This window comes from Patiria miniata, unplaced genomic scaffold (assembly GCF_015706575.1).
Source record: "Patiria miniata isolate m_02_andy unplaced genomic scaffold, ASM1570657v1 HiC_scaffold_4, whole genome shotgun sequence".
Lineage (NCBI taxonomy): Eukaryota > Metazoa > Echinodermata > Asteroidea > Valvatida > Asterinidae > Patiria > Patiria miniata.
In genome coordinates, this window is record NW_024037071.1 from 5,298,026 (window position 1) to 5,518,077 (window position 220,052).

At 40.0% G+C, this 220,052-nt stretch overlaps 21 protein-coding genes and 1 pseudogene across 40 annotated transcripts; 8 read left to right on the plus strand and 14 right to left on the minus strand.

Annotated features, from left to right (window-relative positions):
• The first annotated feature begins 13,179 nt into the window (after window positions 1-13,179).
• LOC119739815 (MORN repeat-containing protein 4-like) lies at window positions 13,180-16,257 on the plus strand. The gene is made up of 4 exons (XM_038214898.1): window positions 13,180-13,303; window positions 13,901-14,015; window positions 14,370-14,479; window positions 14,640-16,257. The coding sequence occupies exons 1-4, from the start codon at window positions 13,240-13,242 to the stop codon at window positions 14,786-14,788; spliced, it is 438 nt and encodes a 145-aa protein (XP_038070826.1). The 5' UTR covers window positions 13,180-13,239; the 3' UTR covers window positions 14,789-16,257.
• Window positions 16,258-19,648: 3,391 nt separating this feature from the next.
• On the minus strand, window positions 19,649-23,603 carry LOC119740066 (protein shisa-5-like). Its single transcript, XM_038215268.1, has 4 exons — window positions 23,339-23,603; window positions 22,127-22,322; window positions 20,667-20,800; window positions 19,649-19,971 (listed from the first exon to the last, which is right to left on the minus strand). Exons 1-4 carry the CDS (start codon window positions 23,394-23,396, stop codon window positions 19,649-19,651), a joined length of 711 nt encoding a protein of 236 aa, XP_038071196.1. The 5' UTR covers window positions 23,397-23,603.
• A 9,785-nt stretch (window positions 23,604-33,388) lies between these two features.
• On the minus strand, window positions 33,389-39,106 carry LOC119739816 (annotated as a pseudogene).
• Window positions 39,107-41,305: 2,199 nt separating this feature from the next.
• LOC119740067 (protein shisa-4-like) lies at window positions 41,306-43,303 on the minus strand. Its single transcript, XM_038215269.1, has 4 exons — window positions 43,270-43,303; window positions 42,087-42,273; window positions 41,683-41,816; window positions 41,306-41,588 (listed from the first exon to the last, which is right to left on the minus strand). The coding sequence occupies exons 1-4, from the start codon at window positions 43,301-43,303 to the stop codon at window positions 41,416-41,418; spliced, it is 528 nt and encodes a 175-aa protein (XP_038071197.1). The 3' UTR covers window positions 41,306-41,415.
• Window positions 43,304-47,922: 4,619 nt separating this feature from the next.
• On the minus strand, window positions 47,923-51,579 carry LOC119740157 (protein shisa-4-like). The gene is made up of 4 exons (XM_038215367.1): window positions 51,400-51,579; window positions 48,724-48,910; window positions 48,321-48,454; window positions 47,923-48,221 (listed from the first exon to the last, which is right to left on the minus strand). The coding sequence occupies exons 1-4, from the start codon at window positions 51,458-51,460 to the stop codon at window positions 48,040-48,042; spliced, it is 564 nt and encodes a 187-aa protein (XP_038071295.1). The 5' UTR covers window positions 51,461-51,579; the 3' UTR covers window positions 47,923-48,039.
• Window positions 51,580-53,183: 1,604 nt separating this feature from the next.
• On the minus strand, window positions 53,184-56,959 carry LOC119740158 (protein shisa-5-like). The gene is made up of 4 exons (XM_038215368.1): window positions 56,853-56,959; window positions 54,476-54,665; window positions 54,071-54,204; window positions 53,184-53,976 (listed from the first exon to the last, which is right to left on the minus strand). Exons 1-4 carry the CDS (start codon window positions 56,911-56,913, stop codon window positions 53,810-53,812), a joined length of 552 nt encoding a protein of 183 aa, XP_038071296.1. The 5' UTR covers window positions 56,914-56,959; the 3' UTR covers window positions 53,184-53,809.
• A 1,429-nt stretch (window positions 56,960-58,388) lies between these two features.
• On the plus strand, window positions 58,389-58,940 carry LOC119740068 (alpha-N-acetylgalactosamine-specific lectin-like). Its single transcript, XM_038215270.1, has one exon. It carries the CDS (start codon window positions 58,389-58,391, stop codon window positions 58,878-58,880), a length of 492 nt encoding a protein of 163 aa, XP_038071198.1. The 3' UTR covers window positions 58,881-58,940.
• An 8,145-nt stretch (window positions 58,941-67,085) lies between these two features.
• On the minus strand, window positions 67,086-67,669 carry LOC119739912 (lactose-binding lectin l-2-like). The gene has a single exon (XM_038215047.1). The coding sequence runs from the start codon at window positions 67,660-67,662 to the stop codon at window positions 67,156-67,158; it is 507 nt and encodes a 168-aa protein (XP_038070975.1). The 5' UTR covers window positions 67,663-67,669; the 3' UTR covers window positions 67,086-67,155.
• Window positions 67,670-69,439: 1,770 nt separating this feature from the next.
• On the minus strand, window positions 69,440-74,736 carry LOC119740169. The gene is made up of 2 exons (XM_038215384.1): window positions 73,252-74,736; window positions 69,440-72,919 (listed from the first exon to the last, which is right to left on the minus strand). Exons 1-2 carry the CDS (start codon window positions 73,907-73,909, stop codon window positions 72,441-72,443), a joined length of 1,137 nt encoding a protein of 378 aa, XP_038071312.1. The 5' UTR covers window positions 73,910-74,736; the 3' UTR covers window positions 69,440-72,440.
• Window positions 74,737-76,910: 2,174 nt separating this feature from the next.
• On the minus strand, window positions 76,911-88,207 carry LOC119740166. The gene is made up of 2 exons (XM_038215381.1): window positions 86,193-88,207; window positions 76,911-78,202 (listed from the first exon to the last, which is right to left on the minus strand). Exons 1-2 carry the CDS (start codon window positions 87,085-87,087, stop codon window positions 77,601-77,603), a joined length of 1,497 nt encoding a protein of 498 aa, XP_038071309.1. The 5' UTR covers window positions 87,088-88,207; the 3' UTR covers window positions 76,911-77,600.
• A 1,642-nt stretch (window positions 88,208-89,849) lies between these two features.
• LOC119740164 (transcription factor SOX-5-like) lies at window positions 89,850-95,109 on the plus strand. 3 transcript variants are annotated; one of them, XM_038215377.1, is made up of 8 exons: window positions 89,850-90,621; window positions 90,963-91,110; window positions 91,306-91,769; window positions 91,942-92,477; window positions 92,806-93,042; window positions 93,141-93,314; window positions 93,583-93,677; window positions 93,971-95,109. In XM_038215377.1, the coding sequence occupies exons 1-8, from the start codon at window positions 90,242-90,244 to the stop codon at window positions 94,664-94,666; spliced, it is 2,730 nt and encodes a 909-aa protein (XP_038071305.1). In that variant the 5' UTR covers window positions 89,850-90,241; the 3' UTR covers window positions 94,667-95,109. The 3 variants fall into 3 exon arrangements, with proteins under 3 accessions (XP_038071305.1, XP_038071303.1, XP_038071304.1); XM_038215375.1 differs by having other exon boundaries at window positions 89,851-90,621; window positions 90,963-91,769; XM_038215376.1 differs by having other exon boundaries at window positions 89,851-90,621; window positions 90,963-91,769; window positions 91,945-92,477.
• A 385-nt stretch (window positions 95,110-95,494) lies between these two features.
• On the plus strand, window positions 95,495-100,035 carry LOC119740167. 2 transcript variants are annotated; one of them, XM_038215382.1, is made up of 10 exons: window positions 95,495-95,613; window positions 96,052-96,288; window positions 96,556-96,721; window positions 97,177-97,308; window positions 97,668-97,795; window positions 97,895-98,043; window positions 98,216-98,305; window positions 98,458-98,540; window positions 99,154-99,311; window positions 99,667-100,035. In XM_038215382.1, exons 1-10 carry the CDS (start codon window positions 95,523-95,525, stop codon window positions 99,807-99,809), a joined length of 1,377 nt encoding a protein of 458 aa, XP_038071310.1. In that variant the 5' UTR covers window positions 95,495-95,522; the 3' UTR covers window positions 99,810-100,035. The 2 variants fall into 2 exon arrangements, with proteins under 2 accessions (XP_038071310.1, XP_038071311.1); XM_038215383.1 differs by having other exon boundaries at window positions 95,509-95,613; window positions 96,091-96,288.
• Window positions 100,036-101,708: 1,673 nt separating this feature from the next.
• LOC119740165 (peptidyl-prolyl cis-trans isomerase G-like) lies at window positions 101,709-107,564 on the minus strand. 3 transcript variants are annotated; one of them, XM_038215378.1, is made up of 10 exons: window positions 107,429-107,564; window positions 106,697-106,986; window positions 105,983-106,067; window positions 105,818-105,858; window positions 103,924-105,418; window positions 103,450-103,546; window positions 102,980-103,101; window positions 102,803-102,861; window positions 102,445-102,531; window positions 101,709-101,919 (listed from the first exon to the last, which is right to left on the minus strand). In XM_038215378.1, the coding sequence occupies exons 2-10, from the start codon at window positions 106,968-106,970 to the stop codon at window positions 101,786-101,788; spliced, it is 2,394 nt and encodes a 797-aa protein (XP_038071306.1). In that variant the 5' UTR covers window positions 106,971-106,986; window positions 107,429-107,564; the 3' UTR covers window positions 101,709-101,785. The 3 variants fall into 3 exon arrangements, with proteins under 3 accessions (XP_038071306.1, XP_038071307.1, XP_038071308.1); XM_038215379.1 differs by having other exon boundaries at window positions 106,697-106,983; window positions 107,428-107,564; XM_038215380.1 differs by having other exon boundaries at window positions 106,697-106,985; window positions 107,411-107,564.
• Window positions 107,565-110,207: 2,643 nt separating this feature from the next.
• LOC119739615 (clathrin interactor 1-like) lies at window positions 110,208-122,663 on the minus strand. 3 transcript variants are annotated; one of them, XM_038214594.1, is made up of 12 exons: window positions 122,462-122,663; window positions 120,894-121,095; window positions 119,882-120,020; window positions 118,961-119,092; window positions 118,006-118,165; window positions 117,282-117,477; window positions 116,548-116,747; window positions 115,761-116,178; window positions 115,164-115,190; window positions 111,844-112,023; window positions 111,398-111,521; window positions 110,208-110,631 (listed from the first exon to the last, which is right to left on the minus strand). In XM_038214594.1, the coding sequence occupies exons 1-12, from the start codon at window positions 122,509-122,511 to the stop codon at window positions 110,333-110,335; spliced, it is 2,127 nt and encodes a 708-aa protein (XP_038070522.1). In that variant the 5' UTR covers window positions 122,512-122,663; the 3' UTR covers window positions 110,208-110,332. The 3 variants fall into 3 exon arrangements, with proteins under 3 accessions (XP_038070522.1, XP_038070525.1, XP_038070523.1); XM_038214597.1 differs by lacking the exon at window positions 115,164-115,190 and having other exon boundaries at window positions 111,844-112,025; window positions 115,766-116,178; window positions 122,462-122,638; XM_038214595.1 differs by lacking the exon at window positions 115,164-115,190 and having other exon boundaries at window positions 122,462-122,638.
• Window positions 122,664-122,681: 18 nt separating this feature from the next.
• On the plus strand, window positions 122,682-126,212 carry LOC119739617 (methylated-DNA--protein-cysteine methyltransferase-like). Of its 6 annotated transcripts, XM_038214605.1 has the most exons (5): window positions 122,720-122,765; window positions 123,001-123,060; window positions 124,281-124,424; window positions 124,684-124,829; window positions 125,006-126,212. In XM_038214605.1, exons 3-5 carry the CDS (start codon window positions 124,297-124,299, stop codon window positions 125,269-125,271), a joined length of 540 nt encoding a protein of 179 aa, XP_038070533.1. In that variant the 5' UTR covers window positions 122,720-122,765; window positions 123,001-123,060; window positions 124,281-124,296; the 3' UTR covers window positions 125,272-126,212. The 6 variants fall into 6 exon arrangements, with proteins under 6 accessions (XP_038070529.1, XP_038070534.1, XP_038070533.1 ...); XM_038214601.1 differs by lacking the exon at window positions 123,001-123,060 and having other exon boundaries at window positions 122,682-122,765; XM_038214606.1 differs by lacking the exon at window positions 123,001-123,060 and having other exon boundaries at window positions 122,691-122,733.
• Window positions 126,213-126,292: 80 nt separating this feature from the next.
• Window positions 126,293-129,475, minus strand: LOC119739616 (28S ribosomal protein S26, mitochondrial-like). 3 transcript variants are annotated; one of them, XM_038214600.1, is made up of 5 exons: window positions 129,388-129,475; window positions 128,807-129,047; window positions 127,944-128,090; window positions 127,604-127,727; window positions 126,617-127,118 (listed from the first exon to the last, which is right to left on the minus strand). In XM_038214600.1, exons 2-5 carry the CDS (start codon window positions 129,037-129,039, stop codon window positions 126,909-126,911), a joined length of 714 nt encoding a protein of 237 aa, XP_038070528.1. In that variant the 5' UTR covers window positions 129,040-129,047; window positions 129,388-129,475; the 3' UTR covers window positions 126,617-126,908. The 3 variants fall into 3 exon arrangements, with proteins under 3 accessions (XP_038070526.1, XP_038070528.1, XP_038070527.1); XM_038214599.1 differs by lacking the exon at window positions 129,388-129,475 and adding an exon at window positions 129,188-129,319; XM_038214598.1 differs by lacking the exon at window positions 129,388-129,475 and having other exon boundaries at window positions 126,293-127,118; window positions 128,807-129,132.
• LOC119739614 (histone-lysine N-methyltransferase NSD2-like) lies at window positions 129,188-152,923 on the plus strand. Of its 2 annotated transcripts, none has more exons than XM_038214593.1 (17): window positions 129,188-129,310; window positions 131,069-132,398; window positions 133,029-133,847; window positions 134,182-134,327; window positions 134,776-134,982; window positions 135,337-135,469; window positions 142,602-142,841; window positions 143,860-144,060; window positions 144,185-144,364; window positions 144,542-144,701; window positions 146,868-147,076; window positions 147,371-147,483; window positions 148,051-148,320; window positions 148,546-148,804; window positions 149,068-149,174; window positions 149,517-149,733; window positions 150,515-152,923. In XM_038214593.1, exons 2-17 carry the CDS (start codon window positions 131,105-131,107, stop codon window positions 151,252-151,254), a joined length of 5,295 nt encoding a protein of 1,764 aa, XP_038070521.1. In that variant the 5' UTR covers window positions 129,188-129,310; window positions 131,069-131,104; the 3' UTR covers window positions 151,255-152,923. The 2 variants fall into 2 exon arrangements, with proteins under 2 accessions (XP_038070521.1, XP_038070520.1); XM_038214592.1 differs by lacking the exon at window positions 129,188-129,310 and adding an exon at window positions 129,526-129,596 and having other exon boundaries at window positions 131,067-132,398.
• Window positions 152,924-154,020: 1,097 nt separating this feature from the next.
• LOC119740010 (vesicle transport protein SEC20-like) lies at window positions 154,021-156,423 on the minus strand. Of its 3 annotated transcripts, none has more exons than XM_038215199.1 (6): window positions 156,342-156,423; window positions 155,406-155,498; window positions 155,179-155,270; window positions 154,772-154,879; window positions 154,537-154,652; window positions 154,021-154,221 (listed from the first exon to the last, which is right to left on the minus strand). In XM_038215199.1, the coding sequence occupies exons 2-6, from the start codon at window positions 155,463-155,465 to the stop codon at window positions 154,034-154,036; spliced, it is 564 nt and encodes a 187-aa protein (XP_038071127.1). In that variant the 5' UTR covers window positions 155,466-155,498; window positions 156,342-156,423; the 3' UTR covers window positions 154,021-154,033. The 3 variants fall into 3 exon arrangements, with proteins under 3 accessions (XP_038071127.1, XP_038071124.1, XP_038071126.1); XM_038215196.1 differs by lacking the exon at window positions 156,342-156,423 and adding an exon at window positions 156,044-156,302; XM_038215198.1 differs by lacking the exon at window positions 156,342-156,423 and adding an exon at window positions 155,896-156,025.
• Window positions 156,424-156,433: 10 nt separating this feature from the next.
• On the plus strand, window positions 156,434-167,539 carry LOC119740007 (ectonucleoside triphosphate diphosphohydrolase 4-like). Of its 2 annotated transcripts, none has more exons than XM_038215192.1 (10): window positions 156,434-156,572; window positions 157,338-157,717; window positions 157,906-158,056; window positions 158,285-158,448; window positions 158,620-158,774; window positions 159,578-159,747; window positions 160,479-160,809; window positions 161,734-161,816; window positions 163,991-164,152; window positions 165,204-167,539. In XM_038215192.1, exons 1-10 carry the CDS (start codon window positions 156,565-156,567, stop codon window positions 165,451-165,453), a joined length of 1,854 nt encoding a protein of 617 aa, XP_038071120.1. In that variant the 5' UTR covers window positions 156,434-156,564; the 3' UTR covers window positions 165,454-167,539. The 2 variants fall into 2 exon arrangements, with proteins under 2 accessions (XP_038071120.1, XP_038071121.1); XM_038215193.1 differs by having other exon boundaries at window positions 158,620-158,747.
• A 1,038-nt stretch (window positions 167,540-168,577) lies between these two features.
• Window positions 168,578-185,774, minus strand: LOC119740009 (CREB3 regulatory factor-like). Of its 2 annotated transcripts, XM_038215194.1 has the most exons (9): window positions 185,515-185,773; window positions 179,101-179,227; window positions 178,187-178,430; window positions 177,076-177,999; window positions 175,976-176,177; window positions 174,849-175,071; window positions 174,432-174,505; window positions 173,514-173,633; window positions 168,578-171,935 (listed from the first exon to the last, which is right to left on the minus strand). In XM_038215194.1, the coding sequence occupies exons 3-9, from the start codon at window positions 178,193-178,195 to the stop codon at window positions 171,826-171,828; spliced, it is 1,662 nt and encodes a 553-aa protein (XP_038071122.1). In that variant the 5' UTR covers window positions 178,196-178,430; window positions 179,101-179,227; window positions 185,515-185,773; the 3' UTR covers window positions 168,578-171,825. The 2 variants fall into 2 exon arrangements, with proteins under 2 accessions (XP_038071122.1, XP_038071123.1); XM_038215195.1 differs by lacking the exon at window positions 178,187-178,430 and having other exon boundaries at window positions 185,515-185,774.
• A 2,525-nt stretch (window positions 185,775-188,299) lies between these two features.
• LOC119739818 (DNA cross-link repair 1A protein-like) lies at window positions 188,300-198,302 on the minus strand. The gene is made up of 10 exons (XM_038214901.1): window positions 197,543-198,302; window positions 196,624-196,740; window positions 194,665-196,341; window positions 194,218-194,351; window positions 193,859-193,977; window positions 193,300-193,443; window positions 192,630-192,775; window positions 191,984-192,138; window positions 191,411-191,552; window positions 188,300-190,629 (listed from the first exon to the last, which is right to left on the minus strand). The coding sequence occupies exons 1-10, from the start codon at window positions 198,183-198,185 to the stop codon at window positions 190,406-190,408; spliced, it is 3,501 nt and encodes a 1,166-aa protein (XP_038070829.1). The 5' UTR covers window positions 198,186-198,302; the 3' UTR covers window positions 188,300-190,405.
• Window positions 198,303-200,823: 2,521 nt separating this feature from the next.
• On the plus strand, window positions 200,824-215,670 carry LOC119739725. The gene is made up of 8 exons (XM_038214755.1): window positions 200,824-201,006; window positions 203,777-204,736; window positions 208,936-209,111; window positions 209,567-212,555; window positions 212,870-213,041; window positions 213,596-213,752; window positions 214,382-214,499; window positions 215,010-215,670. The coding sequence occupies exons 2-8, from the start codon at window positions 204,470-204,472 to the stop codon at window positions 215,160-215,162; spliced, it is 4,032 nt and encodes a 1,343-aa protein (XP_038070683.1). The 5' UTR covers window positions 200,824-201,006; window positions 203,777-204,469; the 3' UTR covers window positions 215,163-215,670.
• The last annotated feature ends 4,382 nt before the right edge of the window (window positions 215,671-220,052 follow it).

The window sequence follows — 220,052 nt, forward strand, 5'->3', positions numbered from 1 at the left end:
ATGGTTTTAATGGCGTTGTATTTATACTTGTGCTCAGAGCCCACACTGTAAAAAAATGCGTTACTTAACAGTTGTTTTTCTGTTGAAATTTTTGTAAAATTAAAGTAGATTATACTGTTTTCGGGTTTTTCTGTAAATCTACAAATGTGTTCCTGCCTATGTACAGTTTTCTCCATTTCTCTGTTTGGTTAGGGAATATTCAGTGTTCAACTAAAATTCTGTGCAGGCACAAGGAACATCAGGTTTTGAACAAGCCTCCCGTTCCGACTCTGTTAGACACAGTCACATCGCTGTCGGTCAACACAGAATCATCTTTTTTTGTACAGGGTTCGGCCGTATCGCGTGATTTTCCCTGGTAGGTGGTAGCAGTGCAACGTTACTGTGGCGTAAACGCTGAAAGGTACCAGTATGTTGTCAAGGAAGGCGCGCGCGGGAGTCGGTCTGTACCAACCTCGTCCCCAGTGCTTACTTTATTTCCAACGTTGTTTCCAATAGTAAACCCTGGATAGGAAACTTCCTTCCTGCATCCTGATTCGATACCGCAATTGGCTAGAAATGGATTTATATCGTGTACTTGGTGTTGTTATTCATAACGTGCAGTACGTGTTTTCGCGATCATTCGTCCACGAGTTCTCGAAAATATTCATTTCCTTTCCAGTTTGTTAATATTAATATGAAATGTGATACTGCATGTTGTCTCGTTAAGATCGTAACAGTTTAATTAAAATATAATCATGTTTTCGTAACTCACGCCATGCTCGCGCTGCAACGAATTGATTCTGTTTTTACCCCAGACACCGCATACAAAAACAAACGCAAATGTACTGCACATGCAGGCACCAGACTACTCCTAATTTGCATACGTGTTCACAAATCTTGCACATGCAAATGAGCCAATACCAGGGTGAGAGAGCAGGTAGTGGTGGGCGTGTACTGCTCGACACCCTGGGGACGAGGTTGGGACTGTACAACTTCCCGTTGCGTCCGTGCGTATGCGTACCGTGAGTGTGATGTTGTAGAATCTTGGAGCATATTTAATAATCCGTTTCTGCTTACATGTTTGCATTTGTATTGTAAATGACTATTATTCTCAAGTAGAAGCGCTATATTGAAGCGGTTTCAGTTTCAAGTAAGCCTGATAGTCAACGCCAACATCAGTTGAAAGTTGGCTGCTTGTCATTGCAGCATGACTTGCCGTAAGCCAACGTGCAAGTATCTACATTCAAACTTTCATGAGTTTTATCGATAGCACCGCCATTATATGACGTGTTACAAGTATCTGCATGTGATGTACGTTCATTATACGAGAATATCTGTGGACTGAAGCTCACACAGGACCTGTCATTCGCAATCCTCGATACAAACATGAACATTTTGTCGTTTATCGGCCCCCATCATAATCACCGTTTAACTTTAAACAAAAACAACCTTTCCTTCAGCTACAGAGAGTTGTTAAGGAACAAACAAAAACAGCGAATGTGCTGTTAGGTTACAAAACGACAACACTTAATCATCTGTTACAAAACAGTAGAATCCCCTGTAATTGAACAAAAAGGTAGAATCTGCTGTTAATGTACAGAGAAAAAAGAAACAGTAGAATATACTGTGCAAAAACAGTAACTCCTGTAATGCCAATTGACAATAGAATCTAATGAACAAAGCGTATGTACGCTTTGTTTATGCTATTAACTTTACAAAGTATGAAATAGTGCTTGTGGTTAACAAAAATCTACAAAAAAAATCCGAAGATCTATGTGACACTTTGATTACAAATCAAAAGATCGCCAGGTATTGCCCTAATTCAAAATATATTCCAAAACATCCCAAGCAGTTGCCACACTGACCACGTGAACAAAAGGTGTACTTGCGTCATGTCCATAGGGTTGCACACCAGTATTATAGTTTTCATGGACCCCAATGATAAATTACCCTACTTCAGAAATTCATAAAAAATACTCCAAAGTGTATGAGGTGTTCAACACGTACATCAAATGGAAGCTTATTTCATTATCTCTCATTTTCGGTTCAAGTTTTTTTTTTTGGGGGGGGGGGGGGGAACAATGACTTTTGGGAGAAAATTCCATCCAAAGCTGATGACCCCTAAAAGCAGTGCTGAAGCCCATTGCCCTTTTTAAAATGGTCGCCTACGCTCCAGTGAAAAATAGAGCCATTTTAGTGCATAATCATCATCCACATTTTCAAAAATACAAGCTCGCAGTCCTCTGCACGGCTTCCACCAACAAACGCTCAAGTTCATGGCCCACAATATGCTCAATGAGGGCATGCGAATCGTGATTTGGCCGGCGTTGGCAATTTCGGACCGATTTAATGGCCTGCACCTATAGAGCTATATTGAATTTAGCTATCACCGTTTGCGAGTTGATTTTTGTTGATCACATATTTTGCGCGTTCCGCGTCCATTTATATATATTATGTACTTGGACAATTTTTCACAAGCTGCGTTCACGCAATTCTAACGCGATTCTATCGCGATAGGTCAATTATCTCCATAGATATAGAAAAGACAAGACTATATCTCCCGTCCCAACTATCTACGGCACTCAGAATTGACCTATTGCGGTAAAATCGCGCCAACGCAGGTTGTGAAATATTAGCCCCCAAAAAGATGAGAATAAGTGTATGCCGAACGCGCAGAATCAGACACAAACAAACCTTAGTGTACACAATTTCAATAGGGTTGTCTAAGGGCTGCGCCAAGTTGTTTCCCATCATGCCTTGCGCGATCTAAACGAACCTTTTCCCTCATGACCCTTTACCATCACCGTCTTTACCGACCACTTTACAATCTTGGTGTCCCCTATGCCAGACATGTGGATGAAAACCATTCTTTACATAAGCATTTAGGCGAAACCTCATTTCCAAAAAATTCTAGATAATAGGAACTCGTTTCTTAAGAAAAAGAAGATTGAGGGTTAATCTGTGAAGACACACACAACCAACATCAACGGACCCTGGAGCATGGAACGCTGTCTGATCGCATGCATGTTAATAAACAATTCATGGACACTTGTCACAAGCTGGGTTATAAATCACCCCCAGGTTGACATGAGTTCCTGCATGTAAACCGTTCTTTCCATTGTCTTTAATGACCAATTATAGGCAGTGCCACAGACATTCTGTCCCCGTTTTACGGTCATCCAACTATTCCAAACTGACAAGCTTAATAATTAAGTTACACAAGTCCGATTACGCGCTTTATTGTCAGGTTTGACCCTGCACAGTCACTCCTTAGTCTGTCCAATATGGAGCTATAGGTACGTCCATGGTCTGTTTAAGATAACAGTGCGAAGCTTACCCGCATGAAATGACATGCACACCACAAATGTAGCAAACGATGTAATTGATACAGCGTGCAAAATGACCCCAAGAAAGTAAAGACAGTTGACTAGAATCGTAATTTCAGGTCCCCTTCAATTAATCCTAAAAGTGAGCGATTTTGTCTTTCAGGTAAAACACTTGATACAAACGTTAGAGAGAGATCTGACATTAGCGTTTTAATAATGAAAATGCAGCTGAAACCCCCAAACGGCATGAAGGTTAGCATTTGTTTGCTTAGCGACTTGTCATATGGGTGCGATAAAAAGAAGAACATACATTTCCACAAGAATATGCGAGTTGCCCCCTGACGTTGTTAGCACATTGGCTGCAGATAAGCAGCTGTCGACGTTGTTTGTGATATTTTGGGCGTCTGTAACCCTCCAAAAAAGGCGCTTTTTCTATTCGAATCTTTTGCGGAAAAGTCAGGTCGGAAACTGACAAAGTAGCGATGACCTTTGCACTAATGTACATGTTGGGCTGCATCAGTGTACAGCTTGTTCTAGGGCTGCGCCAATTAAAAATACGCGGTGACGCGCTGAAAATAGACATAGACAATTATGATACTGACAAATATCAGACAATTATCAACATTACTGTACAGTTACAAAACTTTGCGATCGCTGTAAAGGTTACTTCTGCAGCGGTAAACACGTCACTCACAACGGCACGGAACCAATACTTTTATGTACATGCCCGCAGGGGCGAATTGAGATCGGGTGTTTTTTTTTTTGGGGGGGGGGGTCCTCAGAAAATCAATGTTGAAAATGTAGACATGTTTTTTAGATGGAGGTGGGGGTGGGCTCGGACTATATTTTAAACGGGGGCGCTGTTCAATTGCGAGAATTATTAACACCACATTACATGATAGTGTACAAATGCGTAACCAGCATGCTCTGACCATGGAGGAATAAGTGCACAAGTGTATTTATACCAGTGTTATTTAGTTTTGAAAACAGAGCAGGGGTGGGGGATCATTATTTTGTGGTGCATTTATATGGAAAGAAATATTTTTTTCACAGTGCTGGGGGCCGGGGGAAAGGTTCAGGCCGGGATGTCCATGGCGCTGCAAGGTAAACAACTCTAACAACAGAGCGCCTTCCCGTTTCAAGTCTCCAACCAAAGAAATGCCAACTGTTGCAGAGGATATGAGACAATTATCAACATCAAAATTAAGAAATTATCATCACTTTTAATAATAGTTTGGCATCGGTAAACACCCCCCCCCCCTCCAACGGCATAGTAACTATTTACACGTACATTTTATTAACGTGCATTAGGCCCGTATATACCCGTCGCGCTGCCTGGGTAAAACGCAGAACTCTAAAATATAGGTCCTTCCCGTGTTCATTTTTCTGACTTGCAAAAACGGGGAACTCTAAAAGCAGAGGGTCTTTCTGGGTAAATTTTTCAACGAAAAGATTTCTAGGAGTTGTTGAGATATAATACACTCATCCAGATTAAAATCCAAACATTGTGACGATTTTTAATGTTGGTTCTGCAGCGATAAATATGCCCCCTCCTACGGCATCGGAGCCAGTACGTGTATACTGCACATACCGTGCAATAGGCCTATTTGCACAAAAAACCTAGGTGGGTAAAACGCGGAACTCTCATTTGAAAAGGTCTTCCCGGGTGAATTTCGGAAAGAAAAAAATCACAGGAGTTGTTGAGAATATAATACATTAATCCAGATTAAAATTAAAACATTGTGACGATTTTTAATGTTGGTTCTGCAGCGATAAAGATGCCCCCTCCTACAGCATCGGAGCCAGTACGCGTATACTGCACATACCGTGCAATAGGCCTATTTGCACAAAAAACCTAGGTGGGTAAAACGCGGAACTCTCATTTTAAAAGGTCTTCCCGGGTGAATTTCCGAAAGAAAAAAATCACAGGAGTTGTTGAGAATATAATACATTAATCCAGATTAAAATTAAAACATTGTGACGATTTTTAATGTTGGTTCTGCAGCGATAAAGATGCCCCCTCCTACAGCATCGGAGCCAGTACGCGTATACTGCACATACCGTGCAATAGGCCTATTTGCACAAAAAACCTAGGTGGGTAAAACGCGGAACTCTCATTTTAAAAGGTCTTCCCGGGTGAATTTCCGAAAGAAAAAAACCACAGGAGTTGTTGAGAATATAATACATTTATCCAGATTAAAATTAGAACATTGTGACGATTTTTAATGTTGGTTCTGCAGCGATAAATATGCCCCCTCCTACGGCATCGGAGCCAGTACGCGTATACTGCATATACCGTGCAATAGGCCTGTTTGGACACAAAAAAACCTAGGTGGGTAAAACGCGGAACTCTCATTTTAAAAGGTCTTCCCGGGTGAATTTCGGAAAGAAAAAAATCACAGGAGTTGTTGAGAATATAATACATTTATCCAGATTTAAATTAAAACATTGTGACGATTTTTAATGTTGGTTCTGCAGCGCTAAAGATGCCCCCTCCTACGGCATCGGAGCCAGTACGCGTACACTGCACATAACGTGCATAGGCCTACTTGGACAAAAAAACCTAGGTGGGTAAAACGCGGAACTCTCATTTTAAAAGGTCTTCCCGGGTGAATTTCGGAAAGAAAAAAATCACAGGAGTTGTTGAGAATATAATACATTTATCCAGATTAAAATTAAAACATTGTGACGATTTTTAATGTTGGTTCTGCAGCGCTAAAGATGCCCCCTCCTACGGCATCGGAGCCAGTACGTGTACACTGCACATAACGTGCATAGGCCTACTTGGACAAAAAAACCTAGGTGGGTAAAACGCGGAACTCTCATTTTAAAAGGTCTTCCCGGGTGAATTTCGGAAAGAAAAAAATCACAGGAGTTGTTGAGAATATAATACATTTATCCAGATTAAAATTAAAAGATTGTGACGATTTTTAATGTTGGTTCTGCAGCGATAAAGATGCCCCCTCCTACGGCACCGGAGCCAGTACGTGTACACTGCACATAACGTGCATAGGCCTACTTGGACAAAAAAACCTAGGTGGGTAAAACGCGGAACTCTCATTTTAAAAGGTCTTCCCGGGTGAATTTCGGAAAGAAAAAAATCACAGGAGTTGTTGAGAATATAATACATTTATCCAGATTAAAATTAAAACATTGTGACGATTTTTAATGTTGGTTCTGCAGCGATAAATATGCCCCCTCCTACGGCACCGGAGCCAGTACCTTATACACTGCACATAACGTGCATAGGCCTACTTGGACAAAAAAACCTAGGTGGGTAAAACGCGGAACTCTCATTTGAAAAGGTCTTCCCGGGTGAATTTCGGAAAGAAAAAAATCACAGGAGTTGTTGAGAATATAATACATTCATCCAGATTAAAATTAAAAGATTGTGACGATTTTTAATGTTGGTTCTGCAGCGATAAAGATGCCCCCTCCTACGGCACCGGAGCCAGTACCTTATACACTGCACATAACGTGCATAGGCCTACTTGGACAAAAAAACCTAGGTGGGTAAAACGCGGAACTCTCATTTGAAAAGGTCTTCCCGGGTGAATTTCGGAAAGAAAAAAACCACAGGAGTTGTTGAGAATATAATACATTCATCCAGATTAAAATTAAAAGATTGTGACGATTTTTAATGTTGGTTCTGCAGCGCTAAATATGCCCCCTCCTACGGCATCGGAGCCAGTACGCGTATACTGCACATACCGTGCAACAGGCCTATTTGGACAAAAAAAACCTAGGTGGGTAAAACGCGGAACTCTCATTTTAAAAGGTCTTCCCGGGTGAATTTCGGAAAGAAAAAAATCACAGGAGTTGTTGAGAATATAATACACTTATCCAGATTAAAATTAAACATTGTGACGATTTTTAATGTTGGTTCTGCAGCGATAAATATGCCCCCTCCTACGGCATCGGAGCCAGTACGCGTATACTGCATATACCGTGCAATAGGCCTGTTTGGACACAAAAAAACCTAGGTGGGTAAAACGCGGAACTCTCATTTTAAAAGGTCTTCCCGGGTGAATTTCGGAAAGAAAAAAATCACAGGAGTTGTTGAGAATATAATACATTTATCCAGATTAAAATTAAAACATTGTGACGATTTTTAATGTTGGTTCTGCAGCGCTAAAGATGCCCCCTCCTACGGCATCGGAGCCAGTATCGCGTATACTGCATATACCGTGCATAGACCTATTTGCACAAAAAACCTAGGTGGGTAAAACGCGGAACTCTCATTTTAAAAGATCTTCCCGGGTGAATTTCGGAAAGAAAAAAATCACAGGAGTTGTTGAGAATATAATACATTTATCCAGATTAAAATTAAAAGATTGTGACGATTTTTAATGTTGGTTCTGCAGCGCTAAAGATGCCCCCTCCTACGGCATCGGAGCCAGTACGTGTACACTGCACATAACGTGCATAGGCCTACTTGGACAAAAAAACCTAGGTGGGTAAAACGCGGAACTCTCATTTTAAAAGGTCTTCCCGGGTGAATTTCGGAAAGAAAAAAATCACAGGAGTTGTTGAGAATATAATACATTTATCCAGATTAAAATTAAAAGATTGTGACGATTTTTAATGTTGGTTCTGCAGCGATAAAGATGCCCCCTCCTACGGCATCGGAGCCAGTACGTGTACACTGCACATAACGTGCATAGGCCTACTTGGACAAAAAAACCTAGGTGGGTAAAACGCGGAACTCTCATTTTAAAAGGTCTTCCCGGGTGAATTTCGGAAAGAAAAAAACCACAGGAGTTGTTGAGAATATAATACACTTATCCAGATTAAAATTAAAATATTGTGACGATTTTTAATGTTGGTTCTGCAGCGCTAAATATGCCCCCTCCTACGGCATCGGAGCCAGTACGCGTATACTGCACATACCGTGCAACAGGCCTATTTGGACAAAAAAAACCTAGGTGGGTAAAACGCGGAACTCTCATTTTAAAAGGTCTTCCCGGGTGAATTTCGGAAAGAAAAAAATCACAGGAGTTGTTGAGAATATAATACATTTATCCAGATTAAAATTAAAAGATTGTGACGATTTTTAATGTTGGTTCTGCAGCGCTAAAGATGCCCCCTCCTACGGCATCGGAGCCAGTACGTGTACACTGCACATAACGTGCATAGGCCTACTTGGACAAAAAAACCTAGGTGGGTAAAACGCGGAACTCTCATTTTAAAAGGTCTTCCCGGGTGAATTTCGGAAAGAAAAAAATCACAGGAGTTGTTGAGAATATAATACATTTATCCAGATTAAAATTAAAAGATTGTGACGATTTTTAATGTTGGTTCTGCAGCGATAAAGATGCCCCCTCCTACGGCACCGGAGCCAGTACGTGTACACTGCACATAACGTGCATAGGCCTACTTGGACAAAAAAACCTAGGTGGGTAAAACGCGGAACTCTCATTTTAAAAGGTCTTCCCGGGTGAATTTCGGAAAGAAAAAAACCACAGGAGTTGTTGAGAATATAATACACTTATCCAGATTAAAATTAAAAGATTGTGACGATTTTTAATGTTGGTTCTGCAGCGCTAAATATGCCCCCTCCTACGGCATCGGAGCCAGTACGCGTATACTGCACATACCGTGCAACAGGCCTATTTGGACAAAAAAAACCTAGGTGGGTAAAACGCGGAACTCTCATTTTAAAAGGTCTTCCCGGGTGAATTTCGGAAAGAAAAAAATCACAGGAGTTGTTGAGAATATAATACATTTATCCAGATTAAAATTAGAACATTGTGACGATTTTTAATGTTGGTTCTGCAGCGATAAATATGCCCCCTCCTACGGCATCGGAGCCAGTACGCGTATACTGCATATACCGTGCAATAGGCCTGTTTGGACACAAAAAACCTAGGTGGGTAAAACGCGGAACTCTCATTTTAAAAGGTCTTCCCGGGTGAATTTCGGAAAGAAAAAAATCACAGGAGTTGTTGAGAATATAATACATTTATCCAGATTAAAATTAAAAGATTGTGACGATTTTTAATGTTGGTTCTGCAGCGCTAAAGATGCCCCCTCCTACGGCATCGGAGCCAGTACGTGTACACTGCACATAACGTGCATAGGCCTACTTGGACAAAAAAACCTAGGTGGGTAAAACGCGGAACTCTCATTTTAAAAGGTCTTCCCGGGTGAATTTCGGAAAGAAAAAAATCACAGGAGTTGTTGAGAATATAATACATTTATCCAGATTAAAATTAAAAGATTGTGACGATTTTTAATGTTGGTTCTGCAGCGATAAAGATGCCCCCTCCTACGGCACCGGAGCCAGTACGTGTACACTGCACATAACGTGCATAGGCCTACTTGGACAAAAAAACCTAGGTGGGTAAAACGCGGAACTCTCATTTTAAAAGGTCTTCCCGGGTGAATTTCGGAAAGAAAAAAACCACAGGAGTTGTTGAGAATATAATACACTTATCCAGATTAAAATTAAAATATTGTGACGATTTTTAATGTTGGTTCTGCAGCGCTAAATATGCCCCCTCCTACGGCATCGGAGCCAGTACGCGTATACTGCACATACCGTGCAACAGGCCTATTTGGACAAAAAAAACCTAGGTGGGTAAAACGCGGAACTCTCATTTTAAAAGGTCTTCCCGGGTGAATTTCGGAAAGAAAAAAATCACAGGAGTTGTTGAGAATATAATACATTTATCCAGATTAAAATTAAAAGATTGTGACGATTTTTAATGTTGGTTCTGCAGCGCTAAAGATGCCCCCTCCTACGGCATCGGAGCCAGTACGTGTACACTGCACATAACGTGCATAGGCCTACTTGGACAAAAAAACCTAGGTGGGTAAAACGCGGAACTCTCATTTTAAAAGGTCTTCCCGGGTGAATTTCGGAAAGAAAAAAATCACAGGAGTTGTTGAGAATATAATACATTTATCCAGATTAAAATTAAAAGATTGTGACGATTTTTAATGTTGGTTCTGCAGCGATAAAGATGCCCCCTCCTACGGCACCGGAGCCAGTACGTGTACACTGCACATAACGTGCATAGGCCTACTTGGACAAAAAAACCTAGGTGGGTAAAACGCGGAACTCTCATTTTAAAAGGTCTTCCCGGGTGAATTTCGGAAAGAAAAAAACCACAGGAGTTGTTGAGAATATAATACACTTATCCAGATTAAAATTAAAATATTGTGACCATTTTTAATGTTGGTTCTGCAGCGCTAAATATGCCCCCTCCTACGGCATCGGAGCCAGTACGCGTATACTGCACATACCGTGCAACAGGCCTATTTGGACAAAAAAAACCTAGGTGGGTAAAACGCGGAACTCTCATTTTAAAAGGTCTTCCCGGGTGAATTTCGGAAAGAAAAAAATCACAGGAGTTGTTGAGAATATAATACATTTATCCAGATTAAAATTAGAACATTGTGACGATTTTTAATGTTGGTTCTGCAGCGATAAATATGCCCCCTCCTACGGCATCGGAGCCAGTACGCGTATACTGCATATACCGTGCAATAGGCCTGTTTGGACACAAAAAACCTAGGTGGGTAAAACGCGGAACTCTCATTTTAAAAGGTCTTCCCGGGTGAATTTCGGAAAGAAAAAAATCACAGGAGTTGTTGAGAATATAATACATTTATCCAGATTAAAATTAAAAGATTGTGACGATTTTTAATGTTGGTTCTGCAGCGCTAAAGATGCCCCCTCCTACGGCATCGGAGCCAGTACGTGTACACTGCACATAACGTGCATAGGCCTACTTGGACAAAATAACCTAGGTGGGTAAAACGCGGAACTCTCATTTTAAAAGGTCTTCCCGGGTGAATTTCGGAAAGAAAAAAATCACAGGAGTTGTTGAGAATATAATACATTTATCCAGATTAAAATTAGAACATTGTGACGATTTTTAATGTTGGTTCTGCAGCGATAAATATGCCCCCTCCTACGGCATCGGAGCCAGTACGCGTATACTGCATATACCGTGCAATAGGCCTGTTTGGACACAAAAAACCTAGGTGGGTAAAACGCGGAACTCTCATTTTAAAAGGTCTTCCCGGGTGAATTTCCGAAAGAAAAAAACCACAGGAGTTGTTGAGAATATAATACATTTATCCAGATTAAAATTAAAAGATTGTGACGATTTTTAATGTTGGTTCTGCAGCGCTAAAGATGCCCCCTCCTACGGCATCGGAGCACGTACGCGTATACTGCATATACCGTGCAATTGGGCCTATTTGCACAAAAATCCTAGGTGGGTAAAACGCGGAACTCTCATTTTAAAAGGTCTTCCCGGGTGAATTTCTGAAAGAAAAAATTCAGAGGAGTTGTTGAGAATATAATACATTTATTCAGATTAAAATTAAAACATTGTGACGATTTTTAATGTTGGTTCTGCAGCGCTAAAGATGCCCCCTCCTACGGCATCGGAGCCAGTATCGCGTATACTGCATATACCGTGCAATTGGGCCTATTTGCACAAAAATCCTAGGTGGGTAAAACGCGGAACTCTCATTTTAAAAGGTCTTCCCGGGTGAATTTCCGAAAGAAAAAAATCAGAGGAGTTGTTGAGAATATAATACACTTATCCAGATTAAAATTAAAACATTGTGATGATTTTTAATTTTGATTCTGCCTGTGTCAAACGCGAAACTCTTGGAGGCCCGCACCCATTGATCGCGTTGCCTGGGTAAAACATGGAACTATTTAATACAGAGGGCCTTCCCATGAACATGTGGAGGATATAAGACACTTGTCGACATTGCAAATAAAACATTACGATCATTCCATAATGTTACTTCGGCAGAATTCGTTCTGCAGCGGTACATTATCCCCCTATCAACTGTTTAAAACACGTGCTTCACAGAGCACTGAGTCAAAGCTGCACCCTTAGTTTGTAAACGGCATGTATCCCTGTACAGCATGTGTTCTGCACTGTTCTGCAAATACTGCACACAATTATTATACGACGGCACAAACAGGTGGGAAATCTTTTATTTTCAATTCATTTAAGGACAGATTATGGCGATTTTGGGACTTTTTAATGAGATTTGGCCCTTGCTGTACTTTGAAAGCCAGTATTTCATCTTAATTTAGTGTTTTATTAACAATTTTGCAGAGTTCCGCAGAGTTCTGCACGTTCTGCGAGTTCCGCAAAATACCAACTGCCGATTATTCCAGCTACTGCCTGGCTGCAGGCTGCTACGCGCGGAGACATTGCTAGAAAAAATAAGTTATAATAATTATTAGGCCTAAATGCGAGAAATAAAACATTAATGATTAGGATATCCATGGAGGAATAAGAAGAAGAGCAAGGAATTCGGGATATCTGGCCATCACTAATTTTTCCCTTCAGTAACCTATCAACCATTAAAAAGTGATAACATGTCCTAAAATTAGAAGGGAAAATATTGAAGTATTTACTGAGAAAACACTTAGAAATTTTCAAACCCACCATACTGTCATTTGTCAGTTTGTGCACAGGGTGACAAGTGATGGCCAGATAAGGAAATCTTTCCAAGATTTTTATGAACGTCAGTTCACCAATTTAATTATCTGATCATCATAACTAGGATTATATACATCGTCTTATATCGTCTAAAAAAAAATTAGAAGTAGTCATGTCGGAGTAACCAATCATGCCAATGCAGTGGTGATTACTAATAATACTAGCTTGGTTCATGACCAAATTGATCAGTGTGTTCCTAGCTCCATGGTACTAGTAGGAAATTTAATAATAAAGTTAAATCCACACACAATAAAAGTTCTGAATGGATTTTGTACATGGGGAGATTGTATCAAAATGCATGTAAAATGTGTCTGGTACATGTAAATAACATACATATTTGTTGAATGAACTTTCCTCCTGTCGGTTTCTGCGAAGAATAAATTCTGAGCCACAATTATTTCTTATTTATGGCAGTTTGACATCTTCACTTAACACATCATCTGCTAGAAATCATGACGAATCAGGGAGTGTACAAATATCCTGATGGAGATGAATACAAGGGAGAATGGTTGGAAGGTTGGTTTCAGCTCAGTTGATATCACACTTTTGGAGAAAACGGTGACAAACAGCGCACAACCTTTTGAGCATGAAACACAATAGCACTCTGTAGTTCCAAAAATCAGTCGACTGACTGATCGTTGGAAATCTCCTACATTTCTTGATTCCTTCTAAATGACAGCAAGCCAGAGGGAATAGTTTCACGAGGTGTTTAGTACTGGAATAATTTGTAATCCAAGTAAACTTTTGCGTAAGAATTTGTTAGGGTACTTTTGGGATAAATGTAAATACATGTCTGAATGCAAATGATCAGAACGCCTTTAACGGGATGAACGACAAACTAAACCTTTTTTATAGTTCATTATCAACTTCAATGCACAAATAGTCCATCATGTTCTTTTTGTTAATTGACGACAATGAAATCTTTTCGTGGACCAGATAGAGCAAGATAGAGAACAAATTAAAGGTGGCATACGTTCAAGCAATTTGGAGTCAGTTTTCTGCATAGTTCAATTTTTTTTAATTAATTAAAAGACAACAAGTGTCAGACATGCCAGAATTTCCACACTTCCATGAAATTTATGCTATATACTATGGTTTGCCTCAATTCTGCAGGAAAACGTCACGGAGTCGGCCAGCTGATTCTAGCCGATAAATCTGTGTATATCGGCAACTTTGACCAAGGGCTGTGCAGCGGAATGGGCGTCATGGTCTTCCCAGATGGAACCAAGTAAGCCCCCCCCCCTTCAGATTACCCTTATCTTATTAATAAAAATCATAATAATGGTCTTTGTATTGCACTTTTAGCAAATGACCAAAGTGCTAAAGTTAACTTATTATGCCGAGGACAGTGGGAGTACACTGGCAAAGATAATACTCTGACATAGACTTTTGCTTGAATTTTTGCACGGTCGGGCTGGGTCAGATTAGGGTATTTCAGATCAGTTTTGGTTCGGATTCGGTTTATATCTATGTTTCAGGTACCCATCCCGATGCCCAACATTACTCTGCATCATTAGATTAAACACCTCCATCTTTAATTTGCACATCAGAATTCACAGTCGTGTTTTACACTTTGTTGCAGGTATGAGGGTGAGTTCCAACAGGGCCGGTTTGACGGTGTCGGTGTTTTTACCCGCTCTGATGGAATGATGTTTGAGGGACAATTCAAACAAGGAAAAGTCAGCGGTCTGGGTAGGTAACCCTATTCACTAATTCAGCACATTTCAAATATTTGAATATCTGATCAAGTCCAACTGAGAAAAATTGAAAATATAAAACCCTAACTCACTCTAATTTTGAAATTGACATCTTCAATCTAGTAACAATAATTGTTGTTGTTTTTTTTCCCCAGGGCTGTTGACTTTTGCTGATGGTACTAACGGTCTTCCACGCAACGAAGGAGTTTTCGAAGGCACGCGATTGGTTGAGCGTAGGAAGGCATCAGACTACGTAACGAGGGCCCGACAAGTTGCCCAGCAAGCTGAAACTATTCAGCTATAAACAAACGATGGCCTTCTCACAAACATAGTTTTGTATTCACAATTCTGGAAAACCTTGGTCCCAATTTCGTGGCTTTGCTTACCATGGAATAGACCTTTTGCGTAGCAGCCATCTTAGAGGGCAACGCCTTTGTTTTGCTGGGATACGCATGAGAGAACCTTTTGTACTTTCATTGCTACTCAATTAAAATAACCAAAGATGTCCTCTAAGATGGCAGCTACGCATAACGTCTGAGATTATTATGATAGCTGTGTACCAACTGTGGCATCGTCCCAACGAATTCCACAACCATTGTTGGGACTGCCCCAACAGTAGTTTGGACAGTCCCAACAATAGCCAGGACCTCTGTCGTAGTTGGGACGTAACATGATCACCATTCCGAGCGTACAACTCTCTCACACCTGTAAGCACACAATCCAAAGTACATGTAACTGCAGCAGAAATGCCTTTCAAACCTGTGCAGACCTTTCCGCTATTGTTAGCAGTGTCGCAAGTCGGTACGCTTGGAGCGTTCCACCGGGGAACATTGCCTGTTCCAATTAGGAATGTGACATTCTCTAATTTTAATGTACCAGGGATAAGTAGTTGGTTTTTGCATTATACTTCTTTAGTTATTTTGGGGAAATTTTTCTGTATATTTTTGTACCTTTATGTCATCCAATTATTCATAATATAATGCGATAGTAATAAATACTGTTTGATTACATATTGAAAAAAAAATTCCGTTACTGAGATGTGACGTCCCATTTAATAAACATTTATTTAGCTTCTTTTCACTGCAAATCAACACATTTATTTTTGATCCGTATCTTGACAAATTCAAGGACTGTACAACAGCCCAGCCAGCCTAATTTACATGTACATGTACAAGTTACAATTGGGTTTGTAATCTGAATTTTGTTCAAGGAAAATTCAGCATTAAATGTGCTATTGTGATTCACTGCAGTGTCGGATTTTGGAGCGCACAAAACTATGTGTTCCAGTTATGTTTCATTCAGGAATATTGTAACAAACACATTAGTTGTACATGCCCGTCAATTGAAATACAATAGTGTATTATGGTGAATAATTGTAAATTGAACACATTTTTATTACGCAAATTGTTCTTTCAGTTTTAAACTTAAACACACACACATACATACTTCGTTTGGTACTCTGTGTACTCTAGGATGTGCTTTCCACTGTTGGTTGCTTACACATTTTTAAATATATGGAAATGTCTGTAAGCAATAAAAAATAAAAACAGACCATATCAGGACCCATTGATCCAACCCCCCCCCCAAAAAAAAAGTGTGTTGTATGCTCAAAGACCCTTAGTGCTGAGTGCTCTTAACACTGCATATACATGTAAGTACTTTATTTCAAATTGTAGTGTAGCAAATTATAATCTCAACAAAAAATAATAATGTTTTATAATAAAATTTGTATTCTTATCTTTGAACAGTGTCAATAAACTTTAAAGAAACCAGTGGATGATCTTGGTGTCTCTTATTATTTTACTAATTCCCAACACATACAAATGTTTTGTAAAGGACCTGGTGTTAAACTGCAAGCAAATTTCACAGCAAGTGACGTTCACAATACTAGTAGAATGTAACCCAAGAAATTTACATCACTTCTTTTTTTTTGGGGGGGGGATGTTGAAAGTCACATTTAAGAATACTGTACATTTATGATTTCAAAAAGACAAGGTGGCCTCTTAGTCTTAAAATATGAGTGAAATTCTCTCCTCTGTGTCGCATCTTGAATATCAATCCCCTCCTCGCCTTGTCCTTGTTCCACAAGTCTCTTAAGAAGTATTCTATTTCTTCACCCAGTCTTCAGCTTTCTGGTGTATCTTCAGCTTTCTCGTCTTTCTTCATCTTGTCTATCTTTTCCAAGGCCTATAGGAGGCAGTCCTGTTGCCTATCTATCTTCCATTATTCCCTCCTGAGCTGCCACCTCCTGCTCCTTCACCTTCTCCCCAGCCTCTTTCTGCATCTTCTCCAGTTTCTCCAAGGTGACAGACTTGAGAGGCAGCAACTTGGGTTTGCAGAGGACCACGGTTGGCTGCTCCTCCTGATACACCAAGCCCTGCTTCGGGAGAACCTCCCGAAATGTCCCTTTGCTTTCCGGCATGATTTTGTATTTCTTTGAAGAATTGACAATCCTAGAGTGCCACTTCAGTTGTTCTGCTCCTTTTTAAAATTCCGACTGCCAGTTCCACCGATGATGTTTTCAGACCATGAACTTGTAGATCACTCTCAAATGTTTTTGGTTATATTTGCTTTGCCTGAATGAAGACCTGTCGACTGATCAAGTGACTATTTACTAATGAAATAAATGTGGCAGCTAAGCAACCGGCATTCACGAGGAGTTTCAGCTGCACACTTTTTTAAATGTATTGATGTTGACTGTCTTTCATCGCATTCTGAGCAGAAAACAGAAAGTGGATGAAAGTGGATTAGAAACGTAAAACTAAGATTTAAAAAGGGCCAACTACTTCATTTAATCAGTTAATACTTAGTGCGCAAGTATACTCCCTCGCCAGTTCTACAAATTACAAGGAAAGAGTTGGTGGAGGCCACTAGGAGCGACATTCGAACGCTTTCCTGACAGCATCTTGCGATCATGCATTTCTGCAAAGACGCCTGATACAGTGCACATTTAAGGCTAGAACAAATAAAAAATATTGATAATTGAAGTATTTACTAAGAAAACACTTACAAAATTTCAGACCAGTCTCATAGGGTTTGTGCACAGGGTGACAAGTGATGGCCAGATATGGGAATCTTTCCGAGTCTTTTTTAACCTTATATAGGAACGGGGTCGAGTCCTAAATGTAAGGATTACCAATAATATCACGAAATAGATACAACGTACGGTCTACCGCACATGGTCTACATTGCAGTTTCTAGCTCAAATTGTCCTCAACAAGCGGAAACAAATTACTAAATCCGCCACTAACGTTAGTGCTCCATTCAGCTTTAATTTCTTTAGACTTACATCTCGGTTTACCAAGTTCTTTGTAGAAAAAAATGCCTACTTACGGGTTATTCTTTCCGTCGGTTTCAGGAATGCAAGGGCGCCACCAAGTGGTAAGTGCTAATGATGGACGTTGAGGGCGCTACAACACCTTAACTTGGGGTGCACTGGGTGCGCAGTGTGAAAATGTAACCATGGAAACCAACAAAAAAAGTGTAAACTCAAAGTTCAGCCGACATCTCTGGGGTTTCTCAAACAAAAATAAATTATGGTCTATTCCTTCATCTTTCAATTTCTTTTCGATTTTTGGTGGGTTAGCCAGTTACGCCAAAACAAACTCACCTTCCCGAAAAGTGTACTTTAACTGAAGCCTGCGTACGCCGTGCAGCCACAGTGGCATACTCAACCGAATGCGAATACCGAGGACCCATTTTTCAACCGTAATCGTATCAAGTCTGCCCTCAGATGGAAGCCCCAAAACCAGGGAGCCGTTTCCCCATTTTTTTCTCTTCCTATGAACATTTCTCTCGTAGAGGAAACAAAAAGGATGAGTAGCATCGATTCTTACTTCTCTTAGATCTGTTCTCTTCTGATCTAATTGTTGAGTAGAATCCTCATTATAGGATCTAAAGAGTTCAACGTCAAGCAGCTAGATTTTGCACAGGAAACTACCAAAGGGATACTAAACTTCTGGATGACTTGGGATGGGGCACACTACAGAACAGAAGAAATCAACAGAAATTATGTATGCTTTACAAGATGAAAAAATGGATTGGTCGACATTCCACTTCACAACTATATGTTCAGCCTTATACCAGAGATACAAGGGGAAGCAACCAAAAATTCATTCAAGTCAGTCACGGGCCTTCAAAGATTCATTCTTCGTGTCAACTCTTAAACACTGGAACTCACTCTCCTCAGCTGCTGTGATGAACAGCGCAACTCTAGCTGAATTCAAGGGACATATCAGTAATATCTACCAGTAGTCTATTTCCACACGCAGTGCGCAAGTTAGCGTTGAGGTATCCGGCAGGATATTTTGCTGACTTAACCAATGGAGATGTAGATAGAATGACCTCATTACAAAGGAATTAAAAACCAACATGCGAACTGCAGACTGTTTGCATAAGTTTTAACGTGATTTATTTTTCAACTTACAAAAACGTGCTAATTTTCTTCTTTCTTAATTAAGGCAACATTTTTTTGTCTTCATAAAGCACACTTCACTTATTAACAATGCAAGAAAAACACACACCAAACTTGTGTTAAAGTTACACTTATATCTAAATTTAAATACAAATATTTGTACTTATTTTTTTGGCCGTCCGATCATTTGTTTTAAAAGTAAGTTGGTTTTTGTAAGCACACGCATTGAAAACAAAATATATCGTTAGGCATAATAAGAAAATCATTCACGTGGTACTAACAAGTTAGGCCAGTATAAGACAGCATGGTTGTTATATTTTTAAAAGTTTTTCAAACTAAACTTCTGATGTATTAATAGTTTAATTTGAACATCGAGCGCCATTTGGATGGGCTGCCGCAAGTGCATAAAAAAGTCCTCAGTCATAACATCCTCATTACATATATAAGAAAAGGCATGTTTAGGAAATATTTGCAGAGTTTGTTAATAATTTTGTTTTTGCGACAATCATATCATATTTTGCAATAATTAAAATACTATCATTTTTTTCAGTGTTGGACCTTCCATAATTTGGCAATAAACCAGTGGTTGGCAAAATTAATGGGCCAACCACGCATCGACTGCCTCGACTCCATGGGTGCGTGCACGGTACGAGGCATGGTGGGAAACAACATGGCGCAGCAAGATCGTACCAATGGAAACGAGGTTGACGCATCGGTAATAGAAAGGTCTGTACTTTGGTCTGTCTAGCTCTACGGGTAGACTGGCTCCTTGCTCTGGAATTCCTGGGGTTGTCCTTGGTACTGGTACGCTTGAGGTGCAGTTGGTTGTTCCGGGTAGGCTTGTGATTGGCCAGCGGGCTGTCCCGGGTAGGCTTGTGATTGGCCAGCAGGCTGCCCTGGGTAGGCTTGTGATTGGCCAGTGGGTGGCCCCGGGTAGGCTTGTGGTTGGCCAGTTGGCTGTCCCGGGTAGGCTTGTGGTTGACCAGCGGGTGGCCCCGGGTAAGCTTGTGGTTGGCCAGTTGCAGGATAGTAATTAGGAGGCGGGGCCTGGAACGTAGCTGGTTGCTGGATGGCTGTGGGTATCAATGATTATGATCGATTCGGTTTGTTTAATTTGTTTTAATTTATTGTAAGACTCAAGATCATATTCGTTAAGCTTCTTTTAATATGGCGGACAGAATAGGAGGGTGCTTAATCAAGAATATCTTGCAACCCAAAATTTGCGCCCTCTATTGTGCTCACCATTAAAGGACAATTCGGTTTGTAAGTGACTGTAGCGTCATACACCCGGCCGGTGTCATACTGACTCCTGTGAAAATCGGACTCCTTTCCCCTACTATTGGTTATTCTCTCACACGTGACAAGTCTCCTTTATATAGGCCTAAAGGTAGGTTATTATCATACTTACGCAATTCACACACATCCTTATGTGATTTGTTTTCGTTGTGCTGAAAGAACACTGAACTTTTTTGTGATCCGTGGACAGAACTTTAAAACGGTGGTTGTGTTTAAAATTCCGTAACTTAAAAAGTACATAAGTGATCCGAATGATTTTTGTACTAAAAGAAAGCTTACGAATTGGGCTTTTATATCCTAGATTTTGAAAGTGCAACATGCAGAACTTCACTAAAACAATGGTCCCGACATTTGGATATTTTTTTTTTTACTCACCCTGTATTTCACAGAATGTTGTGGAATAGTTCAGAGGTCATGCACCGGCTCAAGAGGGCGCACCTTACCCCCAGTCACGTGTGATAGTTTGACTTACTTTGCATGGTAACCGGTTGTGGATTTGGTCTGGCTGCTGCCCTGGCGCAACACACGCAGCAAGCCACGATGCTCACAATGATGATGATAAACACCACGAAACCACCAATGGCAATCCCAATGATAGCGCCAGTACTGCGATACAAAACAACAAGAATATATCTTGTACAATAACTGATTTTTCATTCAAAAACAAGATGTAGGCCCTAAATATAATACTAGCAAGTCCTTAAATATGAGTGACTCGCATCCTGGCGCACTTTGTGTGTCTCATTTGAAACTATGCATGGCGGCACAGTGTAACTAGGCAGGGTTTGCGGTGACACCATGTGGAAGAATCTCTTTTGAGAAGATGTGGGGTTCTGAAAATATCTGGTTGGTTGTGAAACGCGACGACCTCATGAAGACGATCTGAGAAAATGCCCAATGATTATGTAAGAGGGTCGAGTTTGTCTCATTGATTTTGTTTCCTTAATTCCCGGTATCAGAGATACACGTCTTGTTTTTTACTGAGAATTTTTTTTATAAAAACACACACGAAAGGTATATAGTCGCATTTCCAGCGGTAAATGAGACCTATGGCTATGTATTTGGGATGCACACTCTCACACAGTGGCCTCAATGCAGCTAATAGAGAGCACATGTATCTCCCCCACTCCCTTGGAAATTGGCATGCTATTAATGAATTAATGGTATTCAGGCTAAAAAAGTCACCGTGCAGAGAAATGCCGAGTCCGACTGTACCAAAACAACTAAATCTGACTTGAAACCATGCAACCCAAATGGTCTTGCCCTATACACTATCAACGAATACAAACACTTTGAAGTTTTGTATTATCGAAGATCAACAGTAATTATGTACATGTTCTCTCCCTTTCCGCCATTTTGTTCTTCATAAGCAGAATAATCGTACATTGGACCTAGATCAAACAAACAAGTCAGACAACGGCTCGAATTATAAAGTGATTTCGTTGCTAACATTTGTTGATATTCAAGTTTAATAAGTTAGTTATTGTGTTGACATGCCGCACGACGACACACCTGCATGGTACCGAGGGCGGATCCGGGGGGGGGGGCAAAGGGGGCCATGCCCCCCCCCAAAAAAACCCGAAACCAATTGGGTTTTTTTTATGTGACGTCGCAAAAAAGGCAGGCAATGAGTACACCACCATCTTTTCCTCAAAAAACATTGGCTAAAGTGAAGCGGTCAGAAATTGCTTCAGATCGCACCACAGAGCATCGAGAATCCAAAAAAAATTCGGAGCCCTTAAGCGGGCCCCGAACCCCACGCCGTCATTTTTTTACCCACTTTTTGGGAGACACATAAAAAAATTTGCCCCCCCCCAACAAAAAATTCTGTTCTCGATCCGCCCTTGCATGGTACGGTGTATATCAACTACAACTCATGAAACCATTCTCCTCTATAAAGCGTTACTTTCGAGGTCTATGGACTGATGTTACCTGAGATAGTAATAGTAGTAACTGCTGAGGTTGATTTCATCCTCGTTGTTGGCAGTGTTATGGTATTCATCTGATGTGCAACATCGCTGAGCTGCGGTCCCGGAGTCACAACAGTAAACGTTGTTACCATTCAAACACTCAAACCCCGGCGAGACAACATCCCCTGAACCTTCCAAAGCAGGACACTCAAACGAATCTGAATATTAACGAAATTAGAAACCGTCTCAAAGCTATACTCATTACACCTGTTAATGGCATCTTTATAGGAGACATATTATCGTCATTTTGTATACCTTAGGGAGACATTTCGATGTCACGTCAGCTCTTATTTGTAGACAACATTTTAGTGTCGCAAATAGGCTCGAACGATTGCTCGTGGTCCATAACATAAAAATACCAAAATTCGTGGGGGTGGATGAGGTAAAATTTGGGTTAGGTTAGGGGTCACTAAAGTTTGAAAAATTGTACAATGCACAAGGCTATGGGAATGTCTCCCAAATGACTCATTGCCAGTAATATTATTATTTACTCTTTTGTTTCGGTCTATATTTACCAAGTGTACGCCCATACAGTTGATTAAAACTGGTTTCGATTGTGGCCTGCATTCTATTTCAAATAGTAAATACACAGGATGATACCAAATACTTTGAGAGTGCCAACTATACATTTATAACACGTCACAGAAAAAAAGGCGAACACAGTGCAAAAGTGCAAGGCATAGGCCTAACTGAATATCTCGCCGATTGCGACCATTGTTTTTAGTGGTTTTGGTTTCCAGTACAAAATATTACTTTGCTGACACTGTACGGGTATGTACATTCGAGAGCTCATCAGATAGGAAAAAACGGACACGACACGAACCTTCTTCATCAAAACAAAACGAATGAAGGTTATAAATAAAGTATATAATTAGGGGCCTACAGTAAATGCATTCTCTTTGTAATTTGCCCTTTCCCGTTTCTCAGACTCCATTTAGTCAAACATTTGTCATGCTATAATCTTCTTCTTCCTTTCCCATAATTGCAAAGAGATATTGCGTTTTAATAATTGAATAATGAATAATAGGGTTAACGTGTGCACGTATCAAATGTGCTTCAAAATCTAAGCTTATTTCGCTTCCAGGAGAGTAAAAAAATACCCAAGAATAGCTCCAAATTATCCGCAAGGGATGATAAAAATGGAAGTTAATATAAATCCCCCGCATTCACTCACCTTGCGCAAAACATGGAGTAAACAAGGCTAAACACAGAAAAATCCATGCGGCCGCCATTTTTCAATTGGGCTGTTTGGTTCCCTCTCAAAAGCGCTGCTCCTCTGCCGATTACAACAAAAACGCCGTTCCAAGGTCCACTTCAGCATGTGGCGCGTAATAATAATTATTATTATAGGCTCTGACAGTACGTGTACATGTAGAATATGCATGCACAATTCCTGATTGGTCATAAATTACGTTTGTCTTTATTTGGAAGTATTCGTGAAAGATTACAGTCACGAGGTCAAAATAGGAAGGAAACGAACTCGGTCTGCAAAGATGCGTGCCGTCTTCTTACGACGTGCTCAAGAGTAACTAGATTTGCTGGCAATGATGCATCAAAGTAACGCGAAAAGGAGGTGGTCGCATGACGCTTTTCGTGCGTTAACATGGCGGCTAAAGCAATACGATATCAGAAGCAGGAGGCTGTCGCCTGTCCTCATTAACTATGGCGGACAACTCTTTTCGTTACGAGTGTTTGTTTTCTTCACTCTTTAACATTTAGAGAGTAGCTAGTATGCGTTATGAGGTCAGGACTCCGGTCTATATTTGAATTGAGGGAGTACTTGACTTGTACCCGTGCAGGGAATCTTATAGGTATGTGAGGCCGACACACCCTGATTAGGCAGGTTCGGGGACCACACCCAAAGCCACGCCCTGTCGGACCTACCTGTGAGCATGCTAGTGTGGGTATTTTCAAAGTCTTGTCCCGTCCCTGTTTAGTTGTTGGTGAGGTTTTTTCGTCGTCTTTATAGACTAGGTTGTACTGTATTACTATAATAATAGTATTGCCTCTTGTTTTTGTTTTCTTGCATTCTCTTTCCACTTTAATAACGCACATTTGCATGCTCCCCTCCAACATTTCTCGTTTGTCTAAACGCCCAGGCAATCTCTCTTTTATATTGTGCTCTTTTACAATTTGTTGTCTATATTCTCTCGATTAATTCTTTTCTTTTTGTATCACAGTATACTTTCATATTTGTTTGCATTTATTCATTGTTTAGTTTCATATTTTGTATTTCTTTTGTGCACAATACTAATTTTTAAGAAAACTTTTTTTCTATATAGGCGGTCTTCCCGAGCAGCGCAGGCGTGACCAACATTGATGAGACACGGTTCGTGCATGAGTAATTAAAAAAACTTTAGATGACACATATCCATTGTTTTTCCCCCTACAATCAAGCCTAATAGGGTATTTTCAAAATCTCTGAGACAATTATGGCTACATCAGGCCTGAAACCTGTTTGTAGCGTCCTTTTTTTCCTGAAAATTCTACAAGGAACAGGTTTTCATCTACATGTACTATAAAAGTTATCCAATTCTCTGCCGTAGTATATTTGATATACCAGCCCATTATTTTCTTCTGACACACAGAATAACAAGTGAAACATTCAGTCTGATACTCTGGTTTCTATGTCTAATTTGAATGTTGCCATTTAAGTAGAAAGCTTTCAGGTTTAATGATCAAATAGTTGATATTGTCAGCTTTTTCGTTAATTTATTGCAATTATAAATTAGGTAAAGGTAAAGGAGACGAACCTGTGTTCACAGGAACGGAGTGCCCATCTCTCTCTTTCGAAGCGATTGGGCCAGACTCGAGTCCATGAAATGCTGCTGTGGAGGGAATCGCGACACCTCCACAGCGAGTCTGTTACCTTCCCAGCATTGAATAATGCTGGTACCCATTTAACACCTGGGTTGATAATTGAGAGGAGTTATTGAGGTAAAGCGCCTTACTCAAGGGCACAACACGCATGGCGGCGGGGCTAGAACCCATAATCTTACGATCATGAATCCTGTGCTCCACCGCTAGACCACACATGCCCCGTAATTCTAAAATAATATAGGCTTAATAATTATTTGAACCCTTATATACATATAGATAAATGCTCGAATATAATTTTCAAAAATCGTGAATGGGTTATGAGTTATTACACATCTGTTTTGCCAACATTCTGATGAGATTTCAATTTATATTCCTCAAATTATTACACAAAATCAATATTGTTTTAATATTTTTGATTCAAAACACACTGCATTAATTGTTACATCGGTTAGAGTTACATTGAAATCTTCCCCTTTTTCCAAAGGCACACAAACATTAATGATCTCGATCCAGATGCCGGTTTGCTGCAAATTATTCTAGTTAAAAATTACTCATTTCTCGATCTTTTTCAAATGTCAACACATTCATTTCAAAAGTAAAAAGCACACATTAAGCACAACCTCTTCCCTATCAGTACGCTCACACTATAGCTGCTCTCTCTGGGTGATTGAATGTTATAATTACATTGCAATTACATGTATACTGCAAGCAAAAGGACAAAGAAAGCTAAACCATTTAATACACGTTGAAAATGACAAAATCACAAAGTACACGATATAAAACTATATTTTCTATTTCAGTATCAAATCAGAATAAAGGAAGCAAGTTTCCCCTTCCCGGGGTTACTATTGTCTCGAGATTAAAAGTAGGCACTTGGAACGAGGTTGCATTAAAAGATCTGTGTACAAAAAACACGCATTTTACTCTATGCTAATTCTCGTCATTGTAACGGCAATGTATACAACACCTACTGTATTGTATTGTAACATCCAAAGAAAACGGTCTCATTTAGGGGAATTATTATTTTAAATGAAAAAACAAACCTGCGACCAATTTCATGGTTCTGCTATACTTTGAATTCCGTGCTTATACGATCACCGTTCTGTGCTGTTATCACTAGCAACATACAAAAAGGTAAAACCAAGAATAAAATAGTTTCGCCAACAGTATAAGCAGAGGCATGAATGGAGCCCTGGTCGAATCGCCATATCGCTAAGCGATGTCTATAAAATGTTTCGGGGTGACGTTTTGGGGCTCCGGATGGCGGGATCATGTTGCTAAATGCTATTCAAGGGAACAGGTTCCAAACTTTGACCTAAGCAGAGTTTTGAGTTAGGTAGGGTTAATTGTGTATCATTGTTATACAACTGAAGGGAATGGATACTTTGTTTGACTTCACAGTTGTTTTGAGTTATCAAAATTTTGACTTATCGAGATTTCACTGTAGGTGGCTTTGGCTAATCAACGTGTGGCAATCATGCAATCCAGTTAGTATAGGGGTGCAGGCCAGTAAATAGGCTAGAAATTGCCTACGCCGGTCAAATCACGATTTGCATGCCCTCAAATTCTCCGGCAGTAGAGCATTTTGGCGCCATGAACTTCAGGGTTTGTAAAAAAGAAGCCGTGCAGAGGACTGCGAGCTCGTATAAAATGTGACATTTGGATGAAATTTGTCCCTCTATTTTGCAATGGAGCGTATTAAAGCATCCTTTTTTTCAAATTGGCGATGGGCTTCAGGACTACTTTCAGGGGTGATCATCTTTGGATGGAATTTACTCCCAAAAAGCATCGAAAAAAAGTGAACATGAAATGTGATGAAAATAAGCTTTAATTGAATGTGTGTCTCAAACACCTTGGAGAGTTGGCAGTATTTTTGATGATTTTTGTAAGTGCGTTTTATTATCACTGAGGTCTATTTACTGGTCTGCAAGCACAGAGATCGGTGGCCGTTACGCCACGTAGCTCAATGACTAGTACTTTTGGTAGGCGGGGTTCTCGCCAGGAAGGGGTGGCTGTTGGGCCGGCTGTTGTGCTTGCTGGGCTGCGTAGTTAGGCGGCGGTACAGACTGGGTGGACGGAGGGTAGTAATAGCCAGGTGCTGCTGGCTGCGGAACGGTCACCAATCCTGGCTGCTGAGGCATACTGACAGCTGGAAAACAATATTTAAATGGAAAAATGTTACATTGGGAAATTTCGAAAATGGGTAAAATCTTGTCTGTAACCTCGCATGATAGGACTTACCGTGCATGGTGACCGGATGATGGGTAGGCGTAGCCGCAGCCTTAACGCAGCGCACACGGCACACGATGATGCTAACAATCACGCCCACAATGAAGACCAAGGATCCAATGGCTATGCCAACAATAGCACCCACGCTGTCGATTAAATCAGATTGCAACCGGTCAAAAGACAAGGAGTATCGTGAAAAAAATCATTGGTTAAAACAATGGAAATATCAAATATAGGATGATTATTAATTTGTTTTTCTTTTGTAGAAGGGCCGATACGAGTAAAAGCTTTTGGGAAATTTCAATAGCTTTTTATTTTACTTTCTTCATAACTTTTAGGAGTTGAGCCGACAAGAATAGGTAAGGACCTACCTACTTACCTCGGACCTAAATATTCATCATGTCCGTAATATTCATAATACGTGCAGCATCTCTGGTAAATGTTTCCTGATTTACAGCAGTAACGGTGGTCAGAAGCATCGGTCAAGCGAGGACAGTTAAATGGAAATGTCCATTTGTCGTTTTCGAAATCCCACACACTTGTACACGCATATCCAGCATCGGCTTCTGATGAAAGGAGAAAGAAAATCCACGTCAGTGGCGTAGCACGGTCATTCTTATTGGGGGGGGGAGGGTAAACATTTTTTGAAAAGGGCACTTGCACATCCGTGGTGAAATGTAGACACGTTTTTTTTCTCCGGACACTTGACCTCCATAAAATCAAAAGGCGGGGGGGGGGGGGGGGGGGGGGGGGGGGGGGGGCTGGTTCAAACCAACGATTATGCACACAAGCGGAAAATATGTGCTTTTCAGGGCGATACATGCGTGAATTAAAAAAATTAAAAAAAGTACCAGGAACGGCCGATGGCACAAAAAGGGCACCACTTCTTTTAAAGGGCACTTTAGAAAAAAGGACACTTCTTGAAAAAAAGAGCACTCTTTACAAATTATTTGGCGGGGGGGGGGGGGTAAACGCTGGTGAAAAATAGGGCATTTGAATGGAAAAAAGCAGTCTTTATAAAATATTTTTTTGGGGGGGGGGTAAATACCCCCGTTACAACCCCCCCCCCCCCCCCCCCCCCCGCTACGCCTATGCACGGTAACCTATTTATCCACCGAATGTCTTTCAAAGGAGGGGGAAAAGGAATCATTACAAGAGCTCTACGTTTAGTCCACGGGCCGGACCAGGAATGCTCTGCATTTAGGCCAAGAGGGCGCTGTGTTTGTATTTTTTGCCCATCATGGGTCAAAAACCAGTGTTTTGGGCATAATTTCTTAATTTTTCATTTAAATGTCATTAAATATGGTACAAACATTTTTAGGTCAGTGAGTATGGTACAAAATAATGAAGTCGCCATATTTGCAAGCAAGAAGTTAAGAAAACTCTCTAAAACAATATTTGCAGTAAAGGAGAAAATTAAAAGTGGTGAATGCGGCCATATTGGATTCTTAGCATGCATTGTGGTTAGTCACGTGACTATGAATTTTAGGCTAAAGTGGATACTTGACAAGTTAAGATACACAAAACATGGTTTTGGTCCTTAAATGTGTAAACGTCACTGTTTTTATTTTTTTTTAAAGAGGCAAATTTAATTATTACTGCTGTTTCTAAATTGGTTGGCTTGGTTACCGGTGACATCCAACGGAATTTGTTTTGGCGCCATATTGAACTCCCAAAGAGTCAGGAAGAGTCCCTATATTGCATGTCCATTAGCCAAATTCATATTTGAAGTATTAATTCGCCTTCCAGATAGGGTTCATTGCCCTGAGCCAAACACAATAATTAGGTGTTGGGCCTTGAGCCCAACACCTATTGTTATTGTAAGAATTTACTATCATTTTTTTATTATTCTTCTAGACACATTCTTCTCCGGAACTGTTTGTCAAACTGAAAACATATATGAACTTCAATTGTCAATACATGAATGCACAACCCACTGAAGATGTGCTTTTTTGCAATTACATCATAATGATGTCATCACGGGTCACATGACGTCAGTTGCAAAAATAATAAATTTAATCTTTGAAATTCAATATCAAATCAACCGTGAGAGACCGGAACTTCAATTTTGCGGGAATCGACATGATAACGCATGTTCTTCATTTTATCTTGTGCGCGTCAAATCACGTGACCCTAAGTGCCTAATAATTTTAAAGTGGAAAAAGATATGAACTTGCTTTCAACGATGTTAGCCTGTGGTGGGTTGATCTTTCCAAAAAATGATCGGTGACGCCATCAAGTGTTCAAACGCCCTCTAGCGGCAGGTTAAAAAATGTCCAAAACGCATTTTCAGTTGATGTCTGTGGCGAACTTTGCGGTAATCGCTTCAAAATTAATATACATGATGACCTTAATGCAGACAAGACCTGTGCGCGAAAAAAAATATGATTACGTAATCACACCGAAAGTTACAAAGAAAAGACCTCTTTTCTTTTGAAAATTGCAAAAAAATCAACCGTCAAAGATATATCAAGTTTTATGCTTTAAATGGCGCTTTAATGATAGGTCTAAAACTTCCCAAGGTTTCATTACAATACGTTAACTGAAAGATGCCCTGCAGTCCCCTTGAAATTTGAAGTTGAACACACCTACATCTTGAAACGCTGATTTAATCCAACGTACATTATGTGTACAGCAAACGGGGATGATTGCGTACAAAAGGGAAAATCCCGAAAACAGTGTGCTATGCTCGCTTCTTGAGTGTCTGGTTTTACGACTATTGTTGTTAACTATTGAGCTACATGTAACGGCTGTTTGATGGACCAATTTATTTGTTTACCAGTGTTTTGTACACGTTTATACGACAACTTCTTATTGCAAGCACATTTTTGACTTCTGATGACGTCATATGATGCTCAAAAATTGGGCTGGGAAAAGCGACCAATTGGGCGCTTTTTTGAAATTGGGCGCTTTTTCTAAAAACATGCGCATTGGGGTAAAGAGGGTATGACGAGCAATATTTTGTATTGCGCTAATGGTGTGCGACCTTTATTTTTTTTTTTTTTAGAGATATGAGCTATTCAATGGGTTTTGTAACGATTGTACTTGATAAGTTTACAGTACAGCAGCATACGCGCGTGCAGATCCTCACCTGACTCTTTTAAACTATCCTCTGTGTAATTACTACACGCGCTATTTTCCAACCCTCAACATCAACATCAACAATCAACAATAACATCAACAATCAACAATCAACGTCATCATCTACAATGGCCCAACACCATGTGGTTGTTCCTACAACCTCTAGTTATATTTGGTTTTTGAATCTGGAGTACGTTCGATGAGACTAGAACAAAAAGGTCAAATAAGGACATGTCTATGATTATTACCTAATTAATCGCTACTGGGATTATGTAGTTTTAATTAGAAAAGACCGAAGTGGGTAAATGTTTTGCTTGGAAACTTTCTGCCTCCAGGCTATTATTTTGGGTATGCGACCAAGTGAAGGCACATGATGCACCTGCTTCGGTTGGTGACATATTCTGGGACTTTAACGTCCCTTAAAAAAATCTTCCACGGCTATGAATGAGGGGGAAATGTGAAAAATTCCGCACAGAATTTCATTAAATACAATTTATGAGAGCAATTTACCCATGTAGTATGTTCCATGCAATGCATGCATTTAAAATAAATGGCTTTACCAGCCAGTAGAAGGAAAAAAATGCTACCTAATTCTGTGGAGGTCTGATGATTGTGGACGGGATAACCATGGGTAAGTCACCACTATTAAAAGCCTGTCACGTCAGAATATAAACTAGAGGTGTATTGCAATAATAATACGGCAACTATAAACGTTGCCACCTCGGGTGGTACCAACCGAAGTGAGTGTTGGGGGCACAGACCCAAGGACTAGCTGGTTCCATCACTTACATCGCATAATTATTGAACTGTAGATCATGGGGCGGGCGGTGGAAATTGAGCCCGGCCACATGAACAATAAACCCCTCCCCCTCAAAAAAGGTCACATGCACGGAAAAGAAAAGGGGGAAGAAAGAAAAGAAGGCCCAAATACAATGTTAACTAGTTGCTGTTCGTAGATTTAACAGTAGAAACTGCAGGATAGAAAAAGGACGAAAACGTGTCTCTGTACAGTGCACATTAAACATCCGACCGCCCCTATAAATGTCTCGCCCTGCCAACTTTTCTCCCCCCCCCCCCTCCCCCACTACCATCAATTTTTGTGACAAAAAAAAATCGAAAACAATCAAAGAGAGAACTAATTGTCGGAAAAATATATCTTCAACCATTCTGCTGAAAAGTGGTAATGAAAACCAGTATACACATTCCTATAGTATGTAATAGCACAGATGCCGTCCAAGTGGCCAAAGGTCAAGTGTAACGACACATTTAGATAAGACAAACAATGGCGTCACTTTTGGGCGTGTGATAAAATCACATGATGTGTGATGCACATAGATAGCTGATTGGTAAAACCGTCACCGTTTTCACGAAGAGCCACATATGTCGATTTTGAAGAAAAAGCGTTTTCGAGATAATCGCAAAAGAAGTTTCTCATATTTTAAAACTGCAAAAAATACCACTTTGCAACAACTTTGTGCAGCAAGGAAACCATCAAACGATTCTACGAGAGCTGAATTTTTACATGAACCCAGTAATTAGACTTAATACATTATTTAATTAGTGAAAATTAATTAGTAAAGATATGTGGCTCTTCGTGAAAACCCAAATTCAGGTTTCCGACATATTGGCCCTTTCTGTTCAACGTGTATTTCCATAGGCGCGCGTGAGTACGCGCGCGCAGCTGAAAATGTAACAAAGATATGTGGCTCTTCGTGAAAACGCAAATCGCATTTGACCTACTTTTACGTATTTCCGTGCAATGGGTTTTGTACGCGTTCAAAGGGCCAAAATGTATGTGGCTCTTCGTGAAAACGCAAAATGCATATATCGAGATTTCTGCCCCTTGCAACATTAATGTAACTTAGAAATTATTTGATGTTTTCCTTACCGAAACATGTCAAAATGATTAAGTACATTGTTTTAATGCGAAATATTGAAAAAATCAAAATCGAAAAATATGTAATTTTTGACATATGTGGCTCTTCGTGAAAACGGTGACAACATGCAACCAAGCATATTGTAATTTTTAAGTGTAGAACAGACTAGTCCGTTTCGCTGAAAATTTCAACTACAAAAAACACACATAAAAGAAGATTTGCTAATCACTGCTTAACTATAGTAACGGAGCTTCTTTTTATTAAAATAGGAACAAGAAAGAAATGAAACTTTTGGTATTATTTTGAATCGACTGCTCAATGTCAAGAAACGGGCGCGCCCAGGAAAAATGGACTGACGAGTATAATTGTACCGGACTTGACGGTACAATGAGGAATCTGTAGGAATGCATGCCCTTAAAATGCCTCAAGATGACAACCTCAAGAATTGGTTGCATATATTTTGCTTATTCTACTAGCCAATTTTTAAGGAGTGATTGGGTTTTTGTTGTCATGACATTCCCAGCTTCAGAAATTCGGGCCGAGTCGTCATGATGTCCGCCATTGTCGTAATTGCATTTCAAAAAGGAGTTGTATTAATTGATTGATTCCCGAACCCTTCACTTTCAAATCAGCTAGTATAGGCCTATATAAAGTACAATTGTGATTGTGTACTTACCTTGAATAAAATTGGCCGAAAAATAAGCCAGAAGCAAGATGACACAAATTCGAAAAGCCATTTTGATCACTCCTCTTCTGTTACGGAAAATGGACGGCTATACCAAGTTCACATACACGGATACAAAACTAATACGTCTATTCCAAAGTTCAAATGCACAGCCTATCACGGTTGCTTGTTGGGTCACGTGGTTCAATGGTCGTTAGAATATGGATATCGGATAAGGAATTACAATAACAATATTGGTTCAAAATACAGCCTTTGTAATTTAAGTAGAAAGCTTTCAGGTTTAATGATCAATAGTTGATACTGTCAGCTATGCCGTTGATTTCTAACAATTATAAAATAGGTAAAGGTAAAGGAGACGAACCTGTGTTCACAGGAACGGAGTGCCCATCTCTCTTTTCGAAGCGATTGGGCCAGACTCGAGTCCATGAAATGCTGCTGTGGGGGATCGCCACACCTCCTCCACGGCGAGTCTGTTACCTTCCCAGCATTCAATAATGCCGGTACCCATTTAACACATGGGTTGAGAGGAGTAATTGAGGTAAAGCGCCTTACTCAAGGGCACAACACTCATGGCCAGGCGGCGGGGCTCGAACCCACGTGCCCCGTAATTCTAAAATAATATAGGCTTAATAATTATTTGAACCCTTATATACATATAGATAAATGCTCGGGTATAATTTTCAAAAATCGTGAATGGGTTATGAGTTATTACACATCTGTTTTGCCGACATTCTGATGAGATTTCAATTATATTCCTCACATTTTACACACAATCAATATTGTTTTAATATTTTTGATTCAACACACACTGCATTGTTACAACATCAGTTTGAGTTACATTAAAATCTTCCCTTTTTCAAAGGCACACAAACATTAATTATCCCGATCCAGATGCCGGTTTGCTGCAAATTATTCTAGTTTAAAAATTACTCATTTCTCGATCTTTTTCAAATGTCAACACATTCATTTCAAAAGTGAAAAGCACACATTTAACACAACCTCTTCCCTATCAGTACGCTCCCACTATAGCTGCTCTCTCTCTGGGTGATTGAATGTTATAATTACATTGCAATTACATGTATACTGCAAGCAAAAGGACAAAGAAAGCTAAACCATTTAATACACGTTGAAAATGACAAAATCACAAAGTACACGATATAAAACTATATTTGCTATTTCAGTATCAAATCAGAATAAAGGAAGCAAGTTTCCCCTTCCCGGGGCTACAACTGTCTCGAGGTTAAAGCAGGCACTTGGAACGAGGTTGCATTAAAAGATCTGTGTACAAAAAACACGCATTTTACTCTATGCTAATTCTCGTCATTGTGACGGCAATGTATACAACACTATACTGTATTGTATTGTAACATCCAAAGAAAACGGTCTCATTTAGGGGAATTATTATTATTTTAAATGAAAAAAAACCTGCGACCAATTTCATGGTTCTGCTTTACTTTGAATTCCGTGCTTATACGATCACCGTTCTGTGCTGTTATCACTAGCAACATACAAAGAGGTAAAACCAAGAATAAAATAGTTTCCCAACAGTATAAGCAGAGGCATGAAATGGAGCCCTGGTCGAATCGCCATATCGCAAAGTGATGTCCAGTATGTTTCGGGGTGACATTTTGGGGCTCCGGATGGCGGGATCATATTGCTAATGCTATTCAAGGGAACAGGTTCCAAATTTTGACTTAAGCAGAGTTTTGAGTTAGGTAGGGTTAATTGTGTATCATTGTTATACAACTGAAGGGAATGGATTCTTTGTTTGACTTCACAGTTGTTTTGAGTTATCAAAATGTTGACTTATCGAGATTTCACTGTAGGTGGCTTTGGCCAATCAACGTGTTGCAATCATGCAATCCAGTTAGTATAGGGGTGCAGGCCAGTAAATAGGCTAGAAATTGCCTACGCCGGTCAAATCACGATTTGCATGCCCTCAAATTCTCCGGCAGTAGAGCATTTTGGCGCCATGAACTTCAGGGTTTGTAAAAAAAGAAGCCGTGCAGAGGACTGCGAGCTCGTATAAAATGTGACATTTGGATGAAATTTGTCCCTCTATTTTGCAATGGAGGGTATTAAAGCATCCTTTTTTCAAATTGGCGATGGGCTTCAGGACTACTTTCAGGGGTGCTCATCTTTTAGATGGAATTTACTCCCAAAAAGCATCGAAAAAAAAGTGAACATGAAATGTGATGAAAATAAGCTTTAATTGAATGTGTGTCTCAAACACCTTGGAGAGTTGGCAGTGTTTTTGATAATTTTTGTAAGTGCGTTTTATTATCACTGAGGTCTATTTACTGGTCTGCAAGCACAGAGATCGGTGGCCGTTACGCCACGTAGCTCAATGACTAGTACTTTTGGTAGGCGGGGTTCTCGCCAGGAAGGGGTGGTTGTTGGGCCGGCTGTTGTGCTTGCTGGGCTGCGTAGTTAGGCGGCGGTACAGACTGGGTGGACGGAGGGTATAATAGCCAGGTGCCGCTGGCTGCGGAACGGTCACCAATCCTGGCTGCTGAGGCATACTGACAGCTGGAAAACAATATTTAAATGGAAAAATGTTACATTGGGAAATTTCGAAAATGGGTAAAATCTTGTCGGTAACCTCGCATGATATAGGACTTACTGTGCATGGTGACCGGATGATGGGTAGGCGTAGCCGCAGCCTTAACGCAGCACACACAGCACACGACGATGCTAACAATCACGCCCACAATGAAGACCAAGGATCCAACGGCTATGCCAATAATAGCACCCACGCTGTCGATTAAATCAGATTGTAACCGGTCAAAAACAAGGAGTATCATGAAAAGATCATTGGTAAAAAAAAGAAGGAAATATCAAATATAGGATGATTATTAATTTGTTTGTGCTCGTAGATTACAAATGTTTTTTTTCTTTTGTAGAAGGGCCGATACAAGTAAAAGCTTTTGGGAAATTTCAATAGCTTTTTCTTTTACTTTCTTCATAACTTTCAGGAGTGCATTGGTAGAGCCGACAAGAATAGGTAGGGACCTACCTACTTACCTTAGGCCTACATAGTCATAATATCCGTAATAGTCATAAAACGTGCAGCATCTCTGGTAAGTTGTTCCTGAGTCACAGCAGTATTCGGCGTCAGAATCATCGGTCAAGCGAGGACAGTAAAATGAACTTGTCCATTGGCCGTTATTGTACGAACCTGGACAAAATGTACCAGCATCGGCTTCTGATGAAGGTAGAAAGAAAATCCACGTCAATGGCGTAGCACGGTCATTTTTATTGGGGGCGGGGGTAATTTTTTTTTTGAAAAGGGTACTTGCACATCCGTGGTGAAATATAGACACGTTGTTTTCTCCGGACACTTGACCTCCATAAAATCAAAAGGCGGGGGGGGGGGGGCTGGTTCAAAACCAACGATTATGCACACTAGCGGACAATATGTGCTTTTCACGGCGATACATGCGTGAAATAAAAAAAATTTAAAAAGTAACAGGAACAGCCGATGGCACAAAAGGGCACCATTTCTTTTTTAAAAGGGCACTTCTTGAAAAAAAAGAGCACTCTTTACAAATTATTTTTTTGGGGGGGGTGTAAACGCTGGTGAAAAATAGGGAATTTGAATGGAAAAAGGCAGTCTTTATAAAATATTTTTGGGGGGGGGGCGTAAATATACCGTTACACCTCCCCCCCCCCCCCCCCCCCCCCTGCTGGCTACGCCTATGCACGTTAACCGATTCAACCACCGAATGTTTTTCAAAGGAGGGGGAAAGGAATCATTACAAGAGCTTTACGTTTAGTCCACGGGCCGGACCAGGAATGCTCTGCATTTAGCCCATGAGGGCGCTGTGTTGTATTTTTTGCCCATCATGGGTCAAAAAACCAGTGTTTTTGGCATAATTTCTTAATTTTTCATTTAAATGTCCTTAAATAAGGTAAACACATTTTAAGGTCAGTGAGTATGGTACAAAATAATGAAGTCGCCATATTTGCAAGCAAGAAGTTAAGAAAACTCTCTAAAACAATATTTGCAGTAAAGAGAAAATTAAAAGTGGTGAATGCGGCCATATTGAATTCTTAGCATGCAGTGTTATTAGTCACGTGACTATGAATTTTAGGCTAAAGTGGATACTTTACAAGTTAAGTTACACAAAACATGGTTTTGGGTCCTTAAATGTGTAAATGTCACTGTTTTCATTTTTTTTAAAGAGGCAAATTTAATTATTACAGTAACTGCTGTTTCTGAATTGGTTGGCTTGGTTACCAGTGACATCCAACGGAATTTGTTTTGGCGCCATATCGAACTCCCAAAGAGTCAGGAAGAGTCCCTATATTTCATGTCCATTAGCCAAATTCATATTTGAAGTATTCATTTGCCTTCCAGATAGGGTTCATTGCCCTGAGCCAAACACAATAATTATATTTGGTTTTTGAATCTGGAGTCCGTTCGCTGAGACTAGAACAAAAAAGGTCAAATAAGGACAATGTCTGTGATTATTACCTATTTAATTGCTACTGGAATTATGTAGTTTTAATTGAAAAAAAGACCGAAGTGGGTAAATGTTTTGCTTGGAAACTTTCTGCCTCCAGGCTATTATTTTTTTATGCAACCAGGTGAAGGCACATGATGCACCTGCTTCGGTTGATGACATATTCTGGGACTTTAACGTCCCTTAAAAAAACGGCCATGAATGAGGGGAAATGTGAAAAATTCCGCACAGAATTTCATTAAATACAATTTATGAGAGCAATTCACCCATGTAGTATGTTCAATGCAATGCATGCATTTAAAATAAATGGCTTTACCAGCCAGTAGAAGGAACAAATGCTACCTAATTCTGTGGAGGTCTGATGATTGAGGACGGGATAACCATGGGTAAGCTACCACTATTAAAAGCCTGTCACGTCAGAATATAAACTAGAGGTGTATTGCAAATAATAAATACAGCAACTATGAACGTTGCCACCTCGGGTGGTACCAACCGAAGTGAGTGTTGGGGGCACAGACCCAAGGACTAGCTGGTTCCATCACTTACATCGCATAATTATTAGACTGTAGATCATGGGGCGGGCGGTGGAAATCGAGCCCGGCCACATGAACAATAAACCCCTCCCCCTAAAAAAAAAGGTCGCACGGAAAAGAAAAGGGGAAGAAAGAAAAGAAGGCCCAAATCCAATGTAAACTAGTTGCCGTTCGTAGATTTAACAGTAGAAACTGCAGGATAGAAAAAGGACGAAAACGTGTCTCTGTACAGTGCACATTAAACACCCGACCGTCCCTATAAATGTCTCGCCCTGCCAAACTTTTCTCCCCCCCCCCCCCCTCCCCCACTACCATCAATTTTTGTGACAAAAAAATCGAAAACAATCAAAGAGAGAACTAAATTGCCGGGAAAATATATCTTCAACCATTCTGCTGAAAAGTGGTAATGAAAACCAGTCAGTACACAATCTCATAGTATGTAATAGCACAGATGCCGTCCAAGTGGCCAAAGGTCAAGTGTAACGACAAATTTGGATAAGACAAACAATGGCGTCACTTTTGGGCGTGTGATAAAATCACATGATGTGTGACGCACGTAGATATAGGTGCTGATTGGTAAAACAACATGCAACCAAGCATATTGTAATTTTTAAGTGTAGAACAGACTAGTCCGTTTCGCTGAACATTTCAACTACAAAAAACACATAAAAGAAGATTTGCTAATCACTGCTTAACTATAGTAACGGAGCTTCTTTTCATTAAAATAGGAACAAGAAAGAAATGAAACTTTTGGTATTATTTTGAATCGACTGCTCAATGTCAAGAAAAGGGCGCGCCCAGGAAAAAATGGACTGACGAGTATAATTGTACCGGACTTGACGGTACAATCAGAAATCTGTAGGAATGCATGGCCTTAAAATGCCTCAAGATGACAACCTCAAGAATTGGTTGCATATATTTTGCTTATTCTACTAGCCAATTTTTAAGGAGTGATTGGGGTTTTTTTGTCATGACATTCCCAGCTTCAGAAATTCGTGCTGAGTCGTCATGATGTCCGCCATTGTCGTACTTGCATTTCAAAAAGGAGTGATATTAATTGATTGATTCCCGAACCCTTCACTTTCAAATCAGCTAGTATAGGCCTATATAAAGTACAATTGTGATTGTGTACTTACCTTGAATAAAACTGGCCGAAAAATAAGCCAGAAGCAAGATGACACAAATTCGAAAAGCCATTTTGATCACTCCTCTTCTGTTACGGAAAATGGACGGATATACCAAGTTCACGTACACGGATACAAAACTAATACGTCTATTCCAAAGTTCAATGCACAGCCTATCACGGTTGCTTGTTGTGTCACGTGGTTCAATGGTCGTTAGAATATGGATTTCGGATAAGGAATTACAATAACAATATAGGTTCAAAATACAGCCTTTGTCATATAAGTAGAAAGCTTTGAGGTTTAATGATCAATAGTTGATACTGTCAGCTATGCCGTTGATTCATTACAATTCTAAAAATAGGTAAAGGTAAAGGAGACGAACCTGTGTTCACAGGAACGGAGTGCCCATATCTCTCTTTCGAAGCGATTGGGCCAGACTCGAGTCCATGAAATGCTGCTGTGGGGGGATCGCCACACCTCCTCCACAGCGAGTCTGTTACCTTCCCAGCATTCAATAATGCCGGTACCCATTTAACACACGGGTTGAGAGGAGTAATTGAGGTAAAGCGCCTTACTCAAGGGCACAACACTCAAGGGCACAACACTCATGGCCAGGCGGCGGGGCTCGAACCCACAATATCACGATCATGAATCCTGTGCTCCACCGCTAGACCACACGTGCCCCGTAATTCTAAAATAATATAGGCTTAATAATTATTTGAACCCTTATATACATATAGATAAATGCTCGAATATAATTTTCAAAAATCGTGAATGGGTTATGAGTTATTACACATCTGTTTTGCCGACATTCTGATGAGATTTCAATTTATATTCCTCAAATTATTACACAAAATCAATATTGTTTTAATATTTTTGATTCAAAACACACTGCATTAATTGTTACATCGGTTAGAGTTACATTGATTTCTTCCCCTTTTTCCAAAGGCACACAAACATTAATGATCTCGATCCAGATGCCGGTTTGCTGCAAATTATTCTAGTTTAAAAATTACTCATTTCTCGATCTTTTTCAAATGTCAACACATTCACTTCAAAAGTAAAAAGCACACATTAAGCACAACCTCTTTCCTATCAGTACGCTCCCACTACAGCTGCCCTCTCTGGGTGATTGAATGTTATAATTACATTGCAATAACATGTATACTACAAGCAAAAAGGACAAAGAAAGCTAAACCATTTAATACACGTTGAAAATGACAACTTCACAAAGTACACGATATAAAACTATATTTGCTATTTCAGTATCAAATCAGAATAAAGGAAGCAAGTTTCCCCTTCCCGGGGTTACTTTTGTCTCGAGGTTAAAAGTAGGCACTTGGAACGAGGTTGCATTAAAAGATCTGTGTACAAAAAAACACACACGCATATTACTCTATGCTAATTCTCGTCATTGTGACGGCAATGTATGCAACACCATACTGTATTGTATTGTAACATCCAAAGAAAACGGTCTCATTTAGGGGAATTATTATTTTAAATGAAAAAAAAAACTGCGACCAATTTCATGGTTCTGCTATACTTTGAATTCCGTGCTTATACGATCACCGTTCTGTGCTGTTATCACTAGCAACATTCAAAAAGGAAAAAACCAAGAATAAAATAGTTTCGCCAACAGTATAAGCAGAGGCATGAAATGGAGCCCTGGTCGAATCGCCATATCGCTAAGCGATGTCCAGTATGTTTCGGGGTGACGTTTTGGGGCTCCGGATGGCGGGATCATGTTGCTAATGCTATTCAAGGGAACAGGTTCCAAATTTTGACTTAAGCAGAGTTTTGAGTTAGGTAGGGTTAATTGTGTATCATTGTTATACAACTGAAGGGAATGGATTCTTTGTTTGACTTCACAGTTGTTTTGAGTTATCAAAATTTTGACTTATCGAGATTTCACTGTAGGTGGCTTTGGCCAATCAACGTGTTGCAATCATGCAATCCAGTTAGTATAGGGGTGCAGGCCAGTAAATAGGCTAGAAATTGCCTACGCCGGTCAAATCACGATTTGCATGCCCTCAAATTCTCCGGCAGTAGAGCATTTTGGCGCCATGAACTTCAGGGTTTGTAAAAAAAGAAGCCGTGCAGAGGACTGCGAGCTCGTATAAAATGTGACATTTGGATGAAATTTGTCCCTCTATTTTGCAATGGAGGGTATTAAAGCATCCTTTTTTTCAAATTGGCGATGGGCTTCAGGACTACTTTCAGGGGTGCTCATCTTTTAGATGGAATTTACTCCCAAAAAGCATCGAAAAAAAAGTGAACATGGAATGCGATGAAAATAAGCTTTAATTGAATGTGTGTCTCAAACACCTTGGAGAGTTGGCAGTGTTTTTGATAATTTTTGTAAGTGCGTTTTATTATCACTGAGGTCTATTTACTGGTCTGCAAGCACAGAGATCGGTGGCCGTTACGCCACGTAGCTCAATGACTAGTACTTTTGGTAGGCGGGGTTATCGCCAGGAAGGGTGGTTGTTGGGCCGGCTGGGCTGCGTAGTTAGGCGGCGGTACAGACTGGGTGGATGGAGGGTAGTAATAGCCAGGTGCCGCTGGCTGCGGAACGGTCACCAATCCTGGCTGCTGAGGCATACTGACAGCTGGAAAACAATATTTAAATGGAAAAATGTTACATTGGGAAATTTCGAAAATGGGTAAAATCTTGTCTGTAACCTCGCATGATATAGGACTTACTGTGCATGGTGACCGGATGATGGGTAGGCGTAGCCGCAGCCTTAACGCAGCGCACACGGCACACGATGATGCTAACAATCACGGCCACAATGAAGACCAAGGATCCAATGGCTATGCCAACAATAGAACCCACGCTGTCGATTAAATCAGATTGCAACCGGTCAAAAGACAAGGAGTATCGTGAAAAGATCATTGGTTAAAACAATGGAAATATCAAATATAGGATGATTATTAATTTGTTTGTACTCGTAAATTAAAAATGTGGGGTTTTTTTCTTTTGTAGAAGGGCCGATACGAGTAAAGACTTTTGGGGAATTTCAATAGCTTTTTATTTTACTTTCTTCATAACTTTTAGGAGTGCATTGGTTGAGCCGACAAGAATAGGTAAGGACCTACCTACTTACCTTAGACCTAAATATTCATCATGTCCGTAATATTCATAATACGTGCAGCATCTCTGGTAAAGTCTTCCTGGGTTACAGCAGTAACGCTCGTCAGAATCATCGGTCAAGCGAGGACAGTAAAATGGAACTGTCCATTTGTCGTTGTTGTAATCCCACGCACTTTTACAACTAGATCCAGCTTCGGCTTCTGACGAAGGGAGAAAGGAAATCCACGTCAGTGGCGTAGCACGGTCATTCTTATTGGGGGGGGGGAGGGTAAATTTTTTTTGAAAAGGGCACTTGTAGACACGTTTTGTAGACACTTGACCTCCATAAAATCAAAAGGCGGGGAGGGTTGGTTCAAAACCAACGATTATGCACACTAGCGGACAATATGTGCTTTTCAGGGCGATACATGCGTGAATTAATTGTTTTTTTTAAAGTACCAGGAACGGCCGATGGCACAAAATGGGCAGCACTTTTTTTTTCAAAGGGCATTTGTTTAGAAAAAAAGGGCACTTCTTGAAAAAAAGAGCACTCTTTACAAATTATTTTGGGGGGGGGGTAAACGCTGGTGAAAAATAGGGCATTTGAATGGAAAAAAGCAGTCTTTATAAAATATTTGGGGGGGGGGGTAAATACCCCCGTTACACCCCCCCCCCCCCCCCCCCCCGGCTACGCCTATGCACGTTAACCGATTCAACCACTGAATGTCTTTCAAAGGAGGGGGAAAAGGAATCATTGCAAGAGCTCTACGTTTAGTCCACGGCCGGACCAGGAATGCTCTGCATTTAGGCCAAGAGGGCGCTGTGTTGTATTTTTTGCCCATCATGGGTCAAAAACCAGTGTTTTGGGCATAATTTCTTAATTTTTCATTTAAATGTCCTTAAATAAGGTAAAAACATTTTAAGGTCAGTGAGTATGGTACAAAATAATGAAGTCGCCATATTTACAAGCAAGAAGTTAAGAAAACTCTCTAAAACAATATTTGCAGTAAAGGAGAAAATTAAAAGTGGTGAATGCGGCCATATTGCATTCTTAGCACGCATTGTGGTTAGTCACGTGACTATGAATTTTAGGCTAAAGTGGATACTTGACAAGTTAAGTTACACAAAACATGGTTTTGTAAATGTCACTGTTTTCATTTTTTTAAAGAGGCAAATTTAATTATTACTGCTGTTTCTAAATTGGTTGGCTTGGTTACCAGTGACATCCAACGGAATTTGTTTTGGCGCCATATTGAACTCCCAAAGAGTCAGGAAGAGTCCCTATATTTTATGTCTATTTAGCCAAATTCATATTTGAAATATTAATTCGCCTTCCAGATAGGGTTCATTGCCCTGAGCCAAACACAATAATTATATTTGGTTTTTGAATCTGGAGTACGTTCGCTGAGACTAGAACAAAAAAGGTCAAATAAGGACAATGTCTGTGATTATTACCTAATTAATCGCTACTGGGATTATGTAGTTTAAATTAGAAAAAGACCGAAGTGGGTAAATGTTTTGCTTGGAAATTTTCTGCCTCCAGGCTATTTTTTGGGGTATGCAACCAAGTGAAGGCACATGGTGCACCTGCTTCGGTTGATGACATATTCTGGGACTTTAACGTCCCTTAAAAAAAATCTTCCATTGCCATGAATGAGGGGTGAAATGTGAAAAATTCCGCACAATTTATGCGAGCAATTCACCCATGTAGTATGTTCCATGCAATGCATGCATTTAAAATAAATGGCTTTACCAGCCAGTAGAAGGAACAAATGCTACCTAATTCTGTGGAGGTCTGATGATTGAGGACGGGATAACCATGGGTAAGCTACCATTATTAAAGCCTGTCACGTCAGAATATAAACTAAAGGTGTATTGCAAATAATAAATACGGCAACTATAAACGTTGCCACCTCGGGTGGTACCAACCGAAGTGAGTGTTGGGGGCACAGACCCAAGGACTAGCTGGTTCCATCACTTACATCGCATAATTATTGAACTGTAGATCATGGGGCGGGCGGTGGAAATCGAGCCCGGCCACATGAACAATAAACCCCTCCCTCCCCCTAAAAAAAAAGGTCGCACGGAAAAGAAAAGGGGAAGAAAGAAAAGTAGGCCCAAATCCAATGTTAAATCTACGAACAGCAACTAGTTAACAGTAGAAACTGCAGGATAGAAAAAGGACGAAAACGTGTCTCTGTACAGTGCACACTAAACACCCGACCGCCCTTATAAATGTCTCGCCCTGCCAAACTTTTCTCCTCCTCCCCCACTACCATCAATTTTTGTGACAAAAAAATCGAAAACAATCAAAGAGAGAACTAAATTGTCGGAAAAATATATCTTCAACCATTCTGCTGAAAAGTGGTAATGAAAACCAGTATACACAATCCTATAGTATGTAATAGCACAGATGCCGTCCAAGTGGCCAAAGGTCAAGTGTAACGACACATTTGGATAAGACAAACAATGGCGTCACTTTTGGGCCTGTGATAAAATCTCATGATGTGTGATGCACATAGATAGCTGATTGGTAAAACAACATGCAACCAAGCATATTGTAATTTTTAAGTGTAGAACAGACTATCCGTTTCGCTGAAAAATTGAACTACAAAAAAACACATAAAAGAAGATTTGCTAATCACTGCTTATCTATAGTAACGGAGCTTCTTTTCATTAAAATAGGAACAAGAAAGAAATGAAACTTTTGGTATTATTTTGAATCGACTGCTCAATGTCAAGAAACGGGCGCGCCCAGGAAAAAATGGACTGACGAGTATAATTGTACCGGACTTGACGGTACAATGAGAAATCTGTAGGAATGCATGGCCTTAAAATGCCTCAAGATCACAACCTCAAGAATTGGTTGCATATATTTTGCTTATTCTACTAGCCAATTTTTAAGGAGTGATTGGGTTTTTCTGTCATGACATTCCCAGCTTCAGAAATTCGGGCCGAGTCGTCATGATGTCCGCCATTGTCGTATTTGCATTTCAAAAAGGAGTGATATTAATTGATTGATTCCCGAACCCTTCACTTTCAAATCAGCTAGTATAGGCCTATATAAAGTACAATTGTGATTGTGTACTTACTATGAATAAAACTGGCCGAAAAATAAGCCAGAAGCAAGATGACACAAATTCGAAAAGCCATTTTGATCACTCCTCTTCTGTTACGGAAAATGGACGGATATACCAAGTTCACATACACGGATACAAAACTAATACGTCTATTCCAAAGTTCAATGCACAGCCTATCACGGTTGCTTGTTGTGTCACGTGGTTTAATGGTCGTTAGAATATGGATTTCGGATAAGGAATTACAATAACAATATAGGTTCAAAATACAGCCTTTGTCATTTAAGTAGAAAGCTTTCAGGTTTAATGATCAATAGTTGATACTGTCAGCTATGCCGTTGATTTATTACAATTCTAAAAATAGGTAAAGGTAAAGGAAACGAACCTGTGTTCACAGGAACGGAGTGCCCATATCTCTCTTTCGAAGCGATTGGGCCAGACTCGAGTCCATGAAATGCTGCTGTGGGGGGATCGCCACACCTCCTCCACAGCGAGTCTGTTACCTTCCCGGCATTCAATAATGCCGGTACCCATTTAACACACGGGTTGAGAGGAGTAATTGAGGTAAAGCGCCTTACTCAAGGGCACAACACTCATGGCCAGGCGGCGGGGCTCGACCACTGATCTCTATATAAAGACTGGATAGCTAATACAGAGCCGCACAATGTACGAATTTGACGCCATATTGGTGAGACCGGCTGGTGATCTACAAAGGACAAGTTTTCGTTTTTATAGACAGCATGATTTCTTTTGTAACGTCGCGGTTCACTTGACTTATATTTTGACCACCATCACTGACCAAGGTTAACTGCAATTTTTCTAACGTCGTGGTTACTAAAATGCCGCAAATATAACTTTTTCGGCGTTTTGAAATAATAATCACTACGGAAATGTGTCCCTTTTAGAACATCATAATATGTGTACGTGACCAAAATGCGCGTCAACTGTTGATACAACGCGCGCGTATTTACGCGTAGAACGTTCGTATTATACGCGGCCATCTTCGTGAGACCGGGGGCGAATTGGTCAATATGCAAAGTCTACTGTGTGAATGTTGTATGCATATCCGCTATCCAGTCTTTATATAGAGATCAGTGGGCTCGACCCACAACCTCACGATCATGAATCCTGTGCTCCACCGCTAGACCACACGTGCCCCGTAATTCTTAAATAATATAGGCTTAATAATTATTTGAACCCTTATATACATAGATGGATGCTCGGATATAATTTTCAAAAATCGTGAATGGGTTATGAGTTATTACACATCTGTTTTGCCGACATTCTGATGAGATTTCAATTTATATTCCTCAAATTATTACACAAAATCAATATTGTTTTAATATTTTTGATTCAAAACACACTGCATTAATTGTTACATCGGTTAGAGTTACATTGATTCTTCCCCTTTTTCCAAAGGCACACAAACATTAATGATCTCGATCCAGATGCCGGTTTGCTGCAAATTATTCTAGTTTAAAAATTACTCATTTCTCGATCTTTTTCAAATGTCAACACATTCACTTCAAAAGTAAAAAGCACACATTAAGCACAACCTCTTTCCTATCAGTACGCTCCCACTACAGCTGCCCTCTCTGGGTGATTGAATGTTATAATTACATTGCAATTACATGTATACTACACGCAAAAGGACAAAGAAAGCTAAACCATTTAATACACGTTGAAAATGACAAAATCACAAAGTACACGATATAAAACTATTATTTGCTATTTCAGTATCAAATCAGAATAAAGGAAGCAAGTTTCCCCTTCCCGGGGCTACTATTGTCTCGAGATTAAAAGTAGGCACTTGGAACGAGGTTGCATTAAAAGATCTGTGTACAAAAAACACGCATTTTACTCTATGCTAATTCTCGTCATTGTGACGGCAGTGTAAACAACACCTACTGTATTGTATTGTAACATCCAAAGAAAACGGTCTCATTTAGGGGAATTATTATTTTAAATGAAAAAAAAAAAACCTGCGACCAATTTTATGGTTCTGCTATACTTTGAATTCCGTGCTTATACGATCACCGTTCTGTGCTGTTATCACTAGCAACATACAAAGAGGTAAAACCAAGAATAAAATAGTTTCGCCAACAGTATAAGCAGAGGCATGAAATGGAGCCCTGGTCGAATCGCCATATCGCTAAGCGATGTCTATAAAATGTTTCGGGGTGACGTTTTGGGGCTCCGGATGGCGGGATCATGTTGCTAATGCTATTCAAGGGAACAGGTTCCAAACTTTGACTTTAGCAGAGTTTTGAGTTAGTTAGGGTTAATTGTGTATCATTGTTATACAACTGAAGGGAATAGATACTTTGTTTGACTTCACAGTTGTTTTGAGTTATCAAAATTTTGACTTATCGAGATTTCACTGTAGGTGGCTTTGGCCAATCAACGTGTTGCAATCATGCAATCCAGTTAGTATAGGGGTGCAGGCCAGTAAATAGGCTAGAAATTGCCTACGCCGGTCAAATCACGATTTGCATGCCCTCAAATTCTCCGGCAGTAGAACATTTTGGCGCCATGAACTTCAGGGTTTGTAAAAAAGAAGCCGTGCAGAGGACTGCGAGCTCGTATAAAATGTGACATTTGGATGAAATTTGTCCCTCTATTTTGCAATGGAGCGTATTAAAGCATCCTTTTTTCAAATTGGCGATGGGCTTCAGGACTACTTTCAGGGGTGCTCATCTTTTAGATGGAATTTACTCCCAAAAAGCATCGAAAAAAAAGTGAACATGAAATGTGATGAAAATAAGCTTTAATTGAATGTGTGTCTCAAACACCTTGAAGAGTTGGCAGTGTTTTTGATAATTTTTGTAAGTGCGTTTTATTATCACTGAGGTCTATTTACTGGTCTGCACGCACAGAGATCGGTGGCCGTTACGCCACGTAGCTCAATGACTAGTATTTTTGGTAGGCGGGGTTCTCGCCAGGAAGGGGTGGCTGTTGGGCCGGCTGTTGTGCTTGCTGGTTTACGTAGTTAGGCAGCGGTACAGACTGGGTGGATGGAGGGTAGTAGTAGCCAGGTGCTGCTGGCTGCGGAACGGTCACTGATCCTGGCTGCTGAGGAGCCACATTGACAGCTGGGGAAATAATATTAAAATGGGAAATGGTTACATTGGGACATTTCGAAAATGTGTAAAATCTTGTCTGTAAGTAACCTCTCATGATATAGGACTTACTGTGCATGGTGACCGGATGATGGGTAGGCGTAGCCGTAGCCTTAACGCAGCACACACAGCACGCGATGATGCTAACAATTACGACCACAATGAAGACCAAGGATCCAATGGCTATGCCAATAATAGCACCCACGCTGTCGATTAAATCAGATTGCAACCGGTCAAAAAACAAGAAGTATCGTGAAAAGATCATTGGTAAAAAAAGAAGGAAATATCAAATATAGGATTATTAATTTGTTTGTACTCGTAGATTAAAAATGTGGTTTTTTTTTTCTTTTGTAGAAGGGCCGATACAAGTAAAAGCTTTTGGGAAATTTCAATAGCTTTTTATTTTACTTTCTTCATAACTTTCAGGAGTGCATTGGTTGAGCCGACAAGAATAGGTAGGGACCTACCTACTTACCTTAGACTGAAATATTCATCATATCCGTAATATTCATAATACGTGCAGCATTTCTGGTAAGTTTTTCCTGAGTCACAGCAGTAATCGTCGTCAGAAGCATCGAAGCTTCGAGGACAGTCAAAACCATTCTGTATCAAATAGCCATTGTAGTACACATTTGGACAATCAAACAATCCAGCATCGGCTTCTGATGACGGTAGAAAGAAAACAAATGTTTTTAGCAGATCCAACCACCGAATGCGTATCAGAGGAGAGGGGGAAAGGATGAGAAGTCCCCAAAACGCTATAGTTCCACCAATTACATCGCATGGGGTTATATAGGGTTAGGGTTGGTGGTCCGCGGACCTTTTACATGTTCTACCTATTTACAACTTGATGTCAGATGACATTTGACCGTGGTATGTGACCTTTGACTTCATTATCATATGCAGGTTCCCATGTTGCATCTATGATTCAAGTTTGGTTGCAATTGGACTTGAAATGAGACACATTTTACGAAACTTTAACAAAATACCACATACATTCTACTTTACACACACACACACACACACCCCGACACACCCCGACTTGTTTCACATACCTAGTGTGGACTTTCCTTTCTTTTCGTGTAGTTAAGGAACACCAGTGGAAAAACTCATTTTTCTCAAACTGTGAAAACTCTTACAACCCAATTTTTTTTCAATGATTCCCTTTAGTGTTTCTCTTCATTCTGTTACAGATAAACCTAACCCAAAAATGCCTCTAAACCTGTTTTCCAGAAATGGGGAAACACTGTGTGGACGTGGGCAAGTCCACACTTCGTCGCTGCTACCTACATTATGTGGACGTCTTTTGTTCGGAAGTCCACACTGCGTATGTAAGACAAGCTCACCCAGACATACATAGTAATTGCATAGTCTCTTTCCTGAACAAAGTGCAGGCGAGACTAAAGGTCAAAATGTGAGCATTTTCAAACAAAGACCTCAAATCTCCCCTAGATGACCTTTGACCTCCAATTCTGGAAGACGTGTCGTGAACCCTCACCTAAGGAGCACTCCATCCAAGTGATGTTAAAATCCATCAAGTTCTGTAGACAAGGAAACATTTGAGGCATATTTGAACAATGACCTCTAACGACCCGTTTATGACCTTTGACTTTGAAGAATATTGTGTTTTCCTACATGGTCCAAGTTTCATCCAAATCCATGGAAGCATGAAAAGTTATTTTTTTTCAAAAAGTAACCTTAACTTCTGTGAATTGCATCATAATTGACCTCATTTGACCTTTGACCTATGACCTTTGACCTGAATATATTCCACACTATCTTTGGTACTCAATTATTCTTGTGTCCAAGTTTCATGGAATTCAGGAGAATACTTGGGTAATGAGAGTAATTTCAAAAACATAAACTTTAACATACGGACGAACGGACGCTGGACGCTGTTCATACGGACACCGGACATTTCAGGACTCCCGAAACATTCGTTTGGGCGCGGCGACACAAAAACGGAAAACGCAAAACATCAGATTGTATTGCTGCAAATCAATGGGACGCCCTTTTTGGGGCGGACGTTGGCATTCGAACATGAACAAGTAACCCATCCCCTTTAAAAAAAATAATAAAATAAAACAGCAAAGAAAGGGAGGGGGAGAAATGAAGGCCCGATTCAATATTACCTATTGCTGCTCATAATCAGTAGAAACTGCAGGAAACAGGATGAAAACGCGTCTTTGTACATTGCACATAATACATGCACATGTGTTTTGAGCGCCCCTATAGTATATCGACCTACCAGTCCCCCCCCCCCCCCCCCCCCAACCACCACCGCCTCTCCATTTTAATTTTGGTGAAAAAAAAACGTCGAAAATAATCAAAAGAGAGAAAACAATTGCCGAAAAAATTCTCTTCAACCATTCTGCTGAAGAGTATGTGGTAATGAATACCAGTGCACAATACCCTTCCCAGTATGGGAACCAATCAAAACTACACTACGAAGTATACGGCCTAGCATGCAATAACGCAGATGGCTATGCATGAAGTCCAAGTTGACAAAGGTCAAGTGTAACGACACATTCGGTTAAGAAAACAATGGCGTGTGATAAAATCACATGACGTGTGACGCACATAGATAGGTGCTGATTGGTCAGAATGATATGGAGCCATTATAGTTATGTTTTCTAGGTGTGGAACAGACGTTGCACTGACAATATGGCGGCTTTAGAAATCAATCAACGAAACAATTAAGGTTTGCTGATCGTGAGTGCATTGCTAAAATATTAGCGGAGCTTCTTTGCATTAAAATAGACAAAAGGGAAGAAACAAACCTTTTGGTATTAAACCGACTGCTCAATGTCAAAAAAAAAACGCCAGCAAAAATGGACTTAGGAGTATAATACCGGTACAATGCGAAAATCTGTAGGCCCTTAACATGCCTCAAGATGACAGCGTCAAGACTTTAATTTACAACGAAAAATTGGATTGCTGTTTTGTTCACTTTACCAGTCAATTTTGAAGGAGCAAATCATTTTTATTTTGTCATGACATTCACGGTTTGATATTTACTAAGTCGTCATGAAGTCCACCATTGCCGAATTTGCGTCTCAAAAAGGGTAATTTTAATTGATTGTTTCCCTAACCTGCCACATTCAAATCAGCAAGTATAGACCTATAAGTACATTGTGTGATGAGTACTTACCGTGAATAAAACTGGCCGAAAAATAAGCCAAAAGCAAGATGACACAAATTCGAAAAGCCATTTTGATCACTCCTCTTCTGTTACAGAAAATGGACGGCTATACCAAGTTCACGTACACGGATGCAAAACTAATACGTCTATTCCAAAGTTCAAATGCACAGCCTATCACGGTTGCTTGTTGGGTCACGTGGTTCAATGGTCGTTAGAATATGGATATCGGATAAGAAATTACAATAACAATATAGGTTCAAAATACAGCCTTTGTAATTTAAGCAGAAAGCTTTCAGGTTTAATGATAAATAGTTGATACTGTCAGCTATGCCGTTGATTTATTACAATTCTAAAAATAGGTAAAGGTAAAGGGGACGAACCTGTGTTCACAGGAACGGAGTGCCCATATCCCTCTTTCGAAGCGATTGGGCCAGACTCGAGTCCATGAAATGCTGCTGTGGGGGATCGTCACACCTCCACAGCGAGTCTGTTACCTTCCCAGCATTGAATAATGCTGGTACCCATTTAACACCTGGGTTGATAATTGAGAGGAGTTATTGAGGTAAAGCGCCTTACTCAAGGGCACAACACGCATGGCGGCGGGGCTAGAACCCATAATCTCACGATCATGAATCCTGTGCTCCACCGCTAGACCACACATGCCCCGTAATTCTAAAATAATATAGGCTTAATAATTATTTGAACCCTTATATACATATAGATAAATGCTCGGATATAATTTTCAAAAATCGTGAATGGGTTATGAGTTATTACACATCTGTTTTGCCGACATTCTGATGAGATTTCAATTTATATTCCTCAAATTATTACACAAAATCAATATTGTTTTAATATTTTTGATTCAAAACACACTGCATTAATTGTTACATCGGTTAGAGTTACATTGATTTCTTCCCCTTTTTCCAAAGGCACACAAACATTAATGATCTCGATCCAGATGCCGGTTTGCTGCAAATTATTCTAGTTTAAAAATTACTCATTTCTCTCGATCTTTTTCAAATGTCAACACATTCACTTCAAAAGTAAAAAGCACACATTAAGCACAACCTCTTTCCTATCAGTACGCTCCCACTACAGCTGCCCTCTCTGGGTGATTGAATGTTATAATTACATTGCAATTACATGTATACTACACGCAAAAGGACAAAGAAAACTAAACCATTTAATACACGTTGAAAATGACAAAATCACAAAGTACACGATATAAAACTATTATTTGCTATTTCAGTATCAAATCAGAATAAAGGAAGCAAGTTTCCCCTTCCCGGGGCTACTATTGTCTCGAGATTAAAAGTAGGCACTTGGAACGAGGTTGCATTAAAAGATCTGTGTACAAAAAACACGCATTTTACTCTATGCTAATTCTCGTCATTGTGACGGCAGTGTAAACAACACCTACTGTATTGTATTGTAACATCCAAAGAAAACGGTCTCATTTAGGGGAATTATTATTTTAAATGAAAAAAAAAACCTGCGACCAATTTCATGGTTCTGCTATACTTTGAATTCCGTGCTTATACGATCACCGTTCTGTGCTGTTATCACCAGCAACATACAGAGAGGTAAAACCAAGAATAAAATAGTTTCGCCAACAGTATAAGCAGAGGCATGAAATGGAGCCCTGGTCGAATCGCCATATCGCTAAGCGATGTCCAGTATGTTTCGGGGTGACATTTTGGGGCTCCGGATGGCGGGATCATGTTGATAATGCTATTCAAGGGAACAGGTTCCAAACTTTGACTTTAGCAGAGTTTTGAGTTAGTTAGGGTTAATTGTGTATCATTGTTATACAACTGAAGGGAATGGATACTTTGTTTGACTTCACAGTTGTTTTGAGTTATCAAAATTTTGACTTATCGAGATTTCACTGTAGGTGGCTTTGGCCAATCAACGTGTTGCAATCATGCAATCCAGTTAGTATAGGGGTGCAGGCCAGTAAATAGGCTAGAAATTGCCTACGCCGGTCAAATCACGATTTGCATGCCCTCAAATTCTCCGGCAGTAGAGCATTTTGGCGCCATGAACTGCAGGGTTTGTAAAAAAAGAAGCCGTGCAGAGGACTGCGAGCTCGTATAAAATGTGACATTTGGATGAAATTTGTCCCTCTATTTTGCAATTGAGCGTATTAAAGCATCCTTTTTTCAAATTGGCGATGGGCTTCAGGACTACTTTCAGGGGTGCTCATCTTTTAGATGGAATTTACTCCCAAAAAGCATCGGAAAAAAAATGAACATGAAATGTGATGAAAATAAGCTTTAATTGAATGTGTGTCTCAAACACCTTGGAGAGTTGGCAGTGTTTTTGATAATTTGTGTAAGTGCGTTTTATTATCACTGAGGTCTATTTACTGGTCTGCAAGCACAGAGATCGGTGGCCGTTACGCCACGTAGCTCAATGACTAGTACTTTTGGTAGGCGGGGTTATCGCCAGGAAGGGGTGGTTGTTGTGCTTGCTGGTTTACGTAGTTAGGCGGCGGTACAGACTGGGTGGATGGAGGGTAGTAATAGCCAGGTGCCGCTGGCTGCGGAACGGTCACTGATCCTGGCTGCTGAGGCACACTGATAGCTGGAAAACAATATTTAAATGGAAAATTGTTACATTGGGAAATTTTAAAAATGGGTAAAATCTTGTCTGTAACCTCTCATGATATAGGACTTACTGTGCATGGTGACCGGATGATGGGTAGGCGTAGCCGCAGCCTTAACGCAGCACACACAGCACACGATGATGCTCACAATCACGGCCACAATGAAGACCAAGGATCCAACGCCTATGCCAATAATAGCACCCACGCTGTCGATTAAATCAGATTGCAACCGGTCAAAAAACAAGGAGTATCGTGAAAAGATCATTGGTTAAAACAATGGAAATATCAAATAAAGGATGATTATTAATTTGTTTGTACTCGTAGATTAAAAATGTGGGTTTTTTTTTCTTTTGTAGAAGGGCCGATACAAGTAAAAGCTTTTGGGAAATTTCAATAGCTTTTTATTTTACTGTCGTCATAACTTTCAGGAGTGCATTGGTTGAGCCGACAAGAATAGGTAAGGACCTACCTACTTACCTTAGACCAAAATATTCATCATATCCGAAATAGTCTTTAAACGTGCAGCATCTCTCGTAACTCTCTCCAGAGTCACAACAGTAAGTCTGTTCCGAAGTATCGATCCAGCTTCGAGGACAGTCAAAACCATTCAGTACCAAAAAGCCATTGTAGTACACATCTGGACAATCTAACAATCCAGCATCGGCTCCTGATGACGGTAGAAAGAAAACCAATGTTTTTAGCAGATCCAACCACCGAATGCGTATCAGAGGAGAGGGGGAAAGGATGAGAAGTCCCCAAAACGCTATAGTTCCACCAATTACATCGCATGGGGTTAGGGTTAGGGTTGGTGGTCCGCGGACCTTTTACATGTTCTACCTATTTACAACTTGATATCAGATGACATTTGACCGTGGTATGTGACCTTTGACTTCATTATCATATGCAGGTTCCCATGTTGCATCTATGATTCAAGTTTGGTTGCAATTGGACTTAAATTTTGAAATGAGACAAATTTGACGAAACTTTAACCAAAATACCACATACAGACTACTTTACATACACACATACATACATAGTAATTGCATAGTCTCTTTCCTGAACAAAGTGCAGGCGAGACAAAAGGTCAAATTGTGAGCATTTTCAAACAACGACCTCAAATCTCCCCTAGATGACCTTTGGCCTCCAATTCTGGAAGACGTGTGGTGAACCCCCACCTAAGGAACACTCCATCCAAGTGACGTTAAAATCCATCAAATTTTGAAGACAAGGAAACATTTGAAGCATATTTGAACAATGACCTCTAACGACCCGTAGATGACCTTTGACCTCAGTAATCCGATGAAGAATTTTGTCTTCCCACCTGGTACCCAAGGGTTACCGTGCATCCAAGTTCCATCAAAATCCATGAAAGCATGAGAAGTTATTTTTTTCTCTCAAAAACTTAACCCAAACTTCTGTGAATTGCATCATAATTGACCTCATTTGACCTTTGACCTATGACCTTTAACCTGAAATATATTTCACACTATCTTTGGTACTCAATTACCCTCGTGTCCAAGTTTCATGGAATTCAGGCGAATACTTGGGTAATGAGAGTAATTTCAAAAACATAAACTTTAACACACGGACGAACGGACGCCGGACGCTGGTCATACGGACACCGGACATTTCAGGACTCCCGAAACATTCGTTTGGGCGCGGCGACACAAAAACGGAAAACGCAAAACACCAGATTGTATTTCTGCAAATTAATGGGACGCCATTTTGGGGCGGACGTTGGCATTCGAACATGAACAAGTAACCCATCCCCTTTAAAAAAAAAGAAGGTAAAACAGCAAAGAAAGGGAGGGGGAGAAATGAAGGCCCGGATTCAATATTACCTATTGCTGCTCATAATCAGTAGAAACTGCAGGAAACAGGATGAAAACGCGTCTTTGTACATTGCACATAATACATGCACATGTGTTTTGAGCGCCCTATAGTATCTCGCCCTACCAGTCCCCCCCCCCCCCCCCAACCACCACCGCCTCTCCATTTTAATTTTGGTGAAAAAAAACGTCGAAAATAATCAAAAGAGAGAAAACAATTGCCGAAAAAATTCTCTTCAACCATTCTGCTGAAGAGTATGTGGTAATGAATACCAGTGCACAATACCCTTCCCAGTATGGGAACCAATCAAAACTACACTACGAAGTATACGGCCTAGCATGCAATAACGCAGATGGCTATGCATGAAGTCCAAGTTGACAAAGGTCAAGTGTAACGACACATTCGGTTAAGAAAACAATGGCGTGTGATAAAATCACATGACGTGTGACGCACATAGATAGGCGCTGATTGGTCAGAATGATATGGAGCCATTATAGTTATGTTTTCTAGGTGTGGAACAGACGTTGCACTGACAATATGGCGGCTTTAGAAATCAATCAACGAAACAATTAAGGTTTGCTGATCGTGAGTACATTGCTAAAATATTAGCGGAGCTTCTTTGCATTAAAATAGACAAAAGGGAAGAAACAAACCTTTTGGTATTAAACCGACTGCTCAATGTCAAAAAAAAAACGCCAGCAAAAATGGACTTAGGAGTATAATACCGGTACAATGCAAAAATCTGTACGCCCTTAACATGCCTCAAGATGACAGCGTCAAGACTTTAATTTACAACGAAAAATTGGATTGCTGTTTTGTTCACATTACCAGTCAATTTTGAAGGAGCAAATCATTTTTATTTTGTCATGACATTCACGGTTTGATATTTACTAAGTCGCCATGAAGTCCACCATTGCCGAATTTGCGTTTCAAAAAGGGTAATTTTAATTGATTGTTTCCCTAACCTATCACATTCAAATCAGCAAGTATAGACCTATAAGTACATTGTGTGATGTGTACTTACCGTGAATAAAACTGGCAGAAAAATAAGCCAGAAGCAAGATGACACAAATTCGGAAAGCCATTTTGATCACTCCTCTTCTGTTACGGAAAATAGACGGCTATACCAAGTTCACGTACATGGATGCAAAACTAATACGTCTATTCCAAAGTTCAAATGCACAGCCTATCACGGTTGCTTGTTGGGTCACGTGGTTCAATGGTCATTAGAATATGAATATCGGATAAGGAATTACAATAACAATATAGGTTCAAAATACAGCCTGCATGTCAGAATAGACAAAAATAGCAAATGACGTATGCTAGTAATAATTAATAGCACGTCATTTGCTATTTTTGATAAGGCTTGAATGAAGTCTAATAAAACCAAGCAAGATTTGTGAGGCTGGTCGATCATTGCACACAAAATCCTATTCAATCGATACAGAGTGGCTAGTCACTGGAAGTCTTTTTATGCATCATGTCTACACAATGGCCTGAATTTACGTCACGGTAAATCCTGTACGATAGCACTGCGCGGTGAGTCACCAGACTACAACCAGTCTAAGTCACAAGTGACGATCGGTCAGTCAATCGGGGAGTCGGGGAGTCGGGGAGTCGGGGAGTCGGGGAGTCAGTCAGTCAGTTAGTCAATCAGTCAATCAGTTAGTTACAAAGGTACAAAGAGGCACAATTGGCTGGCCCCTGGGACCATGCAGAAACAAAATAACAGATAGAGATTTAAAGATAACATAAGTGAATGCTTATTATGATACAAGAAATTGGCAAACGCATCAGTGTGGTGGACGCAAAGAACGGGTAGGCCTATGTGGTTTATGGGTGTTTAGATTGAAAACCCCGAGATTTCCAACAATTAATATATTTTTAATATTGCTGGCCAGCTCTTGACGCAACACATGGGAAACGCCCCTTCCCTGACGTCACCCTCAATCGACCAATTGCCACGAAACATCCATTCCCTGTCATTTTTGTCCTGGTCACAATAAACTATCAATGTCAAAGTAGTGCTTACTCTCGTAGCTATGACAACGAGCTCAAATACACATTTTCCGCTCTCTGCCCTTTTAAAGGTTCTCAGTTATTCAGAAATTGATTTGATCTGGTAGCCACGGCAACAGGTAAACACGGCCCTTGCATTCGTCGATATATTTGAATTATTCACTAAAGTTCGCCGGCTATCTATACATTCTCAACCTATTCCCGCGCCTTTTAAGAAGCGCAGCGTGGTTCGGGAGGGAGCAGTTAATTTCAGCCAAACTCGACATCTTGATCAACACTTCCTGAAAGACAGTCAGATAAACTGAAGCCTGGGCTAAATTGTTGGTTTGCGTGAATCTGAAAATTAGCCCATCACTGTTTGGGGCCAAATCGCAACGTTTAGCCTGTGAGGTTTTCGGTGTTCCAATTAGCGATTTTGTTAGTAATAAGTTGAAAGTCTACAGCAACTGGTATACAACATCATACATGTATACTAAAGCTAGAAAAGTTGAGTTTTTACTGAACGGTACTGAACAAGAATTAGTAACCTTGGCGACTGACGATGAAGAACTGTAAACTCATCTCCGTCGTAACCCTTCTGTTCATGGGGTTAAGCTTGAAGACCAGTGACACCTACTGCCCGTGTCATCCACCATGGGTTGCCTTCAATCAGGAGTGCTACCTCATCGTGATGCAGAAGATGTCTTACCAAGATGCTGAGGAGCACTGCTTGACTTACTCCAGGGCCCTCAGGGAATGTCATCTTGCCTCCGTGGCTAACGATGAGGAGTATGATTTCATCCTAGGTCTTGCAGTGGCCGCATCGGTGGATACCTCTGGTCTCTGGCTCGGTCTGAATGACAGATTGAATGCGCTGGACTTCGTCTGGACCGACGGGTCTACTTCATCCTACCGTCGATGGAACGCCCCCAATCAGCCGGATAACAACAACAACTGCGGGAGAACCAGCGCGAACCACGACTACAAGATGAGTGATGCGACGTGTTCAACAAAGCTCGCGTCGGTGTGTAAAGTGAGGCAACGGAATGTGTAAACTCCATACGCCGTGTCTTTTGCGTTTCTTGAAAGAAAGACAAATCAAGCCAACTCGAAATAATTGTGAAACTGTTAAGACATTAGCCAATGTGCACGTAGCAGTACGAAAAGATAGATTATTTTCTTTGAATGCGTTTTGTTAGTTTCCAAAAACGCAACTCAATATCCGAAGAAGAATGTTCCGAACCTAACCTGTTGAAGTTTCAGCTTAGCGGATTTTATATTCTTCAGCAAGACGTTGTTGTTGTAGATACTAGACTTGGCCCAAGTCTGGGTTGCGCTCTATAGGCCTACATCTGTGCCTGCGGACATATCTGTGCATGTATGCCTCATGCCTTGAATCCAGACCAACATGTTAAAAACGTACATGTACATGTCATTTTCATGTGAGTTGCTAACTTTTTGAAATCACATGTATGCACATGTTCTGCACATACACTTACATGTACACCCACACGCGTGCTATACATGTACGTTTGTTCATTGTGTAAATCGAGGACTTTCTATTGTTCCTCGAATCTGAGTATTGTGGATTTTGCATGAATCTTAAGAACTTTGATATTACTCTACGTACTAATTAATGTAGTATCGTGTGGATTTAATCGCTTTCATGACGTGAATAATATGCAGGCCGATCAAATGTGTTTCGGATATTCGTTGAAGTGACTATAAGCCTTTTCGCCTTTATGAGCCTCACTGAATGGCAATTTGGGGACATCACAATAATGACCCTCACTTGATCAAAAATGTAGGCCCTATATTTATAAAGCGCACATATCCACCAATATTTTGTGCTCAAGGCACTGCATCATTATTTCCCTGATCATTGGCCAATTCCCAATCTCGGCGCAAAAAGCAGCTAACATCAATCATAATAACCATTTCTACCCTAACAAGCACCAAATTTACTCCTGGGTAGGGATGAATGACAAAGTGCCTTGCCCAAGAGCACACGCACCATAACCCCCGGCTGGACTCGAACCCACAACCGGCAGAATTACCTGCAGACCACGAGTTTGTTGCTTCAGACTACGAGGCCTCGACCGGCACTCCTGATCGAATCTACTATTCGATCAAACGGAGAGAGCAGATGGTCGAGTCGCACGCACATGATCCCTTTGTTTGTTAACAGGAGACTGGTTTCAAATATTTATTAGAAGGCAGGTTGTTTGCTCATGGAATTTTATAGTATATCTTAACGATCGTCCACTCGGACATCGCAAACGGAGCATCATTGCATTTGACACATGGGGGCGCTGTTCAATGCAGACGGAAAAGTCCAAGGGTGCAGCCCAGGGCCAAGTTCGGGCAAGGACCATTAGTCGACTAGTGGTTGATTTGTGACGTACCTTACGCCTGCGCACTGATAGCAACGTGCGAACGTCTCTAGTCAAACGCTGGTCAAAATGTCATCGCAAAACTTCTGGATCCTGGCTCTCTGCTAGCGTTATGAATGCGCGCGGCTATTGGTTACCAGCGAAGCAACCAAGCCCAGTAGGCTGGTTCCAAATAGTCGACTAGCGTAGTCAACCACCGTCGACTAGACAGAGTTCGGGCAAACGTTAGTTAACCATTGGTCAACTATAGTCCTTGCGCGAACTTGGCCCCAGTAAGTAGACTCCTATAGGGTTGCAGACCAGTAAATAAATTTCCATATGACCCCAATGATAAATGCCCCCACTTCAGAATTTTGTAGGCCCCTAACTTCAAGAACTTCAGCTACATGACTCTTACACTTCAGAAACATTCAATCAGTTGATATGAAGCCAAAAGTTAAAGTATCCATTTCGTTTGCTTCTATAAGTGATTCATTGGTCTCCCATCCTATTGATTTCCATTCATGATTGTACATGGAGGCAAAGGCGAAGTCTTGTCTTTCAACTTGGTCACCAAGGCGTAGGCGGGGAGGGGGGGGGGGGGTGGGTAAGGTGGTATCCCCCACTTTTTAACGATTGCCCCTTTTTAACGAGTGCCCTTGTTTCACGATTCGTACTACAATGTAGTAGGTTTTGTTTTCATGAGTGCCCTTTTCGTGAACGTCGGCAATGTATCGCCATGAAAAAGCGCCACCTATGGTGCCCATGATCGTCCGCTTTGAACAGCACCCCCATAGGAAGATAGCGCCCCCCCCCCCCACCGCCCTCCCCCCCCCCCCCGCTTTTTCATAGTGCAGCACGGATGAGGCGAGTGCCCTTTTCACGTATCGATCCCCTCCCACACCCCCACCCCCACCCCTACCCCCCCCCCCCCAAAAAAATTACCTTAATTGCTACGCCACTGTCAACCGTTACAAATCAAATAAATTTCTTTTCATTTATGGCATTGAAAAAAATAACAAGCAAAGAGTGCAGACCAAAATCTTTGGCAGATCGTAACAACTTGATGAGGACCAACTATTGCAAGGTTCAGATTTAATTATTACAGATTCATTCCTAGAGTGAGGATAATTAGGTAGAGGGAGAAGTTTAGTGACCCGATCAGGAACCAGTTTCAAATCACGGCATGACAACACAGATATTTATTTTCACACATATTCACATTAGCAAAGTCAGCAAAGCAATATTCATGCAATATGCTGTGATCTCCAGATTATCTCGTATGGTTGACATTTATGTGGATGGGCGAACAGTTTCTTTCTGTCCGGATAACCAAAGTTAAACAATTGTTAAGAATTATGATACAGAGCGCGTGACACATACATGCTACAGAGCGCGTGAGACAGGTTTTTTTAATCCATGTCTATGACGCGCAACAGGTGAATGACCGAAGACCCGATATAGAAGGCGCCCGGTGATTGGTCCAAATCTAGAGGTCAGGAGGCGGTTGTCTTGCCTGATTAATCAGCGAATCTACTCACATTATCATAGAACATGGCTTTCGCCAAGGTCTATTATATACATAGACTAGGTAATCTTATGACTTCTGGGAGAAATTGCCATCCAAAAGGGATCACCCCTAAAAGTAGTCCTGAAGCCCAACAGAACAACAAAAAATGCATAGGCTCCATTGCAAAATGGAGCAATTTTAGGGCTCAGTTTCATCCAAAATATTTCACCGGAACACAAGCTCACAGCGCTGTCCACATGCGTCCAACCTTCTTTTTTCCAAACCCGCAAGTTCATGGCCCACAAAAGGCTCTAATCGTGAGAGCAGAAATTTTGAGAGCATGAAAATCATAATTTGGCCAAAGTAGGCAATTTTGGGCCTATTTACTGACCTGCACTCATGCAACATAATAGGTCACAGGAATATGCATGTTATGAGTTAGTTCAAATTTTGGGCGTCCAATTCGTTAGTCCTCTGGGCTTGCTCGCTAAGAATCCATTGCAAGATCCGAAACGTTTTCTCCTGTTCGTTTTCCCTTCTCCACGAATCCTTCAGAATCTGCACGGTGGGCGGAACCGGCTTCAAAGCGGAGGGGGTCTGAACCTTAGGAGGCACAATGTTGTTATTGACAGTGTTGGGGTACAGGGTATGGGTTGGCTGTTCGGGTCCCGGGCTTACCGACTCCGTAGGTGGAGGGTCGACGCGAACTGTCTTCAAGACGACTCCACCCACTAAAGGAGGCGAGACCATCTCACTCTTGTTGCTGTCATCGTTGTACACGAAGGAGAAGGTCTTGTGGGTGGCTGCTGTTTCCCAAGTCGCCCCAGTTGGAGCACGTGTACCTCTCTTAACTCGGCGGCCATCGGTCTTAGGTTTATCGATTGTGATTCGGTCTTCATCCCTCCATGGAACAGGAGCGTCTATAGCCGCAGTCTGCAGGGTACCAGTTGGGGGAACTGGTTGAATATTTGCTATACACTCCGTCGATTTGGATAATATTCCGTTGCTATGCCAACCGACATGTTTCCAGTTCAAGCTACCGGCAATAGGCGTAGGTGGTCTGTTGTTTGGCCTTAAACTAGTGTCCATACCTTGAGTGCAGTTGCTTGCGCCAATATGTACAGAGTGACCGCTAGCTAAACAGTTGGGTGGCGGGAGGGAGAACCGTCTGCCCCGGTGGATGTATCGCTGAGCCCGCCTCGACGCCTCGTCGTTGTTTCCTGTCAACCCGGTCGAGTTGGTCAAACTCTCGCCGCGTGGATGAAACTCCTCGTCTACCGGTGAAGTGTTTCCTCCAGAGGCACGGCTTTTATTTGGGGATTCCCCTTCGTGGAGACTTTCGTTGAGCAGTTTCATTCGTCCGTCCAAAAGACTTGAATGGTGGGGCAGAGAATATCGCCTCCCAAGTCGTTTGTAATACTCCAACCGACTGGTAAAAGTTTGACTTTCATCTGGCTCAGCCACCGGTAATTTAGTCCGTGTTTTGTCCGTTGAAGCCCTGGATTGGCGCAGATCGTATTCGCCGTCGTGTTTCTCTGGATGAACGACAAGGCTGCTTTGATGGGTTCTGTTCCTTGGAGAGTTTGCCAGAGGAAGGGAATATCGCCTGCCTCGATGACGATACATCTCCGTTCTCCTCAAGACTGACTCGTCGACGTCTGCATCACGTACTGTTAAGTTATCCAGTGTGGGCACAAGTGAGTCCAATCCTTTCTGATTAAAACTGACCTGTCCATGCTTCTCTGGTGACAATTCCCAGTCTGTTTGAAGTTGTTCAGCCATGGCCTGACGCGGTCCAATCAACCACTGGCCGTGGCTTCGGATGTCAGCCTCCGATGCCGACAGTCGTCGGGGTAAGTTGATCGCTGAAGCCGCGGCTCCCCGATCCCCCGTCAACACGGTCACTGGTTTGGGTTGTATCGGTGGTAGATGGATAGACGACGCAGTCACCGAGGCGTCTGAGTTAGAAGTGTGAGACCAGTTTGCGCTGAGAGGAGGTGATGCAGACAACTGTGAACTCCAGGAGTTGTCTTGGAATCGTTCCTCTCCAGTGTCCTCCATCTCAGAATCGGCCAGTTCACTCCAACTCTCCATTGTATACACCTGGTGTTCTCCAGTTCCCGTTGCCGTACTGACTTCAAAACCCTTATACGTGCCTAACGTGTGGTCCTTCGGTCTATTGTGATGTACGCGGTGTAAGGTAACATCAGTGCGGCGTTTGATTTCTTAGTATTCGTGTCAATCAAAACTCGGTCGTGGATCAGTAAACTTATAACCGTAACAGCCTCACACCACAAAACTTAGTCAAGCCTCACATCCGTCTAGTCTTGATACTAGACTTGTTCTCATCAGAACCACAAGGAGTGTACTGTTTATATACTCTGGTATATAAATTCTCCTGTTACATAAAAGACAGTTACTCGAACTGACCAATGCACAAGTCTATTCCAGGAACACGTTTCCAAACTCACTGGACCACGAGATCGATTATGCGATTAAGACGCTTTCAAACGGTCAGTGACTCCACTCAATGCTAATCAAGGGCGAAAAACAGAAACCTTTCTAATTTAACCTCCCTTTGCTTTGCCCATTATACCGTTTCTGGGTCGTTATATAAAAGCTTAGAATACGGCGTCGTGTTGACTATATTCCGCCGCACTCGATTGAGTCCAGTTAGCATGGGACTAAATCCCCCTTGCAACTATAAAAGGACCCATTCGGTCGGTCTCAATGTAAATGCAAACGGTCAAAAACGAGTAAATGCTCCGCATTGTTGTTTGTCTGACTTTTTACGGAGCTTACAACACGTTCCACGTTGTTTATGCTTTACCCCCCTCTAACCCCCTTCTATGGCCCGATGTGCCCCCATTGAGTCCTCTGTAGTGTAAGGAACCTTGCTGTGTCTTTGTTGTCAATCCCCGGTCCTATCTCAACGGACAAGGCCCACAAGTTGACTTAATGACTGCTCTGCATGGAATTTTGTGTCATCTTAGAAATTCAATTGAATTATTTATCATGGATTTGGAAGCATGAAGCAAAGCATGACTTCTAATGTTTCATTAGTCATACACAAGGCAGTTTGGACTATTGTATGTCTCTTGGATAAACGCCCCCCCCCCCGGCAAACTAATAACAGAAGATTAGTGGGATTGTGAAGGTGTCCTTCTTGCACGGTTGGTTGGTTTGATTGTGGATTATTGACTTTCTGAAACGTCAGAAAGGAGAAATAGGGCCGAGCACAAAACACCTTCAGTGTACGAGACAGAGAGAGGGACAAGCTTCGAAATTCCCAAAAGAATTACGGTTGAATAACGCCGTAAATATCCCAATCAGTTGGTGTGTAAACAATAGATGTTTGAGATATACGGTTGAAACAATATGCTATTATGACGAGTAGATCGCGCCACACTACGAACGTGCACATTTTATGCGACCCCGCGCGCCTACCAATCGGAGCTGCCTTCAGAAGCGGTGACGCCATTTAGAGCAGAAATTCGGCCAAAGCTGTTGATCGGCCAATAGCTGTCATGTGTTCTTCATACAATATCGAGTTAACGGAGACATGATAGAAGGCGCCCGCTGAATGGTCAGAATCTGGAGGTCAAGGCGCAGTGTTGTTGCATAATCTGCACACATATCGGGACTAAGGCTCTATTGGTGTCGGTTAAAATTGGGATACTACAAAAAGAAATTACCCAAAATAAATAGCATCATCTTTGTGTCCAATTTATTTTAAAATAACTAATTTGCTTAATCATTTTCTATTTATCTTACCAACGTTTACTACGGGGTTCGGTAATAACTTAGAGACGACGCGAAAGTTTGCAAGGGACTCGAACTCGCCGGGAAAGGTGACTCAGACTCGGACCCGGACCCGGACTCGGTGTTTGGTGACTCGAATACCAAGTTTGGAAAAGGGGGAAGCAAGCGTTCACAAAATAAGGTTCTTTTCATTACATTTGTATCAAAAAGGCAATCAAATAACACAGAATTCATTATTTGGGTCTATCTGAGCGTCAGCTCTATTTTCCATAATGTAGATTACATCAAAGCGCACATCTTTCATTTGTAATGAAACATTTAAAAAGTCAATCAAAACAATGACAATGCCAACATCTGTGAATGCGCTAATTTCGCTATTCACAAGTGTCCCCTGAACTACATTTGCCATGTAAACTAACAAAATATCCTTTGAAATATAAAAAGTTAGAGTAACTTCATTCACTGACAAGAATATGTTCGAATGGGTCATAAAAACAAAATGTCATAAATTTTGAAAGCAAAATACGTCAGTATATTTCATTGAATGCTGAGTCTGAAAAATATTAATTATTATTCTTTCTCGAATTCTTAATTTCGTTCTGACTTTTTCAATTAGATTTTTGAGTCATGCAACTTATCACAAAAACTGTTTAGAATTAAGAAAATGAAAGATATACCACTTAGATTATGCTATGAATACAATATTTTCAAACTCAGGTAAGCAATGTATATTCAGTTCTTGAAACGTGTTTCCACTTCTGAAAACAGTAGCATTGGCGACCAATCCCGACTCTCAATATGTTGCACAAATATCGTAGCATCCAGTGAAAGTTTAAGTCGATGTGTCCGAGGTCTGTTACTGCACAAAATGCTGGGCAGTGTCGCAGTTGCTAATGTATTGTCACTTTTCAACTTCACACTCTCTTCACTAGAGGGCGTACATTCGTCCGACCACACGCACAGGCGCGGAGTTACGTCGCAAAGTGAGATAGGGCCCTATGTCCTTTTTCTTCGAGGTGTGCACATTTAAGAAAAAAACCATCTCCCTACAACTGCACACAGAGGCCTAAACCCCAAGACATCGAGAAAAAGACGAGACCTGTGAGTTGAAGAACGGTTATTTTGAGCGACTGAGGGCGCTATATGTTTAGACGCCATTTTGGGGGTACAATTAGCAATAGCACGTTCATTGAAACACTTTACAAGCGTGAATTCATCTGAAATTGAAGGGAATTTTTTCTTCTTTTTTGGCCCCTCCCAATATGGCGTCGTCGGCCCCAAATCACTCAAAAATATGGCCTAAACCTTTTTACTCTTGGTTGGCAAACTGCACATTTTGCCAACCACGGATTGCAAAACTATGGAAGGCCCAATACTGTAAAAACGAAGAAGAGTTATTGCAGATAGCCAAAATAGTATTTGATTGTTGGAAATACAACATTGCCAACAAAGCTACAACATAATTTCTAAATATGCCTGGCTACTATGTATTGAGGGCGTTATGGGACTGTTTTGGAAAAATATGTTTCCAAACACGGCTTCAATTTATGCGCTTGCGGCAGCCCAAAATGGCGCCAATGTTTACAAACAAAAGAAAGGTCTATAGCAATTCAAACGAGCAAATGTGCAGTTCGTCCTATCATGAAGAGAAAATGTTTGGGTTTATTTGTTCAGGTGGATTCGAGTCACTGAGTCGGCTTGTACATGATCTTACGGCTCTTCTGAATGCAAAGTGCTCGATATATGTGTTCACATGAAATGTCATTCCATTTGGTAGTCGATGGGTTCAGCTGAGCGCAGTCTTCGTTGCTGCCGCTGTTATTCGGTTCACCCCCGTACCAATTCTCGTAAGTTTCTCCCGTTAATTCCTGCCCATTGCAATGCCAGGTTCCTTCGACGTCCCTGTCATCGCAAGCCAGCCACACCCATGACTGCCCGGCGCTAAGTGCCAAGCTCGACACGAACTGGTTCTCGTCGTGTGATCGAGGAGCGGCCATCTTACCCCCCATGTCCTGGCAAGCTGCTAAACTGGCGTTGTAGGTGTTGCCGTCGGCAGTCAGGCGATAGCACGAGTCATTCCAATGCTGCCACATCGAAGGGCATCCATCAGCAATGATGGGACAGGGTCCCGAACTCCATGCCAATGCGACGGGTAAACTAACAACCACACAGCTGACAATCTCAAAAAACATCTTTGCAATGGATGACTGTACGACGACTGAAGAATGATTCCTGTGACAAGGCCTCAGCCAAGGACAGCCTTAAATACTAAACACGCATCGCACAAAAATATCTCACCGGCTCAAGATCAATTATTTGTTAATATATAATGATGTTTGATGTTCACCCTATTCAAACTGCTCGGCGCTGAAATATAGAAATATCAAATATTGCGTGAAACTCTAACAAAATGAACAATGACGGAGAAGTTTACACACCCTAGTCGATTGGGTCGATGTACATGTATTATAATACTATTTTTAGCCATCACATATAAATGAATTTGCTTCACAATTTTTATTAGTTGTTGAACCAGCTGTTGTTACCCAGTTGTTCCTTCAAGTGTAGTCATCAAACTATATATGAAAAAAAAATTAAATTACAAACAGAATATTCCTAGATGTTAAATTTCAGAGGGGCATTAAAACTTATGTTTAAAAAAAAATTGTATTCAATTCCCCTACATAACTACACACGCAGTGTAAAAAGACAATAAATAACAGTTATGAATTATAAATCGGTCTTCGAAGTTTATGTTAAGGTTCAGAATACTGGCACGGTAAGATTACACATTCCTGATGTGGGTCTTCTCTAGCAAACCGACAGTTGCAGAGAATTTGTTAAGATGTTGTGGATATTTCCAATTGTGTGAAAAACACGGCCTCAAAGAATGATTAATGCTAATAATGTGATGTTTATAAACCGAAACATTCATCCAATGAAATGCATTTAAGCAAAAAAGCATTAAGCCAAATTTTGACGAATGATGGCGCACTTGTATTTAACATCCACTGGAACCACCCCTTTTGTGTGATCGCTATTATGCAGTCTGCCGAGTTGTTCACCAATCTGAGGATAAGTGTCCCCCCCCCCCCCCCTCTGAGAAAAAAACCCTCCATGTTCATTTTTTTTCAGGAGACGCGGGGTCAAATGACTGGAATACAAAGGTGGGACCCATCGTTTTGTTCAAGCTCTAAAAAAAAGATGCATGGACCATAAAACCCTCCTAGACGAGAAAAAAATGACAGCAGGTATGGGCAATATTTTTAATAGCATGCGCAACCAAGGCGACAGAACCTTGATATAGCGCCCCCATCCGATTCGGCCAACATACATTCGGCTTTTGAAACCTCGGCCTCGTTTCGGCTGTGGCTTCTAGAGATTTTATTGGGGCGCTTGAATTTGGGAAGTCTATGTAATTATGTGTCCATGTTCTGCATCAGGTATACACAAAATTCTATGAGCTTCCGAATAATTCTAAAGCCGGAGAGGCCTAGGCCAGTGATGAGCCACGTCTCATACGAGGCCGATGCTTCAAAAATGGAAACACACCATAATTATACATCACCTGTCATGCCATTTCGCGCTTAATAAATTCCATCATCAAACCGGTCTGTAATATTTGAACTTTGGAGTTTCTACACTCGAGAATGTTTGCGTTGCTCTTGGTGTATATTCAGTTTGAATGCTTAGTGTATATTTGATACACAGTAAAGGGGTGTTCATATCGGTTTCCCGCGAAAACCAAAGGCTCATTTGATGGTAGGATACACAGACAAATTAAAAAGCAATTTCGTTCTTGATGATCGTCTCAAAACACACCAGAGGTAAACTAGAACGGTTCACAGGGACCTCGTCTGCACTGTTTTATACATTAATATGAAAGTACAGCAGAATAAAAAATCTGGAAATTGATCTTCGTACATAAATCTCCATAGAACACTTTATAGTTTTATTGAATGTGGTTCAATATTGTCAAATCGCAATTCAAACTGGCAGTTCTGGCAGCAATGTGTTTATGGCATGCAACACGTATAAGCATTAATTTGCATATATAAAGTAATATACAGCATAAAGAGCAAGCAAATTGATACGGTGAATAGTAATGTAAAGTTACTCGTATAAAAAGTACATAAATATGTCTAAATTTGATTTTTTTAAAACGTAAATATCGTACGAATATAACCCTGCACCAACATGACCAGATGCAACTTGCTAACTTAAAAAATCCGCAGTGGAAGAAAACGAGGAAGAGTTAAGTTGCTCTATTATTTGCAGAAAAATAATCGAGAAACTGCAGGTCAACTTTTGCCAGCCACTGTCTTAATGGCACTAATGTCCTCATCTAGTATCCCCCACAGCTCTGAGGACAGGTACAGCCTAACATTTGACCCGTTATTATGACGCCTCGGCCCGCCCAGTCCGTCTGGGGAATCACGGTAGACACCGGTCGACTTGGCAGTCATTACATCGGTCCACGTTACCTTAGAGGGGACCTTGGGAGACACGGATGAGGGTCGGTGATCTTGCTGGAATCTTTGAGGTAGTTCTGAAGAGTCAAACCTGACCAAGGGATCCCTCTTAGGTCGATAGTGCTCGCGGGCTGTCTTGGATCGGCGAGTCTGTTGAGAGGCTGATTTGGCCGGTTGAGAGCCTTGGCTTGAGTTGGGTTTAGAGACGGCAGATTCGGCCGTCGGTGGAGGAGCCGATACGCAACTTCGCTGCTCAGTCTCAGATAATTTGAAGGAAATCCGGTAGTTTTTCTTCTTCTCGAATGGTTGGAGATCTGTGGTCAATTGAGGACGCGGTTTTAAAACGGCTTCATCTGTAGGACCAGAGTCTGATTTGGGTCTTATACCGAAAGTCTCTATGTGTATTCCGTCCCTTTGGTGACTGAATGCCTGGCCTGGGGAATAGGTCATACAGACGGCTGGAGAAGAGACTGGTTCTCGTCTCTGTAGCCTTGATCGGAGGTTTCCGTAAACATGTCGAGCAGCTTGTTGTTTTAAGTACGGCCAGCGTACCCCAGCCTTGAACGACGCCGTGTCTGCGGAGAGATTCCCGGTACCCCGTCCATGCATCGCCTCGGTCAAGTCGGTGGCTAGTAACATATTTACCGGACTCCGAGCTGGACTAAAATCCCTCTCATCTCCCGTATCGTCCCAGGGAGTCACCGGTGGGTTGGCGGGTGAGGCTCGCGGTGATGTGTTGCCGGAACCGTACATCTCGTACTCCAACACCGTGCTGCTCTTAACAAACATGGGTGCTCGCGAGCCAATAGACGGCATATAGGTTGCCATGGGCTTGGTCGACTCTCCCACCCCTACCTCCTCACCTGTCGGCACTGATTTATCCATTACTGCAACACCTCACAGGTAGTTTAGCCTTTGTTGGTAAAATCATCAAGGACAGTCAGTGAGTGCTCCCCCACAGTGTTTCAATACAACCACCAAATCTCCATCAACACTTAGTCAAAAGCCAAAGCCCCCAGGGGGCAGGGTAGACCTACGCTCTATTGGACACAGTAACAAAAAAACTGCATACCATGTCAATCCTTATGACAACCTTACATGTATGCTGGCTGATCATTTCACGAATGCACTGTGTGTCAATGGGTATACAATTCAGCAGGAAGAGAAACGCATGACACCAATTTCTCTCTCATCTCAATGTTCCATGCCATCCAGTTGCGACTCTCAACATGAATCTCTCGCTACTGTAGTATTCACATTAGAAAAAAAACTGTCGAAAAATCATTGCAGCGTCTCAATCAAATTTCCCGTGACAGGTGCATGGGAATCACAAAATGGACTGCCGATACACTTGATGCATAGGATGAAACCATAAACTGCTAGGTTTAGCGTTCGGTTTATCCTGTCAACACAGCTGATCTTATTGCCTCAACTCCTGGTCTACAATGCAATACTCGTCATCACGCGATGCGAGACTCACACCGGGTCAAGGTGCTGAACTTTCTGTATACCGTTGTCATGACAACGATACCCGTGTGGGGCCACATGGTGACCCGTTTTGACCTGAACTGGTTGGGAGTCGATGGTTTTTCTCATGCATGCTATTTCTCAGTCTTGTTGTGATTTTTATTAATAAATTTGCCAATATTATTCAAAGAACGCGTCTGTGATTCCAGAACTCATTTGAAACGCCATCAACTGTCTGGATTGTTTGGGCAATTTTATTTTCACCATTGAACTGATTGTAGTCCCCAAGATATTTCGTTTCTTCTGGAAGGAATAACATGTTTATCCCTTATATGTTCCTTTATTTGTTTATAAATGATCTGTTCAGAAACAAAAAATCTTAGTTGGGATGCACTAGGGTATATTACAATGGATGCTTATGAAAATATTACCAAAATTATAGAATTAAAAAAATGTTAAAGAAAGAACTGCATTCCTAGAACAACTCAGGCTGCATTATCCAGGTGAATATTCTGTTTTTGTATCACATATACAAGGTTCAAGTCACATAGGTGCCCTTTCTGGTTTTATATCTTCCTTTACTATTTGTTTTCTCAAAACAGTTTATGATCTCTCTGAACATTCTCTTTCGATAATTGTGTTATTTTAAGGATAGGGAAGTAAGTCCGACTGAATTTATCGTGCATCTCATATAACGCTACAGACAACCCTAGATACTTATGGGGTAAAAACCCTCAACCAACTTGCTGGAGTTCTGAGTGATCAGCCCTCTGTTGTCCCCACACGGAGTCTGTAACAATTGCGTAGTTTTTTCTTTTCCAAGGAAATTTGAAGTTGTCAATTTGTTTGAAAACTACAACTACTCATTTCAGTTTTCACGTGAAGTCAGCCCGGCCATCGACATTTTGATTTTGTACATAAGTCCTCTCAGACTCAACGGACATCAGCACTTTAAAATTACCGATAAATGGCCACATTGTCGATGAATTATTAAGTGAAGGATTATGCAAGAAACCTTTCTTTATTAAACATCAATGATCGTCAATTTCTTGAAGGGACGCCATCTGCCTTCTCATAAACCGTCGACAGGTGGCGCTGTCTAGTCCATTCAGCCATGTCAACACTTTCTTATCGAGTCCGTCGTGCGTTGTCTCATCGTCTTCGTCAGTGTTTTCATCAGCGTCTCCCTTCGCCTCCTTGTGACTAGGTTCACTGCTGCTCTTCTCCGGTTGTTTCTGATTTCGATTACCGCTTACGGTCCGGCTTTTAAACTGTGGATGGGACTGGGTGCGTTCTAAACGAGCCAGGGTTCTCCCACCGCGTTGCGAGCATTTTCCAACCGGCATGTTCCCGCCGGTGTGCCCGGGCCAGGACTGATCGGCAGTCGGTGGATGTTCAGTTGGTTGTCGGGAGGAATGAGAGGATGATTTAAGACACAAAGAAAGAGCTGGTTCTGAGGATCTTCTGGCTCGCATCGGGGGCTTGATGCGGACAGACGGTAGGCCTAGCCCTTGAGTGAGAAAGGCAGAGAAGGGGGAACTTATCAAATACATTTGTATATTCAATGCTTAGGCAAACATGAGGTCCAGGCATACTTGATTGCTACTCTGTTTTATTAAGAGTTTAAAGTATGTACATCTTGCATTCATCAAAGCAAAGGAGAATTTTTTTTAAAAAAATGCTGAAGTAGTGAGATATCAGACCTTAAACGAGGAACAACATCTCCCCAAAAGAAAATCCTTTGCTCTTGACATGACTCCCCCCCCCCTATATACCCGCGATTACTAGACAGTTCATTTTACTTCTTTTCTATTTTAATTATTTTGCTTGTCTGTGACGTACCGTGTTTCAAATTTCTCGGGCTCATCGCTTGAGAAGAGCCGCCAGGATTTGACGTCATCCGCACGTGACTTGTGACGTCAGAAGGGCATTCCCCGGAAGCTCGACTCCCAGAACTAGCGCTCCTCATGGAGACTATACTGCTGCTCGCATCGGAGAGTCTCTCGCTGGTTTTAAGAAAGGATGCCTTCTCGGCTGTCCCTGGAGACCTGTTGGTAGTGATGGCAGATGGCAGAGAAAAACTATTCATTCCATCAAACGGTTTTGACGAGATGTTCTTGAATGTGGCACTAGATTTTGGCTCCAGTGTGGTCATGTTTAGTCTTCTGACTCTACATGAAGCATCTGATCTCCTTGAATCATCAGATAAGATATTCCTGCATCCTCCGTGTATACCGCGAGTTGATATTTCCGTAGTTTGTAGGTTGGTGTTCCTGGGTGATGTTGTCCGTTGATTGGACCAAGGCGAGCTTTGTGGTATAGTGAGTTTAGACGACGTTTCTTCATGGTCCGAGGACACTCCTTTTCCCTGTTGGTGTCTTCGCGACGGGGCGTCCACGGCCGGCCCTGTGTCATCAATCCGCTGCACAGCCATGTTGTCGGACCTGCCTAAAGTGACTGGAATGTCTTTATGTCGAGGGGAATCCTTACGAGTAGTCATCGTTCCTTTTTCAGCTTCATTGCTTCACTCTTCCTTGTCAGTTCACGCAATCCAAACATTACTGTTCGTGATGTCTAGTTAAGGTGCCGATAATGGCATTCCCTTTCTGTCTGTATTTTCACATTTCGGGTCAACCCTTGAAAGTCGATGATTTGTGTTGTACGTGGAAGCCCAATAAGTGAATGGCTGTAACCTTAGAAGTCACACAAACGACTGCTTAATTGAGAGAATACTGGTACAAGTTTGTTCTGGTCAGGGTCTAAAATGCAGTCAGGCCAAGACCATTCTCTCTAATTTTTATAGCACCTTTTTATCATGGCCGGGTTGTAAAGCAAAGTTCAAGTAATAACCATTTCGAAATGTAGTAATCTTGCAGTCTTTATTCCAGAAGCTGTTGGTTGCCACTGATTTACCAAAGCTGAACAAAGAATGTTCAACGCCCCGAGGAATATCCTATCAACGATTCGAATGCGACTAGGTATACAAGCCACTGTTTTGTTCATGCTTTCAGATAGTCTGAAAAATGTCATGAAATCACAATGACACAATGCGACACAGATACGGCATCTAGACGACCTTATGACCCCTCGGTTACCTTCTCAACTGGCAAGGATCAAAAGTCAACCAAATCGGGAAAAATATTGCTTTTCAGGTCACTTTGTTATGACATACTCGTTTCTAAACAACCAGCTCAGTTGTTTGAACATGTCGGCAAGGACGCATGGGTTCGTAATCATTTCAAAAATGGCGGCGCCCATCACGGTCATAGCACACTCCGCGTCAAACCGGCTATATACACACGACGCCCAACTCGCACTAAGAAATGATATCTTAACTATCTTAATAAGATGTCCTCTCACAGGTTTCGCTTGTATAGTGAGAGACGTTCATTGAACACAATACGCACATGACACCTTCCAGTCGTCAGTCCAAATAACCGTGATGCCTCATCGCGATATCTTGTCGTTGATCCATTGTTCCGAGCATTCTGCCCACAGAGCAAACACTTATTCGTCCAACTCGCATTAAGGCATGACTTCAAGAATGAAACTCGGCAGGAAAAACTTTTAAAATGACTATCAAGTCACGCTATACTCTTCTGACTTTGCTTCATCCGACCATCTTCAACAATCCAGTCAACAGAAGACCTCCACTTTAGATCTGTTAAACCTCTCAGCGGTAAAACTGTTTCCGTACAATAGAAGGTTTTTTTCTTGACAAAAGACATAAATCGATGACGGTATTAGTTCGGATTTGCCGAAGAGGGCTTGACATTCCCAACGCCAAAAGCCGGCAAAACAAACGTTTGCTTAAAGGATATTTTCCCTCCAATTCGTAACTCAAGTTGTCCAAATCGTGTCAATAATGTGTTCTCGTGATGGTCTCAAATGAATGTTGTCCCATTCAAAATTTAGAAGTTCTTCGAGATTATCACAAGTGGAGTCTTGAAGGAAAGTGACATCTTAAAGTATCTCTTTCCAAAGAGACAAAAGTACACCTAGCCTTTGCACGCGAGAAAATGTAAGCAGTTTACATGTATATCAACTCGTCGGTAGCGGATTTACCCCAGGCTATGGTTGTTATAGCATCAATATTAGGCCCGTCTTAGCCTTTTAATCCACCAACTAACCGATTCTTTTCTTTAGAAATCGGTCTGAATTCAAGCGTCAACATTCATACATAGATTGCCTCGATCGATTGCCGCTGACACTTTTCAATTATTCGATTTGCTTGCGGGGCTGGAGGATGTTCGATCCGAGCCTCTCTAACATCGCAGTAATACTCGTGGAAGTTCACTCTAGGGCAGTGATGTAGTTCCTAAAGTCATCCTCTTGTAAATACTCTCCCGCAAGACCTAAAACAAGAATTTATGAGCTACATACATGAAAAGAACCAGCTTTCTTCTGCTTGGGAGGCTGCTTCGTTTGTTGAATACCTAGTTTGATAGCTAAAAACCTACTTGTGGATCTGGAAAGAACTCATTCTACCAGTGCATTTGTTGGTACTCGTACTCATGAGAAAATACATTGCCTTGTACTCGTATACTCCAAGTCGCTCTTATATGATTAAGTACCCGTACTCGTGGCAAAGTACTCGTACTCGCAATCAGGGAAATGTACTCGCCTAGGCTACAACACTGTTAATTATTGAGCGGTACCACATTTTTTTACTATTATGTGACGGTATATCTGCGTTGACATGATGGCGCCCTCTTTCGGTGATGCGAGCTGGAAAAGTGAGGTAAAACATTGCTTGCATGCTGGGCAGTGAGTGCACTTCAAAGACAAGCTCGAAATGATCTCAGAAGCTGCGGGCCAACGAATTCGTGATAATGCATGAGTGATGCATTGTGCCGTGTAATTTCTGGAAGAAGTAGTGTTTTGGGTACAACAAACATTTGATTTTTTGACCGTTGTGACCCCATGAAGACCTTTGAGCCCAGTTTGGTCGTGTGGCCTGTTGGGGCTGGGCTACTGATACTTTTGACAAAGTTTGGTTGCAACAATGCGAAATGAGTGACCTCAATAAAGCAACTCTCCCCTCCCACAGAAAGTCAGGGCTTAATTCAGGACTGCATTCGATTGGTAAATGGTAGATGATCTGTGGAGACCCATTAAAGTGACACAAAAGGGGGCCAGGGCCTGAGGTACGCGCTGATATATACCCATGCAAGGCTGTCACTGGAACGATTGTCACTAACTAACTAACTAACGGAGAGACATGACGATTTGTTGAGCTGCTGTCTGCATCTAACAATTGCCCTGATATCATTCAAAACACATCCCACAGAAAAAAAACGTCTGTGCAAGAAGAATGTTTTTCTGTGGCCTAAAAATACCCTCAGCTTTCGTTGTGAATTTATGTAACATTTTATAGACCTATAAGTCCAGCTTCAACGTTGCCACTTGGTGTGAAAAATCACATGCAATCTAAGGGACTCAGGACTGTTAGGGTTAATGATTCTGTTCATCGGAGGTCTGACAAAAACTAGAAGCACCCCTTCATTTGAAAGCACATTTGCATATTTATTACGTTCATCTGCAAAACCAGCTCGCCATTATACGACCTCTGAGTACATTTAAAGTACACCTGTAATCTATTAACATAGGCAATACCTTTGTTTTCACCTTTTACAGTTTACAATGATAGTCTGTATTTGAAGAGTCAAAAACTCATCATTTTACGATACTACAACGTTGCAGTTGACAACCATCTCATAATTCAGAGTGCATCAAGGTTGTATGTTTGCAAAAAAAATTAAAATAAATTGTCAACATGTACCTTCAAGTAATTGTGTATCTTTAAAGAGACGGGTTTTTTTCGGTTTGACCCCGCCCCTTCGGGGTTTTTTTTTCACACAAAGTACCACCCACTCCATTTAACTGACAGTTGACCGTGACTTTACTTGTCCACACACATGTATATGCAGTGATCCCGCGCCAGTTTAGTGTCGACAACGAGTTGATATTTGTCGATCAGTTGTTGCTAAGAGCACAGCCTCAGCACACACCATCTTTTTTTAATGCACACCCTGACACAAACTACATTTTCATGTAATGTTAAATACCTACTTCTTTTGACAAACACTTTTGTGCGTCTTGACATGAATACATTATTTGGCCTTTGGCGTCAATTTTGTACTCTTTATACTTTCAGGGCGAATTGCCGATCAATAATTGATCAATTATCGTTATATAATATCTGGTAATATTCTCTCCAGAGTAGTCGGGGCCCTCTCTGTTGGGTCTTGTATACCTTTCAACCAATTGGAGACGCGTGTGTCCGTGGAGAGCGGTTGCTTCCTATATTCTGGTGTAGGTTGTCTCTCGGGCTTTCTGCTTTTCTCGGGCTTTCTGCTTTTGTCTTGTTCGTCATCGTCATCATCCGTCGCATTGCTCCTGGATTCACTGGAGGACTTTTCACCGTTTTTGGCGAATCGACGCGCGATTTCTTGCACCGCCTCGATGCTCAAAATACTCTCCCGCCTTTCTTGGATGTCGTAGAGGTTACTAGGATACCCCGTGTCGTCATCAACCAGGTGATCAACCACTTGATCCTCATGTGGATAATGAGGGTAGTCACTGGTGCCCGTGGGGGCAGCAACTTGTTGGGATTTCTTTGAGAAGTTTCTATTGTTATCACTGAGCACGGGACCAGTGGAGTTTCGCTGTGCATGCTGGGAGCCTGAGTCACGTCGTAGTCTCCTTCTCGGGAGCATAGATTCCTCATGATCCACATGCTCTTCCAAAACGAGACTAGTCTCCTCGTTTTCTTGCACTTCACTGCGATCCCCTGCAAAACAAAAACAACTTTGTCAATACTGCGAAAGAGCCAGAGTCGTGTGTTAGTGAGAGTAGTGGTGTGGTCCTTTGACCACGCCCAATCGCTCTTTAAGAAATGTCATATTAAACAGCATGTCCATAAACTGACAGTGAAAAGCTGCCGTATCGTTGAACTCCGTCATCTAAGTACTTTTACGATTAGACAAGAAGTTTGGAATTGTGGCATGTGATTGGCAACATTGTGCATGTGGGACAGTATGCGAATGGAGCTTTTCTGTACGGTGTCAACACTATATGCCTCACTGCATGTTCCCGGTCGGGTGGCTACTGTTAAACAAAAAGGCTTGCAAGAGAGTATTTTGATCTGGGAAAAAAACATATGTATCCTCGAAGTCGGAGGAGGGGAGGGGAGTGCGCTGATCAGCAATGAAAATGGATTTTCTTCATGCATGTTCGACTTTTGAAAAGCCTAAAGTATGCCCTATTTGTCCAAGGAATTTCAAGGGTGATAGTTTACGAGGCTATGACGATTCATCCGTGGACGATTCGAAGCTGATCGTGGTTCGGAGCACAACTTTTACTGTCGTCGCTTTTCCATGAAATGTATAATATAAATTTCCCTTTGTCTATGTCTTGAGGCTGAGAATGACGATAAGAAGATGAAGTTTCGTGTAATGTTCCATAAGACACACTGTGCCATGTTTACGTGCGTAGATATGGTGTCAGCAGGCACTGTAGTCTTTGGTGGATGGTTGGTCGACCATCTCATCAAACTAAGTTATGTCTTGCTTTGATGATGTGTTTGCTAATATCGTTCTTGTAAATGATCCTTAGCATATGAGATGTAAATTTTAAAAAATAGTTGTGCATGGATGTCTAGGAGGCTAAAACTCAAATTTGTTTGTAGAAAATTGCACATCGGCAAAATTGACGTCACAGAGTTCGGTTACAAATATTGATCGGTTTTGCCAAATACATTGAAGAATAACACAATAATGTTAAATTTCCTAAGGAGCATGTACGATTGACAAAACTAATATCCGATTTGGTTGCCAGAATCTCAGTATAGCGTCCTGATTATTATTATTATTATTATTTATTCGACCAAAACAATACACAATTAACAAACACGGTATGAAGCACAAAAACTAAACAAAAATGTATGAAAGCTACGAAATACAAAATAAAACAAAATAAACACAAAAGACGACACTGTATAAGTGTAAGTGTAAGTGTAGGGGCCACAAAAACAACGCATAATATGAAATGAAATGAAAACATCCGAAGACAATATATAAAAAGACGATATGTGGGTCAGGGGTCACAAAAGTAAATTTAATTACTATTACCCACAGGTATGTAACCCCGCACATATTAAGCAGACAAACGCAGACAAGAACAAAACAAGGTACAAGAAAATAATAAAAATATTAAACAGCAACAAAAAAAACTGGCCCCTGTTACAAATTACACGCAAGCAAGAAGACTAATGCAACGAAACCCAAATCATGTGAAAGTCATGTGAAAGTCCCCACCAATTAAATGCAGCAAGTACATGTATATGAAAACACTAATGAGGATAATGAAATCAGTTGTCTGAGAAAAGTAATTGCCGAAGATTCCTAAGGAAAACAGGTAGAGTGTCCAGTACTGCAGAATCCCTAATATGGGGTGGAAATTGGTTCCAAAGTCTGGGAAGATAACGAGTAGGAGAATGATATAAAGCTTGTGTACGAGAAGGCAGATGACGGAAGGTAAGGGATTCTGGATGACGTGCATTTATGAAAACATTGTCGTTGATCGACTCGCACCTGCAAACACCAGATAAACATTTGAAAGCAAAAGAGCAAAGTAAATAATCTCTTCTAGATGAAAGAGAAGACCAGTTCAACTGACCCAACCTATCCTCATATGACATTTCACCGCGTCTTTGTTTCAAAGCAATGCGGGTGGCAGTGCGTTGTACGCGCTCAATCTTTTGCTGTTGAGAGAGAGTGTGAGTACCCCACGCTGGAATGCCATATTCCAGGATAGGCAGGATCAGAGATTTGTAAAGGCAGAATATGGCTTGAGTTGATGCTCCGCCAGCAATAGTACGGATGAAACCCAGGAGGCGATTTGCACGTGAGACAAGTGAGTCAATATGGGAATTCCATTGAAGATTGGAGCTAATAGTGACACCTAAATATTGAATAGAGGTAACTGTGGACAGGGCAGCATCACCAAGTGTGTAAACTGGAGGATGGATATTTTTGCTTCTGGTGACGTGCATAACCTTAGTTTTGGTTGTATTGAAGAGCATGTCATGATTTAAACACCAGTCTTGCATATTATTTAAGTCGTTCTGCAGCTGGAACTCATCCTCAACCGACCGGATGACTCGGAAGAGCAAAGCATCGTCAGCGAACAGAACACAGCTAGAGGAGACACAGTCGGGAATGCTATTGACAAACAGGTTGAATAAGGTGGGTCCAAGAACGCTACCTTGAGGAACACCAGACGAAACACTGACCCATGAGGAAACACTACCCTGAAAAAGAACACGTTGCTTCCTGCCAGTCAAAAATGATCTGACCCAACGCCAGACCACACCCTGGATGTTGTAAACCGATGAAAGTTTACTAAGCAGGATATGGTGTGGCATCCTGTCAAATGCCTTTGACATGTCTAGGAAGACAGCGTCAATTCGGGGAGGGCGTGGAACATCAAGAGTCAGTGCCCATTGATGCATAACATTGACGAGTTGGGTAACACAGCTTCGGCGTTTTGTGAAGCCGTGTTGATTGCTGTTCAACAACCCAAACATACCAACGTGATCTGTTATAGCAGCCGCAACAACACGCTCTAGAATTTTACACAGAACGGATGTCAGTGCAACAGGTCTGTAGTTCGACAGAATGGATTTATCGCCCTTTTTGAAAACGGGGGTAATGTTTGCACATCGCCAAGCATCGGGTAATTTTCCTGAGCTTAGAGAGGTGTTGAACAGCAAGCACAGAGGGATGGATACTTGACAAGAAATCTTCTTTAATATACCAGGAATAATGCCATCAGGGCCAGGAGATTTGTTGGTGGGTAGATTACGTATAATAGAATTAATCTTACCTACAGACACATACAGTTCTGAAAGACCAGGTAATGGTAGTGAACAAGGAGATGGGTCATTGGGAACCATACCATCAGGGTTAAACACAGAGGAAAAGTATGCATTGAAAGCGGATGAAATAACACCAGGTTGAGATAATTTAACATTGTTATGAGTGAATACAGGAGGTGGCGGGGATTGTTTACGACTGCGGACAAAAGACCAAAACCTTCGCCTGTTATCAAGTGAGGAAAACATGTCATTTATATATTTCCAATAAGCTTTCTGATGACTTAAAGAAAACAAGCATCCTGCACCCGGACAGTAAACCCGAGTGACTAGACATTCCTGAACTTGTAAGGTTTCCTCTTCTGTGAATTTTTACCAGAGTCTCAATCCTTCTTGTCGGTATAATCTGGTGATTATTTACACATCATCACTTATCCTTCTTCTACTTCTTCTTCGTTTGCTGTTTTCCGCCAACAATCCGTATAACTGAGGTCGATATGACAAAGCCAAACGTTTTAGTTTTTGTCTGTTGTGTGGCACAATAGTGTCCTCGTCTGGAAAAACTCACGCGCTATTCACCGCGAAATGACAACACCAGCGCTCTTATACGATGCCCGAGATACAATTACTTTCTTTACTCGCATTATTCGTTCAGCTTGTTTACCAATCTTTTTTTATAAGATATAAAATTAAGGATTAATAAAACAAAATACCGAAATTGCGAAATCTGCAGACCACTCAATTAAAGATGTCATGTACGTGCTCTTCAACAAATTCAATTTTTGTTTTGTTTCTGAATGCATTTTCAAATTCAATTTGATTTAATACATTTTTCTTGGGGAAGGCCTCAGTCTTAAATTTGATTTGGGGCATGCTTTTGAGCACAAACAGGTCCAACCTGCTACTGGTTCCCGACCCCTACAACATTATCAATTCTGATATGGTGGCGGGAACCAATCTTCCAATACGAGAACTGAATCATGCCACAAATAATTCGACAGTTTTAATGTAATTATTCCATTACTGAACGTCAGCCAATTATTCCATTCCATGCATGTCTCATTCAAAAGAGAATAACTTTTGTATTGCTAGAGAAAAAGCAATGTAGGAAATTCGAAAAGATGACGGTCCATCTTAAGTTCTTGCTGGAATTTGAGTAAAAATATCGGGCCAACTGGACTTTTTGTTAGTGTGTGAATCGCACCTGTTTTTTCCTGCATCTACGTCCCCGTCCCCCCCCCCCCAAAAAAAAGTTGTTGACACCCATCACTAAGGTAACAAGAAATTCAGCCCGTATTTCATTAACGTGCATGCCTCTACACGATCCGACAGCTAAAAAGTGCATTGCTTGCTTGCACCCCGGCGCTAAATGATTGATTGGTGCTAGGGACCAGGGGGCAGAGAACCAGTGTTAACCTTTGACCTTCATACAATTTCACCATTGAATTCACCTCATTCCATCATGATTGTACTGTGAGCGCGTCATACCAAAACCTTACCTCCCACGAGGCATTCGCACCAATTTTCAGGGCACGGTTTGTTGTTCCAAATTTTGCTTGAAAAGAATTCAATTCTTTTTTTTTCAGCAATTCGACTGAAGTGTGAAATCAGTGCTCAAGGCCAGGCGCGTTCGCGTCGACAGTTATTCGTCTGGCACACCTGAAAACGTGTTCGGAATAAATCTGTTGTGTATATAAGATGAAAAAAATCACACCAGGAGAGCATCGTGAACTTGCCAATGTACAAACAGGTTCTCTTCAGCAGAATAAATTTGTTTAGGTCATCAAAACTTGCTTTTTAGATATAAGAATGGGATTTTAATAATTAGTATATAAACCTATGCAATGTACATCATGAATTTTCAGATATCGGTATTGAACCAAATTGTGCCTGGTTAATATAGGATCAATTTTTCACGTATTATCCAGTTTGCAGTTTTATTCAAGCTTCAGTGTGGTATATTTCTGCAATACTGCAATACTTGTGAACCGTAGCTATGTGTACATTAGCGAAGTAATGGTCCATGTGTAAACATGTCAATCACATATTAAAACTGATACAATGTTGAAGTACATTTGGTAGTAAAACTAAAGGCCCAAACTACGTAGTTTTTGTGCATTATTGGCGCGATAGGCATGTATGGGCACAACTACGGGCGCTATAAGGGCACAACTATTTATATTCTGGTGAAACGATACGAATTTTTGTATCGTTGAAATGGCTTGTTTCATATTTTAAGCATCAGCACATTATGCGATGAACATGGAAAACTGATGAACATACATATTTGGACCAAGCTTTTTGTTTATAGTGCAATTAAAAAACAATTAACCTGCATTTTCAGGCTAGTGAAGTTGAAAAAAAAAAACTAAACCACGCATTTCAGCCAATCTGGTCTTTACTTCTTTACAAATCTAACATTTCTTTTTGCATTATTTGTTTTTAAGTGTAAAGACTTTACCCCACATAATGAATTAGAACATTTTTCAAAGCACTACAAAACACTTTAATTCAAAAATTATGAAGGGACTACTGCACTGTGTGTTTGAACTGTACGTCTGTGTTTGATTTTCTCTCCCACATGGACAGTGAGCTGAGATGAAGCCATTTTTTTTATCAAGTCCAGAATTTGTCACACTTCATGGTCTGAAGAGTGTGAAGTGCCGCACGCTAAAGCAAAGTCCGAGTTTTACGACAATTAAAGTGCCATGAAAAATTTAAAGGGTCCATGAAATGAATTTTACACTGGAGTATATTTGTAGCAAAATGTCCATTGCTCTTATAAAACAATGTCACATCTTGTTTTGGTAAAAGTTTATGCAAAGTGCATTTTTGTTTTACAGTTAACCAATTAAAATGTTTCATACTTCTGACAAAATGCATGGTGACATTTCATGACAGTTTTTTTCTCTTCAAATTGCAAACCCAAATTTGTGCTTGTTGAAAACATTTGTGCATAAAGTTGTCCCATAGTTCAACAATGAACCACTGAAAGCAGTAAAGTAGTGTTTTGATATAAACAATATTGAATTTCTCACGTGTGAGCCGAAATATCCATTTTCCTTAGGATTTTCAATTTATAAACACCTTTCAATCGTGTCAGGCCGTATATTTCCCTAGTCCTAGCGCAGGATGTGCATGACATTTACATTGGCTCTCTTTAAAGTGTTGAAACGAACTTCACACGTCAACCATCTTAAAATGTTAAATTTATGAAACCCACTTCATAAATGTCATTATTGCAGACGCGTATTCATACTGCCTAACACTGTCGGGTAATGTTATTAGGCCAACATTGGTATGGAGTTAACCCCTTGTTGGTTAATTTGTTTTTAAAAAAATGACCAACTATGGAACGTGTCAGTAGTTGGTACGTTGGGCAAAATACCGATTGATTTGCCCAGCTTGTTTTCTTTACAAAAAATTACAGTGAGCTGACCAACGTTTATCATAGAGCAGCACAAAAATGTTCTTGAACAATTTTACGATTATTTGACACTCAAAACTGATTGAAAGTGATTTGAAAACCCTACAGTTAAAATGTCTTTGTCATTAATTATTTTAAGCGGATATTGAATCATATTTGCATGCTAGTTAAAATTTATCAAAGAAGTTATCAATTTATATCAAACTCCTTTATTGTCAAAATTACCAATAATGAAACGTTTTTATAGCCGATTCACATAGTTTTTCAAGAACATGTTTTGTTTTGTACTCAGTGATCGCGACATGTGGTAATTTTCTATAGAAGATTTTCTAAAACCAAAGGCCTAAAATGGTGTTCTTATAAACTGACACACAAAAGACGCCATGTATTATTCATTCCCTTAATGACATTTTATCGATCGTTACTCAATGCCAAACACTGTTAACCATGTTTTACTCATGATCGAAATATTGGCAAAGTTTCCCATTAGCTCACGCCTGCCTTTGATATACGTGTAGTTGGAATGTCCTTGTCGATGTGATGTTGCAACCGCATCAGACGTCACAGTGGGAGACGGGAAGCCAGACAATGGCATGAAAACGTGTCTTATTAAAGGGCACATTTCAGGGATAATCTTGTCTTTGACTGCAGCTTAATGTCGTCAATATGGTAGATAGTTCTTAGAATCAAACGGCTATTGTCCGGGACTTATCCTGTCATTGCTAAGGACATAATTCACGCGCTTTCTAACTTTTCGAAGCGTGTGTATAAGGCGTCAACAATCGGACAAAGCCCCATTAGACAGGCTGTCAATTTGGCATGATCTCATTTTAGAGAGTTTATGTTAGTGTTAAAAGTACCAAATTAACATTTTTTTAAATCAAATATCAGTTGTTTGCACGAGGTACAAGCAAGAGTTCGACATTCTCTTGGTATTATTCAATCCAGCGAAGGTACATCAGGTCATCATTATACAATGTAACAGAGTAATCTTGTTCGCTGTTGTTTTGTTTATTAGTATAACGGCTCCATCTTATGCGTGTTTTGTTTTAATTTTCAGTCAATTCTGATTCTGAAGGTATAGGGTGTGTCTTTTATTTTCATTTATTTAAAAAAAAACAGCTGGAGGCATAAGTTTGAAGCTTTACAACAGCCCGAATTTGACATTTGAAAGTGTCCTAAATATTCATTCTCAATTGTTGAAATAACATACTCCCTCTAATGGAAGATTAATGTATGAGTGTTGCCAACATTGAGTTCGAATGTAAACGCTTATTTCTCTTGCCAAAATAAAAAATCACCGTGCTAAGACTTTACGAAATGATGGCGCAATAACTTTATTTCAGTAAAACTAAAACGAGATTTTTTTTTGGGGGGGGGAAATATTCTTTCTTGCCACATGATCATAATTATTCATGAAGTTATCAATATGTTTATAAAGAAAAATACATCAAAAAAATCACTGTGCAGAGAACCTACCTGATGATGAAGATATGTGATGTGATTTCTTGGAGTCATGTATCGATATGGCATCATTAGCAGGTGTATCTGCTCGACTAGGAGGGGAGGGGCCTCCACCTCTTACTCCCACTGTCCTCCTAGAAACAAAGGGAGACCCTGGAGATCTCGTAGATGGTTCATTACTACTTGAAACAAACTGAAGTACATCGCTGTAAGATCCGAAGGAGAAAGGTCTAGGGCGGTGGTTGTCTGAAGGTGGTGAGGTTGGTCTTGAGGACGGGGATGAGTCCCGCCCGCCTGAGTTTCGCCTCACACCGCTACGAACACGCCTGTTAACCATGGGTGAAGCCTCCAGTGAACGGCTGATCCTACCCGGTCCAGTCCGGGAGGAGTTAACTGTGTGAGGTTTGCGGAGAATCCTGGGTGAGTTTGACTCCGAGGAGTTTAGCGAGCGAGGGCTTTGGTCCGGTGGGTGAGGCACGGGGCTGGCTGTGCCGCTTGCCGGTGCTAACTTCAATCGTCCCAAACCTCGGTTATTCTTGAGGAGTTCCGAGTCTGAACATTGCCGTACCATGTACTTCAAGCGGCGTCTCATGAGCGGGCTGGGCGTGCCGGGGATGGCGGGGTTTTCGCTGTCTAACACCCCACGGCAGACAGCTGGAATCATGCTAGTCTCATGCGTTGTTTGGTGATTGCGTGGTTTGTCATGCGGGACTCCGACCAGAGGCGGTAGCTCGCCTACCGGAGTAGCGGGGCTACTGTTGCTCTTGCCCAGTCTCATCTTACCGTTTGGATGCCGGGATTGGGAATGAATGTTATTATTAACCGCGTGGAGATGAGAATGAGGAAAATGCGATCCTGAGATGATGTTATCCCGATTGTCGTCTACATGAGATGTCGAGTAGTCAGTCATGGCAAAGACTAGTAATAGCTGCTCAGCGCGCAGCACTTACAATCCAGAATAGGAAGATCAACCCATCCACACCTCTAGCAGCGTTTAAGTGGCCATGATAATTAATGTCCCATCTTTCTCAGTTATTGCTGAAAACAAAGAGTCGTCTTTCCTTGATGATCTAATTTACGTCTGCACGATTCAATCCACCAGCGACTGTAGTGCGGGTATGAGAGACACAACATCCCACAATGCACTGCTGCGAATCATGCCAGCGCCGCTGAATGATGGGTGGGGGTGTCTGGATACACCCCTAATGATGACTATTGAAGACCGACAAAAGACCTGGAATAAACTGATGGTAGGTCCGTCAAATGGGTCTGTAGTTCCTTCAAAGACAGACTCCATTCAAGCCCAGATTGACTCTGGACAAGCTTTGGTTGGTTGGACTGCTCTAAGATCCCGGACCTGTGCTGTGGTGTGTGGCTGGGACGGTCTTTTCAGCAGTCGGTTTCGCCTGGGTGATTCAAAACGTTCTCACTCACCCCACACGGAGTGTCCCTCACAATTCAGCCAGCTAAGCTCCATAGATAGACCAATGGACCATGATGATTATACTCCACAGCTTTAATCATCATAAGTTGCCTTAGGAGTGCTCTGCCTTAGAAGTACATGTACTCCACTTCAATTACATGCCTGTTCCCCTGTCACTAACTTATAACCACTCATTGACTCCACTGACTGAGCAAAATTAAAACATCTTCAAGGTCTCTGTGTTTTCATATCCGAAGTAAAGGTTGCAAACTCACTGAAGCCTCCATGCAGTTTACCCAGAAAGCTTATTATTGTGATGTCAATACAACAACACAACGCGAAAATCTATACTCAACGTAACCCGATCGATTAAGTTTGCCTATTTTCCATAAGCCGAATTTTCAATGTAGGCCTATCTACCATAATGCATAGAATGTGTCAGGGAGTGCATGCATACAGGGTCGATTTCCCGACCCCTAAAATACGACCTATGAAAGCTTTTATTGGTGTTTATCATTTTCCATGGACCCTCGACGCACAAAGGCATGCGGTTCCACAATTCATATTCGGCATAAGTAGACTGCTCTATTGCGTTGTCATGTCAACACATACGCCATTATATTGGCCTACTGCTGTGGCAGTGTGGCTTGGTCAACATTGGACGTTGAGGGCGTTGCAGGGCACCAATCGATTGAGAGGCGGATTTACAATTTTCAATATGAAATGTTTCAAATGACAAACAGTTTGACTGGCAAGTTAAGTAACAAGTAAAAGATGGGTGGAATTAAATCAAAGATTAAGGAACTCTGTTTCAAAATCGCCACTCGTCATACGGATTACAGTAACATCAAACTGAATACATTTGTATTAGGTTTGGGTTAAAATATTACATGTATATAACAAAATTACTTTCATCTGTTCTCGATTTTTTTTTTAAATACACGTGCCGGTCCGAGGGGGGGATACACAGGTGTTTGGTATTAATCGCCGTCTTTTACTCTGGATTAGCCCGTGTGGAACACAATTAACGGCTACTCGAAGTCCCACAATACACAAAACTTAGCGGTGTCCGTATTTTTCAAAGTTGTCTAATGGAAAGCTATAATCCACACCCCGCTCTGAAGTCGGGGTCCTATTCTAATCGAGTTTCCCTAACAATGAGGTTAGACTGTGAATTCGCATCAACGTGATGTGAACAAACGTGAATGAGACTCCTGCTGTTCCATGCGTTTAAGATTTCCAGCGGGATGAAACTCTCCTCAGATACAATCGGTCAATGTCGCATAAACTAGAACGCCGTGATACATTTAGGCCCAACTCTCAAACATTTTGCAAGAATAACCGTATTTTCAGGTAGATGAAAACATGGGAATTTTTAAAGGCATTTTTTTTATCGGGAACGTTGAAAAAGAGGACTTCGAGATAGAGTTGAAGATGAAGGTAGGGTATAGGGGTCGGCTTCACGGTGACTGAAAGTAGGACAGGGGGCAGCAACAGTAACAAAAGATCGAGATGATTGCATATCGATCTGAATTCATTTAAAGTAGCAAATACTTGAAGATGCCCTGTAAACGAAAGGTGCGAAACACGCTGTGTACAAACAGTATCAAGTGTCTGGCAAATATAATCGAGGCAAACAATGTTCCTCATGATTGCGGATGTCCATTGTTAATAGTGATGATGATTGTATGGCTGCGGTCTTCATTCTTCAATCGAATCTCTTCTTGTATATCGTTCTGTTTACCAAGAAAAAAGAGACACTTTTGTCATTACACATCAACAGATGCGCAGTTATCATGTTGAAACCATGAAAAAAATATTCTTTTTATCGTAGTTTAAAGGTAATATGAACATTGGTAATAACTATAACCCGGAAACTTGCCTACTGATTTAATGAGAAAAAAACCTTGCACGGGTCAATGCATGGCTGGTCCCATAATATACCGAGTAAAATAATTCCGCCAAAATTGTTTCGAAGGAAAGAAAACAAACACACTGAAGTTGGTTTTTCAAAAGTGTGCCCGCCGGCACACTTTTACGTGCGTTGGCAACGTAACCCAATAACAAGACCTTACAAAAACAATGCGCATGCTCTGTTTTCCCAAAATGTAAACATGACTATAGTAGTTACTGAGCTAAAATTCAAAATTGTTATGCACCCTACTTAAGATTTTTGTTGTTTCAGAGAGTTTTGTATGACAAAACAAAAGAGAGGCTCCTATATACCGCTTTGACAAAAGCTGCACCCGAAATATTTGTTTGAAGAAATGAAAAAAACTGAAGTTTTAAAACGGCTGCAAAAGTGAGATAATTCTTGTGAGATAAACCCAAGTTTATTTCATTCTAACTCTGTCCACGTGTTGATCGATATATTTTGTACTTTTGCGCGTATGTGCTTTTTGCACGCATGCACGCCACATTATACGCACATTTTAATACGCGCGCGTGATGCCAAACGCTGTTCGTGTGTGGCTGTTGAATACGCATTGCATTGTTCCATTGTTTACTTTCTAATAATTATGATGCAATAATATACATTTGAATTTTATCCATGACGCTCACTGATTAGAGATTGCCATTCTTTCAAAATTTGATGCAATTTTACTGCAATTGCAGTTTTTTGTTCAACTGAGGTGACAAAATGATTTCCACTGTTACGTCGACGTGCACCTCAAACGGAAACAGTAAGTTTCCAAGAAGTACCAGTTCGGCAGCCTGTACTACAGACATCGGTGCAGCAGACACGTTTCCGCAGGAAAACTTTACAGGTTTTTTGAGTGACACAAGCAACGACAGTAGAAACGACGGCAAATCAGAGGCACAGAGGAGATCTACGGTGACACAACCAGCGCTCCAAAACCATCCCAACAACTTGAAGGTTGTTCTGCCGACAACAGTTGCCAGTAAACCGAATTCTAGTATCGGTAACATCACCCCGATCAGTTCAGGTCAGATGTTCTACTTGCTTCCAGCCTCAACCGTCAAAAATGCGGCATCGACCGGAGCCATCATTCTTAACCGGTAGGATTTGATTTGTGATTCATCAGCCTATGACAATAATAACTTCACCAATTTATAAAAAAAAGTGTCTTAATTTATTTTAACATGAGTAGGCCTAGGTCCAAACTGTAAATCAATGGTGGAATAAATACAAGAGCACAGTTTGCGAATTGCATTTCGTGTGAATATTCAAATCAAAACTCTTCCGTGAAAACAAGCCTTGAAGCCCAATATGGTTGTAAGAATTTACCAAGTTTATCTAGAATACTCACTACTAGTAACTATACCACGGTACACGAGGTAGGTTGTCCTAGAGAGGCGGCCCGTTTTCACAAAACCTCTTTCTTTTCTAATACTAATAGACCATCTATTGAAAGTGAGTCTCAAACCGGCAAAGTGACGAAGACGTCATCAGTAAATACAACTACTCCAAGCATCACTTGTAAAATCGGGGAGAAACTCTACAAATGCTTCGAAATAGAGTCAACAACTGAGGATGAATCTCATATGGTCTCCAAGCTATCAACTGCTGAAGGTGAGTCTTGTATGGTCTCCAAGCTATCAACTACTGAAGAGGAATCTCGTATGGTCTCAAAGCTATCAACTACTGAAGATGAAGCTCGTATGGTCTCCAAGCTGTCAACTACTGAAGAGGAATCTCATATGGTCTCCAAGCTATCAACTACTGAAGAGGAATCTCGAAAGGTCTCCAAGCTATCAACTACTGAAGAGGAATCTCGTATGGTCTCCAAGCTATCAACTACTGAAGAGGAATCTCGTATGGTCTCCAAGCTACCAGCTACTGAAGAGGAATCTCATATGGTCTCCAAGCTATCAACTGCTGAAGAGGAATCTCGTATAATCTCCAAGCTACCAGCTACTGAAGATGAATCTCGTATGGTCTCCAAGCTATCAACTACTGAAGATGAAGCTCCTATGGTCTCCAAGCTATCAAATACTGAAGAGGAATCTCGAAAGGTCTCCAAGCTACCAGCTACTGAAGAGGAATCTCGAAAGGTTTCCAAGCTATCAACTACTGAAGAGGAATCTCGTATGGTTGCCAGGCTATCACCGACACAGCAGCATCCAGTCACAACCTCCCACCAGCTTCATCCTCGTACCACAGGGCATCCCGTCGACACGATTCCAAGTTTGGGTTCCCATCCCAGGTTAGTAAAGTTGTTACAGTAATTTCTCTGTTCCCCGGTATTCCAATTTTCTTATTTTCCAACCTTGTCCTTTTCTGCATTTTTTTTTGAACTGTGACTTTTTGCCTTTTTCTAGACAGACATGTTAAAGCAGATATATTCAAAACAGGTCTATTTATTTTATGACATTCAGCAGCCAACAGGTGACAAGTGTAACTGACTCAACAGAAGTCCGTTTTGTAACTACCAACGACACATCGTCTACATCCAGCATCGGTCCCACACTATTGAATGAAAACCCCAAACAACCATCGGAGCTAGTGCCGCCATTCCTCCCGCCCTCAACTCCTGAAAATACAGTTGACCCGTCTCCCGTCCCTGGTGAGGCCGACACGACCGACACAAAGAAATTGTACACAGAGCTGACCGTGTACATACCCGAGAATCTGCAATCCATGCAACCAGCTGGAGAAATAGCGCCCTCTAAGGCCTTGCCAAACCCCGATCAGTCTGAGTTCGAGGGTCCTCAGCTCCAAATCAACGAAAACTGCTCCAATGCCTTCGGGGGTGGTTCCTATGCCACGCCCATGGGCTGCACCCTTCCCGACGCCATGACGCCCTCTACGGTGGCAGACAAGCCCCAAGCCCCCACGCCGTCTGGTATCTGTGCTGATGACGTCAGAGTGAAATCTACCGACGCCGATGCCATGCCTGCTCCCAACTCTCACAGTAAGTCTGTTATCTTACACGTTATAATCTACAATGAGAAGCAACATTCTTTGGTTTTTCATTACTTGTCGGTTTCCCAGTCACTGCCTCGGTAGACTCGTATGGGTATCCATATTGACATTTGTGTTAGTATTTTAGTAGTGTCCATCAACAAGTCCTGACAAGTTCTCATACTGAGTACATGTACCCACAACTCCATCACACATTCATCACAAGTCTTAAGTCAAAAGCTATTTTAATGAACTGGCATTCCTTCGTCATTGCCCATCCCCTGTTAGCTGTGACCAGATGATGGTCAACTAAAATGCCGCCATTATTGTTTTTCCAGGTTTACCCAAGAAGAAGCGCAATCGTCAAGCCAACCACGTCAAGCGACCAATGAACGCCTTCATGGTCTGGGCTCGTATCCACAGAGCGCGCCTAGCCCACCAAAACCCACACGCCAATAACGCTGACATCAGCATCCAGCTTGGCCAATCATGGAACGCACTGACGTTGGAACAAAAGCAACCATTCTACGATGAAGCTGAGAAACTGAAGAAACTGCACAGGCAGGAAAATCCGGGTATGTCTGATGACGTCATTAATGTATGCAAAAGCATTGGCGCCAAATGTTTGCTCAAAGTGTTCATTTAACAATATTTTTTCTTTGTCTGTTTCTAGGTTGGGTATACAGCCCCCGCCCGCCAAAACGAAGACGCGAGGGTTACACCCTCGCTCCCAGTGGCATAGACCAAGCCGCTATTCTTCCCAAGTGTAAACTCAATTCGAACTCAACCTCGTACTTCACATTTGGGTCGCAGCCTCGTTACGTCATCCCACAGAACGAATCAGGGGGTAAATAAATGAATGTGTTGGTCCGTCGGTTTGTTTTTGTTTGTCTGTATCATGAATGTTTCTGATCATGTTGGTTTGTGTAGTTACTTTTCGTTATCAATATAGGCTATATACCGGTACGTACTCGCTGCGGCAATTTTCTTTGACGACACTCAATTTTACAAAAACAAATCACATATGTTTTGTTTCTATGTCAAAACACGCCCAGTTTTCAATGATATGCAATATTAATATTAATCGCTAATTTGTAATCGTTTTGAAACTAAAGGGTTCCAGGCAGGGTCACGTGCACAACTGGTACCCGGTATCAACACAAGCACCATTCAGTTACCTGTCAAGAACACCAGTTATACAACCAAGCAGGTTTGTGTAGTCAGGGTACTTTTTGGCGTATTACGGTAACTGTACGAATACAACAATATTCATTTCGCGTACCTGTTTCAGTAATTCAATATTTGGTTTGCCATGTTCAGTCTTATTACTATTCTACTTTCATTTTAAGCGTAAACATGTCAATCTAACAAAAAACACAAACAATTTGAATTGTTTGAATATTATTGCTGAATTTTTTTCTAATTATTTAGTTTTACGTGAATACTTACCGATTCTAGAGATCCCTGATAGCAATTACATCTTTCTTTGACCATCTCCTCCAGCACTACGTGATAGAGCCCATAGGAGCACCCCAACCCCCATCAGCCATCAAAGCATCTCGACCGTCCTGTCATCCAACAGTATTTGGTCAAACAGCCGTCGGTCAAATTGCACGGCCAATGGGAGTCCCGTCTTCCTCAGCCGATGGTGGCGCACTTCTCCGGCTCGGTGTTCAAAATGGGAAGCAGAATGTTCTCCCAGGCCAGGGGCAAGGGACAGACACAGCCGCTGTGCTTATCAATGATGTTCCCATGATGGTGCATCCCAACGTGCAGATTATTAAAGGAACTGTATTGCCTACAAGGTATACAGCGCCCGCACAGGCAGGCAATGTCCAGGCGACAGTTCACGCCCCTGTTACTGAGTCCGGACAGAAAGGTCACGGGGATTCATCAGCGAACCCGGGGTCAGATTCGGGGCCGGATTCAGGGTCAGATGCAGGATCATCCCAGTCATTTCAGGATGGCGATTTAGATGACGATGAGCGATCCCTGAATCTACACATACCTGAAGATCAGTATTCCGCCAATGAGCGTCGCACAATCGATGCGCAGCTGTTTGAGCGATTCCTGTCCGACATCAACTCCTGCACGAAGAAGCAAGATCGTCGCCAGACGCCCCCACCGACCATTCAGGAAAACAGGCCTGAGGACGACATTGGTGAAGGCAAAGATGAACTGATTGACGTTGTAACATAAACTAAACCCGTTTGAGTTATGACAATCCAATGAATTGTTTTAATTTACCATCCTGTTCTTAACCACGAATTTTTATGGATCTTCGCATAATATTATGTACGGCATAAAGGTATAGCTTAGGTCTACACCTCCTGCGTTGCAGGTGTCTCCGAATGTATTCTTTGTTATGCTAATTTAGCAACAATGAATACACAGAAGATTGAAAATATAATTGAAGTTAAATTTAATGTAAATATTAGGTTAAAATTCTCCATAGGCCCAATGTTCTGACAAAACTGATTAGCAATTTTGAAGTTTATCATTAATGTATTAAATGGGTGTTACTATTTACTTGTTCCATGAGTTCTCTGTAATATTTATCTGTTGTTATACTGGTAATCAATATTCTTTTGTAAACCTTCGTCAAAAGAACAAAAAAAGACAAATCATTTTCCAAAGAATTATTAATGTCATTGTCCGTTTTTAGTCGAACGACTTAAATATCACAGACTTCGAATTCACAAAAAAAACACCATTATTTGAACATTTCAATTCGTGCATCTATAAATGGTTAAGACTACCTGCAATGATTTTTCCACTTATTGAATCGACGGGCAAAACACAGAAGTTCAGTTGAGCTTTTCCCACACCATCACTGCAGGCAAGACGCACGACTCCGTCTAGACAAGAATCAAGATTGTTTTTCTTCCACTGGAGAAAACTCCCTCTTTGAGACAGTCAAATAATTGAGAACCACAGACGCGATTTCCAACAATGATTATTTAAATTAGGAATTGGGCTTCTTACAAATCGACTGAATAGGTCCGATCGCTGGTACTTATGGTGCAAATTATTGCAGTTTGACAGCTGTACAGTAATGTTGCGTGCCCTCATACATCTCATCAACGCGTGGCTTGCAGCGACAACACGATCCTCTAAAACGACAACTTTGAATCTGCATTCAGAAGGTAAAATCATGCTTTTGTTTCATCAATTTACTAGTTTGAATGAGGCAGGTGTTAATGATAGTCTTAATCGTCATTTATTGAACATCACAGTACATGTATACAAAAACCCAACCACTACAAGTTCAGTATTCCGATTTAAATTTCATTACCTCTTACTGCATTACGCAGCGTCGCTGAGAGTAAAATGGTTATTACAGACAAGATGTCGAAGGAACAGCTAGGGAGCTGGGAAAAGTGGCAGGCCTGAAATGGGGAGGGCCAGGGAGGGGTGCAGGGAGGGGATCTAGAAATCAGATGGGAGGGGTTGACTTCCTTAATCAAACCTCATTGAGACATCCATCATCATCAATTTTGACAGATTGTGTTGGGGATGGATAGGGGTGCTTCAAGCAGGGTAGTCTAAGGAGGCTTCATATCACTTTCATTGTCTCCTCCTAGATCCGACAACGTACTTTAGACCGATTACACTCCACACGGTAATACCTCCACTGAGCGCAATGGAAGGACAAACAACCCCCGCCAGACCACAGCAAACCACGCCCGCCACCATCTTCCCCACCCAGTCATTAGAGGCGGACCCCACGGTGTCACGTAATGTCAACCAACCAATGAGCGTGCTCCTGGCTGATATAACTTCCCTGATGCACCTATCTATAGAACGTGACGATTACAAAGGTATAATGCTAACACTGTAAAACACTGTACTTCAAGAGATAATGTAGGAATTTTCTCTTCATGGATTTTGTCCGTTTCCAATATTCCAATACGTTAAATTCAAAGAAGAATGTTCAAATCTTAACCAGTTTCAGGGGGAGTGTCATGGGGGCGGGGTTATGTGGCGGGGCTAGGGCGTGGACTTACAATGCACATTGAGTTTTTTTTATATACCTGGTAGTGTCGTAGCTTTGCCGCAAATGCCACTGTTGCTGTTCCCTGTTTCAGGCCCACCATCAACCTTCCTGACAGATCTTGAGAAGACGGTGATCGAGCGCTTGAAGAAAGCAGACACTGTAGTGGAGATAAATCGAGATACTAAAGGGATAGCTCAGGATAGCGCATCAGTCTGGAACCCGATCGAGGCCAAGGCTACGGTTTCCGACGCTCAAAGGTATACCGGCGGATTCGGGATATTCTAAACATCGTCTTATTTCTCTCTATCAGTCTTCAAATTTGAGTCTTCAAAAGTAATATCGTCGCCTCTTTCAACATCAATTCGATTTCATCCATAAACTTGTCATCAAACCAAATTGTATAATAACGTACTAATTATTTTACTAAAAATGATGAAAACAAAAGTTAAAGCAGTGCTCACCGGGAGTTATTCTGGCTGAATTTTTGGCCCCGCTGGGCCTTCATCGGAGCTGGACTTGTGGGTTGGGTTTTGACTCATGATCAGAGAGTTCAAATCCAGCCGCTGGCTGGTTTTCGTCCATGGGCAAGCCATTTTAGCAGCGCAAGCGTCTCCTCCTTCGAACTGGAGACACTACTCGGTTGGTCTTTACGTGATGAACACTAATGGACATATCTTCTCCTATTTCAAATGACATCTCTGGAATTTTGCAGATCTATGGATCATGGCTCTAACAGCCAGCCAGTACCCAGACCACGAGCTGACCTGGTCAGTCAACAGGGCGCAGCAGACTGTACCATCACTGACCGACCTCTCTGTATGACATTTGACAGCGGAATATCGAGGTAGGAGGTGCATTTACGCTCATGCATGGGCAGGTGTAGCACGCGCTATAATCTTTTGACCAATAGGATTACCAAAATGTGCGCGAGCGTTCACTATAGATATGGCTATAAGCCCCGCCCACTCTTGGGCATAAGATTTTATATTTGAAGGGCATTCATGGTGGGGCAGTCACGGCCTTGATTGGTCAAATCCTCGTGGGGCGGGGCCTAACAAATCTGTCAATTATTGCAACTGGCGTGGTTCTGTACACGGTAAGCGCTTCCTGCGCCCCGTTCAACTCAAGACTAATTGCAACGAATTTCATAACGGTAACTGAAATTCGAATTCTACTTACGGAATTTCTCACTTCATTTTTCAGCCCTGCTGAGAAAGAGCGCCCTGTATTGGAAGAAGACGCTGCCGTTACTAAGGATCTGCATCATCGTTTGCAGCATCTCAAGGCGTTCGTGGAGGCAAAACTGCAGGATTCTAGTCAGCCCCAAAAAGGTACGGTAACTGAAACCACCTTGAGGCAAGTCTACTATTACAAACGTATACACAACTCTCCGCCCATTTCAAACATGTGTATTTCAATTTGAATCACAGGTGCAACATTATCGGAAGAGATCAGAGAACGCCTCTGTAAGATCGCCCAGGCTAGTCTTGCTTCCAGTCGCTCCGAGAACCTATCTGCTCCCGAGCTGTTCATGGAAAAAGCACTGTCCGGCAGCCTTCTGGTATTTGAAAATACAAAGGTAAACACCAAAGACTTATTGGTAAATGCTTAAAAAAAACACTTGATCTTAAAATGTCGAATCGCTGGATAATGATTTAAGAAATAAATTCTGACACACCATTAATGATAAGTTTGATACATTTCTGGAGTTGTGTTTCTAAATGGTGTTGATAATTTCAATTCTCTGGCAGCTGTCGGCCGAAGTAGCCTACTTGAAGAAGAAAGTTGAGATTCTTGAAGATGTAGCTGGGACTCGAGGCTTCAGTACCAAAGCTTGTACGGTATGGACAAACAACAAAAATTCTCAAGAGCTGGTGAAGTATCATCTTATAATAATCTGTTTTATCCTTTCTTCGTCCCTTCAAAGTAATTTTGGTCACAATTCCAAGTTATTAAAGAATGAGATCTATGGTTTATATTTTATATTTGTTAGCCTTCTATGGAGTCTATAAGCATCGGATCACAAACAGATGAACTTCTCAACCAACCCTCAACATTTGATGAAGCAGACTTTGGGTAAGTTGCTAGGCCTATGTTTTCATCAAAATCATGAGTTGATAAAAACTACCAAAGTGACAAAAACTCTATGGTATTGAGCTGTCATTTCTCAATTGAAAACAACTTAAGAAATTAACGAGCATATTTATTACAAAACAATATTCAATATGTGAAAATGGAAAGCAATTAAATCAGGTTAATTACGGTACACAGAGGGAATTTTTGAAATACGATAGGGCAGCCTGCAAAGTCGATTGCAGAAACTGAGCAGTTTGTAATTTTTAATAAAATCTTGAGAATATAATTTCACTTGATAATGATGCACACTGCTTAGGCCAAGGTAAAAAAAAAATGGTTTCTCGTCCAGGATTTCTTTTCTTAAGGAAAGAGACAGACTATTCCCCAAGATGGCATACATTCTTACATTTTCTGGACTCTTTTGCTGATACTTTGTGTCAAAAGGAGCCATCGCCCTTTCTATTAGATGTTGAACTTGCATATAGCGACAATTTTGTTGGCAACTAATAAAGAGACAAAATTATATTGCAAACGCACACTGGTTTATAGTTTTTAATTTGGCCTTTAAGATTACAACATTATGGCTTGATTTCTTTTGAATGCTTCTCATCAGGTTGTCAGATTTTTCTCTGTCACCGGAGACAAACTGTCTGATGAGTACAGCTCTCTGCAGAGACGGTGACTTTCCCCAACCCTCTGGTATGTCCACACCGGGCGTGGTACCCAACAAACGACAACGTCGCAAGATTGAGGTCCCCACACAACTCAAAGGTAAATACATGTATGCATGTCCCTGCTAGCTGCCCCACCCAGAGTCGCTGGCGACTTCAAATTTCGTTGCCCTCCCTTGTTTATATAGCTAGTGACCCGGGATCCCTAGCATGCACGTGAATTATGGCAAGTGAATTACCCACGATGCTTTGCTACAGCTGCATTTCCTTTACAAGGTTTATTTTGTGAAAGGGTTGGAAGCACATGTGACATAGGGCAGGCCGCTGGAACATTGTTTTTATGCTATTGAAATCCAAAACCTTACTAGTTAAGTCGTCGAGGCATAATTTTAATTTGGACAAATCAAGTTGGTGACAGTTTTGGATGACGAGTCCCATCTCCTTTGATCTTGCAGTGACAACATCAACATCTTATTCAAGCATCAATCCGTGGGCCGATGCGGACGATAAACAGCAGAACGCATCCTCTGTAGGGTGCTGGAGGGGACTGTGCGCCTGCTTGCGCTTCTACAACACTCCACACGCAAGACATCACTAGATGCGAGAGTGACCCGCCCATCTCCCTACAGCTCATGTGAATTACAAATTTGGAACCATTATAAGATGGAGATTTGGAACCACACGACTTTTCAAATGTAACAATTTAGTTCCATGGATAAAAACACTGATCAGAAAATGACGGAATTTTGTTTTAAATTTCTTTCAGGCAGGTTTTCAAAGTACTGTATTTATTTGAAAGCAAATTAAAGTAGGGAAAAAGTGCATACTGTTTTTGTATGGGTAATGTGTTCCTTCATATTATGGTAATGTGTTCCTTCATTTTATAACAATGTAATGAACTAATTAATGCCATCTTTATCGTATTAAACCGTCTCATCGATACACACGAGAAGCTTAAAGTATCAGAAAGCTACCAGTAATATTCAAGGATAATATCATTTTGTTAAAATTTTGTTTAGGCTGGACATAATTTAGGGATTTTGTTAAGTCTACAATTCTTTGCATAGGCCTACTTCTCAATCCATAATCAAAATAACGTAGCAAAAAATAAACAATGTAAAAGTAAACTGAAAATTTAATTCAATTCTTCAAATAATTTGCTGATAATCTTCTAAAAGCGATAGTTTCTACAATCTCTAGAAAGGAAGGCAATCATTTAACATGCAAATCGAGAGTTATTTGCCCACGAATATGTTGTAAATAGTATTCTTTTGCTTTACTAAGCGCATATATATGTTTGTCTAAAAGTTCAAAGAAAACATCATTGATGTTTATTAAAATCCAGATTGGAAAAAAAAAATGAATCAAAGATTTATTGATGTGAATACATATATATTGGTTTTATGACTCTTCATTCTGCAAGCTATTCATGATTAAATTTGCAATAATAGAGTCCAAAACACATCAAAAGTAAATTTGAGGGTTCTTTTGCAACTTCACCTATCATTTAGTTTAAGAAAGTTCATGGCCATCCTAGCTGATACAAATACAGTGATCCATGCGTAAAATATGGAACACAATATGGAACAAAACAATTTAAAGAAAAATGCAGTGTTTCACTACACATGGAATTATACAAATATAAACCAAATAATGTTCCTGTCATTTGAGAGAAAGAAAAATCAGAAAAATAAAATCCCATATGAAACTTATTTTCTACAATTTACAGAATTTGACAGTCACTATGTGTATTTTTACATAGCTTTAAATACATTTTAGGAATCTGATTTTTGAATAAAGGTGCGAGATGACTATCTGGTCACAGCCTTGTATGAGCTATGCATGTACTTATTTAAAAGAAAGATGAACACAAAGCTAAGATTTTGTTTGTTCGCAAATCTTAAATAACTATTTCACAGCTTACATTTTGCAGTCTTTTCAAAAGTATAATTAAGATTATTTGGGTGCTGATCACATGCTTTAAATAAAGGAAAAGCTCTCAAAGTAAAAAAAAATCCAATTAAAATGCATGATGTCATTGAAAAGAAAAATGTAAATTTAAACTTTTTCAAAATCAAAACCAACAAAATAATATCCTATTTTATCTTCACTTGCACTTTTTAAAGAATATTCAAACTAACAAATTTGAAACACAAACTTTTTGTTCGTTTTCACCATGATTATACATTTTTAATCTTACTCAGTGAGTTTTTATTTAATATCAATTTTTCCCCCAGAAAAACATGACAGAGTGCAAATCATAATCCATCAGCAACAATTTTAAAAGAATATGAGATGTTGGAGTCTAAGAACTGCCCTCTATCCACATACCATGCCACGCCCCTTGCTGCACACCCCATGCCGCACCGCCCTTGCCAAGTCCATCTTACCCCACCCCCACTTGCCGCACCCCCCTTGCCGCACCCCCACTTGCCAAGCCCATCTTACCACACCCCACTTGCCGCACCCCCCTTGCCGCACCCCCCTTGCCACAGCCCCCCTTGCCGTACCCCACTGCCAAGCCCATCTTACCACACCCCTTGCCAACCTCATGCCACACCTCCACGCTAACGGTCACCTCTTACTTTTCTTCATGGCTTCCCGCAGTAGGCGATCAAAATCGGTTTCCATTTTATTTTCGCCTTGGATGGAAGCTGGTTCTTGCTCGTAACCAATGTCCAGTGCTAGCTCTTCTTGCCCCATTGAATCTGGGAACAAAATGTAAAAGCCAATCAGCATGCTTACCTGTCATAACCTTATGAATTATGCATTAATTATAGTCCAATCAGAAAAAAGGTAATAGAGCATGAAACAAGGAAAACTGATCCTTGGTTCTGATTGGCTGCCATAATCAGCATGCTTACCTGTCATAACCTTATGAATTATGCATTAATTATAGTCCAATCAGAAAAAAAGGTAATAGAGCATGAAACAAGGAAAACTGATCCTTGGTTCTGATTGGCTGCCATAATCAGCATGCTTACGCATCACAACCTTATGAATTATGCATTAATTATAGCCCAATCAGAAAACAGGTAATAGAGCATGAAACAAGGAAAACTGATCCTTGGTTCTGATTGGCTGCCATAATCAGCATGCTTACGCATCACAACCTTATGAATTATGCATTAATTATAGTCCAATCAGAAAACAGGTAATAGAGCATGAAACAAGGAAAACTGATCCTTGGTTCTGAATGGCTGCCAGCCGATTAGGTCCCTGAGTCTACTCACCAAGGTCTTCATAATTTGTTCTGCAGAAATGTCGACGACCACCGAAGCAGATATCATATTCTGGTTCATTGTAATCTTTATTTGCCCCTTTATAAGTAGAAACAATAATAAGAATCAATCACCAATATTGAATCGAGTATATAAAATGCTCCCTCGCCGATACCAAATTCACAATATCACGTGAGATATCTGTTGAAATGTAAACAGAAGAAAATAGTTACAAAATCAAGAAAACTGGATTTGAAGTTGATAGAAAATGTACCACTTTTGAGGAGACGCCACTTCAAGAATCATCCCATTTGACTAAAAACATTATCTTAACAGTTTCTATGTTAACTGAAAAAATCCATATTCCTACCTTCAACAGCTGCGTAGGCATCACACTTGTACATGAAAGTCACAAAAGCATAGTTATCCCTGTGGGAAAACAACATGTCCATTCAGTCATGAATATTCATATCTGAATAATTAACATCCACATGGTAATTTGATATAAATACTGAATATTTGTTAGCTATTGGTGTGGAACACTCACCCAACATCTCTGAAATGTAGCGTTATCCGTTCTATTTCCCCAAACTTCTCAAATCTTTTCCGGAGGGTGTTGCGTGTGGTCCCATATGGAATGCGTCCGATGTAAACAACTCGACGATCGGACTAATAAGGAAGAAAACAAAGGCGTACATTCAGATTTCAGAAGAAAGCAAATTTAACACAAGAGGCAAGTCAGATTTCAACCCCAAGTATCCCACAAAACTGTGTAAATCTGTAATACTGACAGCCTTGAGGCTTCTCGTACAACCTCAAAATCCACAAATTCTACCTACGTCCTTTCCATTCCATTCCGCTTTAAGAAAGTTTATATTGACCCAGAGGTGGGCTGTTATCTTTGTCTTACACCCCTCTACCCCCTAGGCTGCTACCCTCGTCTTACACCCCTCTACCCACCTAGGCTGCTACCCTTGTCTTACACCCCTCTACTCACAGGCTTGTACCCTGCCTTACCCACTGATCTTGCTGTTCCTTTAATCTCTCCTCCCTCCTCTCCTGTTGGATGCGTTCCACGCTGACACTTCGCATTCTTCTTCTGCTTCGTGATCGGCTGAAAGATGAGAACACAATTCAAGAATGTTTAAAAAATAGCTTTGCTTTGTAATGGAGATTGATGCTAACCTGGAATGATAGCGAAGCTTGTCGGGGTCGGCTGGCCGGTTCAAGTCTAATGAACCAGCCAGTACCGCAACCAAACTGTTGCAAGATGGAAACCTTTGACCTACTGGACAGCAGCACAGATGTCCTACTCACTTGACCATCAACCCTTCCTGGGTCGGTAGGTGCCTGAGCCACTTGTAGCAGGCAAAGCCGAATATAGGAATTATCATGAAATGCAAGTGTAAAACAGATATGGTATTAAAGATGCCATCCAGAGTGTGAGATAACTTATGGGTTGATAATGATTGACAAACCATAATTTTTTACCTGTGCCTACGTCGGTGACTGTCTCTCCGTCGCCTGTCTGACTCACGGGAGCGTGATCGAGAATAACATGACCCTGATCTTGATCTCCTTCTTGAACTAGAGGATGACCTTGAGTGTGACCTTGAGTGTGACCTCGAGTGTGACCTGGGTCGCCAATGTCTGGATCTTGAGTGTGACCTAGAACGGGACCTTGAGGATGAAGATGAAGAGTAGGTTGAATATCTTCGCCGACGACGCCGTATTACGGAACGCGAACGTGAGCGAGATCGTGAGCGTGATTGCGAGGTCGATGACAGAGAAGTGTAAGACATTCTTGAATCTCTTCGACATCTCCTCCTTGGGTAAGATGAACATGACGACGATGTTGAACAGGAACGATCTCTGGATAAAGACCTAGAACTTGACCTTGAACGAGAAGACAGGGAGGAAAGTGAGCGACAACGAGAATACCGGTCTGAGCCACTGGTTTTTCTGTTCTCACAATGGGAGTGACCATTTGATATTCCTTCAAACTCGGTGGCAGTGCTCTGTGCATATTCATTACAATGTTTGTCATCATTAATTACACCGGTATTTCCTGTATCTGATTCAAGAGTTTCTGTTGTCACATTCTTGTCTCTGTTCAGATCTTGTTCTTCGTCACAGATGCTACTTTTGGTCTTTCTATGATGCCTCCCTCTATCTCGCTGGCGATGTCTTGATCTATATCGATGACTGTGATCCTTGGATGTGTCCTTGATTTGCTGTAATTTCTCCAACTCCTCCTTCTCTTTCAACTTTGTCATTTCTTCTTCTTCCTTCTTTCGAGCTTCCTCCTCTTCCACCTTACTGATTTCTTGGTACATGTGCTTCCCAAGGAAATAATCAGGGATCTTGTCAAAGAATGATGGCTTGCTATCTTTGTCTTGTACGCTTTCCTCTTCCGTGGGATCATCAGCTGCTCTTTCGGTGCTCTTGTTTTCAGTCTGTTTTCCCGTTTGGCTAGTCTTGACAGGCACAGCTACCTCAGGCATTGGGCGGATGTAATCAGGTAGCTTATCGATCAAATTTACCGGATCTAGAACTCCCTCCTTGGCACTTTCAGAGTGTTTCCCTCCGGATGCGCCGCTCAGCTTTTTACCCTTCTTTCTGATCTTATACTTCTGTTTGTAAACAGCTTTCCTCTCTTCAACTGAGAGGCGATTGGAGTCGTTGAGGGGGCTAGATGATGCTGAATTGATTCGGTTCACGTTCTGTCCACTCGGGCTACAGTAATCATGGTCCATGACAAGATAATCAAAGCCTTGATCTGCACTACAGATCTCCGATAACCCTTGGTGCTGGATTGTGACTGGACTTGAGATTCGGCTGCCTGGTAGACTGACGCACTCACGTTCTGCGATCAGCAAGTTGGTCTCCTTAGCTCGGAGACGTTTGGTAGGCATTGCTAGGGGCTCCAGGAGGATTGTAGACTTCCTCTTGACTGGGGTGATCTTCTTGGCAAGATTCTTGGCATCTGATCGAGTTAAGAACAAATTCAAAATTTTAAAAATCTTTCAGCACAGGTTTCTGACTGAATTACACACCCACAGAGCATCCAGAACATAATTGGACAACATAATGTGTACAAGTTACAGGAAGTTATTGATTCTTCTGCAACAACTCAAACAAGCTGATCAGCATATCCGTGGACATTTTGTCATGATTTTTAATATTAAAGCAGTTCTATCAAGATTATCATGCTGTAAGTTATTGAGATGATACAGTTATTTTTTTAAAATAAGACATTCTAAATAAAATCTACCTAAAAATCAATCGGGGTAGCTAAAATTAGATTTTCCAACAATAATTATGTTTTCAACACAACTTTCGAAATGAAAAATAAATAAATATAAGTCATATTAATATAATTCACCTTGATGTTTGCTTGACTTCAACCTGCTTTTGGGAATCTCCCTGAGAAAAAAAAAAGCAATCGACTGTAAATACAAAGGCACATTATGTAAACAATGTCAAACATTTTAGGGTGACATCATATATCATGGAACAATTTGAAAATAGGGGTCTGTTTCCAACCTACCTATGCTCCATGGAGTCTGTCATGGCTGCAGCTTCTGTCTGCTCAAACTGCTGTAGTAGGCTGCCTAGGTCATTGGCTTCAATGCCTGCAAAGAGAAGGAAAACCATCCACTGAAACCCACACAAGTAAGCAAGGTGGATTGTTGAAAAGTGTTTTCCATAAAGCATTGAGCTGTATGACTTTTCATTTACACAAGAAAACTAGGTAGACACACAGTGGCACTTTCCTCGCCTTTCACCTGTGGCCGAGGTTCGAATCTCCACCTTACTCAGTGGGTTTTCCCTGGTATGTTAATCTAGGGTTTTTCCTGTTATCTCTAACAACTGAGCATTTCTTCATGCTATGGTCGCAAGTAGAGAGGCAAATGGTGTTGATGTGGCTTGCCAAAATACATGCCAACGGCTGGATTCGAACCCCTGCCCCTCTGATTGTGACTACACAAACTCTTCCTGCTAGGCCACAGTCTTTTCGATATGACTGTTACTTTGCACAGTGGTGTCTACCCCCCCCCCCCCCCCCCCCCCCCCCAAGATCCTCCAAAATCAACTTGAATACTTCAGGGAATTGTGCAGGATTAAAGTTCAGGTTATTTCTGGCTGCTGTTAATTTACACAAGGTTCAATTCCCCTTTCAAGAATTCCTGCATTGTGGAAGAATTCGGAGAACATTTTGAGGCAAAATTGCCAAGGAATTGGGATTAACTAGACCATTTACCAATATCTAGCACGTCGTCTTGACATTTCTCCTCATCTTCCATAAATAAGAATCTTTCCTGTGTCTCCTCTTTGTCGTAACTTGTAAGATGCTCAATAGTCAGGTTTCCGAGGTCTCCCATGTCCATTGCTTTTTGTGCCGGAGCCCGGGCAGGTTCGTCCATGAGGGCCAGGTGCTGTTCCAACTCATACTCCCTCTGCTGGTGACTCGGTTCGCGAGGGGGAAAGAGAATTTGGTAGTGCAGTGATGACAGGTCTTCAGGCTCTTCCTCCATGATTTCTTACTCCCTGTGTAAGACAACCAAGATATACAATCATCACTTGAAAGGTATAATGGTAAAACAACTCAATAAGAGGGAGGCCAGAGAATGTATTGAATTTGAACTTTGAAGAGGGTGCTCATCATTTTGAGGGCAGAACTTTGTAGTAACAAATTGCTATTATCTTTGGTTGTGTTAATTTTGCACATGTATATGATTTGGAAACTTTGCATGGCGGATGAGATAAAGTACAAAAATTGCGAAAAATTTACAAACTTACATAAACACACATTTTGGACGACTTGGACAAGCCAGCCTGCCGGCGCGGCCATGCGCGCGCCGGCCGTATATTTTGCGACTCGACTTTCATGACTTTTAATTTTATCTCTTCAAAAAATTTATATTCAAATATACTTTCAATAAAATTACACTTATTTAGAACAATTTCACGAAACCTTTGGTTTCCACTTACGCTTTTGTCATAAAAAAAAGTGTAGAAAAGCCCCAAATGGTGAAACTTTAGGCAGAGCAGACGTAAATTTCCTGACATGTGTTCGTGTACATTTCTACATGTGCAATGTGCTAGACTGATATACGGTTAACTAGCGCATTATTTCTTGTGCAGATGTGGGGCGGGAACCAGGTACATTCCAACGCATACATTAAGTCTGGTGCCACCAGCCAAAACACGTGAATTCTGTCGCGAAGTCTGGGTGACGATTAGCAACACCCCTAACTTTAAACTGGTAACTGCTCCATACCAAAGATACCCATATACAATGCGTTACAGGTGCCATTGCATACCAGCGAAAGTTCGCACCCGTATGGATAATAATGGAGGCATATTCTTGTCCGTGTCTATTATAAAATAACCCCTTTTCCCTCTGATTAGATATGTTCAGAATCCTAGTTTGAAAGGGGGGGGGGGGGCACATGTTAAATAAATGAATAATTCTCCCGCCCCAGTTTCTACTCTTTATTTGACAAATCTTCAATTCACCACCCTAAAATCTGTTAATCCATGACCATAGACACATTTTTTTTATCCATCATCCATTTTTAACCCTTCCCACACTGCATACCAAATCGACGACCCTTTTAGTGCAACACTTGGATCATTGTTTTTCTCTCTGAATATTAGTTGTTAAAAGAATGTTTTACAGAAAACACATGAAAAGAAACTGTACACCACCAGTTCAAACAAGTTTTTTTCTTTTACTCCAACAATTTAATATTTCTTTGTGATATGAACTCGACCAAAGTACATGAGGCATTCATATCATAGTCGCTTGTACAGTCATTGTTACCAGTGCAAAGCTAAGACGTTTCAAAAGTTGCCATTATCTTCTTTTTTTTTCAAAAGAAAGTGAACATAATTTCATAGAGCTAACAAGACGACAAATACAAAAGACTTGTTTAAAAAATAATTAAAAAAAAGTTTATTTTCCCCCAAGATTTTATGTTCAGGAACTGTAGTTTTGAAAGTATTGTTAAGAGCCGTGTAACTTATAAAAGTGTACACCCAACGTCGGTTGCGATGTGTCTGAAGAAAATCTCACGATAGGTTGACATAAATGTGAGTTCTTCTAGAATCCCATTAACAATTTATAAGCATACACACTCAATTGTGTGTTTTTAGTTGTTTTGATTTCTAGATTAATAAACCGAGAATTAGGTGAAGCTGTGATAAAAACTGGGCAGAGATATTGAACAGTAACTCAGTTAAAATAATGCGATAATGATCTTTAACAATTAAAATAGTGTTAATTAAGCAAAAGAAAAACAAAGGGTCAAGTTTAAACCACAAATTGGAATCACTTAATAATACATGTAGTAAGTTTTAATATTTTTTATGGATTTTCCTGATACAGGTTTTGTGGATGACTAAATAATAATACAAATAACCTTTAAACAAAAAGTTTAACATGCAGTTGCAAGAATGCAAGATCATTAAAACAGGCTCAATTCACCCAAGCAGACTTTCAGTTCAAGATTTTAGGGATGACACAATAAAAAAATAAAACAGGAAAAAAAAATACGCATTTGAAAGGTTTTCATCTTGGGTTAAATACATGCAAATTATTCGATCCAATTAAATGTTTCTTCTTTTTTTTTTACAAAATCTTCAAAGTTCTCCGAATATGACCCTATAAAAAAGCTATGTACATTATGGTTCATTTCTAGTGTTTTTATTTTCATTATTCATCAATAAGAACTGTACAAAAGTAATCTTTTTAAATATATTTATATCATTTCGTCAACGTGCTGTACAGAGTCGGCTAATACTTCAGGGAAAGCGGGAAGATTCAACTCATGCCCTTTCATTTTCTGTAGTGAATTTTGAATTCGGAAGTTCCCTCTGACAAACAAAATTAAGAAAGCAATACATGATGCCGAAAGTCTTTTAACCATCTTGTTTGTTGTTTCACAATTCAGGGATTATAACATAGCCGTACATTTTGAATAGGGCCGTCTTTTGACATTTCCCCAAAATCATTTTTTTTCTTCCCCAGTCACCTTTCTCTCTTTACTACAATATTTTAACATTAACTTCCTTTTGACAGTAAAAGGGTACATACAGCAAACATAGGGAATAGTTAAGGTTAAGAAATAGCTCTCCCAACTTCCATTAATTTCTAACAAGAATCGTGTGGAATGTGTCGAAACAATTACTAGATCTATTGTGACCCAACAAATACAAAATCCACACGGTGACCCCCCACAAAAGAACAGTTGAAAACCATTGCTTTTCACATATTCATTAGCAATAACACAAACTAATAATTTGGGGTTATTTTGAACTGTTGTGTAAACTTTACAAAGAAAATATGTCCATGAGGACTTCAGCATTCAAGGAGAGTGTTGTCATTTTATATTCAGGTTGAATAATACATTTCTTCATTTTGAGTTAATTGGTAACCATGGGATACAATCTGCACAGTTGTCATATGGATTACACTCATTTGCATGCACCCGGGCATGCTCGACGCCATCTTGTGTCCCGAGGTCAGTAGTAACAGTGTGCAAGTACAAATGGAGACAAAATGGCAGCCAGGGATAGGACTTTTAGTACAATTTTAAGGTACTCAAAACAAGATCCTTTTCAGCTGCAATAATTATGCTGTTTTGATAGCATTTATTCAGAAGAGGTTTTTTACCCATAAGCCGTTTGAGTAGCCTGAACCTCTTACTGATTTCTTAATTGCCGCTTTTCTTTGAATGGTTAATTCTATTAAATCAATACAAGTTTGAAAATCCAAAGGCTGATCCAACGTACCCTCAATTTGAAACAAGTGATAGTCAACAGCAGAGTGAATGCAGGTTGGTTTATCAAAAAAATGTGAAATAAAAGGTCCCTAATGAAATGCAGCGTGGGGTTAGTTCGTGCCATAAGCTCCATATTGCTGAGTCTGTGCCATTCCCATGCCTTGCATGCCACCCATAGGCATCCCCGACGGCATCGCCATACCGCCCCGCATTCCCATCATGCCTTGGGGCTGCATGCCCATACCCATCATGCCTTGCTGCTGCGGCATACCCATAGGCATTCCCATCATGCCCTGGGGCTGCTGTTGCATCATGGGAGTACCCATCATGCCTGCCTGCGGTTGCTGTTGTCCGAGGTTCATTTGGCTCATGCCTACCGTCACGTTGCCCATTTGGGGTTGGCCCATACCTACACAAACAAATAAAGCAAATCATTTTAAAACAAAATTCAGGAAATAAAGCAGCGTGTCGACTGTAGTCTCAGGATCAGATTGTATGCGACCCTGATCGCCAGCCAATCGCAGTGGTCTTTAAAAGTTACTTAGAGCAGAAACAAAGCTCCTGATTGGTCAATAGCCGCCATAGATGATTTATGAGGACATATTGCTTTCATAATTACAATTTATTTACAACCTAAAATTTGTTTCTAAAGCCTAGTTTTCAGAGACTCAATGGAACAGCTGGCTCTGGGCTGTGTTGCACATCATCTAGAAGCTCTACAGAGAAACTCTCACCAAACTTATCTGATCTTTGAGATTATGATGGATTCGGTCTTTCGTCAGACTGAAGCACACCCAATGATATTTTTAACTCAACACAGCCGCGATGATGTGTGACAAAACTCTGACGCGGGTGCACTTGTGTCTAACATGCGAGACTGGAACAAGCAGTGCCACACTGGAGAGGGGCAGGCACTGTTGTCAACTTGCGGAGTGGGGGGGGGGGGAGGGCCTAACAAATCTTTCGTCAAGAGGTTCCGGGAGTCTACTCCCATGAAGAAAACAATTTAAAAATCACAGTGCTTAAAGTCGATTCCCCCAAAACTGTGGAGTCACCATTCCGATTCCAAGTTTGAGCTCAATTCTATTCCATCCACACAATGGGACAAGAAATTTCTACACTTCGAGACAAGATATTTCTTGCCAGAATTCAATATTATATTCAGTTAAACTCACCAACTGGAGCCTTGTTTCCTTGTAGCTGATTCATTGACGGTTGCACTTGTTTCTTATATTTATCGCCGGGACTCAAGTTGTCCAGCTTAATGTCAACGTTGACATCCGACCACAGATTCTTCTTCTGTAAAAACAGAAAATATCAACAACTTGTGATATCAATAATTTAAATGTTAAATAATCCACAAGAGAAAAACTGAACAGGTGCATTGATAATAATGAGAAAGTTGAGCAATGAAATGAACTGGAGTGGGTTTGAAACTGGTACCTCCGGAATACCCGACCAGTGATCTACCAACCGAGTTATCCAGCTTGTGTTAGCGGTTCACCAATTATTCAAAGACAATTTTCAAGTACTTGATTCAAATTTTCCCAAAAAGTTGGTTGACTACAAATGTAGAATGCCAGTCTTAAACAGTTGCAAGGCTTTAAAAGCTAGTTCTTACCTGCGGCGTGGTTGTTGATGACATCGCTGCGCTTGTTACTGTGCCATTGGATTGCTGGCTTCTGGGTAACTGACTTGGCGTACTTGTCATGCTTGTCATGGGCTGTTGGCCGACAAACGGCTGGCCCATGGGTTGGCCCATGGGCTGTCCCATAGGCTGTCCCATAGGCTGTCCCATCCCCTATGAATAACGACAATGACATGATCCATGACATGGTCAATGAATAACTGCCATTGTGAAGTAATCAACGACATAAAAGCTGAAATGATCATGCACAGGTTTACATTTGACAGTGCACTGTGCAAGTGTGGACTGGACTTGCTTGTTCTGGTCAAAAAAAAATGTGGTAACTTGTTAAATTGTAAGTTGGATGATGTCTTTCAAATCAAAACTCAAATTATCCACAATAACTGGAGCGTGTAGCATGGTCAGTCATGCAATGATACAATTTCGCACACAATGAAGTCACTTGAACTCCAACTCACATTCTATTTTTGCTAGACCCCTTCCTGAATCCTACAAAATCCCCCACTGTGTGATAACCCAATGGCACCTCCATTATACTTGAGCTTTCAAGGTCATCAAACCACAGTAAGTGATAGTAGCTGGGCTGTACCTTCATCAATCCTACAGAATCCTTTAAAACCCTGTACTGTGCAGGAACCCAATGGCACCATCTCTGTCCCTACCAAGTTTCAAGTAATAGCAGTGGATGGGTTCTATCTTCTTCAATCATTCAATAGCGTACCAAAGTCTGCTGTCCATATTCTGGTTCATGCGTTTGTTCGCGCGCTGATGTCTTTACACACTTAAGCTATGCGCGTGAATCAGAATACGCGGCACACTTCGGTACTCTATATCCTTCAAAACTCCCGGTAGAGTTTGAAGGATCTAGCAGAGTTACAGGTTGAACAAATATGGACAGGAAAAGGAAGCAAACTCCAATAAAGCTCCAGATGGATAAAGCAAAAATGAAAACAGAGGAAAGATGAGAAAAATAGGAAAGAATCTGAAAGATGAAACCCCCCCCCAAAAAAAAACAAAGAAAAAGAAACACTGTTGCATCAGTGAGAGGTTGCTAAAATATGTGATAAAAAATCTCAAACTTTAATTAAAAGCAAGCTGATACATACAATGTAAGCTCAGAAAAACAAATTCCCCTGAATACCAGAAAAAAAACCAGTTAAATACTGGTCTAATGTTACAGGACTGTGTATGAATTCCAAAGTCAAAAAGTTACTCGATAATGTGGACATTTGAACGGGATGAAATGAAGATAATGACATACCATCATCGATGCCATGTGTGGCTGAGCAATGGAAAACAAAACAAGATGAGATATAAAAGCATTTAAACATGTACAAATGGTAACAAGACAACCTGCAGTACAAGAATGCATCAGACTTGCAACTTTAAATCCTCTTCTTCGCTCTTTGCCTTAGTGTACTTTGGAGCCTAACAAATTACATTACTATGACTTCCTCCTTTATTTGTGTACACATATTCCAACCAGCATAATTTAACTCATGTGCATTTAACTCTAGCATGAACATTTTTCATCAAAGTTGGTAAGCAAAATTGATTGGACATAAACCCTAAACACCCTTGATTGATGAATGATTGACAAGGAACCTTCCTCACTCTTGCAAAATCCAACACCATATGGCAAACTCAACACCCAAACTGTTGGGCTCTGATTATGGTGGTATGCCTGACCCCATGTAATTTGTAAAGCATTCCAACAAACACACAGTTGAAATTTTAAGGGTTGGGTATTCACGTTACTTCGAACAAATTGGAGTAGATAGCTTTAAGTTATGATTTGGCATCAATGTCCGTTACAACTGTAGTTGCTTACAATGTACCAAGCATATTACAAAAGTGTCATGTGATGTACGTACACATGTATGGCTTGTGAATGGTTTGGCATGGTATGTGTAATTGCTTTGCGATATATGTACTTGAGCAGCATCATGATACAAGTGTCCATATATAATGATAATAATATTAATTGGTGGGGGGGGGGGGGGGGGGGAGGGGGGCGAATCATCCTTACTCGCAGCTGAGAAGCTGAATGTCCATAATTCTTAACTGCAAAATTCCTAGAACTATCCAACAAAAACCTACAAAGAGGAATAACGTTACCTAAATCTTCTACAACACCAACTGAATCCACCTTCTAATATATTCCAATCACATCAAAAATGTATCAATCTCTCACAACCCTCCACCATCATGCAAAAAAAGAAAGAAGAAAATCCGGAAAGTGGCAAAAAAAGACTCCAGTGAAAAATATCTAATATGAACTATTCTGACTAATATGGGCCCTCATTATAGTGCATCCAAACAAAATTTTTAAAAATCCACCACCATCATGCGAAGACTGCAAATACAAAAAAAGCCTACATTTAATGATCCCTTAGCACTATTACGGCTTCATGCATCAGCTAAATATATTCTAACAAGGACCACCCCTCCCCCCCCAAAAAAAAACGTTCCCCAACATTAACGACAAGTATCGGCAGATATCAAACCGAAAGGGCAAAACTTTATCAGCTACACAAGTTTATACCCCACACTCCAAGTACTTCAAAAACAAACACCACACAAAACAACCAAAATATCTGACCCCTAAAACACCAGCCAGCCACCGCTAAAAATAGCTCCTACAGATAAGACATGCAAATATAAACGTCCTATCACTCCAAGTAAAAAGAATTCCAATCAAAATGGTCTGCGTGACCTACCACCATGTAGGCGTACATAGATTCGTCGTAAACTGTCATGGTAGTGGGGGATTCTGGTGGCAACTAGTGAAATCAAGGCAGTAAATAATGACTTAGTTTAACACAAAAATAACACCTTTCTCGTTGTAAAAATTGATGGATGAAAAACTGATGCAGCCCTCTTAACATTTTCACCCACATGTCAGTGTTCATCAGGATGTCAAAAAGACCAACAGGTGGAAATAAGGAGCCGGCAAGATGATTTGTAAAGCAGACGAAAAATCAAGTCATTCCAAAACATCCTTGAGACTCATTTTGATAAATTGACAACTCAAATGAAAACTTAGTCTGAAGCAATGATCGCAACATAAAGCTGCACATGTCATAAGACGATGAAACAGAATAAAACACAGAGGCCTTTTAAGACAACAATGACAGAAAATCTTGACATAACTTTTGATGAAAGATAAAAACCCAACAAAATATTATACAGTTCAAGCCTTTTGCCGTTGCCCTACAAACTACATACATGAGATAATTGTTAACAAATGCAAGCCGTTTTCTCGCATTTTTTTTTTTTATTTAACTACCTACCGATAAAGACTGCAGAGGCAGTTGAAACTAATGGCAGACAGACAATCACATAAGAGGGCAGAAAGGATGAGAAAGAACAGAACGATTAGCAACTGACAAAAGAGGGTTAAACACACCAACTCGAAAAACTTACAGCTCACAATAGATCCCTCTCAAATCACGTCACTGCCAACAGATTGCCAGGCGCATCGGCATTTTGGGAGTCGAATTTTCGTGACTCCCATCGGCTGTGCACTATTTCAAAGACATTTGGAGCAACATGTGCACTAGAACATTTTGCACACTGCGTGTACATACACCTGATGGCCTTGAATACGCAGTTGTAATTTTCCAACAAAGATGGCTGTCTATGAGAGGGGTCTATTGCGAAGCTTACAGTCTTACTCTAGATTACAGTTGTTACCAGAGCATTAGCTAGAATTGTAGAACCAGGGCCCAGAGCTTAGAAGAGAACACTGCAATTAATATGCTTAGCATGAATCAGCTGATTACCAGTTACATGTAACACTTTTGGTAACCAGTTTTCACTAAGACAGCAAATTTTGCGCTTAGCCACTTTTTTGTAATTAAATTTTGGTGAAATGTTTGTTTACATACCTGTTGTTGTTGGAATGGAACTGCTCCTTGCTGTGGCTGCATGCTAAGTAGTGACTGCTGGTTGTACTGCATAGCCCCACCCTGGGGCATCATCCCCACCCCCTGGGGCTGCTGCATCATCCCCCCACCCAGGGGCTGCTGCTGCATGGCCGCACCCATCTGCATTGTTTGAAGAGGCACGTTGGGCTGTTGCATGAGGTTCTGCTGGGGTTGCATGAGGCTGGGTTGTTGGATTTGGAGGGGGGTAGTCTGTGGTTGAAGAGGGGTGCTTTGAAGTTGGAGGGGGGTACTTTGGGGTTGCATAGGGGGTTGTGGATTGAGGGTGGATGCTTGTACTGATGTTACAGTGCTGTTTTGTTGGGTGATGGTGGCCGAGAAGGCAGTTCCTTGGAAGTCACCAAATGAGGAATCGTTTGCACTGCAAATGGAAAGCAAAGATACAATTGAGTATCAACGGATCTTCAGCTCTGCAGAACTGATATGAATGTGATGAATGTGATAAATGTGAGGTAGCAAACGGCACCCATACACTTCCTGAGGCATTTTTGTTAGGATCCTTCCCAAATCTTCCAAAATCCATCACTGTACAGGATTCCAATGGCACAGTATTTTCACTTGAAATTTTTAAGGAGCATCGAACCCTATGTAAAGGAACCTAGGCTTGCTCTTCAGATTTGAATCCTCCAAAAACTTACAAAAACCTACCAAATCTTCCAAAGATCCATCAAAAATCCTAACCTGGTGAATTTGTAAGGATTTTTGAGGGTTAGAAGGAAGGTACACTTACTTTGGGCTCAGGGGTGCACTCTGGAATGTAGCAAAGTCGGTGGAGTTGTTGGCAGCTGGTGAGGTCCCCCTCGGATCAAAGTCGTGGAAACTGTTGTTGGCGGCCGCTGACGTGAAATCAGCGAAGGCGTCTTGGTTTTCCGAGATCGCTGGAGGAGAGGAGTCCAGGAGGTTGCCATATCCTGATTTTGTAGTCGGAGTCTGTATCCATCACAAAGAGTCAAACACAACATCAAAGTTTATCATTTCTTAACTAAAACTGACTGACACATTTGCAAGATCTGGCAGTGTAGGTTTTCAGAGCAAGTAGCAATGGTCAAAAATCACAAAACTGTACCGGTACACACCGGTAAACCAGAGATTTGTGCTTTTAAGCGTGCTCACTTAAAAACTGCTCACCTACCTACAGCCAACTGGTTACGTTAACCAAATTGTTTGTTAAGCAGTTGTCCAAAAAAAAAATGAAGTGTGATTTTACTTTCTTTAAATTAACTCCCCAAGTTTTGATGGGCTGAATCACAGAATCACCGAGTATTGCAAACATCCTTAACTGAGACTTTTGAAGCCTAGTTTGACTTGGCAAGGATAGTTTTGTTTATCTTTACGAATGATATTTTTTCCGAAACAATTTCTAACATTTGAACAATTTCAAACTATTTGTTTTTGTAAATCAGGCCCTCAAGTGATTCCCCTCCAGATTCCACAAGAAATAAGGATCACCCCTACTCTACCTACCGTATGTAAGCTGTTGCTAGCCTCATCCGCATATTCTCCTGCTGCTCCTAAGTCAAGTTTCTTTCCCGATCTTCGAGACCTTCTCGTCCTAGTCTCCGTGGTCATCGTGTGCGTGACGGTCTCCTCATTTTCCTCATCTTTAAAGCCAAATCGTTTCCCTTTGCTGTCGTCCTCGTCTCCGAAATCATCTTCATCGCTGCAAATAGGTCAAAGGTCAAATGTCAAAGGTTAAAGTAGGACAGAATCCAGTCAATTTAAAATGGATTATATCAAAGGTGACACGTTTTTCTGTATTCCGAAAATATTTTGGAAAGATTTTGAAACTCTAATATAGCCCTAAAGGCCAATTCTGATTTGGTGCAAAAAAACAAAAATAAACTGAATGTATGATGACACAGCGAGTGTTGGCACTGGGAATCGGCGTACAAGTTCAACATATTCAATTTCACTACAAATGTTTTGTAACATGTTATGTGCTGCACATCCATACTTAGGAGAAGTATGAACTGAAGTTATCAGCTGAATTTCAAGTCGCATACATGTACTGTGCTGTTGACTGGTACTCGGCCAATATGTGCTCAGCACTAGAATCTGCTTGGTGCTCAGCAGCTCTTACAAATGTGGCTACAGCCAGTCGTTACATTTGTCTATGGAACATGGCTTCCGCCACTTCCATAGAGGCATGTGTAACTGCAAGCCATAGTCTTGTAAGCCATAGCCTTACCCATATTCTGGTGGCGATTCGTCCGAGTCTTCAGGCTTATTGCCGCCGCCCATCCTTCCCAGATTGAACCGCGACTGTTTGCTCTTGTAATTGTCAATCTCATCGTCAAATTCCTTCACCTTGTTCTTTGGCATCCTGGGCTCGGATTCGTAACGGTCACCTTCAAGAAACAACAGAGGTCAAAAGGTCGTACAGGCGGAAACAATCAGGGAACAAATCAAACGTTTCGACTGTTCCATCATGAATGCAACGGAACGATTTATTAAAGGGCCCATGCAAAGTAGATTTTTTAATGCAATCCTTGAAAATGCACCTTTTGTCCCATTTAACCTTATTTTGAATTTTCGTTTTGCCATCTTCAAGGGTATTTTGGTGCATTTTTGGTTTTTATGCTTATGTGAATTACCTTATTCATGAGCAAAAGTGTGATGTCATTTCATGCAGAAACAGCTATTTCAGCATCGAAAGTTGCCAAAATTTCTGATATTTTGCTGTTGTAACATTTCTTCTCTTTAAGTGATTTGTTGTTGTGTCAGTACATTGCTGTAAGAGAAATGAGCAAACTTTTCTCACAAATGTTTTCAATGAGCACATTTTGGGTTCACAATTTGAACAGAAAACCCCTAAACTGAACAGTGTCTTCCTGCAATGAAATCACAGCAACTGCGCTCTCAGTTGTCCAGAAAAACATAGATCATTTTCCATGTTTAAAGAAGTGCACTTTGCAATAAAATGAACAAGAAAGGAATGTCAAATAGTTTTCATGCATTTAAGAGGAGTGGAAAGTTGCACAAAACATGTTCCTAAGAACAATTCAAAACGAAATCAGCTTGAAACCAATCACAATAAAAAATAGCATTGAACGATAAAAGCTTAGCTTTTGCTCAGCACATCTTTTCTGTGCATAGTAAATATTTTCTGTGGTTTGCAGCTGTGAGGCAAGTTGTGTACTTACTGTACTTAAATGGCTGGTTATCTGAGGACATGCCAATGTATTTGTCTTTAGCTTTCCGCGCTTTCTTTCGTTCCAGGCGTAGCCGCTCGTCGTCCTGGATAAAATCGACGACATCTTTCACCTTCTGCCTCACTATTAAAAATCACAGATATTTTTTTACGGGTGTTATTACTTGTTCCATGCTTGTGTTCTTAATTTGATAATGTGTGACATAATGTAATGAGCTTTCCAATGGTATATAACGTTTAGGGTACTGAGTTAAGTAATGGAAATATAGACCACCAACTTTACTTGAAGTTGTTAAACGGATTCCCAAGAAAATGGCATTTAAAATGCCGCTCTTGTGTTCCAGTGAATGAACAGTAAACTGATAAAACAGGATGAAAATAGGTTTTAAAGATGTTTCACAGCAAAAAAAAATTGGAGAAAGGTACAAGAGGACTCACAGATCAAGGTTCACCTGAAAACAAAAAAAGTAATCACCCCTTCAAATTTCGGCTTTGCCCCTCTATACTGCAAAATGGCAATTTCCAACTTCAAGCTCATGTAGGTTACATTATCCCTAACCCTCCTGGGTATTTTGGCTAGAAACCCTGCCAAACGCAGCAGCATGCAGGGCTTGTCTATGTGACAAGCCTGCCCAGTGCAGCAAGATCCATCAGGCCAAAAGTCTGAAGGCCAAACTGCCTCAGAGTCTGTGGTCTTAACTCAGCAGGATACAACTGTGGCATTGTTCTATGGGGCTAGTTCTCATTGTCTCAGAAGTGGTAATGAATGCACTGGTGTTGGTAGCTGAATGCATCAAAGTGCACCAGACTTTTCCACCTGATGCACTGTGCTGCGTCTGTCAGGGTTAGGGTTAAGTAAGCAGACACCACAAATTGAGTCACGCCGACACCCTGGAAAAAAATACAAACCTACCATTCTGTCCCTGGTCCCTGTTAAACTCATCCATGAACGAGTAGTTTTCCAACGACCTCAGATCATAGAGATGTTCCCTGGCACTCGTAACAACACGCTCCGATCCGTTGAGTATAAGGTAGGCCAGAAGTAACAGGGACTAATACACAAACAAAGAAAAGAGCAGTGTTACAGGAAAATGTAGTACAAGTAGGAAACTTTTTGACAGAAAGAGTTCTGACCATTAAATCACAAAGTGGATCTGTGAAAAGACTACTTCATTGACGTACATGCAATTTGTTAACAATTGTGTTGACTAAATACAAACTGACTATCAATACTGGGGTTTTTTTAAGCAAAGGCATACTGTGTATAGTAAGACTCAAGAGGTTTAATATCAAGTCCTACTTGGTGCAGCAATATAGATCATTTTAATGAAAGTGAAAGAATCAATCCATCATTATGTTTAATTTCTGCAGATAGCGTTTCGTAAAAAAAAAGAAGACTAGACTGAATGTAATGAGTAGAAATACATGAGCCTTGGTAATTATGCCCATTTAAAACAAACTGAAACCAAAAATATTTTGCAATTATAAACATTCTATATAAACATTATATTCATGCGCGACTTGTTTCTACTAGAAAGACATTATGCAGCTAAGTAAAGAATAAAAGTGAGCTTTTTAAGACAATGGAAAACTGACTAGGTGCACTTTCCATCGATGTTAGGATGAACACAAAAATCAACTGCTGTGGAATCTGAACCCTGCACCCTCAAGAACATCACATCAGTGCTCTACCAACTGAGCTATCCAGCACTATAGTGCCGGTCTTCCAACATGTAAATGTCACTGCTCATAGACCCTTTTTTACGGATAGCCGCCAGATCAGCAATGTCCAGTGAAGGTATTTGTTATGCCTCATTGCTTGTTCATTGCACAAAAGGTGCAATCGGACAGCATACATTCACTGCATATTCCAATCTATACGTTAAAGGTTCCATGGGGTTGAAACTAAGTAAATTGTCACAGACCTTGTAGACTCGTCTCCAGTTCTTCTTGTTGTCATGCAGCATTCGTTTCCATACCATTCCCATGACTTCGGGAAAATGTTCATAAGTATAGGTTTCCTTGGCGATTTCGGACATGAGAGATCCGTGAGGTCCCCACGTCTCGTCGTTGGTTGCTTCGCGGACTTTTGCCTCCACCTCCGTGTAATTCATCACCATATTGGTCCTGCCAAAAGAAGGAAGAGTAACGGACAAATTTGTGACATGCTTGTGACAACTTCAATTTATCTTAACACTTCAAAACACTTGGTAAAATTTGGCGGAATTCAGGAGGAATAAACATTAAAGTGATGAAACATCCACCACAATAGGGGGCCTGGCTGCGCTGCCAAGCTTATTGAAATATGTTTTATCTGCTCTCTTTAACCCTAACCGAACTCAACCCATCAAAGTTCAACAGCAGGTTTTGTTTAAATCTGTTGGGATAGGTAAAGTACCCCTAAACAGATGGTCTTTTACATTGGGTTTGGCATACCTCCAGAAACTAAGTCCAACAGTGTGTGTGTGTACAATTTCCCATGTGGGTGTTGGAATTTGCCTGAATGGGTACGGTTCCTAGTAACTTATGCTGGGGAGTTAGGGTTAAATATACAAAGACTGTCACTAGGTCAATCGTCAATGTTACGCCCCAACTTGGTCGTCGGTCCTACATGTAATTGCATTACATATAGGTCTGATTCCCATCTCATAGCCTAAGTACGAAGCCACAACTATGCATGACAACAACAATGAAAGCAAAAATGTTGAAAAAACACTCACTGCGAGTGTTCAGTGCGGTAAACCTTCACTTCAGTGCAATGCTGGTTTAACAACCGGGCATGCCACTGGGAATATTATAGAGAAAAAATGAAAAAATTCCAAACAACTTAATACTTTGTACAGTCTTTTTTCAAGGACTTGTAATGGCATTCATGAGAAGTAACAAATGAGGAAATCAGCGAATCCAAGGAAAAGTTGCATGCCTGAACAACGAAAAAAAATCGTGGACCGGTTCACAGTCAAATATGCACTGCCTGATCAATAACAAAACACACACAAAAATTATTAAAAAGGAGGCTGGGCCTAAATGCGGAAAGAATGTAGGTTAGCAACCATGGCAACGCGTGTTCTTTTTGCCCTGTGAACAAGATGGCGCATAGGGCCTATTACCGTGAAAAAAACCTTATTGGAAATGTTCCTCGGTCCCAGATTCATGTTTTATCAACATTTTTCCAATGACTGACTTTTATTAAGATTGATTATGAAATATGAAGAAAAAAGTGGCGTCGGGTCACTCGGGTTGCAACATTCTTTCCCTAAAATGCCAAATAATTCTTTGTAATGTTGGTGTCTTTATGTTTCCTGTTCTTCAACATAAAATGAAAATGGTTCCCTGCCATGGTATAACCACCGTAAATGAACGGTCCAAACAAAATCAACACTTTCTAATCTTAGTACATTTTTGGACACCGGCCGGCAGCTTACGCCCAGTTTACGATAAGAATGCATTTGGTATGCACATCGTTCGATTTCATTCGCTAGTCACAACTCACACTTTATCCTGGATCTCCCGAATCTTCCACATAGCCGACTGCATGGCCATGGTTGCTGCTGTACCTTCGCTTTCTTCACGAAGAAAATAAATCTCGTTTACCGGTGGAAACTGATGGATGAAGACGGATTTAAAGCCCGTTGGAATTTACGTTCGATGTGTCAAAATGGCCGACTCAGCTGCGACGTCATCACTCGATTGACCTCGTGACCTTTGTAAACACGGAAATGGGGCACGTGGTCTCACTTCGCATTCCGCGCGCGCGGGTGAATGGTGAACATGATCTAGCATCTTTTATTTTCACGGTATAAACTTTGAACTATCATAATCAATGTACATTTTGCAACGGGAAAATACTGTCGCACTTGACCAAGAAGTATAGCAGTATTTGTCACATTCACAGCATGAATGCATAGATGTATACCGTACTGGATCCTTGCTCTGTGCAGTAGCAGATCGAGTTGGCCAATTTGACATAAACAGTTCTACTTGGTACTTACTTCATGTACTTGGTACTTGGTGGTAACTTATCCTCTTCAGAACTCCTCGAGGAAGTCTAACTAAGAGGCTTGGAGAGTGGCATATTCAACTGAATCAAGGATTTGAATTGATTTTTGAGTTATCTCTTTTATTAGTTTTAATTTCACCAAAATTTATGTGGCAATTTGTGTGAAAGGGATCCTTATTTGACAAGCTCCACTGTTTTAGGATCCTGTTCCATATCTCTCTTTTTTAAAGAAAGAATGTATAAGTGCATTTCGTAAATCTAATATTTAATTTAAAGGGAATATACATCATTTGCTTTTGCTGTAATTTTCAGAAATGGATGGAATTGGGGGGTTGGAAATATATAGCAAATATAGTTACACTTACTTTTTTTAGGTTTTGGGTTCAAAAATGCTATAAAAACCAAGAAAAACGATCATTTTCCTGTAGTCTGGTTCCCTGACTCCATATAAGAAGAAACAGAGCAGTTTACATACATTGGGGAATTGTAAGGTCAGGGAACCAGTCTAGCTGGCTCGTACCCGTTCATAGGTTTGTAATCGATTGCAAACAAGTGCGATGGTCAATTGGAGCCAGTATTTGAACAAAAAGCCAGTTGTTTCCAACGCTGATCGGCCGATCAGCGTTGGAAATTGATACAAAAATACCACTTTTCTTGAAAATTACAGTATACCAGGTGCCATGATTTTACAGGATGCTTTACACTGTCATTCACTAACAGTCCAGCAAAGGTATTTCAAAATGATTTGGTAGTTTTATTTTTTGATGTTTGCAAATGTTGTATTTTCCCTTTAATAGATTTTTTAATTACATTCTATGTTATGTTATTTTTAATGGAGATGTGGTAAGAATAGTAAAGAACAAGTGAATGAATGAAAGTGACGTCATCTAATGAAAATCCGTTGCTATGCTATGTGCTACGGCATTCAGCACTCCAGACTCAAGAACCATTGAGTTTCAAGAACGTAGGGAACTAGACAAGCGCCAATGTAAAAAAAATTCTGGTTGTCTGCGTGCCCACTTATTACTTAGTCTATCATAGACCATGGTGAAAGCCATGGTCTATAACATTTGAGCAGATTCGCTGATTGATTATGCAAGACAACCGCATCTTGACCTCTAGAGTTTGACCAATCAGCGGGTGCTTTCTATATCGGGTCTTCGGTAGGTCACTGTTGTCACGTCATAGACATGGATAAAAAAAAACCTAGATACAGCAACAAAGGCTTTGGTCACTTGCTCTGTATTATGTTATGTGATATGCGCCCGGCTGTTGATTAATACCAAGATATATTGCACTTCTTTTACTTCAGGTCACAAAAGGATACAATGGCTGAAATTTGTCTGAAGAGTAGGGCTGTTCTGCGAACTCCTATTGGACCAGTTAGTGTGACGGCATGCAAGACTGGTGTCCACAACATCAACTTAACGGCAGCGACAGAAATACCTGGCAAAAAGTAAGCCCATACCTTGTGGGTGTGGTGGATCTCTAAGCATTAAATGATGGGAACCTTCCCAAATCATTAAAAAAATCCCACCTTTGTGGAGAGCCAAAAGCCACATTTCTTTGTAGTTAGTAATACATGTACATGTAGTGGCTGTGATCTACCATCCTACAAAATCTTTCAAATCTCTGGGTTTTGAAGGATTGGGGAGGGGTGGTGACGGGGTTCCCTGTGATATGTTTTACACTGTCAATCAATTTGATTTCAACAGGTTTGCTGTGGCAGTCACAGAGGCACCAGACCATTGGCCAGGTCCTCTGAGGAAGTGTGTTGATTGGTTGACTGTGTACTTCAAAGATGCCAAAGCAGCCAATCAGATGCCTCTTCCACCATTTCATCGCCCGACTGCAAAAACGGGTTTGTGTCCGGGGTTTAGTGGGAGACCAGTCCCCATTACATTATGCTTAAAAGGTTTTTGAAGTCCTAACATTAAGCAGACGCTTTTATTGTACCATTGCCGCCTACAAATCAAACGGCACACATTGACCAATTACCTGTAGTTGACGACTATTGAACACTTAAATTTTTTTCAGATTCCTTCACCTATAAAGTCTGGGAGACTTTAACCAATCAAGTTCAGTGTGGGGAGACAGTCTCGTACGGCCAACTCGCAGCCATGGCCGGGAACGACAAAGCCTGTCGGGCGGTAGGGGGCGCCATGCGTGCCAACCAGATCCCGATCCTGATGCCTTGCCACCGCGTGACCAAGAGTGATGGCGCGCTGGGCAACTACATGGCTGGGAAGGGGAACACTCTTAAAAAATGGCTGCTCGAACATGAGGGAGCTGTTGTCAAGTAAAAGTTCGCTTGTTCCCACAAATCCTTTCCAAGAGAGATGGTGAATTACCTCGATCAACTTTACTTGTTCATTTGTTAACTGGGGTTTAGTATCTCTGTGTGCGCATGAACCACAGGTACAGCAGGTTTAAACAGTCAACTCTTGTTACTACACAGGCATGCAACTTTTCCTCGGATCAGCCGATTTCCTTTTTTGTTTACTTCCCATGTGTGCCATTAAAAAATAGAAAAACACTGTACAAAGTCTTGGAAAGATTTGAATTTCCTCTTTTTTTGTGACTTCCCAGTTGCATGCCTGAATACAAACTCAGCCGGACCTAGCCAAAATGTTTGTTATATCAGAATTTTGTATTAAGTCGAGTGCCGGTCCCATTCATTGTGCACAGTCAGGACCTGGGCTTTACATTTGCTATAACCAGAATTTGTATTAATGGTGTTTGTATTAACAAGAGTCGACTGTACCATTTTTATACATTGATAATGACAAATGACCTACCCACAATGATTTGGGGCATCTGCATTTCCTTAAGGAGATTTTGTGAAAGGGATTATATCTGTCGCCGTTGGATCTAGCGCAGGGACGAATGAAAAATAATTGTTGGTTATCTGAAATAGTGAAGCACATGCTTTGTAAATAGCAAATATAGGTTAACAGTTTTTGTTAGAAGATATAGGAAACAATTTAGCAAAGTGAGCATATTTCTTGGGTTTTTTTTTTCTTTTTCTTTTTCATTGCTTAGGATGTTATGCTTTTTCACATTTTGCTTTCCATTTTGCCTTCCACCAGTGAGCACTTCTTGCATTTTCGCTTTCGAAAAATAAGATTTCGGAGATTAAAATTTTGAGGCCAGTACTTATTACATGTATTCACAAGCTATTTATACATTTTATCAAGCACATGTACGCAGAAATTCGATGTAAATGCGATTTTATTAATGGTGTGAAAGTGGAATAGTCATTTTCATTTGTCATTTAAATGTTATATGAACATTACATTTACATGGTAACAGTTTTTTTACAAATTGAAAAGGAAACCATCAAAATGATATAAGTAATGACTTTTGAAATATTAAACTGCCATACCCACAAATTGCATGTGTCTTGTCTATTTCATTTATCTGAAACTTGTTGTAAGTTTGAGGATTACAAATATGGGTCGTTTTATGGATAATGCTTTGATGTTGAGAATTACATTCAATTTGAACAATCTTTAGGATTGATGGATGCAGGGCATTTTATAAAGCAAGTCATGAACACTGATGTAAAAAACAGTACAAAATCCTGAATTTGGTCAATCTGTTTCGGTCTTGATATTTTCCATTACACTCCAATTTTTTTTGGTCAACGTAAATACTTTCGATACAATAAAACCCATTTAAGTGTCAACAGTAGGCAAATATCAAACTGGTTGAGATATGATGGCACTGATGATCCGAACTGCTTAAGCATCTTTGCAACCCGCCTTCTAGCATCCTCTAATCTCCACTGTAGGATCCCAATGGTACATTCGGGCACCAAGTACGGTAACTGAGAGTTGGCACTACCGCCCTCAATCCTGTAAAATCCTTCAAACCCCCTGGATTTTGAAAGATCATAGAGGGTTGGGGTTAATCGTCCTAGATATTAAGATTAGGTCCGCTATTGTTGCTGCTTTTGTTCCTCAATGTTCTCTTCTCCATCATCAACTGTTAGTTCTTGTCTTGCTTTCAATTCTTGCCATGCCGAGTTCTCCGGAAGTAGGATTCGTCCGCGCTTATCAATGGTGAAGTTATACTCCTTGGAATCAGCCAGGGCATTTTCAATTGCTTGTTCCACGTTGTCCATGGTGATGTACGACTTGCTCGCCTCCTGAAATATCACAGAATAGGAAAGAAAAACAGAGACATTTTCTCAACTATTTGCTTCAACTTATAGATAATAGACTTTCAATAACGATGGGGATATATGCAAACTTGAGAGACTGTGGACCTTTCCTGCGTCTTAAATGATGAAATGCCAAAACTACATGTATGTGTGTGTGCCAAAACCAGAGCTTTAGATGGAGATGGACACAAAATGGCTCCTTTACACCCAATGCACAGGTATGCATCCAATGGTTTCAACAGATCTCCAGGTTGGGGTAATTTAAAATGGCAGCTTTAGTTAAGCATTTTCAGAACGGAACTTAGTTTTCCAGAGTTTCCAATCATCCTGGTAGGAGCATCACATGATGAGACCTGATGAGACTGCTGCATGCATGGGTGCGAGTACCATCAATTTTGTGCCCAGCTCTTGGGAGTTGGGACACCCTTGTCTTAACATAAACTACCCTCCCTTTCTTGGACAAAATCTACCTTCTCTTGCCGGACTCTGATTGCCAGCTCCTCCAGAGTGCGTCTTCTCTCTTCCTCCATTTCCAGCATCTTCCCCAATTTCTTCTCCTCTTTCTCACGCAACTCCAAATGAAGTCTCTCCTCCCTGTAGAAATCAAGCAAGTAGATCAATGCTGGACAAGTAGATCATGTTATCAATGTTGAAATTTAAAGACATTTAAAGATCAGTCACGAAAGAAGCCACTCCAGTTGTCTATATTTCAGTGATACATGTACAAACCAGCCTTCCCCTCCCATTGAATTTTTCTCTTGACACGCCCCTCCCTCCTTGCAATCTATCCTTTCTGTCTCTGCTTAATACCTTATTGCCCTTGTGCGAGCATTTTCTTGCTCATTCCATTCAAGGAGACTAAGATGCTCCTGTCTCTCCATCTGAGCTCGCTCTTCAGCTGACCCACCCTCGGCCGTTTCAGTGCTCTTCTGTGCTTGTTCCTCCTTGAACATCTTCCTGCAAAGAGAAAAAAAATATATAAAGGATTATTAACATACAGATATTTATGTATGATGCAAATATTAGCCAGACAATGACATATTAAGATATAAACTTTCTGATAGACCATCCTTCGCATATTGAAATATTCATAAACACTTCCCACATTTATGCGCAGTGAAGCTGTTCTACATTATACATTGCATTGAAAGGCAGTTTTTAAAATCTCCTTTCGTAGTGGAAACTGTCCCACAATGCAACACAACATATTTTAGTACCTAAACTGCCTAATGTCCAGTTAAAAAAAATTAGTAAATTCTAGTCTGGCTTTTTTTTTTTAAATGAAGGTGTGCGCTTTTTGCCCCTTTTTTCCTAAGATGGCAGATTTTTCAAGATGACGGATGGATTCTTCGATTTTCTGGACAATTTTGCTAATACAATACAAAAATAAGGAGCCACAAGTAAACCCTTTCAACATACATGTATTTATGTACACTTTCGTTGAAAACAAATAAAAAGACAAACATTGACAATAATGTGCAAAAAATATATTGCAAATGTATGAATTTAAAAAAGAAAAGGAAAAAAAAGAGGCGGCCGGGAAAAGAGGAAGCGGGCAGGTACACAAACTGATGTTTTTGTTTTACTTGTTCATTATTTATATCAACATGATCAATGTTTATAAACATGATAAATAAAAAAAATCTGCATGAATATTCGCAATATTTACTCACCTCATGGCCCTTAAAATGGTCCTGTAGTGCGGTGTCTTCGTTGTCAGGAATTCATACTCCCATGGATCAATTGGTGTTGGAATTCGCTTGTAGTCAAGTTTCGATTTAGCTTTAGGGTCTGTTCTTTTTTTACGCCACCGAACACATTGAAATGACACAACATTAATGGTCGGATCCCACACCGTAGATAGACCACCCATGCGATTTAAAAGCAAACTGCATCTTGGAAACATTCTGATAACTTTGCAATCCAAAAAAGCAAATCAAAATAAAGTTGTTAAGTAATAGTACACAAGTTTACTGTAATTAAATTGTATACTGCAAATGCATGCATACACATGTGCAAGTACTACTGCATGATGGGATTGATTGATTGGTAACCTTTGACCCAACAGTGTACTCTTCGGTCACACGCTGAGTTCACAGTCGCTCGATTTTATTTGCTTTTTTTGTGAAATTCCTCGAGGTTTCTGCGAAAAAGAAGTGTGTTGGAGACAAGAAGAGGTAGTTATCAACACTCGGTTAATTGATACAAAAACAGAGGGGTAACAGTGGCATGTAAAATGCGTTGAAAAACGAACAAAGAAGCGTGGAAACTGTGCTTCTCGATGCATGAAACAATCGGTAGTTTCCGTCAGCGATCGTTTATCTCCGGCCACTTCCGTCCACCAATGAGAACAAAGTATTTTTGGCGCCGTAACAAATCGGCATTAGTCGGGTCTCAGTTGATTGATTTCACCGTAAGTTCACTATACGACGAGTGGAGCCGCGAAAAAAAAGTCTCAAAAAAGGTTCGATATTACTTGTCTTGTGCCACCCATTTGATTTACCAAATGCGTTTAATGATTACCAAAAATCATAGAATTTATTTTTCGTAATTTTGAAGCGATTGCTTGAATTTTAAGGTGTTTTTAGATAACTTTTTACTCGTTCACGATTCCAAAAATGGCTTCCCATTTTACTCGAATTCGGAGGCGTGCAAAAAATATAACGTGGGTGGGCCAGTGGGCTGAAGCATGGCTGAAGTGATGGAATGGGATATTCAAAATCTGATTGATTTTTTTTGTTTAAAGAAAATTGCTTTCCAAAGTTGTTCTTGGTTAGTTGAACAAAGGGGTTATCTTCATTTAGCAATCGTACACTTAAGTTTTATGATGATTTGCGATGGTTTTGGTTTGGATTAACATGACCATGATTAAAAAAAAGAAGATTTTCTGTAGGCCCTATCGTAAAAATAAACAAGTTTAAAAATAGACAAGTTTTCTTCGAATAATTAATTGGCAACCACAATGTGGTAATCAATCCAAATAACTAGATTTAGATAAATAAAATCAATATTTTATGTTTCCTTGCATAGGCCTAGGCCTATGTGCGTTTACAAATTACATTCATATTGTTTTCAATCATGTCAATACTCTGGCTTAACAAGCTCATCAGAAATTCACATTGTAACACTATCAATACTCAATGGATGATCTCCTTTCTGTACAATTTTTGCGTTTTTATGAATGAAATTTTTGTTTTTGGTCATTTAAGCTTACCGTCTTCCACTAGGAGGTAAGAAGTGACAAAATAGGAACATAAGTTAATATGTGTTACGGTTTTACTTGGTCAAGTGAATGCGTCAAGTGAAGTCCTAATCCCGATGCGTGTAAATCTTTATCTGATTATCTGCACTGCCATTCACCAACAAGTTTCGTAATTGTGTCAAAAACTGTGACAGATTTTTTAATTTTTCATTTGCAAAACCATTTGATTTCATAACACATTTATTGCCCTGTAATAAATTGTGAATGGTAAAACCTTAACAAAAATTACATGTAAACAAGTTGAATGTATACTTGAGTAGCAAGCGTTTTAGGCCGAGAAAGAAAATAAGTTTGTTGTCCGGGCTTTTTGAGAAATGAAGGAGACTGGTGTTTTTTTCTCCCAAGACGGCGAATTGATTCTTCCATCTTCTCGACTCTTGCTGAACAAAACTGTGTCCTCAGGAAACCCTTTGTACATAGCAACACTTTTGCTCTTATTGACAATATATTTGCAAATATATATTGCAAATGTATGAATTTTTAAAAAAAGAGGCGGGCGTGAACAAGGAAGTGGGCGGGGACAAGAAACTGGTTTATTGTTTTACTTGGCCTTGTACTAGTTCAGCATTTCACCAGCTTCAGCTGTGCAAATTTAAAAATATGAAACAAAGTTACAATTCAAAATCATATTTTTTTTCCCTGTCTTTTCTTTTCTCCAAATTTTCCTTTTCAGTAAATCTGTTCACACGAAGAGGTCGGAGCCCTTCGTATGGGCACAACACAATCCAAGGATTCCACTGCACATAGATCACTCAATGATCTCCATCAGGACCACGCAGACACCATGAATCCAAGCGATCAGAGGAACATTCTCCCTCAACCCCCACCCCTGTACCCCTCTAACAATGATGCCTCAGTTCCACAGGGGTCATATGGTTCACCTAGCATGCAGGGGATTGCCCCAATGGGAAGTTACTCCACTAGTTCGCAACCCTACTCCCATATTCCAATCAACCCAGTTCCCGGGCCACCGTACCACAAGATAGCACAACCTATGAGGTCGCAGGAACCCATCGTATCCCAGCAGTCAATGTACCAGCAGTACCCCCAGCAGAGTTTTGGACAGCCGACATACTCGCAGTCGTACTCTCAGCAGTTCTATCCACAGTCGTCGTACCAGTCGACGTTTAATGCCCCAATGCACAGCATGCAGCAGTCGTACTTGCAGCCACACATGCCGTACCAGCAAGCACAGCCTCATTCTTCTCCACAGAAGTACGACATGTACCAACAATCCTACCAGCAGGACCAAACTGTAGCACTACAACAACCTCAGATACCAATAGCCAAGCCACAGAGTCAGATGCCCATACAACCACAACCACAGGTGCTTCAACCCCCAAGCCAACCTCATTCTTACCAAGCACAACCCATGCCACAGACTCAACCACCAACCTCAATCTACCAACCTCCAGTCATCGATAACACCCGATTACAACCTCCGAACCCTCAAATGAACCCGCCTCAGAAACCGAGTACGCCGCCCAGCCAAGTCCAATCAAACAAGGACCCATCTTCTGTCATGCCCACCCCACCATCAGACTCGGCACCTTCAGAAACCTCTGACGTACCACCAGGCTCCCCCGAAATCAAAATAACAATCAAGAAGACATTTGATAAGGGACGGCCACGGTTAACATCAACTCTCGCTGGGAAGGAAGCAAGCGACAAGACAGATGCAGTTGGAAGTGGCAGTGAAATGTCAAAGGAAGAAGACGTGACTCAGTCTGACTCTGGAGCTGACATCGCTTCTAGAGATCAACCCAGCCCTACTCCACCAAAACCAAAGACAGTCGCTCAGAAGAGGGAGAACTTCAAAGTTGGAAAGGCCGCTGCTTTGCCCAAACCAACGCTCCAAGCCAACCCGCCTTCAACTTCCTTTGATGAGAAGCCATGTGAGTGGCTTGTGGGTGACCTTGTCTGGTCAAAGGTCACAGGTCATCCATGGTGGCCCTGCATGGTGGCGTATGATCCTAACTTGGGTATCTACACAAGAATGAAAGGTTAGTTCACAATTTTTAGCCAAAAATACAAGTCTGTTTATCTTTACAGATTCAGGCAGTCACAAATAATGAAAACAATCTGAGACAGTGAGAGTAAATTACATGTAAACAAGTGTGAATGTATTCAAATATTCTTGAGTGGCAAGTCTTTGAGGCTGAGTAAGAAAACAAGTGTGTCTCGTCTCGGCTATTTGAAAAATGAAGGAGGCAGGCGCTTTTTTTCTTTCTTTTTTCCCCAAGATGGCCGAGTGATTCTTCCATTTTGCCGACTTGCTGAAACAAAATAGTGTCCAAAGGAGCTGTAACCATCTACATTACCTTTTTTTGAAATACGTATCAGTTTTTGAGGTTTGAAGATTTGTGCCTTGTCGGTCATCCCACACTTTGTAAGAACTTGGAAATATATGTATGGAAATATACCATATCTGTTTGCTTGGAAACACATGGTGAAAAAGTGATGATAGATACATGTAAACTAGTGCTGTATTCAAAAGCATTCATACAATTGTAAACAAATTCATAAATTTCAAAAATGTACAAAAGTGACACAACTGCTTCATCACAGATTTGATAATAGTAGAAAACGATTGATTCACAGTGATTTCTTTTCATTGATGTTACTATTGACAGGAGCCTATGGGAAGAGTTATCGCATGTATCACGTTCAGTTCTTTGGCGAAGTCCCAGAGAGGGGTTGGGTGAGTGGCTGCAGTATGCGCAAATTCACCGGCCGTAGTCAGTACGATCAGTTAGTCCAAGAACTAGTCGCTAAAGTTAAACGAAAGGAACGCGCCAAAATGATGGCCAAACTTGCCTTGAAGCCAAGCCGAAAGTCTGCTTGGGAAACATCAGTTGTGGAGTGCGAGAAAGCGTTGCCAATGAGCAGACATGAACGCAAACTCAAGTTCACCTTCAAGTACGAGATTCCAAAGTCCGCCACCGGGAGCCTGTCGGCAGAACAGATTGACGTGGTGTCGCTGGGCGATTCTCCAAAGATGAAGGCCAAGCGAGCTTACAAGAAACAGCAAGACAGCGAGGCAGCGGCAGCTACGACTAAAGAGGCAAGCCAAGACCCGACCCAAACCCACTCTGCTTCCATATCCACTCCAGACAGACATCCCGCGGGTAGCATGGCATCTGAAGACAACAATACCGCCCTCCCAGTGCCTCGGACTAAAAGAAAATACCGCAAGAGGAAATCCGTGGAAGAGGCCAAGCCACCTCCTGCTCAGGAATCGCCAAGAACAAAGCGGAAACGCGGTCGGAAGTCGTTACAGTTCCTAGCGTTCTGTAGCAAGCACCTGGAGGAGTTGACGTTACAACATCCCAAGATGAGTAAAGCAGAGTTGAATGCTTTACTTGAAGAGAAATGGGAAGATGCAACGGAAGAAGAGAAAGCTAAATATGGCAGCAGCCCAGCACGGTCAGCTGCCACTACTCCAAGACGAGGTGAAATGACAATTATTTTCAATCCTAATCAAAACAAAATCCAATAGAGTGTGCAAGTCCCATCAGATTCGTGTAAACATAAACATTATTGGTATCACAAACCGTCTAGTGCTTGTCTTGACCTGAGTGTAATGTACATGATCGTTTGACTAAGTCAAAAGTTGAAGTCAGCATTTGTATATTATGGTTGTCAAATTGCAGTATTTTCAAAAATGTTGAAGATTTTAATGCCTTGGTTTTTGACAGAATTAATATATTGCTCCACACAGACATAATGATGTGCTTGTTTGTAAAAAAAAAAATAACATACTGATGATTTTTTTTGGCTTTGCAGCAAGGAAGCGTCAAGTACAAGAAGCCAGTCTTGATTCAGATGTGGTGGTGAAGCGATCTCGTCGCGAGACCAAACCATCCAAGAAACTCCAGGAAGCTGACTTGGACAATCTGGGCTTCTCTCCTAAAATGACCAAGTCACTCAAAGTAAGCATAATGTGTTCTGTCAGCTTTGAAAAAAAAAAGGATGGCCAACACCTACTGTGTAGGCAAGTTCCTAACCAGTTAACGCTGGAGGATGTTTAAACACAATCTGGCAATGTATATTCACAGGGGCGGGTGAAGTGTTCATTCGTCAAGCTTGCCTCTAGTCTCCGGTAGTGGACATGCATACACGTCAATGGTTCCCATTGGTTTTGTACACGCTGTGTGTTGAACTTGGCCGCTGAACACTCCGTGTCATAGCAAATATAAAATATTCAGTTGTTGATAAAATATTCAGATTTTCGGTATGTTTGGGACAGCCCATTTTAGAAAAAGTGACACATTGGTTTGGAATGTGTCAGTGGAGGCTTTTAGAAGGAAACGAGCATTCAGGAATGTTCGAAAAGTCCTGATTTAAGGACTTTTATATTTTTGCTCCATTTCTTGGCAGTTGAAGGATGAAGAACCCGAGAAGAAACGCAGTGGACCGGCAGACAGGCTTGCCCCCACTGCTACCCCTGATGGTGGTGCCGCTGATCCCGTACTAAAGAAGAAGAGACGAGGACGCAAAGCCAAGCATCTGACCAATGGCGACTCGGTCCTGAACAGGGTACCGGTGAAACCAGACAAGACAGGCGGAGAGACAATTGCAACCGAGGTAGGAACTCTAAAACGAGACAAACGTGATATAACTTGAAAGTATCTGTCCCAGATCAAGCGTTTCATCAAAGCTTAACTTTCTACTTAAAGTTATGTTTGTTTTTCTTAGATTTCCTGTTCTGTCTTATCTTTATGTAGCCCTCACCTTGAGTGGCCCTTAATTAGGGTCTTGTGATGAGAGACTCCAATAAAAAAAGTGATTTTTCTAATCTTATATTAGGAGTAACGGTTTAACACATGCTTTGCGATAATATTAGTAAGGACTCACAACACTTCCTAGAGCTTCCACAGCAGTACTTCAATCTCCCTTCTGACCAATCATAAGCTTGTCCTTGGTTCGAATCCCATCCAGATGTCTAAAGACTTTGCCGAGATGCAGGAGGATGAGCCAGGGTTGATCATTGATACGGAGCTGATTACCGGAGCCATCGAGTCGGCTGTCGACGGTCCCGAGAACGCCAACGGAGTTCCGTTCAGCGTCAGTGGTAATGACTCTTTAACTTTTCGTAACTTCCCCAGTTAGGCTATTGTTAACTAGATGCCAAAGGCCTTTTTTGTACCAAACAATGAGCAGTTGTCAAGTCCATTACCAGTCAAATTATATAAGTCAGTTACAAGTCGAATCACAAGCTGAGCACAAGCTGAGCACAAGCTGAGTCCATTACATGCCTATAGTAAGTAAATCACAAGTCAACTCCCACATAACGTAAATCCGTGCCATGGAAAGGGGGAAGGGATGACCAAAATCCTAAAATTGGCCGGTTCTGGAAATTTGAAATGCGAGAGATGGGGGGGGGGGGAGGAGGAGTGGCACCACATAGCAGTAGCGGACGCTGTTTATGATACAAATGTTCATCACGCAAACCGGCACGCTTACAATACATCAAGACGATGCAGTTAGAGCTCTTGTGCTGTCAGTTCTCCGTTTTTCAGTGCTATTTAATACATTTGGGCTGTTGGAAAGTTGGAAAATAACTTTAAAATCTGCTTTTTTTTTTTGCTTCTCACCACAAAATTCTGGGGTATTGAAATTTAGCGGGATGATTTTTTTTTTCTTGTCAAACCTCAGGTACTTAATTGGGATCAGTTACTTTATTAGAAGCATTTGATAAGTTGTGATATTCATTTAATATATTCGTGGTACTTGCAAAGGGAAAAAGTTGTTGGCAAATTTATAAATAATGAAATGATTGGTTGAGAGATTTTTTTAGAAATTGTAAAACCTTCTGTACAGTACCCTCATGTATACACACAATATGTTAATATTTGGGTTGGAGTTGGGTTGCCATAAAGAAAGTCTTATGTAGATCACAGGAGAGAGATTTATTTTTTAAAAAAATGGTTTGGGAAGCAAAATTCCATTGAAGGTATGCAGGTTTTTTTGCTTTTGTAATGTAGTCAACTTGCATACAATATGCAAATTATTGTTCGTCATTAAATATTTTCTTCGAAATAAGTTTGACAATTCATGCTTGCCTTTAATTAATAACTCTAGATGGAAACATTCACTACCTTTCTTTGTTTTAAAAAGCTTCCAAATTTTCCAAAGTGCTTTGTTCATATGGCTACTAATAATTTTAACCCAAAAACCAATCACAAAACTTCAAAAGCACACTTCCCAATGGCTAAAATGGTCATGAATTTAAGAATAATGGAAGAAGATATTTTTTTAAGAAAATCCTTTTTTTCAGTTTTATCGTTATGTTCAAAGTTGCTTTGCGTTTGCTTCTTTTTTTTTTTTAATGTTTGGTATCACAACTTTTGTGATCAATTCCGCCAAATAACTCATAGGTTTATCCCTATGACTTGGGGAATAGTTCGGAATGCTTGAGGACATATCACTGCTTTTGTAGACATTTTTTGCACAAAAATGGTCTTGGTTTTTCTGTCAATTTAATTTTAAACTATTACTTGAATTTATTTTATTTGTATTTTATTTTTTACCTATTTTGTGTATTTTGTTAGAGTAAAAGACAAATGTTAGTGTCTGTTCCATGAATCTGGTATGCACAACACCCATGCTTGTAAGACTGACATTTCCAATATTTATAAGCTGGACGAGAGTAACAGAACCATGAAAACATAAAATTGTATTTCTAATTAGAGGTCTTTTCGCTTTCTTTATGTCCTACAATATTTACTTTTAGATGCATTATTCAGTTGTATCACAAGCTAAGAAAATGATAGTTACTTTGCTTTCACCTTGGAAGGGTTTGGAACGATTTAAAAAGTTTTTGAACGATTTGAAAATCGTTCATCCAAAATTCTAGCATAGAGGAAAAGACAGTGTACAGTGTATCAAAGTATTGTTGGTTGGTGTTTGGCAGAAGGAAGACCAGACTTTTCCATGAATCGACTGTCGACAAATATTTGGATGTCATCAACTCTCAGTCGATGAACCCTTTCCAATCAAGATCACTGAGAATTTGACAGGAGATGATAGGAGGATTTTGCAGGATTGAGGAGGTACATGGACAGCCAGGCAGCAAAGCCACTTTGACTTCACACTGGGCTTCATGCTTGTTAAGTTGTTGGATAGTTGTTAAGTATGAAGGCTGTGCCATAGGATTACTGCCCAATGGAGGATTGTCGAGGATCCCATTTGCACCTTCAGGATCAGTTATTGATGCCTACAGAATCATGATTGACACCTACAACATCATTATTGGCACCTACAGAATCAAGTTTTGGCATCTACATAAACAGTTATTGGCACCTATATGTACAGGATCAGTTATTGGCACCTACAGAATCATTTATTGGTACCTACAGAATCAGGTATTGGCACCTACAGAAACAGTGGCACCTAGAAAATCAGTTATTACCAACTACGGAATCAGATTTGGCACCTACAGAATCAGTTATTGGCACCTACAGAATCAGTTATTGGCACCTACAGAATCAGTTATTGGCACCTACAGAATCACTTATTGGCACCTACAGAATCACTTATTGGCGCCTACGGAATCAACAGTGCAGAGAAGTGATTTTATCAGCTGGCTTGGATATCATGGAAAAATACATGCAGTTCTGTCTTCCTGCGGATGAAAACCGTTTACATTTCAAAGTAGTTTGTAATGTTTAATAAATGAGGAAAAACATGTTATTTTTGCTATCATGTTTTCATTTGAAACAAGTGTTGAGATTATTTTAGGACAACTCCTTGACCATTCACATAAACTTTTTACCTTGCCTTTGTGAAGTAGTTCAAATAAGATCGTGTAGATTTACAAGGGGAAGAAAGAGTTAGATAGGAACATGCATTCCTGTTTTCCTCTAGTTGGAAACAAGTTTTTATCAACGTTTTGTTTATGAACACATTTTCTCTTCATGATTTGTGTGTTACCATGTGTACGCACGGAAGGAAAATGTGTTTTCCCGACTTTTGCTAAATTGACAAGCAGGATCTGTTAGTACAAGACAGTATTGGGTGCTGTGCATATCACTGTGTGATGGGTATATCCCCCATCCTGCAGACTGCATGCAGCAGACATTATCATTAGCAATGCTTATCAAGAATGGGTACAAAATGTTCACGGACCACCCATTGTGGTTGAGATGGACATGGACCACCAAGGTTGAAGTATGATGTACAATTTGCCGTGAAGATGAAATATTGTAACTTTCTTAGGTCGTCAATGTTGTGACCTTGGAAGTTTTCGCTTTCTTGAAGCCGCGTCTGAATTGCTATGTGTGTTTGGGTAGCGGCTTCAACTGCTTCCAAAGACTAGTGTATAATATTACAAACGTGTAATTTCAAGACATAGCCGTATAATTCAGATGTGGCTTTCCACTCCACCTTAACAATATTGCGTTCATTGTAAGATATCTTGCCGACTAAAATTACGACCTTACAACAAAACAAAGAAGGAAACCACACATTTACCTGCCCTGACCAGAGGATCCATTAAATAATCCCACAATGGGACAACAAATTGACCACAAAAAGACAATTCTTTAATGCCATTATCAAAGCCAGAGTTGTCCATAAAAGAATTTCCTTGTCTTACTCAATAAATTTGATTTTTTTTTTTCTCATGAAATTAAGGAAATGTTTTGTTCCCGTGCAAAGCTTGGATGTTATTAAGAAGTGCGCTTCTGCGAGAGACATGTTGTGATTCTTTGCTTTGTAATCAGGTCGCGTGGTTAAAAGAATTGAAATGGCCAGCGAAACATTGTCTTCAATTCATGACAAAGCAAGAATTGTTACAATGGTCAAACGGTTACAGTGTGGTTTCGTTTCAGCCGAAGCTTAAACAAGAATTGAAATGGCATTGAATTAACATAATTGAATATAAATAAATGTATGTTTACAGCATTTATTCAATAATTTGATTTAATTAAATGCTTTTGTCGCATTGTAATAGTTTTTCGTGTGGGTAATTTACTTGTGTGCATTCAATATAAAGTGTGTAGCTGAGTTCTGTTGAATCAGGATAAGTTGTAACTTTTTTGTTTAGTTTTTTAGAGTATTGAAAAAAAAATATCAAAATTTTGGCACAAATAAGTTGACTGAATTTTAAAACTAAAATAGAATTTGAAATCAGTTGGAAAGACACATTTAAACTTACCAAACAATTATGTAATTCTCAGTTTTACCCTTCTACATAAAAAAATTATATATCTTAAAAACTGTTTATTTTTGCAAATTGTCAATTTTAATTTCAGAAAAAGAATTTTGAAATTAAGATGCCGAAGTGGAGGGTAACTTCACAAGAGTCTCTGTTTTTGTTTTATTTTAATTGATGACATTAACCATAACTCCCAACTTAAGTTTGACTAAGTAGAGACCAAATCCATTGAAATCAACCACTGGTGCTGGTGGATTTTGATGGACTTGGTACAAACGGCTCATCTACCAAAATTCCCCCAAATGGGGGATGGATTTTGATGGAGTTGGTAAGGTTAGGGTTCAAAGAAAGAAAAGTTGATGTGCTTCCTAATTAACAAATTGCGCATTCAGTGTTCATGAGATAAAAATGAAGAGAATCATATTTTTAACTTTCTTTTTAACACAGTCTGCATATATTTTAAAATTAATTTACTGAATGTTGCTCCGTAATAATTTTTTTAAAAGAATTGCACATTATCTTTCAGAACGATTGCTTTACAAATTTATTGAAACAGGTTGTGGGGAAGAGATTTATTGTATGTTTATGCATAAATGTAGATATTAACACAGTTTGGGTCAAGTGGAATGACTTTGGGGGTGATAAAAATGAATTGGAAGTCACTGTAATACAAGCAAAGTATAACATCTTAAGGGATTTCTTTTAGTTTTATATTATACATTGAACTTGAACGTGATATCCAGTCTAGGATGTAGTGCCATTTTTACATTGTAAATAAGTATCTCGTAAGCAGCGGTGAATTCTGATTAAAGGATTGTAAAAATATAGAAGAAAAACAAACTCTTTGTTTCGTGAATACAACGGTTTCATGTTCTTTCGTCTCTCTCGACCAGCTTGTAAAACAGACAATCTTTGTTGTAAAAACCTAAAAGTTTTTGTTTAAAATTCTTATTTTGCATGGGCATGGGTGTTGTGCTAAAACTGTCAATTGCATGGAAACATTTTTTTCAAATAATCAGTAATCTGACATGTTTTCCCCAATTTCCCAAATACAGGGTTCCAGTTGCCATGGAAATTCAAAAATAGTAATGAATTTCTGTGGGTACATGTATGTTCAGACAGAGTTGTAACGAAATTGACTTAATGGTTAAAGTTGTGGCATTTGAAAACAAAATTGGCTTTTTCTCTTCGGAAGTCTAGACGAATCTGGGCACGTGATCGCGGTACACTCACGGGGCCCCCTTCAATGGAGAAACCATTGCGCATGCTATTGTACAAAGCAACTGCCCTGGGATGGATTATCTGGACAATAGCTAGCACAATGCTTTCGCCATTGAAGGGGGCCTCCGTGATAGAATTGGTAACGTGCCCAGAGTTGTCTGTAAGTATGTTGTATTAGAAAGAACGAACCAATACAAATTATTTTGGCTTCAAGCGCTGCCCATGAAGCAGCAGCACATGCGTCTCCAAAATGCTAAAGTGCATGTTCCAGTCATGTGCATCGTACATAAGTGTGCGCATGTCAGGCAATCGCGGCTGTGATTGGTCAAATCATTATATGGCGTTGCTTAATGGAGTGGTCTGTTATTCAAACTTGCTTCATATTACAGAAAGTCTCATCTTCAGTCAACATTATACAAATATAACAAGGTTTGAGGGTGGACAGGTGATATTCGCTCCCAAGGTATTGGAAGTTGACTAATTTTAATACCGAGGGGAGCTAATAACAACTGTCCACCCAAAATAAACCATGTTACATTTGTTTTACTATACCTCATACATATTTAGCTGCTGAGTTTACAGCTAAGTTAGCCTCTATGATCGTGAGCGAAATTGTCTTATTTTAAGTTGAAGGTCCCAGAATTAGAAAAGTAGAGTGATTTCATGAAATTTTGGCCTCATCTCCAGCTTTGGCTCCAGAGATAAAGCCAAAGCCAGACACAAAGTCGAAGTTTGGAAACCCTCACTAATCTAGCATGAACTTTCACTTTGTCGGAACATACCCTCATCAAGAAACTGAAACTTACGAACCATCTTTAAAAAAATCTTTTAAAAATTTTAACGGCTCTTAACTGTCAGTGGGCAGTTTACCAACTGTTCTCCATTTCTAGTTGCTGCAATGTTGAGATTTTCATTTCAGAACAGGAACCCTTCTACATCTCTTACATGTACCTTGCTTGCTTGTTTGCATATTGAAGTCTTTTCAGTCAATTATTTTTCAAACCCCTTTTTGCTACTAATTAATCACAATCAGGTGGCAGTCATTTGGTACAAACTTTTTGCTGAATCAAGTTTGCTTTCAGTTAGTTCTGCCAAAAACAAAACACTCAGAAAAAGGTTTTTCGTTCACATCAAGGGCTGCTGATACTCCGCATCTATCGCTAAAAGAATAATTAATAGAATTCATCTTTTAAAATGGATTTCAACTTTTTGAAAACCTCATTAGTGTTTGCAAAACAAGATACAAACAGTAAAATAATTTGAATAATTTCTGTAAACCTTTTGGATTTCAAGCAAAAGATGACAACTTTGGGCAGTGTTTTCATTCAAATTCTGCAGCAATTTTTTTTAATGGAAAACTTTCTTCTGTCATTTCGGTGGACAACCACTACACAACACTTATTTATTTATTTTATTTATTTATTTTGGCAAATACAAACAAACATACAGTGGTACATCAAAAATGCACGTATTACATTTAAAAACAAAGCCAAGGATAGCCCAAAAAGCTGTTTATAAGACGGCTTATTTCTATCGGGGTCCTTAAAAACACACACACACAAAATACAACTACATTATAACAAGTTCAATAAAACTACACAGGAAATAGCAAAGAATGATCATACACACACGAAGTGGGAAATGGATTTTCTTGAACAATTGTACAGTTGAAATGGAAGCTATATTTTTCTGAAATGGGAAAAAGGGACATTTTTAAAACAGAAATCCAGTGGCCTTATACTCCAACCATTCTCTGGGTTAACTTTCCCGCACACCCCTCCCTGCATGCTAACCCACCCCTACACCCATTCCTTCCCAAATCAAGGCCACAGTTCAGGTGACGAACAGGCCAGCACCAGCAACGCATCGCAGGCCAGCAGCACCAACGGGGCACCCAGAGAGAAAGGCGGAGGTGCAGCCAAGAAGGAGAACGTGTGTCAGGTGTGCGAGGGGCCTGGGGAGTTACTGTTGTGTGAAGGGGGTTGCTGCGGAGCGTTTCACTTGGACTGCATCGGACTGCAAAGCACACCGACTGGAACATTCAAATGCGACGAGTGTATATCGGGTATGTACAGAGAATAGACGGAAAAAATGTTGCAACCTGACGCCACTTTTTTCTTCATGTATCATCTCAATGAAGGTCAATCATTGCAAAAATGATGATAAGACATGAATCTGGGGCTGAGAAACATTTCCAAATTTGTTAGGAAATACTTACAAAATTTTCTTGACTCTCCATAGACTTTGTACACAACCGCTGAAGTGGCGTCAGGTTGCAACATTTTCCGAACAGACATTCGCTTAGCGCAAAAAATATTTGCTGAGCTAGGCGCGAGGACAAGTCGCTAGACAGTCCTGTTTTGTCTGCCGGCGCCCCAATATTTACAAGCAGGGTGCTGTGTATCGTGTTCAGCATTTGCTGGCCTCAACATATATATATAACAACTTAGACTAATATGATTTCGGATGGATATTTATTTATGAGCCTAGTGAATTTGCATGTGCATTATGTTTCCATAGAGAGGACCAATGATAGCTTACCTGTACCGCTGTGGACGCATTCATTATTCAGGCATGGAAATTTTCCTCGGATCCGCTGATTTCTTCACTTTTGACTTCTCATGAATGCAATTACAAATTAAAACACACCGTACAAAGTCTTGTGTGGTTAATAATTTCCTGGTTTTATCTGAATTCCCAATTGCATGCCCAATTATTAGAGTAGGGATATCTTTCTCTTGATCAGTGTATGTTTCAGTGTATGATCAGTGTTTGTTTTTTTCGCAGGATTTTCATTACAATATTAAAGTCAGTGGTATAATTATAATAAAGTAGAAAATATATGCCAAATTATTGTTAAGAGAATAAGAGAATAATATAATGGAATATCAAATGGCCCAGGAATGAGCTTTTGACCCCTTGAGGAATTGGATTCGCTCCATGCTGGATTGCATTCATCACACACACAAACATTTCTGCACTTTTTTAAACACATGAACGACTACGCTCAGCAAGACATGCAAGCTGTATTATTATTCATTAGTGTCCTGATCCTTACCAGTTATTTTATCTTTTTCTTCTAGGGGTTCATTCTTGCTTCGTTTGCAAGGCCGGAGATAAAACCGTCAAGCGTTGTCATGTCGGAGTCTGTGGCAAGTACTATCATGAGGACTGCGTGAAGAAGTCCTCACAGACGCGCATCGACAGCCGGGGATTCACCTGTCCGCTACATACCTGCACCACCTGCTTCGCTGACAACCCCAAGAACCTCAAAGCCGGCAAAGGTAGGGACTCGTACCAGATCATGATTAGTGGAGAACCTATTTGGTCAAGCACGGCATCAGCGCAGATGTTGTAACTAAATGGATCTGTACCCCATTACACCATTTATCATGATATTATTTCCAGGTCGTTTGGTGCGTTGCGTTCGCTGCCCGACATCCTTCCATGCCGGTGATAGCTGTATAGCGGCCGGTAGCATCACCCTCGCATCCAACGCTATTGTGTGTAGTCGACACTTTAAACCAATCAAAACTCAGAAGCATCACGCCAGGGTCAGCGTCAGTTGGTGTTTCATGTGCTCTATAGGTAAGCATCATTTTGGCAAACTCTTAATTTGCAAACTCTGTTTTTTTTAAATTATCACCATTTTTTTGCAGACCAGAAATGACATAAATTCTGTTTGGAATGTACTAATTAATTCGCAGTGTCAGACAGAAGAAAAATGTTAAGTTTTTTAAAATATTCTCTTTTTGTTGTTTTTAGGCGGTGATCTGATATGTTGCGACAGCTGCCCTGCAGCATTCCATGCATCATGCATTGGTTTCACATCAATACCGGAGGGTAACTGGTACTGCCGCGATTGCAGTATCGGTAAACGTCCTCGATATAATGACATCATATGGGTCAAGCTAGGAAACTACAGGTCAGTCACATTGATTCTAGAATTCAGTACCACAATGACAGTAAATATTCCCCATTTTTATTATTATATGAGGTCATGCTTTTTTATGCCCCGCGGCGAAGCCGAAGGGGCATACTGTTTCCGCCTTGTCCTTCCGTGGGTGGGTGTGTGGGTGGGTGAGCTTGTCTTACATACGCAGTGTGGACTTCCGAACAAAAGACGTCCACATAATGTAGGTAGCACCGACGTTGTGTGGACTTGCCCACGTCCACACAGTGTTTCCCCATTTCTGGAAAACAGGTTTAGAGGCATTTTTGGGTTAGGTTTATCTGTAGCAGAATGAAGAGAAACACTAAAGGGAATCATAGAAAAAAAATTGGGTTGAAAGAGTTTTCACAGTTTGAGAAAAATGAGTTTTTTCACTGGTTTTTCTTAACTACACGAAAGCAATGGAAAGTCCACACTAGTCATGTGAAACAAGTGTGGGTGGGTGTGTGTGTGTGTCCGGACAAATCTTGTCAGCGCGATAACTTGAGAAATACTTAACATATGAACTTCAAATTTGGTTTGTGGATTGTTCTTGGTAATCCTAAGAAGCCTTTTGCATTTGGGGCCAAAAGGCCAAAGGTCAAGTTCACAGTGGCTAAAACAATAAAAATCTTGTCAGCGCGATAACTTGAGAAATACCTAACATATGAACTTCAAATTTGGTTTGTGGATTGTTCTTGGTAATCCTAAGAAGCCTTTTGCATTTGGGGCCAAAAGGTCGAGGGTCAAGTTCACAGTGGCTAAAACAATAGAAATCTTGTCAGCGCGATAACTTGAGAAATACTTAACATATGAACTTCAAATTTGGTTTGTGGATTGTTCTTGGTAATCCTAAGAAGCCTTTTGAATTTGGGGCCAAAAGGTCGAGGGTCAAGTTCACAGTGGCTAAAACAATAGAAATCTTGTCAGCGCGATAACTTGAGAAATACTTAACATATGAACTTCAAATTTGGTTTGTGGATTGTTCTTGGTAATCCTAAGAAGCCTTTTGCATTTGGGGCCAAAAGGCCTAAGGTCAAGTTCACAGTGGCTAAAACAATAGAAATCTTGTCAGCGCGATAACTTGAGAAATACTTTACATGTGAACTTCAAATTTGGTTTGTGGATTGTTCTTGGCAATCCTAAGAAGCCTTTTGCATTTGGGGCCAAAAGGTTGAGGGTCAAGTTCACAGTGGCTAAAACAATAGAAATCTTGTCAGCGCGATAACTTGAGAAATACTTAACATATGAACTTCAAATTTGGTTTGTGGATTGTTCTTGGTAATCCTAAGAAGCCTTTTGAATTTGGGGCCAAAAGGTCGAGGGTCAAGTTCACAGTGGCTAAAACAATAGAAATCATGTATTTATTCTGAGATTATAGGTATTAGGGATTAATTCATATAAAACCTACAGAAGACACTAATGCTGTCAATGAATTTTCCATGTGACCAAGGTACATGTAAGTTGATGTTAAAAGAGTGATGTTATGTCATGGGAACTGTCACCGTTGCGGGGCATTTGTGTTTGTAAACACACCTGACTTGTTTTAAATTTATTATTTGTTTGTTGTGATTGTTATAATCAAATTTTCTTTTTCTTTTTTTGACGAATATATAATAATTAATATTAATAATAAGTAACAGTTCATTTCTGATATGAAGTACAAAACAGCTGTTGTTGCTATTGGATGCAAGGAAAAGCTGACTTTTATGTGATATGACAGTGAGTTTTATCAAAGGTGAAAATATCCTCCAACTGTCAAAACTTTGTCCTATAATGTTTAATTTGTGAAGAAAAAAACTTGTGATATGAAAATTGAAGTTTTCTTATCTTGTCAAACTTTCCTTAGAATTTTAAAAGTTGTTTAAATGTCAAATTCCAAGAAAGAAAAGTCCGCAATTTGTAGCGGTGTTGTAATCCATCACAAGTCATTCCAGAAGTCCGATCACATGTAACAGAGGATGAACAATAACGAAGGAATGTCTTCGTCACAGTTTATTGAAATACCTTGTGACTTGACTTGGGACTGTATGACTTGTGATGGGTTTGTGATGGACTTGCGATGGCCTTGTGATGCACCTGTGATGCACATGTAATAGACTTGTGATAGATGCACCTGCAGCACTGAGTTTAAGCCTACCTGTCGTTGTCCTTTTCTAGATGGTGGCCAGCCCAGGTCTGCAATCCACGCAACGTCCCCACCAACATCCAAGAAATGAACCACCAGGTCGGGGAATTCCCTGTCCAGTTCTTCGGGTCTCACGACTACTTCTGGACTCACCACGGGCGTGTCTTTGCTTACTACGAGGGGGATAAAGGGAGCAGAGAAAACGCTGCTTCTAAGGGATTGGCGGCAGTCTTCAAAGCAGGTGAGAAAAAAGACTGAATGAGAGCCCTTTTATATGAGGCGCTAAGCATACAAATATGGCTTAACAAATTTATGTGATGAGCTAAAATAAGCAGAACGCAACTCACTCAAGCAAGCACTTTGTCTAGTCAACTTAAGTCAAACTACAAAAGCAGACAACTTATACGTTGTGCATCATCTCCTACAGACTCGCTGATTTTATTCTTAAATTTAAATTGAAAAAATGCTTTTCAGTTATTTGGTTGATGCTCGAATATGCCAATATTTTATTCCCTTCTGTTATGTGGTTGATTAGCTCTCCTTGAAGCAGCAGAGAAATACAAACAATGGAAGGGCCATCGTGAGCTGAAGGAAGCACGAGAACTTGAGAACAGTAGCAAGAAGCCTAGACCATTCAAGTACATCAAGGTAAGTCTGTCGGGATTATTCCATAACATATCAAACCACATTACTGACAGGTGTCTTGCCAGGATTCAGGTGGGGGAAATACCAAATGGCGTCTTAGACAAGTACAACTTGTCTATAAGGATAGGGGAAGTATTTATTGATTTATTTTATTTCTTTCTGGTAATAAAACCAAGGATTCCTCAAAGGTGCCCCAGGCACTGTAGCTGGAAAGCCTGAAGAAACCTGCAGAGAGAAGACAATGAGAAGAATTTACAGTTTTAGAGGTGGGAGGAAAAGCCCAGAGGAATATTCTGAGGAAAACCCACGGAATCAGGTAGGGACAGAAAACCCAATCCACATATTGGCCCAGGCGGGATTCGAACCCGAGTCACAGCGGTGGAAGGCGAGGGAAGTACCGTAGTGTGTGAAGCATGCAGTGTTGTTCGTGTTTTGACACGGCACTGCCCAATTTCAGTGTGGCACATAGTTTTCCAGATTTTGCACCATTTTTTCCAGATTTTCTGAATAAATAGTCCCAAGTGTTTTTGTCGTCCTGTTATCATTGTTTTGTCAATCCCATCTCTCTAGATCAACAGGCCGGTAGGACGCGTCCAGATGCCAGCCTTCGATATCAGCCAGTGCCAGCCCTGTGACTGCAAGCCAACAAGCGAAAACCCCTGCGGCAAGGACAGCGATTGCCTGAATCGGATCCTACTGATTGAGTGTCACCCCCTCGTGTGTCCAGCGGGGGAGAAGTGTCAGAACCAACGATTCCAGAAACGAGAGTATCCCGAGTCTAGGCCAGAGAAGATGGGCAAACGAGGCTGGGGGTTGATGTCGCATGTTGATATTAAGAAGGTAAGGAATGGTTTGTCTTCTCAGAACAAAGACACAAACTTGTAAAGAACAGCAGATAGGGCTGTGATCATAACTTCACGTACCATTGTGTCAGCGATTTTATCCTGAATGACCTTTGACTTGGACTATTTCATCTAGATATCGAACTGGCGTATTGTCATTTTTTTCTTTCAAACAATGTAGGATGAATAGATTATTCTATTCTTCTATTCTGTTCTGTTCAAGGGTGATTTCGTTAATGAGTACGTCGGAGAACTGGTTGACGAAGAAGAATGTCGTGAGAGGATCCGCCAAGCTCACGACAACAACATCTGCGACTTCTACTTCTTGACGCTGGACAAAGATCGCATCATCGATGCCGGGCCAAAGGGCAACTTGTCTCGGTTTATGAACCATTGCTGTCAGCCCAACTGTGAGACCCAGAAATGGACCGTGAATGGCGACACACGAGTTGGACTGTTTGCCATCTGTGATATTCCAAGCAGTAAGTTACGAACATTATTTATTACACAACAGTTTAAGTTATGAGACTTGGTCATGGGATTTTTTTATTTTTTATTTGAAAGATCATGTTTTTAAGGTTCCATTGTATAAATTTTTTAAATATCAGTATTTCCTCATTGTATCTAAAACTTCCATCATGGACTAGATGGAACCAACTTCAACTTGATGTTTCTGACATAATTTTCACCGTAAGTAACATCAGTTAGTAACATGTTCGTCTCCACACTTTTTTAATCCCGACAGAAACGGAACTTACGTTCAATTACAACCTGGACTGTCTGGGAAATGAGAAGAAACGCTGCGAGTGTGGCGCCCCCAACTGCAGTGGCTTCATTGGGGTCAGGCCAAAGGTCAGTGCACTTTTTGACATTACCAGTTACTACATGTAGGTCAGCGTTCCCCCAGTTGTAGATAAATCCTGGAAAATCTGCAATGAAATACTATGAAGTACTACTTATGGAAAGTCATGGAATATTATTATTTGACAAGGGGTCACGTAAAGTTGATATTCCAAGCACAGGAATTCCAAGCACAGTGCAGAAATATGTCATGGAAAGCCCTAATTTTAAACTGAAAAGTCATGGAATTCCTTGTTAAGATTTCTCCAAAAACAGCCGTGAGGATTTTAGAGGATAAAGGAGGGTTTGAAAGAAAGTGAGAATTAAGCCAATTGTTTGTCTCTTCTCAAGCAGACTGCTTCAGCTGAAGCCGTGGCCGAGAAATTCAAGAAGGCAGCTGACAGAAAGAAACTGAAACGCCGGAAGCGCAAGATGAAGATTGTTGCCAAAGTCAACCACGACGACGTGTGCTTCCGTTGCGGCGAGGGAGGAGAACTTGTCATGTGTGATCATAAGAACTGCCCCAAGGCTTACTGTCTGGGATGCCTGAAAATTGCCAAGCCACCGCACGGTAAGACCTAAAGATCACTGATGGCATTTCCATATTGTTTCAGCTTGTGTAATGGTGTGTTTGGGGATTGCAAACAAAAGCATAGGGACTGTGAAATCTGGGCTTTGGCTTGAGGAGAGTCACGCCCCTGATGGGGGGAGGGTGTTGGTTTCAGAAGATTCAAGCCCCTTATTTTGGAGGTGGGGTAGTTTCCGGAGAGTCACGCTCCTAATGGGGGGGGGTGCTTGGGGGAAGTCGCGCCCCTGATGAGGGGTATTCGGGCTCAATACTGGGTCAACGTTCTGCTTCAGGAATATCATATCTTATAATGAGAGGCCAGGGGTATCACTGTTTGGTTTGGACATTAGGCCAAATATAAAAAAAACCTGTTTCTGGTCTGGGCTTTTTGAAAAAATGGGAGGAATTTGGAAGCATCCCTTCTCTTTCTTCTTTCCAGATTGTAGATTTTTCAACATGGATTCTCCCATTTTTCTCAACTCTTTTGGTTAATATTTTTGTGCCAAAAGGAGCTGTTCCTCTTTCCAACAGATTTTGAGCTTGCATTCAAAGCTAAATTTTTGCTGGAAACACATAAAAAAGACAAATATATTGCAAATGCAAAAAGCGGCTGGGAAAAAGAGGGCATGGAACACAGAACATATTAATGTGCTAAGCAATCTTTTCTTTTTAGAAGCTCATGAAATTAAGTGTCACGAAATATTGTTTTCCCACGTCTATGTTGCATAATAACAAAGAACTTGAAATAGATGTAAATGTGGGTTTTTTTTGTTTACCCTCACAGGAAAATGGATTTGTCCTTGGCATCATTGTGACGAATGCGGCAAGTTAGCCACTCAGCTGTGCGAAGAGTGTCCAAACTCCTACTGCAACAGCCATGCAGTGGGCAACATCACCGTCGTCATGGAGATGAAACTGTGCCGAGATCACGAGGAGGAACGAGAGCAATTGGCGACGCAGCGACGTCTGAAGGCGGAGTTGGCAACGGTAGCGAAGATGCAGAAAGACCAGGAGGATGTAGAACGGAGGAAGAAACGAGACGAGAACCTAGCAAAGAAAGAGAAGAAGATGCTGAAGAAAGAGAAGGAGAAATTGAAGGAGAGACGGAAAGAGCGCAAGAAAGAAAAAAGACGAGAGAAGGCTGAAGCCACTGTGGAAACGGAGGCTGGAGATGCTGACAAAGCTAGAGTCAAGAAAACACGGAACAGAATCAAGAAAGGCACCAAGAAGGAAGTTGTCAAGAGAAAATCTAAGAACTTGAAGAAATCCAAGACCCCGTCAGATGCAAAAATGACCAACAGCTTACCTCCAAAGGAGCCAGAGACGCCTGGAGATGTAGGTTTCCTCTTAGACGACAGCGAGGGGGAACTTGTGATTGATGAGGATTTTCAAGAAGAGAAGAAGTCCAAACGCACCAAGAAAGGACAGGAGAATGTCGCCAAAGAAGGCACCGCGATGAAATCTGGCCCTCTAAGTGGCAAGAGCAAAAACGGAAAACCTAAGGAGGCTCCGAAAGCCACGTAACGGCATGAAAGGTAATTTTCTTTTAAATATTTTTTTTAATAATATCGTAAATTTATGGAACTTCATCGAAATAATGTGTCGTTCTTTGAGGGCAAAGTAGTGGGTTGGTGAACATTTTGGTACTTGGAATGAATTTTTTTTAATAAATGAGATTAGAAGTATGATAAAAACAGAAATATGAATTGCATCTTTAAATGTGTCTTAGATTCCATTTTAAGATTTATTGTCAAGTTTATACAGTTAAAGCTATGATATTCTTCTTTTCGGAAGCATAATTTTGTTATAAATCCAAGTATTTAGTACCCTTTGTTATATTTTGTGTGAGCATCCATTTTCTTTGATTTAACAATGAAATGTCGCCACCTAGTGTTGCATGTTAACAGCAGTACCTCAACAATACATGTATATGTAGTGTTTTCTCAATTTATTTTGGATTTGTTATGCTTGTCACCACAACCTTAAACATTGTACATGGACAATCAATAAGATAAATTGTTATATGTCAATCACAACCATGACATTCTTCAATTTTTTCCTAATTAAAGTTTCATATGATATTTCTTTTAAGGGGAACAAGCTCCCGGAAGGTTTAGCATGTTTCCACACTATCACATAGACCAAACCAATCTTGCACTTAAAATTTGCTGTCGCTGAGAAAATTTCAATTTTCATGAAGGGGTTTTGTAGAATAGTGGTGGTTTTTTTTGGGGGGGGGGGGGAGTGTTTTAATACTTTTTTAAGTTTTTGTTATTATTTAGTGTGGTTGTTCTGAAATTTAATTTGTAATATGTTCACAGAATTTAGAAATAGGACCATGGTAAATGAAATTGCATCTATTATTTTTGAAAAGTTAATTTTTGTTTTAATGGCAAAATTAATTCTCACATTTTCTGCTGAAGTTTAACTTAAAGGAAAAATTTGCTGAATGTACTGTTAATCAACAACTGAAGTTCCTTTGAAATGAAGTCTTGGTCTGCTGTGTTTTTTTTTGGTTCTAGGTTTTGGTTCTTGTGCAACACAATGGCATTTAGGGAACATCATTTTTTGTCGATTGTCAGGCCTGTGTTTTCTTTCAACTCGGTCTTAGCTGAATCATGAGCAAAAATGTCAGTCTTCCTGAAAATCTCCACAATTACATAATCACATTTAATACATGTACTCTATACTGCATGCTATTAGTGAAATTGTGTTCTTTTGTGCGTTTTTTTTTTTTTTTTGAACAGATTTGGAAGAGAGTTGTCAAGTAATTGTTCAAATTAAATCAAATGTTTCTATGAGAGTATAATGTACTAAAAATACAGCACATTAGTTGTTGACAATCCTTTGTATAATGGTTCCATAAAAAGTACATGTAATTGATTAATTTTGGATTTTGTTTCTGATTTTCCATTTAGTTGGAACAAAAACATGTAAATAGTTTGAAGCAAATAGAAAATTGATACCAGATCGAGAGATCTCCTTTTGTTTGTATGTAATACTATGTAAAGGGTTTTGAAAGAATACAATCAGATTGCTCTGTTAAAGACTTTTAGTTGGCAAGTAATTTTTGTTTTCTTCTGATCAGTACAAGTTGAGGGTTTGGAAGATTGTTTAGAAACCAAGACAGTTGCAGTTAGGTGTGTAAATGTAAGAGTAAATGAATAAAATTTGATACTTGTTTAAACCATAATATGGATTTCGTTTTTGAGAACTGTTTTTTTTCCTGATCCAACCCTTTGAAATCAGAAAAACTGGATGGATTTCTTGCACACACAAAAAGAGAAAAATGGAGCTTGATGCATTTTCTGGTACATGTACTAGGTAACAAAAAAAATATTGGCTGCACAATGATTTCACACAATGACACATTTCTAGAATGAACAGCAATTTATTTAATATAGCATGTCCATTTCTTACAACAAACTGATTGGCAAGTCAAATTTTTAGCATACATGTACTTTGATTTTTTTTACTCGTATTCAGTTGGTTTTGTAAAACCAGTCAACCAGTAACCTGCAAAGAAATTGCGCAACACTGCTGCCACCATAGTGATAGAGACAGAACACCATTGCGGCATGCGCATGGTGCCCACATGAAGATGTTACAAGTTTGTGCACATTTAATACCACATGCACACAAACAGCACACAGGAAGCAAGTTCCCCACACTGCAGACAAATTCAGGCATGTCATCACAGTACACCCACGAGGCCCACTTCAATGGAGAAACAACTGTGTGTGCTTGTGTACAAAGCAACTGGCCCGTGATGGATTATCTGAACAATAGCTAGCACAATGCTTTCGCCATTGAAGGGGGCCTTCGTAATAGAATTTCTGGCGTGCTTGGATTGGTTTACAATTGTCGATAGTCCCAGTGCCATAAACCGTTTGTGCAGAGTCTATAACAAATACAGCAGACTCTGTTCAAGGCAACAATAACACAAATACTTTTCTGAGCACATGATTTACATGCAAGCATGAAACCTGTCTGTTCTATTCTTCCATATGTTATCCCCACCATAAACTCCAAAACCGAATCCAGCTCTCTCACCTCATTAAAACCCAACCCAACCCCACCATACTTTGCCCATCCCCACCCACACCCCTCTTCCCCGATCAACCCAGCCCCTCCCCACCCCTTCTTCACCCAAGCAAACTGCACCCATCCCAACCCCGACCACCCTTCCCCAGCCTACCACCACACCCTGCTCTTCCCCAGCTGAAACCCAACCAAACCGCACCCCACTCTATAACCCCCCCCCCACCCCACCCCACCCCAACCCAACCCCCTTCATCCATCATCAAAATATCCTCTTCTTCAATATATAGAGCACCGTTGCCAGGAACAGCGCCACAGCTAGGAAGATGAGTAACCTATCTGTCAGCTCTCGTCTGTTGTACTTGGTCAGTAAGCTACGACTTGTCTGAATCACTCCCCCCATCCCTTTGAATTCCTCATGTGTGTCCGAGAGAGTTGCTGATGATTTCCCTGCAAGTAGAAAAAAATGTAAAACGTGCCATCGTATTCAACTTGCTAAGTACTGGATCTGACACATTTGCAATTTAACCTACATGCATTCAACACTATCGGGGGAAAGTTGCTTGCATTTATTCAAACAGAAGATGTATTCATTGCTCAGTTTGAAACAAAACGGGACAAATAAAAATTGCAATCTAACAAACCAATGGCTTGAACCACAAGAAGATTCCAGATGTGGTCATGTGACATTCAGGCTATTTGCATACAGCCCTCTGATTGGCTGGAACTTATGAATAACTAATTTGTGATGTTTATATACTGTACCTAGTACTTCATTGGCCAGATTGCTCTGTGCTACATTGGCCGCCATCATTCTGTTCAGACTCATCAGATTATCAGTAATGTTGCCAGCTGTCTGCGCCAAACTCTCTTTATTCATTCTGTTATCACAAAGAAAAGAAAAATACACAAGAAAAAAAGGCTCAAGTTACTTTTAACGAACTGAAGGAACAGGTTATTGGTAGAACCAAAAACTATACTCGAGTAGAAATATAATCACCTTTTCCTTAAATCAGGGTCTGTACCGCCTTGAAGCAAACTTTCTCTTTCTTGTCTGTCAATTGCCATCTTACAGGATAAATTAGCTTTCCTGATGGACGTCTGGGTACTGCATAAAAAAAGACACAATTTCAAAAGAATAAATGTTAAAATCATATTCTTGACTCTAAATAGAATTAACTCGCATGTGAATAAGCAGGTTGGACCATATTAATACTCCACTACAAATGAGCGACAATTATTTCAGAAAAATAATAATAAAACATGACACTATCCACAGACAGTTGATGTTAAGTTTTAAAGGAATTCCAAACTTCGACAAACGTTTTTGTTTTTCCCTTTTTTCTGATTTTTTTTTTCTAAGGGAACAGAACTGTTTGAAAATCTACTGCTCACATATCCAGTTACCTTGCCAACTGTTTGCGGAAGTTTCCCACATCTTTGAGAATGTCTAGTCTGTCTGTTTCTTTGTCTTGCTCATTTGCGATTCGTTCCAAATCCTGAAATGAAAATAAGTAAAAAAACAAAAACAAAGCAAATTAAAGTACACTGCTTGCCTACAATCACAACTGTAGTCCAAATAAAATGTAATCTACGCTTCAACCAAATGTTACCACGGTAACACATTACAATACCTGTATTCTGTTTTGCGTTGTTTTCATTTGTTCTTTTATCTTCTGGTTGACTTGATTCATATCATGAATGGAACGACAGTTGCTCCGGATTTCCTAGAAAGAAAAGACGGACAATTAAGATCTGTTGACTGTTACATGGGCAGGAAATCATTTTTGTTTTTCATTTAATTTGGTGGCGTACGTTTACAGATAGGTCTACTGGAAATAAATATAGCATGCAAAATTTTTTTTTTTTTATTTTAATTAGTTTCAAAACTTTTTTCAGTTTTTTCACTTATTTTATTTTATTAGAACTTAAGTTGAAATAAAACAGACAATTTTCTCAAAATATAACAAAAAAGGTTAACTAAAGGTTTAAAAGTGTTTCAGGTATAACTGCTTGGGAGATTTCATTTTGTGAACCTTTCAAGTTCTAAGAAATATCCTAGGCTCTCTACATTTTGGCAAAACCAATGAATTGCTTTCCACAAAATGCAAAGTGCGCCCTCACGGTACACGTCGTGTTTCACTAGGCGAAATTGTACGGCGTATGCCACTGATCGTTTTCCAAAAAGTTGACAACATTCACGTGGATATTTCATTTCAGTAACCGAAGGAGATAGTGCCGATGATATTCCACAAGAACGGTTCAACAATACCTGAATGAGGCCGTTGATTTTGAGGTCGTACGCAATGATTTCTTTGGCAACATTTCGCACCTCGGCCAAGTCGGCCGCCATTTTGTTTGTTTACTAATCAGAAAGTTCGTTGACCCAAAAATTAAATAAAACCAAAAAAAGCGATGATAAGTCACTTTTTTCTTGGAAATTTCCAAATTGAAATATAAACGAGTTCATCCTTAACTTATATTCATAAACAAGTTCAGCACTTTAACCCATTTTCAACGAAAGTGACACGTGTCCAATAAAATTCAATTGAAGAATTATAGTCTGGTACCCCTTTCCGATGTCTGTGAATTTCACATTGACGTGAGTCATGTACCAGATCAGAAATCGTCTGCGTTCTTTTTGCGTGTGAACGAACCGGCGCCAGCTGTGCGGATTTTCTTCGTGGAATGGCTTCTTTAACAGGCCTTTTAACTTCATATTTCACGAGACAGATAACGTCATCTTACAGAGTATTGTTGATGTACTTTGATGGTACTTTCTGCAAGTTATAGATGGCTAGGTATGTCACATATTCAACCGCTTCCAAATTTTACAAAATGCAATCGCTTGCGAATTGCTTGCTTGTCAATGCTTGTACAGTTGTAAGTCATTGTAAGTTGTATGTTTAATACTCGCGCTGCACAGTGAAAATCATTGCAATATTTCCCCGACCCAGCCCAGGCAGTAATTTATTTATTCAGTTCAGTGCAGTCATTACCTATTAATAATTAAGAGTTCCAAAATAAAGTGCCATTTCCGCATAAAAAGGTTGCTGTTGAGGTTTACATGTATGTTATGTCTCATTCTATTCTCATGACTCATGTACATACAAATGATACATGCATGTAAAAATATTAATATTAATAATAATATTTGATATTTTGTGCGTAACCATGCAGAAGTGAAGTCCAGTACTATTGTAGTTTATTGTACCCTACAAATACAATCACCTCTGATACAGAAAAATTAAACAATTTATGGGAAATATTTCATATTTAAGATATTTCACATCGGTTATTTTTTTGAATCACCAAATTTGATGCTGAATATGTTGGTTTTCGTTTTAAAATCCCTTGTAAAAATCTACACTCCAATGTCACTCTCTATACCACCGTTGAACTTCCAATTTCCATTTTTATAGAACGTCATCACATATTTTTTATCATACTGTGCCACTGCAAGCACTATATACACTACAGCCTAAAGGTTTTTTGGCTGTATCACTACTGCAGCTACTTTTACGAATTAGAGATCAGGTTAAATATTTCTTCATCCTTCTCCTCAGATGGAAGCCAACCTGCCTGCATCTTCCTGCATCATGGCATATCAACCTCCGTCTCACCACCAGCAACGTACGACGCACCGCCTGCCTCTTCTTTGCATTAACTCTCATTGGACTCATCCTCATCTTCTACCTAGAGGTTGAGATGACCCCGGTCATGCACGACCCCTTGAACGACCTCATTAATAAATATGAACTTCTAGAGGTCACCGATACAAAAGATGAGAATTTGTACTATGGGGTGGTCATTGATGCAGGGAGTAGTGGAACCAGGGTATATGTGTACTTTTGGCCGAGGCATATCGGGGACACCAATAGACTGCTGCGGATCCATCAGATGCGAGACAAACGTAGGAAACCAGTCGTCATGAAGATAAAACCAGGTAATGATGTAAAAATCCTTAGAACTTGGAAATTGGTCCAGTATTACAATTTGCATATGTATGCACCTGTCAACTGTACAACTGTAAGACAGACCCCATTTTGATGATGTTTCACAACGTTTACCCTTGACAACAGCTGTGTGAAATGTTAGTTCTTATATTTTGTTTGTTTGTTTGTTTGTTTTGAGGTCTTGCCACACTGGCCAGTTCTCCATCAGAAGCCAGTGATTACCTGAAGCCACTGTTAGACTATGCAGCAAGTCACATCCCTAGCGCTAAGCATCCAGAGTCACCTCTCTACATACTGGCAACGGCTGGCATGAGAATGCTACCCCTCAGGTACCTTAAACCAGTTTCAAGGTTGTTTTCCCAGGGTCACACTGAACCAAATAATTGCAGAGATTTGAATGAATTACCACCTGAGCACTCTATGGTATTATTGAATTTTCAGTGAATAAAAACATGGTACTAAAAAAAAGTCCAGGTCTTAAAAACACCCACTGTCATGTAAACTTTGAAGTTCCAAAATTGTAAAACTTTAACGTCGTGTGGTTTGCATTCTTACAGCCAGCAAGAAGCCATTCTACAAGACCTGAAGACCGACATTCCCAAGGACTACAACTTTCTGTTTTCGGACACGCAGGTGGAGGTGATCAGCGGCAAACAGGAGGGAGTGTATGCCTGGATTGGCATCAACTACGTGCTGGGAAGATTTGACCATGCTAATGATAGTATGTATTTCATGACTGAAAAGTGTGAATCTGAAATCCAGAATGTTCTGAATCCCAAAACAATTTTGACATCCTGAACCTACAACAAATCCTAGAGGTTACCCTTAACCACTGGCTGTAGTTGCACATTCCTTGTAGCTAGCACTCATTAAAACTTCCATTTTATTTCAGATGACGCCATGGTTGAAGTTGACGTTGCTGGAGAGAATGGACCGGTTTCTGTTCTGCGTACACGCACCGTCGGCATTCTAGATATGGGAGGTGGCTCGGCACAAATCGCTTTCGAAGTCCCGCACACCGTAAGCTTCGACGGGTCAGACCCTCAGGTGTTGTCAATCAATCTAGTTTTGGTTGATCCAAACCGCACCCTCCCCTCCATCCAGCAAAAAAAAGTCTTACCATCCTTGCATTTTGGCTAATCCATTTTGAATTTTGTTATAAGAAATAGCAAGATATGTTGATGTTTCAGTAGCAATTGTAAGGCTTAGGAAAATGCATGAATTAAGGCTAATTTGTACTCATGCAAATGTACAATGCACAAATTTCAACTAGGAATGTTTCTTGATGTCAAACTTGTTGTGCGTTTCATTTGTGTGAAGCATGAATCAACTGTTACTTACCATAACCAATAATTCCTGCTATAAAATCAAGCAAATACCCTTTAACAGGGGTGTGAAATCTCAGCTTTAAAGCTGATTTCAGCTTTTTTTTGTTTTGGATTTCAGCTTTTTTCCCCTCACTTGCTGTGTACAACAGTATAGGAGATTTCCAGAGTTCAGTTTTTTACACCTTTTTCAACTGTTTTCAGCTATTTCTATCTGTGGTCATTCACACCCCTGCTTTAAGCAAAGTATGCAGTCGCACCAGTACTAGCATGCTTTTCAAACATACATGTAGGAATTGACTTAGAGTAAGCATAAGTATTTGTGTTTGCCAAATGTATCATTGATTTTTGTTTAACGGAAAAGAATTGGACCATAATTCATTCACTCCTGATTTCACTTGTGATAGACATGTGATTGAGATGTGATGGACATGTGATTGAGATGTGATGGACATGTGATATACATGTGATGGACATGTGATTGACATATGATTGATATATGATTGACTTGCTCCTCTTTCCCAGGAGGATGTAGCCAAAGGCATGCTGGCTGAGTTCAACCTCGGTTGCGATGTGCACAAGACTGAGCATTTATATCGTGTGTACGTCACCACATTCCTGGGATACGGAGGAAACGCTGCTAGAACGCGTTACGAAAAAGCTCTCGTAAACACCACATTCAGCAATACAAAAAGGTAAAACAATAGCAGCGATAAAGTGGATCAATACTTGTACCAGAACTGGGGATTTATACATAGAAAAGTTTGCATTGACTTCGGAAAGGTACCTACCGATTTAATAAGAAAATCCCTGCTCAAGGTGAAGATAGGACTGGAACTAAAAGCCCTGTGAAATCATCCTGCTTGAAATGGTATAATTCAGAAGAAAACATTTGTCAAAGGGGGTTTAAGAAAACATGCCCATTGGCACAGTAATTGTAAGTGCGTTAGCAGAGGAATCCAGTTACAAGAACCAACAAATTGTGCATATGTTTTCTCTGTTTTCTCAAAATGTATAGTTGCCACTGGGCTGAAACTTCAACAAGTTAGTTGTTGTGCACCCTTTTTAAGATTTTAAGCGATTTTGTTGCTTCAAACAAGAGACCGATCTGTTGGCCCTAGTGCTGCAACATTTGGATCAGGCACAGCCGTGAGTGCGCAACCAACTATCTGACAAAAGTCTGAAATATGTGCAATTAAGCATGATACATTCAGCAAAAACATGGAAACGTATGTACTGTTGCCCAAGTTTTCAAAAACTTGACACTTGATCACACCATAAAACCCAATTAAATTCCAGTGTCCAAGACACAAGATAACACCTGGATGTAATTATCTGACAAGTTGAGAAGCTGAAAATGTATATTCATTATTAAATACATGATTGCATATATTGGTAAAAATACTCATTTCCATTTTTCTTTCAGTACTGCCAATCCTCCGGGTTTAAAAGAAGATTCCCCTTACCTGGACCCTTGCCTACCAGTCCATATGCAAGACAAAATCACCCACGGCGGCCACACAATCTACATGAAAGGAACCGGTGATTATAAACAATGTCAATCTTCCCTGGTCCCCCTCATGAATCTGACGGTTCCCTGCCCCAAGCAGCCGTGTTCGTTCAACGGTGTCTTCCAGCCCGAGATTGAGTTCCGAAACAGTGAGTTTTACGGCTTCTCCGAGTATTGGTACTGCATGGAGGACGTGCTTCGCATGGGAGGAATGTATGAGTACGTCAAGTTTGAAAAGGCCGCAAAGGTGCGTCAAAGGGTTATAAAAATTGGCATTGTTGTAGACGAGTCCATTGCAAGTCAATCACAAGTCCAATCACAAGTCCAATCACAAGTAAAGGGATGAACAGTAACAATGGAATGCCTTTGTCATTTGAATAGTTTGTGATTTTACTTGCGATGAACTTGTGAACTTCTCTACAACATTGTAAAATGGCAACAGTAGACATTTCTCTATTGCCCGTGAAATACAGAGCTAGAATAGCTTTGAAAAAATTGGTCCCTTTTTAAAAAAAAAATAATTTTTTTTTTTACCTTGCTGATCTGAGCCGTGAACAAAAGAAAGCTGTGGTATTATTTTGGGTTGAGCAGCCCATTCTTGTTCCTTTTGGAACATTTTTTGTCATGTTCCCTGAATGTGTTTCATAAATCGTGAACTGTTGAATGAGTTGGTGCCAGACTATTTATTCATTCTAGCCTGACTTTCCTTCTTTTTTTTCATATATGGCTTAAAACACTAGGGTATGTTTAATTACAAATTCTAAATATTCATCAGAGCAGACTGGTATTAATTTGTAATGTCATTGCTACATTTCTCCACACAAGTTCCAAAAATGAAGATTTGACCTCACTATCAATTAAATGTGGCCGACTCGTGAATAAGGCCAATTAGAGAACACCTAATTGGGGTAACTGGGGTGCATCAACTGTAATGGAAGTGGTATGATCTGTATTAATCCACACTGTCCACATAATCTGCTGATCCTGTTGAGGATTATTGTTGATGTTATTTGCATATTATTAATTCCCTTTTAGCTCTGCAGTGGAAAAAAAAATAAGTTGATGTATGCTGAAATCAAAGTCATAAAAATGTTTTGGGTGGATCTTAATGGCACATTGGTAATATTTCCAAAAAGTGATTTTTCATTGTGTGTTTGTCTGTTTCCTTCAGGATTATTGTGCAACACGGTGGTCACTAATCCAGGAGCATCAAGATAAAGGATTATACACCAAAGCAGATGCACACAGATTAAAGTGAGTACAAATTTCAAATTCAATTTTTTAAAAGTCAAATTTGTTTTTTGTAGTCATACATGTATTGGACTTTAGTTGATTTGTTCAGTACAACCATCAATATTTCCAGAAAAAAAATATTTAAAGCAAAACATCAGAGCGTTCAAACATTCAAATGCCCTTTTTTCACCATCGCTTACCCCCCCCCCCAATATTTTGTTAAGAGTGCCCTTTTTTTAACAAGTGCCCTTTTTTCTGAACAAGTGTCCTTTTTAAAAAGAAGTTGTGCCCTTTTTAGTCCCATCTGCCATGTATCGCCCTGAAAAGCACCATATATTGTCCATAAGTGTGCACAACCGTCGGTTTTAAACAGCGCCCAAACAGCGCCCCCATTGACAGATGGTACCAAGGCCCCCCTTCCCCCCCCCCCCCCCCACCCCCGCCCCTATTTGATTTTACGGAGGCCAAGTGTCCGGAGAAAAAATACGTGTCTCCATTTCAGCACGGATGTGCAAGTGCCCTTTTCAAAAAAATTTACCTCCCCCCCCCAATAAAAATGACCATGTTGACCCACTGTCACTTATCCTGCTGACAGTTGGCCACTTGGTTACCGTTGTCATGGGTATAGCACGTAAACATCCTGTTGAACTTATAAAACAAAATGACTCGAACATATAAAACTATTACTGCTGTAATCCTTGAAAAAGCCAATTACAAGTTTTGTACATTCTTGACTTGTTTCCCCTCATCCTTAATGAGTTGATGATCTTATCTTGCTGCTGTGTGTGGGAGGCCGTCTCGTTAAGACGAATATGCTTTCTTCTAAATATTCTGGGTTTTTTTTCTATATTCTGTTCATTTTAGGTTTTCCGCACACACAAGGGAAGATCAATTTACTGATTCCAGTTTCCAGTGTGCGTTGTTTTAGATTGAAGTATTCAACCATTACCACACTATGTGTTGAACATTGACTATTTTGTAAATAAACGTTTGGGTTGTTACATGTAGGTGTCATTGACATCAAAGTTGTGAAGCCTGATTTCAATTTTCAGTTTATAAAATCCTGTTATTCCCCTTTTGAATAAATGATAACGTAGCATCGAAACAGACAAACAAACTGATCAACCGAGGTCAGAGGGGGAAATAAGTTGTTGACAAGTGAAGTGTTTTCGTGTCCTCCAGGCAGTTTTAACGAGTCCAATTAAAACAGAGCTCTCTAATTCTGCATCTTGAAGTTTGCAATTGTCTGATTATGTTTTCAGCGTGCGTCACTGCCATCACTTAAGTTGGCAGTCCGCCAGCTTACGATAATAGATAGCATGGCCTTAATGGGAAACGCACTAATCACGGTTGGTCTGTCTGGAGTGGGCAGGCCCGTGCGTCATTACATCCTCGTTAGGACTTCGGGATAACTTAAAATATTCTCTGATTTCTTCAAATGTTGGCATGGAGCCATAAAAATGTCTTGTTATTGTGGATTTTCTGCAAAGTTTGTACTGTGCTGTTATATTTACTCATTATTTTACCTTCCCCACTTTTTTTTCTTTTAAGAATTTGGGGTTAGCAAACTTTTTAAAAAAAGTCAACTAGAAATAAACTTGATTTTAGTATTTTACCTACTGTGCAGACTAGTCCAAAAGTTTTAATAACCTGGGATAAATGAAGACAATAACAAACTGTATTTCATATTCGTTTATCTGGCTTTCCAATTTCATAAACATAATTCAGTAAATTTTTCTCTGGCTCTTGTATATGTGGATGATACAACTCTGCAGCTGTAATGCAATGAAACCGTTTATTTCTGGTTTTCTCTTAATTTTGGTCACGACACATATACAGAGATAAAAAACTTAGCCTGCATTAGATTGTTTTCCCTCAAGTCAATTTAGAAGGTTTCATATCCACCTTTAATAGGTGAATAAATTAAGACTTAATCCAAAAGAGGGCTTAAAATTGAAAACCCAAAAAGTTGCAGAAAACATTTGTGCAGTTGCAGGTTTGACTCTCTCAATAAATGACGTTAAAACAGTTGCAGGTTGTGTTTTGTTAGTTTTCTGTTCTTAACAGAACATCCGTTTTATTTATTCATTCAAATTTTTTTGAGGGGGTGTTATGGGGGCGGGGGTATGAAACCCAAAGAAAATTAGCATGCCATTTGATTATAGATTTTCGTACTCTTTTTTTCTTTTTTTCAGGTACCAGTGCTTTAAGTCGGCCTGGATCACCACAGTCCTTCATAAAGGCTTCGGATTTCCTGAGAATTATAAATACCTGCGCACTGCCAGCCTTATACAAGACAAAGAGGTGCAGTGGACATTGGGTGCCATACTTCACAGGACACGATTCTTCCCACTCAGGTTAGTCATGAATGTATGCAAGGAGCAAGCCTACTCTGGGTCTGTACATGTTGGAAAAAGACAAGTTGATTTCAGACAATGTGTGTCAGATTGGTGGCAAATTGATGCAACATCGTCTTTGACACTAATTTTTTGTACATTATTTTGTAGCATCTTTGCACAAGAGAATCATACTCACGAGTCAGTCACAAGCCGACTACAAGTCAAGTTCAGATGTAGTCACAAGTCAATCACAACTCAATCACCAGTCAATCCCAAGACATTCATATAAATCACCAGTAAATTGACGATAATCACAAGTCAATCACAAGACAATCCTAATTCAATCACAACTTCTTGAGTCTCAATGCAAATGCTGGTCGAATAAACTGTGACAAACATCACATTGTCATTGTTCATCCCCTGGTACTTGGACCTTACTTGTGATTGACTTGTGATATGACTTGTGATTGAATTTGTGGACTTGTGAGGAACATGTGATTGATTTGTGATTGCCTAGTTAATGACTTGTTATGTGACTTGTGATGGACTTGTGATGGACTTGTGATTTGACTTGTAATGGACTTGTGATGGACTTGTGATTTGACTTGTGATGGACTTGTGATTGACTTGTTATGAAGTTGTGATGGAATTGTGAAGGACTTGTGATAGACTTGTGATGGACTTGTGATTTGACTTGTAATGGACTTGTGATGGACTTGTGATTTGATTTGTGATTGACTTGTGGTGGACTTGTAACAAGCTGTAGACCTGACTACAATTGACCCTATCGCGGTAGAATCACGTTAGAATCGTGTCAACGCAGCTTGTGAAATATTGTCCAATTACATGATATACAAATGGACGCGGAACGCGCAAAATCCGAGACAAACAAAGTTAACGTACAAAAACTCCATAGGATTGTCTAAGGGGCGTGGCTAATTTGCAAACCGCGATAGGTCAATTCTGCATTTCTGCCTGAGTGTTTTCACATTTTTACCTCTGAAGGTGTACATGAAGTTACACACAGAATTCATTCTCCAGTCCTCTTTTGTCTTGTTTGTTATTATAGGGAGATCCAGCTGGGCGTGTTTCAGAAGCAGGTCCCTCCTCCTTGGGTCCACGCCTCCCAAGTCTCCAATCAGTACATCCTCATCAGCTGCTTCGTCGTCGTCTGTATCTTCATCTTCTTGTACCTCCGCTGGTTGAGGGTCCTGGGACCCAGACCGCTACCGAGGGTCCCGACTATGGCCTACTTCATGACGGATGAGGGGCAAATCCAAGAAGGGATACAGGAAACTGGTGCAGTTCTGCTCAGTTAACGGTAGGATCACCCCTCATGGGTAACATGAAATCGCCCAACTTAAATGCACTTGGAGAATATTTACAGAATATATACAAATCATGGTTTATTTTATTAATAAAGGATTTGTTGTGAAAATGCTTTTGGAAATTTATTTTGTATTATGTTTTGTTTTAATTGTATCAAAGAATTTATGTTTTTGGTTTTTGTTTGATTTTTATTTTGTGAGGAGGGGGTGGCTTTGTACTTGTTTTGTTCAGTTTTATTTATAATTCCATATCATTCCTATATCTGTCAGTTTTTTGCTTTGTTTGTAAGGAGTTAATCAAGAACAAAATGTTTTTGTTGTCTTGGATTGAATATCAAGACAATCAGTAGTTTCTGTCCTATTCCTATTGCACAAAGTGCAATTCCATAAAAAACCAAAAATGTATTCAAATGACATGTTGAAGCTTCCCATTTGCGCCTTAATCCTAAGATTCCTCTCTACCCCAAGTCAGTAGTTTCATTAAAAAAACCTAGGATTTGCAGTATCTCTTGTACTGTACAGCATAGTCAAGACAAGATTACTTTTAGTAACTTGGGGCTGAAAGAGTCCCAATTTTGTTTCATTGCATGGGATATGCCATTGGTTTCCAACATAATTGCTGGAGATCGGTAACAAAAAAAATCCCAAGCTATTTTGGCTATGAGCTATGGAGAGTTGGGGGAGACCACTGGCAGAGACATTCCAACGCATTGCTAAATCACGCTTGACACTCGACGCTCACGCAAAGACGCACGCTATACGGGGCTCTTGAAAGTTGTCAAATAACGCCCTCTCTTGTTCGCGCATGGAGCCCATTGTCACCATGCACAGGCAGACTCATTGACACATGTCTATACACCTGGTTTTACTGGGTTGTGTACATTTACAATAAATTTAGTCTTTATTTTAAACTTGAACAAAGAAATTGACTGGAGCAGGGTTTTGAACCTGCAACCTGTGGTTGTCCATTTTTGACGATGTCTTTTAAGGGGTGCTGGTCAAAAGTCATAAACCTGTATGCCATGTAGTCCGGGATCATGCCCAAAGTCGCGATGCTAGCAATATTGACAATACTGCAAACCTGGGAAATAACAAACGGGGATCTTGACGTCATAGGTACGAGAACCAGCACTCACATGCAGCGTGTCCTGCATAGAGAGCTCTCATCACAAGTGCTACTGCACACGGTTCAGTCCAAGGCATTGTAAGCCTTGACCAAAAATCAGGAAGCATCACCGTCCGCTTGCAGGGAATTTTAATGAAGACACCTCTACTTAAACTCAGAACACTATTTGGTCGCCGGCAAAAACTAAGGATGGATTGTGTTCTGTGTATGGGAACACATATTAAGCATACAGTATTGTTACACGAATATTTATCAGTATTTAAATGTTTGAAAAAATATATTATCATGTTACTACAAAATTGCATCATGCATACTTAAACATTTTTTTGAATGCATGTTATGCAAATCTTTCACAATTAATAAATATTTTATTTCCAGGGAATTTGTAAGTCAAGTGTGTCCTGGGTTGATATGGGTCATAATTATGCCAGCTTTTCATTCTTTATGGGCTTAGCCTTGGTCAAGGCGCTCGTCGTTTCTATCCGCAGCGGTCGCTATATCTCGCTAGCTTGTATATGTTCATGCATAGCGCGCAATGCAAAAATTCAGCGCGAACAGGGACCTCATGTGGCCAAGAGTTATTATGCAAATAAGTTGGAACTCGTTATAAGTCTCATGTAGATGGTGTTGTCCATAGCACCACTGCTAATCATTGTGATGTAATACAACTGCCTCAACATAAACTGCAAGTTGACTGAATGTTTGTCATAAAAAAGGCCACAAAGTGCATTTTCAAATGGGACAAACACAATTTACTTTCTTATTGCGACTTTTTAGGTTTTTCTTGTCAGCGAACTTTAGTTCTTTTGTTCCTTTGCTTTTCCTTCATAAACTACAATCTTTTTCTGATTTTCAGAATCAAAATGTGCATGTAAGTGGTCTGGGTACATATATTTAAGCTATTTTGGGAAAGTAATTTCAAATGTGTAAAATAAATAAATTTTAAAAGATCAGCGTGTACAGTACTTTATTTTCATTACATGTAAGCTTTGTGGGGTATTTTTTTTTGGGGGGGGGCGGTTTTGGAACAGTAATGGTCCCTTCCTGTTTGAATGAGGTAGCAAGTAATCATTCACATGAGCAAACTGATTGATTTAGGAATGGACGGGGAGACATAATCAAATGATTGTTACACAACAACAAACAGCAAGCTGGTCAGAAAACCTCTTTTGTGGAAGTGCTCAAGAGGGACACTGGAACCGACAACTGACCAACTCGGCTGATGATTGCCCAGCTGCGGTTAACTGAGTAGTAAAGAAGTCGTGAAGTGATGAGTAAACACATCTGCACACAAACACTGGAGGGATCCAGGAAGGCACTAACATCAGATATGACACTTGTCCATTGCTACTTTCACCGATTGACAGATATTTACATATGCTATCCCTAAAGAAGTCCAAGGAGCAGACGTTCATGTGGGCATAGCCACAGTTGGACGTTTGACATATGATAGCATGTAAATTTTATGCGACCCGTGCGCCAGCCAGTCAGAGTGGTCCTAGAGACTGACATCATTTCAATCAGAAATGTGGACTAAGCTGTGGATTGGTCAATTTGGATGCCATGTTTTTGTAAGACAACGGGTTATGGAAGACCCGATAGAAGGCGCCCGGTGAATGGTCAGAATCTTGAGGTCAAGACGCAGTCTTGTTTTGCATAATTAATCGCCAAATCTGCTTGCATATCATAGACCCCTTGCACAAGGGGATATTCCATAGACTGTCCCTAGAGTACTTATCCAATATTTTTGGAATTTTATCATGAAATCTTCGAAGAGATTTCGTGAGATCCCATCACAAACAATCGCAGTCGCTACACCTTAGCGCATGAATGTTATAGCCCAATATTTTACTTGGGAATTCGGACAGAGCTAATTCACCTTGCTTAAATATTCAACATCCTTCAGCTTCTTCAGCAAAAACCAAATGACACCGGAACATTTTACTCATAAAAACAGAATAATAAGCACATTTTGGTTTCGTTTTGTAGTTCGGTGAAACAGATTTTATTCAACTGTTTCTTCTTCTTCTTTTTTCTTTTTTTAACATAATCCACGTACGCATATACATTTTAACGTCGAAGTCAAGCTGTTTATATAGTTGTTTAAATTTATATTTATAGGTTTTTTGTCAGTTCAGTGCAAAAAAATACAAATATATCACACACTGTTGCCTGTTTAACGTCATTCTCTATCGCTGCAAATGGAAATGTTTCAACAACAAAAAAACTTCAAAAAAGTGAACAAGATGAAGGAAAAATGAATGAATATATACCGCACAAGTTTTGATTTTAAAAATATTTGCATTAGAAGTGCATTTTATTTATTATCTCCGTTTTTTGCATATCAGTACAAAAATACTTCCTTTGAAATGAGTGTAGATATATTGATTTTTTACACCGTACTGACACTTAATTAACATTAACTGAAAATTGATTCTTATTTACAACGTAAGTAATTTCAACCATACAGAATGTTTATATTACAATAAGCCTCGTAAGCTTCAAATCAAATATTTTTCTTTCCTTCTACACGTGCAGTAAATACAACATTCTTCAATCTACACCAATGCGGTCCTGAGCTAATGTTTCATATTTATAGATATTTTTAAAAATATAATGACTACATATAAAGAACATCCCCAAAAGTTATATTCGGATTAACACCTTATCCCATCAATAATAATAACCTGTGGATCCTAGCTCTATGGTCAGATGAATTGTTTCTGGAATGCACCAACAAAAAATTAAATTGAAGAAAAAAAATGGCACTCCGAGGATTTTTTTTTCTCCCAAAAGAACTACCAGTTTCTGCAAGCAATCTATTTTCTAACTAAAATAATTAAATAAAATAAGAATAATAATCAAGAAATACCTTAAGGTTGGAGTCACACACTGGATTTTCATTTTTAACTTTAACTTAATTCCCAAAATTCTCGTAAAATAGAGAGTAAAATACCCCTCCACAACGAATCCAGAAACTCTACTTTAGAGATCCAAGATTCATACATGTTTCAGTATCAGCTATCATAAAAAAGAAAATACTGACAAAGAAAGAAAACATTCAGACTTACTTAATGATGACTTAATTAATTTTCTAAATTTTAAAAGAAAACTGGTCAAAATCACTTTGTCAAATTAACTTTCCTCATACAACTTTTTGTTTTTTAATTCTGCTTACGTTGTTCCTTGCACAATGTAAAATCTTAATTTATATTTACAAATGTATTTATTTGTTATGGTTTTGTTGTGTAAGCCATATAAGGCAAACATTTAACAAGTTGGAAGGCCTATAGGAAATGCACACACAAACAGTCGGGATTATTCAAATACTGTATCTGTACACGTGAAATTACCATCTATTGCAAATTCTGCTCCAAAAATAAAACTTGTTTCTTGCTTACAAACAAAAAAATGAAGAACCTGTACAATCATAAATATCTTCTTAGTCATAACGTTTTGTGAGAATTTAAAAGTTAACAACATGGCATCTACACAATGACTTTTAATTTCACAAACAGAAACACATCAGGCACAAACAGCAAATAATCAAAATAAATAAATAAATGAATTTTCATTGGTCAGCCATCTTGTGCAATTTACATAATATATAGAATAGAAGAAAATGTTTTCCATGTTCATTTTTTTTTATTTGTAATTTTTCAATATTTTTTTTTACAGAAATAATAGTTGAGGCACTTAAAACCGCATCCATCTCAAGGACCGTTTTGAGGAGAATTTTTAAAACATATTTTAAAACTGTCGATTTTTTTTGAATTTGCACCCAGTACTGAAGTGTTTGAAATGCATGGGAATGTCTTTCCTGAATACATGGAAAATATTCCATTTTTTTTTCTTTTCAATTTATTAATGCTGGCAAACCCTGTTCATTTTGTTTTTAAATCCAATTACATACTCGTCATTTTACTTAAAAAGCTTTTAAACTTCTAGACAATAAACTGCCACTTTTATTTTCAAGAACGCTTATTTTTATTGACTTGAGAGAAAAATCATTAATTTTTTGTCAGCAATCTTACTGAAACATTAAGAACTACCATAAAACACAAACTGGATTCATTTCATTTCTAAGAAACTAATTTTGGGCAGGATTTATTAGATGTTCTGTGTATCATATAGATATCCTCCGATATATAAAGATTGCAAATACATATAAAATTAGTCGCAAAGTGAGCATTCTAACTACCGAGAAATCTTCTTTGTTTCCAATATATGTCCTCCGGACCTTTCTATGAGTAACGGTGTATACATCTGTACAGCTTTTTTTTTCACTTGTAGCATTATATAACATTCCTTATATATATTAGCTTGATATCCTCTATAAATACAACTTTGTTATTATTTACATATTTACAAGCAACACACCCAACAAGTGAGGAAGAGATACATCAAAACATGTGAAGGCAAAAAGATGCCACATCCATTAAAACTAAATAAACACTAGTTTAAGTGTGATACCCAGGAAACGTGTTCCATGTGAACACAAAAAAAATGTAGTTATTCATAAATAGAGATTGGATTAAGGGAAAAGATGTAGAATACAAAATATGCAGAGGAACATTCTATATACACAAGTCTTATTTACATGAACAAAAATGTCTCTGGTACAACTTATACAAGATTGTGTTAATCTTAAGACAACCACATGCTCGACATTAAGGCTATGCTGTACATGTACATGTAGAAACATTATTTGAGTATCCCTACAGTCGTAACACAAGTAAATATCCCCCGCCCCCCCCCCCTTTTTTTTTTTTTTTTAAATATGAACTGAATGGAAAATGGCTAAAAATATAAAGTAACATATGGGGCAATTCTGCTGTGGAATTATTATCAATTTATCACACCGATACTTACATTTTGTTGCTGCCACTGTTTTGATTCTGGCATTCTAAGTCATTTTTTTTAGGGCTGTATTTTCTTTGTCTTAAGAAGTTGATAACAAGTTGACTCTGCAATATCTGTAAGAATTTTGGAAAAATGAAAAAATTGCATATTTTTTTGTCAGAATGGGTGGGGGGGGGGGGGGGCCGACCGTGGATGATTGAATTGCCTCCTCCCCCTCCAACCCAAAACAAAAGAGTAACAAATGCTGTATACATAACTATCAGAATGAAATATGAAACTTAAGGTACAACTTCCTAGCCTGAAGAATCTTCAGAACCAGGCTTCCGATCTTTTGTTCAGCATCCTTGGATTTCCATCTCCATATTCATCTCGTCTCAATCGTGATTGGTCAAGAAGTTCAGTCCTCCGCTCGCCTTGCTCCCAGTGGCCGCTTTCTCCAAGACGCCACTCACAAACTCCTTCGTGTGATTGGCCACCATCTGACCTGCACACACAAGCGTAAACAGATGTACAATTGTATTCTTCTTATTAAGTATTGTTCTTATTGCTAGGTTTTTTGGGGTGTTTTTTATGCCTCAAATCTAAGCACAAATTCATGGCGATTTTAAGCCGCAAATAGTGCTTAGAAATGTTACGTGCTCAGCCGAAATCGGCTGCGAACCAGTCAAATGCAGTACACATCAAATGGGAATTTGACTGGTAAACCGTTTTTTTGCTCAGCACGTTACTCATATATTTTAGTGCTACCCAGCTGCATGTAATTGGCTTGCAGAGGCTATACTACAGCATGTCTCAAAAGAATGAGTCAAACAACATTTTTTTCTGAGGAATATATTTTTTTTTGCAAACATTTACAATGAGATGATAGGGCGTTTGTTTACCCATAACAGGATTTTTGTTCTGTGTGATTTGGACCTTTTGTTACGGCAAAGCTTGTAAAGACTGTCAAAATCTGCTTGGGCGAAAAAATTCAGATTATCTGGTATCTAATGAACGGCATTCACATCCCTCCTTGATATGTGAATGCCTTTCATTAATACCAGATAATAAATAAAAGTGGCCTAACTTCGAATTCACGTCCTTTCATTTAAGTAGCTGTATCTCTGGACTGGGGTGTCCAAATGAGATGGGATCAAGACCATTGTGTAGAGTACTTATTGCACCTTCAGACTCTACGGATAAGTTTTGCAAAAAGAGAGTTCTAGTATTTTCAATATTTATGGATTGACTGCTACATTTTTATTGACCCAAGCTGTATGTCTGCCTTCTTGTTTGTTTTGTGTAATTGTAAAAAGAAGAACTCAAGGTAGTTCACGTAATTCTGAAAATACAGAAGAGGGAGTTTTCATCTACATGTAGTCATTAGACAAAAGCAAATTCATGCTTCCAATTGGATAACAACCTCAAACTTTTAAATATTTTGAGCAAATTCTCTTGGTACAAATAGACAAAGCTCTGCTGTTTTCCTCATAAATTATCTGTTTCTGTTGATATTTTATCCATGAGTAGCACCCTGAATTTTAATTTAAATCATTACGACTAAAATTTGCATTAGCTTAAAGCCGTTGACATTTGCACTGCCCAACAGCAAGTCTAATCAACACTCGAAGCGCTCTACATGTTTAAAAGATTTTTGCGTTTGTTTTCCCAGCATCGCCACAGATTTGGCAAGTGGCCAGGGCAAAGTATACAGACTGCATCTCTTGAAAGGATTCCAGCTGATCGTAAGGATTTAGAATTGTATTTCAAATTCACAAACTCAGTTGCCACGACCAGTAATAATTCTATTCAGAGAGTCTGAAGTAAATCTTTTGTTTCACTTTACAGAAACATCAGCTTTTCTGTAGGTTCTTGCTTCATGTTTTTGGTATTGTAACAGGTTTTTTGTACTGACATCTCAATATACTGGTAATTTGTAACAATACAAGAGTCATCTGCAAATGGACAGCCATCCACAGAGTTATATCTCCAAAAGTAATCATTCGTTCTCCTGTGAAAATTCAAAACGCACAGTTGAACATTTTTACATGCACATCTGCTAACAGGTTATTTTTATTCTTACCGAGTATGCTTTTGATGAGAGCGTTGAGTTTGTCCGAGAGACACGGTGATTCCTTGGGTTGTTGGTTTAGATAAACGATTACTTCACTCCGGATTGCTTTGATCACCTGCATCAACCGATCTGTCATAAAAAAAATATCAAAATCCAGACGTTTAGAATCTTTCTACCCATTTAAAAGTGAAAAGATCTGTTAGAGTTTCCCAAGTCTTTATTTCTTTTAAATTTATACATGGACATCATCTCATCCTGAATTTTTCTTCTTATTTTCTCTTCACCGATATTGTAAATTTCCTCCAAGAATAAGCTTAGTAAGTTCTTCAAAATCATTTATTTAACATATATGTAAGAAAATGACTTGTATTTTGTTCTTATTTTTTATTTTATTTTTATTTATGCTAGAGTGTTTTAACCAGAACCTTAGACACAGAAAAATTTAATGAAATATTTTTTTTATGGGGCTAGGTGTGGGCAGAGTTGGGGAATTTTGGGGAATAGCTTTTTTTCTTCTTTATTGAAAAAAAAACAAGATCTTTTCTCTAGCTGTTTTTCAGCAAAGAAGAAGGGAGATAACATGGGCCGATTTTTTTATATCGATGTCTCATTCAAAAGTTAAAAACTTTTGTATCGTTAGAAAAGTAGCAATTTAGAAAATGAATCTATTTTTCGGTATGAAACTCGAAAATAGCACGGGAAATGCATCTTGAAGCTATCCTCCAGATTCTTAAAAATCAAGAAAGAGATTTTTTTTTAGCATTTTGTAGGATAGAGGAAGTCAGAGCCCAGTCACTATTACTTTCCATGGGGTTGGAAGCCCTTTGAAAGTTTATAAGTACAAAGATGTCATTGTGCTGGATTTTTAAGAATTCAGGAAGGTTTTCAATAACAAAATAGTACAGTTTATAATAAACAAGAACTAACCGCGTTCCTTCTCCAAGCCATACAGCTTGACTTTGTTGGCCTCGTGTTGAGCTTTCTTCTTCAGACGGCAAGCTCTGTAACAAAACAAAATATAAGGAATGACAGAAGATGAGCAAAAATGATTTTGGATATTTCAGATGGTTTTTAGCTATATGGAACAGTGACTGCTGAGAACAGAATGTTATCTCCCAAGTCAAAATAGTCATGTTAGTCACTGACCAACTGAGTGGCCAACTGACTGAGTCATAGAATATCATAAGGTCCTTAAGGATCTGTTCTGATTAGGCAAGTATAGTCTCGTTAAGTCTGAAATGTCAGAGATATCTGACAGTTTGTGGAGTAAACTTATAAATCCTCTTAAAGGATTAACTCGTCTAATTTTACTTTGATTTTGCGAGAGGGAAGGAATATTTTTACCTTGATGCGAGTTTGTTCTTCTCCTTCCTGGATCGATTCCTGGCGTTAGGCGGCAGGGCGCTGACAGGAATCATACCACTGATGACCTTGTTGAGTTTATGCAGCTCGTTGCCGATCAACAAGAGTCTCTTAGGGTTAGGGGTCAGGTCGTCGTACTCGCTCCGACGAGATTTGACCTTTGGAGGAAACAGGCCCCGGGCGGTGCTGGAAGTGGTGGCCACACCTGTGAAGTGAGGAATGATCCGCAAGAAATGGACGGAAGGATTTAGTCATCTTCTTGAAGCTTTCAGCAAAATCAAAGAAATATTTACGAGCATTTGACAATTCAAATGCTTAAATCCTGAGTGTATTTTCATAATTTTTGATTTAGCACTAAAGAAAAATTACCATTAACTACACAATGGTAATTACTCAAATGTCTTAGTCTTAATGATACAGCGTTTCGCAAGTCAGACTCCAAGAAAATGAAGACTTTGTTATCTGACAAGTGTTAGACAACAAATGTATTAAAAATCGTCATTTGATTAGCATAAAATATTATGGTAATCATTTTACAACCTTACAAGTGATGACAAAATAACTGTCCAATTTTTTTTTTATACATGTATAAATCATGTATACATGATCTCCATTATCTCAAGTTGACTATGGGTTTGTGTTTTCCTGCAAAGTCTCATGCGCTGTGTATCAGTGCAGCTGTGCATTCTTGAGCAGTTCTGCAGATTCATGAAGTCGAAAACAGATGGAGATAGGCAGCGTTCAGCCATATGTAGATAACACTACATGTATGATTGACCAAAAAATGACGAACTGTGAAAATGCAATTATCATTCTTGGGTATGGAACTCATGTATAGATGTGCCCTCTATGTTGTTTATAGTGCTTTAAATACAAATTTTCAAAGTGCTTCGCTATTGTGACCCCTGTTCATCAGGCCATGAGACCACTTTTTTGCAACAAGCTTGAGATCATGCAATCTAGTGGCTATACCCATACTTGCTGGAGAGAGGCAATTGTAGTAAAGTGTCTTGCCCAAGAACACAAGCACCATGTAGAAGAACACACTGGAGCTCTCACTGAGTGGTCACATGAACTTACGATGTGAAAGTTTACTTGACTGTTCTTACCATGGTCCTCTGACATGTCACTGCATGCGTCGTCGTCATCTTCCTCCTCCTCCTCGACATCACTAAGCCCCTCCCCCTCCTGCATGATGTCATCATTCTCTTCATCTTCCTGATCCTCATGCTCGCTACCCAAGCCTTCGTCATGGGAGTCGTAGCCATCTGTCGCCCCACTGGTGAACGCTCTGGAAGTGTCAAACTCCTCCTAAGAGCAAACAGACAATACAAATATGACAAAACTAGCAGGGATGCAAGTCATGCAATTGCCTGATTTGATATTTCTTTTCCAAATTGTGAATTATGTTCAAAAACGTGTATACTTTTTCTTTATACCTATAATTTTAGGTAAAAATGTCAGAGGCACTTCCACTCCGGGACTATGATTGGCTAGTTGAGCTGGGCCTAGAAGTGTCAGTTTAGGGCATTATTTTACTCTGTGACTCAGTCAGTCAGTCGGTGACTAAGTCAGGCAGGGCAAGCCTGGCCCTTTTGGTCCACTGAGCACAATTACACACACGTACATGTATGTAAATGCAGTAATGTCAGAAGGACACTTTTGAGACACTGGAATTTAATGGAGAGCAAGCCCGCCCTCCCCCCCCCCCCTCCCCAGCTATAGCACATGTATCTCAGCCAATCACAGCCCTCCATGACTGCCCATAAGCAAATTAGCAAAGTGACCCTGACCTCGCTTTGCAGGAAAATTACTAAAAAAAATAAAAGTTCCCGCCGTGTGAATTTCAGACTGCTGGAATGAAGGAAGTACTGCATGATTCAAGCAGGAAATGAACAAGACAGGAATTTATGACTCGATGGTGTAGCAGTTTGAGGGTCAATTTAGGTGTTTATGGCAAAATTTGTGCAGAATTGGTGGAATTTAGAGAATTCTGAAATTGAAATTTACTTAAACTGTAACTTATTTGTCCTCTTTTCATTTCATGGATCATTGAAAAATCGTAGTTTTTTGGTATTGCCAGAAACTTATTGCTTAGCCAAGTTACGTGCTTAATAGTAAGAGTTATTTCAGAACCACTCAGGCAAAATGCTAAGCAAATATTTCCTGTGCTTTAACAGCTCCATGAACTTTGTCCCAGTAACCATACCTTGACAATGAGTATCTTTCTCTCAGGTGATGAGCTGGTTCTGCGAGCTGCTGCCATCCTACCACTAGCCCGTGAGTCGGTCCCATCCTCATGAATGAAGGATTGAATCTCGTGCCATTTCTGGTCTTTGCCTCTCTTTTGGTCCCCTCTCGGCTCTAACATGCTGGGATGAAAGCTTTGATGACTCATGAGCTTTCTCAGCTTGCTTGGATGGTGATGTGTGGGGGCTGTCTTGAGAGTGAGTCTATCGGTGGATTTGGATGACTTCTCTCTGTGAGGTCGAGCTCCTAGCTTGGTGGACAGCGGGGCGGAGGGTTTAACGGACGGGCAATCGGGCGACATCAGAGTTTCATGCACAGGGGAGGCTCTCCCCGATTCTCTCCTGGCATCCGACACGACATCGGCAGCTGGACCAGCCATACTGCACTCTGCCTTGACAGGGTTACCTGTTAAGTTACTATGCCCCTCCGACTTCTTCTTAGAAGCGACCGAACTGATGCAAGCGTTATGTGAGCTCAGCATGGCATCGAAACTCTGCGAGTCGTCGTTGTTGAGCTCAGCTAAGGTCGGCGAGTAGCTCAAGTCATCCTCTGGGTGTTGTAAGGGACTGGAGATGTCATCAAACCCAGAGAAGTCCCACAAGGAAGCCTTGCCGCTGTCTACGAAGGACGTCTCCAACAGCGACCCCTCACTCCAGAAACTGGTGTTGAGCTCACCTCCTAGATCACTAATCTCCATCGGCCGGGGAAACTCAAAGACACTGTCCATGTTTTTACCCCGGTCAAGCCCCTCGTCTTGCTCATACATGAACGTTGACTGCGGACTGCCGGTGTATGTAGACAGATCTGGAGAGTACAGAGCACGATCGGAGCTCGACCCCGGCCCAGCAAAATTGCCGAACGACAAATCCATCCTGGTGGCCGACTGTGGATTTAAGAACACAAGGCTATTACTTATCACACTGCTTTCCAGCAATTGTAGTTAATCTATGTCAAAATTATGCATTTTTTAACAATTGGTGGGCAAAGTGCTGGCAAAAAAATGTAGGCAGATCAAACACTGCATGTAGCCAAGCACTTGTAAAGATCATAAGACCTGAAGAAACACAAACCATAAACATTTGTCCTGTTGGTCACTACAATCGTCACAGCAACACAGCAGCCTTGTGGATCCTAGACCAATGGTTGGACGGTATCCAGCTGCTGAGTGTCTGTGAGTTTCTTCTGTTTACTCTTCTACTTGGGTGAATCTCTGGAGATGTTTTGGATGAAGATGGAAGCCTCTGACACAAATGGTTGCATTACACCATTCCATGTCAAGGGCCTTGCCTCGTCACCCACACTACAACTCAGGTCCTGTAGCGTGCAATAGCAAAGAACAGATAAAAACCTGAACGCAGAATCTAACAAGATTGTATTATGATGCATGTAGTAGCATCATGCTGATCTAGGCAATGATTTTTTTTTTTGCTTGATTTGGTAACAGCTGTCGGTCAGTGTTTGTTCAACTACAGAAGTCACTCGTTAGGGACAGGTTATAACTATTACTAAAAGTCTACCTATAACAAACAAAATTCTAGAAATTAGTGCTTGGCTAACTCGATCCAGTTAAAATGTAATTTGACTCCTTCTTTGGAAAATTCTGCTTTCATCTGCAATAGGTTGTAGCAAATAACCATGGTAACAGGGTCTTGAGTGTAGTATCTCTTTTCAAAATTAAAATCAACAGTTTATTTTTCTTCATATTCTACATAACGTTTAATCACACACTCCCTTTTACATTTCTCAATAATAATATATAAAATCTAGTTTTTGCGTTTAGACGTTAACACAAAACTCTTGATACAGACATCAATGAGCGTTTATTTATTTTTTTTTTTAGAGCTGAATAATTTTCAATCAAACAAATAATGGAAAATAATCAGTTAATCTCAATGTTGACCCGCCTTTTTTTTTTTGTGAGTCATGAACTTATGGACACAAACCAGGAAATGATATATATATAGCTGAACTTTGAGAGACTGACCTGTTTAATTGTTTGACAACAATTAATGGTTGACCTGTGATTGTGTAACACGGCTTGTCCAAAGGGCAAGGTCTTTTATGATGAAAAATGCACGCCACTGGTGTGGTTTGTACTTGGATTCACGATTCTGCGGGGAAAAAGACAAAAAAAAAAAAAAAAAATTATGAAAATAACAAATATGGCACCTCCCCCTTCCCCCAAGTTACTGTCATGAATGTCGAAGTCATTCAGGAAATCTTTTTGCTAATAACCACCAAAAAAAATGTTTTTGTTGCATTCACATGGATTTTCTTCAGTCGTATTGCACAACACCTGGAAAAAAATTGTTGACAAGTTTGTTGCACCTTGCACATGCCCCTCCATTCCCAAGATTGTCCTGACAATCAGTGGATTTGGCAAACTGCCCGGCAAATTCCACAGTTCAGTGACATCAGTCAATATTCAACCTCTTGGAAGAATGGAATCTTCTGCGTGAATAATTCATGAGGGGGTGTGTGCACAGTTCACTTCAGGCTGTATACAAATTGCAACCTTGGTGAATAATGAACACGTACATATTTGTGTTTATGACTTATTCATGAGGCTAAACCAGGTAACAATTGCCAGGTTACTGCAGCATACACAATCAACAATAGAGCCGTCAGGTGATTTTGTCTGCTATGCAGTCACTTCACAGAAAATAATCTTTCCCAGGTATTCAGGGCTGCATGACAATGGATGTTCAGCCTACGCCCTTATCCCCAAAACCTATGTTGCACCATTTTGCAAACACATGCATGTACATTTTGTACATATTTTTTTTTACAGCACCTTTCGTACATACTCAAAGGCTTTATAAAAATTACTCCACAGCTATATTTACATGAATATTTATCACAATAAATATCAAATTAAAAATTCAATAAAAATTCAAATGCATGAATTGGCCTTTTTATTTTTATTTTATTACCTCAGATAAAAGATATTTCCTGGAATGTACACAACAAGAATTTTAAAATAAGCTCCACTACTTAAAATTAAATTCCATGTCAATTTGTGCTGACAAAACACAGGAAGTAGTTTAATAAACAAATTGTTATGAGTAATATTATATTTTTGTATTGCTTTGGCAAGATATGGCACGAATGCCTTAGCAGTACTTCTTTCATTTTAACCAGCCACATTGTACATGTACATTGTACATGTATGTAATTTATATTCAGAAAGTGAAACCTACCAAATGGCCTTGAAACACATTATGAAACATTCCACCGCTTAACAGAAAAAAAATATTTATATTTTTATATAAGGCCAAAAAAAAAAATATTTGGTCTCTGGTCAGACCAAAGTTCCGGAATTGATGCGGGGACGCGTCTTTTTTTTTTTTTGCTTTTTTTTTTTTTTCTTCAAGCTTGGATTGTACAGACAAGGTGGGGTACTATTTTGCTTTTTTGGTGTCCTCATGTACATTGGTGTCCTCCATAATTTGCCTTGGTGCAATTTCCCATTCCTTTGTGCTCTTTGGTAAAAAAAATTGAGGAGGTGCGGCAATAGAGGGCGCTGTTGGAGCTGCCGCGGAACATTTTGGAAAAAAAAAGATCGACGCACATGATTAAAATCGACGTGCGCGCTGACCAGAGACCGACTTATTTTTTTTTTGGCCTAAGACATCAGATGTTTCAAAGCATGCAGAATACATGTTTATACGCTGATAAATATTAATCATACTAGTTATCAAAGATTGTATTGCATCTTCTGTAAAATACTTCAGGGGTTTTTATAATAACTTACAAACATGAATGTACATCGGCACTATAACTCAATAAACTAAAACAGTGTGACAACTTTTTTTTTCTAAGGAAACGATCAACTATTTGACATCAATTACAAAAAAATGTCAATTCATGCCACCCAATTGAAATACTTGATACCATTATCGGATGATGTCATATATCCCATACCTGCATAAATATATCCACCTGTCACATGATTAATATGGCATAGGCACATGCACATACTCCACCAGGCAATACGTGATCCCTATGCCTGGCGCCCACACACATTCACAGGGCAGCTTGCCAGCTGTTTTTATGCCCAAGGTTTTCTCGGGGTCACCCAGAATCTAGGTTGCTTGTTTGCTGGTACAATTAAATTGCACTCGTGAGCTGGGATAATTTCATGCAGCAGCTAAGCATGCAGACACCATTATTGCTTAGCATTATACCGCTGTGCGACTAGATACTTGATTACTCAAGTACTCAGGAGTAGTTTGTTCTTCTTGTGGTTTTTCATCTGCTCGAGTACTCGTCCTGGCGCGAGTAGAAGCAGGTACTCACGAGTAGCAATTTAGGGTTTAGGGTTCACGTCTTAATACGTCCCCTGCAAACTCCCTCCACCTCTCTCTCCCTAGGATTCCATTTGTCCCAAAAAAATTCAAATAAATGACTCAAAACGTTGCACAGTAAGGATATCTCAGTGCTGATGAATATGGTGTGACTTGCACGATATGGTTGTAGTTTAGTTCCTGTCATAACTAACGTATGTCATTTTTCTGCTTAATATGGGAATGTGGTTAACAATTCACGAGTACTAGACTACTCGCGAGTAATTTCTTTGCGAGGACCACTACTCACCCAAATAAGGAAACAATGTGCAAAACATATAGCAATTCTATGAATTAAAAAAAATTTCAATTAATTTTTTTTAAAGGGAGACAGGCGAGAAAAAGGAAGTGGGCAGGGGCTAGAAAATGGTTAATTTTTTTTTCAATCATATGTGAAGTATTCTGCTAACTTAATACTGCTTCTCAATCTCAACTCATTCATATGATTAGGGGGGGCCAAATAATTTAGATTTATGCAACATTCTCAGTTTTATGACCGTGGTCATTGGTCAGACCCCTCAACCGAAAATAAGCAGTTCCATTGTGTGATTATATTCTCAGACACACAGCAAATACATGTAGTTATTTCACAGACGGTTCCTACATGTTTATGCAGCCTGGCCCTGTACTGGAGGTTATGAGTCAGCTGTCCCGAGTACCAGGAAACTCTGTAGCCTGGAGTCCATCCAATTTCCCCAACCAACTCCCTCCAATGACCAACCTACAGACTAACAGAGAACACTCTATTATGTACATGTACAGTTGTACATTTCTGTGTACCCAGGCTAGTCTGAGCTTACATAATGCACCAGGGCCCATGTTATAGGGATGCTAATGAGCAGAATGTTATAACCAGTGGAGATTTACCAATCCAAATCTAGCTGAAATGCTTACAACCTTCATGAAAAATTCGTTTCTAATTGAGCTTTTTTGATTTTGTAAAGCAATATTTGATTTAAAGCAATATATTGCCTGTAAAATCATATTGTGCAAAAGAAGCTCGGTAAAGCTTGAGGCGAGGAAATGACATGTATTCTACTCTTACTTTGATTACATGTTTCATAATTTAATGAAAGATCATAAAAGGACACTGCTGTTTTACATACCCGTACCCGCGCCCTTTTCCCCGAAAGTGAAATAGTACTTGTTAGGGACTTCCTCAAAGTGTGCAGTCTCATGACACTGCATGCAACTTGCACGATTAGTGTGCAACAAAGACACACGGATATAGACATCATGAAATCAGCCATAAAGTAGACAAAACAAACAAACAAACAGCCCAACAAACACAATAAACAAACAAACACAATATGTCAAGTTGTCAACTGAACATTTATTTGCTGTCATGTCTGTATACCATTTACCATATGGTTCAGAAATTCACATGTAACACGTACAGGATGTAGACATTTTTCCTGCAGTTAAACGTGTCTGTGCTAAATGTGTGGAATTAATTACTGAGTAATAATATTTCCTTGTTCTAAATTATAGTAAATTTCAAACAAAAAGGAGTTTGTATGTGTACAACTATATGTACATACGTGATGTACATGTACTTTGCAAGAAACATTCCATTTATGACCCAAGGCCATGGTGAAATAATACACAGAAGTTTCATATTACCCTGGGGATTGCAATGCCTGGTGGACTGGGTCAAGTCTAGAGTTCACTGCAAGGACACTCACGTTTCTGACAGTCAGGGGGTCCGCCCATTGCTAGCGTGAAGGATTGTCAACAAAGCAACAATGGCTCATCGCCGTGGTAATTTCATGCAGCATTAGCCACAGTTGTGATGCCTCAAGAAAATGGTTATTCATGGACCTCAAATAAAATAATTATCGGAATATCACAATGGACTATCCAACTTAAGCTTAAACACAAAATGCTATTGTTTACTTTTGATTACAATTTACATAATGCTATATATACTTTGTTTACATACAATACTCTGTGACCACTGATTAACATCTTTGTATTGTTGCATTTTTTATCCATAAACCAGAGCCTATCTGAGTGTGACCACAAACCGAAATGCATTTCTAGAAAATGCATTGTACTTTAACCCTAACCATGAACCCTTGCTGGTTGAATAATAACCAAATTTCACCTTAATTTCAACTAAAAGCTGATGTGACTAAAAGGCAAAGTTGTTTTTTTTTTAACCCCCCCCCCCAAAAAAAAGAGAGAATGTTTCACCACCCATAAGAGGGATACAGGGTTATGAGTATGTGAGGTTGGCACACCCTGTAAATAAGGCCACACAAAAAAAGTCTCTGGTATGGAGCTTGCCCAAAAAGTGGTGCGGCGACGTGGCTTTTTTTTTTTACCTGATTTTTTTGCTTCAAATGTCGGCTGATGACTGCAAATGGTGCCCAACTAAACTTAGTGCAAATATATGGGAGTCCAGAGAGGCCACATAAAGCTTATTCTCGACCATAACCCAATCTAAAAACACGTTAAAATTGTGCAGCAGCAGGATTCCAGTCAAACCAGTGAGTTTGGCGGTTTTGAGACTATCATCTTTTATTAAAAAAAAACTTTTTCATTTTGCCGACGCGCATGGCTACGGCGACGCGCGCGCATACCAGAAACCGGAGACTTTTTTTTTGGCCTAAAGAGAAAACACAAACAAACTTCAAGGACATCACATGGCGTGCACATCAGGTGATCGTCTGTTCAGTGTACTTTCCAGTTCAAAACCCGCCATACTGTACACAATCTATTCAGACAATGAATGTAGTCTTAACACTGTAGTTTCCTGGTTGTTGCGTGATTAACATGTAATGTACACAACCGTGGAATATATTTGTCAAACCACATCCCGTAGACTACAAGATAGAATACACATCAATGTTGTGTTAAGGTGTTTTTTTTAAACACTTCATAAATTGCATAAATGGATTTTGGTTTTGGGGGCTAGTCACTGTAATTTGAACTCAATCTGTCATCTGAGGCCTCATTTCTTGAAATTGCTTTGCTGAATATATTGTGCGTAATTAATAGTTACTAGCGGAAAATGATCGGTGTGCCCTCAATTGACGTATTTTTGAGCCAGGTTTCAAAATACAAATTTTAATTGTACAAATTTGTGCTATCAATGGTTAAAAGGGTATTTTGCCACAATTTTCATGATAAATTAACGTTATGTTTTCAGTATTATAGCGATATGTTTTAAAGATCATGTTGTAATATTTAACCATAACAAATATATAATTGTTCGCGCGTGCCAACAGTGACTTCAGAGGACAGTGAAGTTTGGGCATTTAATTATACCACTTAAGGCCCTCTGCGCAATAACCAAGCCTCTCCATTAACCATTGCATTTTGTGTTTGCGCACACTCTTTAGGCCTTTTACACACAGACAGACATCAGACAGACAGACAGACAGACAGGCATCAGACACCGTAGGATCTTTTAATATAGGATAAAACATGTGATTAACAAAAATCAGCTGAAAAACTGTCACAAATAACATTGCATGACATGATTTAGCCAAAAACGATTATACATACTATTTAAAAACTTTTCCTTTTTATGTCAATGAATAAAAAAATTTGTCTCTTAGAGCTCCGCACAAATATCAATTTTAAGTGGTCATTATTAATTATATTGTATATTGATAATGAAATTAATATAGCATGAAAATAATACATATATCCTAGATTCAATAAGTTTATTTAACTTGTTTGGGGGAGTATGTGGGCAAAAACCCTGTACGCGTCATAGGGGTAATTAATTCAAGCTTGGAAGTAATTATTTAGCCTATTTAATTAATTTATTAATTATTCTTAAATCAAGAAAAAAAATATTAAATTCATTCCAATTCTCGACTGATGCAAAAATATGAAGCATCGAGCAAAGATTCATGTCCATCTTGATTTTCAAACAATCGAAAACCCTTCAAATTAGTTTTTCAGAAAAACAAAAAAACACCTATAAAGTAAAGAGATAGACCAAACATTCTCAACAAAAGGAAACGTGTAACAATGCAAGAAATGTAACACATGGTAACACAAAAGTCAAAACATCATGACATAATATAAAGGCCTACCTTATTTTAATGAAGAACTTTTCTTGAAATACTGTCCGAGCCTCAGAGAAAACCAATGTTTTAGTTGTGAATCAAATGTAGTCAAAAGCAAATCCACTGCATCCGTGTTTCGTGCTGCCGACGTATCCTGTTGTAGATCACATTTAAGAAATATATCATTTTTTTTTCCCTGAACGGGTGTTAGGAATTTTCCCCCAGAAAACCCACGTCAACTGTTTTCTAGATAGTTCAGCTGTGTTCTGTTCTGATCGACATGACTTGCATAAAAACCGGCTCGATTTTTTTGTTTTGGATCTGTCACTTACATCTCAAGGATGGGCCCAGAAATAATTGCATAAAATATTGACCAATCACAGACTTCGTACGTAAGGGGCTGGCCCACAGTACCTCCATGCAAAATAGGTCAGGTTCGCAGATGTTAAGGAGATTTTAGTCATAATAAACTCCTTTTCTGTCAATTTTAAGCTGTATTTTGAATAATTTTGTTTGCAATTTTGTTTTATATACAAGAATCAAACAAATTACTTTCATACTGTGCTAATATAAATTTGAATGTTCTTATGAAAAGATTATAATTGATTTGTTTTTGGTCACTTTAAAATGAAATCTTGTAACAAGAACGAACCGGATGAAACGGGTTTGGGATTTCATTAGATCACGTGCAGCGGCCGCACTTGCCAGGACCGTACCATTTATCACCCCCGAAAATTACGAGTAAATTTTATAGATTTATCAATTTGAAGAAATTCCTTATCAATATCATGCAAATAATATAACTAATACTATTTAATAAAGACTTTCTCAAAGGACATTTAATTTTCAGGGCGAAAAATACAAAACTGTAGCGGGAAGTATTACGCGCAGGGTCGTGTTATTGTTTATAAAAATGGTTGGTTCCAATCCAAAGGGGGTATTTTTCCTCGAAGGCCCATCGCTCGAAAGGTCTTGTATTGCGTCATATGTTTGGGAAATCCTGTAATGGCACGGTATGGTCGGCTATCGAACTGGCGATGTCCTATGCTGGTACGGGCAAGCACTGTGTATGGGTGCATGCCATGCAGCACGCAAGCCTTTGTATGTAAATATTACAATCCAGGGTTTTTTTTATGCCGAAGTACCACGCAATTTCGAATGATTGGGATGTTGAAAAATGAAACCTCTACCCCATAATGAGAGAATACCGAACCTATTCGTGACTATGAGAAGTGCAATCACCCAAACAATAGATGATTATATGTTTATTAGCTTTGGCATAAACATGACGGCAACAGTTCAGTCATGGTGCAGGGAACAAAAAGGGACACCACACCCAATACAAAAAGAAAGTGCAGAAACAACATGATTTAATTGAATACACAATGGCGGGAACACTTTTGTATGACTTGATAAAATTGTTTATATTTAACTCATAATTATGCGTTTTTAGACATCCCTCTAAATAAATGTTGCCCCTTTAAACGCTTTGCATACAATGAGGTCACTTTGAGGCCAGAGAGGGGTTAAAACGTGTCAAGTGATTGTTTATTATGAATCCGGTTGGAGGTACAATGACAATTATTATGACCAGAGTGAGTTTATATTTAGCTTTCCATCTGTCAAGGCCGAAAGCAGCTGACATGGGATATTCCAATTTGATTAATTATTATCAATTTTAGGCTCTTTTAAAAAATAAATTAGTCATCTGCCAGTACAATGCCAAAGCCCATTCGAGTTGGTCGCTAAACGAGAACTGAAGAAACACATATTTGTATTACATATTGGCATATGGTTAATTCATTTTCCCTTAAGTTGAAGGATTCTGAGGCAAAATAATCAAAGAATATCCAAAACTAAATTTGGCAATTATCTCTTCAGTGTTGTGAGTGAAAAGGGTGAAAAAGTGTACACAGCAAGTGAGGGGGGAAAAAGCTGAAATCCAAAACCAAAAAAAGCTGAAATCAGCTTTAAAGCTGAGATGTCACACCCCTTTCTCTTATCATATTTCCAAGTTTAAAGTTACCTTGAACAGTAAACATTCTTCAACCGAAATATATTTTGTTTCATCTTATTTATTTTAATGAATGATAAAGATATATTTCTCAGCAGATAAAATATGGTATGAGATTTGCTATTAAAGGGAAAATACAACATTTGCAAACATCGGAAAACAAAACTGCCATTAAAGGGAAAATACAACTATTAAAGGGAAAATACAACATTTGCAAATACAACATTTGCAAACATCGGAAAACAAATCACATTTCCAAGTTTAAGTTACCTTGAACAGTAAACATTCTTGAACCGAAATATATTTTGTTTCATATTATTTATTTTAATGAATGATACAGATATATTTCTCAGCAGATAAAATATGGTATGATATTTGCTATTAATGGGAAAATACCACAATTGCAAACATCGGAAAACAAAACTGCCAATTTTTACGAAATACCTTACTAGGATGTTGATAAATGAAAGTCTACAGCATCCTGTAAAATTATGGTACCTGGTGTGAAGTCATTTTCAAGAAAAGTGGTATTTTGTATTTATTTCCAACGGTGGTCGGCCGACCACCGTTGGAAAAACTTAACTATTTTTCAACTTCTGCTCAAAATTTACAATCTTTTTTCAGTCCAAATTTTGTTTGCTATTGGTTACATGTTCATGAATGGGTGCAAGCCACCTAGATTGGTTTCCTTACCTTACAATTTTCTGGCATCTATAAATTGATTCATTTCATTTTAGTGGAGTCAGGGAACCAGACTACTTGAACATTTTTTTTTCTTGGTTTTCCAGCATTTTCGAACACAAACCTTCAAACTTGTCAGTGTAACAATATTTGATCTATTATACTAATCCCTCAAATAGTTCATTTCTGACATTTACAGCAAAAGCCAATGATGTACATTCCCTTTAAACAAACAAAACAAGCTGAATTAAGCACCAAGTAATTATCATTTCTAAGAATCTCTCCTGACAAAAAAATAGTTAAAAAGTCATTTTGATCCCATTTGAGATAAGATCGGAAAGATGACAGTCCTGATTTCCTTCAGGGGCTAAACTATGACTTGCTTTCTGAGCTTAAAACACTGATTTCCATAAAAATCTGGATAGCATTGGCTGTTAAAAGTGAAGGCACCGTCCGCCATCTTACCACTCCACGAACAAGACATTTGTAAAAAAAGAATTCTAATTTAATTGACATATATACACTTTTTACTAAATGAAATATTAGTTTTGGTTTTCACAAAAAAAGGAATGGCATCAATATATATTTTATATAAAATTTCTATGTGGGAAAAAAGTTGTATATTTTTAAGCGATTATTTTAAAAAAAATTGAATGGGAGTGGTTTTCGATTGGAGGGGTCGGAAACCAGTGCATATGTAGCTTCATTTTTTGGTACAGATCGGAATCGCCAGCGAACTATCCCCGATTTTTGACATGGATATCAGTGGGCGTAAACTAAAAGACAGCAAATCAAGTTGTTAATGTAATCAGGACATTTAGATGGTTAAATGTTTTGTGCTTGTAAATTTTGACTGATTATCAGCTGACAAGGAACTCTCCAAGTGTTAACCTTTTCAGATTTGTTTTTCACTTTCTAGAAAGTCGTCATTATACATGTACATGTAGTTATGTCAGCATTCTTTTATAAGAATATTTTTCTCCATCTCATTCCAATGGTCTAAACAAGAACAAACTCACAGTGTTGTTTTCCTGCGGGAATTCAGATGAATTTTAAGTATTGCTTCAATCAAACATGTACCTATTAAACCTGCTTTTCAGGATTCGCACTTATAACTGTCAGAACAAAATTAAATCAACTTATGAGGTAGATTTATTCATTTCATTCAGTGACATTTCGTTTATGAGTTGGGATGTGTGTGTTTTTGCAAAAAAGACACTAAATGAGAGATCTTAGTTGGCTCCCTGAAAATAATTTGCATTCATGGATACAAATTTTGAGAATTTCTGACCAAAACATTAACAGGAGTACACAGCTGAAAAAAAAAGTTCTATTACTAAAGCTAGAGCTAAACTAGAAAAATAAGTATTTTAGTACAAAGAAAATAGTAAAAATTGCTTACAAATGATGAAATTCACTTGTATTTCCACAGGGGGTGAGTAGAAAGTGGAACTTCCCAGAGTTGTATAAATTCAAGTTATAGTTATATAGTTATTCTTAGATTTATTCCGATAACAAGACATTGAGCAAAACAGTCATTTGCATTATAATGAATTGATTTGACTGAAATTAGCATTTTTGATTTATTTGCATATTATGACTTACAAAATACAAAGTTCGACTTTGCAGCAGGATAGCACCGTGTGTTCAAAAAATCAAAACCTCAAAATACCAATTTATCATAGGTTGATTCTGCTCACAATTGCGCTGCACATTTTGCTTCCATCGATGAAAAAAACATATTGAGTGAGTATGAAGCTTTGACGTGTAGAAAGTTGTACTAGCAGTGCGAAACATAAGGACCTTCCAGGCCACTGCATGCAAATTGTGATAACCCATTAACATTCTGACAATATTTCCTTCTCTGCTACTTGGAGAAGGACAGCCACACCAACGTCCCCAACAGCATCGTCTAGTCTCAGAATACCCCAGAATGCCCCACAGCTTAATGTTTTACCTGGTTTTCTTCCTAACTATAAAAAACCCAAGTTTCAAAACACAACTGTAAATCTGACAATTCTCAAAATCTTTTTTGTATTGCGCATATTAAGACCTGCTCAACCTCAATTAAGAATGGTTTCTTACAAGGTTGCAAAATCAGTCTATCAACATCAATATGAAATGCTACGTGTGCAAAACAGGGTTTTACTCACACATACGTAAGTGTTTGACAATTTTTGCAATGCCAAGGCGAAGACCCATCTTCTTCTTCAACTGGCGTGATCACTTGATCCAGTTTAAGATGCTAGAATTGCCTTGTTTTTGAGTCGCTCTTGGGTCTTGAGACGAGCCTGATCCTTCGCTCAGCCACGCCTTGAAGTACTCATTCATGGCGTCTCTACTCTTGGCACTTCCAACGTTGACGGTCGGTATGATGCGATTCGGACGGATGAATTGAACGAATCGTCTCAGCTCGCTGTAACTGCTGTGCTCACTGTAGGGAACTCCTACGGCAAAACAATACACAGAAATAGCTTGCAATGCATTATCTTGACGATCAGTATTTGGTAATTGCTTTTTATTATTTTCAACTTCTTGTACTGACATCGAGGAGAACCTGAGAGAAGATGATATAGAAATAATCAGTTTTCGAGGTCAGAGGAAACCCCAATCATTATCTGCAATAACCACATGGAATAATGTAGGGACTTATATGTCCACCTGGGGGATTCAAATTCACGTCACAAAGGTGGAAGGTGAGGAAAATTGCACTGCACAAACCTGACTCTCATAACAGACCACAAACTTTTTGCAAACCCAACAAACGTACATTGCCGTGTGTGTACTCATATCATCAAAAATGACTGCCTCAATCTTCGAATAAGACTTTCCTTCCAACTAATCTTTGTTATAAATCTGTAGAAAACCTAATTTCCAACCCATGCACAGGCAAAATAATGGTATAACCTATGTCCTAAACTCCAGTGAATTATTTATTTAAAAAAAATTTTTTAAACTTATTTCTTATTTATGTTATTTATTTCTGAGACCAAGGCCCAATTTCACGGCTCTGCTAACCACAGAATTCTGCGCTTACAATCACCACTCTGTGCTAACCCAGTAAGCATGAAATCCTTAATTACGCGATGAACAAATGCAAATGCCAAAATATCTCAACAACCTGTTAAATTTGCTAACCGTACTCACGGAATTTTCTGCCACGTGGATTTTTTGGCTAACGGTAAGCAGAACCATGACATTGGGCCCTGATATTCTGTTTTTGTTTACCATAAATGGATACCGGGCCGCTCCTGGCTGGCTTGATGTCCTGTAAGTTTGTCTTCTTTTCACTGTGAGTCCAACCGGTTGGCTTGAAAGCTACAACTGCATCGTAGCGGCTAGAAAACTTGGACAAGTAGTCCTTCAACTTCTGACAAAGTAATACAAAAGACAAACAACAATTACTTCAAGGTTCAATGAACAAGGCAACTAAAAATGCAACACAATATTATAGCGACTTTTTTAATTAACCATCTGGGGGCAATTTCATGGCTGTGCTGAACTTCCGAAAAACGCCTGCCTACTGTAGCAGGAAACTCCGTGCTTACAGTAAGCATATTTCACGCTAGCCAGGAATTTTTGGCTTATGCGCCGCATACATCCTGTAAAAAAGATTCTGTCTTTACAGGTTAAGCGCAGAATTTTAGCTGCTAGCGCTGTTAGCACAGAATTCTGTGGTAAGCAGCACCATGACGTTTAGCCCTAATCAAAACAAAAATATGAAATAATATCTACAACCTGATTTTGTCCATCTGATAAAATATCCATTAAAATAGAATATAACAAATTGAAATGTCTTACTTGGTGGGTGAGTGTTGCCATGGTAACTACATGAAGTCTGGAGGCATTCTTATCCAGCGTCAGCATGGATTGCAGACGATTGTCCTCCAAGCAGTCCAGGATGTTCTTCTTGTCCTTAGCAACGAAGACTTTACATCCGAGGGCTTTGGCAATGGCTGTCAGAGAGGATGAGAGATAGAGGGCGGTAGACGCAGAGTTTGACGGGGAAATGAGAAATCCGACAAAAGGAAGGATGGGCCAATTTACAGACAGAGCCAAGTTTCATTGGAACAGTAAAAGTGTACTTTAGGACCCTCTGTTTCTACAATATTTTGTATTGCTCAAATTGACTTCTGCAACCTTAAGCAATCTGCCTTTCCCCCAGTTTTCAACATTTTCAACATTTTATTTTGGCAAAAACAGTGACTCAATTATCAATTTTTCAAGTTGATGTCGTGGGAATCAACGCAGTTTTGTGCATTCACTTAGCATCACATAAGAGCTGGCTCACTCTATATCGTCACTTTCACATTGTGTTTTGTAATATTGGATAAACATTTATACCATCCGTGGTACACAGTAAACTAACCAACTTTGGACAGTGAAGTTCTGCAAAATAAACAGGAAATTAATAATCGATATACAATAATCAATAGTCATTGATTACCGATAAATATCTTCTCTTTGCCAATGGTGTAAGTGCCACACACTAGCAGTGTTCTGTCATTGCGTCTCACTGCGTTGACTGCAACTTGGGCGGTAAATTCCATCACTTCAGACTGGGTTGGGAAATCATACTGTGGATCCAAATACCTGAAGAAAAATTACAAGAGTGGGATTTGCACCATAGTGGCAGATTTTCAGATTATCTGGTATCTAATTAAAGGCATTTGTACCAGATAAACTGAAAAGTAGCCCAAACAAATATTGACAGTCTGTACAAGCCTTGCCGTAAGTACGTACGTGTGAGTAAACAAAAATCCTGTCAAGGGTAAAGAAACACTCTATCATCTCATGGCAATTTATTTTCTTAAAAAAAACAAAAAAATATAGTTTCCTCGGAAAAAAATGTTTGACTTCTACCTTTTTTTTTGAGACACACTGTACAGAGTTTTCATGAGATTTTATTTCAGAAGTATAGTTGTCATGGACCCATCTGGCCTGTCAATCAAACAGCACATCGACCAATTAGATCACGACATTTGGTCAGGTGACCACGGTAACTCGGTTACAAGACCAAAGGAGGGCGGGGTTTACGGCCAAACCCAGAACGGTCTGCCTTAAATCAGAGAGAAAACTGATGAAGTTAAGTTCGAGGTAAAGATGGTCAGATTTACGTGGTGTCCAGGAAGAGTTGATCGATACGCTGGCTGCGAAGTTGAGGGAGTTCTTCCATGGAAGGGTCGGCTCGGAAATCACCGGTGTGAAGAAAGACTCGACCGTCGTTCAGACAAAACAGAAACAGAACTGCTCCTGGGCAACTGAAAAGGTAAACACATTAAGTCTTAGTTTTAAATCTTATATCTGAGATGAAAGTTGGAACTTTTTATGTATTCATCACCATGCATTGAGGAAAGGAAAGTTGTATGAATTTATTGGAATAAGTAAAATTATTGGACAATTTGCATTCTACGCTACAACAACTTTGTTTTTGTCTGTCACGTGTCTGGCCATAAGTAAATTGCAAGTGTATTCATTGGTCCAGTCGCTAGTTAACAGGATGAACAATTATAAAGGAATGACTTTGGCGCACTTAATTTGAATAGCTTGTGGCTTGACTTGGGAAAGGAAGTGTTGTGACAGACTTGACTACTGACGATGCAAACCTAAAACATGTGAGCATACCTTACGATTACACCTGAATTTTAAATTTTTTTTCAATTTGCTTGAACTTACTGGTTTGCTTCCAGTAACGTGACTTCAACTCCGTTGACCACACAGGCTTCGTTCATCGGCAACGGACGCAGATACTTAGCAGCCACTTTGATCCTTGTCTTGACCAGGTTTGCTGTGATCTGTACAACAAAATACAAGTTTACAAAAAAAGCAAAGTCTGTCAGCGTCACGAGCCAATTTGGCCAATCAGGCTGGTGTTTATCTCCAGTTTCCTTGGCATGAAATGACTGAGAATATTCCTATTCCCCCTGGATGGGATGCCAGTCCATCACAGGCTACTCCCCAGCTAATGCCGGTACCCATTTACATACTCCTGGGTGGAGAGAGGCAAGTGGGGGGGGGGGGGGCTCAACACATACCTTACTACAGTAGATGAGGTGTTGGAAGTGTCTCGTCAAGCCTCCATAGTGATCGTAATGGAAGTGGCTCAGGAAATACGCAGTGCATCCTGGGATATCACCATAGCGAAAAGCATCCACAACAAACGAAGTTCCTATTTAGGGTCGAGGGAAAGAAATTTTGAATGAATAATTTTCAAAATGATAATACCAGAGATTAATTTTGGAATGATTTTGATGCCCCATGGTCATTTGTTTGTTCAAAGCAATGATTTTATGGCCACGTCAGACAACATACATGTACCTCTTGCAGGGGAGTATGTAGCTGTGCTGGGAAAGGGCAAAAGCATGCAAGAAGATTTTTTTTTTTTAAATCTAAGAGAAGGAAATTGAACATTTGAGTTTCATATCAATTTTTTTTAAGAAATAGAGCATTTGATTTGTCCGAATGGTTGATTAAGTTCTTGCCTTGTATCTTCTTGTAAAAAGGACACGGTCTCTGGTAACTGCCAGGATTCTGATTCTGACTCTGGGTTTGTCTGTTGTTCTCATCATCTTGAGAGATGTCCTTATTACCCCAACGTCCGCTTCTTGATTTACCCTGGAAATTATTGGTAGACGACCTTTGGCTGACCCGGAGGTCAGAGTTCATGGTATGACTTTGAGGGAATTTGTTCATGGCAGCTGCAGTCTGAGTTGTGTTGAAAGATGTGTCCTGTTTTGGTTCTTGGGACAGTTTTTCTTTCTTCACGGCTCCCCAACCGAAGAAGGATGCAAGTGAAGATTGCTTGAGGGAGCTGGAAGGCACGGCGTTGGATAAGACACTAGTCAACGGACGTATGAAATGTGAGAGGGCTCCTCCTTGAGAGGATGTTGCTCTCTTAGAGTTGTTTTCTTGGCTTTGATTGGGTTCTTGTTTTATAAAGGGTTTCTTGGTTGATAAGCTTTCTTCGTCTACTGTTGTTGCCGTTTGAGTGGGATTGTGGTTTCGCATCAAGTCATTCTCCATGAAACAGTCACTGTTACTTTCGTCTGCTCTACTATACCCATTCTCCTTCACTCTGTGTCTGTCATCGCATCGCTTATCTGGATCCTGTGCTGCATGTGACTGTTTCATGTTTGTTTCCGCAGGAGGTGGAATGGGAGAAGCACTGACAGGTGAATCTTCAATGTCTGAATTGAAGCTCTCGCTGTCTTGAGTTTCCTCCACCATGACTTGTATATGACGGGCTTTCTTAGCTTTCATCTGGAAGAATGACTGCGTACTACACAGCTTGCCAGACTGCTGTTTCGTGTCATTAAATTTTCCACGTGGCGTGACCTTGATGCTTATGTCAACCTGGCTGCAGCAATCAAAATCCAGATTCATGTTTTGGGCTGGTCTGTTTCCCTTGGGTGTTAAACTCAGCGGGAAATTGGAAGTCTTCATTTGGCAAGTTGATGGCAGATCTTTGGTTTGATTTTGAGTTGGGGCTGGCGAGTTTGCGTGGTGGCTTTCGAGCTGGCAAAGTGGCTGAGGACAATGTGACATCGGCGCAGAAGTAAGTTGATGTGCTTCTTGGCAAGCTGGTCCAGGGTCTTCAAGAATAGAAGTTGACATCTCACTGAGACTAGACAGTGCATCATCGTTGTCAACATCTGCAGGCTGTTCTTCACAAGCACCATGTGTAGTTTTCTTCAAACATACATCAGACAAGTCTGAATATGGATGTTCACTGTGAGCAAATATGTCCTCGTCACTGGCAGTGCATTGGCTTTCCTCGTTATCGTTATGCTCCAAAGACTCCGCATTCAGCTGCAAAGAGACTAGCTTAGACTTCTGCACAGTTGCATTTCGGTTATTATGAACGGGTCTGTCACTGGGTTTGCTCTTTTGTGTGCAATTCAGACTCCCAATCTGTGATGAGGCTAGCATCCTAGACTCTCTTACAGCAGCAACGGGGATATGTTCAACCACACACTTCCCATCAGCTTTTGTCACTGTATGACTTGGACGTAGATTTGTTGCTGCGTGATTTAGAACACTGGTCTTGAGACTAGTGAAGCCAGACGTGGGAGATGAATCTGACGGCTTCTGTGAGGATGACTGTGGTTCTGGCTGCTCGTCATTTTGTCTCACTTCATGATCATGTTGTGTTTTCGACTCTGTAAGAAAGAAACAGAGTAAATTTTAATTAATAATCATAAGAGTTTTTCTCTTACAAAGAAAGCTAGATTATTTTCTGTCAAACTCCATCAAGGCACATCATATAACAAACTTGAATGTATTAACTCAAACTCAGCCTGTTTGATTCAGAATTTACACTACAGACATCGACTCCAACTATCAGACTCAAAACAACTTTCAGTACCCTTTCATGACAATAGACTTTCCTCTCCTCCATTTCGTTACAATATTTTTAACTAAGTCGCATCAATGATCATTACCCATCTTGCTCCTGGCATCATTTGGTAGCCTGGCTCTAGCCTCTGCCAGCAGGCAATGTGTGAATTTCCTGTAGTGCCCCTCAATCGTCACATCACAGGCTATGCCATCAGGACACTCTGGTGAAGAGTAATTAATATGTAAGTGTACAAGGCGATTGTGGACTATCTGTTATTGTTTACAAATTCAAAAACAAGTTTTTCATTTCATCAGTCACAGACAGTGAAAATGTCAATCCTGTTCCCCTGCAATGACTTTTATATTACACAGGAAAGTCACCAACACTCAGATTATATTTCAATAGGCACAGTGACTAGTCAAATTCCATCAACAGACAAAAGCGGGCAAGTGGTAGGCTTATTAATCTCCTACAGTCAAAGCATGGCTATATCAGGTTTCATAACAATCACAGCCAGTCAATCCTGCTTTATCATTTATGAAGGTAGGGAGCACTCAACTGTTAAAAACATTCACTTGATTTATTTTGACTGCTAGGCTGGCCTTGTTAAATACTCACAACTCCACACAAGTCAAGCTCAGCAAGCTCTGCGATTTTCATGATCCTAATAAATTATTACTTACATTTGAAAAAGCAATCACTTCTGAGGTTCCTCAACAATCAAGTTGTTATATGTGTAACCATGGCTACCTCCATGGTGTAACTTAACAAAATTCTCTTTTCTACAATCTTTATCCTACTGTTTTGGAAAAACCCTTTACGAGTATTGATAGCCAAACAGTTTTGATCAACAGTTTTGATCAATTGAGTTATTTTGTGAATTGTGTACAGTGTAGTCTTTCTTTTCTTTTCTGTTCTTCCAGGCCATAAGACCAGAAATGACCTCAGCCTATATAAAGGGATAAATTATTTAAGTCCTATATTTTGTCACCAAGTGGTCAAATACAGTTCCATGAATATACCATTTTCGGCAAGGAGTGGCTTGGATAGGCACTCCGTCACATGTCGTTCTGGTGAATCTATGATGAGAGCACTAAACGGCATCTGGCAGAACGGACAATACCCATGAGATATTCTCCTAGTCCTCTCCAAACTAGTTTCATTCACTTCTGTTTTCTTCACACCATTCACCAAACACTTGGGCTTCATCTGTGTGTTCTTTGCATCTTTAAGTTCTTTGCAGCTTGACTTGGTTGCCCGACGTTTCGACCTCTTTTTGTCCACTCCGTCTCGGTTGCTTTTATTTTTCTCCAATTGTGGAGTTGTGGAACCAGGAGAACTCAGCAAAGTGCTTCTTGAGGGTGAAAATGACTCAAATTTCATTTGCGACATTGGTCGTTTTGGAGTCTCTTCACCTTTTGATCTGCTAGACCAAGTCGAAAGTGCCGAGTTTGACGAATCCCTTTCCGACTTCACGACTTGCCGGGAATCCAGCATTTTCCCCCGTGCACTGCACACGGTGGGCTGTGTTGAGGATCGGGGAGTACGTCGTCGTTTCTTCAAAGGTGGCTGTCGTTGTGATGAATTTTGACTGCTGATACTCTCTGATCTTTTCATTCTTTTCAGGGACTTGTACTCCCATATGTCATCGTCGCTTTCATCCATTCTGTACAGTGGATCTTCTTTAACTGTTAAAAATATCGTATTTTTTTTCCGAGAACGAGAACTGATTCTGCTTCCAGTTTTGCAAATAATCCGCGCGCTCGTTGTAACGAACAGCGCCCTCAAGACGTACATTTTCAAGTGGGAGTACGAGTACCGCTTGAGTAGGCGTGGCTGCCATAGACCCAAGTAATAAATACGCCCACTTCCGAAATTCAGAGAAAATACCCACAACTCCATTAAAGGTATTTGAGACACGCATCAAATTAAAGCTTATTTCATAATCTTTCATTTTCTGTTCAATTTGTTGGGAGTTAACCAACAACATTTAGGAGAAAATTCCATCCAAAAGGTAATCACCCCTACGTAGTCCAGTAGCCCATCGCCTTTTTGAAAAATAATGCCTGTGCTGCCATTGCATTGCTAAATATTGTATTTTGTACAGAAATATCACAGAAATACGAGCTTGCAGTACAGTCTAGTCGTGCATGTGTTCCACCCTTCTTTTTTAACCCTCAATTAGTTCATGGCCCACAAAATAATGGAGAGTTCGTCAGTTCGAGGGCATGCAAATCGTGATTGGCCGGCTTGGGCAATTTCGGGCCTATTTATTGGCCTGCACCCATTCGAGAGGGATTTCTTTTCTTTCTTTTTTTGGTAAAATCTGAGGGAGCTACTAGCGTTAGCGATTTTTGTGTGCTTGATAATTGATTTGGAAGTTGAGATTTGAGTTAAGGGTTGCGGATTTAAGATTTTCAAGTAAACTTTACTTCATTTCAAAAGTTGACTTATCCATTAAAGAAGTGTCCTATGTTTCTCTGTATTAATATGCGCCTCTCGATTATCCCCCCTCGCCCCGCCCCCGGCTGCCCCACCCAAGATGTGGGCACTGTGACAAAATCCCCACCCCTGGGGTAAAATGTAAGTAACAATCTCCGACTTATGGGTGTGGTGTACTAAACTGATTGCCTTTCTACATATAGTGCGTCAATGTTTGTGAATGGCCCGGGACTTGAAAAATGTGACCAAATCTGACACAAGACGTGGGATCGGAAAGCGAGGGGGATCGGGACAATTGATAGCATGGAGACTGAGGTGCATAATGTTGTTGCGTGTGCCGGCAAATGCCACTTGGACCACTGAGGAAGAAAGTTGGTGCTGCGGATCTAATTTTTACGAAAGCCCATTAGCGCCACTGCAAGTATATATGTTACAGATTGTGTAATTCGTTATTACGGATTATTAATTCGTTATAACGGATTATTAATTCGTTATTACGGATTATTAATTCGTTATAACGGATTATTAATTCGTTATTACGGATTATTTAATTCGTTATTACGGATTACTAATTCGTTATAACGGATTATTTAATTCGTTATTACGGATTATTAATTCGTTATTACGGATTATTAATTCGTTATTACGGATTATTAATTCGTTATTACGGATTATTTAATTCGTTATTACGGATTATTAATTCGTTATTACGAATTATTAATTCGTTATTACGGATTATTAATTCGTTATTACGGATTATTTAATTCGTTATTACGGATTATTAATTCGTTATTACGAATTAGGTCTGATGTTCTCACACGTGGAGAGCACGTGACCAGGGGCCTGTGTATATAGCGCCGCTAGGCGGCGTATCTTTGCATACAACGTTTGCACTCCTGTGCCATACTTGCCGAGTAATGACTCAGAACGTATGAGTAATTCGTAATAACGAATTAATAATCCGTAATAACGAATTAAATAATCCGTAATAACGAATTAGTAATCCGTAATAACGAATTAAATAATCCGTAATAACGAATTAATAATCCGTTATAACGAATTAGTAATCCGTAATAACGAATTAATAATCCGTAATAACGAATTAAATAATCCGTTATAACGAATTAGTAATCCGTAATAACGAATTAAATAATCCGTAATAACGAATTAAATAATCCGTAATAACGAATTAATAATCCGTTATAACGAATTAGTAATCCGTAATAACGAATTAATAATCCGTAATAACGAATTAAATAATCCGTTATAACGAATTAGTAATCCGTAATAACGAATTAAATAATTCGTAATAACGAATTAATAATCCGTAATAACGAATTAGTAATCCGTAATAACGAATTAATAATCCGTAATAACGAATTAAATAATCCGCAACATATATACTTGCAGTGGCGCTAATGGGCTTTCGTAAATTTTGTTGCTGAGGCCAAAATCATTGGGAATGTCCCATGCATTGAAACTTTGACTCCTCGTTATGCAATAAAAACTTCATAAAACAATAAGGCATGCGCATGTATACGTTGTTATGATTATTTTTTTGAGATATGCATGGACGCCGGGCACTGCATCATTTCTTTCCCCTTTACAAGAATGATCGGAAATTCTATCTGAAGGAAATTTGAAGTATTCGAGGCCGATAAAAAAAATGACCTTCAAAACTTCCGATTTCACATTTGCCCATCCTAGTCCAGTTTTGCAAACTTGGCTAGCGAGGATGCATTTGCCCCGCCCCTCAATTTCCTGTAAATTATACGCCGAACGACTAGGACAAGTTTATGGATGTTAAAAAGTGCGCGTAGCGCGCTAAGAGCCTGCCGAAGAGGGCGCGTACGCGGGCCCTGCCGGCGAATTTTTACGAATTGATCCCTGTCGCCACATATGGATCTAGGAACGATGTGTCTTGCATGGAACCTGACTAATTTTAATGATGACATCGTTTCGTTTCCGATTTGGTGTTTTGAAGAGAATCTGTTTTCTGCTTTTTAAACGGTAAAACCCTTTTTACGCGGATTTTATCATTCAGGTATGAACATGATGAATAATAATATGCGCTGTTTAATGTTTTTTCCTTATTTTGTGTATATTTACTTGCTGATTTGCTGGACAATTTAAATCAAATTGCTTTTATTTTATTTTTAGGTTCATGTTGGCGGTTGCTTGCATTTTTGGCTTGCCGAAATAATTTAAGAAAGATTGTGGATATATTGCCGGCGGCAATCCCTATCAACAGAGGGCGCTGTACTCTCTAAGATAGGGCTGAATTATAAGATATATATTAAATTACCACCAACGGTTGTGTAGCACTTGTGGCCTAGTGGGTAGTCAGGTAGTGGATAAGCAACGGGATACGGATCTCATGTGCAGGAAGACTCGGGTTCGATCCCTGCTGGCAAAATATTTAAGGTTTTTTTCCCCATCCCCCAAGAATATTCTTCTTTTATTATTTTAACATGTCTCAAACATTTTATTGTAGAGTATTACATTTTCTTTTTCAGATTTTTTGTGGCTCTGGAGGATTTAAAGGAAATAAAATCCGAAATTGTAAAATGGTCTGATTCCCATCATGCCCATCTTGTGAATATGATGTTACAACGATAATGTTGGCATGGAGCCAGACTAAAATTTGTCACAGGCATCAACATACTACATAGGGTAGGCCCATAAATGTGGCCTAGTTACTGGACTACTTCCGTAAATAAAGGCTACACTTGGGCAATTAACATGTACATGCATGACATGTAAGCACTTGTTACCGAATATATTTACGCATAACGTATGTACGTGCATGGTGCAGCGCTTGGATCAGGACGGTCTGAGTTGTGTTTGTGTGGCCAGCTGCACGTTATTTTCGGCACAATGCCACTTTAGGTACATGGTACTTCTTTTCGGTGAATTCTGGCGCAGTTGTGTGAGTCGTTTTGTAACATTTTTTTTAACATTCATATCGATATATTGTATCAAAATATCGCGATACGGATGTGTATTGATATATCATTACAGCCTTAATGTGTTTAACTGGCAGATAACTAACGTCCTAGTGTGGAATTCATTCCTGTTTAGCTGTGCTATATTTTTTTCAGGGAATTTGGAAATTTCCCGGGGAATTATCTGGGAAAATCCAGGGAATTTTGTTTTCATGAGGTGCTGGGAAGTGGGAACCCTTAGTGAACAGGCATGATGGTGGAATAATAAATAACATTGTAGTTACTTTAAGACATTATTCCTGTAGAGATTTATAACAAAAAGCTATTTTATGTTATTGTGTAGGAATGTCTTGGAAATAGGGCAGGGTTTTGAACTAAGAGAAAAAAAAGCAAGATATTCAAAATTACAAATTTCTTTCAAAATACTGTTAATTTTTGTTACAAATTTTGAAAATAGAGGATGGGAAGATTGTTTGAGGAAGCCAAAAAAACATTTGATTCGCTCACTTAATAATATTTAAGAAAAAAAAAAGAAAAAAATTGAAGAGAAAAAATATGTTACTTCGTTTTTCTAACCATCTTTAAAAAGTGCATTTTTGTGTGGTTTGCCATGGATCTGTTTGACTTTGTTTTTTTGCACCACAACACGTAACTAAGTTACATGTAAGAAGGCAATTAGCAAGGGAAGTAAATCAAAGCTTGGGCACCATTGATCTAGGAAGCAGGATATCCTGTAGTTAAACACACAGACGCATGGCCTTTACATGTACATGCATGTACATGGAGAATGTACATACATGTACATGTACATGTACATAACTCGCGTACACGAACACGTACATGTACTAAGCATGCGTAGGAACAGTATTCTACTAGCTACATGTATTAAGGCAGAGCTACCCTGAACTTTATTATGTTTGTTGATCAATAGAGTTAGTACATTGTACAACGCATGATTTTACTTTTAGGGTTGTGCTTAATTTCAGATTTTAATCTTTCATATACATACATACATCTTTTGATTTAATGTGGTATAAAACATATTTTTTAAATTGTGTGAATAATTTTGTATGAAACTATCTTTTTAAAAGACAAATGTGTTTCTTTGATTTACCTAGTTTTTCATGGTGTAGATGTTAAATAAGCATACAAACTGAAGATTTGTTGTCCGTTCATTTTTTTCCGAATTTGTGAAGTCATGTTATTGTGGGCCTACATGCAACCCCAGCTATCTAGGTATTTTTGCTTGGAATATTCCAATCCTCCGAAATCCTCCACCATTTACGTTGTAGAAAGTCAGTAGACCTTCATGGGGTTTTAAGTAATTAAGGAAATGCATCCCATGTTACATGTAGGTAACAGTGACTGGGCATTACGTACCTTTCCTAATAATTCTACACCTGGTTGATTCTAAAGAATCTGGGTGGGATACGGGTTAATGTGCGTTTCTTGTGAATGCAGATATTGTGTTAACCCTAACCCTCAATTCTCCAAAATCAACCAAGCAGTTTTGGAGGATTTTGGAGGATTGATGATTGTTCCTAGCCAAACGGGCCTGGGCGGTTAGAGTTAAAAACCAGTGTAGCAGAATGGAAAGTTACATTTGGGATTTGGGTTCCACCTGTGAACTTTATCCTACTCCCACGCATAAATTAACAGTTCGGGTGAAAGGAATTCTCCCAGACTCTCGGTGCACATTGGTTGAAATGTCAAGCAGAAATTAAAATCACACCACCCTTTGCAGAGCTGGGATGTGGTTTAAAATATAATTCACATGATGTGACAGCGTATAACGTTCATGTGATGTTTTGCAGACCTAAGGTTGAATGTTAGAGTGATCAATATTCCTTGTGTTTTGTTCGTCTACAGGTGTAGGATAATTCCATGCACCTGGAGCTGTTCCATTGGAGTCGTGGGTTGCACTGAAGCAGTGAGCTGGGAGGTGGACTCGTGAAGTCAGCGTAGTTGTTCGTCGAGCCATCAATTTTCTTGCGGCTGCTCTGAGTCAGCATTATCGGGCCCTGATTTCCTGTGCAGGTTTTCCCTTGAGGACTGAATTCTGTGCCAAGACTAACCTGGCACGGGACTTAAGACAAGCTGAACATCCTACCACTGGCCCAAATCGACCAGAAACATTGATGTAAATGTCACCTTTCCAAAGAAAGGTGACAACAGAACTCATGTAGGTGTACAAGTTTTTGTTAATGAAGCGTGTGGCACATACAGTGCAACGGAACAGCGTTAACAATGGGGTAATTGGACAGACATAATTGGACTCTTCAGCCTTTTTTTGCCAAAATGGCTCCTGTTTATCATATTTCCAAGATTGCTCCCAGACGACTGTGGGAAGCTACTACAGTCACCGCCGAGAACCCCCACCTGGGCGGGGCCAATACTCAAGGGTCTTCCCGAGATTGTCCGGCTGCAGCTTGCGGCTACGACTGCACCTTCTAATCATCATGGCTACTATCACCTTCCTGTGAGTCCATCCCAGGCTCAGTAATCTCAGCTCTCCCACCACCCCCGTTTTACCCAAGCCCCGCCCCTCCTAACCATCTGAGCATGATAACACTTCCGGCTCTCCAGTCTTGGCTGGGCCAGGAGTTGGAACTACGAGGCATCGACGCCGTCATCTACACGCGGTACATCCTCAGCATTCTCCAGCAGGACCACTTCGAGCCTGACGCGGAGTTTGACCCCTTCCATCCGCAGAAGGAGGTCAGGTCAACCAAGGGCAGAGTTCATCCCAGGAAGTTTCGCAAGTCATGGACCGCCGAGGATTGGAAGAAATATGCCGTCTTGGAATGCCTGCAAGCTGTGACTGATAAGGTAAGATTTGTAATTCACTGTAATATCGAGAAAATTGTATTAATTCAGAGAACAAAAATTAAGGTTGGACAACATACATGTACACGTACTATATTTTTTCCCATAACAGTGAATTGATCAGCCAAATTTTGTACTGTCGGTACATTCTAAGTTAATCAGGGAATTGTCACTTTAGATATTTGAGCTAAAAATTGATCAGGCAAGTTCGTTTTGTAGTACCTCGCAAAATGTCCATTATGGACCTTGTTCAATTTGCTTTTCCTTTTTTATTCTCTTCTTTTTTAAACCATTTATTTTGAATGTTCAAGACCTAACCTGTTGAAGTTTGAGCTTGGTGACAAGAAAACAGTGAAATACCACGCACAACCTTTTGATCACGAAACACAATTTTCGTCCATAGCACTCGGTCTTTCCAGAAATCGGTCAATTGACTATCATTTGAAAGCCCCTGTACATTTCTTGATTTCTAATATACATGTAAGGGACAGCAAACGAAATAAAATAATTTCACAAGATGTTCTTTTTGCGATCTTTCAAACCAAGTATGCTTTTTGATAAGAATTTGGTTGGTTGCTTTTGGCATAAATGCAAATAATCTTAAAGTTAAACAGGCCTATCCCTAAAAAAAAAAATCAAAATGTAGTACTGTACATGTACACAGGCACATGAACATGTACATGTACATGTACATGTACATGTACATGAACTGTGCTGATCTTCATTACATGTATGTATCACATGGACACAATTACCTTGAACCCCCAGTAGACTAGCATTGTACTAGATGGCTATTAAAATACATGATTCATTAAATATACGATACATGTACAATGTACATGTATCCTTGAATCTCCCTGCATGAGTCTATTCCTTCCTCCATGGTCAACCAAAGATATCAATTAATAACATGCACATAATTTAGGACTGCACCTTTTTTTTACTGTGAATGTGTATTCCACAGCACATACATGTACACGTACAGTTTTAATAATCTGCTTTAAATTAAAGTTACATACTATGATACAATGTACATATTCGAGTGCTAGAGAATCAGACATGAAGTATACATCAAGGGTAAGATTTTGTCAGGATTTTTTTCTTATTTCAAGATTTTCCTCAGAATCTTTTTCCGATTTCATGTTCAGTATTTTTAAAGAACCTCATATGAAATCTGGAATTTGTTTAGGTTTTACCATAAAGGTCTTTTTAGCTTTGCTAAATGTATGTATAGAGCAGAAAACATTGGTATTTTAAGAGGTTCTATTAACAACCCATTGAACACCCTGTGGATTATTTTGTGGATTTTTCATATTCCTGAATCTAACACCCCCTCCCATATAAACATACTTTTAAGGCACTAACGATTGTTACATGTATTTATTAGTATGTGGTCAGTGTACAAATGTATGTACTGCCCTTGATAAATTATCTCCCAAATATAGGCAGAGTTGGCAAGGCTACGTTTGTACATGTTCAGCGTGATGCAGAGGCTGTGGGCATACCGATAGTTCTGTACAATGTACAGATGTATTTCTTGTGTGAAGAGTAGGAGTATGTGGATAATCAGTTCACCTACATGTACATGTAGACATGTGACAAGGACGTATTACAGTGGGGTTTGAGAATTGGTCATTATGTAAAAATTAGACTTTCCTCATATACATTCAGCACACATCTACCATAAAGCAAGGGCATTAAACCTGATGTATGTACTGTACTGTATGTGTGTATTATGGGAGTGGACCAATAATGTTGGTCATGAGTGTGCTTTTTACAGCTGACAAAATGGAAACTTGATTTTGGGAATCACTGCGTACAGTGTATCAGAACAAATGGAATACAATATAAAGAGTCAACTGAGACAAAGGATGCCTCCATTTTTTTCATTGATGTTTTTCATTTTTGTTGGGTTTGTTTGTTTGTTTGGGTTTTCTTTGGTCATGAGGTTGTGTCTCTATTTTCTCTTTTTTTTGTTGAACCTCCAACCCTGACTGGCTTTTAGTCTTGCTAGAATCCGACTTCTTTATTTGTTAATTTTATAAGTTTTAAAAGGTTTTTTAATATTTATCCAATAAAAATTCTACACCTGCAACGTCAGAAAACACATTCTATTTTCAGGTTTTTTTTCTGACAGATAAATATCTACGTGTATGTGAGTAAAAGTTAATAACTTCGGAAGAAATGCCAACTTCTTCTGCACCTATATTGATATCAAAAGGGAAATTTACAATGAACATACATTGTACATGTACATTCATGACAATTTTGTCAAATACAAGTGCATGTTCATGCACACAACTTTGTCGATATTACATATCGGTATGTACATGTACATGTTCGTGGAGTTTTTCAACAAACAAAATAATCGAGTGTACTCAATCAAGTTTGATATCAATATTATCAACATCACTGGCAATGAACTTTGTTCTTTGAAAAGCTAGGCAGACCCCTGTCATTAGGTCAAGGGTGTTTTAATCGAGTTGCCAAAACAAAGGCACAACTAATAAAGACAGTTAATGTACCATTCCCATATCCATCAAATTCCATCCGGAGTTTTCAGTGAATTGTGCGAGATTTCTAAAATTAGAAAAAATGGGACCCCGTCCTTATTACATTCTCCAGAAAAATTGCAGTTTCTTTTAAAAAAAGAAAGTTACAGTGCAAAGAATGTTTCCTGCATACATTGCAGAGCAGAGAATTCAAAAAAGATTCCTGTCAAAAAATGGTCCTTCGTGTCTTCAGTTGGCATCCTTGTGAATACTGGAAGGACTGTTGAGCCAGTCTAGCCAGCATCTTCCTCCAAGACTCTATCCTCTCTGGGATGCAGCATTCTTGGGATTCCAGACAAGTCACTCCAACGATGCGGGGAGGACGGCCACGGAGTAAAGACTGTTGCAGTGAACTTGAGTCTTATGGCGCAGCACAGACGCAACAAGCCATCATGGCGCAGTTGTTTTATTGTTGAGGATAAATTGGATTTGCTCGGTTGTTTTGGACGCATTTCTTTAAGTCTCGTCATCGATACCCGAGTTGACATTCAGATAGACCAACACTTCTTGGTGTGATGACACGCCAGTTTACTACACGTCTTTGTGAAAGTAGTGCTACGCTATCTTTATGGAGTCTATCTTCCATTTTGTGCAAGACTGATGCCTAGCTGCACATGAATCAGTTACTTTTCAACTTACTGAAGGATGCAGTCAAAGGAGATATATTTCCAGCACATGCGTTGTATTAAATTTCCAGGATGTTAAGTTTTGGTTCAACATAATGTGATGGGCTTAGCTGTATGTGTTGCTTCAAGGAGTGGACTTTTGTTGGGAGCAATGTGTCGGGTAACATGAGGATGATGATCTTCATGCAAAATTCATCAAATGTAGAGTTCTGTGCCTAATCGAATGTGCTCCTATCTCCATGGAAACTGAATGTTTCTCGGAAGAGGTTTACACAGCCCTCAGTAGGGAATCTTAATTTCGCTCTTCATTTCTGTGGCAATGGACAGAGACCTTGTACCCGGAGCAGACATGGCGAGTTGTTGCAAATCGGTAATATGCTGTAATGTCCTGGGCATGTTTTTGGATCATTTTTGTGTGACTTGAGACCATGCATAAAAAGAACTTGCAAGAAGTGCATGGATCTTGCACAGAAGACTGCATTTTTAACCCTAGCCTTCCTCAATCCTCCAAAATCAACCAGGCAGTTTTGGAGGATTTTGGAGGATTGAGGTTGTTTGCCATTTGATTTTAGAAGGTGCATTGTGTCAAGGTATTTAAGGTGCACCTTGTGTTGTTTATGCTTAGCCACACATAAATTATGCCAAGATTATACTAGATATCATCCGCACTGCTTCTGGATATCATGGGCAATTCCTCATTATATTACAGTGATTGTTGGATGACTTTGAAGGGTCGTGGAGGTGGTCACCCCTTCACTGAACAAATGCAAGAAATAGGCCTAACGGATGATTTTGAAGGATTGAGGATGTACATATTTAGATGGTAGCAATTGAAGGATTTTGAAAGGTTGAGGATGGATCCTAGCCAAAAGGGCCTAGGCGGTTAGGGTTATTATGGCCGGTTCATAATTGCACACATGCTGTATTCAAGCTAATGCACATGGGTGGCGCTGCCGAAGTTCTCAAGATTTGACTCCCTTTTTTATTGTAAAAGTGTCCTCCGAATTTATATTTTTTTGATTAGGATTGTGGCATTGAGAGTCTAGTGGAGGAATTGTGTGTTAAACTGAAGCGAGTCAAGGAGGAACGGGACAGAGGGACCAAGGATGGAGCGGGTACCAGTGATGAGGAGACAAGCTCACCTTTGAAGCCGGGAACAAAGGCAGAACGCCATGAGAACCCTGCCTCTCAAGCTGCAAAGTGAGGAGAACAAATATTAAAATGAAAAAATATTGCTGGGAGTTTTTTTGTGTTTGTAAGAAAGATATTAGAATCCAATACTCTCATTTGTACTTGAAAATAAAAAGCAAAACAGCATGTATGTTGTATAAAATTGTTTGTTTGCAAATTAAGAGACTTTAATTATCTGTTCTTATTCATTCAATATATTATTCAAATATTCAAAATCCCTCTGTTATAGCTTCTAATTTTTATTTTATCGGAATTTAAATAATCACACATCCCATAAACTTCATCCAGTGGACTTGCAGGATACGTTTGTTTTGCAAATCTGTAATTTGTACAATCTATCAAAAATGCAATACATTCTTTAACTTGTTATTATGCCTATACATTTATTAAATCTTTTTGGTTTTTACAATCATAGTGTACAAAAATTAACTTTTATTGTTTTTTTCTTTCATGTTTGCATTCAGGTATTACCAAGCTTTCCCAGCCCTTAGTGACAAGACTAACACAATCATGATGTCTGATTCTCAACCTCACGGTGCCTGGGGTCCCAGTAAAAAATCTCCACCACTTGATGGTCAGCAAGGAATGGGTAAGCGAGACCGAAAAGTAGTGAAGAGTGTCTCTGCTTCCACTTCAAGAAGGAGCAAGTCCCCCGCCAGAAAGCATCAGCGAGCCAAGAGCCTACCAAACAGCATGAGCCATCAAGACGATAACCTGATGTTCGTTGTCCCAAAGTATCAGTCCAAGAAGGGTTATGGGAGGAAGCAGGCCGAGGGCAAGCCTCCCACTACAAGGAACGGGGAGAAGATGGGAAGAGTTGGAGAGAGGCTTGGCGCTGTGACGATTCGGGCCAAGAGTCTGCAGCAGCCGCATGCCTGGGAGATGAAAGAACAGACTCAAGAGGTCTTGAACGTCAGTCCAAGCCAGAGTCCAGAGTTTGTGGAGTTGGCGGAAGATGTTATAGTTGATGAGAATGAGATAAGCTGGTATACAGAGCCGGTGGTTCCCGTCCTGGAGCAGGGGTGGAACCTGAGTAAGCTACAGACGGTCTACAGATCAGGATCCAGCAGCCCCTATGTCAAGACGCCAGCCAGTGATATCAGCTTGGAAGAAGCTGTCAACTCGCTGGCAGAGAGCCTCTGCCGTGACATATTTGAAGACGATCAGCATAATTCTGGTGAGATTCAGTCTGGCGAAGGTCCATTATCAACCCAAGAGGGTTTTGAAGGCAGTTATAGTCCACAAGTACCTCAGCTGGTCACTGCTGTTCAAAGCCTCTTGGAAGGAGATTCGGCAGAGAGGGGAAGACATGGAGATAAGCCAGACCTCTTGTCTTTGCTTGATTGCAGTAAACCTGATTTGTACCCTTGTCAAGGGAGAAACGCATCCGCTCTTCAGGCCATGCCATTGCTAGTTGTGGACAGCCAAGCCAGTCTCAGCATGCGACAGGATCAGTCTGGAAAAAATACAGATGGGGAGTATATGGCCCACAATACGCTGACATCATCGGCTTCATCAAGCCAAGAGCATCTAGAAGGCCATGCCGCTGACTTGAGGGTAGCTGATTATCCTCTTTCCTGCATCTGGAATCAAGAGCTTCCACATGCCAAGGAGCCATGGGAAAGATCTCCACTGAAGATGAATGCGTCTGGCTGGCCCAATCAACAGGGGTATGGTATGGAGCAAAGTTTTGAGCAAACACAGCAAGATCCTTCAAAAATCGGTGATGTCCAGGATTTACCTGAAGCCTTGAGGGTAACGGTGGATCATGACAAGGTAATAAGGTCTGCGGTTGGTTCCCTCCGGGAAGAGGAGTCTCTCCTTCGTATCTGTTGTCCAACACACAGTCACCATCAGTGTCCTACCACCTCTGCTATGATTAATCAGTTTCTGCCAGGCAATTTCCCGTTCTCTGGGGAGTCATTTGGTCCAGAAGCTCCACTGCCAAGTCCAAACAGTGTGCTATCCTGCAGTGACCCTGGAAGCCCATTCTACTCTGAAAGTGAGCAAGACTCTCTGGCAAAAGGTATCAAGTCTGCTTGTCATCTGGATGATTCAACACCTACAGCTGCTGATGCCCAACCATTTGACATCAATAGCGCTCTTTGGTCAACCTACGATACTCAGCCACGATATTCCCATCTGCCAAAGATAGTTCGCTGGGAGGACGGCTCCTTTGCCAGAGATGGAGTGCTGAGAAGACGCAAAAGTTCTTTCATTGAGGGTGGTGTGTACGGCAGCCCGTACAGCAGTCAGAACAACAGTCACTACAACAGCTGCAGCACAAGTCCCTGCGAAAGTGGCAGCTTGCGGGATCTGTGGAATCCAGCCGCTGTTCAAGAGGTGTCTGCTTTGGTGACTTCAATGAAGGAGTTGATCAGCCCAGAGTCTGGATCAATTGGCTGGAAATCTGAGAGCAGATTAAGTGATGCATCGGGTAAGAGAGGTACTATAACTCCAGAGCAGACCCTGGAGTCTTCTCAGCAGGATGAACAGAGTCTGATTGAGGATAGTCTCATGGATAGTCCTGTCTTCATCTGCTCAAGAAGCTCCTCTCGCTTTGAGTTTGCCAGGAGTGTCAGTGATCTGGATGGAAGCCTGAGTCCTGTCAGCGCAGCCGGTACAGAAACAGATGAAATGGTGTCAGAGGCAGAGCTCCTTGAAGAAGCTTTAAAAGATGTTGGAGAAATGGAGGAAACGAAAGAGTGCAATAAGAAAATGATGATGTGCAAGCTAGATGCCAAAGATGATGAATGGAGTGATTCTCTGAAGTATAGCCTCCCAACTGATGGCAGCTCGCAGGAGCTCACTCCATCCTGGTTGACACCTCCTCAGGAAGGCAGTGCCGCTGGCTTGGGGGATGATCTGTGCTCAGAGAAGAGTCAGGGATCGCTCAGCTTGACAGGCATCGTACCCACAATCAGCAAACCAGAGGCTATACGGAAGGGTAAGCGTCCCTTCGATCTAGCGGTAGGTGGTTCCAGTCCACTTCGTCAGAAGGTCGATCTAGGCGATGCCAGTCTTGCCATGGATGAGCTACTGATCTCTCCCAAGACTCATTTCCGCCCCATCCATGAGACCATATCTCCTGATGATTCATCCGGCGATGAAGGTGCTGCTGCATCCCGAGTCTTGGACTCACCTCATCCAGGTAGTCTTGATGAGCTGACCATCAGTAAAGTCGTCGGAAGTGCCCCTCGTAAGTCACCTACTGCAGATCAGTGGCCAAGGTCCCACCCTCTTGCAACAGGTCCAACTGGCTTTCCTTCCAACAGTCCAAGTAGGATTGGAAAGGATTATCACCATGACAATGGAACACGGGTCAAAGGTCTAAGCGGACATCCAGCAAAGTACGACAACTTACAATGGATGGAAAGTGGCGGGGGCCATAATATGCAAACTCAACATGGGGCCGAACTGGATCCCATAATGCATCTGGATTATGAAAACCAGGTAAATACTCAATGCTTATCTTTCTGCTTGAAGCCATTTTTCTTAGTTTTCCTTTTCTATCCATTCTTTGTCTAACCCTCTCATTTTAGCTGCACTTGAATAGGGCTCTTCAGGCCACTTTTTAAATACATTGTATGTAGCCAAGCTGACTCTCTAAGTTACCGATGGTTGCGTAAAAGCACCATTTCATTCCCTGCTTTCAACTTGATGAAACCTGGGAGAGTTAAAGGAGAGGAAGTTGTTATGAAAAAAAATCATGTTCAAAATTTACTAAAGGGCCATTTTGAAATAAGTTTTAATTATTTTGTCCATAGATGTTTGCGTTTGAAGACGAAGCCTTCCTGAAGGGGGAAGGGTTTTCTGATGTAGGAGGCGGGATGGTTAAGCCGTTATACTCCTCAGAGCTGGAGGAGATGTGGCTGGGGGAAGCAGCCGGTGATGCTAAGCAAGGCAGACCACCTTGGAGGAAACACAGACGGAAAATGGGTAAGAACTTGCTTCTAGTGATCACTCATTTCTTTCAGGTTTCTCTCGAGTAAAAGTTTACGAACATTGTGTTCGGGTACAACATTTAAAACTTACATCTATCTGAAGGTTTCAGCTGTTAGACCTACTGTTACATCAGATATGAATCAGCCACAAAGTCTGGACAGCTTGGAGGTTGAGTTGTTTAGATGTGTGCATATGCTAGCATGCACATGTGCCTTTCAAGTTTTGGGAATTATTTTCTTTCAAGCACTCGGGCAGCATTGAGAATGCAGTTCTTTTAAAAATGCGTCGGTGAAGGGAAAACCCCAATATTGAGTCCATTCTTAACGTTGATTGAGGGCCAAAAAGAAAAAACAATATTAAAAGTTCCGACTTGCTGACGGAGGGTCACTTCCTCCATTTTGTGAAATGTTATTGACTGATACAATCTTTACATTTCCTTATTATCGCCAGTATATTGTTCTTATCTTGCTGTGAATTTTATTTCCATTCACTCTTTTTTAACCTCTTGGATGTATAGTAAATTTCGTTTTCTGCAAATTATTTTGTAGGTATTCAGAAGAAGCCATGTAGTTTCTTCTTGGAAGGGAAGTGTCGTCGTGCAGACTGTCCCTTTGCTCATGATGTCAGCAGCATTACATGTCGGTTCTGGGAGGAAGGACAATGTCTGAAGGGAGAGGAATGCCCATTCATGCATGGATATCCCAGGTAAATCGTCATTAGGTTGTTATGTCTTGCAGAGTTGTAAACGAGTCAATCTCAAGTCCTTAAAGAAGTATTAAAGAAGGGATGAGCAGTGGCAGAGGAATGCCTCTGTCAGGATTCATTTTAAATAGCTTGTGACTTGAGAATGGAAGATTTGTGATTGACTTGCGATGACTTGTGATGACTTGTGATGATTGATTGGCTTGTGATTGACATGTGGTTGGTTTGTGATTGACTTGTGATGACTTGGGATGACTTGTGATTGACTTGTGATGACGTGTGATTGATTTGTGATTGACTTGTGACTTGTGGTGACTTGTGATTGGCTTGTGATTGACTTTGATGACTTGTGATGACTTGATTCTAACTCAGGCGTCTTCGGAGAATAGAACTCAAAGATCTGTTCAGTGTTTCAGCTCTACTCAAACTAAGGAGGCTACTTTTTATGGCTCGACTCATTTTGAAGATTTTAACAGTCGGAAAAAAATCTTGGCCAGTCTTTGTCACTGAGATTCCCCCACTTCAGAGATAACATTTTTGCAAGCCCATTCCCCTCCACCTTTAGATCTGTCCCACTGCCCCTGATCCCATAGCTTTGTATCCTTAAGTCTTGTCTACTGGTTCTTATACAGTGAGGTGCATATATCAGAGAGCAAGATTTCTCCAAGCTCCAAGTCTGGCCAGGCAGAAGCCTCAAGAAGGAAGAGAAACGGAGAGGATGAAGGAGAACTATGGCAGACTCATACACAGGTAACAAGCTTGGTCAGGAAAACATGAAGGTTATATGTCAGGCATTCTGACAAAATGAGGCAGAACTGGGCACAGGCCATAGTAGAGGAAAATGCTACCAACCAAATTCGATATTCAGATTTATTGGTGTTTGTAATCTTTAGTATGTCTACTACACATGTTGTAAAGAAATAATATACAAATCTTGAAATAAAGTCTTTCATTTTCACGGCTACAAAACTCCAAAATTTTAAAGGACTTTTCCTCACTATTTTACATGTCGATAAATACAACCTATAAACAGCCATAACTTGTCAACAGAATACCTGATTGAAGTGCTACAAACAGTAAGAAGAAGTACTGAAAGCAGAGGAGGAATGTAGAATTCCCTTCACCTGAATGAATAGATAAAAAGGCACAGTTTATTCCTTCCCCAGTCAATTGTGGTGTGCAACTCTCTTCCCACAAAATATGAATTAGAGATAATTATTATTAGTCAAACTCTCTCTTTTTGTTTTTGCAATACTTCAGGTGAATGCTGCATCTACAGTTCAGACTCCCGAGGGCGCTATACCCTTTTCTAGAAGGAGTCGCATGTCTACTAAGTTGGGCCGGGTTCCATCGGATTCCAGCCCCAGTCACGCTAGGTCTCTTCCAATTAGTATCCGCCCAAAACCCAGGTGACGTTGGCCTCCCGTTTAGAACTTTTGTAGTTTTTTTCCCCCCCTAATTTTTGTATCCGTTTTGTTTTTGTGAATAGGAATTAGGAGAATGGTTCTTGCTTGTGCAAAGTTTTCCGGTAGACTTCAATAGAATGTTTGCAGAATTGAAGTCTGACCAATCAGCATGCTCTCGATGACCTTTTTATCGAGGCAGTCGCAGGTCAAGTTCTATTGTCATTTAAATTCCTTATGGAACAATACATGGCTTTGGCACGTCTGTATACTTGGGTCAGGTCAAGTGACAAGCTAGTCCATGAACTCTGATACTCTGATACTCCCGGTTACGTGTGACTTGACTCATGATTGAGTAGCTGTCAAGAAACACTGATGCTGGGATCCTTTTAACAAAATCTTACAAAGGAAATGCACACTTCTCAAAACATTGTCTCAAAGCGAGGTCCCTAGCGCGCTTGGGTGGGGTGGTGGCTACAACCAAAGTGTGTCAGTATTAAGCCCAGTTCATACTTCACGCGAATGCGAAGCGATTTTGGCATCATGGCACGTTCGCTGCGAAATTTGCCGAGCTGAAATATATTCAATTTTTAATGACGTTACAATTTCGCGTTCGCTTTCGCTTTCGCTTTCGTGCCGAGTATGAACCGGGCTTTAGGGTGGGGGATAAGATTAGTGGTAGGTCAGTGTAAGATTTGTACAATAGGCTAGTGTTGTTGTCTACGATTTTTGTTTCTGTGTTTTCTGGAATTCTTATCCGTACTCAAGTTACCAGAGTGAGAGCTGGTGCTTGAAGACTAGAAATCCTTTATGTGTGCTATCTGTAAAAAAATAAAACAAATGTAAAATTATAGAGAAAGTTTTGATTGTATCAGAGTTGCATCTTGCAATGTTAAATGCAGTGCTGCATAATTGTAGTTTGCAGTTTGCAACTTGCAGACTAATTAAACTACTATTAAAATCCTTTTAGCAGTGAGAAATTTAGCATTTTGCAATCCTATTTTTTCACCCAATGTAGTTAAGTACACAAAGCATAAAAAAAGGTTAATCATTAGCTGTCGGTGCGTACTTTGTGTTACCTTGTGGGAAATGCAAATACGTTTTAGTTAATGAGTTCACTTCACGTTGCCGAAATTGGTTGAATTTGTGATCTGACAAAACCAACAGGTATACTGCTAACATCTGGAGCAGTATAACGCTATCAGCAAAATAGTGTTGAAAAGTATCCAAAGCTTAAAAAAATATAGTTTTGGCAACATTAATCTTTACTTTGCTTGTTGTTATGCGTATTGTGGGTTATCTGTTTAAAGAGTGTACATTTAAAATTCATGTGGTCGTTTTGTACATGTTTGTAAATGTGTTAGAAGAAATCATAAATACCATACTAATTGTTGATTGCTGTTGAGTTTGTGATGAGGTTTAAAGGAAGATTTATATTGTCTTCATTTGTTGGATGTCAAAATATTCTTACGCTGTATCTTTTCAATGTTTCAATCCATTCTAGTAGGTATCATATTTGGGAATTTTGTAGAAATTGTGATCTTGCCAGTGTTCAAATCAAATGAAGGTCCAATATAAATAGTTGATTGGACACCAAAAGCCCCTTGAGGGCTCCCTTCGTAGCAACCACTAAGAAGGGTGCCCTCTAAATGACTTTCTGTATACATGTACCATTGCATTGTTCGGCGTGTTTGAAAATGAGCAATGTTGAAAGTAACCATTGCTTTCTTATGTTCTGAATAGTTTTCTGGGTATGTTGGAAGTATTTGCAGAGTATGGGCAGGTTTAGAAAATATGTCTGAAATATTAAAGCAAAAAAAAAAAATCAATTTATTAAATGTAGGTGAGAGCATAATTTCAATAGGGAAATAGCTTTGTAGTTTAAATAAAAAAAGTTGTTGTTGCTGTGGAAATGTGCAAAAAATGCAGTTTCTATACAGAGAATATAGTCATCAGTTTTAAGAATGTGCGAAAGGGAGAATTAAAACATTTGGAATCCAAGTCGGTGCAATAACCCTAATAATTCAAAGATTTTTCAAAATCCACTTTTAGGGTCTAGGAGGGTTTTGCAGAATTAAGGTAGGTAGAGATTAGCCGCTATTCCTCCATGTTGGTCTTGATGCCTCAGTCTTAGAGTACAAACTATGCATCATTTGGTTCTTAAAAAGCAGTGTTGAGTCACTTGAGTCGAGTCCGAGTCACAAGTCTCTTGGGTCCAGTCCGAGTCTTGAGTCATTTGCTTCAAGTCCGATGCCGAATTTTTTTTGTCGATGTGGCTCACGTCGAGTCCGAGTCACTGAAATTGCGACTCGAGACAGACTCGAGTCCGAATACTAGACTTGAGTCCTACAACACTGATACATGTAGAAAGTGAAGGGTTTTGGAGGATGCAGGAAGGTTTGAGGCAAAAAAATGTTAAGGCTGTCCCTGTTTACTTGGAGAAATTGGTTGGCAGCATATGTACATGGTGTAATGGAGGACACACATGTGAAACATCCTTTTCTAATTGAGGACAGGAGTCAAATCAAGGACATCCTCGATTAGAAAACATGTACAAAACCAATAGGAGCTGTTGCAAAAACGTTTAAGTATGAACAAAAGAGGACAAATAGAAATTCTATATTTACACCTTATACAAACGTGCGTGCATGTATAATTTGATCATTGTTATGATCAGTGCTATGCACACGTGACATTTTTCTCCAAACCCGTTATGTGTGATGACTTCGATATTGATTAAATATATAACTAGGTTAATCTGTGATGGAAGTACACTACACAATAGTTTACCTTCATTATCATATAATTCTTGGAAATGACCATTGAAAAAATAGCGGTATGGAAAGTTCTGTTCACTTTGGAATGGTGACAGAATTTACAAATCCCATCAAAATGGATCGCCAATGTTGTCGATAATTCAATCGTGCAGTCCTAATGATGCTGAATTGTTATAGATTTAATTCCAGATTTTTAAGAAATGGATAAACTACATTTATTTCAATATCCGTTAATTAAAAACCTGTAGCGATTATATGATTATTAGATTTGGAAAGTGTACGTGGCCTTAGAATAGAAGAAAAATGCATTTAAAATTTGCATAATAGAGAAGCGCATGAGGGTTTGGTTAGGTTATTAAAATTGTGCTGGTAGAACTTTACATGTTTTAGCCCTGCTAAACATGCGCATATATTTTTGATACGTAGTATGAGGGTAAATAAAACAAAATTTAAAGAGTAATTTCCACTTAGTACATGTAAAACAATTTGGGCGTATGTGGTCTAACATAAATTAGCATTTTAATTAGTGTAGGACATAGAGCTATACTAAATTACAAGAGTGCTGACTCGATGTACAAAGTGATGCCTGCTGGGCGCATCCATGTTTGTTAAAAAAAAACTATTGAAAACTCAAAATTTTGTATTACTTTTTTACGTTTTTTTTGCATATCTGCTCTTGTATTCCAAACAGGTGCGTTATCGAAGCCGATACGCCCAAAACCGATCAGTAAATGAGCATTTCATTTTGGCTCTGCGCAAACAACGCAAACGTGTGTGCGTATCCGCTGCAGATGATTTTGCCGTGACGTTTTTTTAACCTCCAAGATGCGCTCACATGTAAGTTGCACTTTGCATATTGTAACTTGTACGTGCGCGTTGCATTTAGAGTACACTTTCAAAATACACTCCATTTAATTTCATTAGGTTCTACAATCATGTACACGGCTTCAAAATATCTCCGCGCTTAAGAATGAGGAGTTAGCGCTGTAGTAATTTAATATAGCTCTATGGTGTAGGCAAACTTAGATTGTTAGATGGGGGGGGGGGGGGGAATGCCTCTTGTCTGCTTGGGAAAATAAAGGGGAAAATAATTGATAGTTTATTATTTTAAGTTTGCTTTGTAATGTGATGTGTGTTACAAATGGGGAGAAATTATTCAATGCAATTGTAATACCTGTAATGTTTGGGTGTTTTTAGGTTTTATTTTGTGAAAACACAACACTGCGGGAATTTATGTGAAAATATATCGTAGCTGTAGTTTGGACGGTTGGCTGGCGAGTAGCGCTCGATAACCTTGCATTATGCAGGGCCTGTGTAGGATTTGGCTCAGATTCCCCGATGGCCTTGCTTCTAAGTCTGTTCTCCTTATTGATTAGGAATCTCACTGTCTTCTGTTCTGTCTTCTGACCAATTTTAAAGAAAAAAAACATGAGGCTGATTAAAAATTGAATGTTACCATGGTTACATGATAATAAGAAGGCCGTGCAAAAACCAAAGTAACAGTGACGTTATCGTTGATGTCATTGTATTTTTATCAGAATATATTACAAATACACAGCACCAGTTAATTAAGACTAGAATTGTGATGTACAATGTAAACAAATTTAATGGCATATTTAAACAAAAGGCATCGCTATGTGATTTGTAGCATTGTGTAATCAGTTGAATGGTCTGTTTTATATCCTTAATTTTAAATCAGTAAAAATATGTATTTCTGAATTGACAATCCCACCTCCACCAGAAAAGCTCAAATTATTGAGGAAAATGTAAGAATTTCCGCGGATAACTTCTGAGCCCTGAACACAATGAACTCTGACAGAATTTCAACAATAATTGTTTTATTTTCCTGTTTCTGGCAGCATGCCCTAGTAATTACAACCTAGACTTGACCAAGTCTTTTGATCAGTGAAAATTCTTTCTTCATATCATCCACCAATCAGATATATGCGAAGTGTTGTTTCTAAAAAATTTATGTATGAGTTTTGTTTACCAGTGTTATTTGAAGAATAAAAAATAACTTCAAGTAATATGATTTGTAATTATTTAAATTGTGTAAGTTTAGTTTTCTTTCACCCAAGCCTAAATTATTTGTTTCTTACAGGCAGGTAGTGATTGTGTGTAGA

Excerpts from the sequence above, each read along its gene's own strand:
- LOC119739815 (XM_038214898.1), top strand. The coding sequence starts at position 13,240 with ATGACGAATCAGGGAGTGTACAAATATCCTGATGGAGATGAATACAAG. Across the intron at positions 13,304-13,900 it reads CAAGGGAGAATGGTTGGAAG|GAAAACGTCACGGAGTCGGC; the intron begins GTTGGTTTCAGC and ends TCAATTCTGCAG. Across the intron at positions 14,480-14,639 it reads AGGAAAAGTCAGCGGTCTGG|GGCTGTTGACTTTTGCTGAT; the intron begins GTAGGTAACCCT and ends TTTTTTCCCCAG.
- LOC119740066 (XM_038215268.1), bottom strand. The coding sequence starts at position 23,396 with ATGGCGGCCGCATGGATTTTTCTGTGTTTAGCCTTGTTTACTCCATGT. Across the intron at positions 22,323-23,338 it reads TACTCCATGTTTTGCGCAAG|ATTCGTTTGAGTGTCCTGCT; the intron begins GTGAGTGAATGC and ends GTTAATATTCAG. Across the intron at positions 20,801-22,126 it reads TACTACTATTACTATCTCAG|TACTGGCGCTATCATTGGGA; the intron begins GTAACATCAGTC and ends TTTGTATCGCAG.
- LOC119740067 (XM_038215269.1), bottom strand. The coding sequence starts at position 43,303 with ATGGCGCCAAAACAAATTCCGTTGGATGTCACTG. Across the intron at positions 42,274-43,269 it reads AATTCCGTTGGATGTCACTG|AAGCCGAAGCTGGATCTAGT; the intron begins GTAACCAAGCCA and ends TCCCTTCGTCAG. Across the intron at positions 41,589-41,682 it reads TCATCCGGTCACCATGCACA|CTGTCAGTATGCCTCAGCAG; the intron begins GTAAGTCCTATA and ends ATTGTTTTCCAG.
- LOC119740157 (XM_038215367.1), bottom strand. The coding sequence starts at position 51,460 with ATGGCTTTTCGAATTTGTGTCATCTTGCTTTTGGCTTATTTTTCGGCC. Across the intron at positions 48,911-51,399 it reads TTCGGCCAGTTTTATTCACG|AAGCCGATGCTGGATTGTTT; the intron begins GTAAGTACTCAT and ends TACCGTCATCAG. Across the intron at positions 48,455-48,723 it reads GATGAATATTTCAGTCTAAG|CGTGGGTGCTATTATTGGCA; the intron begins GTAAGTAGGTAG and ends TTTAATCGACAG.
- LOC119740158 (XM_038215368.1), bottom strand. The coding sequence starts at position 56,913 with ATGGCTTTCCGAATTTGTGTCATCTTGCTTCTGGCTTATTTTTCTGCC. Across the intron at positions 54,666-56,852 it reads TTCTGCCAGTTTTATTCACG|GAGCCGATGCTGGATTGTTA; the intron begins GTAAGTACACAT and ends TACCGTCATCAG. Across the intron at positions 54,205-54,475 it reads GATGAATATTTTGGTCTAAG|CGTGGGTGCTATTATTGGCA; the intron begins GTAAGTAGGTAG and ends TTTAATCGACAG.
- LOC119740068 (XM_038215270.1), top strand. The coding sequence starts at position 58,389 with ATGAAGAACTGTAAACTCATCTCCGTCGTAACCCTTCTGTTCATGGGG.
- LOC119739912 (XM_038215047.1), bottom strand. The coding sequence starts at position 67,662 with ATGTTTTTTGAGATTGTCAGCTGTGTGGTTGTTAGTTTACCCGTCGCA.
- LOC119740169 (XM_038215384.1), bottom strand. The coding sequence starts at position 73,909 with ATGACTACTCGTAAGGATTCCCCTCGACATAAAGACATTCCAGTCACT. Across the intron at positions 72,920-73,251 it reads CCCGAGAAATTTGAAACACG|GGCTAGGCCTACCGTCTGTC; the intron begins GTACGTCACAGA and ends TTCTCACTCAAG.
- LOC119740166 (XM_038215381.1), bottom strand. The coding sequence starts at position 87,087 with ATGACTGACTACTCGACATCTCATGTAGACGACAATCGGGATAACATC. Across the intron at positions 78,203-86,192 it reads TCACATATCTTCATCATCAG|GGGATCGCAGTGAAGTGCAA; the intron begins GTAGGTTCTCTG and ends TTTGTTTTGCAG.
- LOC119740164 (XM_038215375.1), top strand. The coding sequence starts at position 90,242 with ATGATTTCCACTGTTACGTCGACGTGCACCTCAAACGGAAACAGTAAG. Across the intron at positions 91,770-91,941 it reads AGTTTGGGTTCCCATCCCAG|CAGCCAACAGGTGACAAGTG; the intron begins GTTAGTAAAGTT and ends TATGACATTCAG. Across the intron at positions 93,678-93,970 it reads CCAGTTATACAACCAAGCAG|CACTACGTGATAGAGCCCAT; the intron begins GTTTGTGTAGTC and ends CATCTCCTCCAG.
- LOC119740167 (XM_038215382.1), top strand. The coding sequence starts at position 95,523 with ATGTTGCGTGCCCTCATACATCTCATCAACGCGTGGCTTGCAGCGACA. Across the intron at positions 96,289-96,555 it reads AGAACGTGACGATTACAAAG|GCCCACCATCAACCTTCCTG; the intron begins GTATAATGCTAA and ends TCCCTGTTTCAG. Across the intron at positions 98,044-98,215 it reads TGGTATTTGAAAATACAAAG|CTGTCGGCCGAAGTAGCCTA; the intron begins GTAAACACCAAA and ends ATTCTCTGGCAG.
- LOC119740165 (XM_038215378.1), bottom strand. The coding sequence starts at position 106,970 with ATGGAGGAAGAGCCTGAAGACCTGTCATCACTGCACTACCAAATTCTC. Across the intron at positions 106,068-106,696 it reads AGACGACGTGCTAGATATTG|GCATTGAAGCCAATGACCTA; the intron begins GTAAATGGTCTA and ends TTCTCTTTGCAG. Across the intron at positions 103,102-103,449 it reads AGGAACAGCAAGATCAGTGG|TCCGATCGTCGAGTTGTTTA; the intron begins GTAAGGCAGGGT and ends CTTCCTTATTAG.
- LOC119739615 (XM_038214594.1), bottom strand. The coding sequence starts at position 122,511 with ATGGCCATGCAGTCGGCTATGTGGAAGATTCGGGAGATCCAGGATAAA. Across the intron at positions 119,093-119,881 it reads CAGGGACCAGGGACAGAATG|TGAGGCAGAAGGTGAAAGAT; the intron begins GTAGGTTTGTAT and ends GATTTTTAATAG. Across the intron at positions 110,632-111,397 it reads AGGAAACAAGGCTCCAGTTG|GTATGGGCCAACCCCAAATG; the intron begins GTGAGTTTAACT and ends TTGTTTGTGTAG.
- LOC119739617 (XM_038214601.1), top strand. The coding sequence starts at position 124,297 with ATGGCTGAAATTTGTCTGAAGAGTAGGGCTGTTCTGCGAACTCCTATT. Across the intron at positions 124,425-124,683 it reads ACAGAAATACCTGGCAAAAA|GTTTGCTGTGGCAGTCACAG; the intron begins GTAAGCCCATAC and ends TGATTTCAACAG. Across the intron at positions 124,830-125,005 it reads TCGCCCGACTGCAAAAACGG|ATTCCTTCACCTATAAAGTC; the intron begins GTTTGTGTCCGG and ends AATTTTTTTCAG.
- LOC119739616 (XM_038214598.1), bottom strand. The coding sequence starts at position 129,039 with ATGTTTCCAAGATGCAGTTTGCTTTTAAATCGCATGGGTGGTCTATCT. Across the intron at positions 128,091-128,806 it reads ACCATTTTAAGGGCCATGAG|GAAGATGTTCAAGGAGGAAC; the intron begins GTGAGTAAATAT and ends TTCTCTTTGCAG. Across the intron at positions 127,119-127,603 it reads TCAGAGTCCGGCAAGAGAAG|GAGGCGAGCAAGTCGTACAT; the intron begins GTAGATTTTGTC and ends GTGATATTTCAG.
- LOC119739614 (XM_038214593.1), top strand. The coding sequence starts at position 131,105 with ATGGGCACAACACAATCCAAGGATTCCACTGCACATAGATCACTCAAT. Across the intron at positions 132,399-133,028 it reads TATCTACACAAGAATGAAAG|GAGCCTATGGGAAGAGTTAT; the intron begins GTTAGTTCACAA and ends TACTATTGACAG. Across the intron at positions 147,484-148,050 it reads GACCATTCAAGTACATCAAG|ATCAACAGGCCGGTAGGACG; the intron begins GTAAGTCTGTCG and ends CCATCTCTCTAG.
- LOC119740010 (XM_038215196.1), bottom strand. The coding sequence starts at position 156,124 with ATGGCGGCCGACTTGGCCGAGGTGCGAAATGTTGCCAAAGAAATCATT. Across the intron at positions 154,653-154,771 it reads GACCCTGATTTAAGGAAAAG|AATGAATAAAGAGAGTTTGG; the intron begins GTGATTATATTT and ends TTGTGATAACAG. Across the intron at positions 154,222-154,536 it reads TCTGGCCAATGAAGTACTAG|GGAAATCATCAGCAACTCTC; the intron begins GTACAGTATATA and ends TTCTACTTGCAG.
- LOC119740007 (XM_038215192.1), top strand. Across the intron at positions 158,775-159,577 it reads TCGACGGGTCAGACCCTCAG|GAGGATGTAGCCAAAGGCAT; the intron begins GTGTTGTCAATC and ends CCTCTTTCCCAG. Across the intron at positions 164,153-165,203 it reads ACACGATTCTTCCCACTCAG|GGAGATCCAGCTGGGCGTGT; the intron begins GTTAGTCATGAA and ends TTGTTATTATAG.
- LOC119740009 (XM_038215194.1), bottom strand. Across the intron at positions 175,072-175,975 it reads TGACATGTCAGAGGACCATG|GTGTGGCCACCACTTCCAGC; the intron begins GTAAGAACAGTC and ends CTCACTTCACAG. Across the intron at positions 174,506-174,848 it reads AAGAACAAACTCGCATCAAG|AGCTTGCCGTCTGAAGAAGA; the intron begins GTAAAAATATTC and ends GTTTTGTTACAG.
- LOC119739818 (XM_038214901.1), bottom strand. The coding sequence starts at position 198,185 with ATGGATGAAAGCGACGATGACATATGGGAGTACAAGTCCCTGAAAAGA. Across the intron at positions 193,444-193,858 it reads ACGTTACTGGAAGCAAACCA|TTGCCCAGGAGCAGTTCTGT; the intron begins GTAAGTTCAAGC and ends TTACCTTTTCAG. Across the intron at positions 192,139-192,629 it reads CAAAGAGAAGATATTTATCG|CCATTGCCAAAGCCCTCGGA; the intron begins GTAATCAATGAC and ends CCTCTCTGACAG.
- LOC119739725 (XM_038214755.1), top strand. The coding sequence starts at position 204,470 with ATGATAACACTTCCGGCTCTCCAGTCTTGGCTGGGCCAGGAGTTGGAA. Across the intron at positions 209,112-209,566 it reads CCTGCCTCTCAAGCTGCAAA|GTATTACCAAGCTTTCCCAG; the intron begins GTGAGGAGAACA and ends GTTTGCATTCAG. Across the intron at positions 212,556-212,869 it reads ATCTGGATTATGAAAACCAG|ATGTTTGCGTTTGAAGACGA; the intron begins GTAAATACTCAA and ends TTTTGTCCATAG.